At 42.8% G+C, this 288358-nt stretch overlaps 3 protein-coding genes and 1 long non-coding RNA gene across 6 annotated transcripts; 1 reads left to right on the top strand and 3 right to left on the bottom strand.

The window, feature by feature from the left end:
* Nucleotides 1-31384: 31384 nt before the first annotated feature.
* Nucleotides 31385-62070, bottom strand: OAT (ornithine aminotransferase). Its single transcript, XM_084634855.1, has 10 exons — nt 61972-62070; nt 55431-55657; nt 45147-45371; nt 44942-45037; nt 40170-40297; nt 38318-38440; nt 36468-36596; nt 34834-34947; nt 33597-33741; nt 31385-32311 (listed from the first exon to the last, which is right to left on the bottom strand). The coding sequence occupies exons 2-10, from the start codon at nt 55627-55629 to the stop codon at nt 32151-32153; spliced, it is 1320 nt and encodes a 439-aa protein (XP_084490981.1). The 5' UTR covers nt 55630-55657; nt 61972-62070; the 3' UTR covers nt 31385-32150.
* Nucleotides 62071-97547: 35477 nt separating this feature from the next.
* On the bottom strand, nt 97548-102079 carry NKX1-2 (NK1 homeobox 2). The gene is made up of 2 exons (XM_084633004.1): nt 101686-102079; nt 97548-100237 (listed from the first exon to the last, which is right to left on the bottom strand). Exons 1-2 carry the CDS (start codon nt 101915-101917, stop codon nt 99615-99617), a joined length of 855 nt encoding a protein of 284 aa, XP_084489130.1. The 5' UTR covers nt 101918-102079; the 3' UTR covers nt 97548-99614.
* A 7064-nt stretch (nt 102080-109143) lies between these two features.
* On the top strand, nt 109144-276794 carry LHPP (phospholysine phosphohistidine inorganic pyrophosphate phosphatase). 3 transcript variants are annotated; one of them, XM_084634680.1, is made up of 7 exons: nt 109144-109351; nt 138216-138403; nt 141066-141219; nt 147619-147682; nt 149225-149317; nt 162522-162613; nt 167201-167533. In XM_084634680.1, exons 1-7 carry the CDS (start codon nt 109224-109226, stop codon nt 167244-167246), a joined length of 765 nt encoding a protein of 254 aa, XP_084490806.1. In that variant the 5' UTR covers nt 109144-109223; the 3' UTR covers nt 167247-167533. The 3 variants fall into 3 exon arrangements, with proteins under 3 accessions (XP_084490806.1, XP_084490807.1, XP_084490805.1); XM_084634681.1 differs by lacking the exon at nt 167201-167533 and adding an exon at nt 162713-162972; XM_084634679.1 differs by lacking the exon at nt 167201-167533 and adding an exon at nt 276427-276794 and having other exon boundaries at nt 109147-109351.
* LOC311524007 lies at nt 250099-266218 on the bottom strand. Its single transcript, XR_014712463.1, has 3 exons — nt 266072-266218; nt 262964-263119; nt 250099-250352 (listed from the first exon to the last, which is right to left on the bottom strand). It is a non-coding gene; the product is annotated as an uncharacterized lncRNA (long non-coding RNA).
* Nucleotides 276795-288358: the final 11564 nt, after the last annotated feature.

Raw genomic sequence — 288358 nt, 5'->3', positions numbered from 1 at the left:
AACCCCATCTGAGGGTCAGTCCTCATTGTGTGAGGTACTGTACCCGCAAGAAAAGAAGACAGTTCCTGCCCCAGGGAATTCTCAGTCTACATGTTCAACAAGGCACTGTAGACAAACTTCGCACAAATGGGTTGGTAGGACGAGGTAACAGTAAAGCAGAGCTTAGCAGACAAGCAGATATTACAACTTTCCATTTGACTAACCAGGGTAGATGGGAATGGTGTGGAGAATGAGGGAGATATCTATATTTTTATGAATATCATATGTCCTTCAGTTTACCTGCTTGATATTATTCTGCCTCACTGCACATAGTTAAATCAAAGGAGTTTGTTAGGGGGAAACAAACAGGAAAGGAAACAATGGCAGAGATAAGTTACCTTCAGAGACAATACTCAGGGTCCATAAGGGAACAGTGGAGGGCTATTAATTGGGGAATGGCTATCAGCCCAGCTCCAGACAAGCTAGCAGAATTACTTTTCTCAAAGCAGGAGCCTAGGATCAAAGGGGAACTAAACCATTACAGATCCCAGCCTCAGGAGGAAGGGGTGTGAGTAGGAAGCAGCAGGAGTTGGAAATAAGTCTGACAGAGGGACACAGCGAATGTGTCAGAATTTGTTCCTCTCTCCCAGCCCAGAAGGAAGGGGTCTGGGCTGAATGGAACCTACCCAAAATTTGCAAGGAAAGAATAAGGTTTAGGTGAGACCAAGTCAGATAAGCTTTTTGTTGTTTTATCTCTTTTCTCTGCTTGCTATATACCCATAAGTGAATAAATAATGCTGGGTTTTGGAGAAGCTGTTTTTCGATCACTTTAATCAGCTGCTGGTCGTAGGCACCTGGAGGACAAGGGTTTACAGGTGCCAAACACAGTTATACCTGTTGTGATATCACTCACAATTGGTAAACAGAAGAGCTGCAGCCCAGGGATCCACTCCAAGAGCAGTGAAGCCATGTGGTTCCACCCAGAGAGGAGGGACGGTAGTGAAAGCTGCCCCAGAGATGTGCACTCAAAAGGAACACAAAGAGATCTAAACCATAGCTTGCCCTGCGACTTTAATAGTAAGAATCACAGATGAGACAAGTTTTGAGGAAGGATTTAGAAGGGGATAAAATGAGGGTTGTATGAATGGTGAGTCAGTCATAGAATTTAAAGCCAGAAGGGACCACTAGATCATCTAGTCTGACCACATGTATATCAGAGGCCACCAATACCCTCCAGCACCTTCACACTTAAACCCTACACTAGAAATGACACCAGAGTAAATGGGACCCACAGGAGACGAGACATTAAGTGCCAGAGGCATCGAGGTGCCCCAGTGCCAAGGCCCCTGGAATGGCAGGGAAATGATTAAATGAGATATACCCAGATAATCCTGGCAAATGATCCATACCCACACTCTGCAGGGGAAGACAAAACCTCCCCAAGGTTGCAGCCAATATGACCTGGGGGGAAATTCCTTCCCAGCTCCACATATGGCAATCAGTTAGACCCTGAGCATGTGAGTAAGAACCAGCCAGCCAAGCACTTGAGAGAGAGAGAATGTTCAGTGTCACCGCAGTACCCAGTCATGGCTGTCCCTCATACTTCAGAGGAAGAGGATAAAAATACCTCTGTTCCTGACCCCTGCTGGTGGCCGACTCAAACCCTGAAGCATGAGTTTTAGGAACATAAGCTATCAACTGGAAGTGAGCCCCAGGACAGTTGAGCCTTGCTCCCCAGCATCACAAGTAACCCTGTCATACAATTTCAGTCATAAATTTGTCCAGCTCTAATAAAACTAAGTGGTTTGACCCCACAACTCTTATTGGGAGGCTGTTCCAGAACCTCACTCCTCTGATGTTGAGGGTCAACAGTTCAACAAACGAATAGATAGCATTGGGCTAAATGGTGAGGGGCCCTTGAGACAAAGACCGGGAGCTAATGTTTGACCAGGGGAGCCAATGGAGGGAAACAAGGGGGGGGGCATAATGTGGTTGGCATGACAATCCAGGGAGATGAATACAGTGAAGTGCAAAGAAGCCTTAAAGCCAGCTTACTTGGCCAGCAGGGAATCTCCCCTGTGTAGGAGAATAGTCCAGTAGTAAAAAGACCAGAATACAGCTTCTGTGTCACCCACTGCATGGCCCCTAGTATAGAGAACATATTTGGGGGGACAGAAACGTGGCTAGGACATGGCAATCACCAGATGATGGATCAGGCACTTGGGGTCATAGGCAGCCAAGAGAAAAGCAGAGCAGGCTAAACAGCCCCAGGAAGCCATAAAGGTGTCTTAAAGCCCTCTTTTCTCCCCCACCCAAAGCCTGTGCCATACACAGTTCAGCAAGACCAGAGAATTTGGCTCAATGTTTTTCATCACTTCATTCAAATTTGGTTTAGAAAGATCAAAGTTCTAAATTTTAAAAGGTTGTAGGAATTAGAGACTAGAACAGGAGTTAGTCTAAAATACTGAGCATGAGTTCATTTATTTGACTAAGTGAGATGGAATCCTGGGATTTATTCTTAGATAAAATTTGGTCAAGCAGCAAAGACAGGTCAGTGTCATAAGATAATTAATAATTCTGGAATATCCTTCCACTCTGTGTCTTACAAAATGTCTGGAACTGAGTTGTGCCAGCTACAATAGAAAACCAAAGAAAAATCCCCTGGTGAAATTTCAAAGGTATGGGGAGAAATCCCTGCAGAGCTTACTAACACTTTCTATAGATTTCCTTTATTCCTGTGGGCTTCTAACTTTCTCTACTCATTCATATCCATTTTAATCATGGGTGAGATGGGAGAGAAACCTTGAATTGTGGGATGCAAAAGAAAATAGGGTTTACCTCAAGACTACAACATTTAGAGACATTTACTTTGGTCTAGATACATGACTGATTTGAGGGTTATGTATCATCATGTACATCTTATCTCTTTTGCATCTCATTATAATTTCTCATACAGCCTGTGTTAGCACTCCTCTGATGTTGAGGGTAATATCTCAATACCCCTTAATACCTGGCAGCTTATCCAGCCCCAGAGAATCCCTGGTGGAAAAGCACACATCTGCAGATCTGTGGGCCTACAAATCACACTGTCCTAGTGCCTGGGAACAGGCGTCTTCAGGTCTACAGCATGTGAGCCGAGGGTAGGATTTTCAAGTGCTCAGCATTGACCTGGTCCTACTCCCACTGAGGCCAGTGGGAGCTTGACCGCTGACATCAGCGGGAGCAGAGACAGGCCAAGGCTGTGGGCTGGCACTGGGCAGGATATGGATCTGTCAAGGTCTTAGAAGGAGCCTCTCATTAGGAAAGAACAGACTATGAAATGAAAATGGGACACCTTTGTTTTGCCAGCTGAAAGTTACCATGTCTCATGAGTAATATAGAGATTTTATACAAACAACAAAGTGAAGAAAATAAGCAATATACAGGGGTTTTTCTTATTACCCTTTTTCAATTTTATCCTACTATATGTCTATATCTTAAATCAATGCTTTTGGAACTGAATATCCCAAATATGACAAAACTGGCACACATGTCACAACTGACATGCCAAGCCTTCCTCAAAGAATGAAGCCATAACATAAGCAAATCTACAAGTATAGACAGAAACCCATGTGCTTTGAGGGTAAATAAAGAGCAAGTAGTTATTACAACTTAACAAAAAGAAAAGCTCAGCTCACTTCATCGGATGCTCAAATAAATTGGTTAGTCTCTAAGGTGCCACAAGTACTCCTTTTCTTTTTGCGAATACAGACTAACACGGCTGTTACTCTGAAACCTACAACTTAACAATTTTCCAAACAGTAAATGCACATTTTAGGACTAAAAAAAATCTTCCTAAGAAGTCGTCTTAAAAAGGTATTTGCGTTAAATGTCATAGAATCACATACAGAGAGCAAAGGAAACATGCTAAGAGAATTCTCAGATGTATTGCAAGGCTGTTTGGAAAATGAATACCCTTAAAATAGACAAATTAGTAAACAGACAAATCAGTGAGGGATCTAGCCACCAACAAATATTCCTTAACAAATGAAGTAAAATTAATTAGCTAAACCAGAGAAGCTGGAAGTCATTGAAATTGTAGAACAAGCTACAGACTGTTTATGCTAGGGTTGTAGTTGAAAACCCAAATCAAGTCTGGATATGCATTGATCTATGTGAATAAAGCCATTCAACTAAACATGAATATTATCTGATGAAATTAGTTAGAGTGATAACTAAGCTCTCAAAAGCAAAAATACTTTTGGTATTAGATGAGGAATATGTATTTTGGCAGGTAAAGTCAGGTGAGTCATCCTCTAAGGCAGTGACTTTTAATACATTTGGATATTATAGATTTAAATGAATGATGTTTGATATTAGTCCTGCTCCCAAAGTATTTCAAGGAGTAATTACACAGATCTTTGAATAATTAACAATTGTGAAGTTTAAATTTTTTGAACTAGAGAACATAATGACTGAGACTTAGGTAAGTTTTGCAGTGAGAGAGAACAGCCAAGAGCAAATAAAAGCTATCGCTGAAATGCCCACTCCACAGTTATAAATAGATCTAGAGAGATTTGTGTGTGATGGCAAACTGTGGCAAAATTAATACCAAATATATCTGTGGTCAATATTTCTTTAAGGAAAATCATGGACAATGTAATGTCTGGCATTGGGAAGACAGACATAATCAGGCATGAAAACATGGATCACCATTTCCATCACTTTTAAAATATGATTTAACTATTTTATTAATCCAGTTGCAGGGAGTATAGAGCTGCCTTCTGCAGAAAACGAAAACACCGTATTTCACTGGTTCTCTGATATCTAACAAAGACAGGACAGAACATATCTGTGACAATTGTTTGGCTGTTTTTCATTGCATTGTAAGATGAGAGAAAAGATACATAGGAGAAACAGAGCACAATCTATTCTTAAGCTTGTTTTAGAAAATCTTTCTACCTAGCCCAGCCCAGAACCCAATATTTGATGCTCTTACTGCAAAGACCTGATCTCCAAGTGGCATATAACTCAGATAACAAACTGCAAACAATGGCTACTTTTAACAAGTAAACCAGGTCTACATCACCTGCAAGTGATATTTTGAATTTGAATTTTATGAGTGAGGCACATATGCCAGGAATGTTAAAATTAGCAGAATTTAGAAGTGAGAAATAGAACCCTCCCAATTTTGCATCAGTTGAATTAAACAGTTTTATAGGCATGACTCTGAATAAAGAGGGACAACATTGGTCACATAGTGAAGACATGAATGAGGACAACATTTTGCTATAGCAAAAAAAAGTTCCAATTGGCCAAAGAAAAGGAGACAGTAGTGATTGAAATAGAAGTTCATAGGGGTAACTGGACAAATTGCCTAGGGAGGTTGTGGAATCTCTATCACCACAAGAACTGGTGGTCACCTCTCTAGATTATCTAGTACCCAAAAGATAACTATAGTCTGTCTCTGTTTGTTTATTACAACATGTAAAGACTAGTGAGAACAGACAGTTCAGTCTCCAGGCCCAATTAATCTTTGGCCACTTTGCTCAGGGTGCCAATCAGTGCCAAGTATGGTGTTGGCTTTCATGATGTAAACCCAAGTCCTATGGGAATTGGATTTAAACCACCAAGCTCTTTTCACATAGGTCAAATAATTTTGGTGATGGTCACAGATCTAGCATGCACCTCTTTGTGGCCTCCCACCAGCATTGCTGTGAAGGGAGTCCAAGCCCATGTGTTCTGGATTTCTTGGGGGGTTTCAAGCTGAACAGAATCCAACCATCATCTCTCATCTCAGGGTCCCAACACACACTTCAGAGCACAGACCTTCTGTTGTTCTCCTTAACCTCTGAGGATAGGACAAGAAGCAATGGGCTTAAATTGCAGCGGGGGGGAGATTAGGTTGGACATTAGGAAAAACTTTCTAACTATCAGGGTAGTTAAATACTGGAACAAATTGCCTAGGGAGGTTGTGGGATCTCTGTCACTAGAGGTTTTTAAGAACAAGTTAGACAAACACTTGTCAGGAATGGTATAGTTATTACTTAGTCCTGCCTTGAGTGCTGGGGACTGGACACAGTGACCTATTGAGGTCCCTCCCGTCCTACACTTCTGTGATTCTAACTGTCACACACACACCCTTCCTAGTGTTGTAACCTACTGTCCAATCACCTAGCCTCTCTGGGCACAGCCCAGATTCTTCTGACTCCCCAGTACTTAAACACACCTCTCTCCCAGAACTCCACCCAACAGGTGTGTAGCTTCTGGTTTAGTTTCACTCTCTCAAGGACACACAGTAGTTGTGAAGTAGTCCACACACTCACAGGTTGCCCAATAGCATCTTTATGCTCTTATATTTAAGCATGAAAAGCACAGGACAGAACAGATTATACACAGCAATAAAACATGCTAAGCACAATGTCCCTCACTAGCTCACCCTTTTCTTGGGAGATAATCTGTGTTCTCACCCCATTACCTACCCTGCCCCAGCAGCAGCCTCCTTCATATTACTCTGGTGCATCTAGTACTCATGCATTCCCACAATACTGGACATTCTGGTACTTCTAAGAACAGTGAGGGCCTGCCCCTGCCAGCATGACCTTGGACAACTGGTGCTTGCAAGGTCACCCTGCATGGAGGCGTAATGGCACGCTCTTCAAAATGGTGTCTGGTTTAATACCGGACAGGTGGCCTGCCTACTCCTGTCCCCATTTCTCTCCCCACCCCTTTATAGACTTCTCCTGGTTTCCCCTGCTTCCTTTGTTCTCCTCCTGGTAACTTTCCACTACTTCCACATCCCCACTCCTTTCACATAGGAGGAGGAAGTGTCTTCCCATAGCTAGATCAAACCCATTGTCCCAAGGTATTTTACTTTGAATAAACAATCACCAAGTGCTGATTACTCACCATTGACTCTGGCCTGGCAATGACATGACACAACCCTGATAACTCAGGGTGGATCCACATACCTACACACTTTCCAAGACATAATTTCATTAGACAATTTCTTAAAGTCATCCACAATTCAGACAGACAAAAAAACTCTACTTTGTCACAGTAATAACTATCATTTGCTAGCACCCCAGGCAGAGTGTGAATGGGCAATCTAGACATAGATGCTGGAACTAGGGGTGCTGCGGTTGCTGCTGCCGCACCCCCTGGCTTGAAGTGGTTTCCATGATATCCAGGGTTTACAGTTTGGTTCAATGGCTCTCAGCACCCCCACTGTACAAATTGTTCTAGAACCTCTGAATCTAGAAGTGTAAGGTTCTATTCGCCAACACAAGACTGTGCTAACACAGCAAAGTTGTGTGTGTAAAAAGAAAACTAAACAATATAGCAAATAAAATAAGCTTATTCCCCTCAATAGCTGAACTTGCCAGAAATCACAAGAATTGGATCTTCCTTGTTTGCCATAAAAAGTTATCTTGAGAACAGAATACATGGGGAATGCTATGAAGAAGGACATTCATAGATTTCCACCTGCTATTGCTCTTTTGACAGATTTAGATATTATTTTTCTTATGATTAAGTCTCTCTTCCTATTTCCAGCAATATAACTTTGGCTTTTTCATTGTGACCTGCTTTATTATTTCTTAATCCCTGCAAGTTAGCTGTTGTCTTCCTTGTCCAATACATATGAGATCACAGACAGTCCTGTATTTTAGACAAGGCTGCAATTCAGTTTAGGGACTCTTTTCATTATCATAAACAGTGGGAGTCTGGTTAGAGTGGTTTATGAACAACAGCAGAACCTTGAGAGTAAATTCAGTTGTGTATCCACTATGGGCCTTTCAGGGCTATCTATTGTTATTTATACTGTATACAAACACACACAAACTATAATAAGATAATATTAGGCCTCTGGCATCAAGTGATGAAAGGCAAGATATTCAGAGTTAAGGTTAAAAATGCATGGTTGATGTATTATAGATGACAATTTCCTAACTCAAAAATGACAGGTTTCAGAGTAACAGCCGTGTGAGTCTGTCAAATAAATTGGTTAATCTCTAAGGTGCCACAAGTACTCCTTTTCTTTTTTCTAACTCAAAAAGTGTTGCATCCAACGCAGGGGAATTCTATATTAGACCTTGTCTTGACAAATAAAGAGGAACTGATCCCAGAACTAAAAATTAATGGTAACTTGTAACAAGTGATCGAAATGTTGATCACATTTATAATGTGCAAACAGAATACAGTACAGATCAGTGATATAGCTACTTGGTGTTTTAAAGCAGCCAATTTCACAAAGCTGCAAACAATTATGAGCCAGCTCAGCTGGCAGGAAGAATTTAATCAGAAAAATGTGAATGATAACTGGGAATTGTTTGAGAATACTTTACTAGATGCCCCAAAAAGCCACAATTGTGGAAGAAGGCCATATTGGTTTAAAATATCTGGTTTAGAGGGGAAGTGAAGGCAGCTAATAAAAATAAAAGAACAATTTATAACAAATGAGAGAAAGCTGATAGCTTCTGATTTATATTCATTACTAGGAATTGTACAAAACTGATAAGGGAAGCAAAGGGACACAAGGCGACATCTGTGGCCAGCAGAGTTAAGGACAGTAAGAAGGGGGTGTTATATTGTTTCTATGTATTTTTTTTATTTTTTTGAAACTTTTCATTAAGGCAAAGTTACACTAAAACATTAACATATTACACTGTACATTCTTATTACTTATTCAGGATCAGGTTAATATTTAAAGAACCTGGCTAAAGATTCTGGCTTGCTGACTGCAGAGCTCTCCTCTGAGTATGCTAAAAAGGAAAGGGGTTTTTTAAAGTACATTAGGAAAAAAAATAATACTATCAATGGTACTGGTCCATTACTAGGGGGAAATGATAGAATCATCAATAATAATGCAAAAAAGGCAGAAGTATTCAATAAATATTTCAGTTCTGTATTTGGGGAAAAACAGATGATGTAGTCATATCATATAATAACACTCTTTCCATTCCACTCATATCTCAGGAGGATGTTAAACAGCAACTACTAAAGTTAGATATTTTTAAATCAGCAGATTCAGATAACTTGAATCTAAGAGTTTTTAAAGAGCTGGCTGAGAAGCTTGCTGGACCGTTATGGTTGATTTTCAATAAGTCTTGGAACCCTGGGGAAGTTCCAGAATACTGGAAGAAAGTTAATGTTGTGCTAATATAGAAAAAGGGTAAAAGCTGATGACCCAGTTAATTGATGACCCAGTTAATTATAGGCCTCATAGTCTATTATCGATCTTCGGAAAAATAATGGAGCAACTGATACAGTACTCAATTAGTAAATATATAAAGGAAGATACTGTAATAAATGTCAATCAACCTGGGTCTATGGAAAATAGATCCTATTAAACTAACTTGATATCTTTTTTTGATTGCATTACAAGTATGGTTGATTAAAGATGATAGTGTTGATGTAATACACTTAGACTTCTGTAGCGCTCTTGACTTGGTATTGGGTGACATTTTGATTAAAAAAAACTAGAAAAATATTCAATTAACATGGCAAATGTGAAATGGATTAAAATCTGGCTATCTGGTAGGCCTCAAAATGTAATTGTAAATGAAGAATCATCATCAAATGGGTGTGGCTAGAGAGTTTATACAAGGATTGGTTCTTGGACCTACTCTATTTAACATTTTTTTCAATGACCCAGAAGAAAACATAAATTCATCACTGATAAAGTGTGTAGATGATAAAAAGGAAATAGGGAAAGTGGTAAATAATGAAGAGGACAGGTCACTGATACAGAGCAACCTGGATCGCTTGGTAAGCTGGGTGAAAGCAAACAATATGCATTTAATATGGCTAAATGTAAATGTATATATCTAGGAGCAAAGAATGTAGCCCATACTTACATGATGGGGGTCTCTAAAATGGGAAGCAGTGTCTCTGAAGAAGATTTGGGGAGGAGGTAGATAATCAACTGAATATGAGCTCCCAGTGAGACACTGTGTCCAAAAGGCTAATTATAGAATCATAGAAGATTAGGGTTGGAAGGGACCTTAGGAGGTCATCTAGTCCAACCCCCTGCTCAAAGCAGGACCAATCCCCAACTAAATCATCCTAGCCAGAGCTTTGTCAAGCCAGGCCTTAAAAACCTCTAAAAATGGACATTCCACCACTTCCCTAGGTAACCCATTCCAGTGCTTCACCTCCCTCCTAGTGAAATAGTTTTTCCTAATATCCAACTTAGACCTCACTCACTGCAACTTGAGACCATTGCTCCTTGTTCTCTCATCTGCCACCACTGAGAAAAGCTGAGCTCCATCCTCTTTGGAACCCCCCCTTCAGGTAATTGAAGGCTGCTATCAAATCCCCCCTCACTCTTCTCTTCTTCAGACTAAATAAGCCCAGTTCCCTCAGCCTCTCCTCATAAGTCATGTGCCCCAGCCCCCTAATCATTTTAGTTGCCCTCCGCTGGACTCTCTCTAATTTGTCCACATCCTTTCTGTAGTGGGGGGCCCAAAACTGGATGCAGTGCTCCAGATGTGGCCTCACCAGTGCCGAATAATCACTTCCCTCGATCTGCTGGCAATGCTCCTACAAATGCAGCCCAATATGCCATTAGCCTTCTTGACAACAAGGGCACACTGTTGACTCATATCCAGCTTCTCATCCACTGTAATCCCCAGGTCCTTTTCTGCAGAACTGCTGCTTAGCCAGTCGGTCCCCAGCCTGTAACAGTGTATGGGATTCTTCCTTCCTAAGTGCAGGACTCTGCACTTGTCCTTGTTGAACCTCATCAGATTTCTATTAGCCCAATCCTCCAATTTGTGTAGGTCACTCTGGACACTATCCCTACCCTCCAGTGTATCTACCTCTCCCCCGTGAACTTGCTGACAATCCATCCCATCATCCAGATCATTAATGAAGAAGTTGAACAAAACCAGCCCCAGGACAGACTCCTGAGGCACTCTGCTTGATACTGGCTGCCGACTAGACATTGAGCCTTTGATCACTACCTGTTGAGCCCAACGATCTAGCCAGATTTCTATCCACTTTATAGTCCATTCATCCAATCCATACTTTTTTAACTAGCTGGCAAGTATACTGTGGGAGACCGTATCAAAAATTTTGCTAAAATCAAGAAATATCACATCCACCGCTTTCCCCATAGCCACAGAGCCAGTTGTCTCATCATAGAAGGCAAACAGGCTGGTGAGGCAATCCTTGGAAGCATAAACAGGAGAAACTAAAGTAGAAGTAGAGAGGTTATTTTACTTCTATATTTGACACTGGTGCAATCACTGCTGGAATACTGTGTCCAGTGCTTGTGTCCACAAGTCAAGAAGGAGGTTGATAAATTGGAGAGGTTCAGAGAAGAGCCATGAGGATGATTACAGGGTTAGAAAACGTGCCTGATAGTGATAGCTTGAACTCCTAGAATCCATTTTGCTTAGCAAAGAGAAGGTTAAAGGGGTGATTTGATTATAGTCTATAAGTAATTACATGGGGAACAAATATTTAATAAAAGGCTCTTCAAGCTATCAGAGAAAGGCATAATATGATAGAATGGCAGAAAATTGAAGCTAGACATTCAGACTGGAAATAAGGCATAAATGTTTAACAGTGAGAGTAACTAACTGTTAGAGCAACTGTTGGAGCAAAAATGGTGGATTCTCCATTTTTAAATCAAGACTGGATGTTTCTTTAAAAGATATATTCTAATAATTATTTTGGGGACGTTCTATGGCTTGTGTTGTACAGGAAGTCAGACTAGATGATCACAATGGTCCCTTGTGGCCTTGGAATCTATAAATCTAGAAATCTAAGTGTTGCATAGCTCTGTGATTTAACCTACTGCCTTCTGCATACTGAAATACAAAGAGACAATGGGACAAATCAGGAAGAGCATTGAAGAGAATTTACTTTCATAGAGCATTTCCATATCTCAAAGAATATTGCAAGTAATGAGCTAGAAAGTGGTAATGTAATGACTGCAAGGGCAAACAGAACAGCAATAATGGACCCAGGAATAGCTCATACTGCCTTGAGCACTAGAACTTGCTTGTTATTGATGCTGTTTTTCCATAAACAGAAAGCAGCCCTCCACTTTCAGTCAGAATGTCTTCTGCTTTATTCTGGGAACACAAGACAAAACTGCAGTCAGGTGTCCATGACAGAGTGGACGATGTATGTGTCTCATCTATAGTAGGCTGCATCCACACGCAAAACAGCAGCTGCCTATGCAGCTGGGTGGGGGATTTACTTCCATTTAACTGTACAAGAAAACAAATTGCAACACATGCAGGTTACATACATACAAACTATTGAGAGGAAGTTTGAGACCGGACAGCAGGACTTTCCCTCACTCTTTTCAAAAAGTGCTATAGGAACTATAACCAGACATCCAGCATAACAGAAAAGCCTTGACGTTAAAGCCTTATTTGAGAGATGGCACCTCTAATCACCAGAGTATCAGGTAAGCCATGAACATGAACCTTCTTCCTAGTAAAAAGAAAAGGAGTACTTGTGGCACCTTAGAGACTAGTGTGAGTCTTGAACCACTGAACTCCTTGTTTAGAGGACAAAAGGGAACTGAGCTGCACCAAAAGTAAATCAAGTATGAACTTTTAGCTGTGGATCCCAGGGCAGGATTTTCAAAAACTCTGAGCATTGGCCTAACTCTGCTCCCATTGCACTCAAGGCCATTGACTGGAACGGGAGCAGAGTTAAGTTATCATTAAGCACGCTTGAAAATCCCACTCTCATTGTGCCACCTTTCCCCTATTTATATCAGATGCTTGATATTATAATGAGTTATTTGGGTAAAATTGCAGTTTGGTTCTATTTGTGGGGAATTCTTTTGGGCTGGAGAGGTGCTTTTCATAGATTTCTCTTCTTGTTTGAAACTGTCTCTGAAGTGTAGGGGTGTTGACATAAGTTAGAGAACTTATTGCCTGATAGAAATAAACTTTTAACAGGAATGTTATCTTGCAGTTTCGCTGTATGCAAGCATAGCAAAAATCCATTTGAAATGTTCTTAAAAAGTAAAAAGAGAAGGAGGACTTGTGGCACCTTAGAGACTAACAAATTTATTTGAGCATGAGCTTTTGTGAGCAACAGCTCACTTCATCACTTTGCATGCATTATTATCTGTTCCATTATCAGTAGCACATGTTAGCAAGTGATTATCTGCTTGCTAAATTTCTTGTTTGCTTCATAAATATAATAATAGGTCTGGATCCCCTCTGACCAGAAATGTTACTAATAGCAAATTTCTAAAATTCTTAAACAAAAAAATTGATAAGCCCCAAACAATGTGTCTTTCACTTTTAATGTCTGGCTTTAATGTTCCACAGCAATGCACTGGTATTTGCTGTATGACTTTTATTAAAGTTAGTGAGAGTCTGCCAACTAAAACCCAGTGCAACTCTTTGAAAATGTACAGGGCGGGATTTTAGGACTAGATCTTTTTCTTAGGAGAAAATGTGTGTGTTGAATGGTAGAAGATGCACTAGGAAATTAATCACAAGTGCAGCTCGTTACATAGATTCCACCTGCAGGTCAGAATCTTTCCGGAGACAGCGGGACTAGGTAAATGGAATGTATTTAGTGACATAGGACCTTTGCACCTCCTGATCCTGGAGGCATCCATCCAGTTCTTCTGGATAGTGTAGAGCAATCTGAAGCCTGCTGTATATTACATCAACTGCCCATGACTCCTTGGGGCTGTTCCTGTCATCCAGGAATCATCAAGGTGTAGAGATGCTCTGGCCATGTCCCATTTCCCTTGCACATGCCTCCTGTGCCAGGAGCTGAGAGAAGGCAACATTTAGGAGTCACTATGGCAGCATATGGTGATCCTTGAGTGGCCATTTCAGGTAGGTTTAAGACTGATTTTGGTCACCAGAGCAGCACAAAGCTGTGGCAGCATGCCCCGTGTTGTCTGAAAATGGACGATGTGGGAGGTACTGCAGGGGAGCCATAAGGTATATGGAAAAGTAATCCTCTTTGTATTGTTTCAGGTTTTCTTGATGTACACTGAAGCAGGGTCAGGCTAAGGCATATCACACCAAACATTTCCTCTTTCTCTGCAACAGGAAACCTCCACCCTTTAGCCCCAAAGACACATCCACAAGTTGAGCACAGATTCTCTGCCCCCACCCCCACCCGCAAGATTGCCCTCTGACCCGCAAATGCAGAGATACACAAGTCAGGACCTGCTGGTGAATTGTACACTGACCCTTGTGCTGCCTTCTGAATGGCTTTGCAGAGGGGCCCAGATGTGGTTGAACCAGGTCAGATGTGGAACATGACCCAGCACATCTGTATAACAGAGGGAACATGATGGCCACATGCAGTGGACACACTGCAGTATATTACCAGTGCTATACAATATATGGTATTGCACTGAGGTTATATTTGGTCACACAGATAATAAAGTGAATGTTTGTTCTGTACACATTTGCAGACAGTGATCTGTCTAAGATCAGCTTTAACTTGGGCCTAAACTATTTAACATTTTCATCAATGACCTGGAAGAAAACATAAAATCATCACTGATAAAGTCTGCAGGTGACACAAATTGGGAGAGTAGTAAATAATGAAGAGGGCAGGTCACTGTTGCAGAGCAATCTGGATTGCTTAATAAACTGGCTGCAAGCAAATAATATGTGTTTTCAAACAGCCAGTTGTAGATTTATACATCTAAGAACAAAGGATATAGGCCAAACTTACAGGATGGGGGTCTCTATCCTAGAAAGCAGAGACTCTGAAAAAGATTTAGGTGGGATGGATAATCAGCTAAATATGAGCTCCCAGTACAACATTGTGACCAAAAGGGCTTATGAAATCCGTGGATCCTTAAACAGGGGGCTCTCAAGTAGGAATAGAGAGGTTATTTTACTGCTGAATTTGGCACTGAAGCAACAGCTGCTGGAATACTGTGTCCAGTGCTGGTATCTACAAATCAAGAAGGATGTTGATAAATTGGAGAGGTTCAGAGAAGAGCCAGGAGTATGATTAGAAAATATGCCTTACATGATCCAAGCTATTTAGCATAACAAAGAGAAGGTTGAGGAGTGATTTGATCACAGTTAATAAGTACCTACATGGGGGAAAGAAATTTGATAGCGGAGGGCTTTTCAGTCTAGAGAAAGGTACAACAAAATCAAATGGCTGGAAGTGGAAGCTAGGCAAATCCAGACTCAAAATAAGTTGCCAACTTTTAACAATAAGTAATATAATATAAAATAAGTAACCATTCAAACAACCTACCAAAAGTTATGATGGATTCTCCATCACTGGAATTTTGTAACTTAAGATTCCATGTTTTTCTCAACGATATGCTCTAGTTCAAACGGGAATTAATTCAGGGAAGTACACTAAGGCTTGTCTTATACAAGAGGTCAGACTAGATGATCAGAGTGGTCCCTCTGGCCTTATAAATTTTGAATCTATGAATGAAATCTTGCCCTCCAAAACATCAGCTTTGTGTTGATGGTATTAGAGCAGTGTTGTTGTCGGGATTAGAAAAGACAGTGGCATGACACCTGGACACACACAAACAAGCTCAGGTGAAGTATCACCAATATCAATGCAGAGCAATGGTATTGTAATTGGTGGACATCATACTGCCAAGCTATTCCCTGGCCATAGATACTGCAGTCTTGGGGGTGAAGCAATATATTTCACACACTTGCAAAATACTGCAGTGCAGATATGATTACAGGATTTGACCCTTACTCTTCCTACCTTAAAAAGTTTAAAACATTAGCTTTGTAGCACTTTTCTGTAAGTGCTCCATTCATCTAACTCCTCAAGCACTGAGCCTTTAGCAACCCTCATTGAAGTATCTTCACTGCATAGCTATTATTGCTGGCACAGATGTCAATAAGAGAGTATTACCCCAACCTCTTGTGACATCAGCCAAACAGTATCACTCGTAATCTCTTCAGCTCCCCAAGAAACACATTGGGAGGTACAGGACATGTGAGATAACTGAGGAGTTTATTTCTCCTGTGAAAGCTGCCTTCAGATACGTCAGCTGTCCACTTTATCTCCTCTGGCCTCATACCTTCTCATCTTGATTTTTCCTATTTCTGTTATCAAGAGCCATGTTGTTTTCGTCATCTGGGGGGTCATATCCTACGATGTACAACTAAATTATTGGTCCATTGGCTGTCAGCAAGATATGAGGAATCTCACAAAGAGACTACAAAGAGCTCGTCCGACAGCTTCAATATCAATATAAAAGCCAAGCTGCTACAGAGCTAGGGCCCGGTCCCATAGGGCCAGGCTCATAGTGGTCCCATTGCACTAGGGAGACTATAACCATTGCTCAGTGCAGCTAGGAAGATGCAAAGGCACCACAGGGTGCCTAGAAGTTCTCCCACCCACTGATGACTGAAAATGGTACAGAAGGCCCATATGCAGAGGTGAAAGTAAGCCGGTACGCCCCGGTACAGCATACCGGTAAGAGCCAGTGCACCATACTGGGACCGGCTTTCCCAGACGGCAATTTAAAGCCCTGGGGTAGCGGCGACGGGGCTCCGGAGGGGATTTAAAGGGCCAGGGTGGTAACGGCTGCCGGAGCCCCAAGCCCTTTAAATCCCCACCTGAGCCCTGCTGCCGAAGCCCTGGGGTAGCGGCAGCAGGGCCCCGGAACGGATTTAAAGGGCTGGGGCAGTAGTGGTGGCTATAGCCCCGGGGCCCTTTAAATCCCTGCCAGAGCCCTGCTGCCGCTACCCCAGGGCTCGGGCAGCAGGGCTCAGGCGGGGATTTAAAGGGCTCGGGGCTCTGGCAGCCACTACCACAGCGGAGCCCCAGGCCCTTTAAAGCTCTGCCAGAGCCCAGAGCCCCGGGGTAGCGGTGGCAGCCAGGAGCTCCCAGGGCTCTTCAGTGATTTAAAGGGCCAGGGGCTCTGCTGCAGTAGCAGCAGCTGGAGCCCTGGGCCCTTTAAATCACCCCCGAGCCCCGGGGCTCCCAGCCACCTCTGCAGCTGGTAGCTCGGGGGTGATTTAAAGGGCCCCGGGCTCCCAGCCGCCACTACCGCAGCTGGAGCCCCAGGCCCTTTAAATCTTGATTTAAAGGGCCCAGGGATTTAAGGCCCTGCCTCTTCCTCTTGAGGCCACGCCCCCTGCTCAGGACTCCGGCGTACCGGTAAGTCCTCTAACTTACTTTCACCCCTGCCCATATGCCATACACAGAGCAACTCAGCCAGCTTTGGGCTGCCTCCACTGGAGTCCCATTCTCCCATGGCTCCTGTCCTGGTAGCACAGAGGGCACAGAGCAGTGATGGGCAACCATTTGGCCGGCAATGGTGAACCGCGGCCACTGGGAGCTGCGGGTGGCCATGCAAATGTAAACAAACTGTCTGGCGGCCTGCCAGCGGATTACCCTGATGGGCCACATGCGGCCTGCGGGCTGCAGGTTGCCCACCACTGGCATAGAGGCATCAGGGGATACATGGAGGTGGGTCTTGAGTGGAGCAAGGGTGGGCAGGGCAGAGACGCCAAGGCACTCCTATACCCTGTTTTTTTCTGTACTCCTGCAATGGCCCATTGCAACAGAGACACAGTGCAGTGACATCCTGAAGGCTGCTCTAGTCTGCACTGGGGGCTGAACTAGTTCCCTCCACCGCACAAGTGGCCCTTGAAATTGGGAGGCACTAGCTGCCTCTTCTTCATCCAGGGCCTGGTGCCTGCTCCAGCACAAAGATGAGTCTGTGCCATACAAGTCTGGGTGCAGGGTCAGCCCCATAATCTAGACACACACACACACAGTGGCTCAGTGTAGCTAGCTGCACTGAGTGTTGTAACGAAGTCTGGACCTACCTGAGTAGTTCTTTCTAACAGTGTTTCTTACTCCCTTTGCAATAATCTGAATGTTGTGGGACTTAAACTATGGACTCTTGCCACTTGGAAGCCTTACTATTGCCTTCTCGCCTTGCCCTTTTCTCTATACTCCTCTTCATGGGCGAAACTCACCCCTGTGCAGCGGCCTATGTGCTACTGAAGTCCTTGAGGATTTAACTGGGATGTCAGTGGCCTTGTGCTTATCCAACACAGTGAGTTTCACCCAGTGGTCATGCACTCCACTCTGTCACTCCTCGCTTTACCCTCCAACACAAGGACTGTACACTTCTTCAGGATCTAGGTCCCGAGATTGTTTCCAACATTTCCATGATGTGTGTGGTCCCGGGCACTTTTCTGACAAGACCTAATGAACCAAATTCATCCCTGACTTTAATACAAATACACCAGGGATGAATCTGAGCCAACTCTCTGCACCTGGCTTTATGGAGTTTGAGGTCTGAGATAAAGAGAAAGTGAGGATGTTGCTGTTGTTGGTTTGTTTGTTCTTTGGTCCAAACATACCCAAAGTTTAAGGTGCTCGGATTCAGACTATTGGTTTGACTCATGTTAGATAATATCAACCAGCTGTGTAGTCTGGACCAAATATTGTAAAGTTTCAGGTGATTAGTTCCGGAGTTTTGGTTCCAGCCCCCAGCTGTCTGGGGACGGCTTAGAAGAATTAATTAGAGTAAAAGCAGCTCAGGATGCAGCTGTATGTTGAACAGCCACAGTAAAGAAGGTAGGTTTTAAACAGAGTCAAGAGGAGAAAATGAAGTTAACAGCAGCAAGAAAGATTGGGCCATATTTTCTGCTGATGTAAATCAACATTGCTCAGTTGATTTGCATCTGTGCTGATATACACCAGTTGGTCCATTAAATATATAAGAACCAGAGGAATTTAGTTCTTCCCGATCTTTGGCCATTGTAAGTAGGCAAAAGACAAGGTTTGGTGTCCAAGAAATATGACTTTCCGTTTCAGATGTTGGCATCAATTCTTCTGTGTCCTGCTGATCTGTGGGTAAGGTACAGAAAAAAATATACATATTGCTATTTTGGGAGGCCAATGCTAGAGAAAAATCTGTTTGAGTGGAGAAAGTTTTCCCACCTGAGGAATCTGATTTGAACTCTAACCAGCATCTAATTTTGGATTTTAATTTAAATTTATGTGCTCATCTAAGCCACAGTTATAATGTTAGATTGCTTTCTTTTTCCCCCATCTCCGTGCAAATCCTTCAGCTTATGTGTGAATGAAGAGAAATGCTTTAATATGCTGAGATATGCTTTTGTGAACAGATGTTTGAATTACTGTCATACAGCAATAATCGTAAGATAGTGGCTGGGGGATACAGCAATATGGACTGAAGGACATCCATGTTACTATAATGTGTTTTTAGTGTTAATTGCCTGTTTAGAGTTAGGTAATTAGCAAATGAACCACGATCATAGTCTTAATATTCTTCATACTGTCTCAGTGATTAATCTGCCTCCTTAATTTAAAAGCTTTCAGTGGCAGGACTGAAGTAGCAATCTTGTCTTCAGTTACCTTTATCTTTTCTTCAACATCACCCTCTCAAATATACCCCAACACCTCAGCCCATGCCTCTGTAGAGGACAGTGTAAGAGAACTATGAATCACTTCTAGGAGTCAGGATTGGCAAATTTATTTTGCTTAATAACTAACTCACCCAAACCTGTGGGGTGAAAAGGTGGGCCATAACTTGGATGTTATTTGATTCACATTGTGCTAGAAGAGACTGTAAAGTAGGAGCAGGGATGGTGCAGAGAGGAAAAAAAATCGAACGGAAAGTGAAAGACAAAGAGAGAATTTCTAATATAAATTATCTCCAGTCCAAATACTATAAAGAGGATGTGTCAACCTAGCACTTGTGTCAACCTAGCACTTTGACTGGCTTCCTCTTAACTAGGAAAACATGCTGTCCTGTCCTCTTTTTGAATCAACCTTGAAAGCACCCCAGGTTTAAATGACAGAAAAGGGGTTGTGTGCGCTAGCTAGTTTCACCACTCTCCCAAAATGACTTGTGAAGTTTTGAAGCTCTTCTGTTCCATGAGCATTGTTGCCCTTCCCTATTATTCTTATTAAATACTTGTATGATACTTATATTGGGATCAGGACCCCACTGGGCTGAGTGCAGTACACAAATAGGACAAAGCAAATCCCTGCCCTGAATGGCTAACAATCTAATCAGCAGGGTGTTTTTGCTTTGTTTTCTGATTTGTTCAAGGTGTTATCTTTTGAAAGACTTCCCTGAACCTGCCCTTATTCTAACTGACTGGCTGGCACTATGGTTTCCAACCTACTGGAAGAGGATTTAGACCAGGCGATTTATAACTCCCTTATCTAGTAGCAAGGGAGGCAAAAGCATTCAGCCAAGTATTTGCAAGTCTGCACGCATCCTCCAAAGCATGGAGCCTCAAGAAATCAGTGGCATTTCTTGTGTATTAAGGGGCTTGATGCTGCAAAGTGCCGAGCATTCTGCTTCCACTCTAGCAAAACACTTAAGAATGTGTTTACTTTGGCTTGTGAATAGTCCTAATGACTTCGGATCAGGCCCTAATTAGATGTTATCAGAGAGATATGAAGGGATATGTGAGCGATTGGATCATCTCTGGAGTAAGTGTATAACAAGATGACCCAGCAGGGAGGGTTTCATTGTGCCATTATGTGCCTCTGATCCTGGATGAAGCATTTGTCTGTTTGCACATTCATATGTTCCGTAATTGCACAGAGAGTTCCAGAGTTTTTTTTCCTGTGCCGTTTCATGAACTGATCCAATTGATTCTTCTCCGAGTCTCCACTCTGCCACATCCACTGCATTTCATATTGCTTCATGGAGATGCTGACCACGTTCAGGATTCATTTTAATGCGCTCGTACAGAAGCTGTGTAATGGCATTGATTTAGCTCTCCAAAGAGAAACAAAAAGCAAAGGACTGTTGAAAGCGGCAACAGGTCAGTCATGTAAGTTTTGTTTAGTGCCCTGCTTTTCTCTCTGGATCTCATTCACCTTGAGGCTGCGTTCCGCAGGGCTTCATGGGCAGCTGGGACGCAGACAGCATGCCACATATGCAAATAAATGTCTTCCAGGTTATTTTATCAATATGTAATTGAAATCTCAGTGGCCATGCCAGACACAAAGTGCTGATGAACACAGCGAGGATGAGGAAGCGGCGGCAAAGGGGAAGTAAGGTCTGTCCCAAAATATGTTCAGGCTTTAGGCTACTTCATTTTCTTTAGGCCGGGATCCTCAAATGCATGTAAATAACATGATGTATTTGTAAGGCTGGTCATTTTATACCTCCATTCGTCACTGGGATTTCAACACTGGGGCCAAATTCTGACATCAGTGACACCTGTAACCATCACAAAATCATTTCACTGGGGTTGCATGGTGCAACTAACGGTAAAGTTTGGCCCACATACCATCAGCAAAGGGTTTCTTATTGTGGGGGGGCAGGGCCAAGGCAATGCCACAATTCTGAGACTGCAGAATTTGAAGGCCAGAATCTTTTTATTATTAATTATTATTATTATTGCTATTGATTTGGCCCATTACCACTCAATAGTCTGCAGAGTCCTGGATGTAGCCAAAACATTCCTGCTCAAACTCATGTATTCTGAATTAAAATCAGTTGAATGTAGTCCCTAATAGAAAGCATTTATCGTTTGTCTAATTTGCCTCTGCACTCTAGTACTTCAGTAAGGGCTTGATCTTGGGACAAGATGCAGATGTAGTAAAGCATCTCACACCATACCACAATCCCACCCTGACTCCCCACCCTCATGAAGGGTCACAGGTTTAGACCATGAATTTACCTCAATTTGGGTGGTTCTTAAGAAATTTGATATTTTCCATGACTCACACTTGAGGGTTTTTTCCTCCAACCCCTCCCCTCATCCATAGTCCCAGTTCCACTCCTCACCCTATGCCATCTCCTTACCTTTCCCTGGTACAGTTTAGTCTGCAGAGAGCATCTGTACTCTTTCCTTTGCTAGTCCCTGTGCTCCTGTCTCTCCATAATGCTGAACTCTCTGCAAACAAGCACAGAATGCATTATGGTGGTACTGGCAGAGCAAGACTCATTCTTGGGTTCAAAATATGGTACCACCCTAATATCTGTCACCCTCCACCCCGATAGGGATGGCTATGCAACCACTCATGACAGTGACTGGCAGAGAATAGGATCCTTAGTACGGTATCTGAATGTAAAAACAAGAGGGACTGGAATCGGGGTTGCGGCTTATAAATTGAAATTTATTCATGCACCAGCTGATCTGTTAGATGTGCCATCTGCCACCAGCTAGAGCCCTATAGTTTTTCAGGATAGACATTCACACTACAATCACTAACCCAGCAGGTACAATTAAACTCTGTCCATGCTAGTCCTATCAAGAAGTGGGCAGGTGAAACTGACATGGAAAGGAACATTCAGAACTGATTGACACTAGTGAAGGAAAACTGTAATGCATCTGATTCAAAACTGGGTAGGCCATGGCTAACCTGCCAACCCAGAAGAGTATCCACTACTGAGACAGAAAGAGAGAGCCTGTGCTGACAAACTGCCTGATGAACGAAAAGCAAACAAAATGCATCCTGCCTATGCAACAAAGGCAATTAAATTTTAAGAAATTAAAATTGTTTGGCATAGTTAACAACTCTACGACTCATGCCTGCAGATGTAAGAAAGGAATTATTACTGGCGATAATCATCTTGGAAGGAACCATGTAGTAATTGCATTCATAAAATACTTTCAGTTCATCTTCACACAAGGGCATGCAGGACAATGCTTTTAGAATTTCATGTTTGCATTATCTCCTTCTCTAGCAAGAAGCACTGGTACTTGGGAAGGCCACTATCTGCATCAGTCAAATGCACTGGTGAGCAAGCATGCGGCCCATCAAGATAATCTGATTGCGGGCCGCGAGACATTTTGTGGACGTTGACCATCTGCAGGCACGGCCCCCAGCAGCTCCCATTGGCCAGGAACAGCAAACCGCAGCCACTGGAAGCTGTGGGGGGGTCATGCCTGCAGATGGTCAAAGTCAACAAAATGTCTCGCGGCCCACAATCAGATTACCCTGATGGGCCACATGCAGCCCGCGGGCCGCAGGTTGCCCACCACTGGTCTAATGTCTTTCATAATGCAGATATCATCCCTGGAAATTGATTGTCTGCACAGGAATGCCTGCCTGGGATGGTTTTAATCTCGTTTTTATTTTTGTGCTTTTGAAGGTTAACTTCAGAACTAGGAGCTCAAACCTTTGCTTTGTTCACAGTCCAGCTAGCATGCAAATACCAGTCATTTTCTCACAGTGCCTAAAAGTGACTAACCTTGATAGGAAGGAGCTGTTCCCTGCAGATGTGAGTATAAGAGATCAGGAAGTATATCAGCAAGACCTCATTCCTCTGCCTCTCCTCAGATTGTGTGACATTTACTGTAAGCTGTTCAGACAATACAAAATCACCTAGTTATATAGCTCTGGTTCATGCTCAGATTTGTCCTCCCTCTGGGACGAAGTCAGCCCTGCTGTAGCAGGACACAATGCTATTGAAGCCAATGGAGAAGAACCTGTTCACGATATTGTTTAATTGGTTCTTTATTTTTTCTGACTATTCTCCTTTGAAGACTATGTTTTAATACCATGGCAATAAAAACAGATTTCAGTCCTATTCACGCTGGCACTGTTTACCTGATGATTATTTCTATTAGAGGCCCTAAATGAGATTAAGTCCCCATTGTTCCAGGCACTGAACATATCCATAGTACAAGACAGTTCCTGCCCCAAAGAGTTTCCGATCTAATTAGACATGACAGACAGATGGCAGGGAGACAGGAAGTATCGTTAGCCCCAGTTTACAGATGGGACACTGAGCCAGAGAGAGACTAAACATCTTGCCAAAAGTTAGATCGAAAGCGTGCATCAGAGCTGGGTTTTGAGCCCAAATCTCAGGAGTCTCAGACCAGAGTCCTAACCAAAAGCCCAGCCTTCGTCTTGGATGCCTCTGTGTTTAACACAGAGGAGGCAGGAGATCTAGGTTCCATTCCTGTCTCCGACACAGACTTTGTCTGTAACCTTCAGCAAGTCACTTAATTTCCCTATGCCTCAATTCCCAAGCTGTAAAAAGGGAATGATTAATACTTCCCAATCTCACATGGAAGTCTAAAAATGATTAATATTTGCAAGTGCTTTGGGCTTTTTGGGTGGAAATTGATGTCTAAGTGCAACATATAGCTACCCCTTTTGCCCAAAGCAGTGAGGCAATACTTGGGATCTTGCAGGTTCTTTCTGTTAGGAGGAGAAATTGATGTCAGGGATTTGGTTGATTCAATCCCATTTATTTACACAGAATGTTTGTAAAATCCTGTTGCCCTGAACACAGCAGGAAATCATTTCTTTGCTCACCGTTCTAAGCCAACTATCACTCTGCTTAAAAAACTCTTATCTCTCTCTCAGAACAAAGTTACCGATGCTTTATATTGCTGTCTGCTTGGGTTTTGGGTGCATGTCTCTGCCTGCTCCTACTAACGAACAGATACATCTCCATCAAACAACACCTAACAAAACGCCTCTGTGCACATAGCTCAGTTTCTGACTCGTCTTGCATGAGGCCTGCTCTGTGTTTTGGGCAGTGGCTCCTCCATTGCATCAGCTATGTTATTCCAAAAAAGTAGGTAAGCTGCTCTCACACTTATCCCGAACGAAGGGCATGTATTACACCGACCAATGAGGTTCACTCAACTTCCATCATAATATTTATGAATTTATCCCTTTGTAACACAATATGGCCACTGATTTTCTGCTGGATATTTAGCTGTGTTTATGACGTGTTTCACATTTGACACACAGCATGTAAAGTTGAGGGCTTCTGCATCTAGATAACACTTCACATGAATATACAAATAAATACAAAATCCTCATCCTACATCCACGTGGGATGTCAGAATACATGGGATCCCGTGGAACATATTTTATCTTTGTTGCTTAAGACCGTGTTCAAAGGAAGGATGCTCAGTTATAATCAGATTGGGTAAGCTTTTTGACTTTATCTCGTGACAAAATGTGTGCCTGATCAGAGTTCAAGATAATAGCTGAAGTCTTTATGATTCCCTCAGATATTATGCGTCCATCAGTGTGGAAAACAGTGCCCTTTGCGGGAAACTGTAATAGTCATCACATTTTTAAAAAACAAAAGCTTTCGAAATATCAAGTAATTCATATTTAATGTCTGTGCAAACCAGCTACTCTCTGATTGCTACTTGGGGACAAGTCAAAAGAAAAAATATGAGGGAATGCTAGAAAACAGACCCTGATACCTATAACCCCATTCAGCGAAGCAAAGCAATAATATCCCCAACCAATGGGATATAATTTAACAGCGGTTACCATAAATATATTTAGTAATAGTTCAAAGCACTACGGAAGTGTATCTCATGCTAAGATCTCAAATACTTTACAAATATGAAGCAAACTTTGCAGTATCCTCAATGAGGCTGGTCACGCCTATAATGCTGAAAAACCAACTGTTGCTGTTTATACTGGCCAACTATGGGATACGCTATTGCTGGGGTATGCTATGGAAAATGTAGATAATGATATTGCACCTGAGACTGCCCAGGTTGGATAGGCTATTTAAGTTCTTGTTTCCTCCAGAGATTATTTCTATAGACATAATGCTAATCACAGTTACTACTGTGGGGCCAGTTCCTGTTTCTCCCCACGCCAAGCAAGCCCAGTCTCAGTGCCTACTCTGGAGAAATATGACAGATGGATGGACTAGATTTCCTAAAGTGTTTTCCAGCTTGCATATTTATATTCCCCACCTCTAGTAGCAGCGATGTATGTTAGAAGAACACTAATTTTACATATTTCCTTTTACTCTGAATTATTTCAAGCTAAATTTTATTTACAATTTTCTTTACACCTTTCATTTAAGATCTTTATTCATTTTGAATAAATGAGTTAACTTTAGAATAGTCCCTATGATTTGTAGGATACTGGAAAAGAGGTGAAAGTTTGAACATGGTTAAATTACACTGTTGGGCACTGTGTTATCTTTAGGGTTCATATTCCTGAGGAGTATTATGTAGCCTAAACCTTGGGAAATTAATGGGACTCCTTGTATGAGCAAGGTGAATAGGAGTAAGCTGCAGTCTTATTTGCGATAGTACCATGAATGTGCTGGGCATTTTCCAGCCAGCAGAGTCACTGTCCCAAAGTACCCTCAGTGTGAGCCTTCACTTTATGCACATAAAGACAGACAAAAGATTAGGGAAGAGGAACAACAAGAGGGATTTTCCATACACATCAACAGAATTCACTACAGGCCAGTATTATCTGGTCTGTGTTACTGTCAGCATGATAGGCTATTAGATGAAAAAACCCCAGCTGCCTAAAGTATGAAATAAAAAGCATGTTTACAAGTATTTGGAAGAAAAACAAAGGAGCATTTTCAAGAAGCAACCCAACCTCAAGCAATTCGTCCTTGACCCCATCTAGCTCAGAGTGTCTAAACTCCCTTTGGAGTAGGGCTTTATAGCTGTCCAGTTCCCACAGTGCTTTGCAGTACAGGAAAGAAAATTTAAAAAGCAATTGCTGTCTGGCATCTGGCACAGATGCTGAGACCCCAGGCGCATAGTAATGTCTCAGTAGTTTTGCCATGTTTCTGTTAAAACACAAGTGACTTATGACTAGGATTCTTTAACTGCAGAACATTGCTGGTATCGTTAGCTCCTCCTCTGCAGTTCCTGCCTTAGGATGAGCGTACATTACGTAAAACATCCCTTTTTACATCATAAAAAATATTTTCCAGTAGATCACTGGATTGAACAGTCACACAGATGTGTATACTTTGTAATAATCAGACACGGAGATTACATCCCCACAAGCTAACTGTCCTGATTTAGGAGTGCCAGTCCCATTCTTTTGAACAAAATATTTATAAGTTTGCCCTCTTCATCTCACAAAAAGGTCCCCCAGTCCCTGTATTTCTGTGTTATTAAAAGGTGTAGTGTAACCCACACACCTCCTGGGTGTGGTGTTCTGTCCCGCCTAACGAGAGGTTAATGAGTCTGCTCTACAGCCTTAGCTAAGCATGATATGGTTTTTAGCTCATGCAGTAACGGCTCATGAACTGAGGTCCCTGGTTTGATCCCACATGCTGACAACCAGGGTCTGTTGGTATTTCAGTAGCCCTACTTTTCTTCCAAGATTTCCCTAGTTATAGCCTTCACATGTTGACAGGTATGAATCACACAGTATTTTTTAGTAATCTTTATGGGGGAGAATAACACTGATGAATAATTCCACCTTGCTGGAGGGATAGATTGATTGATTTTTTTAAAAAATCTCCTCTACCTATAAAGCTAGGATGCAATAAGAAAACCCAAAATGCGCTTATGAGTTTACTTTGAGAGCTCTTACAAGTAATTTTCTTTGCACTTTTTAGAGTATACTTTTTAAATGACCTAATTTGTAAAACAGTGGCAATTTGAATTTAGCTAAATTAGTCTCCTTTTCACAGCCCCATCCATACAAAGCTTCACTACCTCACCATACACTAAGTCCCTCTGCCTGCATAGCACACACAGATGCAGTGGTGTTTGTGTGGCTTTTCCCAGCTTTATCAAAGATCAGAAGCAAGCCCAAAACAGGAGCAATTTCCACTAATGCTACACCCATGACTTAGCTTTCAGCACAAAGCTGAGCTTTTGGCTCCATCTGCTGAAGGAAAGTTGAAAGAGACAGGGAATAAACAAGCAGTAGCTACTGCAAAATGTGGAGAAAGAAAGCAACTGAGGACATGTTTTTCTCCTTAACTGAAGTAAAAATCAAAGCCAGTAACTTTGCTGTTGAAATACAACTAAGAGGGTTTGTTCCACCATAGACACTTCTGACACGTTCAGGATGTTGTGCGGCAGAGTGGCCTATGGCATAGGCTTAGTATGCCTCAGGACTATGTCAAGGGAGCATACATGCTCAGACATTGAATTTATGGAAGGAAGAGGTAAAGTAACAGGTTCGTTGTCTACTGCTTTTTTTGTATAAGAACCACCTTGAAGAAAATTTCTAAACCAAACTAAAATTCCGGAAAATGAAACAGGAGGGTTGCTTTTTTGTTCTGTTTGGTTTTTTAAAAACAAGACTATCCATTATTTATATCCATAAACTGGAGAGATTACAGCTATGCCTATTAAAGGAGGAACAAGAGAAGCAGAGAGAGAACAATTTTACCAAGGGAAAAATCCATAATGCGCATGCGCACACATAGAGTAGGTGGGAGTCTAACCGTATTATGACTTTGCCCCTTTGAGCAGTGGGGGAGTGGGGAGAGAAGGAATTTTGATATGTCCTAGTGTCATCCTAACTGTTGCTACTATCTTGCTGGAGCGCCCTCCCGAGTCTTTTATTGATGATGAATGGAATATATCCTCTCTGCCTGGGAGGTTCTCCAACATCTTGACCGTCTCCACCCTTTTAAATAAAAGGAACCGAGATGGGGTTAGTTTGCTTTCCTTCTTCCCCAAGTTGTATAGATGTCCTGCCAAGTATGTTTATAGCACTAGCTTAGTAATGATAGCAGGTCTGAGAGCCTTAAACAAAAGGCAGGATGTGTTATGTTTGTTACTAAGTGACTATGATGCATGGAGAAGGTAAACTTCTGTGCTAGGCTCTAGGATCAGACTTGAGATAAAAACATCTGACACCAAACAAACACACAAGTCACTAAGATTTATAGGAATCCGAGGTCCTGCTTCCACCTACTCTCCATGGTGCTACAAGGCTCCATGATTTACTTTTTGAAGGGACTTAGTCAGTCATGGATTATATACCACTTTCTTTCTGTTATACCATTAGCCCTGTTTATATTACCTGGCAATCTTGCACCTCTAAGTGCTATTGACATCAAGCCACACCTTCCGGCATTTTGTCCCTTATCTCCAAACCCAACAATCACCATTATGTCTCTCTCTCTCTCTCTCAAATACATATTCACCTTTAAGGAAAACTTCACTCTCATTTTTACTCATCCACAGCTGATATTCATCCCATCCCTTTTTCCAAAATAATGTACATTGTGAGGCAGCATAAGGTTCTCTAGTCCTGTTCACTTCCATAAATAACCACCAACTTAATGTTGCCTTTGCAAGATCCGTGTACACCATTTTTATATACTCTGCTACTATTTAGTAGTCCTGGTTCATAGTTAGTAGGAAGTCTTTGCACTGGGCAAACTGAGAAAGGAATTTTTTAAAGCATGAGATGCATGGCATTGACTAACCACTGCCCTACCTCAGTGGGAACTGCATTACATGGTCCAAGAAAAAACGGTTACTTGCCCTCTCGTAACTGCTGTTCTTCGAGATGTGCTGTTCATGTGCATTCCAATCAGCTGTGCGCATGCCACCGTGCACAACAGCTAGAAGATTTTTCCCCCAGCAGTATCTGTAGGGTCGGCCAGGGCACCCCTGGAGTCGCGTCTTTATGGCAACAAATATAGGGCCCTGCCAACCCGACCCCCCCACAGTTCCTTCTTGCCGGGTACTCCGACAGAGGGGTAGGAGGGAGGGTATTGGAATGGACATGAACACCACATCTTGAAGAACAGTTATGAGAACGTGAGTTACCGTTTTTTCTTCTTCGAGTGCTTGTTCATGTTAATTCCAATCAGGTGAATCACAAGCCTAAATTCTGGAGGCGGGGTCGGAGTTGTCCCCCGATTGGAGTATCACTCTACCAAAGGCCGCGTCATCTCTGACCTGCTGGGTGATTGCACAATGTGTGATGAAAGGGTGTATGGAGGATCATGTCGCTGCTCTGAATATTTCCTGGGTTGAGTACCTGCACCAGGAACGCCACTGAAGAGGCCTGCACCCTGGTGAAGTGCGCAGTGATCGGAGGGGCAAGTACCCCTGCCAGGTTGTAGCACTCTCGGATGCAGGAAGTGATCCACGACAAAACACATTGAGAGGAGACTGTAAGACCTTTCATTCTGTCTGGCACAGCCACAAATAGTTGGATGAACTTTTGGAATGGCTTTGTTCTCTCGCTGTAGAAGGCTAACACTCTGCAGACATCCAGCAAGTGAAGCCTCTGCTCCCTACCGCTTGAGTGCAGCTTAGGATAGAACACTGGGAGGAAGGTATCCTGGTTGATGTGAAATTGGGAGACAACCTTTAGGAGGAAAGCTGGGTAAGGCCTGAGCTGAACCTTGTCCTTACAGAAGACGGTGTAAGGAAGTTCTGATGTTAGGCCTTGAGCTCAGACACCCTCCTGGCTGAGGCTATTGCCACTAGAAACGCCACCTTATATGAGAGGTAGAGCAGGGACCATGTCTCCACGGGTTCAAAAGGAGGCCCCATCAGTCTGGAAAGGACCAGGTTGAGGTCCCAAGCTGGGACCGGCTGTCTGACTTGCAGGTATGGCTGACCACAGGGTTGGCGAACACTGACCGGCCCTCTGCTCCTGGATGGAAAGCAGAGATGGTGGCCAAGTGAACCCTTATTGACAACATGGATAGCCCCTGCTGCTTGAGATGGAGAAGGTAATCCAGGATGAGTGGCATAGAGGCATCAGGGACGAATGATACTTGTCCGCCAGAAGTCTTATGTTCACCACCATGTTGGTGCCAGGAGTTCTTAGCCTCGTTTCTTGGTGCCAGTGCGCTGCATGCAGAGGAAGCAGCGCTCAGCATGGGGTCCGCCGACCCGGGGTTAGACTGTGGATGGATGGCTGCCTCCATGAGGAGAATTCTGTCTCTTCTCCCGATCCTTAAGGGTCCTCGGCCGAAACCCCTTGCAAATGCAGCATTTGTCTTTTTGGCGACTCCCACTGAAGCACTTCAAACAAGAAGTGTGCGGGTCACTCTTCGGCATCAATTTCCTGCAGACTTCACATGATTTGAACCCTGGCAACCGAGGCATGCCCTGGTGTTGGGGAACAAATTGGAGGGGGGGAACCCCCACCATGGAAACGTAAAGAATCTACTAATACTACTAACTAATAATCTAACTTTATACAGCTGACAGTGGGACACTGCTAAAGGCACTTGCAAAAGCGAGAGAAGTTCCAGCTAGCCATCACCAGCGGTAAGAAGGAACTGAGGGGGAGTTGGGTCGGCAGGGCCCTATATTGGGTGCCAAGAAGGCACAACTTCAGGGGTCGCCTAAGCCAACCCTATGGGTACTGCTAGGGGAAAAATCTTCCATCTCTCTTGCATGCGGCTCATACACACCTGATTGGAATTGACATAAACAAGCACTCAAAGAAGGGAGACTGATTAACCAGGACCAAGGAGTATCCTAGTGAAAGATTAGCAGTGACTATCACATGTGCGTGTTTAATACTATACCCAGCAATTTCCAAAAGGCAGGAAGGATTAGAAACACTAGTCCTGAAGGAAAGTAAAGCAGAAACCTCCAGTGTTAAGGTGGCTGCAAACAGATGGGATATTCATTAATATGAAGGAGCTACTTGGCCATAGCTACTAAGAAAAGCTCTTGTAAGGTTCAAGTTAGACTAATCCTTTTTTAATACATTAACAGTTTTAACTGAACATGGACATTTCTTGATAGAAGATGTATTTATTTTAATGTAAATAAACATCAAATTATAGAAGGATAACAGTTTTAGAATGGCAAACCAAGATCTGTACACTGATTGGTTTCACAATCTGTAAAACAGAACACTGAGATCACATTCTTGAAAACAATGTCTATTATTGTCATACATTCAAGAGATTTTACATACAGAGTATAAGCTGGTCTGTGACACATTTACAAGTAGAACATCCAGTTTATCAAACCTTTATGGTTAGATGCCTTTTTATAAATTGCAAAAGAAGAACAGAAAAATTATGCTATTCTTGATGCTTTGAGGATGGGAGCCAGGATTTCTCGGCATGACAACCAATAGCGTCCACAGCAAGAGATTGAGTCCTACAAGTACTGCATCAAGTGAGATAAAATTCCAAATACAAAGCTTTGTGCAGTTATATAAAAGGGAATGTTTATTATTAAAATATGTGTAAATTACACATTAAACTTTGGCTGAGACCTTCAGCAATTTAAGAGATGTCTACATACAGACTCCTGTCAAGAAGTTTAAGTTAAAGCATACAGTACATAATTGGTTGAATATAGCTTCACTTCTTCATTTGCAAATAGTCACAAGAGATTGGAAATTTCAGAGTCATGATTTACCTTCTTCTGATCCATTAAAATTTAAATACCTAAACATAACTAAGTTTTAGAAGTATAAGTCCTTTAAGATATACGGGAGTGGAGGTTTGCTTTCAGAGTGGGGTCTTTATAGCACATCTTTCAAATGCATCTGCTAGTTGACCCAAGGTGATGTGCTGAAACAACATGTCTTCAGAAAGACAGAATGGTTTTATGAATGATTTCAATGCACTCTCTGATTTCATCCTCCTTGATCACAAGTGGGGGTGCCAGCCTGATGATATCACCATGTGTGGGTTTGGCGAGAAGTCCATTATCACGAAGCCGCAGACACACTTTCCAGGCATCATAGTCTAAAGCCAAAAAAAAAAAAAAAAAAAAATTATGCTACAGCATATTAAATGTCACCATGTTAACTTGTAGTGTGTGGTACCAGACTGCAGCCTCTCTGCTGTCTGGCAGTACAGTAATTAGATTACATACGCAGTGTTCTTTATCTTAAATGGAGTGGCCAGCTATGAGCTACTTCCCAGGTAAATGTTAGGACTGCACACATGGGACAGTGGCAATCCATATTTTATCTCCAGCATAGGTTTTCTGCTATTCTGCTACTGAGAACTTGACACAGAAATAAGATAAAATTTATTCTGGACTATATTGGCTAGATATAAAACAGACCGGAATGGAGCATCCAAAAGTTTTGTCCTCCATAAAACACATATCCCTTGCTCTGATGAGATTACTATCCATCTAGACCCTCTCCTCCTTCCCAAAAAAAAAAAACTGTAATTTTTAGGTGCCCAGATGCTAAAATCTATATATAAACAAAGTGGAGAAAGAGAGAGGAGGAGGGCTGAACAGAGGTTACAAATAAGGTGCATATGATATACCTAAATCAGTGCATTAGGTCTTAAAACTACCAAGGTAACTGCAGTATTTCCCTGCAGCACTTTACCACAGAAAGCAACAGGACCAGAATCAGCAGAAAAAATTAATGAGAGCATATGACAAGCACTACTCTGTATTCTGCACTGGCTTTTAAGCCACTTTCAGGTGCAACTCAAGGTGTTAGTCCCTGGAAACTGATTTTTCTCAGGGGTCATCTCTTCCCCTCCCAATGCCTCATTGTACTCATTTGTGACACTTTGCCTCTTTATTCCAGGACTGACAACCTGGGAGTACAGCAGCAATGCATGCTAATAGTGTGCCTTCAACTCTAAAAGCTATTCCCTCTGTGTGTGGCTGGGATTGACTTTCAGGGCACAGTACAAACGACATCTCTATCTGTTCCATCCAGTTTTGTTTGGGCAATTAGCTGGGAGGGTGTTTATTGACAGTGATAAAGATGTGTGATGTCTGTTGCCTATATTGGTTGGATAGTTTAGCATTTGTCATGTCTGTGGGAATTTACAATGGTTGATGTGACATAAACTAACCAGCTTTTTCTGCTTGAAAGTATCTCTTGCCAGAAACATACAGTTGTACGGAGACACTGCCACTGGAGAGTAAGATGAGTTAGCCATGATTTGAAACCCAAGGTGCTGTAATTAACTCATCCTCCATTTCACACAATATCTGCAAGTCAAGTTAAAAACCTGTCACTCACTTTGGTTTGCAACTGGTTGAGAGTTTTCTTACCTTTAGTTTCACGGATAACAATAGCATTTAGTAATCCTTTTCCTCTTACACAGGTCACAATGTCTGATGGAGTCTTCATGAGCTCACTTCTTAATAGGTTGCCCATTGCTTCTGCATTTTCACTTAAGCTTTCTTCTTCAATCACCTAAAAAGAAGTTGAAGCTGAAGATAACTGAAGGGCTTTTTGGTTGTTTCAGTCTCTCTGCTAAGGTGGAATACACCATACTGGTACGTATAAAAATGAAATATATTACCAAGTACAGCACTTAGTTTTGGGGTATAAAAAAAACATATCTGCTAGAAAAATCATGGTGGAGGCTGACCATCCAAGCTGATTACTGTACATTAGGAGTACTTAATACTTCATGCAGACAAGCTGTGGATTGCTCTGAACTTTTAATCTAAACTCTGCCTTCTTTTGCCTGTTACGTTCACTTTTTTTTTTAAACTCCACACAAGCAGGTGGACACTCTTCGAAGACACAATCTATTAATCCATTAATTTTCCTGAGTCTATATATTGGACAATACTTTAAAAAAAAAAAGCTTCATGATTTAGTGGGAAACTTACATTAAATAATTCTTAAAACATGGATTCCTTGACATGATATTGTAACAACATCTGTTTTGAATTGTGACACCACAGATGTTTGAGTAAACTAACTTTATTAGTGTGTAGAAGGATGTTAGTCTATTATGACGACAAAATTTAGAAGCTTTTTTATTAAAAATGGCATAGGAGAATGTTATTTTATTAATACTAATAATTAATAATTAATTATTAATAACTATTTATTAATTAATAACTATTTATTAATTAATAAATAATGCCATTGAAATATTTGGTCTTCCACTAGACAAAGCTGATATGTAAAGCATTATCATCCCCAACTTTTTTCTATTGGAATATTTAAGAATTTTAAAACAGTAAAATTAACAGAAAGTAGCAGATAAATTTCTAGCAGTTATTTCAGAATGTGTGTTGTAACAGTCAATATATACAAGTTATAGTAAGCTACCATCAGTTTTCCATTCCTATCTAAACCTAGAATTCAAATGGACAGCACCACTAGAAATGCTGCTTATTTAGTAAAACTTTGAAGTCATTATTCTCCATTGTTTACACTTTAGCAAAAGTCGATGTGTATATCATTGAAACATAAGCAATTTTCCGTTCTAACCCTATCAAATTTAACGTTGTCCCTGGAATTTCAAAACCTTAGCTAGAACCTACATACCTCAAGTGCTGCCATAGCCACACGGCAGGCTAATGGATTTCCTCCGTATGTAGATCCATGTTCACCTGGCTTAATGGTCAGCATAATTTCATCATCACACAGTACTGCTGATACCTAAAAATTGGGAATGTCCATCAATTCATTTGCATATATGTAATGATCACAATAATTTTACACTTAGACCAGACTTTCTTCAGTACCTAGAAATTGGTAGTTCTCAATCTGCATAGTTTGTTACAAACATCCACATTCCTCTATAAATTCCACATCTACAGATCTGTATAGATGGAGAGGCTGTCTAGCAGTCATATGACACAATATAACTAAGCTTGGAAGAATTAGATTTATATCAGTAAATGTCAGTAAACATTGATTTCACCATGCATACACAAACTGATGAAACAGTATTTTCAGTGATAATAGCAATATACAGATAGGCAAAGAAAGAAGAACTCAGCTTGAGAACTCAGTTTGATGTAAGGATATTTACTTTGACATAATGTTGGCAATTTGTGTTTTAATAGTTTAAAAAGCTTTAACTTTATGAATCAATGTCTACTGTCATTAAATAATTGTCTAATCCCCCATTGTCTTATCCCCCCATAATTTCCTGCAACTGTGAAAATTTAAAAATAAAAAGATAAACTGAAAAAAGCTTAAAAATAAACATTGAAATTATAAAAAATAATCAAGAACAAATTCTGCCAAGCCTATATACAACCCACTTAACTACACAGGTACTGTATAATGTCTTAGTAGATATGAGAAGCACTTTGCATTGTTTAGCATTTTGGGGGGATTTTAATATTCAGTATTCTGATTAACAGCTCAGACAGAGCTCCAGTTAGCAGTAATGCTTAATTACTGGTTGTAGCTTTCCTACTCAGCAGGAATTTCATTACATTAGAGCCATTTAAGCCAGTTCACATGGGCATTCTAGACAACTAAAACAAGATCAAGACTAATGCTCACTCAGAAACAAATCTTTAACAAAAGCCATTTTAATGTGTGTGTGTGTGAGAATTTTCTTCAGCTTTCCAAGTTCATTCAGCTCAGCACAGAAATAGCAATGAAATAGTTCTATGAGAATAGGAGCATAGAATGATTAGTACTCTGACACAGAGCAGAATCCTGCCCTTAACATTTGATAGTTACAGTTGTTAAGATAACATTCAATGAGACACAAGTGACATACTCCAGTACTTTGAATGTCAGAACCACTGTACCTTAAATGACCATCATAAGAACTAGGATAGTTCATACCGTTTATACTTATTTGGAAGCCAATCCTCCAAAGAACAAGTCTCAGTGGTTGGCTTGGAAGATGATAGCAAATGGCCCTGCTCTTTTGGCAGGAATACCATTAGTCCAATCATTAATATATAGTGCTTACTATACTAACAGTTGGACAAGCAACTAATAAATTGTGTAAGTCATGAATTTCACCTGTATTTCTAGCAAGTTAGGGTATCTGGTTCAGAGTACCTCATAATTCTGGAAGCAGTTATTCCTATATGTACATCACCTTCCCAAGAATGCCACATATCAGACCAATTTTACATTTTAGTTTGTGACAACACAGTCTCTCCAATATGAGCGGTTAGTTTAAACTGAAACAGTGTTTTGCTACTTACAGGATATAAGCCACCAGAAAGGGCCTTTCCAAGCAGCACCAGGTCAGGTCTCACATTTTCATGGTCAACAGCCAGCATTTTCCCAGTTCTAGCTAAGCCAGTCTGTATTTCATCAGCAATAAACAGAACCTTCACAAAAATTCAACAATGAATGACAGTTTACTCAGATATCGAATTAAGATTTAGACATACTGATCTTTCAGAAAGTTAACACACAACATAGCAAAGTCACCCCAGTTACCTGAAATACCTGCCAACTAACCTAAACCAAGCACCTTTCTTTTGCCTCTGCAAAACTCCTGAAAACCCATTGTTTTCATGACACACTGACTGTACTGACTGCTCGACGTACTATATGGTAATTTTTACATTAAGACTTGTTTGGGGCAGACAAGAATTCTCTTCTACATTTAGCAGATTCCACATTGTTATAACACCTGAAGTTCTATATAAAATAGTTTCACAAGGGGTAATATTTTCAAAAGCCCTCATCATTGGTCTAACTCTACTCCCACTGAAGTTAATTCAGTGACTGCAATGGGAGCAGAAGCAGGCTAATGCTGAGCACTTTTGACAGCCCTAGGTAGTAAGTCTGTTGGTCTTGTAATAAAATAGATTACAAACACTACCATCTTAAATTACTTTATCCGGAGATGCAACCTATAGTCACGTTGCTGCATGGAAAAATGCTCAGGGAGGAGGAGGAAGAAGATGACAGCCTAAGGAGAGAGAAGCATTGACTATGTCTGGAGAAGGAGATAATTGTGTATTATGCATAAAAATCTAATTGCTGGTATTGTATTTGTCCTCACTTTAAAAAGAGGGATTGTGGAGCAGATACTCCACTATGAAGAGGATGCATTGTTTGGGTTTCCGTACAAAATGGTTGAACAGGGAGACCATAAGACAATCACTGTCAGGCAAAAGAGACTAACAGATGCATGTGGGATATTAATTTTAATTAAGTGCTTTACAGAGGCCTAAAGTAGTACTAGCTATGCATTAATTTTTGGACCACTCTCTTATGAGCTTCTGGAGGAAACCAGAATTCCATGTGCATCCTGATCCCAAATGATGTTATCTGGATGGCAGGATCTGCAATGGCAGCTGTTGTCTCATTGACTCAATTCACTGAGGGGATAAACAGACAATTCCAATAATTTGAGAGAGTGCATCCACTTACACCACTGATTAGCCTGGCCCATTGTGTTTATACGAAATGCAGATCCAGGGTTGGACGCAGTCATGAGTAGCTTGCACCTGTGCCAGTGAACTTTGTCAGTTGTGTTATTTGAAACCTGTCCATTACATGGATAATTAGGAGGTATGCCTCTGGCACCAAGAGACTGAACACAGCTTTTGGCTTGCTAGCATTATTCCTCAACAGCAGCTATATTTCTCGAGGCACAGAATTAATTAAAAAAAAAAAAAAAAAAAAAGGACAAACTCAAATGCTTTACACTTCCATTTCATCTTGACTACTGTTAATACCATGACACACTTGATTTTACTCAGACACATCATGTTAGATCTAGCCCACAAATTTTGATTCCCATCACTATGAAATTTAAGAAGTTAATAATTAGATAACACACTAATGACCTAAGTATTAACTACTACCGCTCCAAAATACTGTAATGGCTTGTCATGAAGAATCTGAAAAAGGCACTGTTAGGCAGTCTCCTCATTTATACTGGAAGAAAACATATGGTTTAATAATACACAAAGGCCTCAACATTTTGACTTAAATGCATCAATTATTTACAAGGGCCTTACAGGCCAAGATTCTGGTAAATACTCAACTTTAGCAGGATGTATTTTAAAGTATTTAGCTCAAATGAATTACTTACATTGTGTTTTGTGCAGAGCTCTTGCACTCCTGGTAGATAACCTTCATCAGGGACAACCACACCTGCTTCACCTTGAATTGGTTCAACCATGAAAGCTGCTATGTTTGGATCCTGAAGTGCACGCTATGAAGGACATGTGGATTGAAAGGAGGAAAAAAAAAAATCATTTACTGAAGTTAATCATGGAAATAGATGAATCCCTATAACAGAACCTAAATCTAACCTGAAATTTCTACCTTAGATAAGTATTTTGGGTCACATTAACAATGTATTTTAACATTTATTGGCATGAAGGACTAAAGGCTAGATTTCAGTCTCCAATACCTAAGCATACATCACCATGTGCCTCAAAAAATTAGTCTGTTTGCATGCATAAGAGACTAGAAGACTTAAAAGGGGTTGGGCACCCAGACAAGTGGCTTATCAAATCAGTTAAACATATTAACTTGGTTAACCTCGTGTGAGAGAAAAGCAATTGAACAATAGTAGCTCCTGGATCTCCTCTCAAGAATGGAGCCATTCAAGTGCAGCTTTATCATTCCATAGCACGGTCTGCAGACATGTAAACACAGATTCAAGCCTTAAAAGTTGGAGGAAACTCAGAGACTAAGCATTCATAGAGGGGTTTTGCTACAGCTTTCTCAACAAGCTTTCCCCCATAAGGGTAGAGACAAGGTTAGAACTGGCAAGATTTGTCAGCATTAGGAGAAGTTTTCTTAAGCAAAGACCCAAAAATTGCCAGTATGAGATGCTTGCACCTCAGCCACCCAGAAAGAGATAGTCAGAGCCTCCCATTAATAACACAACCAATGTATGTTTATTATCAGACAAAATAAGTATGAGTTTAAGTTACAGACCACAGCTCAAAGCACCTCCAGAACCTGAACGAAGTTGACTGAAATCAGATAAAAACAGAGCTTCCACCATGAAGGAAGATGATTCAAAATTGGATAGACTATCTTATCCTCAAAGCAACTAAAAATACTGAAAAACTTTGTTTCTGTAAGAATTAAGTATGTAGTCTCAGTCGAGTTCTTAAGAAACAAACATCTCTACTACATCAATCTCCACCTCCTCTCCAAACCACTGGCATCCTTGTTGGCACAGATACCAAACTAACCTCTCACCCCTTTAAGTGTTGTCTCCAGATCATGGCTAAAGTATATGAGAAAGGCAGATGGTAAATCTTGCACCCCACTGAGCTTTACTTGTGTTATGGCTAAATGGAAGCCTTCAGTCTCTGAGGCTATTAATCCAGCATCTAAGATGCACTTATTTATTTGGGCTAACAATCATAGGTTGAGTTTTGAGGTTGTCAGCTCTCAAACAATGCAGGGCCAAGCTTGGCCAGTAGCTTGACGGGAAACCTCCCAAGAAAACCCAGGATGCTGCAAGAAATGGTGCTGGCACTTCAGTTAAGTAAGTAAAATACCACCCCAGCATGGTTTTGGGGGACATTGTGCTATAGGAAGTGACTTACATTCAAATGTCAGGCCTAATCATTTGGCCATTGAAAAGCCATTTGACAGAAAAGTAGGTGAGGGTATTGGGACTAACATCGAAGTTTCAATTTTTGTATTTATTCTGCCTATCCAAATTCCTTCTGCAGTTACAGATATACATGATACTCTTCACTCATGTCATGAACAATCTACTGCAGGTAGTATAATTCTCCCTTTGGGTTCTAAAACAAAAACCGCAAAAAAAACTAAACAAGTACAAAACATTATATTTTGTAGTTATAAACATTTGTTCCAAGGATAAACCATGTTCACTTTCTTTGCATCAGAATTTACTATACCTACAAGGAGAGATCAAGAATGATATTTTAGAGGAAGATATTGTGAAATACCTCAAGAGCTGGAAGGTCATTGTACGGAATTACTTCAAAACCTGGCATAAATGGTCCAAACCCATCATAACTAGTTGGATCTGTAGAGCTAGAGACAGCAGACATTGTTCTGCCCCAGAAGTTCCCAGCTAGAAGGAGGGGGGGAAGAATAGATATTTAACACTTGTAAAGGCATTCAACTGTAGCACTTGGCCGACAGAATTATATGTTTTCAGCTATGAGATGGTTAGAATCACGTAAAGTACACCAGTCAGCCAACAGTCAGTACTGGTGATGCGGCAGCAACCAGACTTCAAGCTGGTTGATTTTTATTTTTTTAAATGAATTATTTAATATCTGAGGCCCTTTGCTAATTTATGAGTTTACAAAACACACTAAGACTATTTCTCTCCCCATTGCTATATGAAAGGCACCAGAAACAAAAAAAAAAAAAAAAACATGCCACATCACAGGAGAAAACAGACGATGCAGGAGAAAAAATATTATGCGAATGTTTAAATTATATACAGAATTAGGGGAAAACATTGTTTAATTTTTGAGATTAACTCAAGCTTTATAAATGCCATGTATTGCACTAAGTATACTATCATCAGTCTTTACAAAGGAGCAAATGCTTGCATTTACATTTTTACAAACGTAAGCACTTTACATTTTCAGTTGTGCAGAACAGCTTTTGCCATAATTACTTGTGGTTTCAATTTAGCTAAGCAGGGCAGACAGAATATTTTCCTCATCTGTGCTAGTTCATTCAAAGTTAAGAAACCAATTGGGAACTGAAAAAGCAAGAAAGCTTGATTTCCTCTTCCAATTTATAAATCAAAATCAGGAGGGAGAGGATGAGATCTACTAATTCTAAGAATTTGAAAGACATGGGGCAAGATTTACAAAGGTAATTAGGCACTTCAGTGCCTAACCTCGTGGGATTTTCAAAAAGCACAGAGGCAGGTAAGGAACCTAACTCCCATTAATTTCTATGGGAGTTAGGTACCTAACCTGTTTAGTACAGGGTAACCAGAAACAATCTGTCAATCCACTAACTACTGATAATGCTTCTTTTGTTTAATAAAACAGCTTTAAAAACAAAATATTTTATAAACGTATTTTTCCTATGTACCCAGCACATTTAGGTAGTTTTATTTAACTAAAAAAAATGCTGTTATACATTAGTTGAATTCTAATTTCCGTCCGATTCAGCTTGACACAAGTCTTGCATTGAAAAAAAATCACCTTGTAAATAAGAAGTGCTTCATTCACCATTTTCTAAATGTAACCCCTGCTTGTAAAAAGTAACAATCAGAATGTATGTTAAAACATATAATTGCTTTAATAAGTGTATAGATATAATGTATCCTTCTCGTTACCAAAAAGTAGTACCAAATATACTGCAAAGAGTATATCTGGTTGCAAATCAACATGTTTTAATAGTTATACCAACAAATGAGATTGAACCTTTTCTTTCTGAAAATAAAAAGTACAAATGCAAAACAAGATTAAAATAGATTTAAATCAAGGTTTCCTCCTTGCTGACTTAAATGATAATTAAAAAAAAAAAATCAGTGACAAAAATTAATCCACTCTTTGTGCCAATTTGCTGGTGTAAAGGGGCCATAAAAGTCAGCAGATTTAGCCAGTTAGGAATCCTGGGGGAAATCCCCAGGTGCTGTAGAGCTCATAAAGCCAGCTGTAGACAGCCTTCCTTCTGGTCCCCAACATAAGGGGCATAGCCAGAACCACCCCTGCACTGCAGCAATGCCTGAGTTCTGAAGACCCCCTGGATTGTTACAGCAGCCATGTTACTATAGTGAGACACACATACATGATCTGTAACCTTGGTTACTACAACTCACGCATCTAGGATCAAAGCACCACACAGCAAAATAAGTTTGAATTGGTATAACATGCCACAGTTTGTCTACTTAACACACATCACCCTAGTGCTCTGCTCTCAGGTCCCCTATCCAGTAGAAAATCCACCTTAAGTACTCTGCCATGGTGTTCAAAACCCTCAAGAGGACTGGCCCTAGCTAGCTGGACATTGTCTCTACAATCCCTCCACAACACTTACCTTTCACAAAGAGAGGGATTATTTCTGTTTTAGATAATTTGCAGGTGCTGAGATATTATGGTGATGGGGAATTCATATAAGTAGAATATGCCCCTCATGATGGGAAAGTACTTGTTAAACTGCACTATTTAAATACTGTAAGTTAAAAATATATGAAAAAAATCAATTGTTTATAACTTCCATGCACTCTGGCATCTGTCTCTTCAGAGGACAATGTATTACTAAACTCCAGACTTTAAAAAGCATTTATAAACTTACTTGCATTCAATTAGGCTACAAAAGCATAACTATTGATTAGAGCTGGGCGAATAACAGATTTTTCGGTTCACTGGCAATTCTGAAAAAATAAAAAAAATGTTTGTTTTGGGTCAAATGAAACGTTTCCTTCAACCAAAATAAAATGTTTTGTTTAGATTTCAAGCATTTTTAATTATGTTTGGGGGGGAAGGGTTAAATAAAGTTAAAGGGAAATCTGAAATGGAAAGTTGTTTACAAAGTGTCAGAACAAAATATTTTCATTTTTACTGGATTTTTTTTAAGGTTTTTTCAACTGAAACAATTTGATGAAATTGACATAACCTTGCAAAATGTTTGTGCCACTGAATCTGCATTTTTCACCAAAAAGAGTTGTGCAAAAAATTTCACCCATCTCTACTAATGATTCAAAGATTTATGGTTTAAGCACCATGTGCACCAAGTGCCAGAAGTAGTCTTAAAACTTTTCTACTACTGCAGTTGTCAAAAGATAAATTTAACAAAATCATTGCCTGACATTTTAATATTGTTTTAAAACAGCATTCTGTGACCAAAGGGAGCCAAAGTTCAGTAATTATAGCTATACAGAAACGAGATTTTTTTACGCTATGTATGCACTTTTCTCAATCACAAGTAACATGTCCCTGTTCTGCTTATAGAATGCATTGTGCATTAGAAGGTAACATCAGACAATTCCAGCTCCCAGTATTAACTCAAGGTTCCTGTTATAGTCACTACATAATTAAGACTGTATACAATGTAGTTTTATTGCCGAAATGGCAACTCCTGCTACATCTGGTATGAAAGCCTCATCCCAACTGCTGAGATTTCTATGCTGAAGTCTTGAACTCTGGGTTTAGCAGCCATTTCAGAAACCTCTAACTTGCTGGAAGCTGCATGAAGATGACAGGTAGGCTTTGGAGAGGGTGAGGGCAGCAAATATGGTTTGTGCTTTAACACATCAGCAGTGGTATCCAGGGGCTGTGATGTAGTCTCATAAGAGGCTGACTGCCTCCCAGTGAAAATTGCTACCAACCATGCAGCTGATTTTAGAAAAGTAATTTTAAAAGTGTGTAAAAAAAAAAAAGCTTTCATTTTATTGTAGACATACACTGAATATGTATCTTCTATAATATGGAAAGGAAAACTGAAGACTTTCTACCTTCCAGGACCTGAGTTCATAGTTCTTTTGCCCCTGCAACAGATGACATCACATCACAAGCACCTAATAACAAAACAGGGAACTATATTCATTGTCTTGTTGATACATGCAGTATCAACTTTTGCCAAGAAAACAGTATCCTGAACTCTGAATGGAAGGCAAGGAAGAATTAATTTTCAACTCCTGCTTTTAAAAAGTCTTTCTATTAAGACAATATATGTTATTTATATTACATGATTTTTTTAAAAATTCCTGATAATCAGTTGGGATCATAGATAGATAGATTTAAGATTTCACAACCTACAACTGACCCATGTCAGAGGGTAGCTGGCCCTCTGAAGGGGTCAAGAGCTCAGCCTACCTCTGATAGGTGCCATAAGGGGGAATGAGGTAACTCAGGTTCACTTGGGACTAATTAGCACATTGAGTAACTGGGAGACAGTTAATCAGGAGGGAAGCACCTAGGCATGATAAAAGGAAATCTACAGCCAGTGCAGGAAGCTAGGAGAACAGAGGCTCCTAGGAGAGGAACAGTTCCCAGAGTACACAAAGAGAAAGCTCCTATAGAGAAGGCTTCTTGTGGGGCAGAAGGTGAGAGGGGCTTGCCAGCAATGGGATAATACTCCTGGATGGAAGAGTTTCCAGAAGAAAAGGACTATGAATCCTAGATCTCAGAGAAAGCTGGCTCCCATGAACCACTTCACAAGGTAACAGCAGAAGTCCTAGGTTAAAGGAATTATATGCTGTCCTTGAGGTTCAGTTGCTGTGGGGAACCTTGACCCAAGAAGCAAGACCCTTCCCAGCTAGCACCAAGAAGCCCCTGACTCCAGAAGAGGGTTCTGTGTGACAAAGGCCTTGCAGGTAAGGGACCTTGAACATAACTGGAGTGGACAGACTAGGGTTGATTTAGCCCCTCCTCCCTGCAGCTAGAGATACTCAGAGAGAGGCCTATTCATGTAATGTTCTGCCTTTGGGGTTGAATAAATTAGATCCTTGAAGGGTGCTGTCCAATATACAAGCTACAGTGGATTTATGAAAACCTTCATTTGGGAAAACTGAGGCAGAGACGTAACAGCAGCACTGCACTGAGCTGCCAGGGGCATTCACAGGTAAAGGCAGCCATTACAACCCAATTCAATGAACAGGAGAGATTCGGACATTAAAGATACTATGGTGTAATCATCATACCATAGAAGACTACAGTGTTTTAGCCTATGCTTGGGGTTCTATTATGATAGGGCATCTTCTCTTCTCCCCTGAAAAACAAGCTCTTATGAGAACTTCACATACCTGCAAAAATAATCTTTGCTTTGTATTTTGGAATTCCCTTTACAGTGTATGCCCACTTGCGAGCCAGTTTACAGGCAGTTTCTCCAGCTTCCACCCCTAAAATAAAGAACCATATATGTGCAATTTGGCCACTTGTAATTTTTGTTCCTTTATAAGAGTAACTCTTTTACATATAGGGGGTAAAACAGAGACGGGAGGACAGTACCTGTGTTCATTGGAAGAACTTTGCTGTAGTTGAACATTTTGGTGATATACTCTTCATATTCACCAAGTACATCATTGTAGAATGCCCGAGAGGTAAGGGTCAGTTTCTCAGCTTGAGATTTCAGAGCTTCCACAATCTTTGGATGACAGTGACCTTGATTCACAGCACTGTAAGCGCTCAAGAAATCAAAATATTTTCTGCCTTCTACATCCCACGTATAAATACCTAGAAAAGTTTAGGTTAGATGAGTACATGAGAAAAATGAGGCCATCGGTAAACAGTACAAGCTACAGTTACAAAACAAAAAGACCTGGGGTCTGGTATATATGGTATTCTAGCAATTCCTTAAAATGTGAATGCATGGTGGGTCTGCCATACAAGCTCCTTGACTGGGAGTCAATATCTTCACAAGCCACATAATGGGTGTCAGACTATTGCAGCACATAACCAATGCCCCAACCAGCACTCAAGTGCAGAAGCACTTCCATAGTGGAGCTGTTGCTCCATGAAGCTAGACAGGCTCACACGAGTACTGCTTTCTACTCATATCCCTCATTTCCCCCATGTTGGAGTCCTGGAACGATAAAGAGGATTAAACTTGAAAGAGGAGTTAAGTATAAGAATAGTGATAGTCTTAATAAAGGGATCCTGCAATTTTCCCACTCAGAACTGGAGGCTGACAGTTTTCAAGTGAACTATCAAAATGTGTTCGGCATGGGTAAGCAAACTGACCACCACATCATCTTAGTGGAACAACAGTTAAATACACTGGAGAAAATTTACACTTTTGAACCTGTGAACCAGAGAAATCAAGGTAAGACGACCTTGAAACAAGGTTAAAGAGACGGGCAACTTTAAAATAATAGTGCAGTTGATTTCACAAATGGGACCAGTATACAAACACTATCACATGGATCCAACAAGCTTCATCATATTCACTGTAGAATTGAAACTGTGTGCATTAATAAGCTAACTGAAGGTAAGAAGTTGCTGCTAGTTCGACTTCTTAAAGTTGAGGAAAAATGTCCATGCAACATCTTCCCAGCAGTTTTTGCTCTTCCACACACCACAACCTAATTAAAAACATCCCCCTTTCAAACACAAATTGATTCTGTTGCTTCTACATGCATATCTTTGACACAGAACCACTTCAACCCCTTTTAGGAATTATGGGAACCATAGAGAGCAGCTGAGTGATTCTGTCATCATATGTGCCAAGTGACACTTGATCAACCAAGGGCATGTGTAAGAGGTTATTGATTTTTTTGTTTGTTTTAAATTACAAGTGAGCTGACAAGATTCGTTCTATTTCTCTATGGTGTTTAAATACAGTAACTTTATTTACTGGAGTTGGTTTGTTTCCTTATTCAGTACCATATTTTGTTTCGATATTATACACTCAAAGCACTCATGGTAAGAGAAAAGAGACTTATGTCCATACAACAGTTATGATGATCGGTAATTAGCTGGAGCTACTCTAAGATATTACAAATCCACCCCCACCCTAGGGTTTTCTTATGATTTTTCACTCCAGCACTGGGACTTTTCCCCACCCCCTTTTCCTAAAGGGCTGTGATCTTCCAGCAGCTTTTTCTTAGCTGCTTCCTGTATCTTACCCAACCAGGAAATTGCTTCCTCCTCCCCTTTCTCTTGGGGGAAGAGGGGGTCGTCATTAGCATTTTCACTGACACTCAAGGCTTTAGTAGGATTCTCATCCTGTCTTAAAGAGACAGTTTCCACAAGTGCATCAGGAATAGCATTTTGCAAAAGTGGGACCTGGATTGACCATATCTTCTGTCACCCCCTCACTATCCCCAAGAGGTCAGTTGTGTGACTGCTCCCCTCCAGGAGATCAGTTACACAGTCCCCTCTTAAAACCTGAACCACAGGTTGGGTGCCTAGCTGCACAGAAGCTGACCCAACATTTCTGTCCTGGGCAACCTCTTTCCCCACACACACACCCCCATGTAATCAGTGAGGAGACATTCTTGTACCCCCTACTAATTCTTTTACAGCTTCCTCCTCTGAGCCCCCATCTAAGGCACACACCTCTGCCCTCTAGAGTGGGATCTATCCCCTGCTCAGCTGTAAAGAGCTCACAGATAACAGCCTGAATAGTTCTTTCACGGGCAGGCACTACACACCCCTCCCTTCCTGAATTGGGTTTGCCTCACCCACCACAGTGGTTTCTACGATTCCATCACCCACCTCTAAGCTTCCCTCTAGGACACATCTCCCTTTGCCTGGGATTGGTGAGTAGCCGAGTGTGCGTTTGCTGAGTGAGTAGCCGAGTGTGCGTTTGCTGGGAGGGCAGTTTGAAAGCTCGAGCGAGTGCCTGATTGGGTGGTAGCCTACAGGGGGCGGGTATTGGGGGTGTCTGTTTCAGGGAAGCCTGGCTGTTTAAAAATAGCCAGAACTCCGCAAACCACCTGAGCGGCGGCGAACCAGCAGAGCAGCACACAGCAGGAGTTTGCCTGGGGCGAGCCCGGTTTAGGCTTACATCTTGCCAGCTTCTCTGAGGAAGCTCATAGTAGGAAGGTGATATGGAGGGGGGTGGGGGTTCAGCTGTTGTTACCTGCACAGGATATGCCATGTTTGTCTGTCTTCCACAGGACAGAAGCAAATTTGTCTGTACAAAGTGCAAGCTAGTATCCATACTGGAAGAGAAGATCGAAGGTCTGGAGCAGCAGATATCAACCCTGCGTTGCATATGAGAATCTGAGGATTTTCTGGACAAAAGTCAGGATATGCTTCTATGGGCACAAAGCTCTAAAGATTTAGAGCAGGTTGCACAGCAGAGCCAAGAGGCCAGTGAAGAAGCTTGGCAACATGTGACCTCCAGAAGAAGAAGGGGGAATGTCCAGGTACCAGCAACGCAGACACAGGTAAGTAACCATTTTCATGTTCTCTCCACAGGTACCATTGCGGTGAGCAGACCAGATGATGCGTCTGAGGGGAGAAAGCAGGAGACGACTCCTGGTTGGAAGGCATGAGATGTGCTGTTCTGAGGTTGGGGGCTCCACGACCACCACTCCCAAGAGAAGGAGGCGGGTGGTGGTGGTCGGGGACTCTCTCCTCAGGGGGACTGAGTCATCTATCTGCCGCCCTGACCGGGAAAACAGAGAAGTCTACTGCTTTCCAGGGGCTAAGATTCGCGATGTGACGGAGAGACTGCCGAGACTCATCAAGCCCTCGGATCGCTAGCCCTTCCTGCTTCTCCACGTGGGCACCAATGATACTGCCAAGAATGACCTTGAGTGGATCACTGCGGACTACGTGGCTCTGGGAAGAAGGATAAAGGAGTTTGAGGTGCAAGTGGTGTTCTTGTCCATCCTCCCCGTGGAAGGAAAAGGCCGGAGTAGGGACCGTCAAATCGTGGAAGTCAACGAATGGCTACCCAGGTGGTGTCGGAGAGAAGGCTTTGGATTCTTTGACCATGGGATGGCGTTCCATGAAGGAGGAGTGCTGGGCAGAGACTGGCTCCACCTAACGAAAAGAGGGAAGAGCATCTTTGCGAGCAGGCTGGCTAACCTAGTGAGGAGGGCTTTAAACTAGGTTCACCGGGGAAAGGAGACCAAAGCCCTGAGGTAAGTGGGCAAGCAGGATACCGGAAGGAAGCACAGGCAGGAACGTCTGAGGGGAGGGCTCCTACCTCATACTGAGAATGAGGGGCCATCAGCAGGTTATCTCAAGTGCCTATATACAAATGCACAAAGCCTTGGAAACAAGGAGGGAGAACTGGAGGTCCTGGTACAGTCAAGGAATTATGATGTGATTGGAATAACAGAGACTTGGTGGGATAACTCACATGACTGGAGTACTGTCATGAATGGTTATAAACTGTTCAGGAAGGACAGGCAGGGCAGAAAAGGTGGGGGAGTAGCACTGTATGTAAGGGAGCAGTATGACTGCTCAGAGCTCCAGTATGAAACTGCAGAAAAACCTGAGTGTCTCTGGATTAAGTTTAGAAGTGTGAGCAACAAGAGTGATGTAGTGGTGGGAGTCTGCTATAGACCACCGGACCAGGGGGATGAAGTGGATGAGGCTTTCTTCCGGCAACTCGCAGAAGCTACTAGATCGCACGCCCTGGTTCTCATGGGCAACTTTAATCATCCTGATATCTGCTGGGAGAGCACTACAGCGGTGCATAGACAATCCAGGAAGTTTTTGGAAAGCGTAGGGGACAATTTCCTGGTGCAAGTGCTGGAGGAGCCAACTAGGGGGGGAGTTTTTCTTGACCTGCTGCTCACAAACTGGGAAGAATTAGTAGGGGAAGCAAAAGTGGATGGGAATCTGGGAGGCAGTGACCATGAGTTGGTAGAGTTCAGGATCCTGACACAGGGAAGAAAGGTAAGCAGCAGAATATGGACCCTGGACTTCAGGAAAGCAGACTTCGACTCCCTCAGGAAACAGATGGGTAGGATCCCCTGGGGGAATAACATGAGGGGGAAAGGAGTCCAGCAGAGCTGGCTGTATTTCAAGGAATCCCTATTGAGGTTACAGGGACAAACCATCCTGATGTGTCGAAAGAATAGTAAATATGGCAGGCAGCCAGCTTGGCTTAACGGTGAAATCCTTGCGTATCTTAAGCTTCTTTTTTATGTTTACAAGAAGTGGAAGATTGGATATATGACTAGGGAAGAGTATAAAAATATTGCTTGGGCATGTAGGAATGAAATCAGGAGGGCCAAATCACACCTGGAGCTGCAGCTAGCAAGAGATGTTAAGAGTGACAAGAAGGGTTTCTTCAGGTATTTTGGCAACAAGAAGAAAGTCAAGGAAAGTGTGGGCCCCTTACTGAATGAGGGAGGCAACCTAGTGACAGAGGATGTGGAAAAAGCTAATGTACTCAATGCTTTCTTTGCCTCTGTCTTCACGAACAAGGTCAGCTCCCAGACTGCTGCGCTGGGCAACACAGCATGGGGAGTAGGTGGCCAGCCCTCTGTGGAGAAAGAGGTGGTTAGGGACTATTTAGAAAAGCGCAACGTGCACAAGTCCATGGGGCCGGATGCGTTGCATCCAAGAGTGCTAAAGGAGTTGGCGGATGTGATTGCAGAGCCATTGGCCATTATCTTTGAAAACTCGTAGCGAACGGGGGAAGTCCCGGATGACTAGAAAAAGGCTAATGTAGTGCCAATCTTTAAAAAAGGGAAGGAGGAGGATCCTGGGAACTACAGGCCAGTCAGCCTCACCTCAGTCCCCAGAAAAATCAGGGAGCAGGTCCTCAAGGAATCTATCCTGAAGCACTTACATGAGAGGAAAGTGATCAGGAACAGTCAGCATGGATTCACCAAGGGAAGGTCATGCCTGACTAATCTAATCGCCTTCTATGATAAGATTACTGGTTCTGTGGATGAAGGGAAAGCAGTGGATGTATTGTTTCTTGACTTCAGCAAAGCTTTTGACACGGTCTCCCACAGTATTCTTGTCAGCAAGTTAAAGAAGTATGGGCTGGATGAATGCACTATAAGGTGGGTAGAAAGTTGGCTAGATTGTGGGGCTCAATGGGCAGTGATCAATGGCTCCATGTCTAGTTGGCAGCCGGTAGCAAGTGGAGTGCCCCAAGGGTCGGTCCTGGGGCCGGTTTTGTTCAGTATCTTCATAAATGATCTGGAGGATGGTGTGGATTGCACTCAGCAAATTTGCAGATGATACTAAACTAGAAGGAGTGGTAGATACGGTGGCAGGTAGGGATAGGATACAGAGGGACCTAGACAAATTAGAGGATTGGGCCAAAAGAAATCTGATGAGGTTCAATAAGGATAAGTGCAGGGTCCTGCACTTAGGACGGAAGAATCCAATGCATCACTACAGACTAGGGACCGAATGGCTAGGCAGCAGTTCTGCAGAAAAGGACCTAGGGGTGACAGTGGCCGAGAAGCTGGATATGAGTCAACAGTGTGCCCTTGTTGCCAAGAAGGCCAATGGCATTTTGGGATGTATAAGTAGGGGCATAGCCAGCAGATCGAGGGACGTGATCGTTCCCCTCTATTCGACATTGGTGAGGCCTCATCTGGAGTACTGTGTCCAGTTTTGGGCCCCACACTACAAGAAGGATGAGGATAAATCAGAGAGAGTCCAGCGAAGGGCAACAAAAATGATTAGGGGTCTGGAACACATGACTTATGAGGAGAGGCTGAGGGAACTGGGATTGTTTAATCTGCAGAAGAGAAGAATGAGGTGGGATTTGATAGCTGCTTTCAACTACCTGAGAGGTGGTTCCAAAGTGGATGGTTCTAGACTATTCTCAGTGGTAGAAGATGACAGGACAAGGAGTAAGTCTCAAGTTGCAGTGGGGGAGGTTTAGGTTGGATATTAGGAAAAACTTTTTCACTAGGAGGGTGGTGAAACACTGGAATGCATTACCTAGGGAGGTGGTAGAATCTCCTTCCTTAGAAGTTTTTAAGGTCAGGCTTGACAAACCCCTGGCTGGGATGATTTAATTGGGGATTGGTCCTGCTTTGAGCAGGGGATTGGACTAGATGACCTCGTGAGGTCCCTTCCAACCCTGATATTCTAAGATTCCCTATGCACCCTAGAGCGAGGTGTGTCCCTTGCTTATCTACAACCTGATGGCAGCCAGCAACCTGGACAGTTTCCTCACTAACAGGCAATACACTCCCCTCCTCCCTAGAGATCCTGCCATTAGCTACTGAGCAGGAGCTGGCCTAAACCACACCCACCCCTGGAAGCATACTGTTTAGCACTGCTTCAGAGAAATTAAAGAGACACTCAAACAGCAGTTCCTGGGACTTCACCTTTTCCCTCTGGGGGTCCAGCATAAAATTTCTCCTTGACAGCCCGAGCTACACGGAAGAAATCTTTCCCCAGTAACAAAGCAACTGGATTATCATTTACCACTGCCACAAACCATACAGCTCCCAAATCCTCATTTTATGTGTGCACTTTAGCCAAAGCACAAGGATTTTGTAACTTCCCACTAATAAAAGCTCTGCAATCTGTCCTGGCAGTAAGTCACTTTCCTGTACAATATTCCTTCTAACCACAGAAATTTCTGACGCTGTCTCTTCCCACCCAAGGTATTCTTTGCCATTAATCCTGACAGGCTTTGTGCTTCATGCCCGGCTGGGCAGAGGCTACTTTTACAAACCCTAAGGTGCCTCTGTGCTCAGGGTAGATATTCATGGAAATGCTGCTAGCTGCCTGTTCCTTCCCACTACAGGACATTTATTCCTCAGATGCTAACTGTAATTACACTGATAGCACCTTCTGGGCTCCTCTGTTTTTATAGGAGTTTTGGGATGAGGGCTAGAGGAATGGATTTGGAGCGGTAAGTGTCCAGCCTCCACCCTCCTTCTTCCCAGGGGTAAAATAGGAACCCAGCTTCCCGTCAGGTTTAAACAGACGATTGAATTTGCTCAAATTGATCAGCTAGAGTAGCCAGTTCTTTCACCATTTTCCCTTTTTTGTCCCACAAACACTGCTTTACATCATCTTTTCATATACTCAAGAGCAACAAGGTCATACATTCCTTCAAAGCTTGTAACACCTTTCCCCCCTTACCCACTTTTCCATCAAATCTTTCATGTGGTTTACATATGCCACATTACTCATCCCAGCACCCCTCTTGAGGCTTCAAAATTTTACTCTGTTTCAGGTGTAATCTAAAACGGTTTCAAAACCATTTCCTTGAATTGACAATAATCTGAAGCATCTCTAATTGGCATCTTATTCAATAGCTTTACCTGTCAACTTTGCAATCAAAGTGGGCATCTTTTGGTTCTCAAGAATCTGGTGAAGTACACACAGCCTCTCAAAGGTGAAGAAATATTCAGCAATGTCCCCTGTCTCACTGTATGCAGGACACAACTGTTCCCATTTGTGGATTTTTGGAGAGGTGGGACTCACTGGCGTGTGGGTGTTCTGGTTCTGCTTCTCTATCAAGTCCAGTTGGCACTCCTATCTTTCTTTTTCCTCCATGACTAATTTCTGGATCACCATTTCTTTGTCAGCCTCTGTCTGTTTCAGTTCCAACACTCTCTTCAGCTTTTTGCTTAGCCTCCTCTGCTTCCACGGCTCTTCGGTGTGCAGTTTCTTGTCCGACATTCTCTGCTTCCATTTCTTTTATCTGTAATTGTTTTAATTCCAAGAGTCTTTTGTGTTTTTTCTCTCTTCTGCCTGCAGTCTGCACAGCTCCAGCTTCTTACTAGTTTAACTTTCACTCATTTTGCTGCTTTTCTGACCCTACTTCCTTTGCCGAAATAAGCAAAACAGAAAATAATAAACTGGTAACCTCTGACTGATCTCTAGCCTTCACACTTAATCACCACCAGAGCAAAACTCACTCAGAGCAACAAGCTGTGCAAATGATCCTGCCGACTATACCACTGTGACAGGTTCCCCCTGGGGTTACACCTGGAACTGGGGTACCACTGAGCCCTCTGGCCCACGAGGCTGGGCTCCCCCACATGCTGTACTGCTGTGACAAGCTGCAAAGCCCTCCAAGCTTGCCCTTTCACCAGCATTCACACAGATAGGGACACAGTACCCAGCTGCAGTTACATGCAGGCTCTCGAACCACCAGCCTCCCAGCCTAGGATCCTAGAGCAGTACCGTCCTTCCCTGGATGAATCTAGCCAGTATACGGGTTTAACACCTGGTCCGCCTCTCCCTCAATGTGAAGAGGGCCATGCACACTTGTGGTAACCAAACTGAGATTTTCCCCAGACACCTAATCAAACACATACTGGTTTGGATTAAACATAAAGTAAGTATTAACTACTAAAAATAGATTTTAAGTGATAACAGATCAAAGCAGATTACCTAGTAAACAAACAAAAACCACAAACTGAGCTTAACATACTAGATAGGTAGGATATGAATTAGCAAATTCTCACCCTGAGTGATAAACAGGCTGGCAGATTCTTAAGGCACAAGCTGCCTTTGCTTTGCAGCTTGGGTTTCCCAGGTTTTCATACACAGGCTAAAAATCCCTTTAGCCTGTGACCATCACTTCCCCATTTCAGTCTTTGTTCCTTAGGTGTTTCCACGGGTGTTGTGTAGGGAGAGTGAGGTACCATCATGATATTTCCCCCTTTTATATCTTCTTCCCACTTGCTGGAAAGCTCTTTTGCTGTGACCTGGGTCAAATAGTCCCCATTATGCAGTACTATCTATGAGAGGTTTCTATTGTACACAGTTCCTGGGATAATCCTTGTGTTGTGTGCATTTCCTCAATAAGGCATTAACATTATCTGGCCTTTTTACTGTTGTACTTGAAAGGCTGCTTATGGGTGTTTTCAATTTCACAACATGTTTCGGTAACACATACATAGCACGTACAATCCAATGAGATATTAATGTCTAGCAGATCAAGACTTTTAGAATGATACCTCACAAGGCATACTTTGTACAAAACATATCCTAATTATATGACAGTGCTGAACAAGGGGGTGCCAGGGTGTCTCATATACCATTGCCTATTCCTTACTCTAGTAAAAATGTGTAAACTGTTTAAAGTTCAGGAAAGAGCTGTAAGGAAACAAGCTCTCATCTTCAGCAAAAGAAACTCCTTACCTGACAAGAATAATGAGTCTTTCAAATAAGTTACATTCTAACTTAACTAAAGATGAGGAATTTTTCCAATTAAGGCTTTTAAAAAAAAAAGACTGAAGGATTATTTTTCAAAAGCATTTAAGTAAATGGAGCACAAACCTCACAGAGTCAATGGGACTTCTCTCTTAAATCAGTTAAATGCTTCTGAAAATCCCACCCTAAATACCAGCTTTGCAGTGCCAAACCAACTGCCAGTTGGTTTAGACTTCATAGCAAGACTCAGCCTAGATATTAAACATTTATAATGGAGACTGAAATAAGCAATCACATAAAACTTTTTGGACAATCAAGGTTTGACCTCTCAAGGTTTAGATCCTCAGATTGAATTGAACCAAATCAAACAGTTTTATTAGAAGTCATTAGTTGCACAATCCCTCATTAGCAACAGAGGGTTTGTCTACACAAGCTAGGGTATAAATCTACCCCTCACTAACCTTCTGTGCACTAAGTGTCCATGGGGACCCTGCTGAAATACACTAAGAATTCCATAGTATGGTATGATCTACCCCCATTTTAGGGTGCAATGGCAGGGAACACATGTACAATTAGTGCACAGCAGGCTAGTGCTGGGTAGATTTATACCCCAGCTTGTTGCAAATTAAGTGTTTGTTTGTGTAGACAAATCCTAGGTTTCATCAACTGTCTTTCAAAAAGTTTTGAAGCATCACACTTTCTTGTGCAGCATAAAGGCAAATCAAGATACAGTACCTCTTCCTTTTTCTAGAGCAACAGGTAGGGGATGATAGTTGTGTGCACCATATTTAGCTTCACGTTCAAATATGTACTCAGAGGACAGAGTTCCCTGGCTGGTTTTTTTAGGTGCAACTGATGTAGAAGCACTCACTGAAGCATGAACGCCACGACGCAGAACAGCAAAGGTTTGCGAGTGGGCTAGTTTGGAAAACATTCTTGACTTCAGGTATATTGTTACAGATCTGAAAAGAGAAAATTGACACTTTAGAACTAACATACTCTACTTGTGGATGGTTTCAGAGTAACAGCCGTGTTAGTCTGTATTCGCAAAAAGAAAAGGAGTACTTGTGGCACCTTAGAGACTAACCAATTTATTTGAGCATAAGCTTTCGTGAGCTACACCTCACTTCATCCTTGCAGGGATTCAAGTGCCTATTCCACCAGGATTATAGAATTTACAACTCTTTTGCAATTCAACTGAAAAAGTTTATACTTGGTACCGAGGAATGTAGTGCCCACATCAAATACCTGATAAAACAAGTTTCTTGCTTTCATTTACTATATTTCAGTGGTCTACAGAAAGTTAACATCTCTGATTAAGTTCTTGTGTATGCACACAAGCTGCAACTCCCTTTTCAATGTACTCCGCAGCAACCTGGGCTGAAACTCTGGAGCATGGGACCCAGATTTCTGTGCCATTCCAAAGCAGCAGACTAGAAATTCTGGAGCAGCTTCAGAGAAATTGTTTTATTTTCATCTTCATGAAAAAGCAATAATCAGCACCATTTCAACTACAGTAGTATTTTTATTGTATTAATTGAATTTAGTAAGATAATAAAAAATACAATATAAATAAAAAGGCAAACAATAATATATAAAATCAATAATAATTTTTATTCTATAGTTCAGCAGATGAGACAAATTTGTATCCTTTAAAAACATTAACATAAGATCAGAAAGTAAATAAAACAATCCAGAAGTAGGCAAAACTTGTGCCCAGTTCTGACCCAAAGCTTAGATGACAGTACTATCAAGTTTGACAGGAGCAAAACAGTTCCACACAAAGTTTAGGCGAGCCTGAGTTTTGGAAGTGAAATTTGTGCTTCCATATAAATTCTCCTGTACTTTCATCATGTGAAGTTTGTCTGTAAATAAAGGATATAGATTTTAAAAATTACATCACTTAAGAAGTGCAAATGGAACTCTTTGCTTCATTTAGAGGACAAAAATCAATGGCTAAGTTGAAAAGCAGACTCATGAAAGGACTTCACTACAGAAATTCTGATAGTTACTTGAATAATTAACTACTAAATAGATACAGCTGGGTATGAATGTTTGTCTTACATTCTTATAACTCCCCAGTAAACCCATGACTTCAGATATCTTGTCTCTAACTATGCAATAGAGAAGTCCATCTAAACTCAAGTCATTTCCTAAACACAAAAATTAGAGATAAGAGTTGCTTGGAAACCTGAAGAAGAGACTAGATCTTGAGGACAAAAACAAAATAGCAAAATAAGACTACTCTGAGAGCACAAGAAGCCTCTCCTAAAACAGAATTTGTTTAAAAATGCAAGCCATTCCACACTCTGACAGCTTTGTGGGGAATGGAATTTTCCATCTTAATAGCGTGATTATTTTTTCTGAAGTTAAGATTAAATAGGTGGAAAGTGACATTGTGCCAGAGAATGAACATGTTTATGCAAAACAGAACGAACTTTCTAAAAGAACAATTAATCCATGTTAGAACATGAACCTTGTAATGCTAGCATCAAAGGATAATATCAGGGCAGAGTTCACTTATACAACCAGTTTTACAGAAGTTTCCAGGACATTTTCTGTGTTTTCCATGCTTCCAGAGTGGACAGATTCTCTGCGTTTTCAGAGGAAAAAAACAACCATTATATAATTTCAACAGAAGAGTAGCACACTACTACTTTTCCATTCAAATTCTGTAAAACATCTGACAAAAGGTACAGCTGAATATTCCTAGATTCACTCTGTGTAGATTTTTCCACACACCAACCAGGGGGAGAACAGTTAAGAGAAAAAAATAGTAGTGATGTGGGGAAAAAATAGGGCTCACTGTTTAGTTCTGAGGTGCAACTACAGCCTCCTGTAAATAATAAATTAAATACACAGGATAATTTAAGATATGTAGACACTATGCAAGGCAAAAGTTTAAGAACTTACCTACTTAAATTCTATGATGGGTGCCTCGGAAAAGTTGAATTAGTTCTTTCAGATTTCTATTTTGCAACAAAGTTTAACAGAGTCTAGTGTTTTAATGCTTTTCTTCATGAGTTGAAGAGAACCAGCACTTACAAATTTCAGTTACACTACTGCAACTACAGGAGACCAAGATTCTTCTAATACTACATAGTTTTGCTAGATAGAATAAAAACTCAGCATTAATTTAGGTCAGTAAAACTGATATGAGTCACATTTCATGTTAAAGTTACAGGTAACTATAAAATGGCCAATAAATTTTTTAAACGTTACACAATGAAGCCCACCTTGTTTATCAGATTTCCATTTGAAGCTTTCAGCTTCTTCATTAGGGCAAAAGTTTTATCCGAATTAAAGTCTAAGAACAATTAAAGTTTTAAAAAAATTAATTTCCATTGTATAATAAACCTGCTGGGAAACCATTTTCCTTTTATGTATTCTATTTTTATACGATATTACAAATCAGAAACTGCCTGAGTTTGCAGAGAGACAATAGCTATAAGGTATGAACTGCCCCATTAATTTCACTGGGATCTAACTCAGCTGCCAATGAACAAGGACTTAAACACAAAGGTTCTAACTAACTCAGAAAAGTGATCCAATTAACAAAACTTGCAACTCTCCTTTCAATGTATTCTGCAGCTACCTGGACCTAAACTCTGGAGCATGGGACCCTGGTTTTTGTGCCATTCCAAAGCAGCAGACAAGAAATTCTGCAGCAGCTTCAGAGAAATTATGGATTTTTGCTTTTTAAAGAACATGAAAATAAAACAATTAGCACACTTTCTCTTGTATTTTGCTACTGAATTCCGTTTTGCTCTGTCCCAAGATTTTGGATCTTTAATATAACACGCCTGCACTGCAGTAGATGTCTGTCACAGGAGGCACAGTATATTTTGGCAGTGAGTAGGGGACAGTTTGGGTTTTTAGCGTTTGGAGATGTGTGTAAGATGGTGTAAAAAATGTAAGGAAACTGAGTCTTTGCACTGTGAAAGGGATACATCTGTTTATTTCCTGTTGAACAGGAACAGAGGTGAGACACTGTGAGGCTTGAACTCCTTGTTCTTCACCAGATCAACTAGCTCTCTTGCTACCTGGCACTATCTCCAATAAAGATGAATAAGCTTTTAAATTGTTTGTGGAAACATGATATGTTCATCCTCACTAGATTTCACAGTTACCCCTTCACGGGGCAGTGGAAAGAGAGGAGAGAGAAAGAAAAACAGTAAATCAGCCCCCACCTTTGGATTTCTCAGTGAAATGGAGGGAGATCTCTGGGGCAAGGACAGTGGGGGGAGGGGGATTGTGCTGCACAGCAGAAAAAGCACATTGTCAAAGCTAGTCAAATGACAGAGATTAACAGTGGACACAAATACGGGCAGTTCACATTTCAGAGTTTCAGGCTGTCTGTAGACTCAAAAACGAAAGCATTGGTTTACATTCTGGTTCATATTTGAAAAAGTTTTCATGAGGGCTAAAAATATAAGCTTAGATCCTGCTGGACAATTTTAAAACAAGGGATGCATTTTGCAGCAAATTCCACAGTTATGAACTCTCAAAGCTCAATTTATAAGTAAAGCTAAAGTCCTATTGTTTATTGTTCAAATAAACTGATGCTATATGTTTAGCTCTTTAAAAAAAATCAATATTTTTCTTTTCAAATAAGAGACTATCTTACCAGTCATTGCCCTGCTGTTAAATATTAGCTTTGTGTTAGCTTTTTAAAACACACATCACATAAAGAGATTTTACAAATAGAAAGGGCAAAAAGATAACTGAAATGCAGCTCAATTGCATCAGTCAAAATTACATCTGGTTTAAATACTCAAATGTGACTGGTCCATGACAGCCAGGCCCCTCAACACACCTCCCTAGTAGTGTAGCCAGTGTTACTAAGAGCACAGCTACATTGGGAAAATTTCCAGAATGGACAAGCCTTAAATAAAGACTAGTAGGGAATTTAAGCTGTACATGCCATCTATTAGAAAGCTACCTTTTGGCATTATTAGGGCCCTACCAATTTCACAGCCGTGAAAAATGTGTCAGACCCTGACATCAGCCCTCCCCTGTGAAATCTGATCACCCCCTCTGCCACTGAAGCCGGATATTGGGGCAGCCCAGGCTTGGGGCTTCCATGCCCCCCCACCACTCCAGCTGGGGCTAAGAGCAGTCCAACCCCTCCACCCCTTCCCCAGATCACATTTTGGGTCAGGACCCCCATGCTTACAAACCCTGAAATTTCAGATGTAAACAGCTGAAATCATGAAATTTACCAATTTTAAAACCCTCTGGCCATGAAATTGACCAGAATGGACTGTGAATTTAGTAGGGCCTTAGGCATTATGAGTTAGAGACAACCAATTTGGGTTCCCTCTTACTTTCCTTTAAAGAAGAAAAATGTCAATCAGCAACACTGAAAAGGATTTGAAAGTTGTGATTTTTTTAAAGAATCCTCCTTAGAAACCCAGACAATGGGGAGGCAACAACCCAACAACCATGTGTACCCTGCCCTGCATGAGTACTGTAAACCAGAAAAAAAAAAAACAAGAACTTGGTAAGAGCTCTGGGAGGGAGAAAAACTGAGTTACGCTGAAGCCACATCAAATATAGTTATTGGGCAAAAGCATTTGATGAAGTGGACGGAGAGCAGTTCCTGGATGAGGATGGAAGACAGACTGCAGAAAACACGTAAAGAACTTCACCCAGTTACAAAGAATGTTCATGAGGGAGTGCTGTTGCAGTCCTCACATACAAATTGAACTATTGTTCACTGCCCTTACTAAAGCGTCAAAAAATCATCCCATGTTGTAAGTCTATGTCTTTACATGAGAATTAATACAACGCAGAGAAATCAGTAAAATATTTTCAGTCTATAAAGACTCAGATTACACAGATCAGACTGGTTGGCTACAAGGCACAAGCTTTCAGAAGGAACAGCTACAGCTGGTTATGTATTATTTATACCTTTTCCAAACAAGATCTTCACAAAAATTACATCACACCTGAATCAGGCTCAGGAATATACATCATTAAAGAGATCTAATAATTGGGTCATTTGTGAGAGGGCAATTGTGCCATCACTCTCTTCTCTGCCAAGAGCTATCAAAGACAAGTTAAAAGCAGGACACTGAGGATGTAAATAGCAGGGGAGGCTAATGTTACATAGACAAGGGAGAAGAAAACTGTTTGTAAGGCCCCATGTCCTATCACCTTGGAGGAATAGGTGGGTTGTGGTGTCTCTCTCAATGACATTTGAACTCCCCCCTTCATTCAGTTTCCACTAGCCCAGAATGTCAAATACTTGGCCCATCTGATGTATTTATGTGATCCATAGAATAGATTCAGACTATGCAGAATATAGGCCTTCATTTTGGAAAACAATGAGGGCTATAAACTTGATAAGAGGAAAGTCTTCCGAATGTAACTGATGCAGTGGTGTCCTGCTGAGTCAGAAGACAGCAGGAAACAATGACTCAGAAGGGCAAAACTTCCCTCCCCCTATTAATCTCACTGTGATATTAATGCTAAAACTCAACGATGACACTTCGATATCTCTATTAACTACTGAATTGCTGACCATTTTAGCAATTAGACTAGGGAAGAAGGGGAGCGTGAAACTCAGGGGACGGTGTGAACTAGGACTTGCTGCTGAGAGCAACATGCAGAGGAAGAATTTAGCAAAACAGGGAAGTAAGAGAGAAAGGAGAATGGAGGAAGGAGGAGAACAAAAAGGCAGAAGGGGCTCTGCGGTAAAGATTTCAGAGCACGAAGGGCCTGAGGAACCTGCATCCCACTGGCTTTCAAGGAGACCTGCTCCAAATGCCCGAATCGCTTCTGGAAACGGGACTGGGGCGCTTGAGTAGGTTTCACCCCTGGCCCGAGATGGGGGGGGGGGCAGATTCCCGGGAAGAGCTGACACTTCGCTCGTGCCCTGGGACCAGGGCGGCCACAGCAACACAAACGGCCACTAGCGACCTCAGCGGTGCCCAGGCAAGCCCAGCTTCGCCCCTGCATCTCCGCGGGATGCGCCCAGCCCCGGGGGAGCCGAATGTGCGTGCAGCGGGCACCGCAGCCCTGGCCCGGCCCCGCCAGTGCGAGCGCCCGGCCCTACCTGCCCCTGCCGGGACTGGGGCTCGGGGCAGAGCCAGGGCTCCCGGGGCGAGGAGCCAGGCCTGTGCGTCTGGGGGCGGGGGGGCTGCTGGCAGGCCGCCACTGTCACCGGCCGCCGAATCCCCGTGGCCGCCGGGCTCAGGCCCCGGCGCGGGGGAAGGCAACGGCGCGGCCTCGGACACGTCGCTGCCCCGGGAGCCCCCAGCCCGTCACTCACCCCTCAGCACCGGCGCGCTGCTGCCTCTCCGCCCGCAACCCAAGAGAAAGAGGCGGAGGCTTCGCACACGGCAACTGTCACCGCTCTAACCCCCGGCTACGTCACACCCCCGCTATGGGCAAGTTCTGCCAGCGACTCGCCCATTGGCTACCTCGGCCACGCGTCGCCAATCACGGCCCGACCCAACCGCCCATGCCCACTGCCCATTGGCTACCGCCACTCCACCCTCCGATCGAGGTTCCGCCCATTTCTTCCTCTGCCGGATCTACGCCGGATCCTGCTCCAGCTGCTCCCTAGGGCTTACTCCCGTGCCCCCCAAGGCCCTCTCCCATCTCCCGGGCCTTACTCCCGCCCCAGCTTCCCCCTCCTCCCTGGGCCTTACTCCCCGCCAGCTCCCCTCGTCTTCACCTGGGGCTCACTCCCCTCCCCAGCTCCCCCCTTCTCTGTGGGCCTTACTCCCGGCCCGCTCCCCCCAGCTCCCTCTCTTCTTCCTGGGGGCCTTTCCCCAGCTCCCCCTCTCTCACCTGAGGCTTACTCCCCTCCCCCTCTCCCATTCTCTTCGCCTCCCCTCACTCAGTTTTTGTCTGTCTGCCCTTCTACCACCAATCTCCCTTCTCCAGACGAGTCACCTTAAACAGCCTCTCTGTCCTTCCATCAACCTCCACTTCTGGTCCTTACACAACGACCAGCGTGGCAGTGTTGCTTGGCCCTGAACTGACGCACCTAGGCTGCTTTGGCAAATGTCTCATACACCACATGCCAGGAGCCCAACTGCAGCATGCACACAACTGCTGAGAGAGACCAGCAGTTGCCAGCCGCCCTGTCGGATCATAGACTAGAGACCACAGTCCAGATTATTTTCAAATTACTGTACTATTTATGCATGGTCATCACGCAGCACACAAAAAATACTATCCCAGGCCTGAGGCTTTTGCAATGAGAGCAACTCAACTAGAGTATCCAGTCCCCCTTTCAAATGCAGAATTATTTTTGCCGTATTACATACTTTCTAGTCAGTAGGCATGAGTAGGACTTTGTTAATCAGGCCTTGCATATGCATAACTGAAGTTCTGTGTGCTTGAGGGAATTTTTAGTGTATTTAGAGTCCCATCTACACTGCTGTTTTCGTGTTTATACCAATGGTCCAAGCAGCTTCAGATAGAAATCAGTTCTGGAAAGTTTCATCCCCAAAGGCAAAAAGTTGAGAAAGTTATGAGAAACTGAAAAAGGCCCATTAGAATGGAAGTCATTAGGCAAACAAATACACAGTTCAGCTATAGTCAACCCATGCTGCTGCTTGTGGTTCTGTCATATTCTACACACTTAGTCATCTTCTACACATTTTTCTACCAGTTAATGTCCATTATTTTACTAGGTACAGAAGTTAGACTTATAGGAAAGTAATTGCCAGGATTACTCTTCTTTCCATTTTTTTCAAAAAGAGTACATTTGCTTTTCCCTAATCTTTTTCTACTTTGTTAACTGTGGCTTTTCATAAATATTTGTCAGTGGTTCAGTAAGTTTGCTATTGAATTCCCTTTTTATCATGTGAGTTGTGGTATATTTACATGCAGAATGCATTGACTGTAAAACCTTCCTCCATACTGACTGAGTAATAGATTATTCCATCTGTTATGGAATTGGGCCAGCAAAAGGCATTCCTGAAGGATGCTTCCATGGCTAGGTAAGAAAAGGAGAGGCTGAGCCACAGAGACTGCCTTGAGCACTCCCCATACTGTTGCTAGTATCACTGGGGGTGAAACGGGCTTTGTTTTCTAGGGTGTGATGAGATGCCATCTTCAAGACCTTGTCCTCTAGCAGGAAGGACTGGCAGAAAGGGGAGCCAAGATGGAGACTGTGAGGCTCTATGCCCCACCCTCCTTGCAGCCTCCAGCATAAAGGATAGGCTGAGAAAGGGGTGGGGTGGAGGAACAAAGCACCACTGAACTCTGACTACTCTTTTCTGTTGTACTAGTACCCAGGGATGCTGGACAGCCAAGTGTAAGATTGTAAGTGTAAGGATATAACTTATGTCTGGGGCTGGGGTGGATCCTGAATACTCTCAGAACATGGAGAGATGCCAGATTGGTGAAAAGCCAATTTTGCCGCCACCACCAGTATTCTCCCATATTTCCGTGCTGAGGATAGCAGAGCCAGAACAAATGAACCCTTGGTGAAGAAAAATCTATTAGTGTTTTTATGTAGGGCAGCTGGCCGCCTATGGCAGGTGTTAAGGGTCAGAAAATGAGCTTGGTGCCAATGTCACTCCCAGTACTCGCTCTCACTTCTTTCAACCTGCCCAAATGTGTGATAAAAACCCAAAAAGAGTGACACAAATGTATTCATGCAGGAAGCGGCGAGAGTCACTTTTTTGGTGTAAATAACTCTTGCTATAACCTCAGTCCCACGATTTTTATTTCTGATGTAAATTTTCAGCAGTAAAATGAAGGGATACCAGATAAGTATGGAAAGTAGGTAACTTTGGGATTAAAATGAGTGACATCCTCATAACGAGGGACAATTGAGAGGTATCTCTCTTGTCAAACTCTCAGCTGGGGTTAGACAAGAAGGCACCAGTGGGGAGGAAGATACAATTAGCCACTGTCCTTTCATGACTCTGGTGCTTCACCATGTTAAATTTTACCTATAGACAGCATTTTATAACCAAAAAAAACTTTAAATTCATTGGTGAACTGTGAGGTAAGCTTGATAAATATGCTAGTCCTATTCTGAACAGAAAGAGAGACTGGGAAAACTACTGAGCATAATTACTTTTATCTTCTCATTGTTATCAGAAAAACAAAGTCTGAACAGTGATCTTTTATTGGGGCCTCTTGTTTTTGCTCATAAACTGTCCTTGACAAGTCTGTTGATGCTGGAGAGCAGTACATTTTTTCCACAGAGAAAACAAGTTATACGAGGTTGACAGTATAGAGAATTAGCACATCTTCCTGCCTTTGAAAACATTTCTGAATCCTGTCATAGCCTCTTACTACATTGTTCAAACCTTAGCAGTCAGAGATAGAGCAGCACTGCTCATAAATTTACAGAACAATACCCTCCGAGAAACATTTTCCCTATGTACAGTCAGCATTCTGTGGAATGAATGGGAGCGTACCACAAAAGACTATGCTTTTAACAAATATACATATATTTGAGATCAGTTCTGCTAATATTTCTTTGCCTCTTTATGGCCTGGTGCGGCAAAACGGAGAATGCTCACATCTGCCACTGAAATAAATGGGAATTAAGAGCTCTTAGTGCTGCAAGATTGGGCCCTTAGTACTAAACTGCAGTACATGTTTCACAACCACATCTGCTGACAGATAAGCAGCAATACTGTGCTAAGTAAAATTCCTACCATCATTTTTAAAGCAGTTGTGTTTCAGGGTGCAATGAAACCAGTTTCTTTCTAGTTAAAGCTATGTTCTGAGGTGATTCACACACACACGAAAAAGTGACCTGAAAAACAAGGAATGGCATATCTACCCCATAGGACAATTGTTTACATTTAACAGCTCAAATGCAGCCCTGGTACAAGCTTGCACCAGGTCTTGCAATCCTTGCACAAGCAAACTCCCATTGAAATCAGTGCCTGCAAAATTGGACCTGATATTTAGACCTTTGGCATTTTATTCCCTCATTAGATATGTTATCTTATCAGCTTATTAGAGTCACACTAAGTATGCCTTTGTCCTCACTAGAACTGTTTCCAACTCACACAACTAAGATATTGAACGCTACATTCTACCCAGATTTTGTAGAATGAGACTCTTATTTAACTTAAGCAACATTAGTCTTGCACCAGCCTTTAAATCTGCAGGCCTAAATAGTTCATGTCAGAATGGGGAAAAGGGAGTCTATTTTTTTTTAACTTTTTCACAGTGTCAGTAGATCCTGAAATAAGAAAACAAGTCATTCTTTTGCTCTTATGCTCAAATACAAATATAATATAAAATATAAAAATAAAATGTACAGAAGATTGTGTAGTAAATGTATTTTAAAAACTGATATGAACTTTTTTCAGAGCTAAAGGCAAAGGACTACAAGCAGGAAATAATTCACATTTGGAGTCTAGTTGTTTAATATCTGGGAGAGAGGGCCTCTGGAACTATCCACATGTAGCCAGGACCAAAGTTTCATTTGGGATCTATGGAATGTAACTCATTTCCTTTCCCAATTTTTTTTTTTTTTGCATTTATAATCAAAGCACAGAAAATACCCGCATGGCCCCACAGTATGCCAACATTTTTATGGCTGACTTAGAACAACGCTTCCTCAGCTCTCGTCCCCTAACGCCCCTACTCTACTTGCGCTACATTGATGCCATCTTCATCATCTGGACCCATGGAAAAGAAGCCCTTGAGGAATTCCACCATGATTTCAACAATTTCCATCCCACCATCAACATCAGGCTGGACCAGTCCACATAAGAGATCCACTTCCTGGACACTACAGTGCTAATAAGCGATGGTCACATAAACACCACCCTATACCGGAAACCTACTGACCGCTATACTAACCTACATGCATCCAGCTTTAATCCAGACTACATCACACTATCCATTGTCCATAGCCAAGCTCTAAGATACAACTGCATTTGCTCCAATCCCTCAGACAAAGACAAACACCCACAAAATCTCTATCAAGCATTCTTACAACTACAATACCCAACTGCTGAAGTGAAGAAACGGATTGACAGAGCCAGAAGAGTACCCAGAAGTCACCTACTACAGGACAGGCCCAACAAAGAAAATAACAGAACACCACTAGCTGCCACCTTCAGCCCCCAACTAAAACCTCTCCAGCGCATCATCAAGGATCTACAACCTATCCTGAAGGATGATCCCTCACTCTCACAGATCTTGGGAGACAGGCCAGTCCTCACTTACAGACAGTCCCCCAACCTGAAGCAAATACTCACCAGCAACCACGCGCCACACAACAAAAACACTAACCCAGGAACCTATCTTTGCAACAAAGCCTGATGCCAACTCTGTCAACATATCTATTTAAGGGACACCATCATGGGACCTAATCACAGCAGCCACACCATCAGAGGCTCGTTCACCTGCACATCTACCAATGTGATATATGCCATCATGTGCCAGCAATGCCCCTCTGCCATGTACATTGGCCAAACTGGACAGTCTCTACGCAAAAGAATAAATGGACACAAATCAGACATCAAGAATTATTACATTCAAAAACCAGTCAGAGAACACTTCAACCTCCCTGGTCACTCAATTACAGACCTAAAAGTCGCAATTCTTCGAAAAAAAACCTTCAAAAACAGACTCCAACGACAAACTGCAGAACTGGAATTAATTTGCAAACTGGACACCATTAAATTAGGCTTGAATAAAGACTGGGAGTGGAGGGGTCATTACAGAGTCAGGCAAATTCCCTTCCATTGACTTTGCACAATTATTCCCATTATTCATTGAAATCAGGATTCCACTTCCTAAGGCTTCTGCAAGACAATATATATGCACATGCTTTTCTGCAGCATCACAGAGACACTATGCAAAGGCATCACATCATAACACAATGGCTACAAGCTGTAGTTCATGCAGGAGGTTTCCCCTGATCAAATTCAGATAGAGATTCTTAAACGTCCTCCAAATTACTTTTTGCAGAGCACAGTATGGATCCCCCAGAATCACTGCTGTCTGGCAACATTTGGGATGGATGATATGTTGGAAATTCCAGTTGAAGTGACTGACCCTTGGAGTAGATATCTCCTAGTACAAACTACATTACAAGATAAAGCCTGAGCTTTAGTTAATATTTACCCCTCAATGAGTGTGAGGCTGCTTGCTTTTCAAAGATTTTTGAAGATATTGTATCAGTATCTCTCTCTAGCACAGGGGTAGTCAATAGTCACACCGTGGGCCAAATCCAGACTGCCAGATGCTTTTGAACAGACCACAAAATCTTTTTATTTACTTATTATCATCATTATTGTTATTGCGGTGTGAAAAATATTTCTCTGGAGTCTAGGCCTTGACTATACCTTGACTGAGAAATTTGGACCTTTACAAAAAATAATTGAGTACCCCTGCTCTAGCATCATTATTAGATAATATAAGTGGATAATTGAATTCTTAACGTCAAATTAGATAAAGTCACTGCGTCCTCTTCTATATACATTGCTGAATGTCTGAACTTATAATAAATGTTTTTCATTCCTCCTTTATTGATGCCTGATTCCTGAATCTATCATAAATGAGAAGAGATTAGTCACTGTATTCCTATTCCTTAGTGGTTTATTCTTTGATGTATATATAATTCTCCTTTGCAGGGTGACTAATGTGAAACATGGAATAATAAACCTTCTTAATTGTAGTGCTTAATTTCTTTTATTTATAGATAGTTTTAGCTTATAAGGCAAAGACGTAAGAGGTCCTCTCTGTGAGTTTCTGGTATGACCCACCCAGAATATCATATTTCCTTCTGGGCAGCACATTACCAGAGACATATTGACAAACTGGAGCGAGTTCAGAACTGTTGTAAGAATGCTTGATAGAGATCTTGTAGGTGTTTGTCTCTGTCTGTAAAACTATTTCACCATGATTTCAACAATTTCCATCCAACCGCAGCCTGGACCAATCCACACAAGAGAGCCACTTCCTGGACACTACAGTGCTAATAAGCGATGGTCACATAAACACCACTCTATGCCAGAAACCTACTGACCGCTATACTTACCTACATGCCTCCAGCTTTCATCCAGACCACACCACACGATCCATTGTCTACAGCCAAGCTCTACAATACAACCGTATTTGCTCCAACCCCTCGAACCGAGACAAACACCTAGAAGATCTCTATCAAGCATTCTTGCAACTACAATACCCAACTGCTGAAGTGACGAAACAGATTGACAGAGCCGGAAGAGTACCCAAAAGTCACCTACTACAGGACAGGCCCAACAAAGAAAATAACAGAACGCCACTAGCCAACACCTTCAGCCCCCTCTAAAACCTCTCCAGCGCATCATCAAGGATCTACAACCTATCCTGAAGGACGATCCCTCACTCTCACAGATCTTGAGAGACAGGCCAGCCCTTGCTTACAGACAGCCCCCGCAACCTGAAGCAAATACTCACCAGCAACCACACACCACACAACAAAAACACTAACCCAGGAACCTATCCTTGCAACAAAGCCTGTTGCCAACTGTGTCTACATATCTATTCAGGGGACACCATCATAGGGCCTAATCACATCAGCCACACTGTCAGAGGCTCGTTCACCTGCACATCTACCAATGTGATATATGCCATCATGTGCCAGCAATGCCCCTCTACCATGTACATTGGCCAAACCGGCCAGTCTCTACGTAAAAGAATAAATGGACACAAATCAGAAGTCAAGAATGATAACATTCAAAAACCAGTCGGAGAACACTTCAATCTCTCTGGTCACTTGATTACAGACCTAAAAGTGGCAATTCTTCAACAAAAAACCTTCAAAAACAGACTCCAACAAGAGACTGCTGAATTGGAATTAATTTGCAAACTGGACACCATTAAATTAGTCTTGAATAAAGACTGGGAGTGAATGTGTCATTACACAAAGTAAAACTATTTCCCCATGTTTATTTTTTCCCCCTACTGTTCCTCACACGTTCTTGTCAACTGCTGGAAATGGCCCATCTTAATTATCACTACAAAAGGTTTTTTGGTTGTTTTTTTTCTCTCCTGCTGGTAATAGCTCACCTTAAATGATCACTCTCATTATAGTGTGTATGGTAACACCCATTGTTTCATGTTCTCTGTGTATATATATATCTTCCTACTGTATTTTCCACTGCATGCATCTGATGAAGTGGGTTTTAGCCCACGAAAGCTTTTGCTCAAATAAATTTGTTAGTCTCTAAGGTGCCACAAGTATTCCTGTTCTTTTTGCGGATACAAACTAACACGGCTGCTACTCTGAAACCTGTCACTTTTCAATACTTACCTTTCCTGTCTAACAGAGCAGAGTAACAAAGTTCAGACTGTTACAGACTTAGCTGGTTTCTCAGGTACCAGGATTCAAACATTCATAAAAGCACGCCTGCTCCACAAGGCGTTTTCCTCAGTGAATGGGTACAGAGTGCTTCTTGTTCTCTATGTTATACTGAAAACAGCCTTTTATTTCTGTTCACAGATAAGGTGAACCCTTGTCTTGTTGTGAAGTTTATTTTTTATCTTTAAATGGCTTTGATTGTTTGTTTATCATTGCCTCTGATAGTTTCCCATTCAAAGTCTTAGAGTTGCGCAATTGAGCCTTGCACTGCATCACTGCCCAGACAGGGCAGTGTGACAATTTCCCCTTGCCTGAGTGGGCCATCATTGAGACACATTATCTCCAAATGACTAATTTCTACTCCAAGTCCATAAAGCAGGGGTCGGCAATCTTTGGCACCTGGCCCGTCAGGGTAAAGCCGCTGTTGCTCCGGGCCGGTTTGTTTATCAGGAGTGTCCACAGGCACAGAGCCCCGCAGCTCCCACTGGGCATGGTTCGCTGTTCCCGGTCAATGGGAGCTGTGGGAAGTGGAGCGAGCCAAGGGACGTGCTAGCCGCTGCTTCCCACCACTCCCATTGGCTGGGAATGGCGAACAGCGGCCAGTGGGAGCTGCAGGGCTCCGTGCCTGCGGATGCTCCTGACGGGCTGGGTGCCAAAGGTTGCCAACCCCTGCCATAAAGCATACTTTCAGGATAAATATATTATTCCTTAAATATAATCCTTACATAGAGCTAACAATGATTATGAATCCTGACAAGTTACGAGCTTTCTGTATCAAAGGGGTAGCCATGTTAGTCTGGATTTGTAAAAGTGGCAGAGTCCTGTGGCACCTGGACTCTTTGGAGCTTTCTGTAGATACCTTACAGGATATTAATCCATAATGAGCAACATGTAAGATCTGTGTTTGGTATAGTGAGTTTGTCAGGTCTGAAGTGAGAGTTTTTGCAAAGAACAGGGGACCCTTTGCCAAGAGACCACTGTGTCACAGCTATACCAAGTGCTAAACCCTGCCCTTCTCACAGAGATCAGTGCCTAGGTCCAGACTGGAGGAGACATGTGTCTCTGCTTGTGATCCATGAACCAGGGCAAGATAAGTGTGTGCCTGCCTATGCTCAGAGGCTGCCCAATTCCAGACAAAACAGGCTGGGGGAGAGGAGGAAATGCCCCTTCATTATAACCTTTAGCCCAGTGATTAGAGTATTCACCTGGAATGTAGGAGACCACCTGCTCAAGTCCCCTCTCTGCCTGAGAAGGGATTTGAACAGGAATCTGCTGCCTCTCAGATACATTCCATAACAACTGCACTATGGGAACTATCTGAGGCAATGTAGGACTCCCTCCGCCTCTCCTATTGAAATTATCCCACGTTAGCTAAGTGATTGAATGATTAAATGTTAATTGAGCTACAGAGAGAGACTGTGAGTTTGAGAATCTCTCTGTAGTCCAGTGATAAGCACACTCACCTGATAGGGGGCAGATCCCTGTTCAAATTCCATCTCCTCATAAGGGTATTGAATGGGTGGTCTCTCACATCCTTGGTCAGTACCCTAACCATGAGGTTTCAGGTTATAAGGGAGCTTCTTCTCCTCTTCCAGCCCTCAGTTATTTTGTGTGGAATTTGGTCAGCCTGTGAGCACACCAGATTAGTCCCTGCCGGCAAGATAGGCACAGGAATGCCTATCTTCCCCTGGTTTGTAGATTGCTCTGGGTTTAGGCAACAGACAGGTATTCTCATACCTAGAGTGAGACAGCAGCATGCATACCCAGATGCAGAAACGTAAGTGCCTAGGGAACTATTACTGAAAAAACTTAGGTGCCGCATGAGTATAAACACCTACAGTGTTCTGTAGCCGCTCAGCAGGGGGGTTGTCGATTGCAGTGGTGCCTATGAATGGGATTTAGGCACCTGAATCTGGGGTTAGGTGTCTAAGTACCTTTGTGGGTCCAGGCTTTAGAGCCTAATCCTGCATTCCTTGTACTCCCAAACCTTCCAATGACTTCACTTAATTAAGTCTGATCTTGACGGTTACTGACCAGAAAAGGTCTTTACCTGTTCTCCAAACTCCTGAAATCTAATCAAGAGATCTTCTGTAGCTGCCATTAGAGCTCAAATAACAATAGATATACCTAATCATGTGATAGGAATAAATTCCTTGACAATTTGATAAGTCTCAGGGCTGAGCACTTGGGAGCTGGAAACATTTTATTTCAGGAGTTGCGGTATTGATAGTCCAGACAAGCTTTATAAACAACTCTACCAAAACACACGGATGTTGACCTGAAGTACCTTGCTCTTTTAATCCTTGGCATCTCTACAGCAGAGATCGCTAATCTTGCTAAATTGTGGGAGATGGGAATAATCATCTACTTGTGATTACTGTAGTTCAAGATTGAAAAGCGTATATAACTCCTCACCCAAATCAAAATTTTAGCTTAGCTCCCCTGAGGTGGAAGGCTATTCAGTTAATCCATTGCACCTCCTAGCCGCTTGTTGTCTGCCTATGATAAAAAACATTTGCTGAGCTACTTCACTCAGGACAGAAAAATTGGCACTAGGTTATCCTGGAATCTCAAAGGAAGCCCAAAAATTATTCAAAGAATTTTTTGGTGCCTGTGAATTTAATGGTAGCTGTGCGTGCACGGTACTTCTGAAAAATCAGGCCATTAGCAAAGAATTACAATGCTATTTGCTGGACTTTTTATAGATTTTTTTGTATACATCCTTTCCTTTAAAATTCAATGTTAAAAAAAATTAACCAAATTGAGATATCAGTAAGTGGAGAAGCGTATTGTCAAAGGAAGGCAAGATTTGCTGTTAATAGGAAGCACTTGCGAAGAGACTAGGCCCAGAGCCAAGTTAGGAGCCTAAATACCTTTGTAGATTCGGGTCCTAGTTACTTCCCAACTATCACATGGCAGACCCATATGTTGCCGGCACCCAGTGCCGAGAGGCTGAACAACAGCTTGAGTTGGTTCACTACCCAATGTGCTACACCCAATAATCACAACGGGGTGGAGAAGCAGAAAAGTTTATTTGAAGCTTCAAAAAGGTACAGGGAGATTTGAATCTCAAATCCTGTACACAGAGCAGGAAGTTACACAGGCTTTTATACATCCTTTTTCCCAGCATACTTATCCAATAGCAAGCTGCCCTAAGTTTCCATATAGCCAGCCAATCCAATTCCCAGCTAGTTCCCTTGTTCTCTGTATCATTTCTTAAACCGTACATAAAGCTGCTTTATTCAGCATTGTTCTTCCATATCCCCCCTGTGTGGCCTTGCTTAGTTTCAGGCAGTCTGACTCCGCAGCATATTGTTGCAGATTCTCAGCATAACTGCTGTGTGTGCCTCCAGGCGGGGGGGCCAAGGACACTTGGGTCTAGTACGCAGAGCTGCTTCGAGTGCCTCCAGGCGGGAGGGGGGCCAAAGACACCTGGGCCTAGTGCGAGGGGGCTTCATCGACACTCGTGGTCTTCCATCCCCTCGAGTTACCTAGTGGCCATGCCCCAGTGTCCCCAACAACTCCCCACTATGAGAACACTCAACAACCTTGGCTCTGAGTTTTCTCACTTGGGCTACTTATTTCTTTACAATAGGACTTTGCATAAGCACTTTGTGATAGCACTAAAGAGAATGATTCATTAACTTCTGCAAAAGGGCCCTAACACATGATACTGCACAGCATAATACCAGTAATACAAGCAATACAGGAAAGAGAAGTTTCAATAGCAGGCTAAATAAACCACCAAGCCAAGATGACAAACCCCAGCCTGAAAACAAGGTTTGCAACCAATCGCTCTCGGGGGCAGTATAGGCAACCTGTGGTCCGGCTCGGGCATGGGCCTCAGCCTGTACCACCTTTTCATAGATCTCATAACTGCTATCATTTACATATACACAACATCGGGGTCTGACGAGGGCACAAACCCCTCCTTGGGATGCCAAGAGATAGTCCAAAGCCAGCCTGTTTTGGAGGGAAAACGTCCTGAGCTGCTGTACCTCTTTATTTAATGTTTTTACTGCTGACCCTAAATCACTAACCGAGTCCTCTAACTCTAAGGCCACTTTCTCAAGTACCATTTGCAGCCTTACAGTATAGCGGTCTATGCATGCCATGGCTGGCCCGGAAAACAGTGGCGCTATTCCCAGTACAGAGCACCTTACAAGCTTCTCGGTTGTGAAGGAATTCTTCATATTGCCCGCCAATGCTGTAGTCAGTCTCCGCAGGGTCTTTTCTCGTGACTCAACAGAGGTGTCTCGGGCATTTCTAATCTTTCTTTTGGGCAGTGTGGCAGTTATTGACAGATGAGGAACTCCATGAGCTATATAACAGCTACCTGTCCAGTTGGCTGGCAGCACCTTGTAAGCCTTTCGGCCACATACAAAATAGTGACCCTGTAGGGCCCAGTAAGGACTGTTTCTTAAGGGGATTCCTGGGATATTTAAGGCTGCTTTTCCAAACAGTTCATATGCCCCTAAGGGGGCATCCCATCCTCCTGATTGGGTACAAGTGGGGGCGTTTCTAATTGTGCCGTTCAAATTACACTCGCCATAGGGACCACTACAAACCCACCATTGGTTTGCTACATTGGAGATATTAACTGGACGGCAAGTTATATTTCCAAACCCCTCTTTTGTGGTAAGATTATTTGTAAAAGTTTCCCTAAAAGGGGAGGAACCATTACACCCACACTGTTGGCCTCCCCTGTTGGTCTTTATCCAATACCCATCAGCCCACTGTGTAAATAACACAGGAGCTTTTTCCCACAGGACGCCCATAGTGATCAGATTGGTTTCGGGTAAAACATAACACTCCCTCAGTGAGTACTGCAACTGAATACTCCTGGTCCTGATAGGCGGCTTGCTGTAAAGAGGTCTTATTCCAGAATGGCGAGTCCGTTCTTTCCTGCTCTTTGGTGGTGGCTAATTCTGCTAGGGTCAAGGGCAGCATGTCAAGGGGCATTCCCGTTTTGGGGGACAGTGGAGTTGGAGCACATACCCAGCAATCAGTCTGGTTTGTTAAAGTAGCAACATGGTGCGCAAGCAAAACAAAGGAGTTATGCTCCCAATATGCACAATTTGGAAATACCAATACAGAGAATAACAATGTTACCCAATTAACTATCACCAGAGTCTTCCCAACCCAGGGCCTCCAGTACCTGGGTGGGCCCATTTTAGCATTAAGGTGCCCGCTATTTGTGTCTTTTAAACAGTAGCATTAGCCCGAGATCGTCACTAGATGAGGAGTCAGCAGGTTGGACGGTCCACTGTTCTGCTGACGAGGGGGCAGGTACTGCCTTCAGATGAGAGTGATGGATCCAGTTCTTGTGTCCCTCGATCTTTGCCGCTGTATGGGAGATCAGCAGGATGGTATAGGGTCCTTTCCACTTTTCCTGGAGAGGCTCGTCTTTCCAGGTATGAACAAGCACAGAGTCACCGGGCTGTAAGGAGTGGACGGTAGTGTCCAAGGGGAGAGGCTGGGAATCCTTGGTATAACTGTGAAGAGACAAGAGAACAGCAGACAGGGAACACATATACTGTGACAAAAAACCATTACCCAACTCCCATTCCCCTGACAGAACCGGGGTGCCATTCATAGGCCATGCCCTTCCAAACATAATTTCAAAGGGACTGAGCCCTAATCTACCCTTTGGGAGAACGTGGATACGGAGTAGGACGAGGGGCAAAGCATCAGGCCATCGCAGTGAGGCTTCTTGGCACACTTTTGAGAGATGCCGTTTAAGGGTCTGATTGGTACGCTCCACTACACCACTGGCTTGCGGTCTCCAGGGCGTATGGAGTTTCCAGGGGATCTGTAAGGCATGTGAGATGCTTTGAATGATTTTTGACGTGAAGTGTGTCCCGTTGTCAGATTCCATCCACAGGGGGAGTCCAAAGCGAGGAATGATCTCCTTAACAAACTTGAGGGCCACTGTTCTGGCAGTGCAGTTACGGCATGGGAAGGCTTCTGGCCATCCACTGAACCGATTCACTATAACAAGGAGATATTTGAACCCTTGGGTCCAGGGAAACTCAGTAAAGTCTATTTGCCACACTTGTCCAGGGCCCGGAGTGGGTTCTAGGGCAGCTGGTGGCACAGGATGTCCCGGTCGGGGGTTATTCTTTTGGCAGACTAAGCAGTCCGCTTGTACCTGGGCAGCCAGGGGTCGGAGTCCGGAAGTGATAAAGTATTTTCCCTTTAGTTGGATAAGTGCTTCCCTGCCAGCAAGAGTGGTTTGATGTAGTTTCTGCAGCACTGGCCGGATTAGGCCCTTTGGTAAGAGGACCTTCCCTTCTGGGGAATGGAGCCATCCCTCCTTTTCCCGGAGACCGAGTTTGTCAGTTAGCTGTCTCTCCTCCCCAGAATACTGAGGGGTTGGAAGCTCCCCTACTGATGGGATAAGGGCATGCATATGGGCGTTCTCAGTCTGAGGGGATGGCAGGGTGGCAGCATGCTTAGCCTCTCTATCTGCCCGGGCATTACCTCTGGCCACATCTTGATCCTCCCTTTGATGGGCTTTACAGTGTACCACCGCCACTTCCGAGGGAAGTTGTACGGCTTCTAGGAGCCGGAGGATTTGGGGCCCGTACTTGACTGGGGAGCCTTGGGCTGTCAGCATTCCCCTTTGCTTCCATAGGCCAGCATGAGCAAGCAGCACACCAAAAGCATACTTTGAATCAGTAAAAATGTTGACCCGCTTTCCTTTTGACAGTTCAAGTGCACGGGTCAGGGCTATTAGTTCGGCAAGCTGGGCAGAGGTCCCAGCAGGCAAACCTTCAGCTTCCACAGTGTCATGGAGGGTCACAACAGCATAACCCGCCCTCCTTTGCCCATCTGTTACAGTACTGCTACCATCAGTGTACCACTCATAATCTGCATTTGGGAGAGGTACATCCTTTAAATCTGGACGGCTGGAGTACTGGACATCTATGATCTCTGAACAGTCATGTTCCTGTTCCTCTGTTTCTGGCAAGAGGGTGGCTGGGTTAAGAGAGGGGCAAGGCTGTAAGGAGACTTCAGAGTTCTCTAACAGCTTAGCCTGGCACCGAGCAATCCGAGCCTGGGTGAGCCAAAGCCCTCCCTTTGCATCCAATAAGGCTCGGACCATATGGGGAGTATAGATTTGCATAACCCCTCCCAATGTTAGCTTCTCGGCTTCCTCAAGCACAAGGGCAGTAGCTGCGACCACCCGTAAACATGCCGACCAACCCTTTGCAACCTGATCCAGTTGCTTAGAAAAATAAGCCACGGGACGTCTCCATGCTCCTAACAGCTGTGTAAGCACTTCTAGGGCCACCCCCCTTCGTTCATGTACATACAACTGAAACGGCTTAAAGAGATCCGGCAGGCCCAGAGCCGGGGCTTCCATCAATTTTCTTTTCAGGGTTTTAAATGCCCTGTCAGCCTCTGGGGTCCAATAGAAGGGGTCATGATCTGCTCCTTTTACACAGTCTTACAGGGGTTTAGCTCACAGTCCAAACTCTGGGATCCATATCCTGCAAAAGCCTGTCATACCCAGAAATGCCCTGAGCCGCTTACGAGTACTTGGGGTAGGAACTTGACAGATAGCTTCCTTTCTTTCGCTTGAAAGCTGACGCTCCCCTTGCCGTATGTGAAACCCGAGGTACCGTACCTCTGGGAGGGCGATTTGAGCCTTACTCCGTGCTACCAGATATCCCCGGAGTCCAATAAAATTCAGAAGGCTTTAAGGCAGGGGGTTTGGCCCACAGTGGCAATTAACAAATCATCTACATACTGCAGAAGGAGGGCCTCCTCATTATCCCACTCCTCTAGGTCCCTGGACAGAGTCTGGCCAAAGAGGGTGGGGGAGTTTTTAAATCCCTGGGCCAACGCTGTCCAGCAAAGTTGCTTTTTAACCCTTGTTCGGTCCTCCCACTCGAAGGAGAAGATCTCCTGTGACGGGGTGGCAACTGGGATGGTAAAGAAAGCATCTTTCAGATCAAGAACTGAAAAATGGGTATACTGTCCCCCTGTAGAAGCCAATAAGGTACATGGGTTAGGGACAAGAGGGTGCAGAGTCTTAACCCGTTCATTGACTGCCCTTAGGTCCTGTACCAGCCGATACGTGCCATCAGGCTTCTGTACGGGTAGAATGGGAGTGTTCCAGACTGACTGACATTCCCGGAGAATACCATACATTAGGAATTGATCTATAGTTTCCTGTAAACCTTCTCTGGCTTCCCTCTTGATTGGATACTGTTTTACTTGCACTGGGCCTTTCCCTGGTATGAGCTGAATAGTAATGGGGGTCTGGTGGGTGTCCTTTCCTGGAATCCCTGATGCCCACACGAGGGGGTACATCTGGTCTTCCAACGGGCTCCATTCTGGGGCTTGCATGGCTGAGGGCTCAACTGCAAGGGTCATGATCCATGCATTCTCAGGGGGTAAGGTAAGGATTATTTCATCCTCAGTAAAATGCAGGGTGGCACCGAGGCAACAAAGCAGATCCCGTCCCAGCAGGGGCATTGAACACTCAGGGAGGTATACCAGCTTGTGGGATATAGTCCTGTTTCCCAAAGCGCATTCCGCTGGGGCATACACTGGGCACTTGGTATCCCTGCCTGTGGCTCCCACCACAGTAAGGGAATCTGCTACTGGCAACTGAAGAGGTTGATTTATGGCAGTTTGGCCCACTCCAGAGTCCACTAAAAAATTTATTTCTGAGCTTCCCACCCACATCTTTACTCGGGGTTCGAGGGTAGGATGATCCGTCTTCCCGACACCCTTATTCCTGTTCTTCTATCGCCATCATAGAGGTACCCCCCCCCTTTCCTTCTTGTTTGGGCACTCATTCTTCCAGTGTCCCTCTTGCCAACACAGGGCACACTGATTGCGCCCCAGTCGTCTCTCCCGCGGGCCTGGACGTCTGCGTCCACGGCCCCTTCCTTCTCGTTCACTTCCCTTCGTGCCTGCCTGCACCGCCGCTACCATCAATCTCACTTGCTTCTTCTCCTTCTCCACTTCTCTTAAACTATACACTCGATTTGCTGCTTCTAAAATCTGTGCCATGGTCATACCCATCAAATCCTCCTTTTTCTGTAGCTTTCTCTTAATGTCAGGGGCTGCCCTGCTTGTAAATGCTCCTTTAATAATTGCCTCAGTTTGTGGATCATTAGGATCTGCATTGATATACTGTCGGATCGTGTCTCGAATGCGCTGTAAAAAGGCTCCAGGGCCTTCCTTTGGATCCTGCATTACTTCATATGGCTTTGCCCAATTATTATGTCGGACAGCCGAGTGACGGAGTCCATCCAAAAGCAACTCCTTATAGGAGGTAAGGCGGGTCATATCCCCATGATCATTTGGATCCCACCTGGGGTCTGCTCGGGGGACTTGTGCATCCGGGTCAGGGACATTAATATGATCCCGGTTGTACCGTCTCTGCACCTCCTCCCTTGCCTTGGACACAACCTGTTCTCTTTCAACCTCAGACAATAGGGTTCGCAGGAGGACATTACAATCATCCCAGTCTGTCTTGTGACTACTGAGGCACCCCTCAAAGACTGATATAAACCTGCTTGGGTTAGTGGAAAACTCTCCTGCCTGTGCTTTGAAAGTATCCAAATCCACAGGGTTAAAGGGCACGAGTATAAACCTGCATAGTTGTGGCCGGACGCCTGTCCGATCCAGACCGGGCGACTTTAGTTTCGGTGATTAAGGGGTATAGGCCAACCATTGGGGACTTACAAGGTGTGGGTGTAGGGGCCGAAGGGGACACCGGCTCTGCCATTACAGTGGGGGTGGGGGTCTGGGGACTAACATTAGCTGCTACCGAACCAGTCGGAGTCAGATTACAGTGCTGTAAAATATCTGGTCGAGTACATAAAGTCAGAAACAAATGCGCATACATATGTTCATTCCATTTCCTTGTTCTCTGACAGAACAGGAGTAACTGAAGGATCGTGTTGTAATTAATTGACCCTCCTGGTGGCCACCACTCCTGATCGTCTAGTTGATATTGAGGCCAGTCAACTGTACAGAATTGTTTTAATTGGCTCTTAGTCATTGGATCCGTACCAAATACCTTCCAGTTTGCTAGAATGCACTCTAGGGGCGTACACCGTACCCTAACCACTGAGCTCTGTCCCTGTCCCTTATCTACAGGGTAACTCTGGGCATCCCCAGATTCCAACAGAGCATACAATTCGGATTTCAAAAGGTTCCTCCCTTATCCAAGGGACTAGTTCTTCACCATCGTCTACAACTGCAAGGGACCAGTTCTTCACTGTCGTCCACCACAACTGCTTCTCCACTATATGAGTGCGTTGTGCCCTCCAGGGTCGATCAAATCGCGTCTCCTCCAAGGCCCCCGATGAACTCACCGGTGCGCGCTGGGCGTCGGTTCTCCCCGCAATCCTCTACCTCCAGGAGGGGTCCGGGCAAGGCTAAATTGCAGCCTCCGCCCACCCAGGGACGCCAAAAGCTGTTGCCGGCACCCAGTGTCGAGAGGCTGAACAACAGCTTGAGTTGGTTCGCTACCCGATGTGCTACACCCAATAATCACAACGGGATGGAGAAATAGAAAAGTTTATTTGAAGCTTCAAAAAGGTACAGGGAGATTTGAATCTCAAATCCTGTACACAGAGCAGGAAGTTACACAGGCTTTTATACATCCTTTTCCCCAGCATACTTATCCAATAGCAAGCTGCCCTAAGTATCCATATAGCCAGCCAATCCAGTTCCCAGCTAGTTCCCTTGTTCTCTGTATCATTTCTTAAACCGTACATAAAGCTGCTTTATTCAGCATTGTTCTTCCATATCCCCCCTGTGTGGCCTTGCTTAGTTTCAGGCAGTCTGACTCCGCAGCATAGTGTTGCAGATTCTCAGCATAACTGCTGTGTGTGCCTCCAGGTGGGGGGGCCAAGGACACTTGGGCCTAGTACGCAGAGCTGCTTCGAGTGCCTCCAGGCGGGAGGGGGGCCAAAGACACCTGGGCCTAGTGCGAGGGGGCTTCATCGACACTCGTGGTCTTCCATCCCCTCGAGTTAACTTGTGGCCATGCCCCGGTGTCCCCAACACATACAATGGGTAAAAATGGCTGTCATAAATTAACAGTGCCAAATCATGATAATTTGCAAATCAAGTTCAATATGGCATTTAATTCTGCAAGTAGTCAAAGTCAGACATTTAATTCCTTTTTATAAATCCCTACAGCCAACTTTAAATTTACATTATATTTTTTGCTGTCATATATATAATTGTTCTGTGTTTCAAACTGACTTCCTTCAGTGTAATTAAATGGAAGGGATTAAATGTCAGGAAAGTGCTGTCAGTCCAACACCTTTCACAAACCCTATATTTGCTTTAGAAAAAAAAAGAATGTTTTAAAGACTTTGGCATAAGTATTGGCCTCTAGACATTAGGATGTAATCATAAAACTGATCTATGCTGACTAGACTGCATTTATACTTGACTGAGATTCATTTTGTAATGTCAGGTGCTTTAAGGTTCATAGACCCCAAATCTGACCTATCCCTTTGATTTTTGTTCTTTGCAAACTCCGTGTATTTCTTTGTGTTTCTAAAAAAATATTTAAGACTTCTTTTTCTAAAACAATGCCAGCAGAATAACTTTTATTACCAAACCTACAACAACAAAGAGTATGTCTACTGGTGGGACAAAATATTTTATTTGTATTCAATTTGTACATTGATCTGGCATCTTTGAAAGTATTGGGCTTATCACAGGCTGATTAGTAAAAAGGCATAAATCTTGAATACCACTGTGATCCCTCTGAAGTGATACGACATAATGTTTAAGCTCTATGACGGAGGTTCTCAAACTGGGGGGTGGGCTCTGGGGGGGGCACGGAATGTATTGTGGAGGGGCATGAGAAGATTTGGGTGGTGGGGGGGGAACTTACTGTGTACATTTTACCCACAACAATGAATAACTAGCAAACTTGATTCCTCCAGACATATCAGGTCCTCAGATGGCGCTGTGCATTTTGACGGATTTCTGTTAAGCTTGCTTAGGAGTATACAAAGTTGTTGCCATCTCTATGTGAATCCATTTCCTACAAGTCGGTGTGCACATTTAATTGTAAGTATGGACCAAAATTGTAGTTTTGTTTTTGCTCTTATCACAATGGATTGTTGGCTCATTTGCACAAAGAAAAAAAAAACTCAAGTGAAAAACAAAGAAGCCAAAACTGATTCAAGCGAACCACCACATATATCCTTGTATGTACTTGTGCGGCAGGAGCGTATAAACTACACCAGACAAAAAGAAGGGCGGCACGATCAAATACGTTTGAGAACCACTGCTCTATCGCACACTGTAGCTTTATCATATTTGTCCTGTGGCACGATTCATACTGTATTAATCTGGACAATCCGCCATTAAAATCAGCCATTCATGGAAGGTTGGCAGCCTCCCTTCTTGTCTCTTTTATCAGCGGAATGCATTGAGAGTAAAACCAGCATGGGAGTTCTTTTGTGTTTGAGGGCCAAAAACCTAGAAAAATTTAGTTTAAAACTTGCAAAATACTAACAAGCAGAGGTGGTGCTGCCACAGACCTCCCATAAATCCAATCCCTCCTCCATGTGGAGGTGTTACTCGCACAAATTTAGAGCCCTCTCCTCCCCCTCTGGGTGCAAGGGCCCTCTGTGGATTAACAGGACCTTTTCCCAGTGAAAGAGCCTTCACGCTGTAAAACCTTAACCTCTATTTATCAACAATTAATCAACAGAATACATCCGCCAAGCATATAATGCTCACCACTCCCAATAAAGCAGATGGATGTCTCCTGATGGCCAGTCAGGATCCTATTGTCTGGGGCTCCGGCCGCTGCACAGTATGGTCATGCAGGATATGAGAACTCTAGCAGCTTTGTCCCAGAGTTAGGTTCCAACAAGCTTTCTCTTCTGTCCCTCATTATATCATGAAAATGGGAGTCTTTATCTATACCTTATCTAATTACTTTACGTAAAGCATGACTATGCAATAAATCATAACTCCCCTAATGGGCTAAAACCATTTTCCTAACAGCAAAACCTCAATTCTATGTATCAGCAAAAGCAACTTTTAACAAGAAACTCATTCAGGCACCCAGTAAGAAACTTGCAGAAACTCAAGGTTAGCTTGTTCATACTCCTTTCTATTCCCATGAATCTGTGATTGTTCTGTATCTATCCCTGTTAGTAATGCTACAGCTGCAGATAGTATTTGCCCATCTGCCTAAGCCAAGCCCAATTTTTTCTGACAACATGCCTCAGTTGTTTCAATTTACCTTGCCACTTGTTGGCCAAATTGGTGCACAACTGCTCATCCATTTTAAACAAGTTCTCACGCACCCCTCAACAGTCCAAGAAGTCCCACAGTGATGGAGGAACTGCAAAAGTGACAGGCTATGGCCATTGCGAGGAGTCAGAGTCGTGATTCTGCATGTGAGCAGGTCAAGACTTCGGTGTGGGGTGACGCAATAGTCCAGAAGCATCTTGATCACCTCGGCTGCTCTATTCAGAGACAGCACAGCCAACTCAATCTGAGGAGGGGGCTAGAAAAGATGCCCTAAAAATTGCTCATCCTGAACAGCCCTGACCGTCTTACTACAGCTGGAGGGTGTCTGATCATGTGGGTTAAAATTCAAACAAGCCTTGAAAAGTTTCCTTTTGTCTCAATGTTAAGACATAGATTGTTCATACACTCCTTGATTGTTCAAACCACACTGATCGTGCTGCCAGGCAGACTGCTCTGATTGATCAAGAGCTTGACAGAGATTGTATAGGCATTATGGTGCTGAGCAAGATGCGACTTGCTGAACAGGGTCATCTGGCTGAGGACAGTGCTGAGTACACTTTCTTCTAGAAGGGATGCTCACAAAATGAGCCACACAATGCAGGAGTCAGCTTTGCAATCAGAAAGAATCTTGGCTATCATTTGGAGAGACTGACAGACTGATGAAGCTTTGACTGCCTCTGAGAAGTGGACATTATGCTTCACTGATCAGTGCTTAAGCACCAGCAATGACTATCTGATGAGGTTAAAGAGCATGTCACGAAGGTTCACTCACCATTAGAGTGCCCCCTCCTGGCTGCTGTGGAGGTTAGCTCCATCCAAGTCTGATACCCTTTTCTGAGGCTTGTTCACACGCCCTGCCGCCTCTCTTTCTCTGTGATTCAGGGTACTTTCTCTTTGTGGCTTGGTCCTCCAGGCAGGTATCAGAATCTTTCCATACAAGCTGTCTCAGGAAGTGCCTTTTCCTACACCCTCTCCCCTAGGTTTTTCTCCTTCCCTCTCTAATGTCCGGAGAATGGCTACAGGCTCCCTCACTGCAGTCCTGTCATGACCGAGAAGTGGGTGGTCAGACCTAATGGTAGGAGCAGGAGTCAGGCCAAGTCAGGTACCAGGAGGTCAGAGTCCAAGATGGGCCCCAGGGCAAACCAAGAATCAGGCATCAGGAGGCAGGCAGGATCAGCTTACCAGGAGATCAGGCTCAGGTTACAGACAGCAATTGAATAGCAAAGTCAAGGACAAACCAGGGTTGGAAGCTGGAGTCTAGGGTCAATTGCAAGCAGGGTTGGGAGCAGAGAGGCAGACAGTCCGTGTTGTTGCTCAGACAGCTCCCTTTCATTGCTTCCTGATTTAAGTACTGGTACCAGCCAGTCAGTGGGCTTTGAGGGGCCATCACTCAAGTCCTGCTGGGTGGTACTTTCAGCCATACCCAGCCTCCCAGGGTCATCCTGTGGTAGCCTAGCCTAAGCCTCCCATGGCAATATAGAGGCATCAGCAGCACAGAACCCCATGGTCCCAGTTTCCAGCATTGCAGGTTCTAAGAAGCCCCTTTCTGCTGCTAGCTTCCTGACTTTATACTAGCCCTACCTGTTCCTTCTCAGTTGGGCTCCATTATCATTCAGGGGTTACTTGGGCTACCTAATTCCCCTCAGCTGTGGACTACTCGGTTAATTGTCTTCTTCTCACCTCATTAACCCCTTCTAGGCTAGTGAGGAGTGAGCATACCATCATAGATCAATATTGCTCCGAACAAAATGACCTGATCCGACTGACTCCCTATGAAGACAAGTTGATTATTTTAGGTAACTTTAATGCTCATGTTGGTGGTGAAGATTCTGCAGGGTGCAACGTACTTTGCAACCATGGCATTGGCAAGATGAACAGGAATGGCCTACTTCAGTTAACGAGATATTGAGCACCATCTAGTTATTACAAACACTGCCTTCTTATCCCCCAACAGATACAAAACAATCTAGATGCATCCTCGCTCACGTCATTGGCATATGATCGACAACGTGTTGGGCCAACAGCGCGACCTACAAGATGTGTGTATAACAAAGCTGATTGTTGGACTATCCACCAATCTTATTTGATCAAATCTTTCTTTCTCTTTTCAGCTTAAAATGTGTAAAAACCAGTTAGTTAAATGTGTATTGCCCGGCTGAAAGATCTGACAGTCACTGAACAATTTTCACCACAGCTATTGTATTAGAAACTCTTCTAATGATCAGTGATGACATATCTACTGAATGGTATCCCTGTATAACACTATCTATAACACTATTGTGGATTGTGTTGGGTATTGTGATGGGGTGTACTCCCCACACTGGCTCTGACAGGGTAAATTAGGCCCGATGAATCTATAGGTGGCTCCTAGAGAAGAAGCCATGGAGTAGGGATTGATTAATGAGACATAAGGCTCAGCTGTACAGGAACAGAAGGAGCCTGTATAAAGCTAGGTAGCTGGCAACAGAAGGAGGTGGCAAGAAAGTCATCTGCAGTCACTCCCTGGGAGAGGGGAGGTGTGTTCAGGACTATAGATGGTTACTCCCTGAGAGGAGGGAGTTGGGAGGCTGGCAAACTCAGACAGGGAGGAAGCCAGGAAGGTAGGAAAAGGCTCAGGGAGAAATCAGCAAGGTAGGACAGTGCAGGTCTTGGCTGCTGACCGGAGGGCCCATGAGCTGGAACCCAGAATAGAAATGGGCCTGGGTTCTCCTACCAGCCACTGGAGGAGTGGCACACTCAGAGCAGTGAAGCAGACTTTAGCAAACTCAGGGAGTTGGTAGGTAAAATCCCATGGGAAACAAGTCTAAGGGGAAAAACAATTGAAGAGAGTTGGCAGTTTTTCAAAGAGACATTATTAAGGGCACAAGAGCAAACTATCCAACTGTGAAGGAAAGATAGGCAGTATGGCAAGAGACCACCCTGGCTTAACCAGGAGATTTTCAATGATCTAAAACTCAAAAAAGAGTCCTACAAAAAGTGGAAACTCGGCCAGATTACAAAGTATTAATATAAACAAATAACACAAGTATATAGGAACAAAATTAGAAAAGCCAAGGCACAAAATGAGATCAAACTAGCTAGGGACATAAAAGGCAACAAAAAATATTCTAAAAATATATTAGAAGCAAGAGGAAGACCAAGGACAGAGTAGGCCCGTAACTCAGTGACGGGAGGGAAGACAATAACAGAAAATGTGGAAATGGCCAAGGTGCTTAATGAGTTCTTTGTTTCGGTTTTCACCAAGAAGGTTGGTGGCGATTGGACATCTAACATAGTGAATGCCAGTGAAAATGAGATAGGATCAGAGTCTAAAATAGGGAAAGAACAAGTCAAAAATTACTTGGACAAATTAGATGCCTTCAAATCACCAGGAGCTGATGAAATGCATCCTAGAATGCTCAAGGAGCTGACTGAGGAGATATCTGAGCCATTAGCAATTATCTTTGAAAAGTCAGCAAGGGCAGTTTAGGTTGGACATTAGGAAAAACTTCCTAACTGTCAGAGTGGTTAAGCAATGGAATAAATTTCCTAGGGAGGTTGTGGAATCTCCATCATTGGGGATTTTTAAGGGAAGGTTGGACAAACACCTGTCAGGGATGGTCTGGATAATACTTAGTCCTGCCTTGAGTGCAGGGGACTGGACTAGATGACCTCTTGAGGTCCCTTCCAGTTCTATGATTCTATGGGAAGAGCGCCATTTTGCATAGTGGGACTTTGATACACACACCCCCTGCCAGAAGAGGGAACCACATAGTGACCTGGCCTGAGGGTTGAGTCACGAAGAGGAGGCTGCAGTTCCTGGTCTGCAGGGCGAGAGGATGACGGAAGGAACACCGCCAGAGGAGGACACAATACCTGGCCAGAGCTAATCCCCAGGATGTCAAGGAGCAGGTACCACTAGCAGTGAGTGCACCCTGTGACAGGTATACAAAACACTGTCATGCAGACTGATTCAATTATAATGATCTTGAAATATCAGATCTCCCTGATGTCAAGCACAAGTACATGCCACGCTCTTAACAGACCCACTCTCTGAGTTGAAAAAGGCCACTAGAGGGCAGTTTGTAGCACACTCGAATGCAAACTCCACCAAATGCAAAAAATGTGGTTGACCATAAAGCGGATGAATTACAGGCCCTTGCTGATAAACATGACTCTAAAGGTTTCTATCATGCGGTCAAAGATGTGTACAGGCCTACCCAGTCTGAGTCTGTCCTGATACCACTAACAAGTGCTAAGGGGGTGTCAATATTGGCTCAGGGTACATCTACAAAGGGATAAAAGACCCGTGCCGTGGCTGCAGCTGGCCAAGGTCAGCTGACTCCAGCTTGCGGGACTCAGGCTACAGGGGTAAAAATTGCTTTGTAGATGTTTGGACTTGGGCTACAGCTTGAGCCAGAGCATCTACATGAGGGTTTTTCAATCCCAGAGTCTAAGCCCCACGAGCCCAAGTCAGCTGACCCAGGCCAGCCCACAAGGTGGTTTTATCTTTGTGTAGACATAGCCACAGTGGCCAGGGCAGTAACTGTTGTTCTTCCCAGATTGGCCTATGGAGTCATGCCAAGACCCATAAGTACAAACTGTGATTGTCAACGTCATCCTCAAAATTGACGTGACTAGCACCGTGTGTGTGCGTATATAGATATAATCAAAGCTATCATGACAGCCACAATGAAACACATATGAGTAAAGCAACCAGAGGTGTACAAAGTCACCTACCAAAAGGCTGAAACACACCGGTATCATGCAGTTTGTAAATCAGTTGCAATCATCAACATCTTCCCAGCAAAACTTGTTTTGAGTGTAATGCCAGAAATAGGCTCTGGCATGTGTCAGTTCCCAAGTCAGTGAGGAACCATAAAGCTCTATTTAAAATGACTGGAGCTGATATGCAGTCATATTCTGTCGTGGAAAGCAAAGAATTTGTCCAGCTTCTAAAGATGTTGCAGCCCTCCAATCCACTTTTCTCTAGGAAGATTTTACTAACCAGAAATATTACCAGATTAGCTAGTACCAAAGCTGCTAAAAACAGATTTTTTATCTCATTCCTGGCCAATTCATAGACCAAAACCTACATTACCCAATCAATCCTTGGCGACCTGACTTCTTAGCAGACTGATGAGGCATTTAATAGATCAGCTGTTATGATTTGTAAGGCCTTTGATGATAAACACCCAGGTGTCTTTATTATCATCACTTTTCTGAACATGCTATAAAACTGGCAGATTGCCAAGGATAGCATCCATCTAGCTTTATTAAATAAGGGGGCAAATGCTGAAAAGGTTTTTAGCAATTGTGGTGAGTGCACTGTGAGTTGTGTTGCACACACCTTGTAGCTGTGTATTAATGAGGCTCTGTAGAAGCAGATGTCCATAGGCAAGGTGGTCAATATGACCTGAACGTTGCTAATCCCTTTTAAGCACTCAGCTAGTGCATCTTCAAGATTCTGCATCTTACAGCAAAAAGTTCACCTGCTTCAAAAATGTCTAAACCAGAATGTGATCATTAGATGGAATCCACTCCAGCCTTCGCTACTATATCCTGCAATGACTGATCAATCATAAATGGGTTCTGAGTGTGCTTTGCATTGAGGAGATAAACACTTCCTATCCAACTCCTTCAGTGGAAACTAGTAGACAGAGTGGGTCAAATTTATCCCTGGTGTGGGTAAAATCATGGAATTGCAGTCAATGGAGTTACAGAAAGAATGAATTTGGCCCACTGATAGCTATTCTTGAGCCCTATGGGCATTTAACAAGCAAAATAAGCACTGGGCAAGCCTGCGCCATTATGGTTTTATGTGTATTAGCTACTCTGCACAGCAAGGTCAGCACAGCACACCCTTTGGTGTCATCAGAGTTCCTAGTGGAAATCTGCCCAGAAGTTACTGCCAGGCATCTCCCTATTTAATTACAACCTGCCCCACCATGAGCAGGACTTTTTTTACATACAGCCTTGGCAGGGACAAAATGGAAGGGTCTCTTCTGAGGGAGCTGTTCTGCCAAGTGAGAGGGAAGCACAAGGAGTATTGCGGAGGTACTGGGCCTGTGTGTGGATGTCCTGTCTCACGGTCTTGTCTAAAAGGGTCTTGAGCTGTCCAGTTTTTGTGCCATCCATTAGTTCCTCTTCATGTTCCACATAAGGTTATTGGAAGAAAACTCCACAAATGGAAATTCAGTTTCCTAGCCTCTGCTCAGAAACCCATATAAGGGGTAGGATATATCTTATTACTTAGTATTCCATCAAATAGGGGGTTTTTTAAAGGCAGATTCATCCCATTGGATATAAGGAAATGGGTTTCGGTTTCATGCTTCTAATGGCTTGTAATAATATGTTTATGAAAAATACGTTATCTCTTCCCTTTGAGTTAATACACTCCACTGACAATTCCAAGGCTATAGGGGCTGTTTTTTCTATCTTGGGCCAGCCATCGGACAGTATGCTATATTTATGAGATTTTTACAAAATAAAAGTTTAAAGCTATATTTAAACTAAGATTTCTAATGCATCCTTAACTATGTTGTTGTGACCAGCTCTAGCATAATTCTGTAGGTCATAAGGTTAAATAGAGTAGATTTTAAAAGGGGATGGTTGCTTGTATGACCAACAATAACATTTTAGTTATGTCTGTTATGAGAAGGATAAACAAGTTTCATGATTCGTGGTGGGTGATGATCACTATATGGGTCACGAAAGATATCCACCCCGTGTGTCCCTCATACAGCACTGTACAGTTTATTAAGTGCACTGTAGTGCTTTGGTTGTCTTCTTATGAAGTATCAGATATCAGCCACTGCTGCAGACATGATACCAGATTAGATGACCCAGAGTCTGATCTGCTGTCGCAAATCCCATGATGTTATTCTAGAATTAGAATGAAGTGAGTGCAAGCAAGAATGTGTGTTTGCAGGACCCACTGAGAAGTTACCTTCTGTTCAGTCAATCTGAACTCTCAGTTGTTGATGCATGAATATGGCTGACATTATTACCGGAAATTAGGGAAGGACCAATGTGATGGGAATGAGAGAGACTAATTTCCTTATACTGACTGGAACATTTTTCATTTAAAACTGTTTTAATTTAAGAGAGATTCGTTCTTTGTATTTTACATGTGGGACACAATTGTGGTTCACATCTAACATTTATGTTTGTCTGTGGGTAAAGCCAATTTTTGCCTGAGATTATTGTAAAACTGCATATTCATAGCGGTCATGCCTTGCCCTAGAGATAATGGATCTTCAGTGGAACATTTACAAAAGTGATAAAGGCCTATATTGAGAATAACATAATCCGGACAATCTAATGTTTGAATGATGGAACAATTGCTAACAATTTAGTTCTCAGCACCGGGTTTGGAAGCACAGCTTTGGTAAGTGGCACGTTATCATATCTAGAGCTGACTGACAAAGAGGTCATCCTCAGGGGCAGCTGACCCTGGACAAAAGAGAAAATAAGGAGTAATGTCTGGACCACTTTGTACCATTTAGCCAGAACGTCACTTGATGGATTGTGATCAATGCTGCATAATCTGCAGTAATGTTGCTCTTCACTGCTACTCATCATTCTTTCAACACTGTGTGGTACACAAGAACTAATATAAAGTTGGGGATGTTTGACTTTTATTTTTTTTTTTTTTGTAAAGTAGCACTAAAGCTATGACTCCAGAGCTACTGTCTTTGCTATAAAGATAAGTGTTTTCCTGGCGAAGATAGAGAGTGGAAAAAGTCATTTGGTCAGCTTTTCTCTCCCTAATTGGCATATATAAGAATTAAGTATTAAGATTTTCTGGGAAACTAGAGTAATTTAGCCAAACAGAGAGACAAAATATGTTACAAACCCTGGTACCTTAAAAAGGCACATGAATGTCAATGCTGAAAACTCAAAGGAGGAAACTAGTGCCCTACCATTCCTTTTATTTTAACATTTAATGTTCTTACACACTTTGTCATAATATTTCCTTATTAAAGTGGAAAACTAACCATCTTATCAAGAGCAAGGCATAGTGTGGGCCGGTGTTTTGTAAGCTTTTGAGTATGATTCTAATACACCTGAGTGCTGACCATGCACCACTACTATTCTTATCCTGGGAGTCTGTTGGTCAGACTCTCAAACATAATAAAACATGTGACTATTCTGATACAGATAATAAATAATGCAATGGCAAAAAACCCCACATTAACACAGAATGAAGGTTGCTTAGTGGTCTGTTGTCTCTTGCAGAATGTTGAATTGAGCAAACTCAAACTTCTGAAAACAGGAAATACACAATTAAGTTGTCCATGCAACCATACGTCTTCCTTCTTTCAACAATGACCAAATGCACACAAGGAATGCACCTACCAGAGGGCAGAGTTAACCCTGCATGCGCAGCCTTTATTGTGCATTTCCTGTGAAATTTGAAGTTTGAGTTTTGCTTAACTCAGTCTTCTGCAAAGGGACAACATACGAATCAAACTTAACTCTGTGTTAAATAAACTAGGCAATTCAATGGCAAAAACTATATTAACAGGAAACTGTAGTAAAGCGAGAGAGCCTGGAGTACGGGGCCTGCTCCAAGATCTGAGGTCTGAACCAGAGGCTGTGAACCAAAGTCAGGCTATAAAAGCAGATGCTTACAAGTTTTTCAGTACATAAACTTGGCAAACTTGCTGCTAGTGTTGCTAAAGCATAGGCACTCCTAAGAAGTAGTGGGCACTAGATATTTTACCTAAATACATTTCAGAAGGCTAGTACAGATACACCCCAGTCTAGTACAAGATAAGATGATTTGACAGAACAGTTGAAAGGGATGCTGTGTCCAAGATATCCGGAACAAGGGGAGGTAACAAACAGATGTCACAGAACATGTAATGTGGTATGTAAGGTGTTTATCCCAGTTGTTTGTCTCAGTCTATAAATGTCGGGATACCTTGCTTTAACCCTTTCTGTGGCCAAGGGGACAGCAGAAACTCTTGCAGCTGACTGAGCCGCTCCTTCCACAGGGCACTCATGTTAATGTACTTGTGCAAGTTGTCAGAGTCATTAGGACTGTGCCTAGAGGGTAATAAATCTGGTGGAGTGCCTTTGTTCCTGAACCGTGTCTCTGGTCTTTTGCTATGAGTAACATTGAGGTCTGCTGAATTAGCAGGCTGTGCTTTCTGCTAGTGCTGATAACACCAGAGCTTCACGGACAGAAGCACTGAGAAGCTGAAATAGCTTAGCTGCCTTTATAGCATACTGCAATAATAACATTCTTCCACCCTTCTACAGAAACAGTCTGTTCCTTTTAAGAGTTAAGAATCATTTAGGCCAGTGGTTTTCAAACTTTTTTTCTGGCAAACCAGTTGAAGATTGTTGATGCCCATGACCCAGCGGAGCTGGGGATGAGGGGCTTGGAGTGTGGGAGGGGCTCAGGGCTAGGACAGAGGGTTGGGGTGAGGGCTGCGGGGTAGAGCCAGGAATAAGGGGTTCAGGGTGTGGGAGGGGGCTCTGGGCTGTGGCAGAGAGTTGGGGTGCAGGAGGGGGGTCAGGGCTCTGGGCTGGGGATGCAGGCTCTGGGGTGGGGCCAGGGAGAGGGTGACCGGACATCCCAATAAAATCAGGACTGTCCCGATATTGAGCAGTTTGTCCCACATCCCAACTGAAGTACGGTCAGGATGCCATTTGTCCCAATATTTTGTTTTGGGCGCGGTTTTTTTTCTTTCCTTAGGTGGCAGTGACAGGCAGGGGGAGTGCCTTTTCAATTGTTACACTCACCCGGCACGTCCGGGTCTTCGGTGGCACTTCAGCAGCGAGTACTTCAGTTGCTGATGGGCTTCGTGGCATTTTGGCGGCGGGTACTTCTTTTTTCATCGGCAAGATTTATTTCCTGCCACCGAATGTGCCGGGTGAGTGTAACAATTGAAAAGGCACTCTCCCTGTGGCGGTGCCGATATTTTGTATTTAGCATCTGGTCATCCTAGCCGGGGATGAGAGGTTTGGGGTGGAGGAGGAGGCTCAGGTTTTGGGGGGGGGCTCAGGGCTGTGTCAGAGGGTTGGGCTGTGGGAGGGGGTCAGGGCTTACCTCCAGTGGCTCCCAGTCAGTGGTGCAGCCAGGGTGCAGAGGAAGGCTTCCCTCCTGTCCTGGCACTGCAGACCGCACTGCACCCCAGAAGCAACCAGCAGCAGGTCCAGCTCCTAGGCAGAGGTGCACAAGTGGCTCCGCGTGGCTCTCACCCGCAGGCACCCCCCCTCCCAGCTCCCATTGGCTGGGAACCAGCCAATGGGAGTGCAGAGTCAGTGCTCAGGGCGGGGGCAGTACATGGCCGCTTCTGGGGCGCAGCGTGGTGTCGGAACAGGTACAGACTTGCCTGCCTTAGCCAGGTAGCACTGCCGATGGGACTTTTAACAGCCCTGTCAGCGGTGCTGACCAGAGCCACCGCGACCCAGTCCCTTCCATTCCGCGAGACCCCCAGTTTGAAAACCACTGATTTAGGCTGTTGTACATATGACGTCCTGCAATTTGCACACTAAGTCGAATCAGCCTATAGTCAGCAATCCCCATGTCATAGTGTACTCCTTGCTTTCCCTCAAACTTCTACAGCCTTGTGATCCAAGAATTGCCCAGAATCCATACACAGGCAACTCTGACCGCACACGTATTTTTTTACCCTCAGTGGTCAAGATACCCGTGCTGTCAGTTCCAAATATATGCACTATATGTCTTTGGAAACACCATGCCACTTCCTACCCATCCCCAGGAGCTAGTAAAATACAGATTTTTCTCAACCAATCGAAGGCTTGCCTACTTTCTGACCTCATTGCCCAACCCTCTTCCGCCCACCCCCCCTGCCCCCGAAGCCACAGTTCTTCCCCCATCACCCCAACCCCCATACAAAGTCCTCTGTCTCCAGCTCCACCCCATCTAATATAACAACAATTTTGGTTAGACCAGCTGCTGGCTATTCTGCTGTGTTCACAGTAAAAATCCCTATAAAATAAAAACATGTTATATTATAACAGAGATAATTTGTAATAAGCAACATGCCTTATTAAATCTTTATTGCACAGGTGTACAAAGGTTCAACTAGACAGGTCAGTGATGGGGAAGTTCACCAGGTCAACAGCATTGGCACATTTCCTCGAACTATCCAGGCAAGCGTAAAGTGGCTGCATAGAAACCCTCTCACATTCTTTTGTTTACCGGGGTAGGCACACTGTGTTCCTTCCAGACTGCATATCTACACAAGCTAAGAAATAAACATGTTGTTGAATACTGTTCTCAGTGTGGATCCCCAAAAGATTTAGTGGGTGCCCTGCACTACTTTGGGGGGAAATTGACCTACTGAGACAATTTTGACCTGCATCACTGCAACAGTTGGATCTCTAGTTCTGTGCAAAAGAAAAAGAAAAAAAAACCTAGAAACTTTTTTTAAAATGGCTTATATCTCTGGAACCCCTAGATCAAATGACCTCAAATTTGTCTCTCTACACTGCTCTGCATTCACACCAGGCATAGCAAATTTCAAGAAAATCCATGCAAGCAACAGAATTTTAGAGCACTTAGAAGCATGATCCGTGAAACAGGAATGGTACAGTTAGTAATAGAGAATGGAGGGAAAGATCTCCTCTAGAGTATCTGGGGGCTCTAGAGTATCTGGGGGCTCTTAAAGGTGTGAAGTCGCCCACTCATCTCAATGAATGAGATGAATGAGAACACCCCAAACAGATGAATACAACCTGAAACAAAATAGCTCTGAGATGTGAGAGCCTCTCCTCTCATCTCAATGAGTGTTCCCATCCCCCTCCTGAGTGCTTTAGAGCATGTGATAAGCATGAAGTATACCTGTTCTCAGCTCCTCACCCAAAGAGGTAGGACTTCCCCAGATCTTGGCTCACATGGGGGGCAGGGAGGGGGCCTCAGACCCTCCCAAATGAGCATGCCCCCTCAGAACTTGGCTCATATGATGGGATTAGGGATAGGGCATCCAACTCCTGGAGATGGGCATAGGCCCCCCAGATCCTGCAACTCACATGGGGTAGGAAGAGGGGCTCAGACAACTCCAGAGGGGCAAGGGTCCCCTTATCCCAGCTCATATAAGGGGCTAGGGAACAGGTCTCAGACCCTCCTAAAGGGGGAAGAGTCCCTCTAGATCTGAGTGCACATATGAGAGGGCAGAATGTGGGGAGCTGACAGATGTCCCTGCACCCTGCCCCTCTTCACCCACAGTCCTCCCGCCACTCACCCCAATGTCCCCCTTCCTAGTATCCCACCCCTCCATTCCCCGTAAGTCCCAGGCCTCCCTCACCTGAGCCCCAACCTCTCTACCTGCCCCTACCACACGTTCTCACTTATGTCCCTTCCCATAATCCCCTTCCCCTCACTGCAGCCCCAAACTCCTGTCTCCCTATTCCCCCATTCCTCTCCCCACTAATACTCCTCCCCTCCCAGGAAGTATTCACGTTTAATTTTTTGAAAAACTTAGGTTACATTCCCCCCAAAATAAAATTGCCAGCAGGACTCACAAACTGTAGCAATCTCCAGGCACTCAGTCCAAACCAAAACTCCTTTTTTCTTAGGTGGGGGCTTCTGATTAACTTCTCCTTGTTTATGTTAATTGTAGGGTGAGTTCACAACCACCAATCTCAAAGAGATTCATCCAGTCATTAATACCTCTCAGTTGAGGAGTACAAAGCAGCAGAAGGACTCCAGGTTTGTTTGGGGGGAAAGAAGTGATGTAAGTTGGGAACCTCTTGGTCAAATGATCCCAGATTTGATTCACTAATGATACCCCATGCAGCACACCAAATTTCAAGGCAATCCAAGTAACCGTTTGGATTTTACAGCACTTTCAAAAGTTGAGCTTTAAAGCATTAAAATGGTAGGAATGGAAATCCTCTAACTGCTTTTCTGTTTTGGGTCATGAGCACTATAAAACTTTACATTTTCTTAAATGCCACTATAAATTTGGGTTCCCCAAAGATTTAGTGGGTGCCATGCACAACCTTGGATAAAATTTGACAGAGAGAGACCATTTTGGCCTGTATCACATCAATAGTTACATCTCTAGCTCTGCTGAGAAACTATTTGAAAAATGGTCATTTCTTTCAGGGCTTATATTTCTGCAACCCCTAGCTCAAAATGATACCAAATTTGGATCACTAACCCTACACTGCACGCCACCCTCCTGAGACACACCAAATTTCAAAGGAATCTGACTAATCACATCAATTTTAGAGGACTTAGAAAGACTGACCTTTAAACAGAATTTGTGATGAAACCTTAACTATAGCGGCATTGCCATGCCACTATAATGTTTAGAGGACCATGTTGAGACCACCATATTCCTTCTAATTAATACCCAAGTCATTTGAACCCAGGCCTCTAGACATCAAGTGCTATGTCATTAATCCACTCTGACATATCTCCAAAGCTGCTGCTGCTACCTTTTGTGCATGTTGTTAAACAGCAGTCAGTTGCTTCACACATTAGGAGGCACAGTTATAATGATCCCACCTCCTCCCAGTTAGATCCTGTTTACCTTAAAGATATAACCTTGCTGTAACCTGGCATAGTTTATTTCTAGTGTCGCTATTACCTGAAAGAATGAAACCATCTAGTGGTGGGTTTCTCTACCATCTAATCTATCTATCTATCTGTCTTTCTATAGATATGATACTTTAAAAAACATTAACATTTGTTTTATAAAAAATGTGTTCTATGTGAAAAGAGCTGCCAAATGAATTTTAGTTAGTCCACCCAGTGGTTTGACAGAAGCACGGGAAGTAGCAATTCATAACACCTGGGCTTAAAAGTGTTTTTCAGATACTTGCTCCCCAGGAAGCTGCAAGTTATGCAGGCCACAAAGGTGATTTGCTTAAAAACAGGTATCCACTTGATCATCACCTCTTAGCAGTCTTCAGTCTATTTATGAAGAAGCAGTGTCAGGGATGGTATAGATAATACTTAGTCCTGCCTTGAGTGCAGGGGACTGGACTAGATGACCTCTCGAGGTCCCTTCCAGGTCTATGATTGGTTGGTACTATAAGAGGACGCTGGTCCACTGACCTTCTGGTAAGAGAATAAATGCAGTAACTACTTCTGGCCACTAGAGGGTTCATAGGTTTTACAGAACTGAAAATGATGGCTCAGGAACCAAGGAGTTTTAGGATTCTCCCTGGGGTCATGGCCAGGGTAGTGTTGCAAGGGATTATTAAGGTTTGGACCCTGGGGGGAAAAAGGTCCACAAAACAAAAATAATTTCATCTGGGAATGATTAAGAACAATTAAACAAAGTCTAATTTTTAAAACTGCTTTATTTAGACAAACACACCTATAGATAGATAGGACTTACCAGCTACCTTTTTGGTTGAAAAGCCAATGTGCAGTTTAAGCATCATGACACAGAAGAGATACGTTCTTGAACAACATGTTGTAATAATTTGTGCAAACTGCATGAGACAGATTTTTGTGAACCAATTACTTCCTGGCAGTTCAGGGATGGATAAGCCCCCAGCTAAAATTCTTTTTCATTATGGTGCTTGTAATGATGAAGATGAAATGTGATTTTCCTCTCTAACAAATCCTTTAAAAAATCAGATTCCTCTGTTATGGAAAAGAGTGCACTGCATACTGGAAGCTCTGCACTTTAACTATTTTCTACCACAACCACCCCTTTTAAAAATATTAATGTAATGCTTTTCGCTGATGTATGTTTTCTACCTCATTTGGCATTAATGCTGTGTTATTAAAAGAATAATTACAGAAAAAAGCTCTTTTGATCTAAGGCCTGATCCAAAACCCACCGAAGTCAGTAGAAATGAAAGGTAGAGAGGTAGCAGGTATATCACCAATAACTGGATACTTCCTCATGTGTCAGCCAGGTTTCCCACACCCTGCCTGACAATTACAGAACTAAAGTTTCAAGTAGCAGCAAGCAGTATTACTTTCCTATTCCCACTAACAAACTCTCTTCATTAATTTCTTGGGATGCCAGACTCCTAGTTTTCAATTTTTGAGCCCAATGCAGCACCCTTGAAGTCGATAGGAGTTTTAACATGATTTTTAAGGTTACAGCAATTGCCCCTTTATAAGGTTGTATTACCCACCTGAAACAGGTAACTGATCTCCAGAGATAAAAGCAGGGCTTAGGGGCATCTTTTGTTCTTATCCGCATCATTCATATAAAAGCAACAGTAACTAGTCTCAGAGTTTCTGAGTTTTCAGGTTAGGAGGGATGCCCTGCCAAACCAAATGACAAAGAGAAATGTTTTAAAAGGAAACTTCAGGAGAGAAACTTGGGAGAATTAGTGTTAGGTACAGTAAATGTAGAGAGGGTTATCTTTTCCATCTCCTAGGCCTATGATTACATCTCAAATATGCCAATAAAATCCAGTGGTTACTTTTTTTTTCCCCCGACGAAAACATGCTTCGGTAAAGACTCAAAAAAATCAGCTTCTTACACTTTAAATTACCATGCAACCATCAGAAATGTACACTTGAACTCTGCAGCCTAATGAGGAAAAACGTATAAAATGATATACATTTATATGTATGTATAAATATTTGGACCACATAATGTCTGAATGTTCCACTTGTTTGGTTTGTCACAGTCGTTTATCTATGTATATCAGGACCTTTACTTTTGTTCATCCAAAGATATAGCGCAGCAGGATTGTGAAGTATAATCTAAGAAATCAATCATTACATGCCACAAACTACACTTGAACTCAAATATGCCTTTACAGAAGCGCGGCTGCTCTGCTCATAGATATCCATCAATTTAAAGGGATTAACTGGAGGAGCCCGACCCTGGCTCCCACGGAAACTCCCATTCGTCGCGATGGGGCCAAGATCCGGTGTACACTATGCCGGGGAAGGATGCCTTAAAATACCAAACACGTGGGAAGATGTCAAACCTGAGCGTAGTGCAATGCACGTTTTATTAAAGTTCTCCAGTTTCCAAACTCCATGTTGCATCCGAGCAGTCTCAGCCAGGTCCTCGGTTCTGACCGGACTGCACGCTCCGGTCGGTCACAGAGACAGCAAACACAGGACCGCTGCTGTCTGAACTGGAAGCCTCCACCACCACCACCAGAGCGCGTGTGCCCTGCAAGTCACCCTGCGCCCCTCTGCCATTCCCTCCAGCCGTGGGAGAGGGGGAGACAGGGCGGGAGGGGCGCTCCCTGCAGATGGCAAAGGCGCTGTCTGTTTCTCCCGCGGTCCTGTGGCCGGTGTTCACGTGGGCAGGGCGGCGGGGGCCGCCTAAGGGGCTGCGATCCCCCCGGGAGGGGAGTGCGGGGGTTGTGAACGCACTTGGCGGAGGGGCAGCGAGACACACCCACGGGCGGAGCCCCCGCGGGCTGCCCCCAGGGTGGGAAAGGCTGGAACTGGTCGGGCGGGCTCTTTAGAGGTGCGGGGTGTAGAAGGGGGCCAGGTAGGCCGGGCCGAGGAAGGGCGCCGCGGCCAGGGGCAGGGGAGCAGCCGCCGGGAAGAGGACATTGGCGGAGGGGTAGGAGGGGAAAGTCTGGAAGGCCAGGGCGCTAGGGCCCGGCGGGCTGGGGCTGCCGCCGCCTGCTCCGCACTGGGGCACCGCGGCGCTGGCTGCCGGCTGCCCCGCCCCGTCCGCCCCGGGGTTCTGCTTCTTCCACTTGGTCCGTCTGTTCTGGAACCAGATTTTGACCTGGGTCTCGGTCAGGCTGAGCGACAGGGCCAGGTTGAGGCGCTCGCACACCGACAGGTAGCGGGTGGCCCTGAACTTGTTCTCCAGGGCCACCAGCTGCTCGTACGTAAAGGCCGTCCGGGCCCGCCGGGGCTTGGCGCAGCTCGGCGCGGCGCGGCGCCGCTTGGAGGCTGGCGGGGAGCCGGGGTCGTCTCTCTCCTCCGGATCGGGCGAGCCGGGGAAGTCGTGCAAGGGCGGGGGGGCTGCTGCGGGCTGGCTCCGGTCAGGTCCCGGGGCCGGCTCCTCCCCCTCGCACGCGGAGCCCTCCAGGGTGGACGCGGCCTCGCTCTCTCCCTTGGAGTTGGCATCTAAGGGAGAGAAGGGGGCTGATCAGAGTGACAGAACGAGCCCTTCCCCTGCCACATCCCTGCGCCTGCCGCTGATCCAACCTGACCTGCGCCAGCGCTCGCCTCCCGCCAGCTGCTCTCCGCACGCATCTGTGTCACCGGGGACACGCGCGGCTGGGGCAGGCGCCTGCTGCCGGCTGATGTCAATTCCTCATTTGTTTATTAAACTCAGCTTGCAAAAGACACTTCCCCCCTTTCCCCCCGTCCCCCAGACTGAGCAATTGAAGCGGGCTCTTCTTTCCGGTCCCCCTTTAAAACGGGAGCCAATTTGGGGTTGTTTCCTCCCTCCTAAAACATTTTTTTTTAAATCAGAGTTTATTTTTAAAAATGATCATTTGCCCTTTAAGAAAAACCTGGCCGTCTGATATGTGAAACCCTTTATGTGCTGCAAGCTGTGCGAAACTCGTTTGTGTGCGGCGGTATGGATCTCTAGCCAATTAAATAAGTTATTAAAGCCCCCTTTAAAGAGACAAAAATCCCCTCCCCCTTTCCATCTGCTCTTCCCAGCCGTGCTAATAGAGTTTCAGATTTGTGAGGGGCGGATCGATAGATGTCATCTATTAAAGGTAAGTTTTAATCGAACAATATTAGGATCAGGCAGGGGGAAAGAGGTTTGAAGTTGGTACCTGCAAGCTGCGGGAAGGAGATATGCAGGAGTCAGTAATAGGATATCGATCAACGGGGAGCTAAGGCATCCTCTTGTGGGGACGATTTGAACAATTATCCAGCCTGGCTGTCCCAGTGCCAATCAGGGCCAGCCAACGAGCTGGAGTCGAAAACAATTGCATCTAACTTTTGGTTTCCCATCAGACCTGGGGGCGCTGCAGTATAAGCGGTGACCCGAGGAGGGTCACGGCTCAAGGAAATCTGCACCTAATGACCCTCCTCCCAAAGCAGTTTTCCACGGCAGCTTCTTAAAGGTGACATGTCCCCACACCAGGAGCGGCTAACCGCTGCCTGCCCGCCCTTCCTTGGGAAACATTCTGCGGAAGGGGTTAATAAATATCTCCGTGTCCATCGCTGACACAGGCTGCATGAGCCAATTTTGACTTACGCTCATCAGCAATGTGTTGCTTGTTCTGTGGGAGTCCTGGCTCTACTCCCACTCTAATTCACGTGCTCAGATAGTTCAGCATCAAAACGAGCCAGTCCACTAGCTTGTTTTTTAAAATATATCACCAGGTTTTAAACCAACTACAGCCCCGTTCTGCTGCCTGTTTCACGACATCTTCTGCAGACCCGCTAAATAAATCGCAAACACACTAAAGCATAATCCTCGGTGCTTTTAGCCCCGTTTGTTTTAGCCTGCGCACACAATTTATGGAACTGGCCCCTTTCGGCTGATAGACGGGACAAGGTTCCTTGTTAATTTGTTTGAAAATAACCATGCGGATTGAATGCATTCCTACCATATGCCTCTAGTGTGTCCCTGCTGCTCCTTTGATTCGCGGGATCCTTTTCTACTTCAACTCCGCCAAAACTTTTCTCTGGCTCTCCTGAATGCGAGATGCTGCCCCTGCTCTGCGCAGCCGGATTGCTTTTCCTGGTAAATTTCTGGGGATCCAGGATGTCTAAGATGGAGAAGGAGATTTTATGATGGATGGGGGCCACCTTGGCCCCACTGTCCTGACATTCCAGCATTCCCCCCTCAAAGATCCCGAAAGAGTTGTGGTGCCCCCAGACAAATGCACAGGCAATTGGCCAGCTGCTCGCAGGGAGGAGAGACGTGGTGCCAAAGATGCCTTCGGTCGATGCGTGGCTTTCAGTCCTGCTCGCTGCAGGTTCGATCCCCCGGGGACGCTGTGTCCGTAGGAGGAAGGGTCCTGAGGTGTGCAAGCTTGCGCTTTGCAGATGTCCTTCTGGAGGGAAGCGGCTCCTCTGCTTCGGTCTAGGAGGAGGATGCAGGCTTGGAAAGGGAAAGGGTTGGAAGTGGGGGTGGGGGCCGAGGAGGGGGCTGCTCCGCCGTTGGCACTTTCTCCGCTTTCCCACCAGCCTGGCTGCCCCAGCCACGTGGAGAGAGCAGCGCGGGCTGCCTTCAGAGGGGTCTTTGAAAGCTGCACTAGTATCGTTAAAGCAAGAGCCGCCGGCTGGAACTCACACACGCAGCTTGTGTGTGTGTGTGTGTGTGTGTGGTGTGAGCGAGACGTGTCTCCCAGAGTAACGTGTCATGGGGGGGGGGGTTAACCCCTGCAGGGGGTGGGTTAAAATCCCAGAAGAGCACAGATGTTTGATTTGGGGGAATCCATAGCTCCACGTACCAACGAATTACAGAGTCTAGTTTTAACCTAGGACATCGCTGTACCAACATGCACAACGTGTGCCCTTTCCTTAGAGGCCACCAGGTAACAGCAACACGTTGTAACAACCTGTATACAAAGTGTACCGCTGCCACAAGTTCTCGGGTGCAGAAAACCCCATTGCTTCGATTTAAGAAAATCTCCACTCCAGATCCAGGTCAGACCTGGATTCGCCCTATGGTTGGGGAAAGGGCATAGGAATTGCAATGCTTTCAACCCTCCAATGGACCGTTGCGGGCCCGCCACCCCCTTTGCCGGCCAAAATCGCCCCGACCCGACACACTCATTTGTAGCAGGAAAGGTTCTAATAGCGAGGTTGTCCTACGGGAGTTTCGTTGCACACTGACTTAAAAACCCACTGAAATAGGTTGATTCCAAAAATGTATTTTAATTTTTAATGGTGCACGGAAGGAGACAACAGGCAGAGTTAAAAGAGAACTCAGGATCGTCAAAGAGTGCAAGGAATTCAAATGACTTCTAAGCAATCAGTTCACTGGGTAAATCTCTTTGCGGTTGGGGAACATATCACACCCCTTGTAGGCCGAACAGACTGCAGCCTGGGATATGACATGACATCTTTTAAAGGCAAATTAGGAGGTTTTTCAAGGACCATCCACCCGGAAATAGCACTGGGAGGCTAATGATCTCCTTTCCCCACCCCTCCTGCAACCTTCTCACTGCCAACCCTCCTCGATTTTGTTATGGAGCAATAGGTTAGCAATTAATATTGTCTTAGTTGGTATGAAATAGGAAGAGGAGGAGAAACCACCACATTATAGCTCTAGGCCTCCTATACCCAGCTGGCGTTGTAAATGAGCTTTTAAAGCAGCAATGTCCTTTTAGCATTTCTCATTCAAACCTCCACTTCTCCACCCCCTTGCCTGCTGCAGTATTCATCCAAGCTCTAAAACACCTACCAACCTCCCCGCTAAAATCCTCTATAATGCAAACCGTCTACTAGTTGGGATTTTACCTTCAGCATTCAGCGAAGGAGGGACTGAACCTGTTTTACTGCCTCAAGAGAAAGTTAAGTAAGTCAAATATGAAAACAGGCTAAAGTAAGAGTGATCTAAGTAGCATCTTTTAAAATTCTTGAATTTTAATAATTAAACATGGGCTTAGGTTATTACTATTTAAATATATATCATCTTTATACATCATGGTCAAATTTTCTTGCGCAACTGCATGCATATGACTTCTGTTATTCCAGCATTATTATGTTATTACCTAGCACAGAGTACAGTATAAACCACCTTTAGATCTAAGGGCTTGATCCTGCATTCCTTGTGTATCCAAAGTTCCCAGTGAAGTCAATGGGAGTTTACAAAGTATGCAGGATTGAGTCTTATGTTTTAAAAAGGTCCAGAAAAATATTAAGCCCTTATATGGCATTTTATGTCATCTAAATGTGGTTCAAAGATTAAGAATGAGATCTTGCACTCACTGAATTCCTTGAGGGTTGTGGCATTGACATCAGTGGCAAAACTATGGGCCTGATCCAAAACCTACTGAAATAAAAGAGAGTCTTGCTGTTGGCCCCAGTGGGTTTTGGATCAGCCCCTATATCACCACACTGCATGAAGGGCAGGATTGGGTCTGAGCTAATTAATCCTCACAGCACTCCTGTGGAGTATATATGATTCCCCTTTTATAGATGAGGAAGCTGAGGGACAAGTGACGTGAGTGAGTTACGCAAGCTCACACACCAAGTCAGTGGCAGAAATAAATATTAATATACTATTGAAAAAGAGGTTATAATCTCTCTCTCTCTTTTTCTCTCTCGGCAGATTAAGGTGGTGGCTTGATTCTTCGCCACCACAGGACAGGAATAACTCTCAATGGAAATGACTCCTATTCTACAGGAGAATAAAATCCTCTATTTATATACAAAACAGGTAGAGGGCTGACAAAAGCAGGGCATGCTTCTTTACACCACTCAGCCAGTGTGCCATCCCCCTGACCATGACTGGGGGCGGGGGGGGGAGTCCCCATAACCAGTTCAAGCAATCACAGAGCTGTAAATTTTTAAACTTCACACTAACTAAACTGTGTGTACTGTATCTATAAGGTGGATTTTCTTCTCACTCTCGCATTTGCATTTGACCTGACAAATCAGGATGAACATTGGAAAAAGGAATATTATTTCTGGATGAAGGATTTGGGGATGGCAATATTAATGTTGTCTGTATTTGGGAATCATCTTGTTAACATATAGTTTGCACCTTGGTATGCCATCGATTCTGCCACCCTTATTCGTGTTGAGTAGTATCTTACACTATCAATTGTCCCATTGAAATTAATTATTTTTAGGGTGCTCAGAGCTTCTGTATGGATAAAATTGTTGTTAAATCTAAAGAAATAAAATTAAATAAAATACAACAGTACTAAGGTAATGGAATTAAAAGTGGCAGAATCTGACCCTTATTTTCCATTTTGATATCACAGAACCTAAAATAATTGACTAGGAAGAAAGAGAGACAAAAAAATGATGAAGATGTGCAGGAATCAAATTACAGAATTATTATGATTAATTATTATCATCATTTATACTATGGCAGCACCCAAATGCCCCAATTAGTGTGGTGTTCTACTGTGCTGAGCACTATACAAACATAAAAAAGAGACAATCTTTGACCCGAAGGGCTTCCAGTCTAAAGGTACAAACAGACACAGGGCAGGGACAAATGAACCTAGTAAAGAATTGGCACGCTTTGTTAGATACTTAGATTGTATTTTTCTTTTAATTGGGATAGAGGTAGGGAGGAAGAAAGTAGGAAAAGGAAAGAAGGGGAAGAGTAATAGTCACATGGATATCGTTCTTAGTGTGATCAACTAAGGAAAATGGATACCAGACCTTTACATATTTCTTATCAATATTTCTGAAACGTGATTCTCTTTAAAACTTAACATGCTAGTCTAATAACTGTGGTATAAAGAATTACTTAGAAACAATTATGATGCCATCACAGATGCTGTGATATGGAAATATTCCTCTGGCCTGTGTATGCATTAACTTAACTTAAAGCACATGCATAGGTCTTTGCAGGATCAAGGCCTTATTTTGTAAGAGAAAATCCAAACCATCTGATATATGTAAGATTACAAAATATAGCCTTGTGGATATATTTTAATATTGTGGCTGCAAAACTGTAAAAGGTGAGTTGTAGTAATGGAATTCTTTAAGATATACATTTTTGAGCTAGCAGACATCTTCACATACTGTCAGTTTAACATACACATGTGCACACACACCCATATTAGTCTTAACTGTTTGCTTGAAGTTGGTTCATTTCTCAGCTTAGGCATTAAAATTCAGTCTGAGTGCTGTCTTTAAATTGCTTTGATGCTAGGTGGGTTTCAACCCTGACCTGTCCTGACGGCAAGTGATGGCTGTAACAAGCTCTGGATCAATATTCATAGCGGGTGTCCTGGACTGATAACACTATCCAAGACAATGTTCACTATCAGTGTGGACAGCTGAGATATTGCACCATTAGCGATGTTGTTTTAAATAACCTGATCCATTTCTGGGTCTATTTAATTAATTTCACTGTTTAGATATTATCTGTAAGGAGAAGCCAGAGGCTATTCCAGAAGCAGTGATGCAAATCAGCGGTGCCAAGGCTACCCTGCTTTTTTTTTCAAAACAAAGTGGACTATAATTCCAACCCAGTTCCTTATATATTATGTGAATTGTGGCAGGCTATTTATAGTGTTAAGAACAAAAACTATCTGCATTGTATTAAGGGGAAAACAATATTATCGGTAAGGCTGGAACACAACTGATCAAATCTTACCCATGATTATAAAATAGTGAGGATTAGTCTAATTCTTTATGTGACAGGCTAGTGTTTTTTCAATTGTTTCTATGAGTTAATGGGATGTACTGTATGTAAAGGCACAAACTTTGTAAGGTACAGCTTAGTCTGTATTTTGGCTGGGTCAAAAAGGTCTTGCCAGGCTTTCTGCTACTTTTTTGATCAACACAGCCTCAGTTAAAGTAAATATGCTCTCTATGGGCCCCATTTTATACTTACATCAAATCTCTACTACACTGCAAAAATTTGCATGGTAGTATGCCTGTGCTGCAAATGCTGAGCTTAAAAAGCAGTCAGTATAAAAAATGGGATCCGAGCTGGCAATCCATATTTACACCAAGTCGTTCTACTGAATTCAGTGCACAGTGCCTCTGAAAATCAAGCCCATTGTGCCTAAATCAGGCAAAAACTGAGGCCCCCAAAATTGGAGGGCACTTTTGAAAACCGGGGCCCTAATGTGAAGGTGACCATGTTTTCAAAATGAAAACCCAAGACACTTTTGTGCCAACATTTTCAGGGTCATGAAATACTCCCACAAAAGACAAACAAAACTACACTTTTAAAAAATAAGTGTGTGCCATTGTTACTACTGGCAGTGTCTGACTCAATAGTGACGCATATTCCTTAGAATGGAGGATTTTTTTCCAGTAACTTAGTGTCCCAATGAGTTTATCATGAAACGTTGAAGAAGTGTTGTTAACATTTGCTCTGAGCAAAAGAGCAGCTTTCATAGTGTCTACATACTTTGGAATTTTCTCTTTATTCAAACACTCTTTATCATGCTGACCACTCATTCATTCAACTGTTTGTCACTGATAACCACTGATGCAAATTCTATTCATTATAGCAATATGTCTATTTTATTCTGTTCTGTTCTATTCTGGTTCTTGTACTTTCCTCATCCCTGTAATATTGGAGCCCCTTCCAGTAATGCATTAAGCAACATAGCTAACATCTGTCACATGTGGTTTAATCTTTCTCTTATCAATTTAATGGGCTTTCTTGTATACAGTCTCATCCCAGAAGCCAAGGAGTGAATAGGTATGGAGACTGTGACTCAGCTGCCTTCTTTTCCCTGGAGGTGGTCCCTTCACTAGAGAATTGAGGAACAGAGGTAGGGTAATGTGGAGAAGTTTCCACTGCAGCTTGCATTGTGGGGAGAAGTAGAGGATATCAGTTTCCAAGGCTGGCACTCTGCAACCTTCCATGAAAATAAGAAAATCAAGATAATATTATAAAGAATTTTAAATTGTTTCTCTTCTTGCCCTGCTTTTTTGCAGCCTTTTTAAATTACAGGCAGAGCACATAGCAATGCCTGTAGGTAAGGCTGCACAAGCCTTTCCACTCTGATGAGTCATTTTCAGGTGCCTGTAACTTACTCAGGCTGCTATTCTGAAGGTTTGATTTCAGCCCAGGAGTGATTTCTTTAAATGGAAGATTTGAATAAAAAGAGTTTCTGTTGAGATTCATGGCAGTTTTATCATTAATTTCATGAGGATGGGGATCAGGTTCTATGTCTGTGAGTGATCTGAAGTGTGACCATATAAGATATTCGCTTACTATGTGTTTGTTCAGTGCCTAGTACAAGCGGGCCCTCATCTTGGCTGGGGGCTGTAGATACTACTGTAAAATGACTTGTAAAGGGCTGGGTGAAGTGTGCTTGGTGGCGATGATGATTGCTAAGTGCAAGACCGTAGTATGATAGTAATTACTATTATTTATTATAAAAGACACAAATGAAGCAGATTGTGACCTGAAGTTGTGTGTAGAAGCTTACTTCAAGACAGCCACCGTGAGAATCTGTTTCTCCCCCTGCTCACTGTCATCACTAGCAGCGAATCAAAAATGCTGCCTGCCCATTAGTCCCCGTTCTACCTCCCTCTTGCCCCTCCACAACATATGCTAGGTGCCACACCTCCCACCATTCCACCCGCCCCAATGTATGCTGGGTGTCACACCCCATTCCACCCCCCTCCCCAAGGTATGCTGCGTGTCACACCCCATTCCACCCTTCCTCCCCAATGTATGCTGTCAAGAATTATAACATTCATAAACCAGTCGGAGAACACGTCAATCTCTCTGGTCACGCGATTACAGACATGAAAGTTGCGATATTACAACAAAAAAACTTCAAATCCAAACTCCAGCCAGAGACTGTTGAATTGGAATTCATTTGCAAATTGGATACAATTAACTTAGGCTTGAATAGAGACTGGGAGTGGCTAAGTCATTATGCAAGGTAACTTATTTCCCCTTGTTTTTTCCTACCTGGCCTCTCCTCAGATGTTCTTGTTAAACCCTGGATTTGTGCTGGAAATGGCCCACCTTGATTATCATACACATTGTAAGGAGAGTAATCACTTTAGATAAGCTATTACCAGCAGGAGAGTGGGGTGGGGAGAGGTATTTTTTCATGCTTTGTGTGTATAAAAAGATCTTCTACACTTTCCACAGTATGCATCCGATGAAGTGAGCTGTAGCTCACCGAAAGCTTTCGCTCAAATAAATTGGTTAGTCTCTAAGGTGCCACAAGTCCTCCTTTTCTTTTTGTGAATACAGACTAACACGGCTGTTACTCTGAAACCTGAATGTATGCTGGGTGGCACACCCCGGTGCACCGCCCCGTCGCCCCCTCCCCAATGTACGTTGGGTGCCAATCCCGTTCCACCTTTCCCCCCATGTATGCCCGCACTTCGTCTTCTTCTGCTCAAATTAACACCAATGAAAAACTACGTTTCCCAGCGGCCCTGGCGGAAGGAAGGGCGCTGGACTCGGCGGAGTTCAGCTGACCCCACGGCCCGGCCGCACGCCCCAGGCCGGGCTGTGCGCGCTATGGCAGAGCGGGCAAAGCAGCTTGCGGGCATTAGGGGAGTGGTGCTAGATATCAGTGGGGTCTTGTATGACGGTGGAGGAGACGGAGGCGGGGTTCCCATCCCGGGATCTAGAGAAGCGGTGGAAAAGTAAGTGCCCGCAGAGCTAGGGCGTTACACAGCCCCGGCGGCCGGCCCTCTCCTCCGCCCCACCCGGCGGTGCCCTGACCCGCCCCGCCTCCCGGGCACGCTGCGGAGGGGGCGCCGCCCCCTCCCTCCCTCCTTGCAGCTGGGTGGGGCCGCCCCCTTCTCGGCCGGCGCCAGGTTCAGCCAGGGGCCACGGCGTCCCGCCGGGCTCCTTCCTCGCGGTGCTTCCAGCCGCTCCCAGGAGAAGGGTCCAAACTACCGCGGGTTGGGAACCTGCGGTCCTAGCCCTGTGGGCAGGGGAAGGGACGCAGAGCTGCAGGCCTGGGAGAGAGCCCAGCGGGGCACGCCTGGGGGCCATACGCCGTGCCCCGTTGCCTGCCCCCTCTCCTGGGTGCCACACACTATGCCACACTTCAACCCCCCCCCCCACGTACGCTGGGTGCCACACGCCCTTCCCCTTCCTCCCCCCACGTACGCTGGGTGCCACACTTCAACCCCCCCCCCCACTGTACGCTAGGTGCCACACGCCCTTCCCCTTCCTCCCCCCACGTACGCTGGGTGCCACACTTCAACCCCCCCCACACTGTACGCTAGGTGCCACACGCCCTTCCCCTTCCTCCCCCCACGTACGCTGGGTGCCACACTTCAACCCCCCCCACACTGTACGCTAGGTGCCACACGCCCTTCCCCTTCCTCCCCCCACGTACGCTGGGTGCCACACTTCAACCCCCCCCACACTGTACGCTAGGTGCCACACGCCCTTCCCCTTCCTCCCCCCACGTACGCTGGGTGCCACACGCCCTTCCCCTTCCTCCCCCCATGTATGCTGGGTGCCACACCCTGTTCCAACTCCCCCTCACACCTCTGCCATATACTTTGGGCGCCATACACCATTCCACATTGCCTGATGTGTATCCTGGGTACCACACATCACTTTACATTGCCCTCTGGATGCCATACACCATTTCACATTTCATCCTGCCACCCCACCCCAAATGTACCCTGGTTGCCAATCACCACTCCACAGTTTCACCTCTCCAGCTCCCGGGCCATGTATCCTGAGTACCAAACAGCATTTCACTTCTCTCTCATCTCATGTATACTGGGTGCAACACACTATTCCACATTTCACCTATCCCTGCTGCCGTGTACACTGGGTGGCACACGCTATTTTACATTGTTTCCCACTACCTCCCCCGGTATGCTGGGTGTTGTACACCATTCCCACATGCTCTCCCTTCCATCTGCTGTGCATCGTCAGCCCTATGCAATGCTCCCTGTATGCTCTCCCCCTCCTGCCATTCACTCTTGCATTGCCTCCTCCCCTCCAAACCAGGCATCTAGGACGCCATATATCCATACATTCTGTCGTCCCCCACACCTGCTAATCACAATCAGATTGTGTGTTCACTCTGAATTTTTCCAAAGGGTCATCAACTGCAGTGGGGCTGGTGCTTCAAATGTTAGGACTTCAGCTAGTTGAGGACTGTGTTCTTCTGATTCAGAGCCATAACTTATAACCTATTCACTACCTTGTGCAGGCCTTTAAAGAATGAATTAGCACATACCTGCAATATCTTTTGAAAATCTTTGAATATCTTGTGAAATCTGTGCTAGATCTTCTAATTTTCTGTACTTATTTTCAAAATCTAGAGCTCTCATTAATGAGAGAACCTTTTTTTCTCATCAGTTCACACAGTGCACTGAACCACATTTTCCCAGCAACCACAAAGAATATCTGGGAGAATCTGTCTCCAAATAATTAACCTTCAGGGCATAAGACAACCTTTAAATATTGATCATTAGGAGGAAGCTTTCCCTGGAGGCAGGTTATTCCGTAACTGTTTTCTGTAGGGTTTCTTCTATCATCCCCTGAAGCAGACGGTACTGGTCACTGCTGGATTTGATGGATTATTGGTCTGATCCAGTAAGGCAATTCCTGTGTTCCTATAATGTCCCTTTGTGTAGTATTCTTCTATCTAAAACGTTTCACAAGTCTGCATGCATATATGCATACATATCCACTGAAATATAGAGGACGGCATCATGCTTGTACAACAATCAGGTGAAAGGAAACTTTCGCCAAGTTCAGTAGGTCAATCCCCATCTCTTATAAAAGATGCTAAAAGCACATTCATGTAATTGGTGGAGCAGAGGAAGACAGAACCATAGTTTATAACAGTGGTTCTCAAACTTTTGTACTGGTGAACCTTTTCACATAGCAAGCCTCTGGGTGTGACCCCTCCTTATAAATTAAAAAACACATTTTTATATATTTAACACCATTATAAATTCTAGAGGCAAAGTGGGGTTTGGGGTGGAGGCTGATGGCTTGTGACCCTCCCCCCCCATGTAATAACCTTGCAACCCCCTGAGGGGCAGACCCCTGTTTGAGAACCTCTGGTTTATAAGGTCTTATGTGAAAGTCATTCTTGTGCCTCCACATCTTCAATACAATAAATTGAGTGGTGCTAAATCTCTCTCTGGTGGAATTACTGAGTGAATCCTGCCACATTTGGGACCTGTAATTTCAGGGATCCTGATCTTCCAGAAGTGATGCTTAGATCTCCAAGCCATCCCCACCCAGTAAAATTGGTCTTTGGCCTCTGTTGAGTTTTATTCTAAGACTCTGATCCAAAACTCTTTCAAGTGAAAGGGAGTCCTTCCATTGATTTCACTGGGGTTTGGACTGGGCTTTTTTTAGTTTTGTAAACCCTGACACTGTGGCTAGATGGTTTGTCTGCAGAGGAGCAGCCCTCCCCTGACTGTTAGGCCGTATTATCTATATACTGAAAGTGTGGGTATGTTTTTAAAGCAAAACTTTAGCATTCTTTTTCTAAAAGAAGCAATTCAAACAGCTTTTCAGGAGGTGCCAGTGTACCTATTGCAACTAGTGCATTGTGCGTTGGTTTTCAGAGGCTCTGAGCATTGGCAGTTTACAACAGTGGCTCTCAACCTTTCCAGATTACTGTACCCCTTTCAGGAGTCTGATCTGTCTTGTGTACCCCCAAGTTTTACCTCTCTTAAAAACTATTTGCTTACAAAATCAGACAAAAATACAAAAGTGTCACAGCACACTATTACTGAAAAATTGCTGACTTTCTCATTGTTCCTATATAATTATAAAATAAATCAATTGGAATATAAATATTGTTCTTACATTTCAGTGTATAGTATGCAGAGCAGTATAAACAAGTTGTATGAAATATTCGTTTGTACTAACTAGGCTAGTGCTTTTTATGTAGCTTGCTGTAAAACTAGGCAAATATCTAGGTGAGTTGATGTATCCCCTGGAAGATGTCTCCATACCCCCAGGGGTACATAGCCTGGTTTAGAACCACTGGCCTATTGAATTGAGCACTAGACTGGAACTCAGGAGACCTGAATTCTATTCCCAGTTCTGCTACTAGAGTACTACGTGACCTTGGCCAAGTCACTTCATTTTCCGGTGCCCCAATTTCCTCATCAGTAAAATGGAGATAATTTGCTTACCTCCTTTGTGAAGGCTTTGAAATCTATGGATGTAAAGTGCTACCAAAGAGCTAGATATTATTTATAATTACTGTTCTGTCATCAGGATGTATAGTGTCCAGGCATATACCCTTTTGCTTGATTATGCTACATGTTCCATGGTATTTAAAGAGTTACATTTTTTATTTGGCTCAAGTTAGTGGAATTATATCCAAAAATAAAGTAGGATCAGGGTAAAAAAATAGACTTTCCAGACCTCAAGTTTGTAGTCTTAAAAATTGAGTAAGATAGGAAAACAAACATGAAACTTTTGGTTTACCTTGACATTTTAAAAAATATTTGTTCAACCATGAGAGAATCTATTGAGTTTGAAGCTCTGCTTTCCTTGGGCTCCTAGCAAAAAATAGTAACCCAACCCCAGAGAAATACAGGCAGGTTAGATTCAGTTTCAGCTGATATTTACTTTAGTCACTATGTATATTACATCTAAAAATTGGAGGACAATGTAGCTGTGAACTCTAGTATGTTCAATCATTAATCAGTTGAAAAAAATTGCCTGCACTGGTAGGGTACTATCCCAAGTTGATGAACATAGCAGTCAAATTAGTTTATATTTTGCCCCAAAAAATTCAACCTGAGGCAGACACCAAGCATGGGAAATTTCAGCCCAAATGGTGAATAAGCAATTGAAAACAGCGTGTTATAGTAGTATTCTTCTATCCAAAACATTTCACGAGTCTGCATGCATATATGCATACATATCCACTGAAATATAGAGGACGGCATCATGCTTGTACAACAATCAGGTGAAAGGAAACTTTCGCCAAGTTCAGTAGGTCAATCCCCATCTCTTATAAAAGGTGCTAAAAGCACGTTCATGTAATTGGTGGAGCAGGGGAAGACAGAACCATAGTTTATAACATAGGCTATTTTTAATAATAGAATTCACGACCTCTGTTATAAAACATGCAAATCAATACAAAAATTGTCAAAGTTACTGTACCTTCCCTTAATACATACCTATTGTTTAATTAGTGTTTGGGTGTTAGGGCAGCTTAAGGCAAACCCAGCAGTGACATGCAAGGAGTTTCTTTTTAATTGAATTTAAGGCTTGTGTAAGATGCCAGGCTGGGAGCCCAAAGACTAAAGTTGTCCATTTATACATGGAACAGGTATGTCTGAGCAGCATCAGTGCTAGTTTCCTCACACTGCCCTGCCAGTGTGTCTCAACTGTGTCCTGAAGGGACCATCACTTGAGTGGTGAGGGGGTAGATCTATCTCCACTCCTAGGCAGTCATTGACCCTTGGTTGAGACAGCTGGCAACGGTGCAAATTATGGTGGTGGTTTTGTGTTATAGATATTGGGTCAATGGAGATCGCCAGGTCATCTTACATCAGGTCACTGGAGGGTCATCAACAAAGCAGTGGCAGGCACCATAACCCATGACGAGCCCCTGCAAGGAAATTTGCCGTTAAAGCTGTCACCCTACACAATTGATTCAGCACCAGGAGCTCTGGTTAGGATGCAGTTTGAACCCCTCTCCACCTGTGGGTTCATCTGCATTAGTAGTGGGATTCACACCTAAGGAAAGCAGGCCACTGTATTGAATGAGCACATCTCCTGGGTGCCTTGTCCCTGCATCCTCCTTTGCCAGCACCAATTGCTTCCTGGGCCATACACTTCAGAAGAGCAGTGGTTAGTATGAGCGGCTTTTGCTGCCCCCAAGTCAAACTTTCTTCCCTAGCTGGGGGAAGAGGGCATATTTTAGTTCTGTTGGTTGAAACGAATGAAGCCCTTCACCTTGAGGGGATCTGTAAACGTAAGTCACATGCATTACAACCACAGATACAGCAAAGTGAGTTCACGACAGGAGAAGATTTATTTTTCATCTGATGTGCTCATTTATGTTTGACCATGAGGACCTAATTCTTGTGCTGAATTATCAATTGGGATTGTAAAGGAGTGAAAATCACTGCTAAAGTGACTCCTAATGTTATTTTAGGGCTTGATCCATTGATTTCAATGGGCTTTGTATGTTTTTAAAAGTAGTATCAAAACCTGTTCCTCATCTTAGACCAGAAGGGTTCTAATCGAACCTTTCTGATATGCGTTCTATTTCTTTATGCTTGTGCAGAAAGTCAGACTTTCTCAGAGTGTCAGCCACTGCTGTGCTAATTGGTCTGATATTCCTACCATTAGACTCAAACAATTATTATTAATATTGTGTAAGTTTTGACAGTGTGCACAGTGACAGTGGCACTGGTATAAGACACAAAACTAAAGTAATTTTCTTCTCTGAGGCATATGCATTCCAGGGCCCCTGCAAGTACTTATGTACGTGCTTTGCTTCAAGCATGGGAATAGTGCTGTTGAGGACAAGTAACTGGGGGAAAATATTGAGTGCAATCAGAGAGGTTATTTTAAGCTCTGTATTTGGCACTGGTGCAACTGTTGCTGGAATACCATGGTGAGTTCTTGTGCCCCCAGTTAAAGAAGAATGTTAAATTGGAGATGGTTCAGAGAAGAGCCACAAGAATGATTAAAGGATTAGAAAACATGCTGTCAAGGTTCCTTCCCCACTCTGAACTCTAGGTACAGATGTGGGGAGCTGCATGAAAACCTCCTAAGCTTACTTTTACCCGCTTAGGTTAAAACTTCCCCAAGGTACAAACTATTTTACCTGTTGCCCTTGGACTTTCGCTGCCACCACCAAACGTCTAACTAGGTTTATTATTGGGAAAGAGTCATTTGGAAACATCTTTCCCCCCCCAAAATCCTCACCAAAACCTTGCACCCCCCTTCCTGGGGAAGGTTTGATAAAAATCCTCACCAATTTGCATAGGTGACCACAGACCCAAACCCTTGGATCTTAAGAACAATGAAAAAAGCATTCAGTTTCTTACAAAAATAATTTTAATAGAAGTAAAAAAAAAAATCACCTCTGTAAAATCAGGATGGTAAATACCTTACAGGGTAATTAGATTCAAAACATAGAGAATCCCTCTAGGCAAAACCTTAAGTTACAAAAAGACACACAGACAGGAATATCCATTCCATTCAGCACAGCTTATTACCTCAGCCATTTAAAGAAATCATAATCTAACGCATATCTAGCTAGATTACTTACTAAGTTCTAAGACTCCATTCCCGTTCTGTCCCCGGCAAAAGCATCACACAGACAGACCCAGACCCTTTGTTTCTCCCCCCCTCCAGCTTTTAAAGTATCTTGTCTCCTCATTGGTCATTTTGGTCAGGTGCCAGCGAGGTTATCCTAGCTTCTTACCCCTTTACAGGTGAAAGGGTTTTTCCTCTGGCCAGGAGGGATTTTAAAGGTGTTTACCTTTCCCTTTATATTTATGACACATGCCTTATAGTGATAGACTCAAAAAGATCAATCTGTGTAGCTTAACAAAGTGAAGGTTAATGAATGACAGTAAGTATCTGCCTGAGGAACAAATATTTAATAATGGACTCTTCAGTTTAGAAGAGAAAGGTACAACACAATCCAGGGGCTGGAAGTTGAATCCAGACAAATTGAGGCTGGAAATAAGGTGTAAATTTTTACCACTGAGAGTGATTAACCATTGGAAGAGCTTACCAAGGGTCATGGTGGATTTTCCATCACTGACCTTTTTAAAGTCAGATTAGATATTTCTCTAAAAGATATGTTCTAGGAAATATTTTGGAGACGTTCTATGGCCTGTGTTATACAGGAGGTCAGCTGGGATGGTAGCAATACTCCCTCTGCCCTTGGAATCTGTAAAGCATGATATTGGCCACTGCTGGACTTGCTAGATAAGAACCTAGGCATTTCAGGACCTCTTATTGAGAAATTCTCTTCTGTAGTTTCCTGAATAAAGACTGGATTAATAAGGAGTTTTAAAAATCAGACTGGTTCTATTTTCCTTGTTGCTTGTAATATCTTTATATAAAGAGGAAGGATGGTTTTGTGGTTAGCGAAACTAGTGTGAGACTCAGGAGATCTGAGTTCAATTCCTTGCTCTGCCACAGACTTCCTGTGTGACCATGGCTAAATCATTTAATCCTCTGTGCCTCACTTTCCCCATCAGTGAAACAGGAACAATAGGCCTTCCTTTGTCTATTTAGACTGCAAGCTGTTTGGGACATGGACTGTCTCTTACTATGTGTTTGTACAGTGCCTAGCACTGGGGTCCTGACCTGGGCTGGTGCTTCTAGGTGCTACCACAATAAACATAAACAATAACAATCATATAATTACTGCAGGAAAACAGGTCATTTCTTATAAAACTGGGAAATATTTGAGAATATCTCCACCAAAATCCCCCCTATGTCATTGGAGATTTGGTTTTGTTTCTTTTAGGTTTTTCAACTTAATTTTTTATTAGGTTACATACTGTTATTAAACAGTTTTGTTGCTGCGTTTACTGAAACCTCCTGTATGTAAGCAACATAGACTGTAATTTAACTTACAGTAATGTCAGAAATATGTTGGCTGAAATAGCAGTAAAACTCTGGCCTTGGGCACAATGCAAGATGTTAAGAGTTTTCTCTTGATATGCTGGAAATCCCTAAGCCCTTGTTCCTCATTAGAGATCACTACATTTCAGCAGTTAATTTGGTCTGTATGCTTATTTGACCTGGGGGAGGCTGTGTAGAGTCTTCAAAGCGGGTTTTGAGATCCTAACTAACTATAGACCCCTGGATGCTGTCTTCAAATAGGCAAACTCCTTTGGGTTGGAGTTGAAGTGTAACAAAACTGGAAGACAATGTATGACATTCACCCGTGGTGTAAGGACGGCAGAAGGCCTCTGGCACAGCAGAGCTGCTGCTGCAACTGGGGCTGGGTGTGCAGAGGAATTTGTGCCCCCATGTTTTGTATGTCAGCTTTGGCATCAGCTGGGGAAAGTGGTATGATGCATGGATCTGTGATTCCATGGATCCAGTGGCTACGACCTCTAGGGTAAGAAGTTCAAGGCTGAGGGGAGACCCCACACCCTGCTCATGAACTGCAGAGTGGCTTCTGTATAGTTCCAAATACAAAGCCTGTTTGTTCAGATATGTGTGTGGGGAACGGAGGGTGAATTTCACCCTGTATACGCTGGGTCATTCAGTCTCCTACCATGAGCATAATTTATAAAGCTTCTGGCTTTCTATCTAAACTGGTCGATGGGCTCCATAATGCCTTTAACACACAGCACAGCACTGCACTCACAATGGTCATAGGAGCTCCTCTCCATAGAGCTGTAGGGCTCATTGTGCCTCAAGCAGGCATGAGGCCTTTCTGAGCTCCAGATGTGTGGTTGCTGGCACTCAGGCTGCTTTGTTCTATGGTACAGTGCTTTGGGACATTGCTTTGCCCTCTTTGGAGAGCTAGTACAACTATGGTTGTTAACCTCACTCAGGAGGTATGCAAGGCTCAGGTATGCCCCTGGCTTCTGAGATTCTTGCACTTTTATTCCCGTTCCCACTTGTGCACAGAGTCCAATAAGCACCCACGGAAATGAAAGAATGAGCTCACCAGAATGTGCAGCTGCTGAACGCCTCCTCCCCGCCCCAATGAGCATTGCAATTTCTCACTGGCGTTCAGAGTAATACTTAGCACATATGCATCTGCACAGCACCTATGAATCCTCACAATTGTGACATCATTATTATATTGATCTTGATCTTTGTGCCTGTCTTGCTAGATCTTCATTGTTGATTCTGTATAGCTCCTTGGCAGTTTTATACTAAGGAGCAGCACAGAAGTGACAGCCATAGTCATGGAAATCTGGTGCAGCAGGAATACGTGCCAAAAAGTGCCAAAGAAAAACATTATTCATGGCATTCAATATAATTGCTTAAGAATGATCACTTTGCTCAGTGAAGTCCAGGAGCCTTATTTATCTCCTTATTAGACAAGAAATTATTCTAGCTCACATAATTTAAAACCTTTATTGACTCATTATCTCATTACCAACTGATCATTAATATTGTGTTTGGATGATAGCATAGGTCAGTATGTAGTTGTATGCAAATGTGTTGACACTAAAAGCTGCTATTTTTTAAGAAATTGCTTTTTAATCAAGATTTCTAAAAAGTCATACATTCAGATGCAAATAAATAGAAACCCTGTAAATAATTCAGATTCATACAATAATTGTTTGGTGTGATGCATGCCTAAATAAATCTCTTAGTAAATATGCATTTTATTCTCTATATGATTCGTAAATATATTTTTGACACATAGATACTGCTGAAAGGATGTCTCTGCTCTCATATAATGCAAGTGCTGACCTTCTCTTCAAATGCCTTGCTGTACCATCTTCCGCACACAGTCACAGCACTGAAATCTCATGTAACAGTATACAGTACACAAGGACAAAACACAAAAGCAACATTTTCCTTTGCAGTAGATCTGAGATAGAGGAAGCGATTTTTCCTTCCACTAAAGCTATATTCCTAGTTAGGAATATTACAGCAAGGGTATCCATTCCTTCTTAGTATTTTTTAACTCTAATGCATCTCTTTTACAGTTTGTGGTATTGGAATATTTTAGGATTTCTCTGGAAGGAAATTGCCAAATCAGAGTCTGAAAATAAAACCCAAAGTAAATGCTTATTCTGCAGGATAGGCTAAGTTCTGCTCTTGGTTATGCTGGTGTAGATCTGAAGTAACTCCAACAACTTTGCTGGATTACTCCACATTTACACTGGTGTAACCATGAGCATTGATACCCCCTTTTGCCCAAAATACTTCAACTGACAAAAACAACAAAAAACCAACTCACAAACAGCAACCCTGAAACCAATCAACATTACAAAAAATAAATTAAATTAATAAAAACCTAAAAAATTAAAAACAAAAATTCAACCCCAAACAGATGTTTTACCCTGAAAAAGAAGAAAGTGCCAGAAACTCCATGAAGACCATTACTACTGGTTTTTCGTGAAAGGCACTCAGATACAACAGTGATAGGTGGCAGTATAAAATCCTGAGACAGGTAGAATAGGGGAATTTGGCCTGTTATCTGTGTTGCAGAAAAGCTTATTTAGAGACTTTAAAATCAAGTTGAATTGTGATTGTTTATTTTGTTAGTCATTCATGCGACGCGGCATACATTTGTTGTGGGGAAAAAATTCCTTATAGTAGGGCTGACTACAACATAGGAAATGTCTCCTCTACATGTAATAGAAATAACTTGCGTAGACCAGAATATCACATTTGTAATGAATCCGAAAATACATCAGTGATTTAAATGACTCCTTCAGAACTAACCTTAACAGCTCCTTTATTCTGTGCTATTATGGTCCTGATAGATTGACACTGCATGAAAATGAGGTTCACTTTGCATGTTACAAACAGTAAGGAGTTGGTCTGTTCCAAGACAGAAGGTGGTTAAACATCCATAAAACATGCCCATCCTGAGATCTGTTGTTTGCATTTACAGCTGTATGCTCATAGCATGCCTATTAGCATATACATATGAAAAGCACACAGAGGTTAGACATTTACAACATCCGGTTGTTTGGTCAGTATAGTGCATCTGTTAGCACAACTTTTAACAGGGCTCTTTAAAAAAGCAATGGAAATCTTAGGCATAGGGAGGCTGTGGAGCAGCTGGACAGCCATGTTAAAATAAAATGCCTGCAGAGTCTTACAAGGCTAAGATTGTGAGAGAAACAAGCAGAATTGTAATCATAAAACAATTCAGCATGTGGGGGTGGGGGGAATAGTGAGTTAGTACATGGAGATCAGTTGCAAGTTTACAAAGAGCCATCTGAAGGCGCGTGTAGAACAAGAGAGAAATTCACGGTTTTAGTCTTAAATCTCTTCGCACAATCTGCTACAGACATTAAGAGTTTCGAGAGCATGCTACATCTGAAATGCTTCCAATGGTCGGGGTTGGGTTTGTTGAGAAAGAGTCTTTCAATCAAAGATGTCTAAGCATGTTACAAATATTAATCAATTAATTATTACTTAGCTCTGCATTTTCACTTTTTGTCAGTAGAGCTCAAAGCTCTCTACAAAGGAAGGTATGCATCAGTGCCTAAAAAGTGAGGTGCAGAGAGATGAAATTACACGCTCATGGTCACGCAATACGTCAGTGACAGACCCAGGAATAGAATATGGAGAACAGAGCCTCAGCTGGTGTAAATTTTTCATAGCTCCATTGAAATCAGTAGAGCTATGAATATTTGCCCCAGCTGAGGATCTGCCCCCAGGTCTCTTAGTTCTCTGAGTCCATTGCCCTATCTACTGGACCATACTTTCATTAAGTTAATCAGTACTGTGTTTGATTATTATTTTGAAGACCCTCCTTTCCTGAAATGGCATATACCCCAAGCCTGTGGATGTTTGTGTCAGCTGAAAGGAGAAAACACTCCTGTCTCTCCATTGGAATTTAAATGCGATTGACATTTAGCATCATGAGTTATTTATTATCCAGTGGCATAATTGGCTAGTGTGCAAACATCCACCAGTGGGTAGATAATGAGGAAAAAAGATTACCACAATACTCGTCACTTATTTATGTACAATATCACTTTATATTTCATAGCATTGAGCAAATATATTTCAACTAATTAATCCATACAACAGTCCACTGATAAGTACTATTATTTCCCAGTTTGCAGATGGGAACCTGAATCATGGCTCAGTTTAAAACTAAAAGATTTTTTTTTTCTAACTTCCCACCTGAAAGCTGAGAATGAAACTTCTCACATATCACCACCAATATTACAATTTCTGGAGGCCTAATTAGGCCCTGAATTATCCTTGTGCATTGTCTCCAGTGGGGCTGCCAGAGTGTAACTGATTGGGAATCAGTAAACAATTCTGTTGGTGAAACATAAGAAGGAATAGTCTTGATCACTCTTTCTTATGTGTGTTGGCTCTGCAGGGTTTATAGGCGTAAAAAGCAGTAAAAATTAATTTTTCAGGACAGAAGTCAGCAGATGGGGCTCTGCACACATACAGGGAGAGGATCTGTTTAGTTTGATTGGTACCATTTTTTGTCCGTCACTTTTCAAAGTAGACCCACAGCTTAAGCTGTATGGAGAATTATACAGCTCGCAAATATGACAAAAATAAAGCTGATAAATACTGACTGAGTTATTTCTAGTGATAGAGAGAATAAGCCAGATTCATCCCTTGTGTAACTCCATTGAAGTAAAGATAAACCAGGCTGAAATTTGCTTTTTTTTTCTTCATCACAAATATCTACTGAACATTTGAAACTAACATAAAGGGACATTGGGGAGAGAAATAAGGACACAACTGTAAATTCAGATAAAATTCACTGGTTTAGGAGAGCATTCAGGAGAAGGGGCAGAGTGGAAAAATCATAAATATTCTGTTTAAACTATAGAGACTGTCCCGCTCAAATAGGGAAGGTTGGCATGCATCAAAAAGGATGTAGGTTCTTGTGTTAGGCATGAAGTGGCTGATTCAAAGCCCATCAGAGTCAGTGAGTGGAGTTTTTCCATTGATTTCAATGATACTTGGATCAGGCCCTTAGTTTAGAGATGAACCTGACCTTGTTTAAATTAGATTTGATAAAGGAAAGGATTTCAGAGAGAGTCTTACATAAATGCTTCAGCAATCTACAGTTACTAGTACAATACACTCCATCTTACACTAATGAGAGCACAGTGTTTGGGGCTATTACTACAGAGTACTGTGGTACATTTAAAGTAGGAGTGAAAGGAAAACAGGTGGGAGAATGGAATTTTTATTTGTGACACAGGCCAAATGAATCTCTGGGATAACAGTATTGCAGTCAAAATAGTTATCCCAAGGATGAGCCCAGCCCTATATCTTTGATGTTAGTAATAAAATAGGTGATTACATCATTGCTCTTTCAATGGATCACAGATGGCTGAATGATCCACTTTACCTGCCTATTTGAGAGCATAATAAAGAATTCACTGAATAAAAAGAGGCAAAGTCTTCCTTTCCCTTTCCTTTCCAGAAATACAGTTAACTGTTTACCAACAGATGTCCTTTGTATGCAAAGTATAATAATGATTTGACAGTGGAAAAGATATTAGGTTTCATTGGCTCTTATATATGAATAATGAGTTGCTTCAAAGACAAATTGTTAACTATCTGTCAGTATGGAACAAAGGCCAGTGTAATATGGTTATCTGATTATATTACCCATAAAAATGTTGTGATTAAATTAACACTGTACAGTAGTTACTGCAAATAAATGTATAACCAGAGCTGTTTGTACTAATTAATAATGGTTGAAACCTAAACGTTCAGATGTTTCTTTGGGATAAGAACCCCAGAATTGAGAAGCTTACTAACAGAGGCCTGGTGTATGCCTAAAATTTAGGCTGACCTAGCTACGTTGCTCAGGGAGATGTAGTTAAGTTGAACTAAGTCCTGGAGTTGACACAACATGGTCAGTGGAAGAATACTTCCATCAACCTACCTGCCACCTCTTGAAGGGGTGGGTTTATTACAGTGACAGAAAAGCTCCTTCCGCCACGGTAGCAAGTATCTACTCTACAGGTGCTACAAGGCACAGCTTCAATGCTGCAGCTGTGCTGCTGGAGCACTTGTGTAGGTTCTCATGACAAATTAGTTGGTGGCCTCAGAGTACGGCCACCAACTCTGGCTAGTGGCTGCTCTCACTTTTATCTAAAATACTTAATTAGCTTTAGGGAAAACCAAATAAATATGCACACATACACGTCCATTTATTTATTGCTAGCTAGTAAGTCTGTTGTGAAAAGTGATATTAACAAACATACAAGTATCACTTTTCACGGCAGACTTACTCAGCCCTGGCAAACCTGGGGCCGGGGGAGGCAGTGTGGGGCTGGAGCCTGATGCCCCACAGCCAGGGGACAGGGCTCAGGGATGGAGCCTGACGCTGCATGGCCAAAGCCTGGGGTCTGCCACAGTACAGCTGGAGCCCAGTGCTGGAGACCAAAGCCCTTTGGCTAGAGCCTGCCACCGCACCACCTAAGGGCTGAAGCCCAAAGCCTGAGCCCCACCAACCCTGGGAGGTGTGGAACTCACTGGCTGCATGCTCCTCCAGTGTTGTGCCCCTAGTGTCTCCAGAGGGAGGCAGGGCCTAACCCCTGCTGGTGGTCCCAGCAACCAACACCAAGGTGATGCATCCAAGAGCAACAGGAAGGAATAGGGGCTGCTGCTTTGCCCCCCTGCTCCCAGTCATAGCCCAGGAGTCTGTGGTCACAAGAAAAGCCCCTGGTGGCTGCATTTGAGAAACACTGTGTTTCTTGTTACAGCGAGCTAGACTTTCCAATGAGATTTTGGTCCTTCCTGCTTCCAATCAGTTCGTCAGTGCCTTGAGAACACCCTTTTAGAGTTTTTTGACACTTTCAATCCTAAATGACACATGGAAGTGCAGAGATATGTAGAAATGAAGGGATACTGTGGTCTTTAGAACCTTAACCTCAATAGCTAACAAAAGCCAAAGCAAAAAGTTCTAGTATTTAATTTTTAATTTTTCTCCTGTATGTTTCCCATATTCTTTGATACAGAATAATAATGAAACAGAGAACATATAAATATGCTTACAAGCAAAGACACCCATGTGTTTGAATAATACACTACATATTGCTGAGTCATAATCTAAAGATCAGCAACCCCTCAGAAGGCTGACTGAGGAACCCTAAATGATTTCCTTGCAATCAGTTAATATGTGGTAAACCCTGGGGCTACTAGTTTTATGCTTTGCATTAACATGATAGAAGAATCTGGTGTAACTAGACAAATTGTTCGAATTGACATAATGGCCAAACAGATTTCTTACATTTTTTTAATTATTTTTTTTGCTTCACATATCATTTCTATAGGAGTTCATTAAGAGAATACATGTAAAATGAATAATTAATAATAGTCTTTTCTATGGCAAAATAATCAGGCAGTTCACCTTTAGTTATCTAGTAAATTGATGTGCTACAAAATTGTTTCACTTACATAGGTGGAATAGGATTTACAAGACCAGACCAGACCATTTGTTCAGCAAATCTCGTATTCTGCCTGTGACTGGAGCCAATGTATCAGAGAAAAGCAACCCTTTTCTCCACTCACCCCCAGCAAACTCCAGAGTTAACCTAGCAAATTGTACAATGCTGAACAAGGAGGGGGAATGTTCCTTTCTGACCTCTGTGATAATCATGTTATCCTGAAGCATTAGATTAGCTTTCATTTATGCATTACTGCAAATGCTGGGCCTGATCTTTCAGTCCTTCTCAGGCAACTGTCCCATTGGTATCAATAGTCGTTTTGTCTGAGAAAGCTTTGTAGGATTTGGGCCCATTATTTTTTAATGGAAAGTTATACAACCTTTTAAAAATCTAGATGAGGAATTGCTTGTATTCTGGGTATGTTTGTATCTACTTACATACCATTTGCTATCATGTATTACATCTTCTTTGGACGTTTACTGAGTCCACATACTGTCTAACAATTTCAGTGACAAGCATGCTTTTATTTACCAGTACAAAGGGTCTCTCTGTTTTTACAGTAACACCAGACAAAATCATTACTTCAACATCTAGAGGAAGGCTAGATGTAAAATGAGCTGTCAGTTACTTTGCATCAATTTTTGCCAAGTTTTAAAGTATTGTACTCTTGTGATTACATACACACACCTATCCTCCCCACCTTTTGCTTGGTGGTAGGTACTCTTTTTCACAGTGGGCTAGGAATGTTGCCCACTGTGATTTAAGGCAGCTGCAATGAGCTGATAGAGGCCCTGATCCAGTGGTCCCACTGAAATCGATCAGACTACTCACATGAAGAAAAGGAGTACTTGTGGCACCTTAGAGACTAACCAATTTATTTGAGCATAAGCTTTCATGAGCTACAGCATCGGTGCATCCAAAGAAGTGAGCTGTAGCTCACAAAAGCTTATGCTCAAATAAATTGGTTAGTCTCTAAGGTGCCACAAGTACTCCTTTTCTTTTTGCGAATACAGACTAACACGACTGTTACTCTGAAACCTACTCACATGCTTGAACTTAAGCATATACTGAAGTGCTTTGCTGAATCATGGCCTTAATTACATAGCAAATCCTCTCACCGTCAAACTGCAACTTGGAAAAGGCAAAGTCTTCCTCAAGGGTGTGACTAGGCCCTCAGTCTTTGGCAATTTGATCCTAAGGGCCTGATGCAAAGCTCATTGAAGTCAGTGAGAGTCTTTCCATTGATTTCAGTGGGTTTTGGATCAAGCCCTAAATACGCTACTGTTACTTGGCCACATGTTCGTTCTTTCTTTCTGGTTAGTGACTCTTTTCCAGGGCACCAGTATCTCATTATGCCCTAGCCAGATGACCACCTTCTGTCCACACAATATGCTCAAACCACCTCAGTCTTGCTGACCAAATCTTTTCTGTCTCTGCTGCTATTTTTGCCTCTTCTTTGATCACCTTGTGCTTTCATTCACCCATGTCCTGTCACTGCTCTCAGGTACAGCAGCATTCATTAAAAATCACATTCCCTGGTGGCCCAGGTTTCTGCTCCATATAGCAAGGCTGATCTTACACATTCTTGTGCATCACACTCTTGGCCCACTCATCCTTGTGCACAGAAGTCTGAATCTAGTCTCCCCACTCACTATCTCACTTGCCCAATTTCCTATCCTGCCACCTTTGGCTTCCTTTACTCTTTTGAAGATGATAATCTAGAGGAAATCTGAGGAAGGATCATAAAGAGGATAAAAGAATAGGAGGGAATTGCCTCTGAACAGGAATGAAAGGAGATTAGTAGGTACAGCTTAGAGGAAGGACATAAAAAAAGGAGGAAAATATTATTTAAGGTAGCTAAGGGTGAACTAGGGTTGCCAGCTTTGGTTGGATGAATTCCTGGAGATTTCATCACATGACATCGTTAATTAATCTTTAATTCCTGGAGACTTCAGGACAATCCGGAGGGTTGGCAACCCTAGGGTGAACTAATAGGAGTAATATTATAAAACTAGGGGATTGTTGAAATGCCATTAAGAGAAGCCGTTCAAAGGATAGATAAAATGGTCGTAAGTATAGGCCAAATTTTCAGAACATAGGTCCCAAAATCCATATTTAGGTATTTAAATAAAAGTCTAAAATTTAGATATACATAGGAATTGCCAGACAGGATCAGATCCAAGGTCCAGCTAGTCCAACATTTTGTCTGACAGAATACCAGTACCAGATGTTTCAGAGACTGACATAAGAACTCTGCAGTAGGCAGATGTGAGATATTTCTGCACCCTTATAGATCTCTTCCTGCTCTCTGATAGTTAGAGATTGCTATAAACTCTGAAGCATGAGGTTTAATATCCCTTCCAAAATTTTTGTTGTCATTAATTAATTCTGGCAACACTGGATATTCTTGGTATCCATGTAAATATCCAATCAGTGTTGTCAGGTTCTTGTCATAGAAAGTCATTGAGGCCAATGGTTCCATAGTTAATCATGTGTTCTGAGAAAAAGTATTTCCTTTTATTGATTTTGAATTTCCCACCTTTTAATATCATTGACTGTCCCCTTGTTCTTTTGTTAAAGAGCCAGGGAGCAAATGGGTTCCCCATCCACCTTCTCTGCACCATTCATTTTTTATACTTTTTTTTTTATCATATCTCCTTTCTAAGGTAAACAATCCCTGTCTTTTCCATCTCTTCACATGAGCATTCTTCCATGCCCTTGATCACTGACTTTAATTGGAGCTGGAAATGTCCAGCATCTCTGAAAATGAGGCTGCTTTTAGTTAGATGCTTAAAAATGAATTTAAATGGGCAGATTTCAAAGCCCAAATGGCAGTTGGGCACCTAACTCCTGTTGGAAGTTAATGGGATTTAAGCAGCTAACTGTCATTTGAGCCTTTGAAAATCTCCCCCAAAGTGCCTGACTTTAGGCACCCAGCACTGAAAATGTGGACCTCCATGTATACAATACAATCACACACTCTTAGTGGGGATGGACTAACAGGCACAAGCCCTAAGCCACCTTACCATGTTTCATTCTGCAAGTAGATAGTGTCCAGTTACAGTGGTGGAGAAGTGTAGAATGAATTGCTTCCTTTTAACTCTGAACAAGAAACTTTATTAGAATGATAAAACAGCAATGTCCCTAAATCTCTACTCTCTTTCTCTCTCCTTCACTGTGGAGCTTCTGCTTACCCTTGCACAGTCTGGTTCTGCCTGGCTTTCTGCTACGTATTTAAATAAATAGTATTCAGATAGTGACAGGAAAGGCATCTACCTTATTTGTAACCATCACTTCTGACTTTTTTAAGCTCATCTTCACTTAGTGACAGTTTGTATAATTCTTCCGTTTGCCTAGCTCTCTTTTGATTGATTATTAATTGATTATTCTGCCTGTCCATAGCAGAACTTCACTAAAGTTGCACTTTGGCAAACCGCACTCCCATGCTGGAGATGGCTTTTTAACTTTGCAATATATTCAGGGACCGTCGAATGAGATTCTACAGCTGTGCCAAGTGTAGTGCCAGAATGGGTGATGTTATGCTGCTCACATATGAGCAGGGGAGCGCTACGTCACCTAGGATTCAGGATGTCCTAACTGGCTGGGGGTTCTGATGTGTCTGGTGTCAGCAGCACTCACTAGGCCTCAATCCACACCTGGCTTTCCTCACCATTCGTGCTGTTTAGTGAGGTTCTTATGTGTATTTGTTTGCTGTAATACCCTTATTATTATCATTGCTTTTTCACATACTGGCTAAAACAACAAAATGCAGTGGGATTTCCGGTCACTTGAGTAGACTAAAGCAGTTCTACCCTGTTAGTTCTGTTGTTTTAAAACTCTTTTTTAACTTTTCTTAAAACCATTAAACTAAAACAACGAGGAGTCCGGTGGCACCTTAAAGACTAACAGATTTATTTGGGCGTAAACTTTTGTGGGTAAAAAACCCACTTCTTCAGATGCAACTGAAGTAGGTTTTTTACCCACGAAAGCTTATGCCCAAATAAATCTGTTAGTCTTTAAGGTGCCACCGGACTTCTCATTGTTTTTGTGGATAGAATCCTTTGTAGATAGAATCAGAGGGGTAGTCCTACCTTTGACTATTATTGATATTCATTTTACTGGTTTATAGGACCTTTCTATTTTGCTTTGCCTTGACACCTGAGATGTATATCTTGAAGGCTATTCCCTGTGTACATGTTAAAATTTTCCTTCTCATCTTGTAGCAAAATAAGCTTCCAATGAACTCAACAGAGTTATGGCAGGAATTAATTTGCCCCTAAATGTCTAAATTCCGCCCTTATCCTTACTGTTTTGAGAGTGCTCTCTGTCGGTAGGTATGTAAATAGCTAGCTAACACATATGATACCAGCAGATGGCACTCAAGAATTTGTAATGTAGTTCCTGGGTTTTGTGGAACCAATATACTTGTTTTATTCTCTGCAAATGGCTTATTTCTGGACCTCTTAGCACTTAAAGCTGCCATTCTTCTAATCATTCATATACTTGCAGTCTTCTGTAAGCCTAGAAGCAGGAAAGTCATTGCCTTTTTGCAATCACTTCATCACACATGATGCTGAGTCTCTATACTGTGTTGCTTTATATATGATGACATCATATGATATAACATTAGTGCTATGAAAGTGGTGCAAAATGCTAAAAACAGCCTGGCAGCTGGTTTAAGTGTTTTCCAAAGTTTTCAGCCATTCTTAAAGAGGGAATTGTACTTGATTGGACAGGAGATCTGAGCCCCTCCAGAGGACAATAACCCAGATGTTACCTACCCAGAAGGGTAGAGCTGATGTAGCATATTCATGATGATAAAGTGCAGTGTGTGTTGAATAAATTTATTTCATTGCTTGGTCACAGGTAGTTGTCTAATATTCATTTTTCCTCTTGTCTCTGAGACAGTCATTAGATCACTGACCCATGACTGCCACTTTTTAGGTCAATCACACACTGACCATACAAAGGTTAAACACTCCAAAACACATAGGTGTGTTGCAAGATTTTTTTTTTTTAATATATATAATGAGTGGCCAGTTCTGCAAATCTTGTGCAACCAGTATCTATCCAAGTCCTGTTGAACTTGTGCTCAGGAAAACACCCCACACGAGATTGTTGCCTTATCTGTGACTGAATTTTCTGGTTGGGTTCTCCTGTCATCCAATTCATCAACATCGGCTGCCGCCAAATGAGGCAAATGTGGTTTTCAGGTGCTGTGTTTGAAATAGCGTGAGTTGTGACAGAGACCAGTGGAGGAGGGGATGTCCCAAGTTTTGCCTTATGACTTGTCTATAACTTGTGGACATGTATCTTTTTCTTTATCCTGCCTTTTGCAGAAGAGTATGAACTTAGAACAAAATGACAGCTTTGACTCCACATTCCTCAGCTTTTTTTCCTGATGGTGTCACAACCTTTTGGTGGTCTAAAAGTACATTTTTTGTGTTTTATATGCCCAAAGTCTAACCAAGAAAAGGTTGGCAAGGGCGGTTGGTTAAATCTGCGCAAGGTCAGTCAGGATATCTAATAATTGTCCTAACACTTTACCTGTTATGGAACAATAATGAGAGTTTTTTCATTATTTTCGGGTGAGTGAACCTGGCAGATGCTGACAGCCAGCAGATGTGTAAAGTTCGAGGTGATTTGTAAGGGACCAGCTCATCTGACGCACAGTAATTGCATTGTGGGACATTGTCACTCAGAGTCTTGTGCTGTTCTGTCAGAATGAGGTAAAGGTCAGTTCAAAGAACTGGTGTAGTATGAGGGACAGCTCTCAACTGAAATTAAAAAACTGATTTTCATACATCCTGTACACACACATTCACAATACAAGCAAAGTCAGGAGTGTGCCCCGATCTATGATTTAGGGATTAGTTGGGTGAGACTGCGATGATTTTTGTAGTTTTAGGCAGGTTAAAAAATTCTTCCTACTGTAAGTGTTAAAGGAAAGTATGTCATCTAGCCTCCACCTGTTGGTCTTTAATTCGTTACTAACCTATCCATTTTTAGTTTCTTGACATGGAGATTTCTTTTGTGACCCAATTCCTTATTTCACAGTGTTGATTACATTAAAGTCAGCTCTTCCTCCTGTCTGTTGCCTTCCATGTAAGTATAAACAATATTTGCAAAATTAAGTATGCAGCCTAGAGCTGTGCAAACTCTGTTTCATTTCCAGATTGCTTTGAAAGGGCCTTGAGAAATATTTTTGCATCAGAAATAGGTTATACAGGTTTGCTGTCTTTGAGCTTCCAAGAGGTAAGAACCCAGTTTTTCCCTGTTAAAATTTCACTCTGAACTCACAAGCAAAGTTTGAGTTCCATGGGTTTCTGCACAGAGTTAATCGGAAGCAGAAGAGGGACTAGAGGCCATATTGGAAAATGTAATGTGATTTGGCTTCTGTGACAAGGGAACCACTCACACTCAAAAATCACAAGTGAAAAGCAGGTTTAGAATGTCCATAGATACCTGGCAAGTGCAAAAATCTTCACAAAGCTGTTCAGACAGTTCATGGGTACAAAATAATTGTTAATGGTCCACTGCTTGGTTGTGTACACAGCTTGAACTCGAACCATGGTTGATTTATAATAATTTTAGAGTTTGAATCAAATATTTGTCACAGCAGCGATATATTTGACATTGCTGGAGCCCTGATCATTTCATTATTCACATTCTAGTTATTTATTATTTGTATTACTGCAGTGCCTCAGAGCCCTAGTCATGGACCATTGTGCTAAGTGCTATACAAACAGAACAAAAAGATTGTACCTGCCCTAAAGAGCTTATAATCTGTGTATCAGACAAGAGACAGCCAGTGGCTATAGACTAGTGGTGCCCAAACTTTTCCTGTCTTGGGCCTCCCCCCGCCATTTCTTACCAGTAATGGAATCTGCCCTCTCCACTACTGTACAGCCCAAGCTCCTCCGCTGAGCCGACTGAAGGTGGAGCTGGGGGCAGAACTGGGGGTGGGGGAGAACTGGGGCTAGAGGCCGAGCTGGCCTGGGCGTGGAGAGGGAATGAGGGCAGGGCTGGTTTGGGGGCGGAGCAGAGGGCGAAGTGGAGCTGTGACTGGGGCCAGAGCAGCACAGGGGGTGGAGCGGAGCTGGGGCAGCGCAGGTGGCAGAGTGGAGCTGGGTGGCACTCCATCCCTGCCCCCCATGGGGGCTGGCCCGGACCTCGCTGCATACCCCACCAAACGTTCCTCCATGTCCCCCTAGGAGGGTGTGCCCCACCGTTTGGGGATCACTGCTATAGACAAATGGGGGTGTACCAGTCTTGACTGGAGCTGGTAGTTGCTACTGTAATACAAATAGTCATAAATCTGTAGTTCCACTACAAATGTGGCCAAAGTGTGTTGTTGTATTTTTAATTTTGATAAGGGGAGGGTTAGTATGTTTATACCTGCAGGAAATTTTTTGAATGGATTATTCTTTAGCTGATAAGGTTGGATTCTTTTCTAACGAGTTTTGTTGCAGATAATTTGATCTTTACTTTTATCCTCCTTTCTACTATCTTCAGTACCCCCACAGACTTGCTAACACTAGAGATCATTGTTAAGTTGCCCTGTAGCAGATTCTAACAACTTTTGACCATGAATAGCTGAACCAGTTTAACAACACAGGATTTCTCATTTCTCTTTGCTAATTCAGGGGCAATGGCTTCAAATATAATAAGTATTGACTTGCTTTGCATGGCATCTTGTATTCAACAAATGCAATTGTTCAGTCCCTGTTTTGTAACACTTCCGTGGGTGAAATCCTGACCCTGTTGAAGTGAATAGGAGTTTTGACTTCAGGGGACCAGGATTTCATCCTATGTGTGGTTTGACTGTAGAGTCAAGTCCTTTGACAATTACAAAGTTCATAGCTGTGCAAGGGTAATAGGCACAATAGTCTGTCAAAGAGCAAAAAGAAAAGGAGTACTTGTGGCACCTTAGAGACTAACCAATTTATCTGAGCATGAGCTTTCGTGAGCTACAGCTCACTTCATCCAATGAATTGAGCTGTAGCTCACGAAAGTTCATGCTCAAATAAATTGGTTAGTCTCTAAGGTGCCACAAGTACTCCTTTTCTTTTTGCGAATACAGACTAACACGGCTGTTACTCTGAAACCTGTCAAAGAGCAATGACTTGTAGGCTCAATACACATGCACTAAGGTGAACACTGAAATATCCCTCCTAATATCTTTGAAAATACGCATCTACTATGACTGAACAACTGCTTAGTGCCAGGAGTTTGATCCAGGCCAAAGTGCTCAGTATTAGGGCAGGTCAAAAATTTTCCATCAAAACTGTTCTTCAAGGTTTTCGACAACATAAATAATTTAGTAAAAAGTGTCTGCTATCGGTGGAAAATTTCAGCTTTTCATTGAAAATCCAAATACCTCCAAACTGCAAAGTTTTTGATTTTCAACTGAAAAATGTTGTCTGAAAACCAAAACATTTCTATTCAGTTTTGATATAGTCTGGCCAGGAAGCTCAGCCTGGAGAAGAAAATGTAGACATGAGGCACCCAAACTACAACTCTCATAGAATCATAGAATATCAGGGTTGGAAGGGACCCCAGAAGGTCATCTAGTCCAACCCCCTGCTCGAAGCAGGACCAATTCCCAGTTAAATCATCCCAGCCAGGGCTTTGTCAAGCCTGACCTTAAAAACCTCTAAGGAAGGAGATTCTACCATCTCCCTAGGTAACGCATTCCAGTGTTTCACCACCCTCTTAGTGAAAAAGTTTTTCCTAATATCCAATCTAAACCTCCCCCACTGCAACTTGAGACCATTACTCCTCGTTCTGTCATCTGCTACCATTGAGAACAGTCTAGAGCCATCCTCTTTGGAACCCCCTTTCAGGTAGTTGAAAGCAGCTATCAAATCCCCCCTCATTCTTCTCTTCTGCAGGCTAAACAATCCCAGCTCCCTCAGCCTCTCCTCATAAGTCATGTGTTCTAGACCCCTAATCATTTTTGTTGCCCTTCGCTGGACTCTCTCCAATTTATCCACATCCTTCTTGTAGTGTGGGGCCCAAAACTGGACACAGTACTCCAGATGAGGCCTCACCAATGTCGAATAGAGGGGAACGATCACGTCCCTCGATCTGCTGGCTATGCCCCTACTTATACATCCCAAAATGCCATTGGCCTTCTTGGCAACAAGGGCACACTGCTGACTCATATCCAGCTTCTCGTCCACTGTCACCCCTAGGTCCTTTTCCGCAGAACTGCTGCCTAGCCATTCAGTCCCTAGTCTGTAGCTGTGCATTGGATTCTTCCATCCTAAGTGCAGGACCCTGCACTTATCCTTATTGAACCTCATCAGATTTCTTTTGGCCCAATCCTCCAATTTGTCTAGGTCCTTCTGTATCCTATCCCTCCCCTCCAGCGTATCTACCACTCCTCCCAGTTTAGTATCCTCCCCAAATTTGCTGAGAGTGCAATCCACACCATCCTCCAGATCATTTATGAAGATATTGAACAAAACCGGCCCCAGGACCGACTCCTGGGGCACTCCACTTGACACCGGCTGCCAACTAGACATGGAGCCATTGATCACTACCCGTTGAGCCCGACAATCTAGCCAGCTTTCTACCCACCTTATAGTGCATTCATCTAGCCCATACTTCTTTAACTTGCTGACAAGAATACTGTGGGAGACAGTGTCAAAAGCTTTGCTAAAGTCAAGAAACAATACATCCACTGCTTTCCCTTCATCCACAGAACCAGTAATCTCATCATAAAAGGCGATTAGATTAGTCAGGCATGACCTTCCCTTGGTGAATCCATGCTGGCTGTTCCTGATCACTTTCCTCTCATGCAAGTGCTTCAGGATTGATTCTTTGAGGACCTGCTCCATGATTTTTCCAGGGACTGAGGTGAGGCTGACTGGCCTGTAGTTCCCAGGATCCTCCTTCTTCCCTTTTTTAAAGATTGGCACTACATTAGCCTTTTTCCAGTCATCCGGGACTTCCCCGGTTCGCCACGAGTTTTCAAAGATAATGGCCAATGGCTCTGCAATCACAGCCGCCAATTCCTTCAGCACTCTCGGATGCAACTCGTCTGGCCCCATGGACTTGTGCATGTCCAGCTTTTCTAAATAGTCCCTAACTACCTCTATCTCCACAGAGGGCTGGCCATCTCTTCCCCATTTTGTGATGCCCAGCGCAGCAGTCTGGGAGCTAACCTTGTTAGTGAAAACAGAGGCAAAAAAAGCATTGAGTACCCCAATGTAACTTACCACTAAGTGTAATTGATAATTCACATACCTATGATTAGGAAAGACAAATAATAAGAAAGAAATGAATCATGAGGTGACCCGGCAGCATTTCCAAATCCAAATGTTCGGTGTTTGATTTTTCACCAAACATTTTTGGAGAACTATTTTTTTCTTTTTCATAGACATTTTCCACAGGAAAAAAACCCATTTTTCTGGTCAAGTCTACTCATTGCTTAGTATGGGCTCAGCTCTGCAAAGAAGTTACCTACTTCTGTTGACATAAACACTAAGAGTCATTGGTCTGAAAGACAGTGAATATTGATGGTCATCAAAATATGAGGTTGATATTAGCATTGTTAAATATTTCTGAATGTCTCCAATATGGTCATGAGTTTCAGAAGTGTAAGTGTTTTTCCTTCTAACATTCTAAAGAGGAGAAGAGTTAGAAAATATATTTAAAAAAAAACCCTATTATTCACTTCCAGTGAGCTGAATAATAATTTTTGCTGCATACATCATAACCTATCAAGTTGCAGTTATTTGCAATAAAATTTGATTGTTTAATATTGTTCTAGAACTCATTTTATTGACCTTTGAGGAAATAAACAGTAGATTTTTATTCATCACATGGTTGTTTCAGCCAGTCATGAGCCATGATTTTTTCCAAGGATGGGACAATACAATTTGTGTTTAAATTAAATTGTTTTAACTGTAAAACGCTCCCTAAAGTTTTGTTGTATATATAAAATATATCGTTTTGTTTTTTAACTGTACCTGAAATCATGTTTAGAATAACAGATGTGAAATACTGTCATCTAACTGTCACACCAATTGTTCATTGTTCTGAGAAGGTCACATCATAATTCATTAACAATAATTATTCCCTGGGTACACCCTGCACTTCTTCACTCAATTGCTTCATTAACTTGTGAGTTAATCTCACATTCACTGCTCTAATCAATGAAGATATATTTATAATGTACAAGTGAATGCTATTAGTTACAATATATTAACTGCCTAATTTAAAATAGAAAAGCTATCTTTATGAAGGGCAATTAACCACTAAGTGTAATTGATAATTCACATACCTATGATTAGGAAAGACAAATAATAAGAAAGAAATGAATCACCTGTGTTATTGAAGAAGACGTTGCCAGACAGTGTAAATGTGTAGAGGGGGCGCCCTACATTAGGATCAGATTTCTAAGAATTCTTTCTGATGGAAGATTCTTCACCAAATATATTTTATCTAACTAGTTTTTCTGTTGCTACCATGCTACTATGAACTTCATTGGGGAAAGAATCCACACATTTTGTCATCTGGAGAGGAGAAGCAGAGCAGAATGATCCTTTCCTTACAAAAAACTATTGTTTCTTCTTACAACATTTTAATAAAAATGTATAAAATTAGTTCCAAACTATCAAACACTGGTGTTTAAGGTTAGGCACCTAAATCCATATTAACTTCAGTCCTTTTGGCCAAGATATTTTAAAGCAACTAGTGATGTGGCATGGCTCCATTTTGGGGTGCCTTACAAGAGCCTGATTTTCAGAAAATCCTCAGTGCTTGTCCTCTAAGAATAGGCCTCTTTGTGGCATCTCAGGTTGGGCAACGAAAACTTGAGGAACCCATAATCACTAAATTGCTTTTGGAAAATCTTGGCCTTTATATCATGTCACAGGATAGAGTCATGAAATAATTGTCAATATGACTGTAATTAAGCATAATAACAATAACTAGTTCTGATATTGCACCTTTCATCTGTAGATCTCAGAGTGCTATACAGGTACCATCATACCTGTTTTACATATGGGGAAACCTTGCATAAGATCTCACAGCAGTGAGCCAGGAATAGAACTTTTGTTTCTTGCCTCCCAGTTCAGTACGCTAACCACTGGACCATAACTACTTCCCTTTTCTCTAAGGAGCCAGACATGCTTTACAAACATTGATTAAACCAGTCAATATTTCTGTGAGATAGGCAAGCATGATCATTTATCTCCATTTCATGGATGGGCATATTGAAGCACACGGAGGTTAAGACCAACATTTTCAAGTTTGGATGCCTAAAATAAATCCATATAAAGGTACCTACCAAATAGGGCCCTGTTTTTCAGAGTTGCTCAGCCCCCAGACTCCCAATGAAGTCAACAAATAACAGCACAGATGTTTTGTTTGGGGAAGAGATTAAAATGTGGCTGCTACAGCACTCATGCACATATTGATATGAGCACCATTATTGCAACATGAGGAAGTGGCCTGGCTGTACCTTGTGACTATACAAGTGCAAAATATTATTGTTTTATTATATAACAGGGTAACTCCCCTGCACTGTAATTCAATAGCCATATAATAGGGTTGATCATTGGAACAGAAGTTAAGTAAGTGGGAAGGTGCAAATCTGAGTTAAAATGCTACTACATGATGATATCATGCTAACCTTTGTCATTATGGCTATACAATGCCCTCAGTTAACGAGTGCAACTCTCTGGACCAAAGGCTGAAAGATGCAGAGCTAGATTTACCTCTTCTGTTACACAGAGAGAAAGTGCATTTGAAAGGGTGATTCACCCCCTGGGAATGGCCAGCATTGCTTGCAGTTCTACTTTATGGCTGTGGCTCTGCTGGTGTAGGTTGCCTATGAGATGAGCTGAATCAATATGATTCTAGTGTGCCTTGGCCAGACACTTTCCGTTTTGTGCTGACCACTTTCTGGACTGGGTCAGTAGGCTCCAGGCCTCATGTGCTGCTTGGGCTCCCTGGTGGGTGGGCTGTCCATCATAAGGGGTCCACAGCCCCAAGGTAGCTCAGGGGAAGCTGAAAGTAGACCGCAGTTTTAAATGCTAGATACCACCCTAGATCTACAGTGCAACAGGAAAGTCACCTCCTGTGATCCACGGTCATGCCTGGTCCTAGGATGGTATCTTTAAAACGTTTGCAGACTGTCAGTAAGTGCAGTAAGTGAGGGGGATGGGTGTTCATAGAGAAGGGGGCTACTCCACGCTGGCACCTGGTCTTTTCATGTGTATTACAATTTTGAGTTCGATTCTGAGCTCCTTGTGGCAGGGCCTTGTCTTCTGATGTGTTTGTAAAGTGCTGTTACTTTTGTTGCACTATGTTAAAAGTAAATAATAATACTCCTAAATCTTTGCGTTTGTGCTTAACATGTATTCCTCCCTTTCCTTCCCACCCTGGTTATCCATGAGCTTTGAGGTGACAAATCTTTCTCTCCCTACACGTTACCTCTCTGATTAGCATCTCCACTCATTTTACACAACAGGATCAAAGCGTCTGGCCTGAAGTTGCGGTTCTGCACCAATGAAACCCAGGCCACTCGAGGCAAGTTAGTGGAGAAGCTTCAGCGCTTGGGGTTCAACATTTCGGTGAATGAAGTCACTGCCCCGGCACCAGCAGCCTGTCGCATTCTGAAGGAGCGAAACCTGAGGCCACACCTCCTCGTACATGATGGTGGGACAACACTTCAGTAGACTTTGAGACTAATACAGATTAGCAGCTCAGCATGCCGTGGATTGACAGCCAGTCTGGGTCAGGAGAGATGTCACTTTTACTGAGAAAACTGTGAGGATAAGAACATCTGGTTGATGTTTTCCTGTCAGGAAAAGCTCTTTAATTCCGTTTTCTCCAGTAATGTAGCTGTAGTAAATGTCCGTGATGGGGCCAGATTCAGTTCTCATTTACCCTGGTGCCACCCAGTAGATCTGTAAGCAGGTGGAATGACTTAGTCTCAGCAGAAACGCACAGCCGTCAACGCTTTTTCTTTAAGGAACAATGTTTATAACAAGCAATAAAACAGAGAACACAGGCAAATAAAGAGAACAAAAACCTCACCGTCCTGGGTTTGCAGTCTCATCTTCCCAGTGGTATTCTCCCCCTTCTGTCTCCCAAGCAGCCTTTATCTGGGCAAAAGGAGAGGGAGGCTGAGCTGCATGAATCTCTTATTCATCAGGGATCAGGCACTGTGATGCCCTTGCACCCTGTCACAGATCCATTGAAATGGTATATAGATCTGCTGGAAGATGGTGAAATTGCATACTGAATGAGTCTCTGCAGTTCCATTGTGCTGGGGACCTTCTGGGGCCCTGACGACAGAAGCTGAATTTCACCCTTATAGTGCATTATGGGCCAAATTCTTTGCTTGCATAGATACTTCTCCCATTGAATTCAATGGAAGATGCACCTGTGTGTCTGGGCTACCCAGACTTTGCATACAGGTGCCCACAGGTAAGAGGACAGTGTGTGCTGATTTCCGCTCCCTCTGGAGTAGCTATGCATGCAGTGTAGTGGGGAATGATGGAGCCTTGGCGCTGACTCCCCAAAATGCCACCAGTTCCGCTGACCATACATAGTGGGTCACAGTTTGCTCCTAATGTAGGCCAACAAGTTTACTACACAGTGCCTCCTGGAGCCACTCCTAGAGTGGGGCAATAAATGCCCCACCTTGCTCAGGGATGTGCCAGAAGGCACAGTGTAGCTCCAATTTTGCAAAACAGCTGCATAAGCAGGCCCTACATCCCTACTTGGCTGTCCTTGGTCAGCTCACGTTGTGTTACTCTGGAGCAAAACTGGGATTTCATAAAATGGAGAGATCAGTTTATCAGGACTGCAAAAGTTAGCTCTTTCCAGGGAGGGTGGGGAATAAAATCCCAGGGTCTTGTAAAATTAAAATACAAGGGCTTATGGGCTTGGCCTACTCTTTTTTCATTATTTTTTTTTGTTCGACATGACAGGAATGAATGTATGATGTGTGATTTATTAAAATAATATGCTCAGTTTTTGTAGGTGTCAATATCACCAAGAGGACTGTGTTTAAGAGAGAGCAGATTCTTCTCTGTGTGAAAATCAAAATGGCATCTGATAGGATGTTTTGATTATCAATAGAGACTGGCCAGAAACTGGAATCTATGGAGGGTCTTCTGGAGGGAAATGGAAGGAGCAGAATTTCATTCCTCACCTCCTAAGCAGCATAACTGAGGAAACCTCCTTTATCAAAACACCCTTCTCTAGAGTCCCTGTCCTATGCTCTAACCACGTAATCATGCTGCCTTCCCTTAGAAAGAGGACAATGGGTTACCATATTCTCATGGTCTCTGAAAAGGACACTCTCCCACACCAGGCCCTGAGATCTAGCTTTGATTTCCAACCTCACATCCTAGATTGTGGAGAAGGAGGAGTGTGATGGGACAAAGAACATCTCATTTCATTCAATAGCAACCTTCTAGTCAATTAAGGAGAGTTATAAACAGGTTCCTAGGGAAACTGAATCTCTCTAATCTTTCTCAGTAAGACATAGGGTTTGATTCAAAGTATTTTCCCTTGACATCATGGGCTTTGGATGAGGTCCAGAGTCCTCAAGGCAGATGGTAAGCAGTATTTAAGGAAGGGAAGATATGAAAAGATCCTCAGGGAAATTACAGGATGGAGTGGAAATCTCAGGGAAGGGGAAAGGACACCGGAAGGTTATTAGGCTGTTAGGTCAGTTTATCTTGACAGTGGTCCCATTTGGAAGATGTCATTTTTGAGAATGCAGAGATGTGCTGTATTTTGTTATCAATCCAAACTCCTTTCCAAAATGTAACTGAAATACTGATCTTCAGCTCTGTGTCCGAGTCATTCTAAACAACTGATGCGTGCCTGCCATCTCCTATTCATGCATTCCTTTCTCAAAATACCAAAATGCCTGTGTTTTGGGGATCTACAGTACTTCAGTTCTAGAAATAAATACACCATTGGAGCCCACAAACTTGCTGCTGAAGTACAGGAAGGCTGTTTTTTTTGCCTTCGACCTCTTGATAATATTGCTGTTTTCTCTGGGTTCCCTTATTGTATCATAGTCAAGAAATACAATATATTTTGCTAAGTTTCTCCCCATGTCTCCTTCTGCTCCCCTTCCTTCCCATGCCACATTGTGGAGGGAAGGTGCATGTGGTCCATGATCCACTGCTACTTGAAACTAAAAAGGGCTGGCATGTAGATATTAACCTGGCATTCATAGTTTTGCCCAACAGGCAATGAATAGAGGAGAGATGCAAAACTAGAAGAAAACCAGCAATTCCAATTGTTTCTTACAAGATGTGGGATTTGTGTTTTATTTTGTTTCTTTTCTCTTTAGATCTGGTCCCTGAATTTGATCAGCTTGATAAAGCAAACCCAAACTGCGTGGTAATTGGAGATGCAGCGGACAATTTCTCCTACAAAAATCTCAATGAAGCTTTCAGAGTTCTGATTGGACTGGAAAATCCTATTCTCATATCTCTGGGAAGAGGGTGAGTTAAGCACTGTTAGTTAGTACACCTAGGGCTGTATATTTTGCTAGTGTTCCAAGTCTGTTTGTACATACCTGTCACCAGACCTCATGAATCCCATTGCTCTCTTCTGCTGACACAATGACTGAGATTTTCAAAGCCAACTGGGGGATGTAGCCACCAATTCACGTGTGTAAGGGACCGGGGCATAGACGACCTAGAGGTCACAGCTGGTCTGGGGCTGCACGTCAGGGATGATAGTTGTTGAGCAGAAGTTGGAGGAATCGCAAGAGCCAAGTTCAGTAAGCAAGAATCAGGATCAGCTTTGGCCTCCCTGCCTAGACTGGTGGGGCTTGGGCTTCGGACCCCCTACCCGGGGCATTGGGGCTTGGGCGGGCTCAGGTTTCGGTCTCCCCTCCTGGAGTCATGAAGTAATTTTTGTTTTCAAAAGGGGGTCGCTGTGCAATGAAGTTTGAGAACCCCTGGTCTAGCCTGTGGGATGGCCTGTTCAAACAGAGGTGTCTTGCTGCAAGCCAAGCCTTTTGACCCACAGTGAGAGCTGGGTCTTCCTGGCGTTGGTGATCTTCGAGGTGGTCCATAAACTCCATATGCATATGAAGCCATTACAGGCTAATGTTGGGGAGGATCAGATGGCTCAGAAGGCTGGTAACAAAGTTCCTTATGTCTGAGTGAACAGCGAGCCAAATTTTCACTTCCAGGTTCAAACCCTGCCCTGATCAGTAGTGAGTTGATGCTATGTTAGGCTAATTGCTGCTCAGTGGTCTGTGTGAAATAAGTTGGCCATCACAGGGCACGTTCTACTTTCAAAAGATATCTGTGAAAACTAACTATAGAAGCAGCATTCCTAAAGAATGGCTTCTATGCTGGGGCTCCACCATGAGCTATGAGAACCACGTAAATGAGAAGTTGGTTTCTATACAGTTGCTTGAAAGTCCTTGGAGCTTGGAGGCTAAACAATATTTGCCTGTTAATATAGATTCACTCTTCGGTTATGCTCTTGGTGTAAAGGGGGCTCATTGGTATGGCGAAGGTTCCATAGCATGGCAAGTGTTTATTATAAGCACAGCTTTCAGCTTATACTGAGGGGGGAGGGATAGCTCAGTGGTTTGAGCATTGGCCTGATAAACCTAGGGTGGTGAGTTCAGTCCTTCAGGGGGCCATTTAGGGATCGGGGCAAAAATCAGGGAGTGGTCCTGCTTTGAGCAGCAGGTTGGACTAGATGACCTCCTGAGGTCCCTTCCAGCCCTGATATTCTATGATACTGAAAAATAAGAACATCTGATTTGGGGGGAGGGATAGCTCAGTGGTTTGAGCACTGGCCTGCTAAACCCAGGGTTGCGAGTTCAATCCTTGAGGGGGCCATTTAGGGATCGGGGCAAAAATTGGGAATTGGTCCTGCTTTGAGCAGGGGGTTGGACTAGATGACCTCTGAGGTCCCTTCCAACTCTGATATTTTATGATTCTATGAAGGAGCTATTCTCGGAGGCCTGGTTCCAGCTAATCCGGAAGCCCATATTTAAAGTTTAGCATGGGTTTAAGTTGCTGTGCTGTAACAGAGTAAGAAAGATCAACACAGACTCCACAAAAGAAACTGAAGATCTTAGAGTCTAAGGGAACACTTGGAACGAATCATGATGAGTCTTGCCTTGTACGTAGGAAGTGATATATGGCACCTAAACAATGAACAATAGTATAGCAATATAATTATAATTAAAGACTATTACCAAAATAATTTAAAAAATTATTTCTGACTCAGCAGTGTGCTTGTGATGGGTATAGAGTCGACAGCATCATGGGCGCAGGACAGGTTAAGCATGGGAAGTGTCCTTGAGGGACCAATTCTAGGAATAAGAGGTTAGTTTAGTCTTCATATCCCTTTAATCCTTGGCTTCTCTGCTGAGATTGCCAGAATGTGCAAAATGGTGTCAGCAAAATTAGTGCTTAAAAATTTGGATTATGATACCTCATTTTGTCATGTGGGTTGATAGGCCTTTTGTTGGCCAAGTAGTAGCATTCAACTAGCAGGTGCTATTTTTAGTACTGTCCTGGTGTTATGTGTGATACTGATTCACGAACAAAGATTTTATATACATGCATGCCTTCAGAGTGAGGGGCAGTTTCAGGGCCTATGCAAATTTGGGACACAAACAGACATACAAAAGTTGCAAAAGTTGTATAAAGGTGGACATATATTCTGAACCAGGCGATGGAGATGAAAAGTCCAGTGGCCAGAGCTGTCCCTTAGGTAGGACGAATTGGGGCAACCGCTCCAGGCCCTGCGCTTTGGTGGGCCCCGCGGGCCAGTGCAATTGGCCGACATGGTCAGTCCCAGAAGAGACAAATCTGTCACTTCTGCCCCGGGCCCCGCACTCCTCTAGGGATGGCCCTGCCAGTGGCACATTCCTGAAAAGACAACTGTGTTTAAAAGTTAGTTAACTGGAAGCTAAGCTGAAGACTGTAAGGCACGGGGGAGAAAACACTTCTCGAACAGAATGGCTGAAAAATCTGACTCATTGGTATCCAAAGAGATTAGTAATCTGCACACTGCAAATTACCAGTGCACCCTTGGATTCTGAGCAGTTTGAGCACCCTTGTATAAATTATGCGATTGATTCCAATTCTTATGCTAATCTCACACGTGTTATGCACCGATGAAACTCTATTGATGAGAAGGAGTACTTTTGGCACCTTAGAGACTAACTAACAAATTTATTTGAGCATTATGCTCAAATAAATTTGTTAGTCTCTAAGGTGCCACAAGTACTCCTTTTCTTTTTGTGAATACAGACTAACACGGCTGCTACTCTGAAACCTGTCTATTGATGAAGTTACTCCCAGTTTACACCTGCATGAGACAGAAATCAAACCCACTGTCTGGGTGCTTAAAATTGAAAGAGAACTAGGTGGCAACATTCACTGTTAAGATAATTCAACCAATATAGTAACAGTGGGAGATCCTCAGGCCTATTACAGTTTACACAAGCTGAGGATAGAGCCCAGGCCTGCTGCGAGTAAAATCAGTGGCAGTTTTGCTATTGGTTTTAATGGGACGGAGAACTGTCCCAGAAGAGGATATAAATGTTACATAGTGATTTAATTGTCATGAAAAAGATCATGAAATTATATTCTGGCTTTGACACTTTTTAAAAGCTGCTATATTTAATACTGTCAAAATCTGAACATGAACTACATACAACTTTAACTTGAAAATAAAATTCCAGACCCTGCAGAGTAGAAAAAAACAATCCAAAATGCACTTCATGATCCAAGAAAACAAATCAAATGACCACATGTAAAAAAGAATTAGCTCACAAGTTATTTTTAAAAGCCTTTGCTTGTTTTTACATTGCACGTGATTTAATTTTTCTTTTTTACAGGACAGGCAAATTGCATGCCATCATGACTAAGTATGAGCTGCCAGCATTTATACCAAGACAAATCAAATAACAGTGTTTAATTTTGCCCTAAGTATGGTCAAGTTACCCCAAAGCTTTTAAGATTATTTAGTACTTTTATATTTTCTTATTATAATGGTAATTTGCATTAGTACAGATCTTTAAAGTTTTCCTGATCAGGCTGCAGACAGGTCCCTACATGACTGAAAAAAATGTACAATGAGCAGTCAGATAAGATTTTATGCTTTATCCTTCTGCCATTTTCGATTATTCAGCACAGCCTCTCTTTAAAATGGCCACTTGACCTTTGCTAGAACAGCCATTAACCTTCTATAGTCTAGCGTAAACAGCTTAATTTTCTGACAGTGGCATGACAGAAGAAATTACAAAGCCAATTCCCACTCTCAGTCCAAAACAGATGCTAAATGTAAATCACTCCATTTTCAGAAGGAGGGCATTCTGCTTCAGTGACTCTGACACTTTTGCTTTCTAGAGAATGAACTAAAACTTTAGAAGAAATCAGTCAAGGTGTTCTGTTTTTTTTAATTACTCTAATTCCATACGTGAACAGTAAGGGCAGTTCATTGATGCTTTTTACGTGGCACTTTAGATCGCTGACCCTATTCTTGACATCATTTGTGCCACTGTGTCTCATACAACCTCTGTTTTCAGGGTCTGGAAACCTATCTAGCAGACTGTCTAGCTCAGCAATTTCTATAGCACCCCTGTCTGTAGTGTGCATGTGCTTGGTCATAAAAAATAGGCTCCAGATGAAATTTGAGCTCACAGAATTTGAACACATGTTTTTTAAAAAGAATCTTTAATAAAAAATTGGTCAGCCTGGTTTTAATTTAAGGCAACACAAATAAATAAATACACATGGGATTCAAAGGTTTTATCACTTTTGTGTTGCAGATCTATAACATAGGGTCATTCTGTTTTATATTTGGAAGGACAGTGTTATTTGCAATCAGCTGGTTCTTTGATGTACAAAAGTGATGACATTGCTGGTTCTCAATCTTTTTCTTTATCTTTCTGTTTATTCTTCTACACGAATAGTTGTAGGGACTTTTCACCCATATTGAAGAATCCACAGACAAAATGTGTCAAGGGGTAGCAGCACAATGGATTTAACTGCTCCTGGGCAGCCATTAAGCTGTTCTCCAACAGGTCAATAATCCACAAACTAAGAAGATTTTTCCATTTCCATTAAGGTCTATTGAGCCCTTGAGATAAGAAGTTGTCACTACAGCTTCTGGGGCCAAGAATTAACATTTAAAAAAAAAAAACAAAATGTGTGTTGCACAACAGACAAGAATGGCTCCTTCAGGGCCACCGGTATTTATCTCTGTTTTGGTTTAGCATTAATAACCTGCTCTTTAAAAACTCAAAAATAACTATGACTAAATCAGCTTTTTGAAAGGCTTCACCTCCCCAGTAGTACTTCTCCAGCCTGAAGAAAACAAGTTGCCAAATGTAGCCCAACGTATTATGTCCTAGGTGCTGGAACGGATGGTGCTCCTCCTGTTCCAAAAAACAGCCAACACACACAGTGGAAGATTGTGGGGGGATTGGGGGGAGAGGACGCATGGCTTTATTTTTAAAGATAACTCATTATAACACTTAGGCAGGCACCAAGGTTTTCAGAGCCACTAGTGATTTTGGGTGTTCAGCTTGAGGCAGCTGATTCAGAGGATAGGTGCTTTGCAATTTTTGAAAAAGAGGGTCCCTTTAAAACATCTCAAGTTGGGCACCCAAAACAATTTTGAAGACCTTGGCCATAAATGACAGTGTAAGCCTTTTCTCCAGATTGCTTCTCGACTTCCCTCTTAGAACTTCTCAGTTCCAACCCTTTGTTCACAGGCAGAACAAGCTCTAGGTTTTTTGCCGCCCGAAGCAAAAATTTGCCGCCCCAAGCTCCGAGAGTGCAACTGCCCAAGGGTGGCCGGAATGCCGCCCAAGCAAAAGAGGGTGGCCGGAATGCCGCCCCTGGAATTGTGCCACCCCAAGCACGTGCTTGCTTTGCTGGTGCCTAGAGACAGTCCTGTTCACAGGACCACTCAAGAGAAAAATCCACACACACGCTTCCCTTCTATCCAGGGTGGAGTTAACAGACTACACCTGCTGCAGTGAATCAGCAAGATTCTCCACTAACATCTCCCTGCAGTATTCATTTAAACTTTGCAGGAAACACATGGGAAAAGTGTATGTGTTTCTACTGTGACTACCACTGTCAGGCTCTGAAACTGTTTGTGGCCACTGCCTGCTACCACAATACAAATGATAATAACAAACTGTAAAGTTTTAGCATTTGTTAACAGATATGTGAAAAAATTTAGTCATTAATATATTATGTGATCTTTCTCCATGAATTGTTTGTGTGTAAGTGGTGTATCCTGTGGCTTGTACAATACAGTCCCAGTACTGTGCAGCAATTGCCAAACTTAATGGCAAAACTGATTGATTTCACTGGGAGGAGGTGTAGACCCTATGACTTAAGAACTGTAGCCAGATAGAACCAGAGAATTATGTTGGGCCTGACATAAGCAGTTGCAACTCCATTGAAGTCAATGCTAATAATTTTGCAGTTAATCTCTTTTTGGATAGATGAACTTCTAAGAAAAAAAAGTCAAGAAAATAGAGGCGCTCTTAAACTGGTTGTGTTATTTTGAATAAGGAGCCCCCTCAGGCAGCTTACCCCCGAACTAATGTCCCAAATTCAGCCCTGGCATAGGATGGTTGAACTTTTCATTGGAGTCAGTGGAATTATGCAACATGTGGCAGGTCTGAATTTGATCTTGGGATCTGGTTAGGTCTCCCCGTTAGCAGTGCACCACATTGAGTAGCGGACAGACTGCATAGTACAATTCACTGTAAATTAAGGCTCCAGAATTCTTAATTACTTATCTTCTAGTCCCAGCCATACACACATTTGCATAGGCACAGAATTAATAGAATATAGTTTATGTTCAATTGCCAACATCTTTATCACTTCCATTTCCAGACGCTATTATAAAGAAACCGATGGTCTGAAACTTGACGTTGGAGTGTATATGAAGGCATTAGAGGTATGTTATAGCTTGTATTATGTTTACCTGCTCTGTGCACCTTGCTCAAAATAACTGATAGAAATATGTGTTATCTTCTGTGATTCTTTTTGCTCATTTTGGGAGAGGAAATAACTATAAATTAACTGCATTGCTGCGCATGTGAATGGGTGAACTCATTCTGCTTGGCTCTAACCCCATTCTTATATTATGTATTCAAAAGTTTCAGCTTGAACTTTAATATTATTGGGCTCCTGTATGGGAAGGAAAGATAGTGGAAAAAGGAGTCAGAGAGGAAAAATACAATTAAGAAATTCAGTTAAGAATGGGGCAGAGAGAATTCCTGTTACAAAGGCTAGATATCCCAACCAGGACTGGTGCCCCTTTATGCAAGGCTTTGCGCTAGGAATGTGCATGGTAAGAAACTCCTTTTTCTTAAGAGCTTACAGTGTAAAGTTCTGATTTAGCAAGATGTTTAAGCACATGTCCAACTTTCAGCATATGAGTAATGCCATTGATTATAATTAGATGACTCATGCATGAAACTAGGCGTGTGCTGAAGTCATAATAGGAATGGGGCCTATTAGATAAGTCGCGCTAAATATGAGTGAAGGGACGAGTTATTATGCCCCGTTTACTGAGGCCAGGTTTACACTACACACTTATTTTGGTATAACTACATTGCTCAGGGGTATGAAAATATCCACACCCCTTAGCGACATAGTTATACTGACCTTAACTCCCTGTGTAGACAGTGCTGCTCTCCCACCGATATAGCTACTGCCTCTCGCTGAGATGGAATTAAGCTGACAGAAGAGCTCTTGCCCGTCAGTTTAGAGCATGTTCACCAGAAGCGCTACGGCTTTACCAATGCAAGTTTGTAGTGTAGACCTGCCCTGAGGCTCAGAGAGGGATTAAAAATAAATTCAGAGCAACTAGGGAGAAAGGAGCAAAGTGGGAGGGGAGGGGATACAGGGAGCATTCTAATGGAAAAATAAAGAGCATGTATATATACTGTACCATGTGAATGCAGTGAACTCACTTGTGCCAATGTAGCTTTTGGGGAGGGTTGCCTGTCCATAATAAACAGTGCAGGCTTCCTGTTAGCTAGGAACGTCTTATTTATTACAACATGGGTATATAACTACAGCTAAATAAGGCTTTCAACCTTAAAAATGGGCTATATGGTTCACAAAACCTCCATATCCTTGAAATTCACCCACAATTCCTGAACACAAGTTTGTCAGCAAAGCACATCATTGCTGTAACAATGAATTTTTGTGACTCAAGTGTGAGCAAGATTAGAATTAGAAAACTACTTTCATGTTGGAAAATATGCCCAATTCTTAATTCTACACATTTCTAGAGGGCCTTTGCCCCTAACAGAACAGTCAACACTTGTATTATCCAAATCCTCTGTTAGTTACCTGCATCTACTAATCCATACATTATTGAAAGGAATCAGTCAGTAATCGCATACTCTTTCATACAATCTACAGAGAATGTGGAGTTGAACAAATCCATTTCTAATCTATACAATATTATTTCTGTCCTTTTTCTTAGTATGCTTGTGATGTTCAAGCTGAGGTGGTGGGAAAGCCGGCAAAAATGTTTTTCCAGTCAGCCTTGGCAGAGATGGAAGTTGAGCCACAGCAGGTAAGATGTCTTGTGCAACATTCACTGGATGTGCTGCGCAGTTATTGTCACCTGAATAAAAAAAGTATATTTCTGGGGCACCAACTGGCAATCTTTTCTCAGTGAAAACTTTCATTGAAACCAGTGGAAAGATTGATGGAGTATGGACTTCAGGATTGGGCCCACACTGGCAAATGAAAAGTGCTTTGTTTAATGGCCATTCTAAAATGTTACATTATATTTACATTATACGTATATTTATTCCCATGAAATCTTCGAAAGATCTGATGAAGAATCTTTACAATAACATTGTAAAGAAAAAAATTTCTGGCCCAACCCACAAATCTAATTAGACAGCAGAGTCTGACCTTGTCTACTAGTGTAAATGTAGTATAAATACCCGAGTGCAGTGACCTCCTCTATTTCTTCTCCACTGCATGTTCTTCTCAATCACTTAGTAGAAGTACTGTAATGCAGGAAATTCACTCCTGAAATATACAGTGTAATTTTTCCATATTTTGTCCTCTTCCTCTTGTGATCCTTTGTGCCCTTCCATTACTTTCCTCTTCCTATCACGCTGCGTGTCCTGTACCATACACCTTTCTTCTCCCTAATTATCCCTTCATCCTCCTCTCCCTTTTCAATTGTTCTGTCCTTCCTTCCTTACCACCTCTGATTCTCTCCTTTTACCACACCCTCTTTTCTCCTCTCCACCATCTTAGAGTATTTCAGAAGGAAGGACTATTACTTAAGTTAAAGGAAACAACAACACAAAAAAGAACAAAAGTAGAGTCTCCACAAAAGACTCTTCAATTTGTCCACATCTCTTCTAAAGTGTAGTACCCAGAATTAACATAAGAACGGCCACACTGGGTCAGACCAAAGGTCCATCTAGCCAAGTATCCTGTCTTCCAACACTGGCCAATGCCTGGTGCCCCAGAGGGAATGAACAGAACAGGTAATCATCACGTGATCCATCCTGTCGCCCATTTTCAGCTTCTGGCAAACAGAGGCTAGGACACCATCCCTGTCCATCCTGGCTAATAGCCATTGATGGACCTATCCTCCATAAACTTATCTAGTTCTTTTTTGAACTAGAAATTGGACACAATACTCCAGCTGAGACCTGACCAGTGTCTAGTAGAGTAGGATAGTTAATTCCTGTGTCTTACATACAACACATCTGTTAATACACCTCAGAATAATATTAGCCATTTTCTCAACTGCATCACATTGTTGACTCATATTCCATTTGTGATCCACTTTAACCCACAGATCCTTTTCAGCAGTACCACCACCTAGCCCGTTTATTCCCCATTTTGTAGTTATGCATTTGATTTTTCCTTCCTAAGTGAAGTACTTTGCACTTATCTTTTATTGAATTTCATCATGTTGAATTCAGACCAACTCTCCAATTTGTCAGGGTGATTTTGAATTCTAATCCTGTCCTTCAGAGTACTACTTGGTCAAGTAGACCCCATCTCTTCCCAGCAGAGCATCTTCCTGGAACAGCATCCCATGGTCGAGGAAGCTGAAGCTCTCCCATCGACACTATTTGCACAGCCATGCATTCATCTCCAGCATGTGTGTGTCCCTGTGTGAGCCCTTGCCTGGAGAAACTGGAGAAAAGCCTGTTGAGAGTCTTTGGGTTAAGTTTAGAAGTGAGAGCAACAAGGGTGATGTCGTGGTGGGCGTGTGCTATTGACCACCGGACCAGGAGGATGAGGTAGACGAGGCTTTCTTCAGACAATTAACTGAAGTTTCCAGATCACAGGGCCTGGTTCTAATGGGGGACTTCAATCACCCTGACATCTGCTGGGAGAGCAATATAGCAGTACACAGACAATCCAGGAAGTTTTTGGAGTGTTGGGGATAACTTCCTGGTACAACTACTGGAGGAACCAGGGTCCTCCTCTTGACCTGCTGCTTACAAACAGGGAAGAATTGGTAGGGAAAGTAGAAGTGGGTGGCAACCTGGGCAGCAGTGACCATGAGATGGTTGAGTTCAGGATCCTCACAAAAGGAAGAAAGGAGAGTAGCAAAATATGGACCCTGGACTTCAGAAAAGCAGATTTTGACTCCCTTATGGAACTGATGGGCAGGATCCCCTGGGAGGCTAATATGAGGCGGGGAAAGAGTCCAGGAAAGCTGGCTATATTTTAAATAAGCCTTATTGAGGGCGCAGGAACAAATCATCCCAATGTGCAGAAAGAATAGCAAATATGGCAGGCAACCAGCTTGGCTTAACAGTGAAATCTTTGGTTAGCTTAAACACAAAAAGAAAGCTTACAAGAAGTGGAAACTTGGTCAGATGACTAGAGAGGAGTATAAAAATATTGCTCAAGCATGCAGGGGTGTAATCAGGAAGGCCAAAACACAACTGGAGTTGCAGCTAGCAAGGGATGTGAAGGGTAACAAGAAGGGTTTCTACAGGTTTGTTAGCAATAAGAAAAAGGTCAGGGAAAGTGTGGGACCCTTACTGAATGGGGGAGGCAACCTAGTGACAGATGATGTGGAAAAACCTGAAGTACTCAATGCTTTTTTTGCCTTGGTCTTCACAGACAAAGTCAGCTCCCACACTGGTGTCCTAGGCAACACAGTATGGGGAGGAGGTGAGCAGCCCTCAGTGATGAAAGAACAGGTTAAGGACTATTTAGAAAAGCTGGACATGCACAAGTCCATGGGTCCAGATCTAATGTATCCAAGGGTGCTGAGGGAATTGGCTGATGTGATTGCAGAGCCATTGCCATTATCTTTGAAAACTCGTGGTGATCGGGGGAGGTGCCGGACAATTGGAAAAAGGCAAATATAGTGCCCATCTTTTAAAAAGAGAAGAAGGAGAACCTGGGGAACTACAGAGTGGTCGGCCTCATCTCAGTCGCTGGAAAAATCGTGGAGCAGGTCCCCAAGGAAACCATTTTGAAGCACTTGGAGGAGAGGAAGGTGATCAGGAACAGTCAACATGGATTCACCAAGGGCAAGTCATGCCTGACCAATCTGATTGCCTTCTATGATGAGATAACTGGCTCTGTGGATATGGGGAAACAGTGGACATGATATATCTTGACTTTAGCAAAGCTTTTGGTACGGTCTCCCACAGTATTCTTGCCAGCTAGTTAAAAAAGTATGGATTGGATGAATGGACTATAAGGTGGATAGAAAGCTGGCTTAATTGTTGGGTTCAATGGGTAGTGATCAACGGCTCAGTGTCGAGTTGGCAGCTGATATCAAGAGGAGTGCCCCAGGGGTTGGTCCTGGGGCCGGTTTTGTTTAACATCTTTATTAATGATCTGGATGATGGGATAGATTGCACCCTCAGCAAGTTTACAGATGACACTGAGCTGGGGGGGAGAGGTAGATATGCTGGAAGGTAGGGATAGGGTCCAGAGTGACCTAGACAAATTGGAGGATTGGGCCAAAAGAAATCTGATGAGGTTCAACAAGGGCAAGTGCAGAGTCCTGCACTTAGGACGGAAGAATCCCATGCACCGCTACAGGCTGGGGACCGACTGGCTAAGTAGCAGTCCTGCAGAAAAGGACCTGGGGATTACAGTGGATGATAAGCTGGATATGAGTCAACAGTGTGCTCTTGTTGCCAAGAAGGCATAATGGGCTGCATTAGTAAAAGCATTGCCAGCAGATCAAGGGAAGTGATTATACCCCTCTATTTGGCACTGGTGAGGCCACATCTGTAGTATGGTGTCCAGTTTTGGGCCCTCCGCTACAGAAGGGATGTGGAAAAATTGGAGAGAGTCCAGTGGATGGCAGCGAATATGATTAGGGGGCTGGAGCACATGACTTATGAGGAAAGGCTGAGGGAACTGGGCTTATTTAGTCGGCAGAAGAGAAGAGTGGGGGCGGGGGGATTTGATAGCAGCCTTCAACTACCTGAAGGGGGGTTCCAAAGAGGATGGAGCTAGGCTCTTCTCAGTGGTGGTAGATGACAGAACAAGAAGCAGTGGTCTCAAGTTGCAGTGTGGGAGGTCTAGGTTGGATATTAGGAAAAACTATTTCATTAGGAGGGTGGTGAAGCACTGGAGTGGGTTACCTAGGGAGGTGGTGGAATCTCCATCCTTAAAGGTTTTTAAGACCCGGCTTGACAAAGCCCTGGCTTGGATGATTTAGTTGGTGTTGGTCCTGCTTTGAGCATGGGGTTGCACTAGATGACCTCCTAATAACCCCAATTATACATACAATATGAAGGGGGCTAATTTAGCTACAGCTAATCAGGAGAAAGATCTTGGAGTCATTGTGGATAATTCTCTGAAGACGTCCACACAGTGTGCAGTGGCAGTCAAAAAAGCAAACGGGATGTTAGGAATCATTAAAAAAGGGATAGAGAGTTAGACGGAGAATATTTTATTGCCCTTATATAAATCCATGGTACGCCCACATCTTGAATACTGCGTACAGATGTGGTCCCCTCATTTCAAAAAAGATATATTGGCATTAGAAAAGGTTCAGAAAAGGGCAACTAAAATGATTAGGGGTTTGGAACGTGTCCCATATGAGGAGAGATTAAAGCGGCTAGGACTTTTCAGCTTGGAAAAGAGACTAAGGTGGGATATGATAGAGGTATATAAAATCATGAGTGGTGTGGAGAAAGTGAATAAGGAAAAGTTATTTACTTGTTCCCATAATATAAGAACTAGGGCCCACCAAATGAAATTAATGGGTAGCAGGTTTAAAACAAATAAAAGGAAGTTCTTCTTCACTGAGCGCACAGTCAACCTGTGGAACTCCTTGCCTGAGGAGGTTGTGAAGGCTAGGACTATAACAGGGTTTAAAAGAGAACTGGATAAATTCATGAAGGTTAAGTCCATTAATGACTATTAGCCACAATGGGTAAGGAATGGTGTCCCTAGCCTCTGTTTGTCAGAGGGTGGAGATGGATGGCAGGAGAGAGATCACTAGGTCATTCATTACCTGTTAGGTTCACTCCCTCTGGGGCACCTGGCATTGACCACTGTCGGTAGACAGGATTCTGGGCTGGATGGACCTTTGGTCTGACCCAGTATGGCCATTCTTATGTTCTTATGAGGTCTCTTCCAACCCTAATCTATGATTCAACCGGGAGGATGGACAAGAGTTCAGTTGGTGCCTTGACCCCTTCACCTTTGTAGTCACTGCTGATCTCCTCAGGGTTGCCTCACAGAATCATTGGTATCCATGTGGCTGAGGAGCATAGGGTAGTGATCAGAGAGCCTCGGCAACCTTTCCATAACATCTCTGACATGGGCCCCAGACAGGCAACACATCTCTCTGGTCATCATGTCAGGTCAGCAGATGGGTGCCTCCATGCCCCTCAGAAGAGAGTCTCTGACCTCCAGCACCTTACGCCGCCTCCTCTTGGGTGCAGTGGCCATGAGTCTTCCACCTTTGGGGTAGGTAGGTCCTCCTCAGTCACTGGGGTCTGCTCCTCAACTTCCTGTTACCAGTACAGCATACTGGTTTGTCACCACAATAGACAGTCGACTTGGGTGTGGGGTGGAGCACTGTCTAATGCCAATGTGGCCAGCAGCCAATCTCTTCCCTTTAAAACAGCCATTCCTCCTTCCTCCTCTGGTGCTGCTGTAGTCCTCTGTAGACAGGTAACGTCCTCTGTCCCAGATGTATACATGGGCGTCCTGTTGATGAGATCCTCATGCTCCTGGATGCTACGCAGATGAAGCATCTCCTCTTGCAGCTCTCTTACCTGCTTCCTAAGGGAAACACCTCTCATACCAGGTGATTCCCTCAGCCTGGGTTTCATCAGCAGGGACATGCAGGCCTCATTTGCAGCAAGTCAAGACCAGGGCCTGGGTAGACGCCTCCACGTTGCGTGTGTCTATATAGAATGTTTTTTATATATTCAATATATATATTTTTATATATAAAAAGTGTGTGTGTGTGTATTAAATAACTGAAAGAAATTATATTATAGGCAGAGCTGGTAGTGCTACCTATAGTTTAAGTTGCTTGACACTTTTCACTGCAGAAAAATAGTATGTAGGCTGAAGAATAGGTTGTACCATAATGCATACGCACAAGGGGGCCAAATCAAAGTTGTTTGGGTAGCATTAATTCTGGCTTTTCCTAACTAGACTTTGCAAATGTAAGAGAGAGAGAGAGAGAGAGTGTGTGTGTGTGTGTGTGTGTGTGTGTGTGTGTGTACACATATAAAAGTACAGAGTTCTTACAATACAATTGGTTCCCTAATGATCTGTTATATAATGTTTTTCTCTCTCTCCTAAATGTGCTGTATGTCTATACCTATGACTGCAAAATAAGGAGCAGTTTAATTGCTTCTACCATTATAAAATACTCAGTAATAATTTATTCCATTTCTGAAATCAATTTAAACGTCAAATCAGCAGTAGCACACAATCGTTAAATAATTTTAGACGAATTAGGTGTTTTATAAAATATATTACAATTTTCTATTACCTTATTTTTAATGAAAAAATATCTTTTTTTTACAATGCTATCTCACTACAGTAATGGTAGGCTGTGTCAATGTTTAAAATTCTCAGACTGCTTTAATCAATAATCACCAGTCATTTCCCTTGATGACTGCTTCTTACTGAGACCCTGACTTTGTCTTCTACGGCTGAGATGTTTTCAACTTGCACTTGGAGTAGAAGGAACTCCCTGAAGTCCAGTTTTCATTGTAATCTTTCCTCAGTGGCATAAAAATAACAGATTGATGGTATTACTTTAGTAGATTGGAAATTTAAATCTCTAAGAGGTAGCCAGAGCCTTCTTATGGTTCAGTAGTATGTCAAAGAATAACACATCTTATAGGTTATTGAAATACGTAATTCAAATGTTTTAAGGCAGATGAAACTATGGATGATTTTGACAAATTTACAATAAAACCTAAATAATGTTAAGGTTCCAGAAATATTATATTATCACAAAAAGTTCTGTCTATAGCAGATGTTCTTGTTTTAATGGGAATTATGGCATGTCATATCAGAGTACATAAACTACAGGTAGCTAACAAATTCTGATTCTGTTACCTGCAAACCCCGGAGTTAGTGATGCATAAAACCCAGTGAGGTCACTCCAAGAGTGGTAGAAAGTGTCTACTTCTGTGGTTGTACTTTCTGCATTTATTTGGGATGGGATCGCCCCTCTGGGGTTTAGGAGAGATTTGTAATGGCACAAATAGGAGTTAGGCGCTCAACTTCCATTGAAAGATCAATTCAAATATAACTGCCCATTAGGCGTTTGGAAAACTGCCCCAGTGTCCCAGCGTATTTGTCTCTATCTTATCTGCCTTATTGTACAATATCTTGCAGGTCAGAATTCACATTTGATGCCCTTTGCATGTTTGGTTGCTCAGCAAGTAGGAGTCCCAGATATACACATCATTTTAAAGTGAATTGGAATCTCAAAGCCTAGATGATTATCAGGCTGAGGGGAAAGAGGAGAAAAGTAAATACAAGAAGTTTCTCTTATAAAGGATTTTAATACATTAGTTAAGATTTTGCATATAGATTTCTATTGCTGCACATCCCAGTCATATTTAACATGATTATGGCTATTAAGCCTGTAAAAAAAATCTGCTTATGCAAAAATACTTTTTATTCTTGGAGGTTACACTGTATGAAAATTCTATTAAAGTTGGCATAGATATTTCGGTGGCATCTTTTCCATTTACCTTCTCCATGCACTTCACTTCACTTCAAAGTACAGCACGTGAGCTTGGCTTAAGTGTAAAAAAACACAAAGTTATTATTTTGTTTAGCATAGATGTTTTGGCTGTGTCATTCATCTTCTTAATCTGTAATTTTTTCTCCTTCAGAATTAGTGTGTGAGTTTATTTGTGTGTGTGTGTGTGTATAGTTCCAGGTCGGCAACCCTGGCTAAACTCCGCTATTCACAGAACAGGTACAGTAAGAGAAAGTTTCCACATACTGCCCTACCAGTGCTCCATAAGCTTACTAGCATGGACTACTTTTGGGGGTGAGAAGATGGTTCAGTCCACATGTGTTCAGACTGCCAACAAGATTTCCAGTTGTAGCGGTGATATCTATGATATGGCCATATATCCACTAGGGATTATTTTGTGGCTGTCAGATGTCATTGATCAGCCATTTCACAGTAACTGTTTTCTCATCACTACTGATTGGGGTTGGATTTGAACCAGCATCCTGGAGATAAAGGGCTATTTTAAAAATATATAATGACCAATTTCCCTGAGCCATCCAGCGCCCCCGTAAAGTGTAATTTTTGGAGAATATGCATTCTTTCAAGAAATATATATAAACCCTCTTTCATTGCTTGCATTTTATAGGATGTAGAAAAATATATATTACAACTCCTTCCAATTTTTGATATATCCAGTTAATATTGTCATGGTTTTCTGACAGCCTTAGTACATTTTGTCTTTTTTGGTAAATTTTTAGTTGAATTTTAAAAAGAAATAACTTCCACATGCTCATTGAACAGACTAATCACCTGTGTTTCCTCTGTAAATGTGATCATAAGTGGGGATCTTTTAATTCTTGCTTTCAGTGGGTGTGTGACCTTTCAGTTCTCTCTCTCTCTCTCTCCATATTACAGTCAGAGAGGAAGTTAAACCTAGGTTTGACAGGTAGAGTTTTTTTATTTCCCTTGACAGTGCACCTCTTGACCTCTATCTTCTTGCCAATGATTTTTTTAAATCCTAAATGATTTGGGAATAATTGCTCCTCCTTTAGTGATTATTGCCCTTCACCGATAGTAAATCTATGAAATCCCCCGAGGTTGGAGTACATTTTTGTATGCGTATGCCACAAGCTGGCCTGGATAGGCATCAGTGCTCTTTTTCAGCTGCACTTTCTGAGCTGACTGTCTTCTTGCATGAAAACTTGCCTATGCAGAATATAACACACCACTGGTGAGCAGCCTTCTCAGCTACTCACAAGTGCTCAGATCCCTCAGAAACTCATCTTCATGGTTTCCCTTTTTCAAAGGAAGTCCCCTTTTAGGGTTTTAGAACTGGAGTGAAGACCCATTTCCTTAAGAATTCATGTCTTCTTAGGGTATGTCTATACTGCTGCAATTAAACACCTGCAGGTGGCCTGTGCCAGCTGACTGGCATTCAGGCAAAGGGGCTGTTTAATTGCAATGTAGAAGTTCAGGCTTGGGCGGGAATCCGGGCTCTAGGACTCCCTGTGAGGTGGGAGGGCACCAGGGCTTGAGCTGCAGCCCAACTCCAAATGCCCCTTAGCCTGAGTCAGCTGACACGGGCCAGCCACGGGTGTCTAATTGCAGTGTAGATATACCCTTACAGTCCCCAAAACCAAGGCCACATGGGTCCCTGCCCTTGTGGAAGGCAGCTCTGCACTGAATCTGAGGACGGTCATGCCTGCAATAGAGTCCTGCTGGCATACAGGAGACGAGAAACTCATTCATATTATCTCCCTGCAGCCTCCACTGACTCTCCATGGATTCTGCCCCCTTTCCCATGCCGGAGTCAGGGAGGCACCAGTAGCCATGGAGAGCTGCCTGAAGGGAGGGGGAGGAGTTTGATGATGAGGGGGCTAATTTCAAAGCTACTGAAGCCGATGCTTGTGGGTGAGAGATGACTGGAGGGAAAGCAAGAGGCTCTGCTCCTGCCCATTTTCCCAATGCCTGTGGAGCTCTGTGTGTGTGTGAGGGCTAATGGCCCCCATTGTCAGCTGCTAGCATTGTGAGCTCTGGTGCTAGATCAGGAAGAAGGTGGCTATTTGGCTGCCTTGCTATTTCCAAGCTAGCACTCCTTCGGGGAATCCCTGTTTGCTTCACATTGAAATATCAAGGGAGGCGCTGCCTCCTTCCTCACTCCAGTCCCCAGTGCTCCCTGTTGTCGAGAAATTGGAGAGAATGCAGAAAATAGCCACAAAAGTGGTCTCAGGGCTGAACAAAATGCCCATACAGTGAGAGACTTAAACCGCTCAATCTGTTTAGCTTATCAAAAAGAAGATTGAGAGGCACCTTGATCACAGTATACAAGTACCTTCATGGGCAGAAAACACCAGGTACTAGAGGGCTCATCAACCTAGCCGAGAAAGGCATCACAAGAGCCAGTGGCTGGAAGCTGAAACCAGGCAAATTCAAATTAGAAATCAGACACAAGCTTTTAACTGTCACTTATAGTGAAAGTGATTAAACCATTGGAATAAACTAGCAAGGGAAAGGGTGGATTCTTTGTCTCTTAAAACTGGATGCCTTTCTGGAAGACATGCTTTAGTCAAACATAAGTTACTGGGCTCAGTGCAGGAGTAAGTGGGTGAAACTTAATGGCGTGGGGTGTACATATAAGAGATTGGGTTAGTTGATCTGCTGGCCTTGTCTGGCCTTAAACTCTTTGAAACAATGAGGCAGACACAGAATAGCTCCATGAATGCTACAAATTGAAAATTTTAATAGTTATAAGGTATGGTGATGAAGGGCCAGAGCATGTCATCTCTTCTGTCCTTAAATTCTGTGAATCTATGGAAATAGTTCATTCCCTCCCCAGCATCAGACCCAACACACTATGGCAACCAAATTTTCTGTTACTTCAGTTTTTGAGTCTTCATTTGTGCTCTATCTAAACAGCAGCAGAGGGGACTGTGATAACAGTCTGAGTGTATAGAGCAAAGGCTCTTAAATTTGGCCCTCATTATGGGAACATCGATGCGCATGCTGCTATGTGGCTGCATCATATATGAAAAAGATGTGTTTCAAGGACCAGGCTAGGAAAGAAGAGGTTTTAATATTAGCTAGAAGTGGTAACTGGAATGATGCCTAAAATAGAAAGATTCTGTATGTTATTTTAATAAAGCTGTTGCACGCCACACATACAAACACACAAAAACAAATCAGAATTCCCCTTAGAATATGGTTACTAGAGAAGCCAACCCCCATTTGTGGTGTACGTGACTCATTCCCATGACCTCTCTGACAATGGCCTATTTATCCGCCCAAGTCAGATGGAAAAATGCTAGGCTGGTTTTCTGTGCATGCTCAGTGGAGTCCTCTTGATGCTATTCTTGGCAACACCATTGCCATCTAAGGCAATTCTGGTCCAGTTACAAATGTGCCTTTTAACCTACAAAGGCCCGTAGGTGGAACATGGACCTGTAATGAGGGACACAAGAAAAAATGTAGGGCAGAGCGCTTAAAATGTGCGATCAATTTATATAGTATAAAAATAAATACTGTGTGTAACCCCAGTGTAACAAGTCTATATTTCTACTGTGTCAATGTTAGAATAATTGAGATAGCAAGTTTAATGTGGAAGAGAAGTAAATTTCGGCAAAAAATGAGTAATGAGAGAGAGTTGTGAGGTATAATTATTGTGGAAGCCTGGTAGCACTTTAGGTAAGGTTGCAAGTTAAGCAGCTACTGTAGCAAACTTGCAGCTAAGATAGTTTGGTCATGTAACTAGTTAGTACATTTTCAAACACAACTGGCTCTGTCTATAGTAAGTGCATAGTCATGTTTGAAAAATGGGAGCTAAAACCTATTGTTTGACATGTTTTTGAACAAGACGTATTTTCCCAGTCTACCCTATAATGCACTTTGTAGCCCTCTAATGTAAACTGCCTTTGTTTATCTTGGGTGCAGTCCAGAATTTATTGAGAGATTTGGGTGAGGAAAGAATGCTGAGTCATAATTTGGGGCTGAACTTTTCTGTGATTGCTCAGAGGTTATTTTTTTCTTTTTGGGGTGTGGGGGAAGTTTGAGATAAAGCAGTCGGCCATTTTTAAATCCAAAGGAGGGGAAGGCAGGGTGACAGCAAAGACTTGAAATTTGTCACTTACGACTCTGGTTTGAAACAAATGGATTTTGATTTAACAAAGATATCACCATACGAAAACTGTGTGTATTGAGCATGCACGGTGATGGGGCAAGGCCAGATGGCTATAGAAAAGTAGTGGGAGATAGATATATTAGCTCCAGGCTAAACAAATCCCTGGTACCAGGATAAGTGAAATGGCAGCTGCTCCAGGTCAATTAAGACACCTTGGGCCAATTAAGAACTTTCCAGAAGGCAGGGAGAATGCTAGGTTGATTGGGACACCTGAAGCCAGTCAGGGGCTGGCTGACAGTTAAAAGCCTCCCAGTCAGTCAGATGGGTGTGCATGTCAGGAGCTGTGGGAGGAAGTTGTGCTGTTGGAGAGACTGAGTAGTACACACCATATCAGGCACAAGGAAGGAGGACCTGAGGAAAGGGTGAAGTGGAGCTTGAGGAAGTGAGGGTTGCTGTGTGGAGGAAGTAGCCCAGGAATTGTACATGTCATGTTTCTAAAAGGTCAGCTACCATAGCTGATACTAATAGGGCCCCTGGGCTGGAGCCCGGAGTAGAGGGTGGGCCCAGGCTCCCCCCCCCCCACCTTTGCCCCCTGATTAATCACTGAGACTGGGAGACAACAGAGACTGTGCAAGGAAAGATAACTTCTCCTCACCTCCCTCACTAGCTTATGATGAAAATGGCTCAGTAGACTGTGACCCTTGTCTCTAGAGAGAGCAGGGTTACGTGGAGGGTCACAGTGAGCCTCTGAGGCTAGCAAAATCCGCTAGGAAATGCGGGACTCACGGAGTCAAGGACAGAGTATTTGTCACAATACACAGAGACTTTTCTCAGTTAAATTTTGCTTTGTAACCAATGTACTTTAGTTTGCTTATACAGTATTTCACTTTCATAGACAGTAACTGATTTTGATGCGATCATTGCTACATACATGGAAAATGCTATGTATTTTTGCATAACATGACATTGGACTGCATTGTGATGCATGTCTGTCTAAATTTTCATATTTCCCAACTGTGATTTGAGAATAAATGTTCCCAAGTTATTTTTTTCATAGATTTGCAAACATTTTGATCAGCCTTTATAGTATAACTTCTAAGGAAATGTTTAAAACTTTATATTATCTTATCTGCCATTGCTATAACATAAAAACATGTTTGGTAGGAATGTAGGACTAACTTTATGAATTTCTACATTGTTTTTGTACTGTGCCTAATCATTTTTGACTCTTCTGATTTGATTTCAAATTGTGTGGATATATACTGTTCAACTGTATAGCCAGCAGAGGTGCAGTGTGAATTATATTCAGTGTAGGATGACTTTTAATCAATATGATGACAATATTATCTTGTTTAATTTGTATGATGGCAGTATTAAACATCAAATCAAGCAGTTTATTATGTCAAGAAAGATGAAGTATGGCAGAAATAAAATTCACTTGACACCAATTTTGTCTGTATTTCATTGCTGTGACAGGCCATCATGATTGGAGACGATATTGTGAATGATGTAGGAGGTGCCCAGCAGTGCGGTATGAGAGCTCTACAAGTACGGACAGGGAAGTACAGGTCAGTGCACGTTATACACCTTACACTCCACATGGCTAATCACAGAAAGAGGGAATATGACGACTGAGTATGATTTGCTGTATTTACGTTTGTCCTCAGGTACAGATTGCTCCAGTATTCTTATGACACCTTGATTTAAAAGGGAAGGAGGAATTATGGCATTGCACCCAATGCTGTTTCAGAAAAGTGCTGCACAATGAGCATTTATGCCAGATCTGATTTTCAGAAAGGCCTCTACCAGATCTCTGGTGGTTGAACAATTTTGTCATCAGCCTGTGCAACCATTTTTTCAGCGCAAACCTCTGCTTACACTATTGTTAGATTCTGGCAGGCATTAGAATTTCCACGAGCAAAAACCCTTTGGACAAAATTGTGTGCGCACAAGTGGAAGCTGGGACCTGGAGATCAGACCCACAGTAATTGATTATTTTTTTAAAAAAATTCCTTTCTAGCACACAGATTATTGATAAAACTTGTTTGTGTGTGAGCAAATGAGTCATCTGTGATACAACAGCTCTTGTTTCTTTGATAAAGTCTGCCTTATGCTTACTGTATGTGAAAATGTTTGATGGGCTGTGTAAATTACTCTACGCTTGTTTTTGATATTCTCAAATTGCACCATTGTTACTAAAGACGAGGACCCCCTGTCTGCTTGGCTGAATTCCACCACGAGTAATCCAAGTGCAAAATTTAAGGGGCCAATCCTGCTAGCTGCTGAGTTCCTTGTGCAAGATGCTGAGAGCCCTCAACTTTCAGTGAGGCCAACATCACAAAATCCGACCTAATATTAGCTCTTTTGTATTTTTTGGCAAGTTTCTGGATATTTCAAGTCTACCCTGTCCAAGGTGCTATTGCAATCACAGGGCACCTCCATATGTGTGTCCATATCTCAAGGCATTTATACCACATGCATCACTGAGGCATTTGGGATATGGTGGATATTCTGTCATTGAGCACCCTATCTGCCCACTGGTCGATGAGGGCAGGCTTTTACAAATGGATCAAACTCAATTTTATGGGTATTTTCTTCTGACTGTATTTTCTTCTGCTAGGCCCACCTGTGTATCTGGGCTAGGCTCCCTTTCCCTCTCTGGATGATCTAAGAAGTCCTATCTGTTACATATCCAAAAGTACGCTCAATCTGGAAATGCTGATGCAGTAAAATGAGTGATTGTTATTGCAGGGATCTTGATAATGTTCTTTCTTCCAGAGATAAGTAAGCAGGATGGACAGATGAGCTAGGACCCCTATGAAGTTAGTTTTCAAGGGAGCATGTCCCTCAGTCTCCACTTGATTTGGATTAGCAAAGACACAGACCTTTGAAGCCAAAATAGTACATGCTCTCTCAGTTCTTATGACAATCTGTGAGAAATGAGTAATTTTTAAGGTGTCTGTAGCTAGAAGCAGGTACAGTGTATTTTTGTACTCATGTTTTTAAGCATTAGTAAATAAAATCTCAAAATCAATTATCTGTCTATTTCTATAAATCTCGGTATTAACATTTTTTTTGTTTTGCATGACTGGGGTTATTGATCCCATTAATTTCCGTAGGGGAGTTTTTCAAAGGGACTTGTTCTTAACAGCTCGTCTCTCATTGATATTGATGGAGATCAGCATGCACCACTTTGAAAATCTACATCTTAATGTCACACAATCAGTTTAGGGGTTTTGTTTCCTGAAAAGAGAAATAAATTAGGATTGAAAAGTGCTGAGAACTTCAAGGGTGCTCAGCACCCCACAGGAGACCATGGAATACAGTCTTTTGGACAGCTGAAAATAAGAGTGGGAATGTTGTTTTTTCACATCAGAAAGATATTTGTTTCTATGAACTATGATTCACATAAATACCAGCTAGAGGAGAATGATCAATTGCTCTGGATAGAAGAGAATGTTTCCCTCTGTCCTTATTTAAATTTCACATTCAAATATGTGTTTGCTGCTATCCAAAATCATATACCATTATATGGGTATGAAAAATAGTGGCATCCCATTGTGAATTGAACACCTGGTGCTATTCCAATTGCTGTGTGTAGCAACCACCAATAAAATCAAACAATATGTCTTGTATACAAATAGAGACTAGAGACACTGGTTTATTAAGAACTACTATTTTAATTTACATGGAAAATAAATAAGAATACAATAGGAAACATCACAAAAAACAAATATCAAATGAAAACTGATAGGCAAGAAATTTGAAAAATAAAAGAGCAAAATTATTCTGTGGTTGATTTAAAGACTAATTCCTAATACAGATTAAAAACTGATGGTGAGACATTATGCCTGGATTCCATAATTGCACATAGATATCTTTTGCACACAGACCTGTGTGCTATGCTCAGGTACCTCTGGGTGGCACCATTGGTACATATACTTGATGTGACTAACAGTCTTTCCATGAAAGCTTAAACTAATTTTGCAAAATCAGCATACACCATGAATGCTCCACTAGGATGTTATAGTGCAGATGCTGGGTGACAGCACAGTCCACTTTCTGGAAATTTCACCCATGAAAATTTTGCAACTCACCAAACTTGAGTTCATTGTGGATGTCAGATCTCCCTTTATGCCTGTGGACCAGAAGCAGCTTTTCTCCCATTTGAGCCAGGAGGTTGCTGGCTGCCCAAAACAAAATGAAGGCAGAATCAGGCCCAAAAGCTTGTGTTCCGTGGGATAAAGAGCAAATGAGAGGAATTCTGGATGGGAACTGTTCCAGTCGTGTTTCCCAACATACCGATGAATAAATAGGGATTAGACTGTTCTCGCAAGTTACCATATATATGGCAGTTTACTCTAGCATTCTGTAAGCTGAGCATTTCCACTGTAGATCTATGGCACTGTATGCTTACCGCTGAAGCACAGACATTCTGATCTCAGTTGCACTGATTTCAGGGCACCTGCACTTATTTCAGTAGGGTCATTCTGATTTACACTGGAGTACTGGAGATCAGACTCTGTCCTAAGTAATCCAGTTCTGTCTTCAGTAAGGTGTGCAGTTCTGTTGAATCCAAAAGGAGTTATGTCATCATGTGTAAATGTAGGCAGGGCTGATCCAGTGTTACCACATATCACCTTATTGAACCTTATAAACTGTTGTTGTTGTTTTTTTACTCTAGAGGCAACAAATGATCCTAGGGCTTAGTTTATTGAAGAAGCTATGCTGTTTACCCACAGCTGTGATAAACCCTGATATCGGAACATCCTTTTTATCAAATCACCTACATAAAAGTTTAAATACTGAAAAAAATTGAAAACCCCACATCATCATCATCATGTTCATATTACGCCTCTGGCATTTCGGGCAGTGACGAAGCTCCTCCACTCCTGTCTGTTTCTGGAAGGTCTTTCAATGGTTCCCCAGCTGTGCCTCAGGTTTTTCAGCTCGGCTTCCACAGCTCTTCGCCATGTTGGTTTTGGGCAGCCTCATTTTCGCTTGCCTTCAGGTGTCCATCTTATTGCTACTCTGGTGATGGAATCAGTTTCCATCCGAAGCACACGACTGATCCATCTCCAGTGTCTCCTGGCAATGATAGTGCTCAGATCCTCTTGGCTGCACTGTGTCAATAGATCTTGGTTTGAGATTGTTCTGGGCCAAAAGATACAGAGGATTTTTCTGAGGCAGGTTGTATAGAATGAAGATAGTTTGGACATGTCATACTTTCTCATTCCCCAGCATTCTGCACTATAAAGTAGTGTTGAAAGTATGCAGCTCTGATAAATCTTGAGTTTGGTTTTGGTGTTGTATTTTGATGATTTCCAGACTGCATTTAAGCTCCTGAAGGTTTTCCTGGCTTTATTGATTTTGTTCTGGATGTCCTGGCTTGTTCCACCATCCTGGCTGATGATGCTGCCCAAGTATGTGAATGTTTCTCCATTGGTGAGAACATAATTCTCTATCCATACTGGTGATGGTGAGGCAATATTAATGGTCATGATATCTGACTTATTGCGATTGATTTTCAGTCCAATTTGCTGGCTGAATGTGTTGAGTCGAGTTGTTGTTTTTTTTGTATATGGTGTTGGGTATGTGATGAGCGACATCATCTGCGAAGTCCAGGTCTTCAAGGGATGAGAAGAGTGTCCATTTAATGCCTCTTGGCATATCTTCTGTTGTACGCCGCTGTGACGTTGCACTCCATATGCTTTATGTAAATATGCTTCTGAATATGACATAACTGGAATATGCTTTACACCCTTGTATGGTGTCATTTGTTAGTCTCTAAGGTGCCACAAGTACTCCTTTTCTTTTTGCGAATACAGACGAACACAGCTTCTACTCTGAAACCTGTCATTAGAAATCTTGTAATCTACTAAGTGTGTTCATCTTGTTTGTTTGCATGTATTATTTCTATATCTGGAGTTAGGAGAACAAGATATAAACTTGTATTACTGATGTAAACATATTAAGTGGAGGCCATTAAGGTTGCACCAGAAACAATCAGTTGTAAATGGCCTTAGTTACTTGAAAGCCTTCCTGTGTATGTGTGGGCCAGCTCATAGGGAACGGAGACTAGGGGTCTTACAGTGACATGTGACCATGTCCCCTGATAATGAAATCCATCTTAAATCTGGTATTTTTCCATTTAGAAGAAGGGGTGAGGACCCAGAGAGAAGAAAGATTCCCGCCTTGTGACAAAGCTATGAAAGGGGGTGGAGCAAGACAAAAGGGACTGCCAGTCATGAGAAAACCGCTGCTTACCACCTGAGATGTCTGCTGGATCTAACGAAGACTGTACCAGGGGAAAGGATTGGGCCCAGACTAGGAAGGAGTCTAGTCTGTGAAAGAAGCTTATTGGAACATCTTTGAGGGTTAGATATTACCTGTAATCAGTTTCTTAATGTATTAGGTTTAGACTTGCGTGTTTTGTTTTATTTTGCTTTGTGACTTACTTTGTTCTGGCTGTTATTACTTGAAATCACTTAAATTCTACTTTTTATAGTTAATATCACTTTTGTTTATTAATAAACCCAGAGTAAGTGATTAATACCTGGGGGGAGCAAACAGCTGTGTATATCTCTCTATCAGTATTATAGAGGGCGAACAGTTAACGAATTTACCCCGTATAAGCTTTATACAGAGTAAAATGGATTTATTTGGGGTTTGGATCCCATTGGGGTCTGGGTGCTGGAGACAGGTAACCTGCTGAGCTGTTTTTAGTTAAAGTCTGTGGCTTTGGGGGTGTGGCCCAGACCCTGGGTCTGCGTTGCAGCAGGCTAACATGTCTGGCTCCACAAGGCAGGGTTCTGGAGTCCCAAGCTGGGAAAATGGGTTCAGAGGTAATTTCAGCAAATCAGGTGACAATCCCAAGGGGATCTCTGTGACCAAACCTGTCACAGCTGCATTATCCAGTCGATGACAATGTTGAAGAGGATTGCAGACATGACACACCCCTGACATACTCCTGTTTTGACTTCAAAACTGAGCTCACTGTGATCAACACTGCATGTATAGTTGAAACAGAAGCTTTTGATGACACTGATTATATGGAAAGGAATTCCGTATGCCCGCAGAATGCGCCATAGGCTGGTCCTGTGAATGCTATCACAAGCCTTCTCAAAGTCTATGAAATTTATGTAGAGTTGCCATTGCCATTCTAAGCACTGTTCTGTTATGTTTCATAGAGTGAAGATCTGCTCTTTGCATCCACAACCTTTCCGAAAACCAGCTTGCTCTTTTCTGAAAATGCTATCAGCTGCCTCTGATATACACTGGACTCTGATCTTACACAATACTTTGCTTGGCACAGATAGAAGTGTGATACCACACTAGTATCACTCTTACAATCCCACATGGGGCCAGAAAACTGAGTTTCAAACTGAAATTTCATGTTAGTTGGTCTTTCAAAGGGTGAGGTTTGTGCTTTGGTGCTTAGTTACTGTGGTGATGGGTGTCATATCAGAACTTAGATAGAGAAATTGGTTTTGTGGAAGGAATAGAAAAACAGTAGGTGACTCGAGATCCATTGGGATCTTGGGATAATTTTGGAGGCTGAAGGCATCTGTATGGAGGCCTGGTGCTTCCAAGTGTTTGTCTGGGGCTTCTCCCTACTGCATAGCATCACTACCTTTCCGGGAACTATGCTCCCATGAGGGCTTCAACAGAAGCTGTTCCCAGGGTGAGCTTTAGAGTGAGGAGGGTTACCATGAAAGAATGATGACAGGATCAGCATCATCTTACACAAGGGATGGATGTCATCATAAGTGGCTCTCTCTTGGTTCTGCCCCTGCTGGATCTTCAAAGCTTAAAGTCCTCAGTGTACCTGTGGTGGGGCTTCCTGGGAACAGGGAGACCCACTGTTTCCTCCACTCCTGCATGTTCCACCTCCAGTCAATCTGATCAGCCTCCTCAGTATTAGAACTGACTCTCAAGCTCCAAATGCCGAACTTCTACCCAGTAATCAAACCAGACCCAGAGCAGGTCACTCTGTAAAATGTAACAAATTCTATCTGCAATATTTAGTTGTAATTTCTGTTTTCTCAGGTTTGAGGAGAGTGATGATGGGAACGGTCCAGGGTGATGACTGGGAGGAATTCTTTTGAGTTAATGCCAGTCACCATGTTTTCTAAGATGTAGGAGGAAGTTTTGATTGGTTGAGTGGTTCAGTTTTATACATGTGCCAAGTGATGCTATGATGGGCCCATTGTTATCAGCTGTGAATCCAAAATGTAAAGTGATGGTCCAGTGTTTGCCCTGTCCTGCCAGTGTCATCCCTTCACAAAAGATTTCATCCATCTGCCCACTTGTGGAAGAATAGAGCTCTCTCTCTGCTATGATCTCTAGCATTTCAGGCAGACAACAGATGAGGCAGGCCCTCTCTGCATCTTGCTGCTTTACAGAGTGTATCCACTCCCATTGCATTCTGGGATTTCCTATGGGCCTTCAGAGATTTCTGCCCATCTGAAAATGGACAAAAGGCTCAAGGGCCAGATGCGTTATTTGGAGACAGATGAAAATGTTTGGAATGCCATTGGGAAGTCTCATATTCGTGTGATTCCTGGTTAATGATATAGGTGGGGAGCAAAGTTTTCTGTGCGGTTCACTTTGGGCTGAATGTAGTGAAGACTTTGCCTGCCGTCCACAGCGTGGAGGCTGCGACATGACCACAGAATTCCATTTTGCGGGGGAGAGGGAAACAGCATGGTGGTGTCTGGATTTTCACAGCATGGAAGGCAGATGGTGTACTTATTGAATCTGACCCTCCTTAAGCAGCTTATATGAGCACCCATGTGAAATTTCCATAGCAGAGTCTTTATAGTGAATGTGCATGCAGTGTAATGAGGAACTCATACTCTGTGGAGGAAAATGGATATGTGCTAATTCCACTTGCAGCTAGTTGGCATCGACATCAAACCAGTCTTTCCAAGATAACCATTGATTCTGCAGTGCTGCTTATTATTGTGATTTGTCTTTGTAGAGAGCAAGTTAGAGCAGAGCCAGAAATGTACCCAGAGGCATTTCAAACTCTCTCTCTCTCTCTCTGAATAAAGTCAGAAGCAGCTTTCAGATGTATCAACACGTCAAATGTGCAGGTGCTTTGGAAGAATTACTGAGTTGCTTTTTTCAGAGTAACAGCCGTGTTAGTCTGTATTCGCAAAAAGAAAAGGAGGACTTGTGGCACCTTAGAGACTAACCAATTTATTTGAGCATGAGCTTTCGTTGCTTTTTGTTTACAATGATTGCTTTTAAATAGTGGACTCTGGCGGAAATAAACCAAACTACAGGGATTTCTCTGGTTCTGCGGAATATTCACTGTCCTTAAGCTTTTATTATGTATGAAATGTTGTAAACGTTTAACTGTTTGGCAGGCGTTTGGGTGAGAATTGCAGTGTAGGAATTTTGCACTGCTGTGGAATGAAGTGTTCACACAAGCTACGTTGAAATGGCATCAGTGGGGAAGGAGACTGATGTAGTCCACAAAAACCCAGCTCGTTGTATCATTCAGCTAGGAGTCCTTAAGGTTCCCTCTGGCATTCTTCCTTATACCCACCAACGGACTGCTGACAGATGACTGCAGTATCATTTCCCAAATACAGTACAGTAACTCCTAACTTCAAGTTGTCCCGGTTAACGTTGTTACGTTGCTGATCAGTTAGGGAACATGCTCATTTAAAGTTGTGCAATGTTCCCTTATAACGTTGTTCGGCAGCGGCCTGGTTTGTCCACTGCTTGCAGGAAGAGCAGCCCATTGCAGCTAGTTGGTGGGAGCTCGGAACCAGGCTGGACCAGCAGCCTCCCTATCAGCTCCCTGCTCCCCTAAATTCCCCGTGCAGCAGCTGCCCAGCAGGCTATCAATTGCCAGCAGTTCAGCTGTCCCTCCCCCCACTGCCATGTGCTGCTCCTGCCCTCTGCCTTGGAGCTGCTCCTGGGAGCCTCCTGCTTGCCGTGCAGGGAGGGGGGAAGTGGGAGGCTAATGTCAGGGTGTCCCCCTTCCCCCAACTCCTGCCCCCCGCTTACCCCTTCTCCATATAGAGCAGGGTGGGGACAGGACAGGGCTTAGGAGGGAGAGACCGCAGCTGCTGTCTCAACTTCCTGATCTTTTTAAAGGCAATGTACTTAGAGTCCGGTCAGCATACTTAAAGGGGCAATGCGCATCTCTCTCTCTCTCTCTCCCACACACAGGGTGTGTGTCTCTGTCTCTGTCTGCCATGCTGTCTCCCTTCCCTTCATTCGTGCTGCCTTGTAGAGCATGAGGCTACATTAACAACAATGTGTTAACCCTTGAGGGCTCAGCTGAATGCTAGTTTATCATTTAGCAGTAAGGCATTCCCTGGGAAATATCCCACCCTCTTCCACCCGCTGACTTCACCACCTCAACCAAGTTTCACAGTCATGGTTGCTGCATACAGTATTAAATTGTTTGTTTAAAACTTATACTCTATATGTGTGTGTGTGTGTATATATAATATAGTTTTTTGTCTGGTGAAAAAAATTTCCCTGGAACCTAACTCCCCCCATTTACATTAATTCTTATGGGGAAATTGAATTTGCTTAACATTGTTTCGCTTAAAGTCACATTTTTCAGGAAGATAACTACAACGTTAAGCGAGGAGTTACTGTATAGGACTAATCTGTGCAATGCACTGGAAATAAAGTAAGTGTGGTTTGCAGCATTACTCTTGCACTGCAGTTCATTTAACCTTTGTGAGCTAGAGTGCAACACTGGCCATGGAGCTTCAGTCTTGCAGTAACTGATGGTATCGCCATTAATGGAGGTCCTGGAGCATTTACATTATCGAGCACCATTTTCAAGGGTTCGGGATCGGGCAGCACAGCTTCATTCCAGGTTGAAACTGTCCACTCAGTTCTCAAGGGCTTCCCCCCCAGAGCAAATTTAGCTGTTGTAATATTAAACAAAAAATCAGTCAAGCTGGTTTTATTAGATTACTGTCTCCCCAAATATTTTTCCCCTTCTCAATTTCCAAACACTTAGCAGTTCTAGAGGCTTTTTAGTGGTCCCTAGCACCAGAGGATATTAGAAACGTGATAACAGGCCCACTGTTGCTATAACCTCACAGTCTCGTTCACTGAGTCACTGTGTCACTGACCACAGGCAACCAACCATTAGCGTGCTCTCATTTTATGGGTTATGATGCAGGGCAGTGGAACCCACTTACAGGAAACAAGTCTACAGAGAAACTCCACTTACAGTGAAGCAGAGAGAAAACACTGAGTCACTACTCAACTTGATAATACTTTGTCTGCCATGAGTGCAGGGGACTGGACTAGATGACCTCTCAAGCTCCTTTCCAGTCCTACAATTCTGTGATTTCCGGGCTTGTTGATAAACTTTCAGTCCTCATATAAGGCCTGTTCCAAACCTCATTGAAATCCATGGAAAGACTCCATGGCCATATCTGTGTAAGGAAAAAAGGTGTATTTTAATACATTAGCTAAAACATGTTAACTAACTGTGTTAAAAACTAGTGTAGACAAGGTAAATGTAATTTTAACACATGCTGGTTGAGGTAAATCCTTGAACAGTTGACTTGTTAAAACTACATCTTGCCTTGTCTACACTAGGATTTTAACTGGTTAGTTAACATGTGTTAACACACCTTTTTCTTCTAGTGAAGATGAGGCCCCATTTAGATCAGTTCCACAGTGAACTTTCACTCAGTTTACAATGAAATTACACTGATCTAACCCTCTTGGACTGCAGCCATGTTCACCTATGGGATAGATATTTATTGGGGAGTTCCAAGAGTATTATCCCCTCCCGCTTCTTCCTCAGCTTTGAATGAGCGAAGGAGGAGAAGACGAAAAGGTTGCTACTTAGATATGGGGTGAGGTGTTGGGGTTGGAGGGAGCAATAAGGAGAGCTCTTCAACTCGTGACTTTGCTGCAGTTGCTTTCATTGAGAATGAAAATGGCTTTTCCAGAGCCCCTTCCTCCCACTAGCTTCCAGAGCCCCATGAAATGGCATGTGGTAAAGTGAGGACCTGCCTCTACCACTCATGGTGTGGGAGAAGAAATTTCTTCCGCCATCCGCCCTCTCCAATTACAATTAGATTTAAGTTTATAATGAAGTATTTGGTTTCAGGGCAAAATCCCCACTAACTAGCTAACAAACACAATTTGTGTTAGGTTCGCAGCAGAAGTGAGACGTGAGATTATTATTAATTCATTTGTCCTGTGGTAGCTCTTTGAGACCCCTAATGAGGGACTGAGGCCCAGTTGCGTTAGGTGCTGTACATATGTGTTATAAAAAGACAGTCCTACGCCAAAGAGATTCTAATCATATGATGAGACAAGAGACAGAGAGAGATTAACAAATGGGGCATGGCGGGGGAGACAGGGTTGCAATGAAATGATGGTTTTTGGTATAATAAGCAGCAGTCCCTTCACACCCACTCCATAGGTATCGAGCAACTAACTTCTCCTTAGCATCCCCAATTTAATAAAGAGTCAGAGTTCAAGGATTTACACCAGGGAACAATGTTCTTCTCATGAATGACAAAGAAGCAAGTGACCGTGTCAGTTTCAGCTCTACCACTCCCCTCCTTCCGCTTCCACACAGGAGCTGTTTAACAAGTGATTATAGCGGGTTTAAAGGTTGCTGTTCCTTCTGCCCAGTGGCTGCTTAACAGTGGGATCAGAGGAGAAAAAAATGACGCCAAAGGTCACTCAGGAAGAACCAATAGGTCGAGGCATGTGAAAGGTCAGGGGGCTGACACGCAATGATTGATTCATAGATTCATAGATATTTAGGTCAGAAGGGACCATTATGATCATCTAGTCTGACCTCCTGCACAATGCAGGCCACAGAATTTCACCCACCACTCCTAAAAAAGACCTCACACCTATATCTGTGCTATTGAAGTCCTCAAATTGTAGTTTGAAGACCTCAAGGAGCAGAGAATCCTCCAGCAAGTGACCCGTGCCCCATGCTACAGAGGAAGGCGAAAAACCTCCAGGGCCTTCCAATCTGCCCTGGAGGAAAATTCCTTCCCGACCCCAAATATGGCGATCAGCTAAACCCTGAGCATATGGGCAAGATTCATCAGCCAGATACTACAGAAAATTCTTTCCCGGGTAACTTGGATCTTACCCCATCTAAAAACCCATCACAGGCCATTGGGCCTATTTACCATGAATATTTAATTACCAAAACCATGTTATCCCATCATACCATCTCCTCCATAAACTTATCGAGTTTAATCTTAAAGCAAGATAGATCTTTTGCCCCCACTACTTCCCTCGGAAGGCTATTCCAAAACTTCACTCCTCTGATGGTTAGAAACCTTCGTCTAATTTCTAATCTAAATTTCCTAGTGGCCAGTTTATATCCATTTGTTCTTGTGTCCACATTGGTACTGAGTTTAAATAATTCCTCTCCCTCTCTGGTATTTATCCCTCTGATATATTTATAGAGAGCAATCATATCTCCCCTCAACCTTCTTTTAGTTAGGCTAAACAAGCCAAGCTCCCTGAGTCTCCTTTCATAAGACAAGTTTTCCATTCCTCGGATCATCCTAGTAGCCCTTCTCTGTACCTGTTCCAGTTTGAATTCATCCTTCTTAAACATGGGAGACCAGAACTGCACACAGTATTTCAGGTGAGGTCTCACCAGTGCCTTATATAACGGTACTAAAACCTCCTTATCCCTACTGGAAATACCTCTCCTGATGCATCCCAAGACGACATTAGCTTTTTTCACAGCCATATCACATTGGCAGCTCATAGTCATCCTATGATCAACCAATACTCCAAGGTCCTTTTCCTCCTCCGTTACTTCTAGTTGATGCGTCCCTAGCTTATAACTAAAATTCTTGTTATTAATCCCTAAATGCATGACCTTACACTTCTCACTATTAAATTTCATCCTATTCCTATTACTCCAGTTTACAAAGTCATCCAGATCCTCCTGTAGGGTATCCCTGTCCTTCTCTAAATTAGTAATACCTCCCAGCTTTGTATCATCTGCAAACTTTATTAGCACACTCCCACTTTTTGTGCCCAGGTCAGTAATAAAAAGATTAAATAAGATTGGTCCCAAAACTGATCCTTGAGGAACTCCACTGGTAACCTCCCTCCAACTTGACAGTTCACCTTTCAGTAGGACCCGTTGTAGTCTCCCCTTTAACCAATTCCCTATCCACCTTTCAATTTTCCTATTGATGCCCATCTTATCCAATTTAACTAATAATTCCCCATGTGGCACAGTATCAAACGCCTTACTAAAATCTAAGTAAATTAGATCCACTGCGTTTCCTTTTCTAAAAAATCTGTTACTCTCTCAAAGAAGGAGATCAGGTTGGTTTGGCACGATCTACCTTTTGTAAAACCATGTTGTATTTTGTCCCATTTACCATTGACTTCAATGTCCTTAACTACCTTCTCCTTCAAAATTTTTTCCAAGACCTTGCATACTACAGATGTCAAACTAACAGGCCTATAATTACTTGGATCACTTTTTTTCCCTTTCTTAAAAATAGGAACTATGTTAGCAATTCTCCAATCATACGGTACAACCCCTGAGTTTACAGATTCATTAAAAATTCTTGCTAATGGGCTTGCAATTTCTTGTGCCAATTCTTTTAATATTCTTGGATGAAGATTATCTGGGCCCCCCGATTTAGTCCCATTAAGCTGTTTGAGTTTCGCTTCTACCTCAGATATGGTGATGTCTACCTCCATATCCTCATTCCCATTTATCATGCTACCATTATCCCTAAGATCCTCTTTAGTCTTATTAAAGACTGAGGCAAAGTATTTGTTTAGATATTGGGCCATGCCTAGATTATCCTTGACCTCCACTCCATCCTCAGTTTTTAGCGGTCCCACTTCTTCTTTCTTTGTTTTCTTCCTATTTATATGACTATAGAACCTTTTACTATTGGTTTTAATTCCCTTTGCAAGGTCCAACTCTACTTGACTTTTAGCCTGTCTCACTTTATCCCTACATATTCTGACCTCAATAAGGTAGCTTTCCTTACTGATCCCTCCCTTCTTCCACTCCCTATATGCTTTCTGCTTTTTCTTAATTACCTCTCTAAGATGCTTGCTCATCCAGCTTGGTCTACAACTCCTGCCTATGAATTTTTTCCCCTTTCTTGGGATGCAGGCTTCCGATAGCTTCTGCAGCTTTAATTTAAAATAATCCCAGGCCTCCTCTACCTTTAAACCCATAAATTCTTCAGTCCAATCCACTTCCCTAACTAATTTCCTTAATTTTTGAAAGTCAGCCCTTTTGAAATCAAAAACCCTAGTTGCAGATTTATTTTTGTTAATCCTTCCATTCAGTTTGAACTGAATTAGCTCATGATCACTTGAGCCAAGATTATCCCCTACAACCATTTCCTCTATGAGGTCCTCATTACTCACCAAGACCAAATCTAAAATGGCATCCCCTCTAGTCGGTTCAGCAACTACTTGCTGAAGGAATCCATCAGCTATCGCATCTAGGAAAATCTGAGCCCTATTATTATTACTAGCACTCGTCCTCCAGTCTATATCTGGGAAGTTAAAGTCTCCCATGATCACACAGTTTCCATTAGTATTTACTTTATTAAAAACATTAAAAAGGGCTCTATCCATATCCAAATTAGATCCCGGCGGTCTATAGCACACCCCAAGCACTATCCCAGGGGAGGCTCTAATAGTTTTCTTCCCCAATTTAATTGTTGCCCAGACAGACTCAGTCATATCCATTTCATCGCTTCTTATTTCTTTACATTCTATCTCATCATTGATATACAGTGCTACTCCACCACCTTTACCTTTATTTCGGTCTTTCCTAAACTAGATGCCATGGAACTAGATTGCTTAAAAACCACCTATTCTGAAAAGCATCCCAGCCACAATGACCATTTTGTTTCTGTTCTGTTTTGGTCCAGTACTGTATCCCACCCAAATGTGCCTCTCTAGCATAAACTCTTTCAGGCAGGGGCTAGCTGTTGGATTGGTGCTGTGCTTATATTTTATAGTGCTGTTTTTGCTACTACATAAATAACAATAGAGCCCTTGGGCTATTTTAGATTCCCAAATGTGTGGTCAAACTAGTTTATATTTCTCCCCTCCCTACAAATGCATAATTCATGACATGACAGGAATTCTAGTGGTAGCTGAAATGGAAATGCATAATAAGCAACATTCTGTTCAGTGCTCTCCAAAGTTTCTTAAGGATTGTGTTCATCCCACTGTACAATACACTGTGTAGAAAGAGAGACCCATTGCATCCCCAAAGAATAACCTACTCCAGGCAGCACATTGAGCAGCCTCTCTGCCTCATTATGGATGGGTGAAGGTCTAGCTGCTACCATAACACAAATCTTTCCCTCCTGTGCAAGATTTAGTAATTCAGCCTGATAAGACAATACAGGAAATAGGCCTTTTTTTGATAGAGGTGGGGGAGGTAGCCTTTTCTCAGTACTAATGTAGTGTTGCAGTAGAAAAATTCCACAGCAAAGTAGTCATGGGGGTTAATCAAACATTACATGGTTTCTCAACTCTTGTCATTTGCAGTGTGCCAAAAATATTAGCTAGCTCAACATTTGACAGTAGTGATGAATGTCACTACCAATAGCTAAATATTTTGTTTCTGTAAAAATGCTAATGAGTGTGTTGAAATGTGCTTCAGAAGTAGCAGCGCAGAGACAGCTGCACAATTGTGGTTTCACTAGAGATTTCCTTTAAGACTCAGGTTCCTGCTCTCTGTGTTTTTCTCTTTCTGTTAAATGTCAGATCTGGCTTGTTTGGCTTGTATGATAATTGAGCAATGGCTTTCAGTAAATGGCATAGGGAAGGAGAGGTCTGATTTAGACTTGGATAGTCTGATAAAACCAAAGCGTTTATTTAAAAAAAAAAGGGGGGGGGCTAACTTCATCACTAGTTTAACTCCATTGAAACAAGCAGCTCATTACTTAAAACTTTCATCTTTCTTCTGGTTTATGCTCTTCTTATTGATTTGTCTTACGGTAGCACCTATGAGCCCCAGTTCTGGACCAGGACCCCAGTGTGCTAGGTACTGTGCAAACACAGAACAAAAAGATGGTCCCTGCCCCAAACTGCTTACAATCTAAGTAAACCACTTGCAGTAAAATTCATACAATCTAAAATAATTGGGATGGCTAATTTCAGTTGCTGAATAACATTGAACTTCTCTTCCAGCTGGTGGGCAAATACCACAGTGGGCTTAGCTAATGAAGAGAGTCTTCTATCTGGTGACTGGACTTACTTGATTTATATCATGTACATGTATTGCACTTCAGATTCAAATTAGGATCCTAAATTTTTATAAACATCTCTGTTAGAAGTCCCTAAAAGGAGCTTCCATTTGACCAGCCATTATGAGCTATGGTAAGGTAGAAACCATTGGCCTGTTTTACAAACTGTTGTAGCCTGGTAGCATTGATAGGGAGCCCAATATTCAAATGTGGGGGCCTGAGTGAGTCCACTCACATCCAAATTTGGGGTGTCCAAATTGGCACTTAGCCTGCCCAAATGTTGAACTGGGTGCCTTTATTTAGGCACCTATATATGAAAACTAGGCTCAGTCTTTGAGCCAAAGTCGCTGGTGTAACAGAGAGTAAAAGTTGGTTCTGTGTGTGTAAAAGATCAACAGGCAATGATGATTGACTAATCTTTCATGCTTAATATGAATGAGTGGCCCTGCTAGCAGTCTCTCGCCTCACTTTCCCCTCTTGGTTCCTCAGATAAACTCAGTGCAGCTGTGGGAGTATATTAATAGCCCTTTATATGGTGTTACTTTATTACCAAAAATCCCACTACCATCAGAATTCCCCCAGCTCTGTCCAAACAGTGCATTAGTCCCAACAGTCCAGCACCCAGTACGGCTCTAGCATGTCTCACCCTTCCTCCCCCAGGCCCTCTACCTAGAGTGCTTCTTTATCCTGTTTCCTTCCCAGCTGTGGTCCCAGTTTCCTGGAGACATTAGTGGGCCTACCCCTCCATCATTCCCCAGCCTTCTCGGAGAGCCAGCAGGCGTCTTCCTGTGCCACTCTCAGCCTTCAGCTCTCTGGCTGTGGCTTTCTGGTTCGGGGAAGTGTGATTCCCTGACCGCCTTCAGCTTTCGTTTCCTTGCTTGGGCTCCAGTGCTCACTAGGGAACTCTCACTGCTTCCCCCTTCAGGGGCATCCCTTCCCTGAAGCTCTCAGCACAGCTCTACCCTGCTTCTGAGCTCCTGTTCTGGGATCTCTCTCTGGACTCTGGACTCTCATTTGTAACTCCCAGTGGCAGTCTTGCCCTCCCCATTGCTGCAAACTAAGGAAAACCTGGACCAGGAGGGTTGGGCCCAATTTTATTTAAGAGGACAGCTATCCTGTTACACTGGCAAAGAGCCCCTTCTAAAGCAGAGTTGAGGGTGCTGATGGGGACAAGGGAAAGGGGAATGTTTACGTTAAAGCTGCCTCTACAGTGCCTGGCTTGCGTAACACTTCACGTCCTTTCAAAGACTTTACACCCTTATGCGGAGAGATCAACAGAGAGTTAAAAGAACGTTAATAATCGAATGGTGGGATAAGTCTACTGTAACTACCATGAAATTACAGTCACTTCAGACACCAACACCTCTTTTGCTTGGCATGGCAAGAATGACAAATAATTGGGAGAAATGGGGTGTGTTTGAGGAACAGAGTTCTCCTCCTTCACCTCGCTCCCCGTTTGGTGTAATGCGTTTGATAGGAACTGAAGATAGTCTGCAGCTGACACTCTCTGTTGTGACCCAGGCGCACGTGTTCACCATAACAGTTATGACAATCGGTCATCATGGTTTCCATCCATCGCCAAGCAACTGCATTTGGTTTTACCTCAAACCTTGTCCTTTGTGATTTTTCCAGAAGATTAGCTAATTCAGAATGTATGGCCAGCACTTATGAATGAGCTCTTCATGATACTCATTGATAGTCGTCATTTACGTCCAATCCATATGCTTCCCTAAAAAATGACAGTTGGTTTGTTGACATATAAAGCAGAGGACTAAGCCCCAGCTGTCTAGACATTACACACGTAGTTACACATTGTAACTGCTTCCAGATTCTCATCTTTAGACATTACCTTCCATTTCACTGACCCTGTGTGTGTTTTTAAAGGGAGGACGAGCTGGGTGAGGTAGTATCTTTTATTGGGTGATAAGAACGGCTGCACTGGGTCAGACCAATGGTCCATCTAGCCCAGTATCCTATCTTCTGACAGTGGCCAATGCCAGGTGCCCCAGAGGGAATGAGCAGAACAGGTAACCATCAAGTGATCTATCCTGTCGCCCATTCCCAGCTTCTGGCAAACAGAGGCTAGGAACACCATGCCTGCCCATTCTGGCTAATAGCCATTGATGGACCTATCGTCCATGAATTTATCTAGTTCTTTTTTTGAGTCCTATTATAGCCTTGGCCTTCACAACATCCTCTGGCAAGTAGTTCCTCAGGTTGACTGTGCGTTGTGTGAAAAAATACTTCCTCTTGTTTGTTTTAAACCTGCTGCCTATTAATTTCATTTGGTGTCCCCTACTTCTTGTGTTATAAGAAGGAGTAAATAACACTTCCTTATTTACTTTCTCCACACCAGTCATGATTTTATAGACCTCTATCATATCCCCCCCTTAGTCATCTCTTTTCCAAGCTGAAAAGTCCCAGTCTTATTAATCTCTCCTCATACAGCAGCCATTCCATACCCCTAATAAATTTTGTTTCCCTTTTCTCACCCTTTTCCAAGTCCAGTATATCTTTTTTGAGATGAAGCAACCGCATCTGAGCACAGTATTCAAGATGTGGGTGTACCATGAATTTATATAGCGGCAATATGATATTTTCTGTCTTATTGTCTATTCCTTTCTTAATGATTCACAACATTTTGTTCAGTTTTATGACTGCTGCTGCACATTGAGTGGATGTTTTCAGAGAACTATCCACAATGACTGCAAGATCTCTTTCTTGAGTGGTAACAGCTATCATTTTATGTGTATAGTTGGGATTATGTTTTTCAATGTGCATTTCTTTGCATTTATCAACATTGAATTTCATCTGCCATTTTGTTGCCCACTCACCAAGTTTTGAGAGATCCTTTGTAGCTCTTCGCAGTCTTCGCAGTCTGGCACTTAACTATTTTGAGTAGTTTTGTATCATCTGCAAATTTTGTCACTTCCCTGTTTGTCCCTTTTTCCAGGTCATTTATGAATATGTTGAATAGGACTGGGCCCTGTACAGACACCTGGGGGACACCACTATTTATCTCTCTCCATTCTGAAAACTGACCATTTATTCCTACCCTTTGTATCCTATTTTTTAACCAATTACCAATCCATGAAAGAACCTTCCCTCATATCCCATGACTGCTTGCTTTGCTTAAGAGCCTTTGGTGAGGGACCTTGTCAAAGGCTTTCTGAAAATCTAAGTACACTATATCCACTGGATCCCCCTTCTCCACATGCTTGTTGACCCCCTCAAAGAATTCTAGTAGATTGATGAGGCATGATTTCCCTTTATAAAAACCATGTTGACTCTTCCCCAACAAATTATGTTCATCTGTGCATCTGACAATTTTGTTCTTTACTATAGTTCAACCAGTTTGCCCGGTACAGAAGTCAGGCTCACCGGCCTGTAATTGTCAGGGTCACCTCTGGAGCTCTTTTTAAAAAATGGCGTCACATTAGCTGTCCTCTAGTTGTTTGGTACAGAAGCTGATTTAAATTATAAGTTACAGACGACAGTTAGTAATCCTGCAATTTCATATTTGAGTTTCTTCAGAACTGTTGGGTGAATACCATCTGGTCCTGGTGACTTATTACTGTTTAGTTTATCGATTTGTTCTAAAACCTCCTCTAATGACACCTCAATCTGGGACAGTTCCTCAGATTTGTCACCTAAAAACAATGGCTCAGGTTTGGGAATCTCCCTCATCGATGCAAAGAATTCATTCAGTTTCTCCACAATGGCCTTATCATCCTTGAGTGCTCCTTTAGCATCTTGATCGTCCAGTGGCCCCACTGGTTGTTTAGCAGGCTTCCTGCTTCTGATGTACTTAAAAAAAAATGTGCTATTACTTTTTGAGTCTTTGGCTAGCTGTTCTTCAACTTCTTTTTTGGCCTTCCTCATTATATTTTTACACTTCATTTGCCAGAGTTTATGCTCCTTTCTATTTTCCTCATTAGGATTTAACTTCCACTTTTTAAAGGATGCCTTTTTGCCTCTCACTGCTTCTTTTACTTTGTTGTTTAGCCATGGTGGCTCTTTTTTGGTTCTCTTACTATGTTTTTTAATTTGGGGTGTACATTTAAGTTGAGCCTCTACTATGGTGTCTTTAAAATGTTTCCATGCGGCTTGCAGGGATTTTACTTTTGGTGCTGTACCTTTTAATTTGTTTAACTAACCTCCTCATTTTTGTGTAGTTCCCCTTTCTGAAATTAAATGCTACAGTGTTGGGCTGCTGTGGTGTTTTCCCCACCATAGGGATGTTAAATTTAATTCGATCATGGTCGCTATTACCAAGTGGTCCAGCTATATTCACCTCTTGCACCTGATCCTGTGCTCCACTTAGGACTAAATCAGTAATTGCCTCTCCTCTTGTGGATTCCAGGACTAGCTTCTCCAAGAAGCAATCATTTAAGGTGTCAAGAAACTTTATCTCTGCATCCTTTCCTGAGGTGATATGTATCCAGTCAATATGGGGATAGTTGAATTCCCCCATTATTATTGAGTTTTTTATTTTAACTTCAGTTGGTGGGAGAGATGAGCTTTTGAGCTTACACAGAACTTTTACACAATCTAGGTTGTTATGCCTTAAGATGGATCTAATATTCCTTTGAATAGTGATCCCAGCTGGTAGGTATATTGCTGTGCCAAAATTATTTACAGTGCGTATTGTTTATGTGCTTAACTCTTGGACAGTCTCCTCAGTGTACACATAAGTGGTTATATACCTAAGTTACCTGCCAATGACTATACATCTAAGTTATCTGAAATTGGACTCTTACATTACAGAGTTTTACCCTCTCTCAAGTAAACTGAATTGGTTCTGTTCTTCTTCAAGTCCTTGCTCATGTCCATTCCATTGTAGGTGACTCCCAAGCAGTACCTCCGGAGGCGGGTAGGATTTTATGGATGTGTTGATTGCAGCACAACTCTGCCAACCTAGTGTCATCCCTGGTTTGCTGGGTGATGGCATAATGCGTTGTGAAGGTATGTACTGACAACCACATTGTGGTTCTGCAGATGCCCTGGATGGGGACATGAGCCAGGAAAGCGGCCGACGATGCCTGAGCTCTCGTGGAATGAGCAGTTACTATTGGTGGGGGCGTCACCCGCTGGGGGAGGGATAGCTCAGTGGTTTGAGCATTGGCCTGCTAAACCCAAGGTTGTGAGTTCAGTCCTTGAGGGGGCCATTTAGAGATCTGGGGCAAAAATTGGGGATTGGTCCTGCTTTGAGCAGGGGGTTGGACTAGATGACCTCCTGAGGTTCCTTCCAACCCTGATATTCTATGATTCAATTCATAGCAGATACAGATGCAGGTGGTGATCCAGGACAAAATCCCCTGGGACGACACTGGGAGGCCCTTCTTTCTGTCAGCCACCGCAATGAAGAGTTGAGTCGATCTGCAGAAAGGCTTAGTACACTACAGGTAGAAAGCCAGGGCACGCCTGACATCTAGGGTATGCAGATGCCTGTCCCCATTGGATGCATGCAGCTTTGGAGAGAACACTGGGAGGACAATGTCCTGGTTGACATGGAAGTGTGTCACCACCTTTGGCAAGAAGGCAGGATGGAGATACAGCTGGACTTTATTCTTGTAGAACACTGTGTGCGGGGGCTCCGACATAAGAGCTTTAATCTCAGAGACTTGCCTCGCCGATGTAATAGCTACAAGGTATGCGACCATCCACGACAGGTGGGAGAGAGAGCAAGAGGCTGGAGGCTTGAAAGGAGGACCGGTAAGCCTTGAAAGGACTAGATTGAGATCCCATTGGGAAACCGGATCACAGACAGGAGGAAACAGCCTCTCGAAGGCTTGAGGAACCTGATCGTCATCTTATTTGAGAGTATTGATCTAACATGGGTATGCGGATGGAATGCTGATATAGCCGCCAAGTGCACCTTAGTTGATGAAAAGACAAGGCCCTGTTGCTTTAAATGCAGGAGGTAGTCCAGGATTGTAAAGAGGCACTTATAGGGGAGAGATTCTGCTCCGAAGCGCAGCAGGAGAAGCGCTTCCACTTTGCGAGGTAGGTAACTCTAGTGGAGAGCTTTCTGCTTTCCAGAAGAACCTGCTGGACCTGAGTGGAGCAGGCCTGCTGCTCGGGGCTCGGTAGGGTGACCAGATGTCCCGATTTTATAGGGACAGTCCTGATTTTGGGGGCTTTTTCTTGTATAAGCACCTATTACCCCTACCCCCTGTCTGATTTTTCACACTTGCCCTCTGGTCACCCTAGGGCTCAGCCACGCAGCATCCCTTCTGTGAGGTGGAGAGAGGTGAGGTTTGCATGCAGCAACCATCTGTGATCCTGAGAAAGCAGGTCCAGATGGCTGGGGAGAGCCCATGGGCTGCCATTGCCATGTCCGGGAGAATGCCAAACCAATGCTGGTGAGGCCAGGCTGGGGCGATCATAATGACTTGCGCCTTGTCCTTCTGGATCTTGAAAAGGACCCTGCTGATCAGTGGGATTGGCAGAAAGACATACTTAAGACCCTCTGACCATGACGGAAGGAAGTCATCTGATAGCGAGCTGCTGTCGAGGCCTTGTAGCAAGCAGAATTGGTGGCATTTTATGTTCTATCTGGTGGCGAACAGGTCCACTTGGAGAGCTCTCCACCTTTGGAAGAGCATCTAGGCAACCTCCAAGTGGAGGGATGACTCGTGGTGAGAGAAGGACTGCTGAGGTGATCAGCCAGCGTGTTCCAAACACCAGGAGGTGGGAGGCTTCTTGGTGGATAGCATGCTGAATGCAGAAGTCCCACAAGCGAAGGGCTTCCTGACACAGGACTTACGACTGGGCTGCCCCTTGTCTGTTGACATAGAACATGGAGGCCGTATTGTCTGTCAGTACCTGCACCACTCGACCGGAGAGATGGGGAAGTGTCACCTCGCATGCCAGGCGGATGGCCCTGAGCTCTCTGACGTTTATGTGAAGCTACAGCTCCTCCCGTGACCATAGTCCTTGAGTTTTGAGGCCACCAAGGTGCATTCCCCAGCTGAGGTCAGACGCATCCAACACCAGGAATACTGTGGGCCATGGAGCTGCAAACGGAACCCCTCCCATCACTGGATTTGGATTGCACCACCATTGGAGGGAGGTGAGTACCCAGGGCGGAATCGTGAATCTATTCCTGGCTGGGGAATAGATCGATGACAACTGAAGGGGGCCTCAGCCTCATTCTTGCATGCTGGACAATGTAGGTGCACGCAGCCATGTGCCCTAGGAGTCTGAGACAGACCTGAGCTGTGGTGAGCAGGTGTGCGGTGACTTGGCAGTAGGGTCAATATCGAGTGAGTAAACTCTACACGATTTTGATGGCATCAGATCTCTTTAAGCCCCAAACTCAGGCTCCACATTCAGGACCAGGGCGGCGGCACTATACAAAGAGACCCCCACTGAAAGCTGCCAATTTCCAGTTTATATCTGATGCGATGCATTTCCCACGGTGTGAATTTCCAGAGCGCTGCCTGGAACATAAAGCCGCCAGCAGAAGACTCTGAAGTGCCAGATCAAATTCAAACTGTTATTTTGGGTTTACAATCACAGTTGATGGATGGTGGGAGCCTGAAGTGTTTCTCTTCACCATGTGAACTCTCAGAATGCTGCGCTGAGCAAAGCAGCTGCAGCCTTCCTTTAAAAGAGGCTCCTGTGCTGTGGAGCATTGTAACCTGCTACAAAGTGAAGCTTTGTTTGAACTCTGACAGACATTTGCAGTTGAATAACCTTAACTGCTCTGCTCAGCCATTGGCTGCAGGAGACTGAAATCAGGCCTAAAAATAGGAGAATGTTTAAAGTGTCTGACCCTGAAAGGAAGAATTTTCACTCATAACCCAACCTGGCTCTCACCCAAGCTTACATCATCTGGAGGGGAAGCTGGAAAAGCTTTCAGAATGATGCTTTCTGTGAAGGAAGTCTAAACAGTTGTCAGCTAATCATCATGCAACACATTTGCAATGATCATGAATCAACGAAAGAAGGAAAGAGGGAATGAAGGAGAGAAGAGACAGAGACAGAGGAGGGAGATGGAAGAAATGTGTTAGGAGGAGCATCCTTTGTGCTTATTTCAAGGGGAAATGATATGAACTATCAGGGTTGGATATTAGGTTGGATATTAGGAAAAACTTTTTCACTAGGAGGGTGGTGAAACACTGGAATGCGTTACCTAGGGAGGTGGTGGAATCTCCTTCATTAGATATTTTTAAGGTCAGGCTTGACAAAGCCCTGGCTGGGATGATTTAGTTGGGGATTGGTCCTGCTTTGAGCAGGGGGTTGGACTAGATGACCTCCTGAGGTCCCTTCCAACCCTGATATTCTATGATTCTAGGGATGTATTCAGGCCCACTCTGCAGTTTCATTGCTCCACTCCAATTGGGAAAAGAGACCATAAAGCTAAGAATTCCTGAAGCGTGTGGGAATCATCTGCTGGTGTAGAGTTAATAACTGGTGATGCACTCCTGCATCCCCTAGCATATGGGTGGGAGCATTGCAGGGTGTCTGCTGTGCTCTGGTGATCTCTGCCCAGCTTGACAGCACCTCAGGTGGTGTTACAAGTCACCATAACTTAAAGCAACCTAGAACCTGCTCGAAGTTTGCTAGGGATCAGGGGAGCACAAAGATGACTTCAAGCCACGTTGCTCCTCCTCAGGTGTGCCAAGCAGAGCTCTGGAGCAGCTGGGTATCTAGATATAGCTCTTGATTTCAAGATTTATGCAAAGCTTTTCTTACTCTTTGCTTTGGTCATTCTTTGTAAATGTCTTTAAGTGAACCTAGTGTTCAAAAAAGGACTCAGATAGACAGCCCTGGAGACCGAAAACTCACAGCATGGGCAGGGCAAGCTTACTGGCATTGGGCTTACCCTAGGGTGCCTCACCCATGGCAGTGTTCTAAGGGGGTGAGAAGCCCATGCAGGCTTTGGCTTCTTGGCTCAGAATGCCTCCCTCCTTCCCGTCAGCTTTTGTAACCTGTCCATTAGCATATGGACTGAGCTCCTCCCAGCTTGTTTCATCAAGCGTCTGTCAGATACTAATGACCTTCACTTGCTACTAACCAGGGCCAAATTCAAACCACTAACCCGAAGGTGAAAAGTTCTGTGTTTTATAACCAACCCTCAGAACCATCCAGGCTCTAGTTGTCTGTCTGTCAGAGTGTAACATGGAAACCCCCACACCGCTCCTTCTCTAGGGTTGATACCGACTCTTTACCTTCCCTTTCTAATTTTCCCTGTTAGAAAGTGAACACTCCACCCTTCTTCACAATGGCTCCTGGAGAAATAAAAAAGAGCCCCTGTTTGAGGGTAATACACTGGGCAGTACTATGTAGCACTGAGAAAACATTATGGGTGCTCTCCCTATAGCCCTTATTGATAGAGAGGAAGGATTTCCCTGTGATTAGAGTCCTCATCTAGGACTTGGGAGACCTAGGTTCAAGTCCCTGCTCTGTCAAAGACTTCCTGTGTGACCTTGGGCAAGTCATGTAACCTTTCTGTGCATCAGTTCCCCATCTGTAAAAGGAGGATAACAGCACTTCTCTACCACACAGAGGTTTTGTGAGGATAAATACGTAAGACTGTGAGCTGCTCAGGTACTGTGGTCACGTGGGCCATAGAAGTACCTAAGATAGCTAGATACTAGGTCATCTGGAAACCTCAGTCCTTGGACTTCTGTGCTCTGATATTTGAGTCTGGAGAGAAACTCTGCTATCTCAGACTATCAGAGTCTCATTCAAAATCTGTGTCCCAGTAGCATGAATGGACCTTGATTTGCTCATTGAAATCTTTCCAAAATGTTTCCTGAACCTAGTTCTCCAGATTTGTTCAGACTCATTGTTTTGTAACAGTAGCATACGGAGCAGTTAGTGAGCACTTTCCTCTGAAATCAGTGTGTCAGGCTCAGAGACTTCTTCCCATCAGATGCCATTCCAGGAATCTTTTGTGTTTTTTCCCTAACAAGAAAGCCTTTCCTCTGTCTGTTGTCAGGGAGCACTGAACAGACTATACTGCATATAGTGGAGCCTTTGAGATGGAGGTAGGCCACCTATTTAATTCAGAGTCTCCACTAGCCATTTTCCCTTACCCCCTCTCAATTGTCATTACATATTTATTGTGTTATTACAACAAGAATACCCAAAGCACAGTCCAGAAACCAGGTGCTGCACAGAGCTTGAATGTGGCTGAAAGCTGCCCTCTCCTTTTAAATACAAGATAAGAGCAAATTTTGATCAAATGCAGGTTTTTATTGTTGGTCTTTTCAAACAGGCAAATTCTCGTCATATACCTATCTGCCAGTGAAACCAAGTACAATTGAATACTCTTCACTTAGTCAGTTCCCTGTTAGGATTTAACTGGCTGATCCACCAGAACATTCCTGGTGTGTCTTGACCCTGGGAGGTGTCTCAGAGATCTCTGACTGGTATTGGCTGAGCCACTCGTGAAGGCAGATGTGCTATTCCATGGAGGGTCAGGGGTTGACTTCACATGGTCTGTTCTAACTAGTCCACAAGGGGTGCCAAGAGAATCAGGTAACTGCGGAAAGGTGTTTTTTTAAGGGTAGGCTCTTTGCGAGCCAAGACAGAAGTGGAGGAGTAGAAGGAGGTTGGCGCGCGGGACATTTGAATAGCATCAGATCAATGGGTGATGAATATTGGAGTCAGGACCGGCTCTAGGCACCAGCAAAGCAAGCACGTGCTTGGGGTGGCACATTTCTAGGGGCGGCATTCTGGCCAGCCTTCTTTTTCGGAAAAATCCACCATGTGGGCCACTCTGTCGAGATCAGGAGAGCGATTTTGACCGGCTGAGACCCCCCTTGGGTCCAGATTCGCTGTCAAGCGGCAAAGTCAAGGTCAAGAGAGAGGAGACGACGCTTAGCTGGCGGTCAGCCAAGCTACAGGGCGCCCCTCTTTGTAGGAAGAGAGTGAGCACTCAAGGCTCAGTGTGGAGGGGGTCGCGTCGGGGAATGGACATGTGCGGGGGTGACTGAGCGAGGCAAGGGGGACACCCCTCAGCTGGGAGGAGAGGAGAGCGGTTGTGCAAGGGGTGAAGCATCAGGGCGGAGGAAAGCTACGAAGGCACGCAGTGCTAACGGGGCAGGGGACAGCTCTCGGCAGGGCGCCTGTGAGGGGCAGGGATTGCTTTCCAATCCCGACCACTGCAGCCGCCCCCGCTGCCTCCCTGCGCAATGGCAGGGCTTCCCTGTGGTCTCTCTCTGCATGGGGAGCGTGCGTGCAGCAGGCGAGCATGGGGGGAGAGGAGAAGGGAGACGACAGCCAAGTTACTCCTGGGATCGTTCCCATGGCTGGGGGCTGCAGTGTCACCCATGGCTGGCCGGGGGGAGCCCTGCACGCATGTGCCCCTGAAGGGGCGGAGCAGGGCGGGACCGTAAGGAAAAAGAAGGCAGTGCAAATCTGTCATGCTGGGCGACTCCAGCAGTGCCGCTAGTTAAGGCGGTGGAGTGGGGGAGCTTGGGGCGAGCTGGCTAGTTAGTGCCCTGAGGCATGCAGGCGGGGGCAGTAGCTGCAGGCGGCGAGAGGGACCTGCTGGCTAACGCTGTGGCTCAGGGGGACGTACAGAGGGTGCGGCTGCCAGGGCCGGTTCCAGGCACCAGCGTTCCAAGCGGGTGCTTGGGGCGGCAATCTGCAAGGAGCGACAGTCCGTGTGCCGTTAGGGCGTTTCCGCTGCAGCGGCAATTCTGCAGCAGCCTGTCTCTTCAGCCGCCCGCGATGGTAGATCGGCAGCAGCTTCTGTCTTCAGCTGCTCACGGCGGTGGCAATTCGGTGCGCTGCTTGGGGTGGCAAAAATGGTGGAGATGGCCCTGGCAGCTGCTGCTGGAAGCCAGGTGAACCCCAGTACTGTTAATTCCTTTGGCAGGACCCTGATTCAGGCCCAGGCAGGTACATGTGTAAAAGCCAAAAAAAAAAAGGGGGGGGGTGGCCAAAAATTTTTTGCTTGGGGCGGCAAAAAACCTAGAGCCAGCTCTGACTGGAGTTGAGTGAAACTCATCAGTTTACTTCAAAGGGTGTCTGTGAGCTTTTCCTCTGGTTTTGCTTCATGTTTCCCATGTCCAGACTTTGGCTTTGAGTTTCTGGGTTTAAACAAACCCTAAATCTCAAAGTGAAACTTAGTCAAAACCTCCATGTTTCATCTGTTTTTTGTGTTAAACCAATCACGTGAAGCTGCTCTCTTTAATAGAGAGAATTTCTTTACTCGCAAGTGAATTGTGGGATTTTTTTAAAAGCTTTTGTTCCTCAATATTTTTTACTATGACATTGTAAAATGAATAATTGTGTGAAAAGCAAGGTTGTAAACCTTAACAGCTGAAATAAATCCATTGCAATTCAGTAATGTTTGCCACTTCTGCCGTAGGTCAACTGACTCAGGTGCAGACCCCTAGTTTCATGGGGCATTAATGGAACTGACATCAATGAATGAAGTTCATCAATGAGCTGGATTTTATTCTTGTAGACGTAGCTTTTATTTCCCCTGTTGTTTTAGATGTTCCAGAAGTCATCCTATTTCCCTGCATTCTTATATTCATATCATTTTAAAACAGCCTCTAAACAGGAAGAAAAGCACCTTAGAGACTAACATTTATTTGAGCATAAGTTTTCGTGAGCTACAAGCTCACTTCATCGGATGCATTCAGTGGAAAATACAGTGGGGAGATTTATATACACAGAGAACATGAAACAATGGGTGTTACCATACAGACTGTAACGAGAGTGATCAGGTAAGGTGAGCCATTACCAGCAGGAGAGTGGGGGGGACGGGACCTTTTGTACTGATAATCAAGATGGGCCATTTCCAGCAGTTGACAAGAACATCTGAGGAACAGTGGGGGGGCGGGGGGCGGAATAAACATGGGGAAATAGTTTTACTTTGTGTAATGACACATCCACTCCCAGTCTTTATTCAAGCCTAAGTGATTTGTATCCAGTTTGCAAATTAATTCCAATTCAGCAGTCTCTCGTTGGAGTCTGTTTCTGAAGGTTTTTTGTTGAAGAATTGCCACTTTTAGGTCTGTAATCGAGTGACCAAAGAGATTGAAGTGTTCTCCAACTGGTTTTTGAATGTTATCATTCTTGACGTCTGAGTTGTGTCCATTTATTCTTTTATGTGGAGACTGTCCAGTTTGGCCAATGTACATGGCAGAGGGTCATTGCTGGCACATGATGGCATATATCACATTGGTAGATGTGCAGGTGAATGAGCCTCTGATAGTGTGGCTGATGTGATTAGGCCCTATGATAGTGTCCCCTGAATAGATATGTGGACACAGTTGGCAACGGGCTTTGTTGCAAGGATAGGTTCCTGGGTTCGTGGTTCTGTTGTGTGTTGTGTAATTGCTGGTGAGTATTTGCTTCAGGTTGTGGGGCTGTCTGTAAGCAAGGACTGGCCTGTCTCTCAAGATCTGTGAGAGTGATGGGTCATCCTTCAGGATAGGTTGTAGATCCTTGATGATGCGTTGGAGAGGTTTTAGTTGGGAGCTGAAGGTGATGGCTAGTGGCTTCTGTTATAGGAAGAGTTCACCTTTACTAAACCAGACAGACTTCTGATTCATGCAGTCTGTCTCGTGAAACTGTTGACATGACTAATATCCCTTTGTTCAACAATTTCCCATGTCTCCATTTCATCGTACAATTCTTTATGCATATTGCATCCAAAAATTACACTAAAAGAATATTAAGTTTGCCCATGTGACATTAATTCAGCTCCTTTGTGCGGTATGCATTATGAGACCGTCTTTAATTAAATGGTCCTGACCTATACTAATTTTCCCCCAGAACTCCTGCCTCATTCAGAGCATAGGATGGATGGTACTCACTGAATGGTTAGCTATTCAATTTTTTTTAATCATCACCCTTCTTTGTGTCGCTCCGGGGTTTATTTGCTACACACCCTCCAAACCCTCTGAATACAGAATTATTAATTTACTTCTGAGCTTTTTTTATGGTGCTCTCATCACAGTAATATAATTCTTTGCAAACATTTAATGCATTTATTTACACAACATCCCTGTGAGGTGAAGTGGTGTATTATCCTCATACAAGGGGGGGATTGAAGCGTAGAGATTAAAGGAAAAAATCTTTTGCCAAGGGACTTCAGGTAACCACAGTGAGACACCTACGACCTGCTTTTTCAGAGTATGTAGGACTATACAGCACTTTGTATACTCAACACCCATCTCCCATTGACTTCAGTTACAGCTGTCAATGCAAATCAGGCCCCACATATCTCAAGCAGGGCACCCTGGAAATGGGATACACACAATTAGTAGAAAAGTTTGGTTTAAGTGACTTGACTAGAATCACAATGAAACTCTGTGGCAAAGGCAGGGATCCAGTTCTCCAGGACAGCATTCAACTGCCTTAACTACAAGACCATCCTTTCTCTTCCTGTAATTCCCTGCCTCATTCACTACATACTTTTCAACTTCTGCAACAGATGAGGCCAGGGTCCTATGGAAAAAATAGAATGTGATCAGGTAATTAAAGACTATAATAATGCATGTGCTGAGCAGTTTCTAGGTTAATCTGATGGACACAATGAGGTTCTTGCTGGACTTCATGGAGTCTGGTTATAGAAATCTCTGCGTGCTGGTGGAGAGGATTGAGAAGACTGGTGTTTGTAAACGTTGTTCTGGTTATGGTGGAAAAGCTTTATCAAAGGAGCGGCTTGCTGCATGACCAAAGGTGGCCAGAATCAGAGTGAGTGCGATCTCTGTTGAACAGGTGTGTAGTACATACACGCACCTCTGGGGAGGAGAAGGGTAACTGGCTGGGTACCACAAGTAGGCAAGAGGACAAATTTTGGCCAAGAATCCTGAGGCCAAATCCTACTTGTACAAAATGGACACAAATGCTTTACCCATGAACAGCGTTAAGCTGGCAGTCACATAGCCTGGGCTAAACAAAATTATTTGTTCAATTGCAATCTTTTGTGTTTGTATGGCGGTTTTCTCTTACAATAGTATCTATTGGATATTGTTAGGATTTTATGTTATATTAATATCACGTATGTGTTATAGGATATTATTTTGTGTGCAGAAATATAGGGTCAAATCCTCAGCTGATGTTAAATAGGTGAACCTAAATGGATTTCAGTGGATCTATGCTGTTACACACCTGTTATTGATGTGTACCATTGTGTGTCTGGAAACAGCTAAGCAAGTGTAGGGGAAAAAAATGTTTTTCCTCCCATCTGGAACACATTGCATACATTAGGACAAGGAGATGCATTTGTGAGACTGAATGCTCCATTTATCAGTGTATGATCTATTGAAAGACAGAATATATCCTAGATAATTATAACTAAGGTCAGCCTTCTTAGAATGGAAAAGTAGTGACAATCCCAGTTTTCCCAAATCCCCCAGAATGTACTGTCTGTTTATCTAACACCCTGGACATGTGTTCCGGTGACTGAGGATCAGCTAGATTTATGTAGGTACGGTTTAGCAATCTAAATACTTCAGAGTTTGTCCACAAAATCTGTAGCCTGCTCTGGGTGTTTTCATTGTCACTGCTCACAAAGGCCGTGGGAACACTGAGTGCAGTGGAAGGACTCAGGTTATACAGTCAGAAAAATAAGACTGACTTTTGAGTAATCCAAAATAGTCCCCTTCCTTTTGTTTTTAGTAGGAAGTACCAGTCCTGTCTGAGCAGCTTTAACTGAAAGCCTAATTTGACTCTCCCATGGGAAGGGATTGGGGCGGGGTAGCAGGGGAGTCTTCTCACATCTCCCCTCCAGCAGCCTCCTGTGATTCCTGAGTTAGAGAAGGGTTCACTGTGATTTCCTTATGGCAATCCACATTTATCACTTGTATCATTTTGCAAAGTCTATCAATCTGAAAACCTTTCCTAGAAGGAGGGACAATAGTGGGTTCTTGTATTTACTTGCTGGAAGGAAAATGACTTCAGTATGCTACACAGTCCATCTTAGTTCTAAAAAAGGGAAGTCGCTGTCAAGCACCAGCTTAAAAAAAAACACAAAATGAGCCAAAATGACAGAGCTGCTGCAGTGGGAGTCCTTTTGCCAGCATCATTGAATGTTAAAGAAAAATGCCCCCAGTTTGTTCAGCCCAGCAGTGAAGCACTTTTGTGACTCATGCTTTGTTTTGTTTAGTTTATTTGTATATGTTTTTAACGGCTTAGCATTTCTGAGCTTGTTGTTGATGTATTGTGTTTGCCAACCCTCTGTATTCAGAAGAAGACACTCCCCTCCGTAGTATCATTTTTCTTCCATGTCCCTTCTGAAACCCTCATCTAGTCCAGCAGTTCTCAGACTGTGGGTCAGGTCTCCAAAGTGGGTCTTGAGTCTCCAGGACTGGCTTAGACTTGCTGGGGCCCAGGGCCGATGCTTGAGCCCTACCACCAGGGGCCAAAGCCTAAGAGCTTCAGCCCTGGGTGGCAGGGCTCAGGTTACACGTCCCCTGCCAGGGGCTGAAGCCCTTGGGCTTCATCTTTGGCCCCCCCGCCCAAGGTGCTGGGGCTCAGGCTTTGGCTTTGTCCCTTCCACGCGGGGCAGTGGGGCTCAGGTGGGCTCAGGCTTCGGTCCCCGCTCTTGGGGTCATGTAGTAATTTGTCTTGTCAGAAGGGGGTCATGGTACAATGAAGTTTGAGAACCACTGATCTAGTCCATTTAAACAGTATATCCTTGATTTCCATCTCACTATTGATTATTAGTGCATTTATATGGATAACAAGAATATACAGTTATAATAGTTACAGATTTCAAAAACAAAGGTCAGTGGCCATTAAAGTCAGTGGCAAAACTCCCATTGACTTCAGTGAAGCCCAGATTTTACCCCAAGTGTTTTGGAAACAGTACAAGCCCCTTTTGTGTCCTGACTGCTAAACCAGTATTGATGTTTGCAGTGTACTTGTAGCCATGTCAGTCCCAGGATATTAGAGAGACAAGATGGGTGAGGTAATATCTTTCATTGGACCAGCTTCTGTTGATGAGAGAAAGCTTGTCTCTCTCATTAACAGAAGTTGGTCCAATAAAAGATATTTACTCGCCCACTGTGTCTCTCTAAACCAGTATTGAATCAGTCTGGAAACCAGTTTACAGCCCCTTGCTTGGGACTCACACTGTCCATGTTTGTCAACCAGATGCCTGCCTTTAGCGCTTCTGCTTCCATTTAAGTCATGAAGATCTTGGTCACTGAGGTCAGTGAGAGTAGGATTGGGAATTAGACTCAGAATGTTTTGTGGCTCATTAGTGGATGTGAATGCTTTGTACTTTGTGAACTTTGACATTGTTAGACTGTGCAAGGAGTGAGTGCACTTTTGCGAGACAGAGACGGCATTGCACGTGCTGTACGTATAACTGATTGAGAAAACGTTGGGACAGAAACATAAAATGCAGTTTGCATGAAGGCCTTTGGTGCTGCCTGGTCTGTGCTCCCAGTGCTGAATGACGATGCATTTTATGCCAGTTTAGCTCCAAATTCAGCCATAATAGAAGCAGCTGAACACAAACCTCCATTAAAAGCAAGTAAGAACTAAATTCAGCTCTGAGTGTTGGAAAATCTAGAGGTTTAATGTGTCATTTAATTCACTGAACAATGTTAGCAAAGACAAAGAGATTATACAAGCAGTTAAGGAAGGGGAAATGTCTGGTGGTTAGAGCAAGGGACTGGGAGTGATTTCTGTTTTGTACTCCTAGTTCTGCCACAGATTCGCTGTGTGACCCTGGATAAGACACTTCAGTTTCCTCAGCTGTTGATAGGAATAATACTAATCACCTACCTTTGTGAAGCAGCTGGAAACCCTTTGTTGACAAGCTGTGTATGAGCCTTGTCCAACTCCCATTTAAGTCAATGGGAGTCTTTTCATGTGAGTGTTGAAGCAGGTCCAATAAGCATCAAGTATACGTCTGTCTTTGGGCTTTTTATTATTTTGCGTTTTAAAATACAACATATCCCTGTCACAAAAGTGAAGATTTTGGTAATAAAAGCGTGACCTGGAATTCGGGTATAGAAAAATTGCTGCAATATTCTCAGCATCTTGTCTCTGGAGAGTGTATTTCGTCTTATGTAAACACAGGATTTCTCAGAAGTTGCTTTGAGAGGCTTCTTGGAAAGCATTGGGAAGCACTGAAGATGCTACATAGTGTGTCGACAGAAGAGAGTGGGAGGGTAGTAACCTACTTGCTTTTCTATCAGAAGAGTGTCAGCACTTGTGTTCCAACTACAGCATGTGTAATTTAGCCCCAAAGCGCTGCTTCTGGCATGCTGCTCCCACGCACTTCTGTACTAATATGGTGGTTTTCAGGGGTTTGTCCCTCCCAGAGCAGAGCCTGTTACAAAAGACAATTCAGAGGGAGCAATGGGGTTCTCCATATAAAATGTTTTAAACCGTACCCACGGAGGGCAGCACAGAGCACCGTTTCATCCAGGGAGATGCTTCCTGGATTAGAATGAACAAACTGGACTTGACGGATACTCAAATAAATGGCTTTACTGTTCCCAGTTTCTTCAGTTTATAATAACACCAAGTATTATTCCAATTAACATTGCTTCTTGTTTGCTTGACTCTGGGCTTGACTCAGCTATAAGCCCCACAAGATAGCTTTTAATGTTATGCAGAATCAAACAGGGCTTAATATAAATACCCCGCAGTTCAGCCCATGCATTCAAACTGAGATTGCTAACAAGCCTAGATTAATATCTCAGTCCTGAGCCCAGACATGTGAGTTTGTGTTGTTAAGTTTAGTAGAGACGGGCATGAGCCACAGGATCAGAAGCAGATCAGAACATGCCCAGTGCTGGGGCTTTGACTTTGGCCTTCTGCTCCAGTCCTTATGTTGTATTTTTCCCGACATCAAAAAATGCACAGCAACATGCATTCATGTATTGGAGGGTAGAATTGATCTTGCTGTTTGTATTGTTTCTCATTTTTATTATGATCATTGTCAGAATGGAAATATGCTGCATCTTTTGTCAGTTAAAGAGACAGTGTCAAGTACCTTCAAAACTGTGACTTACCTTAAATGGTTGTGATCTAGTGGGGAATATCCCTTGTATTCTGAATGGCACTTTAAAAAAAGGGAAATTTTATTAATAAAACTGTAATCTTTCTATTCTGGTAGGTCTAGAGGCCTCAACTAGCTCCGACCCCCATTGTGCTAGGCACTGTACAAACATAAAGTAATTGACAATCCCTGCTCCAAAGAGTAGAGAGTCTAAAAGACCAGGCATAACAGGTGGATGAGACAAAGAAGTTGGGGGCAGGGGGATGGGTGAGGGATAGGGTAACAGAACTAATAGGATGCTTTAGAACTGAATAGTAGTGTCTATACTTCTTAGCCAGTTAGTACAGTAATCACAGCACACCACTGCCTAGCTGTTACCAGGTGGAAAAGAGATGCCGGTCCTGCCCATTGTTGCCACATTGTTCTGAAAGACCTCTGGACTGGCTTTGCAATATCAGCTATTTAACAAAAACTACGGTGCTGGACAAAGCAAAAGAACAAGTAATAAATTTCAGGCTATTTGAAACTTTGTCAGAGCTCAGAAGTTGAGAGTCCATCTATTCCTTGTCTCTGACCCTGATCACTTCCCTGTTTCTGACCACAAAGTTGACCCCTTCCCCTCCTTCACACTCTTGCCTCTCCACACTCCAAGCCAGATCCCCTTTTTCCTCTCTCTACTCAGTTTTCAGAGTAACAGCCGTGTTAGTCTGTATTTGCAAAAAGAAAAGGAGTACTTATGCTCAAATAAATCGGTTAGTCTCTAAGATGCCACTAGTACTCCTTTTCTCTCTACCCAGTGTAGTTGACATAAATCACACTGCAGAGCTTTCAGCATCTGGTCACAGGGCCCTGCAAATCTGCCATCCCTTTCTGCTAAGCTCCAAGCTATTTCCAGAGTAATTCAATTGTAACTCTCAGGCCTCTTAGAAAAAAGGAATCAGATCATTCACACTCACTGGGGTTCAGATCTCACGGGGAAGGGAGAGACCAGCCTGGCACATAGCACCCTCAAAGGCATTTCTGAGCAAAGAACACCAAGAGCAAAAGTTTCAATGCAGCAATGGCAGACCAATGTCCAGTAGAGTTTTGAAGGAGAGATGGCCAGATTGGAAGGTGAGCAGGTAGATGGATTTTGGAAAAGTACCGGGGGCGCCTGGCTTTGTGGCTAAGTAGAGACTTGGAATCCAAACCTAAGTTCTTAACAGTCCCAGCCTGCAATCCAGGACCCAGACATGTTCTTAGCAAGACCCATTCCCAAAGCTGAACAGATGTTATCAATGATGATGGTGCCCCAGCAAAGGCATAAACAAAAAATGCCATGCCTGTTTTAGCTCTGTGCTTGCTAAATGTAAAAAGAACAGAGCCCTTTGAGAAAAAGTCCAGAAAGAAATCTGATCTTGGAGCTTTTTTCAAGGGCACTGCAAAAAATGGAGACATAAAACAACCTATATACAAAAGTAATTGACAGTGTCCTTTTCACTTCTGCCTGACCTTTTCAGTGGTCTGTAATTTGATTACCTGGCTGTTCCTGTTCTCCCTTTCACAGCCTTGGCAACCTGGGAGATAGAATTAATGTGGCCAGCCAGTCAAAAAGGAAAAGAGAGCAAAAAGTGAAAGCAAAATAACATGCTGTTGTCTTTCTTAAAAAAAAATCTCTGTATTGAGTGTTACTACTGTTATGTGTCTTGTAACTATAAGGAGTATGGGTTCCATATTCACTGCAATCTTAACCAGTTAGGAAACGACTTAAATCCCCTCTGATGTCATCTAGAAACAAATGAACTTGGGAACTGCTGTCTTCATAGAAAACTCCTGTAAGATTAGTAGGGAACAAATCAATAAGTTACAATGCCAGCTACTCTGCAGGGAAGTTGGAGAGATTCCTATAGAAAATGTATAAGAAATATATCTATAGGAACCCTATAGAATTCTATAGAATTTAATCCACCTGGTTTGTATGGAGATTACAGAGAACCAATCCAGATCCCTCTAGAAAATGTATAGGGCATATGAGAGATAGCAAGCTACTAGACAGTGGTTAGTGTGGCCTAGTATACAAAATACACAGAATATTTCCTTTTTTCTCTCTTTTACCCTTTCTCTGCATCTGCATCCCAGACACAAAGTGTTTCTCCCTCCTTTTCTCTTTTTACCTTCCTATTTTTTCTCAGTTTTCTATCTTTTTTTCTCTGTCTGGTTTCCTTCCCTCTTGTTCTTATTCTGGGTACTCTGCTGGCAGTTGGGAAGAGAAAATTAATTCTGATCAGGCTCCTCTGGAGTAGTGTTTACTCTCAGCCCCTGTGGCGGTGTGAAATTTGGTAGGATCATAGACACAATACAGATTCTAGTAAGTTTCATACTGCTGCTGATAGCCGCTATAGGGGAAACCTACCACACAAGAACATTCTGCAGGGAGTAGATTGGGCAGAATTATCCTATAGACATCAGCCAATACAAGAGAATCTCTTTACTCACCAACCAATGAGTATCCTTGGTGTAGATTAACCCAGGATCTGAAATTACAGTAGGCAACAGTAACATAAATCTCAAATGAATTCCTAACGATCAGCACCATGGCAATGCTTCTGTCTCCATATAACTGATTTTCTCAGGCATATTTGTTAATACCTTTGGATAGTCTCTGTACAGGTCACATATCTGAGCTGCACACTATTTAGCAATAAAAAACATCCCCTATATACAGTAAAGGCACCCCAGCAAGGTTGGACTACTTGAGTAGTGATATGGCCAAATGTGGCCTTTTTATTTGGCCAATTAAAGTCACATTGACAACTTAAAAATTGCTTCTGTCTGAAAAATTTCTACTTGCTGCTGTTACAAGTAACACCTAAAGTTAGTACAACTGTAAGAGGTTAGAGGGAAAAAAGTGACCTTTTCTCTAAGTTTTCGGCTTGCTTACTTTGTGCACTTGACAGCCCTTGGTTTATACTCGGTTTCACTGTGTCCCCTGAATAGTCAGTTATTTTCCTCTCTCGAGTTTGTGTGGGTCTTTCACACAGCAATAAGAAAGTGAAAAACAGTACAGTATAATTATGTAATTTTAGGCCCTGATTCAGCAAGGTACTTAAGCACATTCCTAACTTTAAGGGTGTGAGTAGTCCCATTGAAGTCATGGACTTTAAGCAAGCAGTCCCATTCACCTCAGTGGTAATACTAACTTTAAATGCATTAAAGTGAGACATGTAATTAAGTACCTTGCTGAATGAGGGCCTAAAAGAGCAGAGTACAAGCTAAATTCTTCTATGTGATGAATGGGCCCAATGTCTCCACAAACACACACGATGAGAGTTCAGTGCCGAGGAACTGGTTGGTTTCAGAGGACAGTGTTGGAGAAGTGTGCTCTATACTGATGCTGACGTGTCTGATGTCCAGAGAACCGCTGACTCTGCTTCCAATGCCAGCACGTGCGCTGTTGATGGGAGAAATGGTAGGGGTTCAGGGGAAGAAATTCAGTGTCTGTACCCAAAATATGGAACTATTGGTGCAAAAGGAGGCTAAATGTTACCACCTGCCATATGCCACTGGAGTCTTGAAGGGAGTATCCTAAAAAAAGAGTAGAAATATAGAATAAGGTTGTTAATTCCCTCTTAAAGTAGCCAGAACTATGAAAGGGACATCTCAATGTTGTGGGAGTTGTTTTACAGGTTTCTGCATAATGTAGTGATAGCCTAGCATGTCACAGAGTAGCTGAATGGTCTTAGTTGGGGCATCTCACAATACACTTTAAAACTGTGCTCAGTGTGACATATGTCAATTTCCTGCAATATCCTTGGGAGACCTTATTGAATTAAGTTTAAGTATCTTTGGGTCCGTTGCACTAAATGAATGGTTAAAATATAATTGTGGGCCAGGATTGTATGTAACCACTCAAGGGGGGAGATGTGACAGATGTGAGACCTGGGAATTCAAAGGACTAAACTGAACAATGTGCCAGACAAGAATGGGCTTTTGGAACAAAAAAAGTTAAGTGGTTTTCTTGGGGAATATCTAGGGGGAGGTGAATGCAAAGTTCCCACAGCAGGTTATGCAAAACCCAGGCTTTTGAAGCTACATCCCAAGGAGTGAGTCATTGTCTGCTGCTCACTTGTTCCATGAGGCCAAGATCTAAGGCCCACATTCTATAAAGGAAATACTGAACTATTCATGGTTGTTCTGGTTCTGAATCGAAGACCGTTATGAACTTGTGACTATGGGGAAAACCCAGCTGTGGGTTTTGAAGGACTGACACCTACCAGAACCCAAAGCTGGAGTTGGGATGGCCTCTGGTAAGTTTTTTAACATGCTTGTAGATTCTTTTGTTTTTAATATGTTTTCTCTGAAATACTTTTACTTTAATAATAAATGTGATCCTTATAAGGAATTGTATGGTAACTGTAATGGCTGGCAATTACGCTGCTTATCGCATTCAGAAAGAAAGCTAAACACAGACGCTGGCCTGTTTAGCCCATCTAGGTTGCTGGAGATATCACAGTGTAGGCAGGGAACTTTGAAGCCTGGAATAACCCTGGTCAGGAAGGAGAGAGATGTAGATCTCTGCCCAAGAGACTGGATGGCTGAGGACCTAAAAGTGGGTGCCCTCAAGGGACCGTGGAGGGGGAATAAGGTATAATTACCCTGAACTGTGACACTCAGCACTCAAGAGGATTAATTGTGTTAACACCTTAGGAGGCTGAAACTTAAATAAACAGAGAAATTTTTCTTGCACTGATCACAATACATTGGTTAGGAGCAATAAAAAGCAAACTGATGGGGGAACAGAAGCTAGTCATTGCCAAAGGCTTAGTTGCCACAATACTCCATCCTTACGTAAAAGTTCTAGAGGTGGACTTCAGCCATAAGATCCAGAGTCCACTATAGCTCAAATGAAGGCATGATGATTTTGGATCCAGGGTTTTGGCTTGGTCCATTTTAAAGTCAGGAATCAGAGATGAAATTCATATCCAAACTGTGTGATAGTTCAGTGGTTCGGAAATTATTTCTGATCTGGAGACTTTCTAATTGCACAAAACCGAACACCCTTACGCCGCCCCCTTCTGCAAAGCCCCTTAGCGCTCACTCCATCCCCCCTCCCTCCGTCGCTCGCTGTCCCCCACCCTCACTCACTCGCTCAATTTCACCGGGCTAGGGGGGGTCCCTTTTCAACCGGGTGTTCCTGTTGAAAACCAGACACCTGGCAACCCTAAGTTCAGACCCAACTCTTTAAAAAAAAAAAAAATTAAAATCCCCACTATTACTGATGAAGTTGACACTTGGCATAAATTAGCAATTACCAGCGTTATGGCTGGCAACATTACACCCATCCTAGGGCACTTCTTTTGCTACTGTGAATTAGTGTTGATAAACTGTCTTGCTTCCCTTTCCTGATCCCCTCTTTGGACAGGTGCGTCCTCCTGCAACTTCGGGCTGATTTGTGTCTTTGCTCAAAGAGTAATCTGTGTTGATAAACATTCAGTTGGTGTAGGTTGTGTAGTGGGAGAGCCTCATTATGCTAGAATGTGATGTACTGTAACTGACAAAAATCAGTCCTTAGCAAGGCCTGTAGAGTGGGAAGTAGCTAAGTGACTTAGGAGTATATTTCATTGACTTCTGATGGGTACTGTGCTCTAGAGTCACCTAGGTGCCTCGAAAATCCCACCCATATTGTTTAAGCAGAGACTCTAATTGTCTATTTTTTTCTTTTATAACTTTACTTATAAGATGTGGGACATACATCAGTGATCCAGTGCAGCACTTTCTGCCATTTTATCCATGCATGTATGCACTAAGTTGTTCTACATTAATAACTCATTTAGTCACAAGTGGGACAGTCCTTCAAAATGTGACTTTCCCTCAATCACTTGCTTGTCATGGACCCAAATGTCCATTAGGTGGCATCAAAGATAGGATATTTCACTACAGCTCTAGGCTTCCTACTAGGAAGTAATGAGTAATGTTTTTCAGTATGGTTGTAGCCCTGTAGGTCCCAGGATATTAGAGAGAGGCAAGGTGGATGAGGTAATATCTTTTATTGGACAAGTAAAAGGTATTACCTCACCCACCTTGTCTCTCTAGCGTTTTTCATGAATTCACATTTTACAGGGGCATTAGAGAAGCAGAATATCAGTGCTAAACCTCAGCCCTTGGATTGCAGTCACCTTTATAGAAAATGAGCTGGGTTGGAGACTACTGGAGATTCAGGAGCCCATCAGCTCAACAAGGTGGTATAATTAGAAACACCAGTTCATAAGAAGTCCATTTAAATTGTTTTTCTTGGTTAAATTTTAAGATTATTTGTAAATTAGAGAAAAAGTAGCCCCATTTCCCCACCCCCGCCACCCCCCATGTGTGTATGTGTGTGATTGCCACAATACTGAAAAGAAGATATAAGACTCTATGTATGGTCCTTCCTGGCTCTCACAGTATAAGTGTGCTTTTTAAAAGAGAGCGACATTCATTTGTTTTAGTTCTAGGTTAAATAATATCTTATTTTAATATAGGGGCACATTTTCTAAGCTGAGGCTATATCAGCTCTTTCATTCTGAGCCCCTGATAAACCCCTTGGTAATTTCTCCAGCAGGAGACATATTTTCATGCTGAGATCTGAAGCACAGGTACTAACCCAAAAATCACTCTCCTTGGTTAGTTTTTTGCACACATCTAACTATTTATTAGCATTTTGCAAAGATAGTGTGAACCACTTTGATGTAGACTGATGATATTTACTTAAAAAAAATGTATGTAATAAATTTAACTTTGGCTTTTGAATAGTTGAGGCAGCTGTTCTTTTCAAACTCCTGAGTTTAGGTGCCATGGAATCAATAGAGCAATTCCCCCACATTGAGAGTTTTCAGTGGATCTGGGTAGACATGCAGAATTTGAAAACTCCGGCACTAGGTCTGAGTTATTTTTGTCCCCTAAATGGAAACATTTTCAAAATTAAACTCAAATTTAGCAGAAATGCAGTCCATAGGAGCTATTGAGCTCTCAGCACTTTTGAAAACCAGGCAGGTGCCTAAATCAGGATGTAGATTACTATCTTAAGGCTCCTATTTTTGAAAATCTGGGTCATATTTATTTTAAATCTAATAACTACACCACAATTATGTTCCTTTTAGTAGTTGCATGGCCCACGTGAGGAGTATTTAAGCTGCATCCCAGGGCTTCGAATTAATCAACAAACCAATACATTTGAGCAGGTTTTTTGTTTGATTGATTTAATTATTAAAATGAATGAGCTGGAATTTTATTCCATTAGATTTGTCTTCTGCTCCATTTGTGAGTTCAAGGAAAAGCTAGTGTCCTTTGATTGCTAGTCCAAAAAAAAAATGCGTACATTGGGCCTAATTCTATATTCCTCTTGCATTCAAAGCCCACTTTGACTTCAGTGGATGTACAAGGAATGTAAGGTCGGGGCCATTATGTGGTGGTTGCAGGAGGCAGTCTCTGGGCAGGGAGAGAATTGGCCACACAGCAATTAAGCCAGTCATGGGTCTCCTGTGGTTTCAGCAGTCAGCACAAGCTTTCTTAGATGAAAGGGTCTCTTAGAAAAGTACAACTGGGGAGGTGGCATGCAGTTTTATTTGATATGAATGTGCAGTCTTATGGTACAAAGCATACTTCAGTGTTACATGCTTGATCTACACATGAAAACCTGTTAGAAAAGAAGATGAAAATTGGAGAGGAGTGCTGGTGAGTTCCATTTGAGAGTGTACGGAGAAATTCGCTTTCCGATGTTTTAAAAGATTACATGCTCAGTTTCAGCCTGAATATTCATACACTCCCAGCTTTGAAGATTTACAAACCTGAGAATTAATCATTCTTGTAATTATTTTATTCCAGTTAAACTGGGATGAATATCATATAATTACATTCTTCCATCCTGGAAGGCAAACAAATAGGTTCAAAAATACTCCATGGATGGTCCGGTTATTCTTTCCTAATGTGTGATCTACAGAGATATCATTTAAAAAGAAGTGAAGAGGTTTGGAAAATTATTTCAGTAATTTCCATCCAAGACCTACCAGGTCATAGAGAACAGATCCCAGCAATTTATTGTAGCACTGCACTGAGAACTGACAGGTTATCTCCATTAACGCTAATGGGAGTTTCACTCTGAAACCTCCTTGCTAGAGATGGGAAGAAGAGACCCTTTGGAGTGTAGCTCACTCCACTTGTGTCAGAGTTTTTCTGGTGATCCGTCTACTCCGGTCACCTAGAATTTATTGTCCTTTTCCATGTGACCCATTCTGGATAGATGAGATGATTCCTGATAGCTGTTAACTTCAGATTACAGCTTGGAGTTTAGCCCACATTTTTTTTTTTAACATGGGTGCCTAAAGTGAGGCACCTGCACCTAATTGCCTGATTTTCAGAGGGACTAAGACCTCATGGCTTCCCACTGGCTTTATTGGCAACTTACACCTTAGAAAATCAAAGCACTTAGGTGACAGAATGTGGATTTAGGTGCCTAACCTTAGGCACCCAAATTTGAAAACATTGGCCTCATAGATCCATGCATCAACTACTATTGATGCTACTGTGAATTCTTAACTGTATGGAGAGCAGAGCTCTTGAGCACTTTGGGCTGAGCATGCTGAACACAGCCATGAGAACTCAACATACCACTGTGTTGCTTTTTGATTTTTCCATTAACACGATGTCATTTAATACCCAGATGAGGTCAAGATGTGAAAAAATAATGAAGTCACTTTCTCAGAAGCCATATACATTTTCTACACAAAGTCCATGTGGTGTTTGTTTTCCCGAATTTGTGAAATTTAATTTACACTGACTGTAGCAGCTAGAATAAGAGGAAAAACTTTGGACCAAATCCTCAAGCAGGTGTGAGTTGTTGTAACTCCACTGAAGTCAATGGAACTATGCCAATTTACACCAGCATGGGGTCCGGTGCTTTGTCTTTATAACCTAAATCTTGGTTAAGGTTTAATTTTGGAAGTCTCAGTGCCAATAACCTCCAGTAGCACCGGAATTTAGCTATCTGCACTTACTCATCAGGTCTCCTAAGGTACTGTCAACTTTTATGTCCTTAACAACACTTCTGACACTCTTTTAAAAATAGTCCCAGAAATGCAATTACGTTTTTTCCCCAACAGGACTGAAGCGAAGAATGTGAATAAATGAATGAATCGTTTACACTTGACAAAGCTCCCATTTAGGAACAGTTCTATAGCTACTCACTGATAAAGTCCTAAAAGATATTCCATGCCATACTCTAATCACATCACTAGACTTGGCAACTGATCTTGAGGTAGAAAATTGCTCTGTGTAGCCTTTTACAGCCAGCAACTCTTGCCAGCTAAACCTAGAGTTGATACCTGTTTGAAGGACTTAGATTTAAATTAGTCTAGGATCAAAAGTAAATGTTCTTTTCTTGTCTCTAGAACTGCCCTCATAGAGATATCATTCAATGTTATACCACACACCAAATTAATGTCAATATGTAAGACCGGTAGTTAAGTTCTGGGATTTTTCCATTTCGTGGCCAAATGACTCTCAGTTAAAAGCTTTTTGAAATTTTATGATGTTTCGCTAACCTAAGGATTTTTATGCAAGAGTCAGTGGATCATGCCTCTGGTATCTTTGATTATTGCTATGCTGGTTTATAATATTGTCAGGTTATTAGGTGCGTGTCCTGTTGGATCAATGGAAAGCACAATTTTTAGTTATCTGAGAAACCTGGGTTTCAAAGCTAGTCAGGATGGTGAAAAGCCTCCCCCATGTCAGGATGGCAGATGATGGGCGTAGTGGATATTCAAATGTTGTCTCCTATTATTGACTAGCTCTACAGCTGGCTGAAAATTGTAAAAAAATAAAATTGAATTTTGAACAATCATTTTTTAAATTTTTTTAATTAAAAAAATGCGAGGAGGAGAAGAGGAGTTTGAAGAAAATTTCCCATGAAATGTTAGTCCCTTTTACTTTAACTTGCTGTAGTAGTAGGGGTTAGGTGATTCCTTAAGCAACAAGTGCAGAGGGACACTGTTCCAGTACAGCTTTTTACCAAACAGAGCTAGTATGTTTCTTGAAGAAAGAAAACCAGAGAATAATATTATATATCCTTTAGATAGGTCTGGTGGGCATAAAATTGACAAAGCTGATTTGGAAGCCTCTAAATACCTGTTTTTTACAATATACAGTCAACACTTAGAGCCGGGGTCTCAAACTCCCAGCCCACGGGCCATCTGTGGCTCGCGAACCTCTGCAATGTGGCCTGTGGGGCTCCAGCAGTTTTGGGGCCGGGTCTCTCCCTTGGCCCCACCTGCCCCCCATGGGTGTTTCCCCCACCCCCTGGGACCCCGGCAGTGCAGCGGAGCTGAGCGGCATCTGCCTGCTCACTCCAGTGGCTGCCGGCCCCACCCCTGTGGCCCTGCAGCAGGGCGGGGCTGGGCCTCCACATGCTGCCCCCGCCCCGAGCGCTCCTGCCGTCAGTGGGAAGCTGCGGGGAAGGTGCCTGGGGGCAGCAGGGTGCAGAGGTCCCTCCCGGCCCACCCTGCCTTGGAGCCCCAGGTAAGCCATGCACCCCTGACCCTCTCCCAAGAGCCTGCACCCCCACCCCCTCCCCACATACCCGTTCCCGCCCCCAAACTCCCTCCCAGAGCCTGTACCCCCTCCCCACACACCCCCAACCCCCAAACTCCCTCCCAGAGCCTGCACCCCTCCCCCGTCCCAGAGCCTGCAACTCCACCCCCTCCTGCACCCCCACACCCAGCCCAGAGCCTGTACCCAGCACCCAAACTCCATCCCAGAGCCTGCACCCCAGACCCCTTCCCCCACCCAAACTTCCTCCCAGAGCCTTAGGCAGGTGGAGGGCGGGTTCTGGGTGGCATGAGTGATATTATTGGCCCGCTGGGAGGATTTGAGGATTGACTGACACTGGCCCTAAGGTAAATTGAGTTTGAGACCCCTGACTTAGAGTCTTCTTCATCACCCTGCACTTTTGAGTGTTAACGTACTGTCCAGAAGACACTCAACAGAATAGTTGTTGACAGATTTCCTGAGGTGAGTTTGTAAGACAGTGCAAACCTACAACCATTGATGCTAGAGTGCCAAATAATAAAGCGTTTGCCCTACATCAAACAGCACTGCCATGCTTGGGTCCATGCTTAGAATAGATGCAAAAATGCAATAATCTTTTGAGTCATTAAGAAAACATGATTTGCAATTATGTGTATGTAACATCAAAGATATGGAGATAACAAAGTGCTGTCAAAGAGATGCAACTGATACTGAGCTTTCATAGGACTAAAAAAAAAACCCAAAACAAATCTTGGTAAGGATAACGCATTTGTTTAAGAGATTATCCCTTCTTGGAATTTCAAGATGGCAAATGAAAAGCTTGCTCTCCAGAGAAGATTCACCTGGGATTCTCAGATTGTTGTGCTCTTTTTAGGCCTTTGACTGTCATTCTTGATGTCCGTGGGGACCTGAAGCTTTAGGGAGAGTATCTGTCTGATACCCACCAAGGCCAGGACTGTCTGGGAATGATGACAGTGCTAACCTCTGGTTTTCATTACTGCCTGCCAGTTTCCTGCTGATGAAAAGCAGTGCTGGGAAAAGTGGTCCTTGAGGAGAAGCAAATTAGTGATGCTCTCAACAAAGGCTGGGCTGGGGATTGAGGAGGGAGAAGGAAAACTAGATTTAGGTTTAGCAGATAGAATCATAGAATATCAGGGTTGGAAGGGACCCCTGAAGGTCATCTAGTCCAACCCCCTGCTCGAAGCAGGACCAATTCCCAGTTAAATCATCCCAGCCAGGGCTTTGTCAAGCCTGACCTTAAAAACCTCTAAGGAAGGAGATTCTACCACCTCCCTAGGTAACGCATTCCAGTGTTTCACCACCCTCTTAGTGAAAAAGTTTTTCCTAATATCCAATCTAAACCTCCCCCACTGCAACTTGAGACCATTACTCCTCGTTCTGTCATCTGCTACCATTGAGAACAGTCTAGAGCCATCCTCTTTGGAACCCCCTTTCAGGTAGTTGAAAGCAGCTATCAAATCCCCCCTCATTCTTCTCTTCTGCAGGCTAAACAATCCCAGCTCCCTCAGCCTCTCCTCATAAGTCATGTGTTCTAGACCCCTAATCATTTTTGTTGCCCTTCGCTGGACTCTCTCCAATTTATCCACATCCTTCTTGTAGTGTGGGGCCCAAAACTGGACACAGTACTCCAGATGAGGCCTCACCAATGTCGAATAGAGGGGAACTATCACGTCCCTCGATCTGCTGGCTATGCCCCTACTTATACATCCCAAAATGCCATTGGCCTTCTTGGCAACAAGGGCACACTGTTGACTCATATCCAGCTTCTCGTCCACTGTCACCCCTAGGTCCTTTTCCGCAGAACTGCTGCCGAGCCATTCGGTCCCTAGTCTGTAGCTGTGCATTGGATTCTTCCATCCTAAGTGCAGGACCCTGCACTTATCCTTGTTGAACCTCATCAGATTTCTTTTGGCCCAATCCTCCAATTTGTCTAGGAATAGAGTCCAGAGATCAAATTCAGCCCATGGTTTAAGCTGATGCAATTTCATTGACTTCTCTGGGGATATACCCACTTTCACCAAGGCTGACTTTGGCCCTAAATGTTAGGATTAAATGGATACTGCAAATAGACTGATACTGCTAGCAATGTGCTCTTCTGCAGTGGTCAATGAGAACAATTTCCTTTCCAGAAAATGAACATGACATTCACTTTACTAATTCTTGGAATTCACTCTTCTCAATACATCTCAATACAAAGAAACCTGAAAACAAGCACTATTTTCCTTGACCTCCCTGCAGTGTATGATACAGTCTGGCCCCTGGGTCTACTAGTTAAAATATCAAGAGTCCTCCCAGAATGGGTTACTGATGCCATCGAACTGCTACTCCGAGACAGACGGTTCAGGGTGAATGTGTGTGAGAAAAGTGCCTGGGGAAAAACAGATGAACGGGTTACCCCCAGGGTCTGTTCTACCCTCAACCTTGTTCAATTTATACATCAGTGAACCTGCCACCAACCAAGTCACAGAAGTTCATCTATGCAGAGGACATTTACTCCGGACTATGGGCTTGAATTTTTTCTGAGTTGGAGAAGACCCTGAGTGATGACGCTGCAAAGCTGGCCAAATTTGTTGACATGCAACTTAACTCAACAACGCACATCATCAGGAACTCTCCAATTGACTTATCTTTCATGGCTTCCAGTTCTGAGCCACATTGCTCCCCCTTACCTCAGGAAGCTGATTGCAGCTGGCATGCTGCTTGAGAAGGTACGTGCCAACCCAGCTTGCCCTTGTTTAATGATCGTTTTAGCTCACCAGCTACATGTCTTTCATCACAACACCCACTGTGGTCGAGGCTGTCACACCAGGACATGACAGCGAAGCCTCTGTGGCTGGAAGGCTGGTGTTTAACATCGGCCACCAATCAGTTCCTTGTCACAGCCCTTACTGCTCGCCCACCTGGCTTCGACCTGCCATGTTGTCGGTGGGCCCTTAACCGATTCCAGACTGGGAAAGCTCTCTGTGCAGCCAACCTGCACCATTGGGATCTTCGAGACAATCCAAGCTGTGGCTGAAATGCAGCTCAAACAATGATACACATTGCCAAGGAGTGCCCGCTAACCCAGTGGTCCCCAAATTGTGGGGTGTGCCCCCCCTCGGAGGGCACAGAGGAACATTCAGGGGTGCGTAGTGGAGCCCGGACCAGTCCCCACAGAGGGCAGGAAGGGAGTGGCATCCTGCTCTGCTTCACCCCCAGCCCCACTCCCCTACAGCCACAGCTCAGCTCCCCCCTCCGCCCAGCTCCCCTCCACTCCCAGACCTGCTCTGCCCTCATTCCCTCTCCACCCCCACGCCAGCTACGCCTCTAGCCCCACCTCCTCCCCCATCCCCAGTTCTGCCCCGAGCTCCGCCATCAGCCCAAGCTCCGCTGCTGAGCCGACTGTGCAGTAGTGGAAGGGAGGCATGGACAGATTCCATTACCGGTGAATGGTGCAGGGCAAAAGGAAAAGTTTGGGCACCACTGCACTAACCAAATTCAGCAGAGGGCTCCGAGAGCTTCCCTGGGCCACTAAGAATGCTATTGCGTGGCTCGGACGCATCCGCTGTGCCTTTTGGTGGCAGGATTCCTGGCATTTTATTGGTATAGCCCCAATCCCAGACACAGTTCCAAATGGGAGGTGGTTTCAAGAATGTTTATTTGCACACTAGAATAATATACCAGAGGGGCCAAATCCTGCTGGCTTTGCTCTCTTAAGCAGTCCTATTGAGATAAATGAGGCAGCTTATGTGAATAAGAGAAGTAGAGTTTGGCTGTACATGCGCTGAGGAAAGAATAAATGAACCCTCTTTCTTGGTCTGTGCAATTCGCTATTTATAATCATGCAACAAACCCTTATACTGTAGTTTTCAAACAGCAACAGCTGCTTGCAAAAGAAAAAGGCTCTTTATCGTTTGACATGTGACCGGAAGCTTAATCCCAAAGCCACTACAAATCCAATCCAATGGAAGTGCCAAAAGCAGCCCATTCTTTTGCAAAACCAGAGGGATGCTATCATACAGTAGTTCCATTTTAAGGTATCCTGTCTGTTTCAGCCTTTATTCCTGCATATTCTTATGGTAATAGGGTTATAGCATGTAGACATTCTAGCAGTACCAGAAAGGCTCATCTTTATGCCAAGATCCACATTTGGCCTGGAAAAGAGGTTTTCAGGTCACAGTTGTGGTTAGGCTACTATCCCATAATTTCAAAGGACCTAGTCTGGTCCATTGCATTTTATAGGAGTTTGGCCATCGTCTTTAATGAAGGGTGAGGCAGACGGTGAATGTTTTCTGCTTGCTTGCCTTCTTCAGTGAACACAGCATATCACATGTCCCAACAGCGATGATGAGGTTCTGTAGTGCGATATGAAATCAGGAAAGCCATATGCAGTGGGAATGCTGGCAGCATGATGCTTCTTTCTCTCCAAATTCTGGCCAGGTCATTTGCATGTCAGAATTTTCAGATTTACACACGTTTTCTTAATAGTTGTGCCAGTGAAATCGATTTAAGGCTAGCAACCAACTCTTATGTGAGCTATGCATTTCATGATTGCATGCTCAAAATTCATTGAGCATCAGTAATGGTCAGAACTGCAGGGACAGCTAGGGACAAGTCTATATCGTAATTAAATACCAGAGAATAGATTGTCTCTGTGATTCAGCTGCTTGCATGTGTTACAAAATCTCAGAAGGTTTGTTGTAATGGGAGAGTGGGGGTGGAATTACTCAATTTGCTTAACCTTAAATAAACTTAAAAAAAAACCACAGTGTTTTGATTTTTTAAAAAAGCACCAAAACATGTTCCTGTTTCGTAAATGAACCACCTGTCATTGTTGCAAAAGATGAGTTTGTATTATGTTTTAGATGAGGTTAGTTGCTTTTACGGTGCATATACCTGGGTAGACTCAGTATATTCCAGTATAAGGAGTATGTTTCTTTTTCTTTCATTTTTTACTATATTTATTTATTGTTCCAGTGGGTTAAAAAAGATTAGCCATGCTCTAGGTAACCCAATTCAGCTAACCACTTTTGTATGTGCTTCAGTTCATCCTTATTCAACAAAGCGCTTCAGCAAATGCTTAACTTTAACAGGTCTTAAACATGTCCCTGAAGTTAAGCATGCGGTTAAGTGCTTTGTTGAAAAACATTGATTTGTTGAATCAGAGCCTATGTACTTATACAATACTAAAAGTACAAAAACTTCACTAAGGCCCAGATCCTCAAAGGTATTTTGATACCTAACTCTCATTCATTTCAATAGGAAATAGGTGGCTAGATACCTTTGAGGAGCTGAGCCTAAATAACCATAATACAAAACAAATCCTTCTGCCCATAGTCAAGTCTCAACAGAATCCATCAATAGCACAAAAACCCAATTAGCAATTAAGAACCCCACTTTAAATAATAATGCCCCACAGTTGGACATCACAAAGCTCTCGCCCTACTTCTCCAGGAAAAGCCAAAGGAAACAGATGAGCCTTGCAGCAAGAGAATTATTGAACACACCTCACCACCCGTACTGTGCTTCCCCAGGATGCATACGCTAAAAAGAAGACAGATGTAGCCACAAGGACAGTATATTTTGAATATCTTCTATTACTGCGCTAATAAAAAAACAAACAAGAGGGGCCTCTTTATCTCAAAACACAATTGCATGAAAATTAGCAGGGCCGGTAAAGTAGCATGTGTGTTATCTTCTTCCTAACACTGTTTTACCTCGCCTCATCTCAACATGTAAATCCTATTGCTAAAGGGATTTACTGCTCGGCCGCTCAGGAACAAAGTCTGTGGATTTTAAAGGAATATATAGCTTACATTTTTCAAGTTGAATCATATCATTTTTATTCAGATTGTTTTACTCCTTCTTGCCCCTCTGATAGGATGTCTGCAGACTTTCTTATTACTGCTTGATGTCAGGTGGTGCTATATATAGGCTCAGACATATCTGAGGCCTCTCTTTGCATATCTGGGAGGACAATTAATCAGACAGAAAGAGAGACGTAGAACACGGTTCCATTATTAAGCAGACACTACCTCTCCCTCTTGATGCTGTGCTTGGCACTGCTTCCTTATTTCTCTATTTTCTCTGAGTGTGAACTCAAGGGCAGGGCTCCAGCTGGGCGGGTATGTAGCACACACATGCTTGAGGATATTTTCTCTGAGTAGCATCTTCATTTGTGGCTGCTTCTGGGAGTGATTCTTTGGTGAAGCCACTGCTAGTAATGTTGAGTGTAAGGTAGAAAGTCCTGGCAGCACTGTCTGGTTTAGAATCTTTGATGTTTGTTTTTTAAATACGGGACAGAGCAGTCAGGATCTTAACCCCTCATTCATCTCCCACCTTCTATTCCTCATTTTTAGTGAATACCAAGTTAGTTTGCCCAACACATCCATATAGCTATAACCATTGTCATTTCCCACACTGACACCTTTCCCCTCCCAGTTCTTTTGCAGACTTTCTGTAATATGGCACCTAACTGTACACATTCATCTAATAGGTGGTATCATCACACCTCACACATTATAGAATCTATGCTGATTGGCACTGTGCTTCTCTGTTGAAGCAGCCAGTTATTCTCATAGCTTTCCTATCTGATGCTTGATTCTGAGATTTTAAATTTCTATCCATTATCATTCCAGAGTCTAGCTCCTGATCAACATGCAATCTTTTACAGCATGTAGCCATCTATGTTGCTCCATTTGATTGAGGCATAATCCTCTTTAACCTAGTCCTCATCTCTCCACCAATCTACATAGTCCATTATTTATCTGGGCATGGCTACTCTGTCTGCATCCTTTTGGCTCCAGGTTCCATCCTCTTCAGTACTGATTGGGTATGTCACTTCCTTATTCTGTGAAAATGTGCACGCCTTTTAGCATGTTCTCTCCTCCAGGCTCTTGGCAATCTAATAGGAATATGACTGGGCTCAACACTAATCCCTGCAGCTTTCCATTTGTCAACTGTTTCATCTCTGTGCTGAATCAATTTACTATCCCACTGCTTTCTGACCATGTATACTAATCAGTTCATTTTAGACCAAATCCAGTTTGCCCTACTCATCCAAGTGGTTCTATTGACTTATTAAGTCAGGGAAGCGGGAATTGGTTCTTTACATCCCATTCAGAATTTCATCATCAGTGCCCTACTCCCCGCATCTATAAGTACTCCTCTCATTTGGGTAGGCAGAATCCAGCAGCTGGAGCTACTAGGTGAAGAAGGCTAGTTATAAAATGGTGTCAGAAATGACCACGTCTCAAGGGGGAATCCACAAATGCTTTACTAAAGACCGCCTCACCCAATATAACAAGATTGTGACTAAATAAACCACAGATGAGTTTATGCTGTGACTAAATAAACCACAGATGAGTTTATGCTGTCATGACACTGTCATACACGGGCTTAACAACGATGGGCAGTAAGAAGTTGAGAAAGATGGATGGTGGGATTTCATCCCTGGCTGTCTTATTCACATGGTGGTCAGATGAAGAGAGATGACTGGAACAGCTTTTCTGAGAAATAAATGCTAAGAAATGTGTGTAAAACATTTAAAGAACGAACATATGATTGTGATTATGGGCATCATCAGGAACAGGTGCATTAGCAAGATCAGACATAGAATCATAGAATATCAGGGTTGGAAGGGACCTCAGGAGATCATCTAGTCCAACCCCCTGCTCAAAGCAGGACCAATCCCCAATTTTTGCCCCAGATCCCTAAATGGCCCCCTCAAGGATTGAACTCACAACCCTGGGTTTAGCAGGCCAATGCTCAAACCACTGAGCTATCCCTCCCCCCTACTTGTTGCAACAAGTCTGTGTGGTATGTTACAAGAAGACAAGGTGAAAGCCAGTTGCATAAATATCTAAACGCTCTAATCACACATAGAACGTAACTTGAATGTCAGCCCTTCTGAAGGGAGTTCTGTAACAGGGGACAAAGGTGTGCTGGGAGTGTGAGTAAGGCCATGAGCATAGTGCATGACAACTCCAGCACTGAAGAGCCAAGATTCAGTACTGAAGCTGTTTTACAATGAGATACTTAAAGCTTCTCTGACGACAGTGGCTAGGGGTGAGGGGAATGGTTTTAAGCACATGGCTTTTCATGACCGAACATGGGAATTAATGAAATGGTTGGCTTTCGTGGATAAATCTGAACTTAACAGCAGTGTTCTGGGGACTGGTTCAAGTGTAGTCCCTGCTACGGCTGTTCGCCCTTCAGTCGCTTGGTCTATTCCAAGAATGGCTGCAGTGTGCCCAGAGTCAAGTATTTTTATGACAGGAAGCCTTCAGTTTAGGCTGGTTATAAGTGCCATCTCATTTGCTAGTTTAGTGGCTTTCATGACACCTCCGAACATAACCACAAGCTCTTCCTGAATTCATGCTTCTTCCTCGGTCACCAAGTGTCTCTTTGAACATTCATTACTACTACCCTAGTTCTCAGAAAGAGCGGTGCTGGTTTGTATGAAGTCCGGAAGGGAGTTGCATCGTCCCTTTGCTAGTACAGTTGTCTTTCCAGGGGAAGCTGCATTATTGAGTTGCTTCCTCAGACTGTGCACTAACAGGCCCTGTACCTTTATACTGAAATATTTTACACATATAAAGTGCATGCTGTTTGACCCTACAAGTGTCTAGCTGTTGTAGGAACTGTCTGAGGTTTCCACCAGCAACACACATGCCTTTCCCCCACTCCACCCTCCCATACACACACACAGAAGGGAGAGAAAGAAGAAAGGCTTTGCATTGTGCCTTAAAGATGTGCAAACACAGGCACTATCAGATGGTTGGTGGAAATGAATTCCCCAGTTCAGACCCTTCCACTGAGAATGCCTTGCTCCCAGCCCCCAGTTAACTCCAGCAACTGTTAGTCTGGTTTTCAAAAGTTTGGTTAAACTAGGTCACTTCCTTTCAGTGCTGCAAAGACTGTTAGAGCTGGCTGGAATCATGCACCGTGCAGGCAACAGCTGCACATCCTTCTCATTGCTTTGCTAATGCACCTCAATCCTGACCTTCAATACTCCTGCTATTCTAGTCCTATCCCCTTCTGATCAGTGCTTTACTCTTCTGATCAGTATTTTGCTCGTCCGATCAGAGCTATACTTAAGTGCTACTTATCTGTCAAAGGCTAAATGCCTTCTCCCTATGGCTAGTGGCAAGAATACATGCTATGCTCTCTATCACTATCTAAATACAGGGCAGGCTAATGAGGCGTTTCCTCCACTATATGGTGTATGGAGGAACCAACTGTTGAGCAGCAATCAGTACTGCTCCTATTTCAATCCTGTGCAAAAATGCATTTTTAATCAGTGCATCAGTTGATTCAGGAACATTAGCCTTCTTCATCCTTTCACTGACCTACTTTATTTTGAGGAAATCAAAGAAGTCAGCACTCCTATATCAAGGTCACAGGCGTATGGCACGAGAGTTACAGTCCAAATCAAATTCCAGCTCCTTTTTAAGAGCACCAGAAAATCTTACCTGGATATACCATTTTAAATAGTATCTTTTCAACTTCAATAGAAAATACTAACTAAATTTTGGAGGCCTTAGAGAAAACATCAATATTTTTTTAACAGTGTGACCCTAAACAGCTCTAAAATGTCCTTCTGATTCCTAATACATAAACGAAGCATTTTTGCTTTAATTAGAACATGGTTGTAATCCATACTTTAGTTAAAATAATTCTACTTATAAACCTAATACAATCAAAAGATCAATCAGTCATTAGTTAATTAAGCCCACTGTAATTAACATTTGCAGAAAACTTTTAATTGCATGCATATCCTTTAGATAGGCCTTCACAGATGATAATGAGAGGGTTAAGGCTACGCTATCTTTATGCCACTTACTCATAAATCAGGTTATTACTATTGCTCCATAAGAGTCACAAGTTCATGATCAGTTGAACTCAGGTTGGTTAAGACACCTTCAAATGCAGCCTATACCAATATGATGTGGTAAAAAAAGTAGAATGCAGCTACGTGGCTAACATTTACAGCTGTCTGAGAGAGAAGGCTGCAAAGTAATAAAACTAATCATAATAAATATTTTGCACATATAGAACACTTTTTTTATCTGAGGAACTCAAATTGTTTTATAAAGATAAAAGTAATAATAATAAAATAAAAATAATTAGCCCTTGTGTCACACTTCTTATCAGTAGATCTCAAAGTGCTTTGCAAAGGAAGTCAGTATCATAATCCCCATTTTACAGATGGGGAAACTGAGGCCCAAAAGGGGATGTGTCTTGCCCTGTGTCACCCAGCAGACTAGTGACAGAGCCAGGATGAGTAGGTAAGATTATCCCTTTTTATTGACAGGAGAACTGGGTTACAGATGGGCTGGCTTTCATAGAGCAAGGTCAGTGGGTTCTGAAGTCCACCTCTACTTTTGCATGCCTATTTACTGCATGGATGTGTGTGAACAGAGGATTTGTTTGCACATATAGCCAACTACAGGAGGTGCCGACCTCGCGATCTCTGTTGTACAGATCCCTGATTTGGGCACCTACGTGCAACAAGTAGACATGCAAGTGGGGCCTCCACTTTTCAAATACCAGGCCCAGAGAGGGGAAGTGACTTGGCCAAAGTCACACCATAATTTTCCCTTTCCCCTGCCGGTCATAAAGCCCTTTAGCTACATGGATGATCAGCAACTCCTCTGTGACTAGGTGAATATGATTATCTCCCTTGCACATGTGGAGATACTGAATCCCAGAAAGATTAATGTGGTGTTTTACCTTCTCTATCCCTCCCACCTTTACAGTGCTGAACACTTGCTACGTAATTGGTTAGACTGAAGTATTTTCCTGGATGGGACTGCAGGATCCTCTTTAGAATCTCACCTAGAAGCATAGCAGCTTTGCTGCATTTGGCCTGGGGAGATATGCATGCTGGTTCCAAGATGGATGATAGAGGTCTAGGGCCAGGCTTAAACCCATTGGTATCTTCAGCTGTGCGCTCCCCATTTTCTGCTTACATCCCTCTCTGGTGCCTCTTCCTCAGTTGTGCCCTGCAGGCCATGTGAGCTCCCCACTTTCTGCTTACATCCCTCTCTGGTGCCTCTTCCTCAGTTGTGCCCTGTGAGTTCTTCATCCCCGTATCTTCTCCACAGCTAAAAGGAGCTGCCAATGTTTCCCTGAAATCCCCTTTCCCATTCCCCACTCCTCCTTGGTGTCGAAGCATAACCCACATTAGGAGAGCTTAGGCCTTTGTCCCCCCTTTAGTGGTTGGTCCAAATAACAGATGGATGAGTCTGCTACAGCTGCCAGCTAGGGGACTTAGTCCTTTAGCTCAAACACTGGAAGTTCATGAGTGTCTTGGGTTTAAACTGCATCAGCAGAACAAGTGGGGTTGATTACACTGTCATTTGCAAATAGGCAACCCCTGGCAACCCAGTCATCCGCAGCTTGCTTGTTGTTCCAGCTGTTGGGAACCAGGCTGGAGTGGCCAATGGTGGGAAAAAAAAATACAAGGAGCATAATTTGTTACTGTGATTGCACTTACAGTCACAAAAACTGTGAAAAAGTTATCGGAACATGCAGTTACCATGATCGTTGATAGCATGATATGTGCACTAGTGTATGTGCAGTTCTAAAAATCCACCCTTAAATGTTATGCGTAATGTCTTCCATCGCGTCAGTGGCAGACTGGATATAGTACTGTAGTACTGGTTGTTTTGTTGCAGTAGACTTTCCTTTTTAGCATTACAATAGAAGCCCTAAATGATTTTTTTTCAAAATTGTGTTTGTCTACAAATAACAATTACTAGGTCTTTATACGTGGTAACTGAGTAAAGATGCTTTTCCATCCCGATGAAAAATCTGCACCCTTCCCTAAAGGGTCAGAATTCTATTACTTTTTCCATATGTGGACTGCATAATTCACTGTAATTTCATTATCTTTGTGCACTCAGAGGTAAGCCACATGGCTCATCTGTAAGTGGAGAAGATAAGAGGCTCTACCAGCATGAATTTTTCCTAATAAGATTACACTATGATAATAGGCTACTAGAATAATTTAGCTGTTAATGATTTCGTTCTCTCTTGCTTTCAAATGATCAAGGGCAACATGCATTATAGGTGCAGAGGCATTTTTTAATTATGCAGTAGTAAGTGTATTTTTTATATCATGACCTTAATTATTCAAAGGGGTAATACTTGCTCAGTGTGACCATTTTCAAAAGTGTGTGGGTGCATGCGCACATACAAAGAGTCTGTCTACACTGCAGTTGGAGCCCCAAAGCTGGCCTGTGTCAGCTAACTCAGGCTTGCAGGACATGGGCTGCAGGGCTGTTTAACTGCAGTGCAGACTTCTGGCCTAGAGGACCCTCCCACCTCACAGTGTCCTAGAGCCCAGGCACCAGACGTATAGGCTCTTGGAGCTGCAGTGGCAACTTGGTTGTGGAGGAGGAGGGTTCCAACCACTTCACACCCACGTGGAGATCCCAAGACCACAGCCTATGGAGTTGGGCTGCAGGTTGAGACCAGGATTTGGTTTTTAAAGGTCAATCCAAGTCATTAGAATAGGGTTAAGTGCTTGCATGTACCCTCAGGAGCAGGATATTTCTAGCCTGTGGTTTCGAGGCCTTCTCTCCCTCTGGCATTAATTGCCGTAAAGGAGCGCTTTGGCTTAATAAGCACGTTCATCAGCTGCTCTTCTGGAATCCATTCAAGACTGAACTTTTATATAGGAACTGGCTTTTTATTCAGAATTTACAAGGTTTTATTCTTACAGCTAAATGAGATCCCAGAGGTCTTAAAAACCCAAATTAGATCCAACCTGAAAACAACTCTGGCTGCACACTCTCACATACTTTTTCAACAAATTAGGGGTCCTCTGCTAAATGTGATTTCAGAGGAGGCTTGGAAGGAATGCCCAGTTCTGTCTGTCTTCTTGGTCTTTCTTTGGGGTAGTTCCTGGTGCCTTTGCACTGGAAGGAATCATTACAATGAAAAAGGATTTAGCTTCACTTTTATGAATGGCCTAAACTATGATTAAGTGTGTTTTGTGTGGCCAGATTCTGATCCCCTTGTGTATGGTGAGTAGCGCTTTCCTCTACAGGTAGTCTCTGTGAAGTGAATAAGGTATCATTCAGGGTGAGTAAAGGGGTCAGAATCTCGCCTTTCACTACAGTTCTTCCACTGTAACTATTAATTTGCACAGGGTACTGCAAGAATCCTTCACTTCTGGGACAGGAAGCTTGATTCCAGTATGATCCAAATGGTAATATTGCAGTGCGCACACACACATATCCACACACGGTATTGTGTTATATTATATGGCTGACTGCTGCATGCTCCCCAGAGGTGGGTGCATTCCAGTAGTGCTGTATGTGTGTATATATTTAAATATTCAGTATAGATGAAATAACGTGTGTGGTAAAATACGTGTACTGAATGTGTTTCTCTGTGTGTGTCGGAATGCTAAAATACTTCCTTGAAATCAGGGGGAGTGTAGGATGCTAATGGGATGCAGGATTTGTCTCATTAGCAGTAAAATACTGCCTGAGGATTAAAACCTATTTTGAGATTGTGCTGCTTCTGGCAATATCGCAGGAAGTGTTGTACCCCTCAGGCATTATTTTACTGGTATTGCCTTACCAGCCCACTGAGAGCTATGTAAACACCAGCCCTGAAGTCGGGGTGGGGGAGAACCTGTTTCGGAGTTATCAGCCCCTCTCTCCGCTCCGCAAACAAAGCAGATGTTTCCAGACCAAAAAATCTATTGGAGAATTCAAATGTGGCTCAGCAGATTTTCCCCATAAAATTTAACTTTGGGCTTTGAACAAACACAACAATTTCCATCCCAGAGGAGAAACTTCTGAGAAAACAATGCGTGCCTCAGGCTAGGGGCTGAGCAGAGGCTGCCTGCCTCAGCCTGAACTCCATAGTAATCATTCTAGTGATCACCTCTTTGAGTGTTCTCTGAGCCACTCCCTGGAAAGCAAACATTTTAATTGAAGCCAGATTACTAGTCTTGGGCTTTTAAAATAGAACTGTTGCTAAAATGTCCGCTAGCCAATATCAAGGTTAATTTATGTAAAGATAGAAGAAACGTTTTTATATGGTAGCCAGATTTTATTGGAAAAGACAAAAATTATTAGGCCTTCCCTTAATCCTGATTAAACTGGCAGTTGGAAGATATTGATCAGTGTATTCTCAGCAAGCTATCTATCTCTAATTCACTCAGTAAACAAGTTCTGTACTCCAGGGTTACATTAAACCCTTGAACACCTGGGAATAGTCGAGGCTCAGTCCCATGGATTATACACCTGCGTTAAATACTGCTGTATCATAAAGGATCTGCCATAAGTGCCACCATCCTAGTCTGCCAGTTTTCCAGTCTACAAAAGATAGGTAATACAGAGAAGGAAGCATGATCCAGGCAGGAGCCTGGGTTCAATTCCCTGCTCTGTTGCAGACTCCCTGTGACCTTGGGTAATTCCCTTAGCCTCTTTGTGCCTCAGTTCCCCCTCTGTAAAAGAGGGGAATAGCACTGCTCTTTCTTACAGGGATGCTGTGTGGATAAATACCTTCAAGACTGTGAGGTGCTCAGTTCTATGGTGATAGGGGCCATATAAGTACAATAGATAGATATTGTCTGCAGTGCGAGTAAATAAATTAATGAGATGGTGCTAAGTCTTATTTAGCACGCTTTTTGGTACTTTAAAGTAAGTGCATTTCCAGTTTCTAGGCAGAACACAGAGTATTGGAATCTCTTTCTGCCCAAGTAGGTCAGTGATCCTAGGAAATTACCACACTTCCAGCTGCATAAGCAGCTAATAAACGTTAGATTTGAAACAGATCAGGCTGCTTTTCATATAATACTAGTAATAAAGGCTACATTTAGAAAGCCGTCCTGTGTACAGTAGTTTAGGTATGACTGATGTTAAAGCTTATTCAAAGCACTGCAGCTAAACTAAGAGCAATTTTTTAGTTGCAAATGTCACATGTTCAGGGCTTTGCCTCATAAATTTAAAAAGAAATCACTGGAGAGTAAATGCAAACTTTTAAATATATCTCTGTATTTAGTACTTGTAAATCAGAGAAGACACAAAACTTGCTCCAATACTCTCTACAGCAGGGGTAGGCAACCTATGGCACGCGTGCCGAAGGCGGCATGCAAGCTGATTTTCAGTGGTACTCACGCTGCCCGGGTCCTGGCCACCGATCCAGGGGGCTCTGCTGCCAGCCTGGGGTCCGGCTGCCGACCTGGGGCTCTGCAGCCACCCCCAGCTGTGGCCCACTGGCCCCAGCCTGGGGCAGTGAGGGATGCAGACAGGGGCAAGAGGGGGCACAGCTCAGCACCCCCACCTTAAAAATTGTTCCAGCGCCACTGTACTGGGATATTTTTAAGTCCTGATTTGCTGCTTACATCACTATCACACCACGTGGAACAGGGCACGGCATTTGACATTGAGATTAGAATGTACATGCAAGAACTGGAATCAGAATTTTCTGACAGATTTCAAAATTTCCAGTGATTTGGCCCAATGCTATCTTTTCTAATTAAACCTGAAAAGTTCAACAAAAGCGACTTGGATTTGTCTGTATTTCAGTGGATGGGTGCTGAAGATTTTGAAATGCAGCTCGTTCAGTTAAAAAGCTCAGAATTGTGGGCATCAAAGTTTGGAGATCTGCAGAGTGCACTTGAAGCTACTGACAGAGATCATGGGGCCTCTGTTCTGACCTGCTGGACATCCCTGCCAGTGAAATTTAACTGTTTGAAGAAAATTGCATTTGCAGTGCTTTCAGCATTTGGATCCACATACCTGTGTGAACAGATATTTTCACACATGAAATCTGTCCTCTGTCCCTCTTGGAGCCGGTTAACAACTGATCACTCAGAAGCTTGTGTGCAGCTTAAAGTATACAAATATGTGCCGGACATTGGAAAACTCAGCAAAGAAAAGCAAGGGCAAGGATCACACTAAACTGATAAGATCTGCATTTTAATTTAATTTTAAATGAAGCTTCTTAAACATTTTAAAAACCTTATTTACTTTACGTACAATAGTTTAGTTATATATTGTAGACTTATAGAAAGAGACCTTCTAAAAACATTAAAATGTATTACTGGCATGCGAAACCTTAAATTAGAGTGAATAAACGAAGACTCGGCACATCACTTCTGAAAGGTTGCCGACCCCTGCTCTATATGATCCCACTTATGTAGGGCAGGAAAACTGCCAGGGGAATGGCTAGAGAGACAAGGTGGGTGAAGTAATATCTTTCATTGGGGATATTGGCTGTTTACTGGGGAACGGCTGTTCTCTCAGAACTGGCAGTGAGGTAGGTCTAGTTGAGGGTTGAAGTAGAACACTCTGCCTTAGGCCTGGTCCACACCTAAAAATTAGGTTAATCTAGCTATTGCTCAGGCCTGTGAAACATTTCATGCCCTGTGCAACATAGGTAGGTCAGCCTAACCCTCATTGTAGGCGCAGCCAGATCGACTGAAGAATTCTTCCGTCAACCTTGCGACCACCTCTCAAGGAGGTGGGTTTACTATGGCAAAGGAAAAACACCTTCCCTCGTTGTAGTGTCGACACTACAGTGTCACAGAATTCTTCTGTTGACCTAGCTGTGTCTACAGTTGGGGTTAGGTCAAACTAAGTTTAAGTATAGACCAGGCCTCAGAGTCATGATCAACTTCTGCCTGAGCAGACTGTCTCTGTCTAGCCTAAGGTCTCAAACAGATTGCCCCCCCATCCCCCCAAAAAGTCTGCAGGACTCCCTGAGCAAAGCTCCCAGACTTTTTCTGCACATTATGTGACACGCTGTCACGTATTGCACTGTATAATCCTGAACATTAATAAGAAAACTAATTTATAGTTAGCTTTTGTTTGAGAGAAATCTAGAGCCACATCCAAAGCCTACTGAAGTCAAAGGAAAGCCTCCCATTGATTTCAATGGGCTTTGGATTAGGCCCCAGTTTTGCTGATGTTTAAGAATCCTGCCTGCCTGCATTACTGCTGGTGGTTTTCACACATTTTTCCCCTTGATGTGTACATTCTCTGGACAGATGGCTGGTGTGAAACATCCTAATGTGCCAGGCCCACCTGTTTTATCATGTTCTATCACTTAAAGTAATAAACTATAAAGCAATTTCCAGGCAGCAGAAAGGAGGAGGTGGCTCAGCTCTCCTGACGTCCCAGCTCAAGTGTTTTATTATCCTCACCGAACACATGTTCCATATTAGACACCATGCATTCTTAATGCAAACACTGCCAGGGTGTTTCCAAACAAAACAAATTGCTCTGCATTAGTCTTGCCTTAAATATTGATAAGGCCCTTGCATTTGGTGAAACCCGAGTTGTTGTTGTTGGGTTTTGTTTGTTTTTGTCTTCCCTGCCCAGGTTAGCATTGAGCAGGACTAAAAAATACTTGCTACTTTCTTCAGCCTTTGAAGAAGTAAGTAGTACAACTAAGAGTTGACCTGCATCAACTCAACTAAGCAGGGGAACAGCACTCTGGAAGGAGCCCTGTGTGTTGTGTAGCTTCTGATTTATGAGCCAAGTTGTTTGTAAGCAATATATCATTTGCTTTTCAAACCAGTCTTCAAAGGGTTGTGGGTTTTTTTGTTTGTTTGCTTGGAAAGGGTATTATTTTTACATTGCTGGACTTCCTGCCAGGATGATTACTTTGGCATTTTAGCCTTTTCACAGAGCAGTAAAGAGGGGGCTGGGTGACTCAAGGGACTGGTAATAGAATAATTTTAATAGTAGTAATAACCTTTGGTGCTTCTAGTGTCTCTCATGCAAGGATCTCAAACAGCTTTACAAGCAGAAGAGTGAAATTCACCCCTCTACAGAAGACCTATGCACCTCTGAAGTCCCATTTAAGCCCTCAAAATAGGCAGTAAGTGGTGTTTAGCACTTGTGACATCCCTCTGCTGGGGTACATTTCACCCATTAATGAAGGAACTCTCATGACCTCTGCATGAAGTAGTGTCAGCTCTGGATCTCATTCTTCCTTCTTCTTATGGCTAACTGGCTTTCCTGATGCCCTGATTAGATCTGAGCACGCGTGTATCGTATGTGTCATGTCAACCAGGACAGTTTAACACTCCTGCATTTGTATTTGTTTGCACCCACGCACACCCACTTGTAGGCTGACTCGTACTAATTTTTAGTAGAACGCAGGTTGCTCCATGTCCTGCACATCCCAGCATCTCACAGTTCACACAACTAACTTTCTCACGTGCATTCACATATGTGTTCATCACCCTCATGCTGACTCATGCAAACAGTTAACACTAGCGTGATTCATGACAGCACCCTCATTTAGTCCCTGCTGAGTGCAGCCAGAACTGGGGGGCACTGCAGAGGGGGTTGCCCCCAGTGAATGCTCCAGGAGAGGTACTGCTTCCTGTTCTGCAATCTCTCTCTCACAAGAGGTCTGAAGGCTCCCCTCCTGGGGAACTTTCACTACTGTAGTGACTTATGACATATCTAGTCCTATATTTGGCAGAAGTTCTTCGAGGGAAGTACAACTCCTGTAGTTCCAGTGCATTAAGCAATTTGTTACATTTCTAGAGCAAGTATCCTTTCTCCTCCCTGTCACTGAGACAGCATATTTCCTCCAGGTAATATTGTAATATCTAGCTCCCATATAATGTTTTTCAGTAGAAAGGAGGTCAGTATCCCCATTTTACAGATGGGAAAATTGAGGCACAGGGAAGCGAAGTGACTTGCCCAAGATCACCCGGCAGGCCAGTGGCAAACCCAGATCTCTTGAGTCTCAATCCAGTGCCTACCTACTAGGCTGCACTGCCTGCCCTCTCACTGCTTACCTCTTTCGAGTGTCTTGGGTATCACCAGATATTGTGATCCACATGGGGCAGATAGAGCGCAACCTTTTGGTGCATGCTGCAGTTCACACCTCTGTAGTCCTCACTGCAGCATGGTCAGTGCTGCTACTCTCAGCAACAGACAACGCTGCTTTTCAGTTCTAAGTCACTAGTTCAAATCCATGCTCATTCAGGCCCCGATCCTGCAAGCTGCTGAACATCTGCAGGGTGCTGAGCTCTGGGTGCTCAATAGCTGGCACGGCCAGGCCCCAACTCGGTAGTGACCAAACACACTTACTCTCTGTTGATCATTGAGTTTGGTGGAGTCAGACCATTTCCTGTGGATATGTGCCCCAGTCACAGAAACCACCGCTCTGCTGGCAAGGTTAAGATGCTAATACTGCCATTCCCCATGTTATATGATGCGTCTTCCGCAGACAATATTCAAGATACTTTAAATGGAGCTTTCTTAATGTTAGCTTTTAGTTGAAGGGTTAATCTATTTTATTGGCAAGCCACTTCATTTTCAACAATGCTATTTATTGACCACAGTGTTTTCCCACTTAGCCATATTCTGTCAAGTGGAATAAAAATGACCTTACTGAGTTTGTTATGACAGCGAGCCAGAACATATACCTCCACTTTAATGGTATATTGTCACTCATCGTCACCCTTAAAGTGTGCTGCCTTGCTGATTAACAAGATTTTAGGTGTTAATCCAAGTCAGATCTTGGCACCTCCTGCCATCTCCTTTGTGCTGATCTGGTGGCCTGAATATTCCTCTTGCTCTGTGCCCCATGTCCCTGGCTTCCCCAGCATGGAGGGTGTTCCAGGAGAAGGGGCTACGTAGCCAGAACATCTCTGCACTCTGGCGATGCAGAACAACTCCTAGTAGGCCCCAACTGCTCAGGCACACTTGAAAGAAAGAGAAGACTCCTGTGCTCTCGGTCACTAGGAGCTCTGCTTGTGAGGCATTAGTTATCTGCGAGGCTGGCATTCTGCTCCTACTTGACTAGGCTGAAGATCTCCCACATCCCTGTACCTTCTCCATCCTTTGGGCTGCAACTAGTGTTACCATACAGTTAGCACCTCCTCATTCAGTTAAACTGAATCCCTGTTGCAAGCCACATATGGAGAACACTCGAGTGCAAATAACTCTTCTACTCAAAAGCAAGAAGAACAGAAAACTCACCTGGCTTCACACTGGCAGATTCCTTTAGGGATGACTTCTTCTTTCTCCAGCTATGAGATGAGCCTTTCTTATAGGAGCACCATCTCGTTCTTACCCACTTCAGTATAGCAAACCTACCCTCTCTTCCATGGGTGCTGAGGGATATCTGGCTAAAGAACCCACAAAGAGAGGAGGAATGGGTTTGAAATAGTGAGCATCACTTGCCTGGAGAGTTCTTCAAGGCCTCATGATATTACATAATCCAGGGCTGGGCAGAGATGGAAGGGGGTCAGAAAATCATCTGTTGCACAGAACCTCTGGTCCTGCTACCCCACTCCAGCTTCACCAGGGAGGGGAGGGGACGGTCATAAAAACTATTTGAGCCACCAGACTAGAGCAGCCTCCATGAAGCAGCCCCATCCCACTGTACAGCCAGTGGGGAATAGTCTTCATCCTCGGTGCACAGCCAACATACTCGAGCAGACCACTAGATTTATGTTTCTAAGCATGCAGTTCACAACAACCAGACATTACAAGGCACTGAATCAGGAGGGTCTATTTCATGTTAAACTGAGTTTCGGTATCCTCCAAGTTCACTGTAAGCAGACTCTCTTGCATTTGTTTTCCATATTTGGTGCGTCATTTAGACAGACCAATGAATAGGCAGATTGGCGGGTATTATTAAATGCTGCAGCCTGATCTGTGTGAGATTATTTTTCTCTGGCTCTTTTGATTCCTAAGAGCATGTGCCAGAGGCCCCTCATTGTTCAGTTATTTATTTACAGCATCTTCTCAACTCTGATGGAGAATCTGTTTCTACATCTCATGGAACTGGAGACCTGGAATGTTTCTTGCACCAATTGGTGGGTTCGTTGATAGTGAAAGAGACCTAACACTACTGAGGGTAGAAGGTGAATTATGGCGAATGATTCTGTTAGATAATAAATAGGCAGCTACATCTGTTTCATAAGTCAGTGCATTATTTCTGTTTGCTGTACTCTTTTGTAACATAATTGACACTACTGATCTCCATTCTGCCTTGGGCAACACATGTTTCATAGCAATTAACAGAAAGCAGCCTTGTCTTTGTTGTATATACTGTGCATGCTTTACCCCCTTTCTCTTCCTCCAGACTCTGTGTGACTGATGTAAGGACAGAGAATGTTCAGCAGAAAGGACTATTCAAAATGTAGCCCAGATGATGATGGTGAATAATTTATTTTAACTGAAAGCTTGAACATTAGCTGAAGTTAAGACACAGTTTTAACTCTTTACAAGGTAGTCATTTGTGGTGATTCATTTATTAAGACAACTAAAGCAGTGGTCTGTCTGAGCAGCCAGCAGATATCCACTAGCAGCAAAACTGACCATCTACAGAATAATAATCCTAACACTTCATAGCAATATTCTGAATTACTACTGAGCTATGATAATGATGTCCAAGTGGGACAAAGGTAAATTTTGATCTAAAATGAGCAACATAGTTAGATAAAAATATTTAGCACTTATGTAGCAATTTTCATTCATAAATCCCTAAGTGCTTTACAAAGTCAAGTAGTATCTCATTTGACACTCTGTGAAACTGAGTTATAGAATAGCTGATTTGTACCCAGTCACAGTCAGTCAGTAGTAGAGACAGGGGTAAAAAACAAATCTTCTGACTCTAAGTCTAGTACTCTATCCACTGGGCTGCCCTGTCTGTGTCAATATAGTGGTTAGATGCCAATCGTAGGCCGATCATGTCAGGGACAGTTTGATGACCGTTCTGACTTCCCCTTTCCATACACCTTTAAATTAAACTTTTTGTGACAGAAGAGGATAAGATACACTCAAATGCAAACAAACAAATCTGCATTGAATCTGGCGGTAGTGCAGGAAAGAGTAAGCTTTCAGGTATAGCCCAGAGTCTAAGGCTTTGTCAGTTTTATTCTTGGCAGCAGTGTTAAAAATGTCAAGACCATTTTTGTGATGATTATCTAAGACCCCTTTTCCTTCCTGCTTTGTTTATATAAGAAACATATACACACAGGACTAAATTCTGCTTTCAGCTGCAATGGTTAAGTTCTCACAGAAGTCAAAGGGAATTCCTCCCAAGTAGCAGAAATCAGAATTTGGCCTATATACTGTGCACTGTAGACAAATATGCTAATTTCATTGTTGTATCCATACCGCACGGTCCCTGAATTATTATTGCTCTTTCCTTTTATTGCAGTGGTTCTTACAGGCCCCAACCAAAATTGTTAGGCACTGTACGTGAAGAACTTAAAATCTAAATAGATAAACAAACAAAGTGTGAGAGAAAAGAATCATCTGTTGTCCCTGTTTTACAGATGGGGACCTGACACTGTTGAAGTCAGTGCTAAAACTCCCAGTGTCTTCAATAGGACAAGGAGTTCATCCAGAGAGATTAAGTAACTTGCCCAAAGTCACACAGGGGCAGAGGCAGCCCTTTGTTTCCCTGGATTGGTCTCTGTGTATCTGTCAAAACCTGAGGATCCCACCAATTCTACCTGCTTCATACCATTATTCTCAAGGCCAAATGTCACAGCAACACTCTTCTTGTCTTCTGACTGGAGGAGTCTCCACTGGAACTCACCATAGCTAGCTTCTCAAGCTACTAGAGTAGCTTCTGTTCAAAGTTGTGAGGTGCTACCTTCCCCACAGGACTGAGCATGTTCTTGCGTCAGTGCTCCCTGCCCACAATGGCCTGGGGAGATATAGCAAACTTTTTTTAAAAAAGCAAACTGTTAACCGGATGGAGTGTCCCCTAGTGGATTCCAATGCCAGTCTCCTTGTCCAGCCAGTCCCAGTCTCTTCCCCTGCCCCAACTCCATGAGCAGTTGCAGTATTTCCCCCACAGCTGGCTCCTGCTCACTCCCACGAACCCACCTTCATTTCCCTCAGTGGCTTCCAGTCCCTGTCTTCTTGCCTATCAGTCCCAGCCTTCCTTCCCCACCCCTGCTTTCCAGTCTCGGTCTCCTTGACCAGTCAGTCACCGCCATTCCTCCCAACCAGCTTCCAGTCCCAGGCTCTTTGACCAGTCAGCTCCCAGTGTCCTGCTACTCCCAGTCAAGTTTCTCTACCCCCACACTCCAATCCCAGTTTCACTAGGCTTTTTCTCCCAATCTTCTCCTTTCCCTCCCTCCTGATCTGTCTCTTGTCCCCTCTGCTTTCAAATCAGATGTCTTGTTCTTGTATGCTGCCTGGGTGTTTGCCTGGGGGGCAGGTCATTGAGAGCACAGGAGAGACAGGCTCAGTTTCTGTGCACAGCCCCAGCCTGGCCCACAATAGCCAGTACAGGGAAAGTCCAGCTTCCCCCTTTTAGCCCTGGACTGGAGCCTAGTGCATGTTCAGTCTGGTCAGCACTAGGATCTGTGAGGGGATGGAGCCTCAATTATGACAGAATCTTGGGAGATTTTAGATTTAGATTTTAGATTTTAGCTGCTAAACTGTAAGTCTCTTCTGAGCATGTGCAAACTGAGATTTTTTTCAATGGCTTATAATTTGGCTAAATTTGGATGGATTTTTACAGGAACAGCAAAAGATACATCCCTAAAATAAAGAAACATCCAGGCCAAATTTCATGTTCCTCCTCCAGAGCCTGGGGTCACTAGCATTTCTTAAAGAAAAGGTTATCAGGATTTTTTAACATGGGCAACACAACATATTTTTTCCTAGCCTTGTTCTTGGAAACAGCTAAACCAAAAAATCAGCCTCATTCAGACGCCCGGCATGGAAAATTTCTGCATTGTTGCATCTAAAGATCTGCATGCTTATATGCATGGTTGCATATGGTTATATGCATGGTTGCATCTGAAGAAGTGGGGGTTTTTACCCCCGAAAGCTTATGCCCAAATAAATCTGTTCGTCTGTAAGGTGCCACTGGACTCCTCATTGTTTTTGCATGGTTATATTTTGGCAAAGTTGTAAGCAATTGTAAATATGACCCTACAATGGAAAGCGTCTGGCAACCTTAACAGTAGACAGCCACACCTAGGAAAATCTGCTGTTTTGCAAGAAACCAGAGGCATCGAAAAGAAAACGAGAGTTTTGTCTTGGGAGATTAAAATAGTCATCGATTTGTGCCAAAAAAGAGCTCAGATGATCCACAAGCTATGGAATCAGCTGAAGTCAGATAGCTTGAGGGAAACCATGATGCTAATTATCGCAGTGATATTAATACTTCTGTACATAAATAAATAGCAAGAAACTACAGTAAAAGTTAATTATAGAGATGGGAACCAGCAGGAAAGACAAGCTAGAGTCATTGGGTTAAATCTAGCCGTGGTATAACTCCATTGACTACAAAGGCAATAAACCAGGAATAAATTTGTTCTATTGAGATGAATTGTCTTCCTCTTTTATATATCATTTAAAGGGGAAAGATCTTAATGTGAAATCTGTTCATATAGAAAGAAACAGCCATCCATAATTAACATATATGCTCTCTTTGTGTGTGCACGTAATCATGACAGTGTTTTCAGGATCTTATTTACAACAGCCCAATATCTGTTGGAGAATAAATTCCTTGTTTATTTTATATTAGCAATTCCAGTACCTAATAATGATATAATACAGCAGTTACTGTATTACTTGTTTCTCTACTCCATTTCTTTGGATTAATAACTAAATTCCAGATTTTTAAATCAGTGATACTTGCATGCCAAAATATTATTACTTCACATTTCTTGGTGATATGGTTCTACAAATGTGAACAAACCAAGTAAGAAAACTAGGGGTCACCACTGGAGCCATTTTGATCCAAATTGTGTGTCCATGCACTAAGTTAATGCCTCGAAGATGCACACAGCAATAGTAACATTATGACTGTCTATGAAAATCTAGGGTCAGATCCTGCAGTCTCTCCTGGGCCAAATCCTCAAGTCCTTCCCTAGCTTTCACTCAATTCTTGCTCAACATTATCAACCAAGGGAGGAAGCTGAACTATAGGAGCTATCCCGGGGTAACACCTGAATAAGGACTTCAATATTTGGCCCATTGACTTTCATGTGAGGGTAGCCCGAATAAGGAATACAGGACTGAACTCTTAGGTGGATAAAAATACAGCAATTCACTGTAGAATGCCTTAGTGTTCCAGGTGGTTGGTGAGAATGTTCCACTTTGTGCTTCTAGCTCTGGTTAAGTGACTGTTGCAGATATTTTTCAGTCATGGTAATATAAACAAAAGAGCTTGTTTAATGGTAGAGTAACACTTAAAAAAAAAAAAAAGTTAGTCCTAACAGAGATTAGCCATTTCCATATTCCCTGCAGTGTTTAGACATGGTTTTCACAATCATTTTGTTCTCTGTGTTCCCGTGTTTTGACTGGTAGCTTCCAAGGATCACATCATACGTGATTTTGTTACTTAATATATTATGTACATATTCAAAAAATGATTGACTATGTAAAGGTGAAGTCTAGGTTGCAACCAGAAAATAAATATTGTAAAGTCAGTAGAAAAGTCCGTAGAAAACGGGTACTACAGTATGTAGTAAAAGAGGTAGAAATGACCCTGATGAAGTCAGTGAATGATGTTCAAGAGAAACTGTGATGAGCTGTACTAAATGGAAATTGGATCTTCATGTTTGATTTTAAATCTCGATGCAATAATGTATGTGAAATATGAGTATATACACATGCATCAAACTGGCTCTCTCAGTTCCTTATTATCATCTTTACAACACTACAGACAGGCTCAAAGACACATTAAAATGAAGTGAGCTGTAGCTCACGAAAGCTCATGCTCAAATAAATTGGTTAGTCTCTAAGGTGCCACAAGTACTCCTTTTCTTTTTATTAAAACATTAGAAACAGAAAAATGGCACCTTCTTACTATCTATTCCCTATGCGCAACAGCCTGGGATCTGTCCTGCTTGTTGAACTCATGTTGGTGTCAGGTGGGAAAGTCAATGGGATTTGTCCTCTGAAATAACATATACACTTGAAAATCCCACTTATCAACTGGATTCTGCACAAGGACTGAGAGGAGATCATAGCTCTCTGTGTCACAAGTACTCATGTTACTAACAGACACCAGGTTTTACTCCTTAGCACTGCTGAGCCAGGGAAAGCTCTGGGAAAGTGAGCCGCATTCTGTCCTGACTTATGCATTGTCAGCTGAGGTCTGATTGCAGAATCTTTGTTACTAGTGATGGTGCACAAAACAGACTGATTTTCACAGGCCGGGCTGAGTTTCCATCGCTAGAAAAACAATCAGCTTCTGACACATGGCCTGATTCTGCCTGATTTGGAAATCTTGGAGAGAGGAAACCTGGAACCCCCACCACCACTCAGGTTCCAGAAATTTTCTCCTACAGATGGTGCTGCCTACAGCACAAATTTAAAAAGCCCCATTATCATAGAGTACGCTCTGAGGCGTTTTAATCAAGCCCAGGTGACTCCAAGATTTCCATCTGTTTCTCATTTACCGAAGAATATTATTACCGTAGGGAACATAAATATCATCAATAATAATGTTGCCTTTTGGGAAACACAGAATTCAGGCAGTTTTGTTTAAAATATTAAATCACTGAAAATACTGAACTTGGGTTCAATCACTGCAAAGTCAGGAACCAGCCAATCAAATTCTCATAGAATCTGGCCGGATCCTCAGCGGTTATAAATCAGCACAGCACCTCCCCTGGGCTGGTGTAAATTGATATATTATTATTTATTAGTATTGCTGTAGCACCGAGGAGCCCTAGTCATGGACCAGAACCCCTTTGTGTTAGGTGCTGTGCAAATGTAGAATGAGATTATCTCTGCCCAAAAGATCTTACAGTCATAGCTGTCTGCCCTCAACCAGCATAAATCAACCTAGCTACATAGATTTATATCCACTGAGGATGTGGCCATTTGTTTTCAATGTTAGTGTTTGCCGAGGGAGGTGAGGTTGCTAAATGGAACACGAACTGATGAAACCTACCCAGGCATTTAGAACCTGTATCTGATCTTAATGTGTGCAAAATTTGCATGCTTAAAAATAATAAAGCAACCACGATGTCAAGGGTGATCGGCCTAAGGGCTGGAAAAAGTCATAACAAGAGGAAGACCACAGGTCTTCAGCAGGGTGCCCTATGAAGTAGAAAAGCTAGTCTACTACGGAAGCACCGAGATGCAATCTGAGGAGCAGCCAGGAGAGGGAGGACATATTCAAACAGTTCTTCACCTCCTGTATTCCACTGCTCCCCATTCTTGGGACCATCAAAACCCTTTCCCAGCAGCCCTTCATCAAAGTAAAGTCAACCCAGGTGGTGGGAAAATAAATAGGCTTGACACCTTGTTCTCTGGGCCAATTGCCTTTGTTCATATAAACGCTTGGGGAGGGGGGGGTATGGGACACCTACTCTACCACTAGTGTTGTGGGGAGCTTCCTCTTTCCTGACTGACACTGTGTTGTGGAAAGGTCTCTTTTCTCCCTCAATTACCATAACATCACGGTGGCCCCCTTCCTTCTCCCTCCAAGTGTTGTGTAGTGAGATGTCACCAAGTACTAGTTGCTATGGGGTTTCTTTCCTTCCTTGCTCAAGTAGCTGATGGCCCTCCTTTCTTCTCCCTCAATGCTGTAATGTTGTGGGCCTTCTTGCCCCCATTACTGTGTTTTTTGTGAAGTCTCCTTCCTTCCCTGGATCCAACACTATTGTGTGGCGAAGTCTGCTTTAACCCTTCCCCACTTCACACACACATTGTTATTCTGTTATGCACTTTCCTCCTTCCCCTCCCTATTGCTGTTGTGTATTGTGGGCTTCTTCTTTTCCAAAGGTCCTCTTCCCTCATCTCCCTGGCTGACCTCTGGAACAGTGATGCCCTCCAGGCCTCATCCCTGCTGGACTGATGTTCGTACCCTTCCTCACAGAACATTTATTATTCACGCAGAAGAGTTTTCTTACATGTACCTCAGCTTTAATGCAGTTTGTATGTTGTTATTCAGTTTTGCATATTGTTCTGAGTTCTGTGTTCTTTAAACAAATACATTCTTGCAAAACATTTGTAAAAGATTATATTATTTACCGCTCTTGTAGGAATGTATCAGTGGGTGGCATAATAATAGTAATATAATAACAAGAATCACTTCCCACACTGTTGAAATGCAGCCAGCTCTGGTGCTGTCTAGTAGTTCACATTAACACTGCATAATCATATGGATTGACAGTGAAAAAGAGAACTTTATCCAGTTGACTTGCAGAGGGAATGTAATTGAATAAGCAAGCAGGTTATTTTTGTAATAATTATTTCATAAATTGGTTGCACAGTACTTTTCATCTAAAAAGCTCCAAAACCATTTTACAAGCTTTGCATTTAAGGTCACTTCACCCCTCACTGAAATGCAGCTACCTCTAAGGAAGAATGTAGCGACTTTTGCAATGCTGCATAACAACAATATACAACTGTTTAGTCCCATAAGTGAAATTGCAGGGGTTATAAAATGATCATGCCCATACATTCCAGCTATTAAACATATGATCAGAGTCATTCCCTTCAGCCATATTTAAATCGTCCCTCTCCTAAGCACCACCTACATCGGTCTACCCCTGAAAGTTAGATTTTTTTCCCTTGCTGAATTACACGTACAATGCGCACCTTGTGCTGTGAGTAAAAGATCTATTGGAAAAACATTACCCAACTTAGCAAGTATGTGCCTAGGATTAGGCACCATAATGAATGTAAGCACTAAAAAGTGTCTCAGACCACTATATTGTACCATAACTGTGTCCTATTTCCTTTATTCTTATTTGGGAAGATGGACATTAAATCCAGTGTGGAGTGCGTTTTGTTCTACTTCCCTGAGCTAAAAAAAGAAGAAGGATAAATAGAGACAAGTCCTTTACTGAAATGTTATAAAAATATTTCAAAGTTTGCCAGAGCTAAATATCAGTATTTAGTGGTACTGAACGTGCCAGGAAATGCTGCTTTAGTGACGCCACCAGCATATGTGCAGAAGTGGCAGGTCTGGAAGTAAGTCAGTTTTTAAAAAGAGAAACTATAAGGAAGATGTGCATTCTGACTTTTTTGAACGATGAATACCTAACGTTACATTTTGCTTGTAAGAAGCATTCAGATGTATGTTGTCTTTCAGAGAATGATCATGTTACACGCCTTGAGCTTTGCCATAGTAGCAGAGGAAGGGAGAGTACAAAGGTTATGGAAAACAAAACATTAATTTTCTTGACCAGCTGTGTTACAAGCAAAGTTAAGCTTATTTATAACCATGGCATACTGTTCATAAATCAAGCCTGCTATCCAGCAATGCATTTAATGAGAGCTATTAAATTATTTCATGATGTACTCATCATTACCATCTGATAAAAAACAGAACTCCCTCCCAAGACCTGGACTTCCAATTGCAGCTTTATATTTGTAGAAGGAGGTGGAGGGGAAACAACTCCTAGATATTGTCAAGTATGTTCAAAGGTCTGTAAACAGAACACTATGTTTGGGAGAAGTGATAGTCCTGGTAGAATCAGGCTTGAATTTTTTCAGCTTTCAGTGAGAATGATGGGTCAGTAAAATGAATAGGTATTTGGTTTTATATAATCCCTTTCATATTGAAAATGCCTGATTCTTATCTCACTTTCAGCAGTATAAATCAGGAGGGACTCTGCTGAGGTCAGTGTAGTTACACTGGTATAAGAGAGGCTGGAATCAAGCCCAAGGTATACAAAAGAAGCTGAAAAGTTGAAAGCAGTCCACTCATGAGCTATGCACATTGTTTATGCTTGAAAAACAGGAAGCATATGCTATTTGAATTAAAGTCAAAGGGACAGATTAAAGTCAAAGGGACATATTCTTATCTCAGATGCACTGGTGTAAATCCAAAGGAGCTCCATTGACTTCATCATCACTAAAGTCAAGGGATTTCTTTCAGATTTACACTGGCATAAGTGAGACTGGAATCTGGCCATGATTTCACATTTGTTACCTCTTCTGTACACACAAGCACAAACTACATGAACTAGTGGGACCATGTGGTCAGGAATACAGTCCACAAAGAACATAACAGCTTGCCAATCTGTACACCCTATGCTCCAGCTCAGCTTTTAATAGTGTAATATGGTTCAGTAATGGAATAGTTTAGAGAGTCCATAGTCATTTGGATTTCTGCCAGCTTTCCAAATAAGAGAAGTCATTGCCAGTTGCTGCACAGAACTCTGCAAGAACCCCTTTGACAAGGGCATATTGAAGCATTGAAATCATAGGGCAGCTAATTTATGTGAGAAGGTTTTATACTAAATCAATGGTAAGGTCATTGTTGCCCAGAGGCTTACCCCTGTATAAGTGCTTAATTGCTAATCAGAGACTGAATTTAGCAATTTTCATTATCTGATACTTTCCATCTCTGTCAATAAAACTGGAGAGGTTTATGTTTTATAACTGAGATGTTTCTTTTACCCAAATTTGTGGGAAGCTCTAGAACTCGGTCATTTCTCATTATGCCATTTCAGTGTTATAAACAGTGGCTGTTATTTAGTTCCAGTCCTGCAACTCTGAACATGGGGGGAAGGGGTAATTCATTATTTTGGAACGTGGACCCGATTCTGATCTCAGTTATTCTGAATTTACAGCAGTGCATCACCACTGACCTTAATGGTGTTCCTGCAGGTTTACACCAGGGTAACTGAGGTCAGAATCTGGCCCTGTGATTCTGTAACCCTCTCCAATTTGAAAGTTCTCTTGCATGTAACTGCTCCAGTGACCTGCTCCACTGTTTTGAATTGTTTCATTATTCTCAGTTTCTCAAGTCTGTATTTTGTCAATGGTAACTTGAGGGCATCAGCAGTTTGAGGTTGTGTGCGAGCTTGTGCGCCACTTTAAATTGTTTGATTTCATGTTCCAAGGCCAAATGTTTTCAATGGAAATTTGTTTTCTTCATCCAGATAGTATGGGTATAGTATGTAGTCAGTAAGCATTTCATTTTTGACAGGTTTCAGAGTAGCAATCGTGTTTGTCTGTATTCGCAAAAAGAAAAGGAGTACTTGTGGCACCTTAGAGACTAACAAATTTATTTGAGCATAAGCTTTCGTGAGCTACAGCTCACTTCATCGGATGCATCCGATGCTTATGCTCAAATAAATTTGTTAGTCTCTAAGGTGCCACAAGTACTCCATTTCATTTTTGTAACTTAGAAGAGATTTTGACCTTACAGATGCTGTTGGCCATCTTCAGCAAGGGTTTATTGCATATGGTTTACGAGGAAGTTATTGTAGTTAATTGTTTGATTTATTTCTTCTTAGGTATTTGTTTATAAGGCTCCTATCACATGGTTTGTTTGTTTCTCTGTTCCTTCTGCTTACAGGGGAGTGTGAATTTACAGCTGGAGGGAGTTTGTTTGTTTGTTTGTTTTTCATTATAACTGTCCTCTGTGGGGAAAGACTTTATGGCAGAGGCATGTCTTCAGGCTTGGGTATAGTCTGTTTTCTTCCAGCAAGTAGTTCCATAGTCAGGATCCCACAACAGAGAATGCTGTTCCCCATGTGCCTGATAATGTAACCCTGTGACTCTCCAACTACATCATCCTTGTGGAATTGTGCTGTCTTGAAGGGTTATAGACTCATAGATATTAAGGTCAGAAGGGACCATTATGATCATCTAGTCTGACCTCCTGCACAACGCAGGCCACAGAATCTCACCCACCCACTCCTGAAAAACCTCACCTATGTCTGAGCTATTGAAGTCCTCAAATCATGGTTTAAAGATTTCAAGGTGCAGAGAATCCTCCAGCAAGTGGCTCATGTCCCACGCTACAGAGGAAGGCGAAAAACCCCTAGGGCCTCTTCCAATCTGCCCTGGAGGAAAATTCCTTCCCGACCCCAGATATGGCGATCAGCTGAACCCTGAGCATGTGGGCAAGATTCACCAGCTAGATACCCAGTGGTCTCTGAAGTAGCCAGGTCCCAAACCATTAAAAGCTTGGTGGAGTTTTTCTCGAGGTGTCAGATCAAACACTCCGCAAGGTGCATGGGACAGTTCACACCACTCAGAGCTATTCTTTCAGGATCTCTGAACACTCTGGAAGACATGAATGTGTCAGTTTACACGTGATTCGTGTTTTTGAGGTTTTCTTTGTAACCTAAAATGTAAGGAAAAATTTTTTTAATGAAAGCTTAAATTCTGATGCACAAGTCCATGACAAGGATATTCTACTGCTGCAGGAACTCAGGTTTATGATCAACAGTGCTGAAGGCTGCAGAGAGATCTAGCACTTTCAGCATAGAGATTTGTTTCCTGTCCAAGATTAAAATGTATAGGGTAACAGTAACAGCAAGCCCATTTTTGTGTCATGGGCTCCTTTGACATCTGCTTGTGCAGGATCCAAGATGTTGGCAGAGGGTAGATGCTGATAGAGCTTGGAAGCTATTGACTTCTTGATGACTTTGACAAGAAGAGGGGAGTTGGCAATTGGGGGGTCTCTGGCTAGGTGATTTGGCATTAAGTGTAGAGTTCTTCAGGACTGGTTGGTCTGCTACATTTTTAGAGGATCGGTATCTTGTCTTCTTTGAAGGAAGCATTACAATGTTCTCTGGCATCATGGGGGTTAGGTTTTGTTTGCAAGACTTCAGCAGCCAAAAGGGCCAGGAGTTCTTCTCCCAGGACATGGGAGGGACATTTTTCAGAGGTTTCAGGGTTTGTCTCTGGGATATTAGTTCAAATTCCATCAAGCCAGGTGGAAGGTTGGATGTGTGTTTCTGATATTGGTGTGGTTACCTCTTTCTCACCTCTTTCTCTTTCTCCTTTGATTTTGGCTGTGAAGTAGCATAGGAGGTCTTTCAGTGGGCAGGACTTGCTCATGTGTACATGTCTGAGTTGATTTCAGGTCAGTTAGCCAATTTACTCCACAGAATAGTTCTGCTGCTTTGGTTTGAGTGATGCAGTTGTGTGTGAGAAGAAGATTCCTTTAGCATCCCTTATGGCTGCAGCCTGTGTATGCAGGTGAGCTGTTCATGTGCTGTAGCAATTTAGCTTATGTGCCCTGGGCACTCCAGTCCCGTGCTCTCACAATTCAGTCTCCATAGTTTGTCAGAGAATCATGGTGAGCTGCCAGAGTGTGTGGGTGAAGAGGTAACCTGGCAACTGCCTCATCAGTGGTTTGGGTCTGCAGCTGATTCTAGTGTTTCACAAGCTTATCAATGCCCAAGTCTGTCAGAAGGGTGGTTTTCCCCACCAAGGTCTTCTGGAAAGTTTCTGAACTTTGGGAGTAAAGTGGTTTGGTTGGTTCAGTGACAGTGTGAGGAGGTGGTGTTCTGCCTAGGCGGATGGTTATTACTAATATTACAGCAGCTCCTAGGATCCACAATCAAGGACCTGGGTCCCATTCTGTGAGGTCCTGTACTGACACACAATAAGAATACAGTGCCTGTCCCAGAGAGTTCACAGTCTAGATATAGGACCAGATGCAACAGGTGAACGAAACAGGCAATCAGAGGTATGGAGGGAAGACAAGGTAAGAGAAAGTGAGGACCTATTCTTGCTACCTGCCTAGTTATCAGCAGCTGGCAGCATTCTGTGGGCATCGTGGCAGAAGTGACAGTGGTGTGTTGTCTTTGTTTTTGGGCACTAGCCCCAAACTAAAGATGAGGACTAGTGTGGAAATAACATATTTCTTTGCCTTTTTCACTGCTTATTGACTTGTGCTTGAAGCAGGGAATAGAACATGTAGAAAAATATCAGAATGTTGGAAGAAAACTGATTGGACTTGGTCATAAATAAAATCTCCCCAGCTTTTACTTAATGGAGCACACACCAAAACAAAACAAAAAAATCCCCAACCTAACTGAATGTAAAGTATATAATTGCTTGTGGCTATAATCACTCCAAAATATCATATTCTCCTCAGCCTGCATGGGTTGAAAATGCTCTTCAGCATAACAGTGCCACTGTAGTTTAGGGTCTGTCAGCCTTTCCATTATAACCCCCCCAATTTTCAGATTAGCGATTTAGTCACACACACAAAAAAGTGCTCTGGGCAGAAACACAAATGCGCGCTCAGCTCAGGATTCTAGACAACACTTATTCTTAAAGAGTTAAAAATCTATCACCTTATTTACAAAAAAAAAAATAGTGTAAGAATTTAGAACTCCTGAAAGGAGGGTTGACAGCCCTGGCGGCCACAGTCCTAACCTTAACCGCACAAGAGGTATAGCACAGGTGGGAGCCATGCAATCTTCCCTGCAAAAGTGCATCAACTATGACCTGTAGGGAGGAAAAGGTAGAGCAGTCTCCATACCAAAGCGGTCTCTCTAATGATGCTGCCATTAAGGGTGGCTAATTGTGAAAGGGACATATGTCTACATGGCACTAGACTGAGAGCACCTAGAGCCAGTAGATGGTCACTGCTGATGCAGGCTGGAGTTGAACTAGTGATCAAGCAATGAGAGCCTGTTAATCCACTTATCATTCTACTGACCCTCTTATGCCATCAGGTTTAAAGAAACACTATTGGTAGGTTTATACACCAATATATTTAAATTTCTATGGTCCACTAGGGAGCATTCTCTAGATTCTACAGCTCTTTATTTATGGTAGGATTTTGTTTTTGGTTGGTTACCAGAATTATTTTATGTACCACTGAAATAAATTCACCACTAAATTCACCATTGTGGAACACAATAAATGCCCAATAGCACACAGCAAAGGACAGGAGATTAAAAAGATGTCCAGATAAATGGGGGAGATTAGGGAGGAAGACTGCAACTATGCAAATTGGACTTTGGCCCCACACTTGCAAAAGGTGCTTCAGGATATTCAATGACCACCGGTGATCAGGATGTTAGTTTTGTATCTCATCTGAAAGGAGTCATCTACAGCTTCATGGTACCCCTAACAGAGTGTTGAGTTATTCCTAAGCATTAATTTACGGCTTGTGTTCACTAGCAAATAATAATTTTAACTGGGGTAAAGTTAGCTTGATTCACTATAGCATTCACCATGACAAGCTGACATGAAGTTACATGACAGCCCCTGTCTACATTGATTGCTGGCCCTTGTTAGTTACCCTGACTCCTCAAGGTCAACTTCTAATGCAGCCTAACTTGCAAGTGAAGACAAGCCTTTAGAGAGGAGAATGGCATCTACTGATCCACCAACGTCATCTCATCCTCCCCATGGGCTATCTTCATTGGACACCATTAAACAAATTTTAGAGTGCTAAACTAAAGGAAAGGAAAGGGAAGTGAATCACTGTAAATGCATTCAGAGCACTTCAAAGGTCTGATTAAAAATACACAAAAGCCAAGAAATTAGGAATTCTTTTTGAAGCCAGTTCTCAGCTAATGCAGCCATGCTAGAATTTTGCAGAGATTCCCAAACAGTGGAAATCTTAAGGTACAGATTGTCTTACAATTTTTATGCACAAACATGAGTTAAGATCATTTCAGTCTTAACTCTGTTTTCTTGCATGATTTCACTTCAGTGAGACTGCCAGATCTTTAATATTCTCTGAACAGTGTGTGGTTGTTTCGATAGCATAGAAAGTTGTAGTTTGAAACAATATTTGATGGAGTATAAAATACTACCATGATAAGCACTAGCCATGGAGGTGACAGAATAAAATTCAGTGGACAGTGATGGAGACAGAGTTGGGTGAGTTAGTTCAAACATGGATGGAATGCATAAGTGCTAAGTCTTAGTTGTGGTAGTGTCGAGGAAATAGCATTTCTAATGGCTTTACCACCCCAGATTCAGGGTCAGAGGGCAACAGGGTGAGAATCCAGATCCCACTGGAATCAATAGGAGTCTTTCTATTGATTTCTCTCAACTTCGGAGCCAGGACTTAGGTAGGTAAAAATTCGAGGTTGGTAGCTTATATGGTTTCAGGCAGTTATCAGTAACTTTATTATGGTAAATTTGGGGGAATAAGTTATCGCTAAAATCAAGAAGTCACAGGTTTTTCAGAAACCAGTTTACACTTGTAAAGCCACATGTCTGCTCTGTTTAAGAAGTGGGTATTTTTCCTGTTTTGGTTTGTATTTTGTTTCTTGTTTCAGTTTTAAAGGCCAGCTCATGCCACCCTGGGAGTCCACCATCTGAGTCTTTCTTCCATATGTAATCCCTACTGGCCGTGTGTGTACGTCCAAATTTTAGAGGTCCCACATGGCCCTTTGGGTGATTCTTATTTCCCTTCCTCCACCACCACCACCACCCGCTCCCCATCATCCAAACTGATTGTCCTGAACATATTATAACAATGTAAATGCTAGGCATCTGCCATCAGTCTGGTCCTGTGTCTCTGCACAGAACTCCTAATGAGCATCACTTACATTCTCTTTAGTTCTTCACAGTCTTGTGGTGCTGTTCCCTCAACACTCTCAATAAAGTTGTCTCAGCTGTTGACGTTTGTGCTTGCTCGTTCACCCAGTGACTCTCACTGGGTCTCATTCACTCACACAGCCCATAAAAATAACAAACTCTGTGACTTTGGTCACAGCCATGGCAGAATCAGAAGCCATGAGGTCATACAGGATTGATTCAGGTTCTTATATATCATTCACTTTTGTGTGTGTGTGTGTGTTGGGGGGAATCAGTTTAAATTCTGTTGTTGATTGTTGACCCAATAAGGAATTACTGCTTATGATAACTAGTGGGGTTAGAAAAGAGATGGGGATGTTATACTCTAATTTGAGGTCTCTTTAATATGGGAGCCATAGCGTGGGGAGTGATCTGGAATGGCCTCATCATGCTAATAAAAATATGTGCGGAGGGGTAGGGCTGGCTCCATCCCTTCCAGGCAAGTGCCTTTGGTCTCCTCTACCTGGTGTGGTCAGCACATTATCAGGAGAACTCAGTATCGTTCACAGCAGGAAAGATGTTCGCCCCAGATTTTCTATCAAGTCCATCAGTTGCTAAGGTCAGCAGTGTTAATTTGTAAAGGTTGGTTTGGAAACTTGTACCAATGACCACTTATTTGGGTTGTGAAAATACAGCTGCAGCCTTCTTCCCCAATAATGATGGGTTTATTGAGTACATAGAAAGCAGAGCAGGAGGAAGGTATGAGAGCATGTTTATGTTCATGTTCCTTTTCAGTGGTATTTTCTTGTCTAATTCAATGAAGAAAAAAGAAAACATTATTAACACTGTGTGGGACAACTGAGCATCCAACTGAGCTTGACCATCTGCCTAAAGTCTCAATTAAAGGGACCACTTTCAGGCCTGAGAAGCTAGTTCAGTCTCCTATGCCTATTCACTTTTCGATGGTCTTTCTGCAGAGTCTGCCGATAAGGGTGCCAATGATTCTGATGGCTTTAGTGTTCACTGAGATCTGGACAGAGACCCCCAAATCATTTCATGTATTGCCTGCCATCCAAGCAGATAATAATGACTAGGCCTGAATTAGAACTATTGACCTAAAGGGTAAAAATTCTGTACCTTGTGCCAATCTATGAACTATCCAGTTCCTCAAAATGTCTAGCCCTTGAAATTTTACCTTACAGCATTTGAGCCACAGTGGCTCTTACAAAACACAGTCCACAGGACAAATAAGGCACTGAACCAGAGTTTACCAGTGTAACTAGATTGGGATTCAGGGCATATCTGCCTACTGGTTTTGTGCCTACAACAAACTGAAAGTGCAAATGGTAGCTGTTGAAAACTGAACTCCTGTTTGTGCCTGAGCCCCAGCTGGAAATCAGCTCCTTAAAGTACAGAGATATTTTTAAGTGTACACCACGATATTATAAACTTGTTTTACCAAATTTCCATCATGTTTGAGCATCATGATTTGAAACTGAACTCCATCTTAAATGGTGTTGAGTTTGCATTCCGTCAAGGAAAGATTTTGGGAAAAGGAGCGCAGACAGAGAGATGGAGGGAGAAAAACTTTGACAATATAAAATGTAGAATCTATACTGTATACACATCATCTGCTTGCATCACCCTAGCATTGATTTTGGTGTTGTTTTTTAATTGAAACACTCTTGGGACCGGAGAAAAAAAAAGGTAGTCAAATATAGGAAACCGGAACCCCTAAAGCAGTCTAGAGGTTGCAACATCGTCACATTCTCTTGGTGATTAGGGGGGTTATTTTAAGATAGAGATATACTTGGTTTTACCACAGTTTTGTTGAACCTTTACTGTAAAGTAAGGTTTCATAATTTCTTTAAATAGCAGAGGGTCGTGTGGGCAGCTGCTGCTGTTGCTGCTAGATCTGTGGGTTTGAAGATTTTCACAGTGTGTGGGTATTCGCCTCGCTTCATTTTTGGAAGCTGAATCAATATTTTGTTAAGTTTCACAGCAGAAGTAGACTTAAGAGATCAGCATTTTTCCTTCACACTAAGATTCCTCAGCCTACACTAGATTTGAGTTAGGCCTCCTCCTTGGGACTCACCCATGACTCTGGCTTACAAAAACCTTTCAGATTTGGTCATACAAAGCAACAGGGCTAAACAGTGAAACGTTTTAATGTGTAGGGAGATCAGGGCTTGGACTTTGAGAGGATGGGTTCCAGACTTCATGGAATGGAAATACAAGCTTCTTTCCTACAGATTTTAGTGAGAGGTGATGGGTCATCATGGAGGCAGCTGAAGATTTTTTAAAAGCTTTAAGATCTTTAAAAGTAGTTGCCAATGGGGAATTATCATCAAATGGAGGTGTTTCTGCTGGGGTCCGCAGGGATCAATACTAGACCTAAATAACGAGGGGTCCTTGTGGCACCTTAGAGACTAACAAATTTATTTGGGCATAAGCTTTCGTGGGTTAGAACCCACTTCATCAGATGCATGGAGTGAAAATACAGGAGCAGGTATAAATACATGAAAGGACCTTACCAAGTGTGAGGTCAGTCTAATGAGATAAATCAATTAACAACAGGATACCAAGGGAGATACCAATAACTTTTGAAGTAGTAAGAGAGTGGCCCATTACAGACAGTTGACAAGAAGGTGTGAGTAATAGTAGGGAGAAATTAGTATTGGGGAAATTAAGTTTAGGTTTTGTAATGATCCAACCACTCCCAGTCTCTATTTAGGCCTAATCTGATGGTATCCAGTTTGCAAATTAATTCCAGCACATTTTCATCAGTGATCATAGAATCATAGAGATGGAGGGCTGGAAGGAACCTTGAGAGGTCATCACTCCAACTCGTGCCCCAAGAACCATCATATCGCTCAGTCTTCTGTTCTCAAGAGTAAACATGCCCAGTTTTTTAACCTTCCCTCATACGTCAGGTTTTCTAAACCTTTTATCGTTTTTGTTACTCTCCTCTGGACTCTCTCCAGTTTGTCCACATCTTTCCTAATGTGTGGTTCCCAGAACTAGACACAGGAGTTCAGCTGAGGTCTCACCAGTGCCAAATAGTACACAATTACATCCCAAGTCTTAGATATCACACTCCTGTCAATACAATCCAGAATGATATTTACCTTTTTTTGCAACTGCATCATATTGTTGACTCATACTCAATTTGTGATCCAATATAACCCCAGATACGTTTTAGCAGTACTACCTCCTAGCCAGTTATTCCCCATTTTGTAGTTGTGCATTTCATTTTTTCTTCCTAAGTGCGGTACTTCGCACTTGTTGTTCCTGAATTTCATCTTATTCATTTCAAACCAGTTCCCCAATTTGTCAAGGTCATTTTGAATTCTAATCCTGTACTCCAAACTGCTTGCAGCCCCTCCCAGCTTGGTGTCATCTGAAAATTTTATAAGCACTTTCTAATCCAGGTTAAAGAATGAAAATATTGAATAGTAGCAGCCCAGAACTGAGTGCTGCAGGTCCCCACTAGATACATCCCCCCAGTTTGTAAGTGACCCACTGATAACTTTCAGAGGGGTAGCTGTGTTAGTCTGCATGCACAAAAACAACGAGGAGTCCGCTGGCACCTTAAAGACTAACAGATTTATTTGGGCATAAGCTTTCATTGGTAAAAAACCCACTTCCGAAGTGCATGCATCTGAAGTGATTTTTCTTAAGCACTGTTTTTTACCCATGAAAGTTTATGCCTAAATAAATCTGTTAGTCTTCAAGGTGTCACCGGACTCCTCATTGATAACTACTCTTTCAACCAGTTTTGCACTCCCCCTTATAGTAAACCATTTCCCTAATTTGCTTATGAAAATGGCATGTGGGACTGTGTCAATTGCCATACTAAAATCAAATATATCATGTCTGCTGCTTCTGCTTATCCACTGGGCAAGTAACCCTGTCAAAGAAGGCAATTAGGTGTTTTGCATTATTTGTTCTTGACAAATCCATGCTGGCTATTCCTTATAATGATATTATCCTCTAGGTGCTTACAAACTGATTGTTTAATAATTTGTTCCAGTATCTTTCTAGGTATCGGAGTTAGACTGACTGATCTATAATTCCCAGGGTCCTTTTGGTTTTAAAGATAGGTTTGCCTTTCTCCAGTTCTCTGGGACATCACCAGCCCTCCATGAGTTCTCAAAGATAATTGGAATCTTATGGTTCCAAGATTATTTCAGCTACTTCCTTAAATACCCTGGGATGAATTTCATCAGGCCCTGAAAACTTGAATACATCTAACAAATGCTATAGGAGGCTGAAAAGCCTCCAAATGTCAAGGAGATTAACAGACCTAGGCAGAGAGCAAAGGCAAACACACTGCACCCTTCTGAGAAGTCTTATCAAGCTGCTGAAGAGCAAGGGAAGGGCCAAGTAACACGTTCCCCCGTGGCTAACCAATGCCCAAAGTATGCATCACATTACAATGGGGCAACAGCACCACTTAGTTAAGATTGAGACTAACTTACTTTCTAGCAGCTGATTTTTCTTAAGCACTGTAAAATCTACATGCTTACTCAGATTGCCTCGGAATTCATGTTCCTGAAATGAAGAGACAGCGAAGTAGGTCCCAAATGGCACAGTGCTCCAGACTGTTTCAGTACCACCCACAACAGTCTTCTCCAAGACCTTTGGACTTTCAGAGGAGATCTAGAAATCAAAAAAGTGGACCACCCCTGTCTGCTGCAACACCCACCACCTGTTCCTCCCTCTAAGAAATGCTTTTGATATCTTGGCTGATCCCCTTGGTTTCTAAGCATTGTCTGAGATTTATGAAGAAATTATCAAAGTTCAGAGGTGTTGTCCTCTCGCCTTTCCCTGGTTGCCGGGAATTCACATGTTGTGTTTAAATGGGAAAGGCCTTCTGATAAAGGGGACATTTTGTGCTGAACAGTCAGGCTTGGGCTCAGTCTGATTCTCTTTGCCCAGGAACTCCGTAACTGGGGTCCTGCTGCTGAGAATACAAGGTCTCCTGTACCTGAATGTTTTGTCCTGGGATTCTGTAGCTGCTCTATTCATGGAGAGAGAGCATCTCTCTCAAAGCATCCTGGGTGATGAGGTACTTAGCCAGTGCCATTCCATTAAGGGAGAGTAGCTTAGGTTCAGTATTTTGAATTTGGTCCCAAAATGAACTAGGAACCAATGGACTTTGTGAAGCACCAACATAGGTACATGTCAACATCTGTGGCCAGCTACCTGCTGCACTGATTACAGACTTTGTGTGCAGGTTACATTCTACCCCAGGCAGATGTATTCTTTTCAATGTGAGGGTCACTTTCGGCTAGTGGCTTAGTGAGCAGGGGACTTACTTGCCTCCACTGAAGTGTAAGCACTGTATCATCTAAAGCATATATCAGCCTGAACCCAATTAATGGAAAACCTGCATCAGAGAGTTGGATAATGCAAGTAAATCCTGATGTCACTATATATAAGACTTTCCAGGATAGCTGTCACTATTTCAGCATCCCCATAACTGTGAAGGCATTATCACAGTGAATGCTAATATTATACTGATACTTGATAGCAGGGAGTCCAGTCTGATGATGCAGAGCAGGTTGTGGGGGAAGACCTTTCCCATCCCAGTGCAGAGCTGAGAGCAGGGAATTCCCATGTTGTTTTAAGGTCACTTCTATTAGCCGGTGAGGCCTGGGTGTATGCACTGTAAAAGAACCCATAAATATTTTTTAAAATAATAGAAATTATCTTACAGCAATTCTCCAGGTCTTCTGCGTTGCTCTATATTCATGCAGCTGTTCATTGCCTGTGTCCCATTCATGGCTTTTCAAGTTAGCAGCTTCATGATTGTTCTTTGTAGTGTATTTAAAATACTTTTAAAATTCTGTGCTGTGCAATTTGTTATTAATATCTGCATGGTATCTCTGAAGCACATATTTCCGGAGTATCTGGGCTTCAGGTATTATTATATCCATTAACACACAGGCAAAGTGTGGCACAAGAGACAAAACTTCATGCCCAAAGTCACACGGAAAATCAGTAGCACAGATGGAACCAGAACCCAATAAATCTGATTCCTAGTTTCCGGCTCCAACCAACTGAGCACATTCCCCCATAGGAATTATTTATTTCAGTTAAAATGTCTAACTTCAATTTTCTATTTAAAATCATATATTGCGGTGGCCATGATGGTGATTATTTATTTGCATAACGGTAACACTTACATGTTGTCCTTCAATTTTTGTGAGACTTGTTCTCACTTTTTCCCTGGAGACTTCATTCAAGTTTTGGATTTTAAAGACTTGATCCGGAGAGGTTCGGAGCACCTTCCATTCCCCGGTACAGAGTGGCTCAACTCCCAGTGAGTTCACCGAGGCAATAATAGCTGCTCAGCATCTCCCCTGAGGTACCGTAAGAGCCCGAGCCCTAAGTATTTGGAGCTCAGCATTAACTGTGGGAAGAAAAAACATATTGAGCTGAGCAAATCTAGTTGAAAGGCTCACACACTCTGCTGTTCTGGAACATTAACAATGTAAATGCTGTTTTCATTAGGATTAGTTTTGTTTTGACATTGACAAGATCTTTACTGTTAACATGTGTCACTCCTTTCATCAACACTTCCTGCACCAAGCCAATGCACTAGCAATGTAAGTGAACTGTGTCAGTGCATTTTTTTCTTCTCCTGAGCACTCTAGCTCTAGAGCCAGATGCTTTTGGTCCATATTATCGCTGACACTGGGACAGAAGGAGGTTTGTGGATATGCATTTCAATGCCAGAGACAAGTGTTAATAATAATCAGTGAATAAAGGGAAGCTTTAGATCCATAGCACTGCCACCACCCACCACTATTGACAGTGAAATAACAGCTCAGGGCATTATGACCTATTGCAAGATCTTCGTGGGAAATCGCTGAGTATTAAATTTGCTCATGTCGACAGCATGTGAGTTACACACAAGGAGGGTTCAGCAGAGGTTCAGAAGTTCCCAGATACTGGGCCGAATCCTCAGCTGGGGTAAATCACTATGGCTCCGTGAAGCCAGTGCAGCTACACCAGTTCACAACAGCTGAGAATCTAGCCTTCTGAATCTAAACACTGAGCACTGTGGAAGAATCTCACTGTTCTGCCTCCTGAATTGCAATTTAAAGTCCTGATCCTCCAGGATGATTGGTTCCGATGTACCCTTGGGCCCACCTTGGGCCAATATGGGACTCCATGCAGGCTTAGAGATCAGCCTTTGTGGCTCAGCCTGCAGGATTGGGACCCAAACAAGAACCTAAGTCTCCACTGCTCCTTTGGGGGCTGGGGGAGGGGGGAAATGAAATGCCTTAGGTTAGCCCAAAAAGATGTGTTTTAAAAAATAATAAGCTTACTTGCCCTTGAATAGCAATTTAGTTGGATCTTGCTACAGATTTTTTTTTTATTGTTTCTTTGCTTACGGCAAGAAGGTGAAGCAATAGTTTGTAATGTTCTCACAGAAATATCTGCTCTTGGCACAAGTGGTTGCTGCAGGGATAGTCTTTGGCATTTCTTACCAACAGGTGTCACTGTGATCAATAGAAACTGCTATCAAGAGATTCATGAACACATTTAAGTACAGAATCAGAGAACAAGGTCATCCCAAGTGTGCCTAAATTAGATGCTATCCTAATCTTTAGTGATCCTAATCTTTAGTTTAGTGATCAATGGCTCCATGTCTAGTTGGCAGCCGGTATCAAGTGGAGTGCCCCAAGGGTCGGTCCTGGGGCCGGTTTTATTCAATATCTTCATAAATGATCTGGAGGATGGTGTGGATTGCACTCTCAGCAAATTTGCGGATGATACTAAACTGGGAGGAGTGGTAGATACGCTGGAGGGGAGGGATAGGATACAGAAGGACCTAGACCAATTGGAAGATTGGGCCAAAAGGAATCTGATGAGGTTCAATAAGGATAAGTGCAGGGTCCTGCACTTAGGACGGAAGAACCCAATGCACAGCTACAGACTAGGGACCGAATGGCTAGGCAGCAGTTCTGCGGAAAAGGACCTAGGGGTGACAGTGGACGAGAAGCTGGATATGAGTCAGCAGTGTGCCCTTGTTGCCAAGAAGGCCAATGGCATTTTGGGATGTATAAGTAGGGGCATAGCGAGCAGATCGAGGGACGTGATCGTTCCCCTCTATTCGACATTGGTGAGGCCTCATCTGGAGTACTGTGTCCAGTTTTGGGCCCCACACTTCAAGAAGGATGTGGATAAATTGGAGAGAGTCCAGCAAAGGGCAACAAAAATGATTAGGGGACTGGAACACATGAGTTATGAGGAGAGGCTGAGGGAGCTGGGATTGTTTAGCCTGCAGAAGAGAAGAATGAGGGGGGATTTGATAGCTGCTTTCAACTACCTGAAAGGGGGTTCCAAAGAGGATGGCTCTAGACTGTTCTCAATGGTAGCAGATGACAGAACGAGGAGTAATGGTCTCAAGTTGCAGTGAGGGAGGTTTAGATTGGATATTAGGAAAAACTTTTTCACTAAGAGGGTGGTGAAACACTGGAATGCGTTACCTAGGGAGGTGGTAGAATCTCCTTCCTTAGAGGTTTTTAAGGTCAGGCTTGACAAAGCCCTGGCTGGGATGATTTAACTGGGAATTGGTCCTGCTTTGAGCAGGGGGTTGGACTAGATGACCTTCTGGGGTCCCTTCCAACCCTGATATTCTATGATTCTATGATTCTATGATCTCTGCACAGTTAAGATCACTGTTGTTTAAAAGCATGCAGAAAGGGGTGGGGATGTCTGTGTGTGTGTACACGCAGACAAACACACTTGTAAATTCTGACTGCCTTTGCTAGCATGAATTCAACTCTACAAGATTCACAGGGAGGAAATAATAGCTAATATATTTTTAAAACTTCTAAAAATGAACCACCTTTTCTCCATACAGAAACCTCACAACTATAAAGCCTAATATTTCTGGATTTTCCTGGGCCGCAAGCAAATGGTGAGAATCTCACTGGAAAGCTGGGTCTGGTTGCGGACTCCACTTTCCAACGGCATAAACCTCTTATTTCTGTGTGAAGCTGCTTAGAGGTTTGGACTGTTAGAAGTAGGCCTGGCAGAGATGGATTAGTAGTTTGCACTCCTGGTTTGTAATGTCACCATAGACCTTCAGCAAAAAAATAGATCATACCTATCTCACCAGAGCCACAAGATAGAAATACACCCTTAATATATGTGCAGTTTGGGGTCATTTAACACAGGTATCAATAAAAACAAATGCCAAATGAAAAGTGTCATGGCTGCTTTCAACAATAAAACAGTAAGCCTAATGGCTGTGGAGATCATTGCTGCAGGATAGCAAACTGAGAGTTTTAGAGAATGCATCGTGTCCCACAGTGATATATTAGATCATTACAGGACATGCCCTACCCTTTAACCCCATATTGCATAGTTATTAAACTAAAAAAATACACAGCAGTAAAAACATTTAGAGTACTTTATAGGAGGCTATCACCACGCAAATGTGGAATAGGTGCACCAACAAATATTCATGAAGATTGATTGCATCCCCAAAATCTGCATATCTGTGTGAAAATTGGGTAATTGCAGCTCAATCTGCTAGTTTCACTTGGGTTGAATATATGAATTTCTTGCTTGCTTGTACAAAATGGGAGTGTCAAATGCACTTTTTCCAAGTGTTCCCATTGCACCCACCTACTGTGAATTAATTCTTTCCCTCCAGCTTGAACCACCAACTGCGATCTATATTTGGAAATGATCATATAGTTTATAAGCAGGTCCGGATGAATGTTCTTCTTCTGTACCATTAGTGAAGATGATAATTTATGGTGGGGAAGCAATAGGCAATTAACTCAAGACTCTTACATTGCTGAGCGTTAATGTACTGTGCTATAAGTTAAAATGTTTCATTTAACTTTTCTTTTAATGAGGTTGAAGTCTGTCTCTTTATGATCTAATAAGTCCTTTACACATAAGGACTTAAGTATTCTTTTTTTATTTTTTTAAATACCAAACTAGCATTTAAAGCTACTGTTTAATCATAGACCAGGAATAAAACAGCACAGAAGATTGATTAGCCTTCCACAGATTTCTCTTTGCCAGTCTTGCAAATCCCTGTAATGTGTTACTTTTCCATATTTTGTAACTATGTCTAACCATAGGAATCCATTAAAGGATTCAGCAAAGTGTGTTAATGGTGCTGTTTCACTCTAATTATAAAGTTATCCTTGGAGGCTTGCTATTTGTAGTGCAATAGGTAACAAAGTCATAAATTAAAAGGGTACTGTTAAATGTGCTTCATAAAGTCATCCCATTCCCAGCAAACTTAGGTTGTAGCAGCACCTACACTGTCCCTGGCTATGGATGGTGCTGTGGAATTTTGACTTTCCTAAGGACTACACTTCACTCAAAGTGAATGAGAAAGGAGGGAAAAAGCCCCAGCAAAAGTGCTCAGAAAAAAGCAGAACTCACAAACTCAAGAGGATGAAGCAATCAGAAAGCTGCTGTTCCCGTTTTCTTTTTCCCCTCCATTTAAAAAGTATAAAACTTTTTCATCAATTTAATATTTTAGAAAAGAAAAGAAATTTACAAACCTGAGTCTGATCCCGTGAGGTTCTGAGCACGAACCCTTACAGGGTTATGGGGGAAGAGCCAGAGAGTGCGAAATGTCCTGCTGAACTATGACTAGTGCTTTTTGGACCTTTACTAGAAATGCAAGTGTACACTCTGGCATGACACACACGCACTGTTTTTGATCTCACTTGGGAGAGGTCAGACACCCAGGAACCATAATTTACCTATGCTGGTAAAAAAATCACATCATCCATCATATTGAACTTGGTGAAGACATTCCAAAGAGAACCATTCCTCATGTGAGTCATCCTTTTGATTTACAGCTGTTGTGTGCATGTTATGTGTCAGTTCTAGGAGCTATACAGATCCCTTTTAGAAACCCTTTTAGCCTCACAAAGGTAGTGCTATCAGGATCTGAGAATGAAATGATTACTATTGTTTATATTGCAGCCTGCATTCAGGGACCAGGACCCCAGGGTGCCAGGTTCAGTACAAATAAGTAGTAAAACGATAGCCCTAAAAAGCATAATATTTCAAATGTCAAGGCTTGGGTGTCTGAATAATACTCCTATTAGCAATCATCCACGATAAACTACCATTGGAATATTGATCTGTTATTACATAGCATAACATCTAGGAGCCATTTGGAAGGATTATTATTATTTGTTATTAACTATGTTATTTATGGAAGTTTCTAAGGGCCAGCCAAGAACTTTGTGCTAGACACTATATAAGAATAGCAAACAGTTTCTGCCCTGAAGATCTTATAGTCTAGATCGCTTGGAACTGAATCTAAGCATCCTGAATATCTTTGAGATTTTTCATCGCTCTAACCTGAGTATATGCTAGTAATTCTTTCATATTTAGGATTATTTAAAATACAACATACTGAGTGTGAAATCCCAGTTAACCTCAATGGGGCCAGGATTTCAGCAAAACTCCCATTGACTTCAGTGGAGCCAGGAGTTCACCTTGAATCTGCAAGGACTGAACACATGCTGTAGATGGCAATAGGGAAGGATATGCTAATAACCTCCAAATAAGGAGCACTAAGGAGCACGAACACCAATCTGAGAGGAAGGGCAATTAATTACCTCCCATCTTTGAGTGTTCTAATGGTCTAAACAGAGGGCTCAGAGCCAGGAATGCCAGTGTTGTACTCCTTGTGCTGACACTAACTCCCTGGGCACGTCCAGACTAGGAAAATATGTTGTATTTAAAAAAATGGTTTCAGGGTAGCAGCCGTGTTAGTCTGTATTCGCAAAAAGAAAAGGAGGGCTTGTGGCACCTTAGAGACTAACCAATTGATTTGAGCATAAGCTTTCGTGAGCTATATATTGGTTAGTCTCTAAGGTGCCACAAGTACTCCTTTTCTTTTTGTTTAAAAAAATGTTAGCTAACATGCTTTCAGTAATGTGTTTTTAAACACAAGTGTAGACAGGGTTTGACATCTTTGAAAATATGTTAGCTAGTTGTTGTCAATGCTAGACTGTCTGTGTTTGGGTCAAGTGGGAGCAGAGCCAGACAGAGAATCAGAGAGCCCTTGCTAGTTCCATGATGGTCCTGTTTCTCTGCTGCACTGGGCGGATCTTTTCTCATTTCCTTCCAGGTTTGTTAAGAACTTGAGATCCTTGGGTGAAGTATGCTACATAAATGCAGTGTTTTCAGGCAAAGTGTTCTCACTCTTTGAACAGGTTCACTCCTTTATAGGCATTGATAGCGGAGCACAGTTCTTATCTGTCTCTGGTGGGGTAGATGATCCTAAGATCTCTGTTGTTGATTGCTAGACTTCCCCACCCACCCATGAGCTGCCTAATGAAGTGCTGAATAGAATAGACTTGATTTATGTCTGTTTTAGGAGCTTACTGCCCAAACAGGCCCTCTGTCGTAGCTCAGAGACTGCAGGCACACAACACAATGCTAGCTTCCTTACCTGCTCAGCTGCCAGACAGGCCTGTTTTTCTCATCGTAGACACAAAACAGAAGACACAGCTGCTGATTGGACTGTCAGTTGGAGCAGTGATGGAAAGTCTGCAGAATAGCACTGTGGGTTGCTACCTCTGGGAATTTATTCAGCAGGATGCCCTGATGAAGCACACAAGGGCTTTTCCCTTCTCCGGATCATACAGCATCAGGCGGGGTAGCCATACAAGAATTGGCAGTAACCCCTGGAAAATTAGGACTGGCCCAAAGAAAAAGGACGGGTGACAAACTTCACTGTTCCAAACAATGGAACTTGAGTTTTATTAGAAAACATGAACAGGCAAATGCAGGCATGAAAAATGGGGTGTGTGTTTATTTTTATATATATATGTTGCAATAGCATCTTAAGGTCAGCTACATTGTATTAGTCACTGTACAACTATCTAGAAAATGACAGTCTTTGCCCCAAAGAGCTTACACCCTCTAATCCAAGAGGCGCTGTATGAATACATTAGGCCAGAGGCGCCGGAACGGGGGGCAGTAGGGGGTCATGGGGGCCCCATCACTTTTAAAAGAATGGGGGGGGAAGTCGGTGCAGAAGCAGGGCCTTGGGGGGAATGGGCAGCATGGGCGTGGGGCCTTGGGGAGACGGGACAGTGTGGGGGCGGGGCCACGGTTCAGGCACCGGCAGCCCCACACACACACTTTTAGGGAGCTTCCGCCGCTCCTAAATTAGGCAATGTAGATTTGAAGAAGTTGGTCTGTGAAACTGGTTCATGGGAATCTCGACAATCAACGTTCGTGTTTATTTGTAATTCTCTCGGTTTTTTTCAAGCAAACCTGTTTTGCTTGCCTGATGCTATGAAAATTGAAGGTGGGGCCAGGTACCCATTAGCAGCAGGCAAGGTACAGAAGAGAAGGCACTGTAAGTCTGGTTTACAGAGCGGCTCAATAAACAAACCATAATGTGCAGTGTTTACAGTGAAATGGATGCTTTTGAAGTGGCAGCAACCCCTGATTTAAATCAGTGAGCTGCACATCCTCAAGTTACTCTGAGCAGTTTCTTTAGTGATTAGCAATGCACCAGCTCAAAGCTAGACTGTGGGTCTGTACCAGTTAGTTTGAAAGCCCATTGCCCTTCATTTTACAAGTTACTTGCGTGTTCCTAAGTGGTTAAAACAGTTGGGCCTCTATGGGTATGTCTGCACTGCAATTAAAAACCCACGGTTGGCCCAGCTGATTCAGGCTTAGGGGCTCAGGCTAACTGCGGTGTAGACATTCAGCCTTGGGCTGAAGCCTGGGCTCTGTGACTCTGTGAGGTAGGAGGGTCCGAGAGCTTGGGCTGCAGCCCGAGCCTTAATGTCTACACCACAGTTAAACAGCCCCTTAGCCCGAACCCTACAAGGCCGAGTCAGCTGGCACAGGCCAGCCGTGGGCTCTAATTGCAGTGTAGAGTTACCCTGTGCTGGCTTTTTTGGCACACCCGTTTATGTTATTCTTCCCCCAAGACCCTGTGGATAGTGGGGTTGGTGCATTGATGGTGTTATATTCCACCCCCAGGTATATCAAAAAATTGGTGACTTCTCATTGCCCTTTGGGCAGAGTTTGTTCCATTGTGTATTTAATGTAGAATTCAATGGTAGAACTCTTTCTGGAACGCATATAGTACCGCACTGTCACTGTACAGCGGTCATCCAGAGCGCCCAGTCCACATTTCAAACTCAGCCACTAGCATTGGACAATGTGGTTCATGGCTGCCTCCGTCTCTAATATGGAGGTGTGACCTTGGAGATACACAATGCAATTCCCTCTCTTGATGCAAGCAGCCATGTTTAGCAAGTTTATGGAGTTATATTATGAAGATTTTAACCAAGCCTGCCATGCAGAAAGTCTGCAGGGAAATAATAATAATATAGGTAGGTGAGAAAAAAGAGTGTGCCAGGTAGTTTTGATCAAATTTTATGTAAATGTGGGCATCCAAATAACTTTTCAAAATGACTAGCTGGTAGCCTAGTCTGGATTTTCGCGGGTGGTGTTTCGCTGGTTAGGTCTCCAGCATCAAGAAAGAGTGGAGCCTGGCACGCTGATAAATTTAGGCTGAGATTTCCAAAGCCACCTATGGTGTGTGGGTGCCCAATTCTCGTTTGTTCTAATCCAAGTTCTTGAGGCATTTTTGCAAACCTCAGCCTTAGTCTCCTTTTAGTAAATATGAAGCCTCAGTCCCACAAGCTGATCTGCAAGGACAGACTCTTGCATGGAGTTCCAGTAAACAGAAAGAGACTCCTCCTGGGAACACAGATCACTTTGCAGGAGGAGAGCCATATTTAGCTATCCAGGGCTCCCAGGACTGTACAATATGAAAACACCCCAAGCTCAACAGTAGATCAGAAAGGCAACTACCAGACCTCCAAACCCCCCAAAGTTAACATATTCCCCCTCCCCTCTAGTCAATAGCCTTACACTGCCATGAAATCCTGGGGAAATAGATGAGCCTTGCAGCATGCCCAGAAACTCACAGGCCTAGGCTGAGATGGTGCATAAGTTTCATCGACAAAGACCTATCACTGGAAATGTGCGGCTACCAGAGCCCCAAGTGGCTGTTAAACAAGTGGCTGTTAACCTGGGAATTCCAACCGGTAGGATACAACGAGAGGGGTGATTCTAATCTACTGGGTGTGGTAAATTACCAATCGTTTCAAGAAGACCAACCACTAGGTCTTATTTTCATTAGAACTAGAATTGGTCAGAACACATTTTGATGGAACCATTTTCTGTTGGAAAGTGCAGTTCTGTTGAAACTGAATCGCTTCCTAAAACTGTCTGTTTTCGCAAAATTTTTATATGTGGGGGGGATTGACATTTCGGAACCAAACACTTAAATTTTTTGTTTTGAAGCAAGGTTTCATTTCAAAATTTTTTAATGTTTTCAGTATGTATTATAATATACAATTTTAAAATGTCAGACTTGAAACAGTGTTCTGATTATTGTGAAACTAAAACACTTTCAGATTTTTCCTTAAAGGAGAATTTCTACGTTTTCAGGTTTCATGCCAATTGTAAACAAAGCCAGATTTTTAATCTCGAAATCCTTAGCGAAATGGAATTGTCGTCCTTTGGCCAGTCCTAAATAGAACCTGAAAACAGAAATCTGCTCATGAAATTTTCTGGACTTTGAGAATAAGTTTCTTTTTAAAGATATGCTTGTGGCCTCTAGAGTTTGTCTTTCCTTTTGATGAATGATTTTCCTGTTCATCTAATAGGTAATGGCATCACCCCCTGCCCCATCACCAATGAACCAAACCACATTTTATTGCAGAGGTGTAAGCATGTGAAAATGTACCTCTTGAACAGAGCACTGAATACAGTTTGACTGTGCAGGGGCTGAGTCTTACTATAAAAAATATAGATAGTGATTGAGAGAGATCAGATAAAAAGCCAGCAGGAAAGAAAAAAGTCTTCACTGACCTATCATTCCTGTTCGGTAGGTCAAGGAACTTTCTGTGATCTACATTCCTACACAACTGGCTTGTCTGGGCTAAGTGATTCCAAAAGCTGCTTCAATTTTCCAACTCGGAAACATTTAACTTTTTTAGCCTCTCATCTGAAAAAGGTTTTAAGGTGATAAAATGCTGGTTCCTAGCCATGAATAGGGCATCACTTCATTTGAGATGGGAAATTGATTACATAGATGTCATTCTTCTTTAGTTTTGGTTTCCTGGGAGTCTCACTGCATTTCTGATAGCCACATCCCTAATTAAAAGCAAGAATATATGATTCACCAGACATTGTCCAAAGAGAAGTATTATTTTCACTGAAAAGTTTACCTGGAAAACAGCCTTTAAACGCTACCTGGTATTTAGCCACTGGCACCTTGTTGCTAGAAGATCACATTATTAGTGGTTGTAGAATTTATGAGAGTTACACCTCGGATTAAATTGGTCCAATACTTTTATAATTAAAGATCACCAAACAAGTTCATAAACCCTAAATAAATAAATCTTTCTTCCACTGCTTGAAAAAGACCTTTCCTCCCCAACGTTCAGGTCCATAGGCATTTTGTAGTTAAATTTCCATAAAGTGCTTTGCAAATGCAAGTGTCAGCATGAATTTCATTCATTTATTATATTGTGAACTTGTCTAATGAATTAGAAGGATGAAGTGACATGTTCTCTCAGGCGGGGCTTTTCAAAAGGTGTCTAAAGGAGTGAGGTGCCCAAATTCCACTGAGTTTCAATATGATTTGAGTGCCTAATGCCCTTAGGCAAATCCCAGCCCCAGAAGCTAATCATTTCTGCTGCAGTGTGTTAGTGAGTCCATAATCTGTTCAGGGCTAATGCAGTAGTTGTGTATAAGATGCATGTTTGTATACATGTATATTTGTGTCTATGTCCACAAATCCTTTCTTGGGATTTTAAAATGTTTTCTTAATTTATTGAATAAGGTCACATGGCAAAGGCACATAGTTCGTCAATAATTAATCCAAGCAGGAAACGGACAGTCTCCTGATGCTTGCAAATGCCATACTATGCTGGAGAGTTTGGCAAATCTGTGGCAGTTCTTTCTCAGATTTTTCTCAGCAAAGAGCATGTGTGACTTTTGAGGGGCAGGGAGGAGACTTTTGTTTTTATTGAAAACATCTGTGCTATGCACAAAAGGAGAACCCTGCATGAACCCATATTTAAGAAATGAAGCTGTTCTGATTACACAGCATGGGAACCATTTCAATTACACAAACATACATGGCAACTGCTCATACCAAAGGCCACGTTTCTGCTGTACAGTTCCAGAGTATGATAGCATGCACTGTATATAAAAACTCAAGTGACTCAGCACAGAAGACACAAAAGGATTTACAGCCAATAGAAAAGCAACGTTCTACTTCATAATGCAGGGAACCATTCCTCTAAGAGGAAATAACAGACCCTCAGAAGTCATCAAAGGGATTAAAAGGGTCCATTAAATGATATAATAGCTTTCACATTTCATTGTAGCTGGGCATAGATTTCACCATTCCTATTTGAAATGTAAGTTCAGAAACATTGCTCTAAGTGTCTGGCAATAACCCTTCTGTCAACAATCATGAACATACTTAACAAAGTAGCATCCTCTTTAAATTAGATGCTGCCAGGCCCATTCCACAAGCAATACCAAGCGACTGTATACCAACAGAGAAGGTTCCAAATTCCTCCTAATGAGCAATGGAATCCTAGCAAAACCTCACAAATATGCCTTTCACTTGCACTTCCAGTGCACGAGTCCTCTGTTTACTGATGTTTCTAGCATTTCATGCAAGCAAGCACATTTTTAATCTCTCATTTGGAGTCTCATATGTTCTGTGGGATGCCTGAACTTGGATTATGTTCAGCGCAACATCCTGTCCAAGATGCACAAAATTGAATACATAGTATATAGTTCAGTAACCTCAGGTCACTGCTCCATAACCTCTTAGGGCCAAATGCAGTCCTGGTGTAAGCAAGTGCAACTTCTTAAAGGCCTATGCTGTTGCACCCTCTTCCCCTAGGTGCTTCAGTAGAATTACCTTTATTTACATGAGCTGAGAATAATAATAATACTGAGCTCTTATATAACAATTTTCATCAGTGGATCTGAAAGTGCTTTACAAAGGAATTCAGTATTATTACCTCCATTTTACAGATGGGAAAACTGAAGCACAGGGTGGTAAAGTAACTAGCCCAAGGTCACTCAGCAGAGCCAGGCATAGAACCCACGTGTCCTCTTGAGTCCCAGTCCAGTGCTCTGACCACTAGGCCACACTCTGAATTTGGCCCTTAGTCTGCCTGAAACTTGACACATCTTAAGTTATCATCAAGGAAACAGATGTGAACCCTCCGGTAACATACCAGTATATTAACATGTGCAATTTCCAGTTCAACTAGCTCCCACACTTGACAGAATCTACAAAGTATGTGAAAACTGGGCCTCTTCTTATACAGTGATCACCATTTAAAACTTAACACTTACCAGCAGTTCCCTCCCAGCTATGTGGTGTTTTAAGTATAAAGCAAAATGATAGTACTTGCAGGGCAACTATTCGCAGATATTGACTTCCGAATGGTTACCATTGTGCAACATTCTTAACATTGGGTTGCTCGTTTGACCAAATGGAATTGCACACTCTCAGGGCTAATTGGCACAAATTAGAGTAGCCCCCAGGTCTGTCCAGGTGAGCCCCTTCATGCTTGCAGAGCCCCACTGACAGCAGAGGGGCTCTGTGAAGTAACAGGGATCCATTCACGTGGTGCTTTTGGTAGCACCAGGCCTTAGTGAACAGGTTTTGTGAGACTGTTCTATGCACAGAGAGCATTGTGGATAAAGGCATGGAGATGGGAATGAGTGAAGAAAACAAAGGGACCATAATGGATACTGTCATCGGTGCAGTGGGGGCAGCCTACGAAATGTGAACTGGGCTGCTGGTCTCAGCTGAGTGCCTGGCCCTAGGGGATATATGTCACCATGACGCGACTATCAGAACCGGCACTAACTTGCCACCTGGTTGGCAGTCTCAACAGAAAGGCCAAAGATTGAATGGACGTGGCAACTGTCCAGCTTTCTCACCCCTGGCAGTGGTCCCTACGAGGCTGAGGCACATTGGTGGGAGGGTTGTTGAGAAGCTTTCTTTACTACTGTCCATGCTGTATTCTTAGGCCATGTAAAGAGAGGGCGTCAGTCTGCAAAGCTCTTAATCTGGCACCTTCACATGCGCTACATTTCCTGAAAGAAAAAATAAAGAGCGGGGGGAGGGGTACAATTCCTCATGTCATCTGCTTCCTCAGAATTGTATATTTATAGACTGTTTGGTACAGTAACTACAGAAATCTAAAATATAGGAGAATTGGGACTACTTGAGGAGTAAGTTACTACCAACATGAACGAGAGAGGGGGAATCTGCCCGTAAATATACGTAGCCAGCTGTGTGCTTACTGCAGTTATACAATATTTGAGTTTAAAGACTGCCGCATCAGAGTGGTGAAATTCACAGATGGGAAATACATTATCCATGGGTCTCAGTTGCATAGTAGCATGCTGTCTTCAGGGCAGCTTTTGGATGACATGCTACAGTTCTCTGCTGTGAGCTGCCGAACATTATCAGGGTGAAAATCACTGATAGGTTCTCACAGGACTACACGTTTACATGATGCAGATAAATTCGTGGCCCTGCAAATGTACAGCCACAAAAATTCACCCAGCTGAGGACTGAACATTCAGAATGATTTAGCGCAGGTAGAGACAGGGTTTCTAAATGGACCTGATCCAATGTCCATTTAAGACAATGGAAAAACTCCCATTGACTTCAGTGGGCCTGGGATCAGGCCCTAAGGCCCAGATTGTGCCCACCCCAACTGATGGTGAGTAGTCCCTTACTTAATTAGTAGTCCCATTGGAATGAATGGAAGTACTCGTGGAGGAAGGGACTGCTCAACATGAGTAAGGGTTGCAGAATATGTCCTTTAGGGTCTAATCCCACACCCACTGTAGTCACTGAATACGTCTACACTGCAAAAAAAAGCCCCAAGGAGACGAGTCTCAGAGCCTGGATCAGCTGACTTGGGCTCACACAGCTTGCACTAGGGGGCTAAAAATAGCAGCATAGATGTCTCCGCAGGGCTAAAAATAGCAGCATAGACGTTCCCACTGAGGCTAGAGCCTGAGAGCCAAGACCCTCCCCCCCTCACCAGGATTCAGAGCCCAGGCTCCAGCCTGAACCTGAATGTCTGTCTACATTGCTATTTTTAGCCCATAGCACAAGTCCTGTGGGTCTTTTTGCAGTGTAGATGTACCCAATGGTATTCTTACCATTGTCTTGAATGGGCATTGGATCAGGCCCTTAGTGGACTGACATGAGAGAGACTATTCTGTGTCTTGTTTCCTGCTCTCTGTGTCTGAGTTCCCACGGCTAGTCAGGGATGTACTAACTCATTCGGTTTGCAGCACTGGACCTACGTTCATTGAGAATGTTAAGGTGGAAGCAGTAAATTGTCTAAGAAAATGGATAGGATTTCAAATTAGAGTTATTTTGCCTAACGGCTTTCTTTTCTTTTCACTTGTACTTATTCTTCGTAAAAGACCAACTTACTCTGTTTTAGAAATGGAAGAGCACACACAATGGTGAATTTTTCAGAAATCAAAGATGCAAGAAACCTGCTGTAGTATATATAACTTTTTGAAGGTACATAGCTCTTTTCATCAAAGGGTCTCAAAGCTCTTTATGAACATTAATTAACTGGGATTTATCGCAAATCTGATGTACTCACTTTCTCTCTTGTTTTGAGCAAGTCACTTAACCTTTCTGTCTGGTGATACTTGTTTACTATCTCTCAGGGATGTTATCAGGATGGATTAATTAATTAATTAAAGTGTGTAAAGTGTTTTGAAGACAAAAACCCTGTATAGGTGCTTAAGGTATTATCACCATCATTTTATTATATTTATTTAAGCCTTACAACACCCATTGGGAGACTGGGAAGGTTTTTATGATACCTGTTTCACAGGGTGGTAAGCTGAGTCACAAAGAGGTGAAGTTACTTGTCAGAAATCAAACAGTGATTCAGGAGTAAAGCGAGAAATGGAACCTGAGACCTGACTTCCAGTCTCCTGCTCTAACTACTAGAAACACTCCTTCCTCTCTTGCGTCACATTGCCAACCTTCTTGCTAATGCTTACCAAATCATCTTGTGTTTTCAGTGTTCCTTAGAAGATTTTCAGAAACAGTCTCCATTGATATTAGTTTTCTGATTTATCGTGCCTTTGCTCTGCTTTCCCCCTTTATTTCTGAGACCTGCTTGACCCTCCTCCTGCCCCGCCCCCCAGCAATTTTTATCACTGTCTCATCTTCCTTTGGCTGTGTTTTTTTATGTTATTCCTGAGTGACATAGCCCTGTGCTTTGAACGCACTCCATTTGAAGGGTGTGCCCGAAGCAATCTGTGAATACAAATGGGCAGTGGTCACAGCAGCATGTCCGCTGTAAGGGCATTCTTCATTGTCAGAGAAACCTCTGAAGGATTCCAATCGCTTTCATAGCTGTCAGCTTCCTTTCTCCTCATTCTGCACACTAGATGGAAAAAATCAGGCCGCCTCCTTTCAGAGTTACGGAGTCAGGGGCATGGGAAGATGAAGTGGCTCTCAGATGTGGTAGGAAGCAGAGAGGGTAGGAGAACTGCTACAAAATTGGGACAATGGGGAATCCTTTGGCTGAGAGGAACCCTGATATGCAGTAGGCAGGGTTGAGGGAGGGCATGAGGAAGCCATAAATTCGAGCATGGCACCAAGTAGCTACAGTATATTGTATCGTGACTGTTAGCCCTGTTAGCTCTTTTTTCTTTTTTGCTTCCAATTGCTATGAAATACCTGCACTTCCCAGGTGTTGGAGGGACTTGGCCTGACTCCCAAACAACTGAATTGCACTCAAAGATCTTTTAATAATATATGACTTAAATTTCATGTAAGTGGAACATGAGCAGGATTCTCTCCCCACTGATTTTAGTCTTAGCAATTACATAAACTGTTTTTAATTTCCTCATGTCCTCTTATATGTTCATCAAGGAACTGGACAGACTCAAGGTCCAGCACAGTCATTAAAACCTGGCATCCCAAACCTGTCTGTCTACCCTTCCCCCCCATCCTGAGGGAAAACAAAGGAGCTGCAACACTGATAGCATTCTTACCTTGCTGCTGGGCTGCCTGCCATCCAGGACTATGGTTCTGGGTTTGTTCACAAGTGCATATGTCCATGTCTCACCACCCTGTGCTGCATCCTGGTAAATAGGCGGAGCACTGAAATATAATCCTGCTCTCTCAAGTACTCCAGTTCAGAGCAAAGGATTTCAGTATACCTCAGCACCCTTCCTGCCCACAGGGCTAAAGCAAAGGGAGGTATGACATGCATGCGTGTGTTTGGACACCGAAACACACCCACTCAGTTCTAATTTTAGGCTTACCAGCATTGACCTCGTTCTTTTTAAATGAATATTATCTGTAGAGTTTTATACATGAGGACACCCCCTTTAGCATCACCATGCAGCCAACTGGCTAGGAAGCAAACAAATGAGCATAGTGCCTCAGTTTAACTTGTTCAGCATGCCTGTGTTTAAAAAGTGAACTTATTCACCTCAGAAAATGTGTTCCAACAGGGCAAGAAAGCAGCGATCTAGGTAACTAGTTCCTAACATTTGTCCCGTTTTTGATTTACAGGGGAAAATACTTCTCTAACCCCTCAGTCCATGTGTTTTCCTGCATTTTGACAGTTTGTTTCCTGAAGAAACGCTCTACTAAGTCTAAAGAAAAGGAGGACTTGTGGCACCTTAGAGACTAACCAATTTATTTGAGCATGAGCTTTCGTGAGCTACAGCTCACTTCATCTACTAAGTCTGTTTTTCTGCTCTGTTAAAACTGTAGCTTTTTCACATGATATGGAACAATTAGGAGATAAACCCACAGATTTCCCCTAGATGTTAGCAAACAATTTGGCTGTTAATTTAACCCATTTGTGGATTCTTGCATGTAAATTAGATGGAATTAAATACAATTAAGCTATGTGTGCTGTTCTGGGAGGTAAGAGAAGCAAGATGGAGGTTGCTAGGAATCTGTGACATAGATGACTTCTTGCACAGGCTTGTTTTCTGTTGCTCTTGCAAGTGCATTTACCAGAAATAGTGCAGTGAGGTACAGGGTGTCATTATGATATTCCTTATTGTTAGATCTTTTTGTTGAAGGGTTTTGTAATCTCTGATTAAAAAATGTTGCCTTAATAATAATAGAAAAGAAAAGAAAGCATATAATAATTAGAGGCAGACCCAAGCTTTTTCTTGATTATTATTTGTATTATGGCAAAGCCTAGGGGCGCCACTTAAAGTTGAAATCCCATTGTGGTAGGCACTGTGCAATTATAGAATAAGAGGCAGTTCCCTGTCCCAACAAGGTTACAGTCAGACTAGACAAAACAGGGAAAGGATGGCAAACTGAGGCATTGGGAGATTCACTGACTTGCCCAAGGTCACTTAGCAATTTTGTGGCACAGTAAGGAACTGAATCCAGCTCTCCTGAGTCCCAGTCTAGTGCTTCAGCCGCCAGGCCATCCTTCCTCTCTTCAAAGGGAATTCTGAACCTGGGGCAGGGCTGGCTCTAGGTTTTTTGCCTCCCCAAGCTCCAAGAGCGCAACTGCCCAAGCCAAAAAAAAAAAAAAAAAAGGATGACCAGACTGCCGCCCCTGGGATTGTGCCGCCCCATGCACGTGCTTGCTTTGCTGGTGCCTAGAGCCGGTCCTGACCTGGGGTTTGATCATTGCACAGATCTGATTTTGTAGTTCCCCAAAGCTCAGAAATGCTTAGATTTGGAGTTTTGGTCCCAGCCCATTACAGAGATAATGGTAAGCTACAAAGCTCAGAGTGAGATCCAAACCTCTTCAAAGTTGGGTGCTCAGCTCTGTGGTTTTGGTTCTGGTTCATCTCAAATTATAATGTCAGGGAAACATACTGTACAGACATTTACTAACGATGCATCAACGTGCTGTCAGTCGTAGTGATTTATTTGGATTTGCAGTGCTGAACTAATTAAATTACCCATGTTGGACTAAAAAAAGAGTTTCTCTTGTAGCACTCAGTAAAATTATTGCCTCTGTCTAAACAGACTAGCAAAGGTTAACAGTATCTGTTTATATTGCTAATAAAGAAAATCCTGTTAAACTGTGTCTGATGCCGTTTACAGGTTCAGAAAGAGTCCTCGAAGAACACATTGCCAAGAGAAATGGTTTTAGACTTTTTAATTTAATTTTATGTGGGGGGAGTGTATCCTATTTAATTAGCGAGTAAGTGGGAACTGTGCTGTGACACAAGAAGATTCCCCTGTATAAACACAAGGAGGTTGTGTGGAATGAGTTTAGCTCTCTTACAGGATGCAGTATTGCAAAAAGGTCAACAACAGGGGGACACGTATTGTTACAGATTAGATTTGCCAAATTACTTCAGCATTGTACACTGGAATGCAAGATCATTTGTCTTGTTCAAATTAACATCTGTACCTTTCTTTGGCCCTGCACGCTGTTTTCCTTCACACCCCTATTTTTAAGGAATTGTGCAAGAAGCTAATTTTAATCCATCGTGTCAGTCATGTGTTAGTTGGTTACCATCTGCTCCTATTCTCTGAAGTCAAGTTTCTGATGGTCTAGTTGAGGTTGATCTGAATAATCTTGCTATTTTCATCCCTGTGGCCATGGCAATCCATGTCAACTGTCTCAGTTTACACTGTCATGTGTTAAGCCTTTTATATTTTATCCATATAGTGCTTCAGCTGTTCCCATTTTGTTCTCCATGTGTTTGTTAAAGAATAATACAAGCAAAGTACTGAAAAAAGACATTCCAACCAGCTTGCTAGTTTCTCTAGTGCAGAGTTGTATGATCACCATGTCTTCAGTGTGAAGTAACCCACTTGTACTTATACAGGGGTTTTGCTATCAATGTCTCAAACTGCCTACATGATCTAATAAGAACTTTCTGGGTAACATACATTCTAAGACTTGGGGTCCTTTCTGATAAACGGTTCCTTATGATTATGTGTTTAGTGGTTCACCCCCAGCAAAACCAGACACCCACCTGGAACCACACATACAAAGGTACAAATTAGCAGATCCTAAAGTAATAATGGACAAGAATCATTTTAGGGGGTGGGGGAAGTAGTTACACTGAAAGTGTCCATTGCATATGAATAGTCTATTATCCTGCCCCCCAAAACATCCTCTTAAATGTATAATATCTCATGTGTATATAGCTGTATTCATTTCAGAGAATCCCAAAGCACATTACATACTAATGTGCAAATAATACCTGGATAACTTCACTCACCACAGCTATGCATTGTGGTGATGACCTGAGGTCAGAGACTCAAAGTACATTCCTCACTCCCACCAAAGGAAAAGCCCACATGTGTAGAGACACTGCCAGCTTACTTTCTGTATGAAGATATTATAAATATGGATTCAAAGAAAGATCCTTGATCTCTGGACTGTTTGGATTCTAACAAGGCAAAATGACTGCATGAGAAGACAGAGATCCCCAGAGTTATTCTGGGTAGCCCTGAGAGACTTTTAGGAAACTGGCAGATTACTACATCTTTGCTATCATTTGGAATTACAGACTGTGACTCACTTGTACATATATTTTTCCTGCTGTAACCTCTCATTAACTCTCATTCTGTTTCTTAGCCAATAAATCTTCAGTTAGTTTATTGTAGAACTGGCTGCATTGCATTACAACATTGTCTTTACTAAAAGCAGAAAAGAAAATGGGGAGGATGGGGCAGGGTCAAAGGTGAAGTAGGAAGGAGCCAGTGGGGACAATGGGCAGAGAACCTGTGGCAATGTTCACTGCCTCATGAAGTATGACAGATTGATAGTCCTGGAGAAAGAGCTTCTTTGTTCAGCCTTAATAGGTACACTACACAACCCCAACCTGGGCGAGACAATCTGTACAGCTCAGAGGGTAGTTCACTCTCGGTACTGATTCAGTCCTTGTCCCAGCCACTTGGGGCTTGTCTACATGGGAACACTCAGAAAAGTAATCCACATTAACTTTTAAAGTGGATTAGTTAAACCACATTAAACCCTGTGTGAATTCTCTTATTCAGAATGGAAGTGGCCTTAATTTGATTTAGTTTAATTCACTTGCAAAGTGACTTAGGGCCACATTTCAAAGGTATTTAAGTAGCTAAAGATGTAGGTAGTCAGTGAGATGTAAGCTCTTAAGGGCTAGATTTTGAAAGGGATCTAGGCACCTGCAGAGGCAGATAGCTCCTAGTGGGATTTTCAGAAGTGCCTGAGCAGGTTCAGCATGTAACTCCCATTGAAACTCCATGGGAGTTAGGCATCTAATTCACATAGGTGCTTTTGTACATTCCACTTGGTGCCTATCTGCTTCTCTTGGCACCTACATACTTTTGTAAATCTAGCTCTGCCTACATCACTTTTGAAAATAGAACTTGGGCTCCTAAATCACTTGCACACTTTTGAAAATGTAACCCTTGTCATTAGCTTTTTAGTGCTATTGTTTAATATTCCATTGGGACAGAAAACTACAATGGCCAATACTAAACTCAGGAAAAAACGTTACGGTATGGTTGGGTTTTGAGATCTACAAGGCAGCCTGCAAGCTGGAGCAAATGGCCAGCTTGTGTGTTGGTGTCAACAGTAATAGAAATTTTCTATTTTACAGTTAGCAGGAGGGGATAGATAGAGCTGGACTGTTTGCTCAAGATTCCTTGTTCTGCTTCACAAGGGAGTCACGGTGCAATAATAAAAATATAAAGAACTATTTTATTTGTTAGTTTCCCCTCACATAACGAAGGTCACCATGCAGCAACTTCAAAAGTACAATGAAACAAAACAAGCAAAATGTTAAACCAGTTGAAATTAAATAAACCCTCCGAACCTGTTGTTGCTCTTATTAGTATTTGTTATCATTTATTACTTGTATTGAGGAGCCCTAGTCACAGAGCTGGACCCTGTTGTGCTAGGTGCCGTACAAACACAGCAAAGCACATAAGCACATAGAATCATAGAATATCAGGGTTGGAAGGGACTTCAGGAGGTTATCTAGTCCAACCGCCTGCTCAAAACAGCAGGACCAATCCCCAACTAAATCATCCCAGCCAGAGCTTTGTCAAGCCTGACCTTAAAAACTTCTAAGGAAAGAGATTCCACCACCTGCCTAGGTAACACAGTCCAGTGTTTCACCACCCTCCTAGTGAAAAAGTTTTTCCTAATATCCAACCTAAACCTCCCCCACTGCAACTTGAGACCATTACTCCTTGTTCTGTCATCTGCTACCACTGAGAACAGTCTAGAGCCATCCTCTTTGGAACCCCCTCTGTAGTTGAAAGCAACTATCAAATCCCCCCTCATTCTTCTCTTCCGCAGACTAAACAATCCCAGTTCCCTCAGCCTCTCCTCATAAGTCATGTGCTCCAGCCCCCTAATAATTTTTGTTGCCCTTCACTGGACTTTTTCCAATTTTTCCACATCCTTCTTGTAGTGTGGGCCCAAAACTGGACACAGTACTCCAGATGAGGCCTCACCAATGTCGAATAGAGGGGAATGATCACGTCCCTTGATCTGCTGGCAATGCCCCTACTTATACATCCCGAAATGCCATTGGCCTTCTTGGCAACAACAGCACACTGTTGACTCATATCCAGCTTCTCGTCCACTGTAACTCCTAGGTCCTTTTCTGCAGAACTGCTGCCGAGCCATTTGGTCCCTAGTCTGCAGCAATGCATGGGGTTCTTCCGTCCTAAGTGCAGGACTCTGCACTTGTCCTTGTTGAACCTCATCAGATTTCTTTTGGCCCAATCCTCTAATTCGTCTAGGTCCCTCTGTATCCTATCCATACCCTCCAGCATATCTACCTCTCCTCCCAGTTTAGTGTCCTCTGCAAACTTGCTGAGGGTGCAATCCACGCCATCCTCCAGATCATTAATGAAGATATTGAACAAAACCGGCTCGAGAACCAACCCTTGGGGCACTCCACTTGATACCGGCTGCCAACTAGACATGGAGCCATTGATCACTATCTGTTGACATGCTTAACTTCAAGCACCTGCTTATGTCCCAATGACTTCAATGGGAATTTCTCCTGAATAAGGGTTACGTGTCCATCTATCTGTGTTTTATTTTATACAGTGCAAGTAACAAATTGCAAAGATCTCTCCTAACCAAAGTTTGCATTATATAGAAAGCCAATTGCCATGTTGAGTTCACATCCAGAATGGGTAACAAATAGATCATTTTGTCCTGTCAGCTATTTGTCTGCAAAACAGAACAGAAATGGGCAGGCTGCAATAAATGGGAAGGGTGCTGCAGATGTGGACGGAGGGCAGGGGGTACATTAGCAGAGCTGTCTGGGAAAGCTTGCAGTGCTCCAGAGTATGTTGTCCTCGCTCACACCTTTTCCAGACATTGCTTTCAGAGTCCATCATAGGCACTGACAGTCACCTGGTATTAAATCATGCCTCTTGTTAATTTTTCCACCCCTAAAAAGTTTTCCTCAAACAAATCAGCACATGTGAAATCACACTGTGTAGTGGAAGGTCCGCAGCTGTGCAACTCTCTCATTCTGGCAATCTGTTAATCTATGTAATGTGTCCACACGTTACTTGGATAGATATACAAAAATAAATATATTACCTGGGACTAGAGTGTTGAAAGCAAACCCTGTCATCTGAGAGCTAGACTGACCAAGTAAAAACAGTCTGACCTTCTCAACCGCTTGCTGCTTGTGTCAGAAACACAACTGCATCTTGAGCACATTGTCTAATAACTTGTACATATTCTATTGTTTGCTGAATATAATTAGCTTTTACAAAATAATAAATGTTTGACCAACATAATGACTTAGCCGTAATTAAATTCAGAACCCGTTTGCGCAGTTTTTGTAAAGAGATGCAATAATTTTAGAGTATTGTTAGCCTATTTCAACCACTTCCTAGCAAACAGCCCATTAGTGGTTTTCTAGCACTGCTAATAATATGAGACTTACAATGGGTAGCTTTAGCTGTCTGAGGCACCCAGCCTCGCCTTGAAAGTTCTTCAGAATTGGAGAAGTCACCTATAGACTGATTTTCAGTCATCTTTGGTGGTACTGCAATGTATTTGTACACCAGGGACATCTTTAAATTGGTTAACCCCAAACAATAGCATATTTGCAATTAGTATTACAGTATTCAGGCTGTAAACCTAGCTTGCCCTCCTCCAACACACACACACACACAGCATTACCTTGATCACTCAAGTTTACAGAACCTTATGTTACAGAGAGATCACTGGAGTGTTAGTTCAGATAAGCATTTCATTTTTTTTTTTTTTTTTTTTTTTTGTAGCTCAGAGAATGCAGTTTACTTGAAAATTCCTGTAAAAGTTTTTCTTTTTCTGAACAGTTCTTGTATACTGGTATTTTTTTTTTCTGTGAAAGTGAGAAAAGGAGCATATTTTAATGTGTAAAATGGAAAGAGGTCTTGTTTTTTACACTCAGGATATCTACTCAGGATGCAAATGAACTTTCTGTACAGTTTGAATTCTGGTTCGGAAAGAGGTATCTACTTGTATCATATGAAGTGAAACAAAGATAGACATATCTTTCCTTGGGCAAAACTCCCATTGAAGTTAGTGGGTGAGTATGGATAGCGGCACAGAACTGAAGACTTTATTTAATTTTTACTGGTTTCATATTTTTTGGATTTTGCCTATTTTATTCCATTGTATATTATAAGCTGCTGTCCCATGTGTGAGCTGAGGAAATGCTTATTTGGGTGAGGAAATCCTAATAAATGAAACTGCCATCATCATCACTATTATTATTGCACCATGACAATGTAACAAAGCAGAACTAGAAGACCAAAGCACTGAGTCATGAACTAATCTTCTACATTTTAGATAAGATATTTCTGTTAAAGTTGATACCAAAGTACAGTCTGCTTCATGCGGCCATTTCCTTTGTTTTGCAGGTTGCTTTGTCGATCTCACAAACAAAACCAAATAGCAAAGTAATATTTTTCCCCTAGCTGTATGTTGGCCTTTGTAACTTTCTGACAAATGAAATCTCAGCCAGCATGGGCTACTGAAAGAGGCTATTCCCAGCTCCTTTGTAAGGAATTCATGTATTCAGAAACTCTGAGAACTTCTGAAAAATGAACAGCAAGGAAAGCACTCCAGGGAGCTCTAGTTCAAAAACTGAAAAATAATTTGGGACTTGTACTGACAAGTACCCACCAAATTCTTCACATCATAAATAATAAGAATCTCCATGGCTACCACACATCCGATGGGAAATGCATCTTCCCCCATTAATACAATAACCCTCACTAAATAGTCTTGCCCTTTACAGAAGAAAATAGGCCACTGAGAGGGAAGGGAGCTGGATAACTGGGCTCTCGTCTCTTTCAAGAGGGAAGCCATTAAAAATAAAATCCATGTATTTTCTGATTCACAACTCAGCCCAACAGGTATAAAGTTGACACAGTCCCTCAGGTTAAACCCTTAGTCCCCCATCAACTGAAACTACATAGAGCCCACTTATTTTTCCAGGCCAAGAATGAATTCTGATCTGTAGTAGTAAACTGAAATGCTCATAAACTTTATAAAATCAGAGGCCTGCAATGAAACATGGATGCTCAAACTCTTCTAAAAGCTCTTGCTGATATAGATAAAATGCTATGTAAGATACAATGCATTCATTCTGGCTAATTAGTTAATTATATAGACCGCCATCCATACAAGGTATCACAGAATGTTCCCCAGCCAAATCATCTGTCTATGCACATTCATGGAAGATTTGTAGGATATAATATAACACACAGGTAAGATCTGTAGAGATGGTGGGAAAGAGAGGGAAAAAAGAATATGAAAGCCAAACTTCAGGAAAAATGATAGAGCTTGGGGAAACTGTCAGAGTTAGAACATAGGATCAGTTAAATTTGTCCCTGGCTCCGCCACTGGCCTAGTGGCTCACCTTGGGCAAGTCACTTTGCCTCTCGGTGACTCTGTTTCCCCATCTGTAAAATGGGGGTGATGATACTGATCCTTTGTAAATTGCTTTGAGAGCTGCGGCTTGAAAACTTTCTATGTAAGAGCCCAATTTTATTGCTATTTGTTATTAGCGTGAGGACTTGGTGTCATCTTCAGCCAGAGAAGAGAGATGGGGCTTTCTCATGGGATTTGAAGAGCATCTCATGAGATTAATTAGGTGCAGAGAGGGAGTGGAGCTAATGCAGATGATAGTGGAAGCATAGGGAAAGATCTACCTCCCAGCCACAATAAAGAGAAAGTGAGTGGGGACAGTTTGGCATTTCTCCTCAGAGGAAGAATTCTGTGACCTTAGGGGGAGTGATTCCACCTCTCTGTGCCGTAGTGTTTTCTCTCCATCCTTTGTCTGTTTAGAATGTAAGTTCTTCAGGGCATGGACTATCTCCCACTGTTTGTACAGTGCCTAGCGCAATGAAGCCTTATTTTGGTTGGGGCCTGTAGGCCCTACCATAATACACATAATTCTAGTAACAACAATAAAACATATTCAGAAGTAAACTAGGATGAGATTGACTTATTTATGCGCCGTAATGGAAGGAGACTAAAGAAAACTAATAGCTGCATACTGGGAAGCATGTGAGAAGGAACATCAGCTCCCACTTTCTGGTGCAATGAAAAGGCTTGCAGACGCCCTGAGACTAGAGCTACGCAAATAACAGATTTCCCAGTTTGCTGGCAATTCTAACAAATCAAAAAACTAAAATGGTTTCCGGTCAAGCTGCAACCAGTTTTCTTTTTTTCAAAATGTTCAGTGAATCAAAAAGTAAAACAAATCTTTTGGGTGAAATAGAAGGTTTCATTTCATTTTCAAGCTTTTCTTACATTTTTAATTTAAAAAAAAAATGAAAGGAAATTTGGAAACAAAATATCATTTGAAATAGAAAAATCTAAATGTTTTGTTTCAAAAATGATAAAGCAAACATGTTTTGATATTATGCAGAGGTTAGGGGGGGGTTTTAGGGTTTTTTCAATCAAAACGATTTGGTGAATTTAGCACAAAATTGCAAAATAATTTGGTGTTGCTGAAGCTGCATTTTTCGCCGAAAAAAGTTTTGGTAGAAAAATTTCGCCCACCTCTACATTAGATATGACATTTAGATTGACAGGCTGTGCCATTATCTGGGTCTAGAGTCGCTGAGAGGCAGGCATCCTTGCTAATTATCACAATTAAGCGGGTTTGGCATTTATCGGAGAAATGACTATGTTCTACTGTAGTTCTAATGATAGACAAGTGTCATCCAACAAATATCCCAAACCTGATGTGTGCCAGTGGTAATATTATAAAGGTTTCATGGGAGTACTTCCCAGATTAATGGATAGTTGCAATGGAACAAAAACTAAACATCTGCCCTTCTCTTCATGTATTTCTGAGAAACCATCATTCGTTTTTATGTATCTGTTTATGGAACATCCACTCCCACTTTTACCAGTGTCACCCTACTGTCTCCTCTGCAGGGCTTGCGATGAGCAGCACCCGGAAGTGAAGGCAGATGGATACGTGAACAACCTCGCAGAAGCAGTGGACATTATTGTGAAACAGCTGCACAAGTGATCGTGCTGTAGAAGATACTGATTTAAAGGCACAAAGAAGTTGGACTTGACATCTGAAGCTTAGCATACAGCTCACACACCAGGCTACCTCTTCCCCCGTTTAATTCATTTCCCTCTCTTCACCTAATTTCTACACATATGCAAGTAACCATAGGCAACCAGTAATGCTAATAGTTTGTTGTTAACTGCCTGATTTTCAAAGCGTCTCATTTCTAGGTACTAAAATGAAATGCCTTAATGATAAAAACATTAAACCTAACAGGTGCTTATGACTTCCGTGAATCGTCTGGTTTTCTAGCACCCGCCCATTCCCTTGAGTGCCAGGTAGCCATGCAGGAGGAAGAACAGATAAAATTAGCTGACATGAGTGGGTGTTGCGCCACTTGGGCCAGACTCTGTCCCTACCCAGGGAGCAGCGGGTTGCCCCAGCATGTGGGGAATCCCCAGGCAGCATAGGTCAGGCTCGAGGCTGCCCCTTTTTGTAGATGAGTGCAGAACTTTGTGTGTAAGATGCGTGCGCACACCAGTCCCAAGGTGAAGTTTTGGGGGAACCCCCTCATCTTGTAATGACATCCTTGATTTCCTCCTGGCTGGGTGTAACCATCTGCTCCGAGTAGCATCTTGTTCGAGATTTCTCAGCCTAGTGTGTGGGGGGCTTTGAAGCTGCTCAGGGCAGCAGTCGGGGCCTGCTATCGGTGAGATTTTCAGAAACGCGCAGCACTGGCCCAACTCCACTCCAACTGAAGTCAAAGTACAAGGTCTAGGGGCCACTTAAGTCCTGCTTCGCATGGGTGTCCCACATTTGAACTGTCATCATCTCGTCACATTGTTTTAGTCTTCAACTGCTAAAAATAGCCTCCGATACTTAGATGTTATTTTATGGCTGCTGGATGCCAGGCTTAATGATCTGGTGTTCAGTTCCCAGATTTAAAAAGCCAAGTAATAACTTTGCCCTGCATTGCTATTGCTTGGAAATCTTACTTGTAACAGGAAGAGGGCAGTGAAATCATCTGTGAATTAAATAGCACGCTGCTGCCTACATTAACTGCTTTATATTTTGCCCTTGTGGTTTTCAGCCTTTACTAATCATTGAAGCAAATTAAATCTTGTGAATATGCTAGGACTAGTCCTGCAAGGTGCTGAGCACCCTCAGCTCTTGTTGAGGCCAGTGGGAGATTAGAGCACCCAGAACCTTGTGGGATTAGACCCTGATACATACCACCTAAACACATGGGGCCGAAGTCACCCCTGGGTGCAGTGCCATGGACTTCACAGAAGCTACACCAGGGCTGAATTCGGTCCAAAAAATTAATGCCTAGGTAAAATGAACTCTCACATCAAAAACCCTTGTGGTTACAGAGGAGAAAAATGCTTCATAAAGTAACAACAGGAAAAGGTGTGTGCTATAGAAAGAGATCAGACTGTGTCTGTGAATAGAGTGGGGAAAAGGGAAGGAGACATCACTCCTCATTGCATGGTCTGTATAAGGGACAACCTCAATTACAATCTCTGTGCTCCACCGGCACCATCAGGGACACAGTCCAGCTAAGGGGGATGAGGCAGGACTAGAGTCATGTCACGGCCCCCTGCATCTGTCTCCAGAGTGGAACCAGTGCACCAGGAGAGTATTCTGCACCTGCTGCAGACTGTAAAAGCAGGTGCTCTCCTCCTGTGTGCCAGGGAACTCAGGGCAGGATGCCTCCCCGGCTCAGCCTCTGGGGCCAGGTGGCTCTCCTTCATCTGGGCTGGTGCATCTTGCACAGCCTAGCCCAGGGTTAGTGTGACATCTCTCTGGGTTCTCACTGCCCAAGATTGTGATGATGTCATTGTGGAAAGGATGATAAGGGAATTTTCCCATGTCTGGCAGTTTATTCGGGTTTCATGTTCACATTTCCCCCTTTTATGTGTTTGTCAAACCTTTAATTGCATTTTTCTACATATTGACAGTTGTCTGGGGCTGAAGTGGTTTAGATTCTGGAGATAAGTACAGTTATTACAAATTGAGGAATAACATGATTGACATGGGGTCTTTTGGTGGCCGTCTTCATTAGAGAACTGACTTACCGAATTAATAAACCCAAGTACTGTGATTCTGATTCTTTTGTTGTTTTCAGCCAACCAAGTCGTCCTTTATGCCCCTCCGACAGTTTCTTAGAGATTCAGGAACACGTGTTTCTAAGAATAGGATTAAAGGAAGAGCTCATATGTGGTGCATTCCCAACTACCTGCGCCTGCAAACTTAAGTTCATTAAAGGGCCCTGCACACCACGTTACATAGGTGATTCACTGCTGATGCCAGTGGTAGTCTGAATTCACTGGATGCCAGGATGATACTGTTATAGAGGTAATGTGGAAAAAATGCAACAGAACATCTTTGGCAAAGATAAGGACTTCAGCAGAAGTCTTGAAGCATCAAAGTTCCTGTATACAAATAGCTCGAGGCAAATAAGAAAATGAACAGCTTTTTTACTACCTGTCAAACTGGGTGTAAAGGGCTGCCAAAAAGGACAAATTAACAGAAAGAAAATATAAGATCCTCGTCCTATCATTCCAGTAACTGCAAGTGAGAACATTATTGTATTTGGTCACATCACACTGATTGTTTCCACTCACAGTCATTTATGGGGAGGTTTTTTCAAAGGTACAAAGCATGTGCTATGGGAGGGAATGTGGCTTAGTGGCTAGCACACTGCGCTGGGACTCAGGAGAGGATGTTACAAAGGCAGGAAACGTTAAGTGAACTTTACGGATGTGGAGGCAGAGGCACAGAGGGGTTAAGTGGTTTGCCCAACGTCACACAGAGTCAGGAGCAAAACTGGGAATAGAACCCAGGACTCTTAGTCTAGTTCAGCTGTGCTAACCACTAGGCCACACTGTCTCCCTTAAGCCCACATACATGGGTTCTAACAGTGGATTCTCCTCTTTTTTCTCTTTACAGAGTGTTAAAGTCTCCCCAAGATCATTTCCCAGGGGAAAATTTGGGGGTTGAGAGGGGTCATCAGGATTTTGAGGCTTGCTTCTTTTACTGAAGAACTTGCAACCCAGTGTTAACATGACTGGGCCCTGAGAATGGGGTGGGGATTTTTTCTACCAGTCCTTATCAGACAGACAACTTGGGGTAAAATGAGTAAAAGCAAGTGAAGGCAATGAAGGAAATTATGAATTAAAGAAAAAGCTAAGAGAGGGTTAAAAAATGTACACAGACTAGTGCTGGCATTTTCAATAGTAAAGCATGGTTTCAAAGCATTTCAGCCTAGATCCACACCAAGAGAGTTTCAAACTCAAGCTTATAAGAGAGGGGAGAAAATGTTGGGGTGAAAGAGCTAAAGGGAAAATGCCCTAAGTTAAGAACATATGGTTTGTAGTGTGGGATTTCCCTTCCTGTCAAAATATCCTTTGCTGGTAATGTGAAAGGGGACAAGAGACCTACCAGAGAGATCTCTGCTAACAAGAGAATAGAAGGTCTCCAGAAAGCCCTGGCTACTAAAAGATAGTGGTCAGAGAAGTTAACTCAACTGTGATCAAAACTGTGCTTGTTACCAGAGGACCCAGTCCCTTTAGGGAGCCAGAGAGGAAATTTACTGTTGTGTGTCCGCTGGTTAAACAAATGCTATTGGCCTGTAGTTTTATGGAAACTCTTCCATTCCTTAGGGAGAGGGTTCCAGGGTTGTACAGATACACAGAGCTGGGAGGGGAAATTTATTTCCCATTTCCCTCTAGATAAAGCCGTACTGGCCACATTAAAATGCTTGCTGCCTCTTTTCTTCAAGAATGTGCTCGTGAGAGCAGTTTAGGTGAGATCAAAAAGAGCTGGAAGTGGAAGTCAGGAGAGTCTTGTCTCCCCTAAAAGTACAGATAGTATCTCCCAACAGCAAGTGACAGGCATGGCGTCACTCACAGATCTATTATAAAGCATCCTTGGGTATTGTCTATAAAAGATCAGTCCCTTAGGAACTCAACTGAAGGGCCTGTGAACTGCCCCTTTAAAAAAGCTGCAACCAGCCAACTAGACAGAAACCCTAATCAGTCTGTCAGTGACCCAGCTGTGAATGAGTGGGTGCAGTCAAGGACAGGAGCTTTCAGGTGCATAAGAAGCTGCACTCAGGAAATTGTGGGCCTTTTTATGGGGTAGGGAGTGTTTAGTACTGGGGGAGACAGGGCTGTTCTGCTACCCTATGGCAAATTCCTTACCTGGCCTATTATTTACAGACACTCCTCCCTTTTGGTGCAAGATAAGACTTTGTGGCATAATTTCCCAAGAGTAGTGGTAGAAACCTCATTGCTCGGGACATTTAAAACTAGCCTAGACAAACCACTAGTAAATCTGCTCCTTGGAGTGTTATGCACTGCTATATGGGAAAGGACTGTCTGATGTAACAGGTCTCTTCTAGCTCCAATTTCTATAAGCTCTTCATAGAACACACAATATGATGCTTTAGCCAGCTGTACACACAGTGCAGCAATGTTATCTAAAGTTCTTATAAGAACCTTAATAATGCACCAGAAAAGAACCTAGTGGTCAGTGGGGAGGCTTTTTACAGCAATGGGGGGATAAGCAGAAGGTTGGGAGTCAGGTCATCACCTTGAGAGCTAATCTGAGGTCTCCCACTGACTTTGTTTGGCGTTGGACAAGTCACTTCACTTTTCTGTGTCAGTTTCATTATCTATCAAAACCAGAGTAACACTTAAGTACCTGCCTGCCGGGGTGTTGTGAGGGTTAAGGAGTAGACAAAGCACTAGAAAAATGCTAACTCCTATGCTGAATTACCCACGTTGTCTATATTAACTAAAGTGGTTTGACCAAATACAACTTAGTGCTAAAATGCTGCGCCACAATCTCTTCTCCACACTAGTCCCAGACCCTGTCATGAATGTCCAGGCCCTCCTTTGCCATATTGGAGAAGGTGACAAACAACAGAAGAATGAGTGAAAATAGTTAGAAAACTCTTGAGAGCCACCAAACTTAGCACAGTATTGTACAAATACATGTTCAGAGGCAGTGGAATGACACAGCTATTATACGGCCAGGGGTTGTGGGGGGTTCTGACTAATGTAATCACATTCAAATCAGTTCATCTTGACAAGTTAGCAAAAACAATCAAGTATGCTCTTGTTGCCTTCCAAGACTGTTTTGTGTTCATCTTCATTCAAGAGCAGTGGCTTTAAATACCAAAGAAGTGGTTTAAATACTTTAAAGTTTTAGCATGTGAACAACCTGTAACAGAAAAGGTAATTGATTTAGGTAACAAACACTAATGAGGTGTTGGCAACTAACGAGTAGCAAATGCAGGGAGCTGGTGGGATTGGGGTGTCTTTGGGTGGGGGATGTGGGCAGAAGGAAAAGGTTAGTTCTCTTCCTGCTACCAAAATCTGCCCCAAGCATTTCAGTTCTCCTCGATGCTGCCGTTTGCGCCTTAAATCTTCAGAGTCAGTAGGGGCAGACTTACTGTAAAATACCAGCTGAGACTTGGGCTCCACCAGTCCTCCAGCCATCACTGTAAAATATTTGATTTTAAGCTGTGTTGTGATAACCTACTGGTGTTATTGCCTCTGTAGGCTGCAACGTTTGCTGTGGACCTGAAAGTCAAGTCTTAGCAGAGGAGACTGTGAATATGCTCTGTGCATGGTCTCCATTCTTGCACTGTGGGGAGGGTATACCTTTCTGCTGGAGAAATTGCCCTGGCTATAAATGGTGCTAAAGTTTCACTCTAAGCTTATTACTGTGAAACTTTATCATGACCTTCAGAACGGGGATAGGGCTGCTTTTATAACTGAATGGTAATGCTCCTGCCATGGTCTAAATTAATATCTCTGTGTTATCTGCTGGTATTCAGGCTCACTGCATTTACAAGCAAAGTCTCACTCAGGCTTCTGTGGGAGGGGCCACTGATTTTCAGGAGAGTGAGTTACAGTTCTCTTTAACTGTGGATTAAAGAAAACAGAGTTGTGTACCACAAAGCAATCCAGATCATGATAGGAAGTGGAACACACAGAGCATATCTCAGATAACTCAAATAGGTGTATACTGTAGTGTGGAGTTAAAAAGATTTTTCAGCTGTATTAATCAGCTCCTCTACCTCCTCAGGAAGACGCAGTTCTACTTTATAAATAGGGCTTTTCAATCACCTTAGTTTCTTTTGCAGTATTTATTTCTATGCTCGCCTCCAATTCTCTTGGATACCAAACACCCATACCACACCCTAACTACTGTAGCTACCTGAACCCTATGACCCGTATCTGTTTGATAAATTTCCCTGTGGGAGATCTACTGGAGATAGCACAGGGCATGTTGCGGTAAATGTCATGTTAAGGGCACTCCAAGTCAAATGCCTCTCTCTGCAGCCCAGCTGAATCCATGCAGCAAATATGGCTGCTGAGAAGTGCTAAGTTGAGTTTACGATTTATTGCTGAACTGGAGTCAGTGTCCACTCCCTAGATCTCTTTTTAAGCATTATTAACTTTATTTAAATCAGTCACACACTGACCCAGGGCATTACAATATTCAAACACTGCTCCATGATATCGAATATCCCACCTGCCTGTAGAATGCCTCATTTGCTAACACCTAGTCAATATCAGAACACAAAAGGATAGGAGGGGTAGGTTGCTTGAATTCCTACTCATTTTAATTCTCTCCTCCACTTGTTTTAAGAGCTTCCGGTGAGCATTTCTTAAAAGAAATTCACAGGGTTGGTTTTCAGAGAAGCAGAGCACATGCAGTTACCACTGACTTCATTTGGAGTGCTGGGAGCTCAGCAATTCTGAAAATCAGGACCCCATATGGAAGTTGGCTTTGGTTTCAAGACTAAAGAAAGCAGTTCTTTAAAACCCTAAAGATCATGCCTTTTCTCCCCTCCCCTCCCCATCTCAATATGGTAAGAAAAACTGTCCCTACTCTTCGAGTCTCTGATCAGCTGGGATTATAGGCATAAAAAGCAATTTCCTTAACATCAGTAACTATTTAAAAAAAAAAAACCAACTTTGCTTCACACAAACGCTTACAAATCCAATGCTTCCTGAACTTTCATCTGATTACAATAGAAACGCCATGCCCACCTCTAAACAGCTTCAGAGAAAGGATGTGTCAGCTAATCATACAGAACTGGTACTGAACTGCGTCACTCACTGCCTCAGAACTTCCTCCTAACTCGGCCTTAGGTCAGCTGATGCCTGTTTTGTCTGGTTGTATGGCTGCAATTATCAGGGATTAGCTTGTCACTCTCAACAAATAACCTTGTAATCTTGATTTAGGACTGTGAATTAATAGGCAACTCCTAAATTCCCTTTGCTTTTTAACCATAAGATTGAGCTTGTGTCTTAGACTGGACTGGGATGCAGAAGATTTGTGTTCTAATGGGCCTCAGGCTTCTTGAGTGACCTTGGACAAATCACTTAAATGTTCTCTGCCTCAGTTTCCCTGTTTAAGTGGGAATAATAATACATGGAAAGGGGGTGGTGAGGGTTAGTTAATTACTTCAGTGGTACTAATGAGGCCAATGCAATCAAGGTGGCCCATTTCCAACAGTTGACAAGAAGGTGTGAGTATCAGCAGAGGGAAAATTACTTTTTGTAGTGACGCATCCATTCCCAGTCTTTAGTCAGGCCTAATTTGATGGTGTCCAGTTTGCAAATTAATTCCAGTTCTGCAGTTCCTCTTTGGAGTTTGTTTTTGAAGTAATTTTCCCTCCCTTGGTATTGACCCACTTCTTGTCAACTGTTGAGAATCGGCCACTTCTCTTAATTGAATTGGCTTGTTGGCACTGACCCCCCAATTTGGTAAGGCAACTCCCATCTTTTCATGTGTTATAATATATATTCTGCTTACTATTTTTTTCACTCCATGCATCTGATGAAGTGGGTTTTATCCCACAAAAGCTTATGCCCAAATAAATTTGTTAGTCTCTAAGGTGCCACAAGGACTCTTCATTGTTGTAGCTATCTTTAGAAATCTCACATTGGAACCTTCTTTGCATTTTGTGAAATCTGCAGTGAAAGTGTTCTTAAAATGAGCTTCATACAACACACAGTCAACCTGTGGAACTCTTTTCCAGAGGATGTTGTGAAGGCCAAGACTATAACAGGGTTCAAAAAAGAACTAGATACATTCATTGAGGATAGGTCCATCAATGGCTATTAGCCAGGATGGGCAGGGATGGTGTCCCTAACCTCTGTTTGCCACAAGCTGGGAATAGGCAACAGGGAATAGATCACTTGATGATTACCTGTTCTGTTCATTCCCTCTGGGCCACCTGGAATTGGCCCCTGTCAGGTGAAAGATACTAGGTTAAATGGACCTTTGGTCTGACCCAGTATGGCCGTTCTTATGTTCTTAACATGTGCTGGGTCATCATCCGAGACTGCTATAAGATGACATAAATGGCAGAATGCAGAGCACGAGGCATACAATTCTCTCCCAAGGAGTTCAGGCACAAATTTAATTAATGCATTATTTTGTTAATGAGTGTCATCGGCATGGAATCATGTCCTCTGGAATGGTGGCCGAAGCATGAAGGGGCATACAAATGTTTAGCATATCTGGCACGTAAATACCTTGCAATGCCGACTACAAAAGTGCCATGCGAACGCCTAGTCTCACTTTCAAGTGACCTTATAAATAGGAAGTGGGCAGCATTATCTCCCTAAATGTAAACAAACTTGTTTATCTTAGCAATTGGCTGAACAAGAAGTAGGACTGAGTGGACTTGTAGGTGCTAAAGTTTTACACTGGTTTGTTTTTGAGTGCAGTTATGTAACAATAAGAAATCTACATTTGTAAGTTGCATTTTTCATGATAAAGAGATTGCACTACAGTACTTGTATGAAGTGAATTGAAAAATACTATTTCTTTTGTTTATCATTTTTACAGTGCAAATATTTGTAATAAAAATCATAATATAAAGTGACCACTGTACACTTTGTATTCTGTGTTGTAACTGAAGTCAATATATTTGAAAATGTAAAAAAACATCCAAAATATTTAATAAATTTCAATCGGGATTCTATTAACAGTGCAACTAAAACTGCAATTAATCACAATTAATTTTTTTAATCGTGATTCTTTTTTTTTAGTTAATCGTGTGAGTTAACTGCGATTAATTTACAGCCCTAATGTTGATAGATGAATTGGGCCTAGGATAAGCCCACCAATATTATTATCTGCCCCTTCAATTCAGCTGTCCCGGGAAGGTTTTGGTACTCACGCACTCACCTTCTTTTTGCATCCTGATCTCAGAATGATACAGCAACTCGACACCACAAGTGCGCAGTGAGACTAATGTTATGCTGTTGTTGCATATATGACATTTTTTGAAGCCAGCTTGACTGGTACTAATTCCTGGTAATGGGCAACATAAACCCTCATTAAAGACAGCTATCAAAAGTGTCACAGAAACTGTGAATTATCTAGTGGTTCTAAGTAGTACAGGTCATCTACTATAAAGAAGGTTTTTAATTATTTCTGGCACCCAAAATATCATGAACCAAATTGTGTATGTGTTGTATATGTCATTCCATTATCCATTTGTTCTGTGCATCTATTCCTTATTTCTTTTTGCTTGACTCTCTTAAATCGTTATATACATATGACACAAATGCCCGGCAAATCAGAGGAAATATAGTATTGTACTTTAATGCTGTAAGAAAAATGAACATATATATGTTATATTAAAGTTCAGTGGGGGCAAAAGGTAAACGTGCCCTTCTAAACCCAAATATAGATAACCAATTATTATTTGAGGGGAGGTTATTAGATTCCCTTTCCTTTAAAGGAACAGACTCAATTGTTATCTTTGTTCATCAACAGTAAATCTGTGTGTTTCTGGAAAACTACACAGAAATACTAGCCCTACCATGGCATATGTGGGTAGCACCATTACTCAAGGGTTGTGATCCTTTGGCTACTGGGAGCCACATGCATGCAGTCCATGTGGAAGAGGTCAATAGCTTCCCATCATCAAGGCTGCTCCAGAGGTTCCTGTGGAAAAGATAGAGTAGTCCCAGACTGATAAATTTCTAGTGGATTTCTGCAGGGTTGTTAGGGCAACAATCCACCACTTTACCTAGTCTCTGCCTCTCCCTCACTGTAGAACTGGACCTGCATAGGTGTGTCTGTGGGGTCCAGAGGAAAGCGTGAAGCTATCACAGCAGTGGTTGATCTCCAACCTCTTTCCATGTGGGACAGGAAGGAAATTCATGTGGACGGTCCTATTTGTGTACAGGTGTGAGGGAGATTATTTGGGATCTTGTTTTTTTCAGGCACCATGGTTATTCCCGGAGATTTAAAAGGTACTTGTTGCCTTTGGTAAGGCCCACCTAGCCTAACAACCACAGCACAAAGCTCCATGTCTTTATAGTAGCAGAGGAAGTCTGTCAACACCAGCGGTACCCTGGTAATGGAGAAACATAGCAAAGCATAAACAAAGACCAGTGCTGGGCAACCGGTTATTGAACCAGGAAGCTTTATTTACATAGTAAAAGTAACAAGCAAATTCCTGAGACTGAGTTGCTCTAGTGCAATAAAGTCATTGAGAGAGTACAAATCAGCAGTCTTCTTGACTTTCAGGTGAAAGAACAGTCTTTGAACAAAGATCACACCTTCTACAAATCCAACTTTGTATACATTTACGTACATTTGCATTTGTGCAATTAACATGGAGAGACTCTTACTTCAGTTCATAGCTTTCAGAAGGCTTTTTTTTGTCCGTCATCGTCTTTCAATTCTTAAACATCAAAAACAGACTCTGTAAAGCACTGCTACAATCCTAAAATGTCCTACATAAGTCCATTGTCCTGTTTATCCAGGATCTTTAAACAATGCACTTGAAACACAACTTTATTGGCCAAATAGGCTATTATGTGAGAAATTACAATCTATTCTACAAATACTTCCTTTGTGTCTCCTTTTTTCCATATGAAGATGTATTGCAGTCTTTCATAGAACAACCTCAATAAGCTATACCTGCAAATACACAGCAAATTCCCTGTGAGTAAGTTACCAGTGCTAACAAGAAGGACATTATCCACTAATATACTTTTTAAAAATAATTTTATTGAATGCTGAAATTTTATTGCTGTTGATATTTTGTTGTCATCATTAAATATCTGTAATCCAAATTGATCCATGTTCCAAATCAGTCACAGTCTATCTCCATGATGATTAGACTGTTAATTACCTAGCATATAAAATCATTTGCTCCATAGTGCCAGACTCTTGCATATGGTAGGAATTTGAAATACGGGTTATTCAAAGCATCTGTGTAATATTGGTGAAGTCCTAAAAAGCTAAGAAATCCTCACCATAGGGATCCATTGTTTTTAAGCTGGTGTCACTGCGTGTCTAAGATCTTGCTGAGCTTCCATCATGTTCTGAAGAGCAACACACCTTCTAATTTTACAATCAATAGGATGTCCCCACATACTATATTATAGTTCAGATTTTTTAAATTGTTTTAATATACATATAAATCCGGAAATGTTTTACCTCTACAGGAAAAAAAAATTAAAAAGTAAGGCTTTATTAACCTGAAAATCAGTACAAAAATCATACAAAACAAAAAACCAACCCTCAAAACAAAACAAAACACCACTGTGGCCTAAAACTGTTGCTAATTGTCGTTTGTGTCTATGCTAACGTGCCCATCTAAGGCCATTGCTCATTGTAGAAGCATCTTTAGTAAGGCAAAAAGGTTGTACTGCAATGTAAACTGTATGCTCCTGCTATGTTGAACGCAGCTGGGTAGTGATCCATCTGGTCACTTTCCTACTGTGCATGTTTTAACATGACATAGCAGCCCTTTAAAAAAAATAAAAGCCCTTATGAATTAAAAGTTGGAGATAT

Source organism: Lepidochelys olivacea (genome assembly GCF_965140295.1).
Source record: "Lepidochelys olivacea isolate rLepOli2 genome assembly, chromosome: 7".
Classification (NCBI taxonomy): domain Eukaryota; kingdom Metazoa; phylum Chordata; order Testudines; family Cheloniidae; genus Lepidochelys; species Lepidochelys olivacea.
Note: the sequence above shows the minus strand (reverse complement) of the source record. Positions and strands in the feature narration are given on the sequence as shown.

Excerpts from the sequence above, each read along its gene's own strand:
- NKX1-2 (XM_084633004.1), bottom strand. The coding sequence starts at position 101,917 with ATGCTGGAATGTCAGGACAGTGGGGCCAAGGTGGCCCCCATCCATCAT. Across the intron at positions 100,238-101,685 it reads GGACACACTAGAGGCATATG|ATGCCAACTCCAAGGGAGAG; the intron begins GTAGGAATGCAT and ends TCTCTCCCTTAG.
- OAT (XM_084634855.1), bottom strand. The coding sequence starts at position 55,629 with ATGTTTTCCAAACTAGCCCACTCGCAAACCTTTGCTGTTCTGCGTCGT. Across the intron at positions 45,372-55,430 it reads TGCTCTAGAAAAAGGAAGAG|GTATTTATACGTGGGATGTA; the intron begins GTACTGTATCTT and ends AAACTTTTCTAG. Across the intron at positions 34,948-36,467 it reads TTTCTGGTGGCTTATATCCT|GTATCAGCAGTACTGTGTGA; the intron begins GTAAGTAGCAAA and ends CCCAATTTTTAG.
- LHPP (XM_084634679.1), top strand. The coding sequence starts at position 109,224 with ATGGCAGAGCGGGCAAAGCAGCTTGCGGGCATTAGGGGAGTGGTGCTA. Across the intron at positions 109,352-138,215 it reads TCTAGAGAAGCGGTGGAAAA|GATCAAAGCGTCTGGCCTGA; the intron begins GTAAGTGCCCGC and ends TTTACACAACAG. Across the intron at positions 162,614-276,426 it reads GTACGGACAGGGAAGTACAG|GGCTTGCGATGAGCAGCACC; the intron begins GTCAGTGCACGT and ends TCTCCTCTGCAG.